The 267,097-nt window shown below is 38.7% G+C and overlaps 20 protein-coding genes and 5 long non-coding RNA genes across 54 annotated transcripts; 9 read left to right on the top strand and 16 right to left on the bottom strand.

The window, feature by feature from the left end:
• Positions 1–3,060: 3,060 nt before the first annotated feature.
• On the bottom strand, positions 3,061–3,744 carry LOC120113134 (LOB domain-containing protein 6-like). The gene has a single exon (XM_039133953.1). It carries the CDS (start codon positions 3,742–3,744, stop codon positions 3,061–3,063), a length of 684 nt encoding a protein of 227 aa, XP_038989881.1.
• Positions 3,745–10,202: 6,458 nt separating this feature from the next.
• On the bottom strand, positions 10,203–15,975 carry LOC120113147 (LOB domain-containing protein 15-like). Of its 2 annotated transcripts, none has more exons than XM_039133968.1 (3): positions 15,869–15,975; positions 11,626–12,202; positions 10,203–10,428 (listed from the first exon to the last, which is right to left on the bottom strand). In XM_039133968.1, the coding sequence occupies exons 2-3, from the start codon at positions 12,192–12,194 to the stop codon at positions 10,416–10,418; spliced, it is 582 nt and encodes a 193-aa protein (XP_038989896.1). In that variant the 5' UTR covers positions 12,195–12,202; positions 15,869–15,975; the 3' UTR covers positions 10,203–10,415. The 2 variants fall into 2 exon arrangements, with proteins under 2 accessions (XP_038989896.1, XP_038989895.1); XM_039133967.1 differs by lacking the exon at positions 15,869–15,975 and adding an exon at positions 13,028–13,823.
• A 3,240-nt stretch (positions 15,976–19,215) lies between these two features.
• Positions 19,216–22,297, bottom strand: LOC103700355. The gene is made up of 3 exons (XR_005514973.1): positions 22,179–22,297; positions 20,669–21,188; positions 19,216–19,450 (listed from the first exon to the last, which is right to left on the bottom strand). It is a non-coding gene; the product is annotated as an uncharacterized LOC103700355 (long non-coding RNA).
• A 9,504-nt stretch (positions 22,298–31,801) lies between these two features.
• LOC103716046 lies at positions 31,802–34,069 on the top strand. The gene has a single exon (XM_008803898.4). It carries the CDS (start codon positions 31,896–31,898, stop codon positions 33,942–33,944), a length of 2,049 nt encoding a protein of 682 aa, XP_008802120.2. The 5' UTR covers positions 31,802–31,895; the 3' UTR covers positions 33,945–34,069.
• Positions 34,070–46,155: 12,086 nt separating this feature from the next.
• LOC103715334 (diacylglycerol kinase 1-like) lies at positions 46,156–50,511 on the top strand. Of its 4 annotated transcripts, XR_005514854.1 has the most exons (5): positions 46,156–46,422; positions 46,789–46,900; positions 47,214–47,632; positions 49,290–49,427; positions 50,114–50,511. XR_005514854.1 is itself a non-coding variant. In XM_039133653.1 (4 exons), the coding sequence occupies exons 2-4, from the start codon at positions 47,594–47,596 to the stop codon at positions 50,318–50,320; spliced, it is 384 nt and encodes a 127-aa protein (XP_038989581.1). In that variant the 5' UTR covers positions 46,156–46,422; positions 47,214–47,593; the 3' UTR covers positions 50,321–50,511. The 4 variants fall into 4 exon arrangements, 3 of the variants coding, with proteins under 3 accessions (XP_038989581.1, XP_038989579.1, XP_038989580.1); XM_039133653.1 differs by lacking the exon at positions 46,789–46,900; XM_039133651.1 differs by having other exon boundaries at positions 46,789–47,632.
• A 685-nt stretch (positions 50,512–51,196) lies between these two features.
• Positions 51,197–52,067, bottom strand: LOC103715326. The gene has a single exon (XM_008802912.4). The coding sequence runs from the start codon at positions 51,987–51,989 to the stop codon at positions 51,582–51,584; it is 408 nt and encodes a 135-aa protein (XP_008801134.2). The 5' UTR covers positions 51,990–52,067; the 3' UTR covers positions 51,197–51,581.
• A 3,202-nt stretch (positions 52,068–55,269) lies between these two features.
• Positions 55,270–58,953, bottom strand: LOC103715321. 2 transcript variants are annotated; one of them, XR_005514852.1, is made up of 2 exons: positions 58,560–58,953; positions 55,270–55,936 (listed from the first exon to the last, which is right to left on the bottom strand). It is a non-coding gene; the product is annotated as an uncharacterized LOC103715321 (long non-coding RNA). The 2 variants fall into 2 exon arrangements; XR_605373.4 differs by lacking the exon at positions 58,560–58,953 and adding an exon at positions 56,319–57,206.
• A 13,595-nt stretch (positions 58,954–72,548) lies between these two features.
• On the bottom strand, positions 72,549–74,020 carry LOC103715346 (cytochrome b5-like). Its single transcript, XM_026807871.2, has 3 exons — positions 73,804–74,020; positions 73,573–73,639; positions 72,549–73,144 (listed from the first exon to the last, which is right to left on the bottom strand). The coding sequence occupies exons 1-3, from the start codon at positions 73,885–73,887 to the stop codon at positions 72,849–72,851; spliced, it is 447 nt and encodes a 148-aa protein (XP_026663672.1). The 5' UTR covers positions 73,888–74,020; the 3' UTR covers positions 72,549–72,848.
• A 1,450-nt stretch (positions 74,021–75,470) lies between these two features.
• Positions 75,471–84,811, bottom strand: LOC103716056 (cleavage and polyadenylation specificity factor subunit 3-I-like). The gene is made up of 5 exons (XM_039133644.1): positions 84,475–84,811; positions 84,254–84,351; positions 80,784–80,829; positions 80,533–80,682; positions 75,471–77,435 (listed from the first exon to the last, which is right to left on the bottom strand). Exons 1-5 carry the CDS (start codon positions 84,631–84,633, stop codon positions 75,798–75,800), a joined length of 2,091 nt encoding a protein of 696 aa, XP_038989572.1. The 5' UTR covers positions 84,634–84,811; the 3' UTR covers positions 75,471–75,797.
• A 499-nt stretch (positions 84,812–85,310) lies between these two features.
• LOC103715356 (cleavage and polyadenylation specificity factor subunit 3-I-like) lies at positions 85,311–98,953 on the bottom strand. Of its 2 annotated transcripts, XM_008802957.3 has the most exons (5): positions 98,406–98,953; positions 98,185–98,282; positions 90,601–90,646; positions 90,349–90,498; positions 85,311–87,251 (listed from the first exon to the last, which is right to left on the bottom strand). In XM_008802957.3, the coding sequence occupies exons 1-5, from the start codon at positions 98,562–98,564 to the stop codon at positions 85,614–85,616; spliced, it is 2,091 nt and encodes a 696-aa protein (XP_008801179.2). In that variant the 5' UTR covers positions 98,565–98,953; the 3' UTR covers positions 85,311–85,613. The 2 variants fall into 2 exon arrangements, with proteins under 2 accessions (XP_008801179.2, XP_026663682.2); XM_026807881.2 differs by lacking the exon at positions 98,406–98,953 and having other exon boundaries at positions 90,601–90,695; positions 98,185–98,269.
• A 2,746-nt stretch (positions 98,954–101,699) lies between these two features.
• Positions 101,700–138,856, top strand: LOC103715373 (hemolysin A). Of its 4 annotated transcripts, none has more exons than XM_039133647.1 (10): positions 101,700–101,732; positions 102,808–103,053; positions 103,233–103,317; positions 130,017–130,096; positions 131,943–132,045; positions 132,153–132,309; positions 134,475–134,603; positions 136,570–136,656; positions 137,124–137,168; positions 138,432–138,856. In XM_039133647.1, exons 2-10 carry the CDS (start codon positions 102,828–102,830, stop codon positions 138,567–138,569), a joined length of 1,050 nt encoding a protein of 349 aa, XP_038989575.1. In that variant the 5' UTR covers positions 101,700–101,732; positions 102,808–102,827; the 3' UTR covers positions 138,570–138,856. The 4 variants fall into 4 exon arrangements, with proteins under 4 accessions (XP_038989575.1, XP_038989578.1, XP_038989576.1 ...); XM_039133650.1 differs by having other exon boundaries at positions 102,808–102,915; positions 138,432–138,841; XM_039133648.1 differs by lacking the exon at positions 134,475–134,603 and having other exon boundaries at positions 138,432–138,841.
• On the bottom strand, positions 111,442–124,153 carry LOC103698913 (cleavage and polyadenylation specificity factor subunit 3-I-like). 2 transcript variants are annotated; one of them, XM_039133646.1, is made up of 5 exons: positions 123,751–124,153; positions 123,530–123,627; positions 116,790–116,884; positions 116,538–116,687; positions 111,442–113,401 (listed from the first exon to the last, which is right to left on the bottom strand). In XM_039133646.1, the coding sequence occupies exons 4-5, from the start codon at positions 116,661–116,663 to the stop codon at positions 111,764–111,766; spliced, it is 1,764 nt and encodes a 587-aa protein (XP_038989574.1). In that variant the 5' UTR covers positions 116,664–116,687; positions 116,790–116,884; positions 123,530–123,627; positions 123,751–124,153; the 3' UTR covers positions 111,442–111,763. The 2 variants fall into 2 exon arrangements, with proteins under 2 accessions (XP_038989574.1, XP_038989573.1); XM_039133645.1 differs by having other exon boundaries at positions 116,790–116,835.
• A 1,901-nt stretch (positions 138,857–140,757) lies between the features above and the next one.
• Positions 140,758–145,120, bottom strand: LOC103715380 (ubiquitin-like-conjugating enzyme ATG10). Of its 4 annotated transcripts, none has more exons than XM_026807901.2 (7): positions 144,888–145,120; positions 142,647–142,730; positions 142,491–142,541; positions 142,358–142,417; positions 141,855–141,954; positions 141,676–141,773; positions 140,758–141,258 (listed from the first exon to the last, which is right to left on the bottom strand). In XM_026807901.2, exons 1-7 carry the CDS (start codon positions 144,903–144,905, stop codon positions 141,064–141,066), a joined length of 606 nt encoding a protein of 201 aa, XP_026663702.1. In that variant the 5' UTR covers positions 144,906–145,120; the 3' UTR covers positions 140,758–141,063. The 4 variants fall into 4 exon arrangements, with proteins under 4 accessions (XP_026663702.1, XP_008801216.1, XP_026663698.1 ...); XM_008802994.4 differs by having other exon boundaries at positions 142,642–142,823; positions 144,888–145,119; XM_026807897.2 differs by having other exon boundaries at positions 142,491–142,730.
• A 631-nt stretch (positions 145,121–145,751) lies between these two features.
• LOC103715390 (6,7-dimethyl-8-ribityllumazine synthase, chloroplastic) lies at positions 145,752–152,421 on the top strand. The gene is made up of 8 exons (XM_008803006.3): positions 145,752–145,991; positions 146,068–146,183; positions 148,358–148,453; positions 149,447–149,542; positions 150,349–150,427; positions 151,107–151,153; positions 151,831–151,890; positions 152,004–152,421. Exons 1-8 carry the CDS (start codon positions 145,856–145,858, stop codon positions 152,040–152,042), a joined length of 669 nt encoding a protein of 222 aa, XP_008801228.1. The 5' UTR covers positions 145,752–145,855; the 3' UTR covers positions 152,043–152,421.
• Positions 152,422–153,055: 634 nt separating this feature from the next.
• Positions 153,056–156,535, top strand: LOC103715400 (adenine DNA glycosylase). Its single transcript, XM_008803016.4, has 7 exons — positions 153,056–153,661; positions 153,747–153,806; positions 154,073–154,189; positions 154,310–154,407; positions 155,264–155,814; positions 155,920–156,026; positions 156,205–156,535. Exons 1-7 carry the CDS (start codon positions 153,092–153,094, stop codon positions 156,295–156,297), a joined length of 1,596 nt encoding a protein of 531 aa, XP_008801238.2. The 5' UTR covers positions 153,056–153,091; the 3' UTR covers positions 156,298–156,535.
• A 50-nt stretch (positions 156,536–156,585) lies between these two features.
• LOC120113058 lies at positions 156,586–158,946 on the bottom strand. Its single transcript, XR_005514848.1, has 4 exons — positions 158,858–158,946; positions 158,209–158,340; positions 157,210–157,257; positions 156,586–156,976 (listed from the first exon to the last, which is right to left on the bottom strand). It is a non-coding gene; the product is annotated as an uncharacterized LOC120113058 (long non-coding RNA).
• Positions 158,878–164,057, top strand: LOC103715409 (RAP domain-containing protein, chloroplastic). Its single transcript, XM_008803023.3, has 4 exons — positions 158,878–159,033; positions 159,098–160,952; positions 161,067–161,149; positions 163,743–164,057. The coding sequence occupies exons 1-4, from the start codon at positions 159,010–159,012 to the stop codon at positions 163,845–163,847; spliced, it is 2,067 nt and encodes a 688-aa protein (XP_008801245.1). The 5' UTR covers positions 158,878–159,009; the 3' UTR covers positions 163,848–164,057.
• A 2,220-nt stretch (positions 164,058–166,277) lies between these two features.
• LOC103715418 lies at positions 166,278–174,983 on the bottom strand. 3 transcript variants are annotated; one of them, XM_008803030.4, is made up of 6 exons: positions 174,715–174,982; positions 174,329–174,360; positions 172,459–172,647; positions 170,597–170,647; positions 166,691–166,755; positions 166,278–166,591 (listed from the first exon to the last, which is right to left on the bottom strand). In XM_008803030.4, exons 1-6 carry the CDS (start codon positions 174,771–174,773, stop codon positions 166,511–166,513), a joined length of 477 nt encoding a protein of 158 aa, XP_008801252.2. In that variant the 5' UTR covers positions 174,774–174,982; the 3' UTR covers positions 166,278–166,510. The 3 variants fall into 3 exon arrangements, with proteins under 3 accessions (XP_008801252.2, XP_008801277.1, XP_008801260.2); XM_008803055.3 differs by lacking the exon at positions 166,691–166,755 and having other exon boundaries at positions 174,715–174,983; XM_008803038.4 differs by lacking the exon at positions 170,597–170,647 and having other exon boundaries at positions 174,715–174,983.
• A 7,228-nt stretch (positions 174,984–182,211) lies between these two features.
• On the top strand, positions 182,212–183,983 carry LOC103715444. 2 transcript variants are annotated; one of them, XR_005514845.1, is made up of 2 exons: positions 182,212–182,658; positions 183,070–183,983. It is a non-coding gene; the product is annotated as an uncharacterized LOC103715444 (long non-coding RNA). The 2 variants fall into 2 exon arrangements; XR_605390.3 differs by having other exon boundaries at positions 182,378–182,658; positions 183,005–183,983.
• A 6,228-nt stretch (positions 183,984–190,211) lies between these two features.
• Positions 190,212–203,726, bottom strand: LOC103715459 (ankyrin repeat protein SKIP35). 3 transcript variants are annotated; one of them, XM_008803080.4, is made up of 4 exons: positions 203,567–203,726; positions 202,194–203,286; positions 201,530–201,962; positions 190,212–191,285 (listed from the first exon to the last, which is right to left on the bottom strand). In XM_008803080.4, exons 2-4 carry the CDS (start codon positions 202,850–202,852, stop codon positions 190,464–190,466), a joined length of 1,914 nt encoding a protein of 637 aa, XP_008801302.2. In that variant the 5' UTR covers positions 202,853–203,286; positions 203,567–203,726; the 3' UTR covers positions 190,212–190,463. The 3 variants fall into 3 exon arrangements, with proteins under 3 accessions (XP_008801302.2, XP_017700321.2, XP_038989571.1); XM_017844832.3 differs by having other exon boundaries at positions 202,194–203,393; positions 203,567–203,672; XM_039133643.1 differs by lacking the exon at positions 203,567–203,726 and having other exon boundaries at positions 202,194–202,880; positions 203,080–203,548.
• LOC120113057 lies at positions 195,096–201,339 on the top strand. Its single transcript, XR_005514844.1, has 2 exons — positions 195,096–196,277; positions 196,659–201,339. It is a non-coding gene; the product is annotated as an uncharacterized LOC120113057 (long non-coding RNA).
• Positions 203,727–205,619: 1,893 nt separating the features above from the next.
• On the bottom strand, positions 205,620–211,382 carry LOC103715465 (DEAD-box ATP-dependent RNA helicase 41-like). 9 transcript variants are annotated; one of them, XM_039133642.1, is made up of 6 exons: positions 211,187–211,382; positions 210,869–210,953; positions 207,837–209,613; positions 207,539–207,723; positions 206,166–206,273; positions 205,620–206,041 (listed from the first exon to the last, which is right to left on the bottom strand). In XM_039133642.1, exons 2-3 carry the CDS (start codon positions 210,930–210,932, stop codon positions 208,079–208,081), a joined length of 1,599 nt encoding a protein of 532 aa, XP_038989570.1. In that variant the 5' UTR covers positions 210,933–210,953; positions 211,187–211,382; the 3' UTR covers positions 205,620–206,041; positions 206,166–206,273; positions 207,539–207,723; positions 207,837–208,078. The 9 variants fall into 9 exon arrangements, with proteins under 9 accessions (XP_038989570.1, XP_038989565.1, XP_038989568.1 ...); XM_039133637.1 differs by having other exon boundaries at positions 205,620–206,273; XM_039133640.1 differs by lacking the exon at positions 206,166–206,273 and having other exon boundaries at positions 205,620–206,165.
• A 4,093-nt stretch (positions 211,383–215,475) lies between these two features.
• Positions 215,476–227,932, top strand: LOC103715484 (guanosine nucleotide diphosphate dissociation inhibitor 2). Its single transcript, XM_008803119.4, has 13 exons — positions 215,476–215,701; positions 216,680–216,742; positions 217,008–217,091; positions 219,246–219,353; positions 219,493–219,665; positions 223,156–223,267; positions 225,062–225,142; positions 225,225–225,287; positions 225,417–225,518; positions 225,736–225,860; positions 226,002–226,212; positions 226,281–226,355; positions 227,613–227,932. The coding sequence occupies exons 1-13, from the start codon at positions 215,615–215,617 to the stop codon at positions 227,661–227,663; spliced, it is 1,335 nt and encodes a 444-aa protein (XP_008801341.1). The 5' UTR covers positions 215,476–215,614; the 3' UTR covers positions 227,664–227,932.
• A 1,570-nt stretch (positions 227,933–229,502) lies between these two features.
• On the bottom strand, positions 229,503–239,383 carry LOC103715494 (putative protease Do-like 14). 3 transcript variants are annotated; one of them, XM_039133634.1, is made up of 10 exons: positions 239,137–239,383; positions 238,946–239,056; positions 238,677–238,850; positions 238,440–238,567; positions 237,492–237,703; positions 237,157–237,238; positions 235,215–235,357; positions 234,074–234,194; positions 230,565–230,657; positions 229,503–229,802 (listed from the first exon to the last, which is right to left on the bottom strand). In XM_039133634.1, the coding sequence occupies exons 1-10, from the start codon at positions 239,261–239,263 to the stop codon at positions 229,782–229,784; spliced, it is 1,212 nt and encodes a 403-aa protein (XP_038989562.1). In that variant the 5' UTR covers positions 239,264–239,383; the 3' UTR covers positions 229,503–229,781. The 3 variants fall into 3 exon arrangements, with proteins under 3 accessions (XP_038989562.1, XP_008801360.1, XP_008801368.1); XM_008803138.3 differs by having other exon boundaries at positions 229,509–230,112; positions 239,137–239,382; XM_008803146.3 differs by having other exon boundaries at positions 229,509–230,112; positions 238,949–239,056; positions 239,137–239,382.
• Positions 239,384–242,661: 3,278 nt separating this feature from the next.
• On the bottom strand, positions 242,662–260,288 carry LOC103716064 (MLO-like protein 1). 2 transcript variants are annotated; one of them, XM_017844729.3, is made up of 14 exons: positions 260,132–260,288; positions 251,965–252,022; positions 251,694–251,875; positions 250,986–251,102; positions 250,812–250,866; positions 250,093–250,184; positions 247,406–247,480; positions 247,209–247,297; positions 246,932–246,981; positions 246,073–246,113; positions 244,176–244,385; positions 243,442–243,509; positions 243,265–243,325; positions 242,662–243,167 (listed from the first exon to the last, which is right to left on the bottom strand). In XM_017844729.3, the coding sequence occupies exons 1-14, from the start codon at positions 260,258–260,260 to the stop codon at positions 242,910–242,912; spliced, it is 1,485 nt and encodes a 494-aa protein (XP_017700218.2). In that variant the 5' UTR covers positions 260,261–260,288; the 3' UTR covers positions 242,662–242,909. The 2 variants fall into 2 exon arrangements, with proteins under 2 accessions (XP_017700218.2, XP_026663765.2); XM_026807964.2 differs by having other exon boundaries at positions 247,406–247,462.
• Between the last annotated feature and the right edge of the window lie 6,809 nt (positions 260,289–267,097).

Raw genomic sequence — 267,097 nt, 5'->3', positions numbered from 1 at the left:
ATTTGGACGGCGTTGGAGCTCGCGGTTGGTCCTTGGTGCCAATAAATCACCTTAGTCCTGTTAATTGTGCTAACGGTATTTTTGATAATAAAATTAGGACCAAAATTTACCAATCCATACGTACTATAGCATGTTATTACCAAATCGGCATGCGATACGGAGGCATATGGATAGTCGGTATACTGAACGAGCATCATATTAGATATACCGTCAACACTGTAATAGGCTGGTAATAGCATAGAGTTTGGTATTAAATGGATGAATTTTGGTTGGAACAATTACTAAATGAGCCAAAAATATTTTTCTTTGGCTGGAAATTATTTAATTATTTTCAAATTATTTATTAGTCTTATCATTCATTTGTGCCCGGCTTTCAACTAATTCAAAATATTTATGATATAGGAGGGACTCCTTATTACGGGTCCAATGATTGGACCTATTTGCACTTGAGTGTATGCGCCTGAGGTGGTTGTAGCCGAGTGTGAGGATACTTGACAAAGCCTACTCACTATCGCTGATCACCTTCAACATGAATGGTTATAACCATGACATGAAAGGCAAGGTAGATGTGATCCTCCCGTATCGTAACACTTGAATCTAAATTCTATCGCCAAAAATAATAGTGTTTATCAGTTTAGAAGACAAGTAACATGATCATTCCTGCACATCTTACAAGAAAAGTTCTATAAAATAGCACCAACACCATAGTAACATGTCCAGATCAAGAAGATAATTAACAACATTATACAGGAGGAAGTTGGAATAGAAGACAATGTATAATTCAATATTTGGCAAACTGGTTCAAAGAATACAGAGGTCTCTTTCTCTGTATCATTTTGTTTAAAAGTTTGTCCATCTTCCCTCAACCTACAATTTCATAAGAAATAATAAATATGAGCAAAAGGAGCAGCTAGCTTATGAAAATAGTAAGATTAGGAGGTCTATTGTCCAGGAAATAGAGAAGTATTGGCACACATTATAAACAAATTAAACATGAGAATATGTACAAGAGTAGAACATGGTAGTCCCTCAGAAAGCATTAGCAAAGCTTCGCGGAAGCCTACAGTCTGTTGCTCGGAGGGAGAAAAGAGAAGAGAGCACAGGGAGTTTAATTAGTCATTGCAGAAGCTTAGAAAGCTTGGAAGAAAAACGAGAGAAGGCTGGCATATTCTTTGTAGGGATAACAACTTCTCAAGAGATATAGAGAGAAATAGCCATCTTTTGTGCTGTTCTGCATTTAGTTGCCTGTAATTATAAGAATATTCTGTTGTTTATTTCTCTCTATAGGGTCCAACTAACAGCTGACCATAGAATCCCAAGCAGTTCTTGCATTAGAAGTTCTGAAATGATTTTTTTTTCCAGTTAAGTCTTAGTAAAATGCATGAGTCGTCAGTGGTGACTTTTAGTCTGCCTTATGCCCCACTTATTATTAGTTGATCTCCCTTAGAAGGACACAAGTTATAATAACCAACTGATTAGGTACGGATTAAATTCACCTTTATAGCTTCTGTGGTGCATTTCAAGCTATAAAAAACCATGCATGTATCTTTATAGCATGCTGTGCTTACTCCCATGAAAAATGACTGAAATATTCTGCGTTATCCAATAATGTTGTAGAGTTGTGTTTATTGAAGTTAAACAGATTTGACATCATTCTGGAATTAATCAAACTCTTGTATCTTACAGAGAGTTTTGTTGATGATCTTTATTTTTGAGAGAATTACTGATGATCTTTATTGAGATTGAATAACCTAGTTAGAGTTGGAAAATTTTATAAATCATTAGAATTCAATGTCTCAGTAGACATTAATTCCTCTTTTGATGGTTGTAAGGGAACCATCAGAATTTGAAGGAAAGACTACAGGTAGCCTAATCACTTTTGCCTAATCACTTTTATTAAGAAAATAAAAAGACCAGCATACAAATAACCAAGCAAAAAAAATAAATTAAAAGTTGATTACATGGAAGAAGGGTAAAGGGGAAGAGTCATGATATTGGAATTGATGCAAGAGCTAGAAAGGCATGATAAGAATGATGGATCACTTATTGATTTAGTACTTTTCTTTACCTGAGAGAATAGTCCTAGCATTTTTCATGCTGGATATTATCAAGATCTCTAAATGCATGCACTTATAACATTGCAAGCAATAATTTTTTTTCCTTTTACCGTGAAAATATCCATTTTAAAGGTCACTTGTCCTTAAATTTTTTGTAAAAAAAATGTCAATTTTGAAGTCCATCTGATCACCCAAGAACAAATCTACTTTGGGCATTGTTTATCCTATTTAAGTGCTCATGAGTCATTTTGTTTCACACGAGACTGAAGCACTGAAAGCAGAGATCTTGAAATTGGAGGAAAATGAAACTAAGTTAAGAGGGGAAAGATGGAAAAAAAACTTTTATGGAAGAAAATGACAGCAAAATTATCTAGTACATATTTTGATTGCTATAAGCTATTTATAAGAAGCTTTTACTTCCCATTCATCGGTTTCAAATAATAACAGTTCCAGTTGTCATAACTTATAATCAAGATGCATAAAAAGTAAGAATTAAGGAGAATGGCATTTCCTTCAGAGAATAGTTATACAAAGTAATCATTAACATAAATGCCGGCACCTTTAATGCAGGAGCATGCATGTCATGAAATTAAAGCTAAGCATCAACACGACAGACTGATTTTTCTCTACCAAGACCTTAAATTCCCCCAAAAGATAAATGCAGTCCGAATTGAGTATACAACTATTAATGTTGCAAACTCAAACAGATTCCATGCCATATTTCTTACAACCACATCGATCATATAATTACCTGAATAATTCTAAATTATTCCTTCCTAAATTCTATTAAAACTTATCGTGATGCCATTTACTGAAATGATATGTATCTTTTCTCTTTTTTTTAATTCCATGTGAGCGATCTCTTAATGGATATTCATCATGAACTTTTGCTGAACTTATGCCATTTACTGTTCTTTTTGCTTGCCACATGCAACATAAAAGCTATATATAAGATAAAGCTATGAACAAATACCTATGAACAAATACCTTTAATTTCAAACTTCTAGCTACCCAATAAGCGGTTGGTGCCGTGGTTCCCATCGCCCCAAGCACCACTAGACCCTGCAAACTGCCCACTATATGGCTTGTTCCTCATGGCTGATGCATTCATGTCTGTTCCTTGCTGCATGGCAGCCATCACAGACTGACCGTTGTGCCCCATCACCATAGGTTTTCGTTCCCGATCCTCATGAGCATCATCTTTTATCACCCCCTGCGCTAACCCCTGCCTCCCACCTCCGCCGCCACCGCCGCGAACCACCCCATACCTGAGCCCTCTGTTGCTCATAGATTGATAACGAGACAGCTCCGCCTTAGCGGCTTCGAGTTGAAGCTGCAGTCCCCGGAGATGCTGCCGAAGAAGAGTGATGATGCCAAGGCTGCCAAACGCAGGGTTGCGCAGGCGCATTTCAGCCTCATAGGCCAGCGAGTCAGCTGCAGCCGCCCTCTGGTGGGGCTGCAGCTCAGCCAGCAGCTTCCCCACATTGCTGGTGCCATATACACGGTGCACATTCATGAACTTTTGATATTGGTTCTGCGGGAAGACGGGCGCAAACACACAGCCCGGCGGGCACCTGCGCCGCGACCGCTTGCATGCTGCGCAGGGCGCGCAGGCCGCCTGCCGTGGTGGTGAATCAGTCGAGGTCACCGATGAGACTGGGGAGCCTTGAACGTTGTTGTCCGACATAGATTGGTCCTGCACTCAACATGAGCAATATATAAAAATTTTACCAAGAATGTTAGTATATTTCAATATGAAAACAGAAGCAATACAATTCTGCAGATATGCATGTATATTATGCTAAGCATCGCAAACAAATGGAAAGGAAATGAAATGGTTAATGAAATATGTCAAAGATGAGAAGGAAAAAGAAAAAGGTTTTGGAAAGATATGGCCATAGATCTAAACGTTTAAAGAAAAGCTCATCAGTCATACCTTTGAATCTTTTTAGCCAATATAATTAGGAGCGAGGAGAAGATGCAGATATCTATCTCAGAGAAATCTGCAAAAGAAGGGAAGGGATAGGCAATAGATTAGCTCGATGACATATAAACGAATATAAGGTTATAATATTTCTAATCTCGCTGTAATATTATTTGCTACTTTTTTTAACCTAACAAATAGTTATTTTAGAGTTATCAGCATATTTCTGGCTGTACGAAAGGAGGGAAGCAATAGATTATTTTTTTTCCCCCTTCTCTCTCTCTCTCTCTCTCTCTCTCTCTCTCTCTCTCTGATCTTTCAAAGGATGAGGTGCAATGGATTAGCTTATGATATATCCATGTATAAAAAGGTTAGAACATTTCTGATCTCGCCGTAATTTTTGCTTCCTTTGTGAAGCTAACAAATAACAAGAGAAATAGATCTTTGAAAGAAAAAAAAAAAGAGAAACTAATCCATGCCTAGACGGAGTTGTATGTAGGCATTTCACCTCCCAAACTTTTGCTTTCTTCTTCACCTCCTGAATCGCGTCTAACGCTCTATAACTTGTGGGCGTTTACCACCACCATCTTCCTCTCTGGTCTGATAGCGTCAATGAAAGAAGACAGATACGAGACCAAGACACGGAAGAAGATATGGAAGATGGCGGCCGAAGGATATATCGAGGGAAGAGAGACAGGGAGAGATTCACTTAAATGGACGAGTGGACGGCTGGGACCCGCTTCCTAATTTGATGTTGTAAAAAGAAGGTAAATTAACACAAAATCTAAGGAACCATTAAATGCGTATATATCCGATATGATTGGCATGATATTTCTTTCTCCGCTGGTTTCCACTTCAGTGTTTCCATATTCATAGGTCGCATGGAGAACGGAGGAACAAATTATATATGGAAATTTTGACTTGTAGAAATAGATGAAATAGTTATGCGGAAGAATGAGTTTAGGGGTTAAATATAGAAATTATAGAATATAAAGCAAAATTTTAAGGGTCTTCATGATCCTAAATATGATATGTTGTAATCTTATTTATGATATTTTAATTATGTTTCAGACTTTTATAAATCTCTTGGGAAGGATGAGGGTTATACATATACATATGGACACGTTCTCTAGTTTCTCCATAAAGATGCATTTAGGTTTATATTCTAAAATATTTCATCAAATAAGAAAAGAATTTATATATTTCCAAGACATCTTAATCATGTTGATCTTATATGCTCAAAATTAAAATATTTTTTTTAGCAATATCCAGGATTTGTAACATGGACCTCTTAAAGGAAAGGCCTTAAGGGTGACTCATGTGATGCCAACCAACGGAGCAAATAATTGTTGGCAAATTAAAGTCAAATATGATAGACATGATATTATAGTAAAGTTTAGGTCAGATTCTCAATCCATGAAGCTGTTGTGCCTCTTTGTATCATAGATTTGCAATAGTAATTTCACTATTTATGATGCAGTCATGTACCTAATAATGTCTATAATTAATTAAATTTATGCTGGAGCATGATAATCTAGAAAAAATGCATGAAAATTCTATTTGTCACGCATATGCCACAAGTTTGAAGTAACATGCTTGTGGGTCTCATTATTTACCACAAAGTTATATTACCTTGATAAAAAGCAATTTTATAGTCAACTCAAATCATTCATTATGTAAAATAGTTAGTATTAGGTGTATGCCATAATTCACCTTGCAACAATTTGGAGTCAACAAGTTCGACAAATAGTAGCAATTGTTTAACACAAATTGGAAGATCCAAACCGTTGTCGAGAGAGAGGGGACATCTCCATGGCCCCCATTTCGTCTCCTCTTCTTCCTTCATTATGTAAGAATTGTCTATCCTCTTCTGTTCTCTTCCATGTGTAAACATCTTCCATTTTTCTCACAATATGTTGTTGCTTTCTCCTCTCATGCACCGCCCACACTGGCACCATCAAGAGCCACCTCTACCACCTCTCCTCTCTCTCTCTCTAGAACCAACCACCCCTTTGCTTGCTCTTTGTCTCTCTATTCACCTATCTCACCCCACTTCTTTTTATTTTATTCTCCACTGAAGTCTCTAATATTTTCTCATATTTTCCCCTAATTTAATGGGTAATTGGGTTTGTGTAGGAGGTGAGCAACTATTTTTGGCAAGAAGATGGCTAGTTTGATGTCTTGATATTTGTTTGGCTTCTAATTGAGGTGAACCCTAGCCTCATCTTATTTAAAATTGTATAATAGTTTGGATTTATAGTAGATTAGAGAAACCCTAGAATTAGTGCTGGTCTTTGGAGACAAGATTCGGGGTTAGAGATGTATGATGATGTTTACAACAATTAATTAAGCCATATAAGGTAAATGGAGAAATTATCTCAGACGAAGTCGAGGATGTTGATAGGCGGACGTTCTTTTCATGAAGTAAGCAATTTTTACTAGATGTTGATGCTACTTCAATTCATTATAATTATATATTACTGACTTGGGTTGCACACAACATAATTAAGATAAGTACCTCTCCTACATGCTCTCTTGTATTTTATAAATGTTTATTTATATATGGATATGTTCACTTTAAAGAAAGTGATCGATCATTTTCCCAATGAATGGCTCTAATTTTAAAATTATTATGGTAAAATAAGAACTCTTAACTTGGAATTTATTTAGAATTTATGAATTAAACATTGTCACACTTGAAAATTTAACATGTTTTGTCTAAGATAGGAATCAAAGTGCTTGAATTGATTTTAAGCTTTGAATTAGTCACATATTATCAATACCTCGATATGATCTAGAAATATGACAATATCGACAAACCGTCATACGATAGAAATGAGACAATATTAGTGCTTCATCATGGGGCTGGAAACATGGCAATGTCTACTACCGAAAAAGTAGAAAATGCCGACATATACATGCTAATGCTAGGTAGAGGTGTCCGTAATTTTGGCTTCAACACCAAAATTTGCTGGCGCTTCCAAGTAACATCAGCAAGCATGAAAATACAACGACGCTAACTAGTGTTGTGGAAAGTACGACACTTATTAGCATCATTGGAGGCTAAGAACTGAAAAGAGGAAAAAGAGCAGACGACGCTTAAAAGCATCATCGGAATCCTACGCTAACTTTCATGCCCAACACTACTCTAAAACGACGCTTAGAAGCGTCATCGGAAGCCTGAGACCTAAGACGACGCTTATAAGCATCATCGGAGGGTTATAGCATCGTTCTAACATATACTTGCCGCCACCACCCTTGATCTCATGCATCTTCGGTTTTGCCACCACTCGCCTCTCTATCTATCTCTAAACTACAAAATAGGTCCAATGTTTCTCAAATAACATTAATACATTTATGAATAAGAAGTAAGAAAAAAATTCGTCAGATAGATAAAAGAAAGAGTAGAAAGGATATATATATCAAGCAATTAAAGTAGGGTTGATGGGGTGGCATGGACTTGTCACCAGCTGCTTGACATATGCAACCCTAATTTATGATAAAAGATTGGCCAACTCCAAGGAATGGTCCCCTATAGTGATTGAGTAATGGAACTGCTATTGACTAGCTTTTCATGTCCCTTGCCTTAAGCTCCCCAAGAAAAAACCCTATTCAAGGTGCAGTTTATATTAGTTGACACTTATTTTTCATTTGCAATTGCCCACAGTGCATGCTCCATGGGTTATGAAGCGGATGTAATGGCACAAGTAACAGCCCTTATGCTTGCACCTGATTTGAATTGAGTTACCGTGTTTCAAAGATTGTCAAATAATCTCCACAGCTTATTCTATGTGAATCACATGATATCCTGTTCTTGCAGCCCAAGTTGGTACATAATATTATAGTGCAATATTTTTTTGACGTTGGTTTGTCAATGCTGATATCTACTGAATACACATGTAAAGATCTAATTATTCATTATAACATGCAATGATCTAGACTTTGTAAAGAGATTATAGAGTTTTCTTATCCATGGCATGAAAGGCAACTCCTTGAAACAAAGCAGCTATCATTAGGAGCTTCAAATATCCTGATGGGACATTTTTCAGTATCTTTTTATACCATTCAAGATTTGTATGGATGTGTACATGCACACATGCATGTTTGAGTAAGTGAGAGAGAGAAAGGAGAGAGAGAGATTGAGAGAAAGAGAGAGAAGATGAAGAGGAGGAGGAGGAGGAGGAGGAGAAACAAAATATACTTGTAACTATCTTACACAAGCTAAGAAATAATATTCTAGAATCATTAATTGGCAATCCTCTGGTAGGCCCTATAAAATTATTGTCTTATGGACATAAAAATTTCATGCATTCTTGCATTTATTTTATTCCTGACAAATTGCATTCTGGGTTTGCACGTAAATTCTTGGCTTGCACTTAAATGCCAACTAATTGCAATCATATAGGACTAAATCAAACCAACAAATTCTCTCGTAATCTTAAAAGAAAACGAGAAAAATATTCGCAAAAATAGAAGGAAGCTCATGTCTAAGTTATGTTGAAAATCACAAAGTGGTGTGGCTCTTCTTGATTTCTACATGTCAGTTTTACATAGGAACCAATTAAACCAACCATGATGGTCTTGGTTTAATTACTCATAAATAAATTTTCCTTATTTTTTGCTTAAATCCCAATCTTGCCTAGGTTTCTTTGATTTGATATAAACCAAGGATCACCAGCGTGCCTACTACTTTGAACCTGTAACATGAAACGTATGAGTAGAGTTCCTAACCTTCAGATGAAATATGTGGAACTAGCCATATCACAAGTGGCACATTTGTCTATATATGTAAATTGAAGTTATTGAAAACATGTACTATTTATGTGGGAGAGAGTCTAATAATTCATTATATTATAGGGAGCAAGAATGTCATTGACAAAGTTATAATGCAATCAACTATTCCATGCAATAAACTAGTCATTGTTGTCTTCCAGTGACGATATTTTTTTTTTTTTGAAGGAAAAGGTGAAAAATACACCAGTATTTTATTGAGAACTAAATAATCACAAAAATAGACCAGAAGGTGATCCAAGAAAAGTAGAGAAAGAAGAAGACAACAAATAAAGGGTCATACAACCCTATGAAGGATGTAGGCCACCAGCAAAATGAACCAAACTCTAAATACCAAACAAAAGAAAGCACAATACTATCCATACTGAAAGATAAACACATTAACACCAGCAAGAATTTTGGATTATTTATAGTTTTCCCTTTGGTTCGATTCACTGGTCGAGGAGTGAATTTTACCAATGAAAATCTATTGTTTTCCACAACCTAAATACCTAAGACACTTACAGAGAATCTCTTAACCACACTCTTTTACGAAATGAAGTCTTGCACATATATATAGCTTCAATGTATAACTGTCAATTGGCAGTTTAAGAGTTGGAGAGATGTCTATGGAGAAACATCTCTTTTGGACACGGAAGATCATGTCTTTTGGTTAACCGGTTTGGTTGAACCCTCATGGGTGGACCGAACCTTCATGGGTGGACCGAACCGGTTTTTTCAACACATTCAAATTAAACCAAGGTCCAAAATTCTATCAAGAACTTGCAAACAATAGTAGTCTAGATCAAGCAAATGAGAATGAGGCAAAGTCCACTTTAGGGAAAACCCTAAACATTTCTTGCAACAACACCATCTTCATTCTCTTTGACCATCGTCATTCTCTTCCACTTTACAGAATTACTGAGTTAGGAACTGAAATTGTAGATAACGAGAAAAAGAAAAAACCCAAGAGATTCACCTTTGTTTCCCCATGAATATTGCTATCATATCTCTTCATGGCATAATTCTATAATATCTCTTTATATGTTTTTTCTATTGAGTTGAAGTATCACTACCAGTAGCCACAATGATACCTCGCCACTATGGTATGGACTTTTTGTCTTCTTGATGCCAACACAACAAATTAGAAGTGACATACCAACTGGTACACATCGGTAGTTAAATACTTGCCACCACTCTCTACAATAAAATTTTCTTGTTGTATATAAAATAATGACAGTCTCTAAAACCATTACAACAGCCACGATAACATAATAGCCATTATTCTGAACTACACTGGTTAGTGTAAACCAATAGGATTGCTTCTGTTTAACGATTAATTACATGAGCTAGTATTGGATAATAATGAAAAGTTGATTGGAGCTAGCATTGCCACTAAATTATTATTTCTTAATACGCAATGACTGTAACAACCAAGAAAGAAAAATAGTTCTAATGTTGTACCGAGATAACTTTTAGTCTTAAATCACACTGCATTATTAAACAAAACAGAGTTGAATAGTTCATGCACATGCCATGAAAAAGGATTTCAAACAAGCAATGTCACTGTAACAAGCACATGAGGGTGAAAGACCCTCAATTTATTCTGGAACTGGCAATACTTTTAAGCAAAACTCATGTCTTTTTCTGTCACCATGTCCATATTATTCCTCAAACCTGAAATTACACATTAACATGTTTAGCTGCATATTCCTCTCGAAGAAACATATTAAGCAACATTTAGAAGTAACAGTTTCCAACCCAGAACAATGCAATGCAATTAGCTAAAAACATATTTAAAATGTAATGTAACTTATCTTCTGAAAAACCTATGAGAACTATTCTCTCCTTCCGTTTTTGAAAAATGTCATAGGTGGAATCCTTGATTTACTCAAAAAAAAAAATATATATTTTGAAGAATATCAATCACTTCAGTCTTAGAGAACCCTCCCAAAAGCTTATTTTAAGAAACAAAGAGTCATCATAAGTACTGAAAATTCAAGGCATTCTCCTTTTAAATAATGTGGTATTCAGTAATTGGGTACTAAGATATTTGAAGCCAATAAAAATATTAATCTTCTTTTAAAAAAAATATACGAGGACAATAATTTCTGTTTAAATAGAACATCATAGCCAACAAGGGAAATCATAAGGCTTTTTCAGATTAAATTGTCTTGATAGGTACTTCTTTGCGATAACTATGTGACATAGTCTATGTCATGATGAGTATTGCATGATGTACCATTTCTGTCGGAGTGTTTGATAGGGACATGTATATAGTAATTTATAAGTCACAATCAAAATACTGTTGTATAACATGGGGAATAATTTTAGAAGGTCAGAAAAACTGATTGCATAGCATGCCCAACTGTAGAGCATACAACCACCAACCACCTTCTTTCCACCCTTAACCATTTTTTGCTATGAAGTGCATCTAGCTATCCAAGTTCGAGCTAAAATTTAATAATATATTAATCATCCTATTCTAGTGTAAAAACAAAGTTTATACAAATCGCTTCTTCAATTAGACTTGGTCTTTCAAAATCTGTCCAAGATGTGGCCGGCATCATTCAGTTGCATACCATTATGCCATAAATGTTATCACAAGTACTGTTGTTTCAGTAGAATATGTCTCCATATAACTCTCGTTCGCTAAATAGCATGCAGCTTGCTCTCTCTTAATATTTATAATTTGTATTCATATAATTAAGTTTCACTGTTCTACTGTCATCAAATGCAAACATTGCGTTCTTTGTAGCTAGCCTAGGCATGATCATTTCTTTAGTGAATCGCTAGTGCTAAGGAAATATCATCATTCATTTATATATCCAAGCAAAAGAAGAAAAAGAAGAAGAAACAAGTCCTGAAAAATACCGGTTGTTGTCCCCAGAAGAGCTTGGTGCCCCATGCTGACCACCAGGTGGCACGATTCCTTCCCCAGGGCCAGAGGCAGGTGGCCTCCTCCCGGTCTGGCCGCCAGGGGGTTGATTCACGCCGGCCAGCCCGCCATTAGTTGGCCATTGGATCAGATCATAGATGCTGAGCGGACGTTGTCGGGGCTGCTGTCGAGCAGCAATCTGATTTCTCAGAATCGAATTGCTGACTTGTAGATCGACCACTTCATTCTGGAGTCTAACCATGGCATCGAGGGCTTCACGCTCACGGTTTCGAAGGCGAAGGATTGCAGCGTATACCAGTGAATGTGCTGCCGACGTCCACTGCCCTCGGTCCAACAGCCCAAGCATTCTCGCCGCATGCTGTGCTCCGTAAGCCAGACATAAAAAATCAAGGCATGTCGGCCTGTCGCCTGGGAAGTGCAGCGCAAAGGGGCAGTCCCGGCGGCACCTCTGCCGCAGGTGAGCGCACACGGCGCATGGCGCATGGCGCACCGGGGGCGGAGGGGAGGAGGAGTCCATGGAGGATTCAGTGGTGATGTTCGACATATTTGCTCCTGGCGAGGCATATAAAATGGATATGAAATCTGAACTGAACTGCTTTTTTAAGACAGGAAATGTCCACGTATAGATGGAGAAAATCTGGTGATGATTTTAACGTGAATAACGGAAATTAAAGAAATCCAAGAAATTAATCTAATAGACATGTGTCTGAAGAGGAGAGATCTGTGCATAAAAGAAAATTGATAAAATAAAAATCTAGCATAAATATATAAGCTGTATTAAAAAAAAAAAAGAAAAAACGAAAAGGAGAATCATCACTGTAATGATTTGTTGTAGAATCAGATTCTGACTTCGACTCAAGCGGAATTTATGACATGTAGTTTTTCATATCTAAAAAAGAAATCCTGGCCGGATACAAACACACAGGCACAGGCGCGCGCGCGCAGAGAGGAATAGAGAGAGAGAGAGAGAGAGAGCCATCTTATTCCTTCTTTGCTGTAATCTATAACTGTTTTTCTTTTCTTTTTTTTGGTTCAGTGAGAAAGCCATCATTTAGATGATTGGTCGCTGAATTATTTTCAGATGCTGAGAGAGCTGAACTTTCCCTCCTCTAACATAAAGGATTTCAGGACATTTAATTAGAACTCTATAGATTTCTATCAAGAACGTGGGCAGAATTAGATTTGTTGTCTTTTTTATTAGTGTAGCTCACAAAAATTCAATAAGAAGTCAACATATCTAATCCCCTCCCCGAGTAAAAAAAAGAGAACTCAAATCCAACATATAACAACTGATACCTTATCACTCTATAAAAAAAAAGAAAAAGAAAAAAAATAACAACTGATGATACCTGCAGACGGTCATCCCATATGTATTACCTTTCTCGGCCTTCTTTGGCTCGTGACCACTGGTTTTTCCTTCTCTTCACCGGCGGGTGGGAGACAAAGCAATGGGGACAGAGGAAAGGGATGGGATTGAGGGGATATTTATAGTTGGGGATTTTACCCTAATTTTCCTTCTTTTGATGAAGTATTATTTATGATCGGAGTCTTCCAGGACATTCAAACCAGCAACATTTCTTTCTTACCAAAATTTTTTGTGTGTCAAAATTAAATGAATGCCAGCTCATAGTGGATACGGAGCAAAATAACTACAATATATCTTTAATGAGATGATAATTATTTCCTGTTTAAGGTTATCCCATACATTCAATGCAACGGCATCGAGGCATATCGCAACAATAAATGATTAAACATCAAAAAAATATGCTGACAATTAAAAAAAGGACTGATATGATGTTTTGTCGGTTCTTTTGCTGAGGGCGAGGTGGTCTGGTTTGGTGGTGATACTGGCTGTCGTCTTTGTAGGCCTTCAATTTTCTAGATAAAAATGTGGATGGATGGCAAAGATTTTTCTTAAAAAAATGATAGAAAAATATGAAAAAAAGAGGGCCAAAATATGTAATATGGGTGTTATAGGATATAGAAAATAATTTAGTAATAAAGTGTTAGGAGAGAAGAGGATCAACTGTGGCTGCTAGACAACATAGGTGCCTAAAAATTTGCATGGCTTTAATTGTTGTTTGTGCCATGATATTAACAACAAAAGTGTTGCTCTCCGAGTGTAATAACCGATGTGTGTATTTATACTATATATGTATGTAGATAGATAGAAAGATAGATAGATATAAAGACATACATATATAGATATAAACACAAACAAACAAATATACATACATATAACTAGTAATAATTTTGCTATTAGAAGATATGGGTGACAAGTTTGAATGAATTTGTGATTGCGTTGTAATGTCAACGATTTCACTCTCTATGGTGTAATCATTATTCAAGGTTTGCGCCTGCAATAAGTTCATAAGTTCAACTTACATACCTCTAGATGAATGCGGTGATCTGGTTCATTAAGTTCAAGGTAGCTTGAACACAAGGCTGATGAGTTGGGAAGGATTGATTTGTTCATTACATTAATGATTTTAACAATGACAATTCTGCTACATTAGGTGCAATGAAAAATTAGAGTCCATGTTAGCAGGAAATAGTGAGCAATAATCAAGTTAATAATATGTTCGAAAAATATGTTCCTCTGAAAAATGTGATACTTTTAGTATGGCTTGTTTATACTTAGGGTTTGTCTAGATATGACTTACAACTTTCCCTTGTGGTTATATGGGGGTGCAACTACTAGATTTGGAATCACAGATCCAATGTTTGGTATGCAAGGACTATAATTACATTAACTTGCTTTCTAATATTTGTTCACCTATAACTGGAAGCTGCAATTGCATTTCACCTGTTTGTTTGTTCATATAATTGAGAATATCCTATTACATACCAATGAAGTTGTTTGGATATTCTCCGACCTACAATGCAACTTAAAACTACCAAAAGCTATAACAATTCAATCTAGCAAATTATTATGCTCAACATATAATTAATATAGTCTACACAAATATTTTAGATTCAAAAGAATATTTTGCATTTGCCATCATTTCAATACAACATGTTCACATATTTATTTATTTATTTATAATTAGTTCCAACCATTTATAGTCAGAACCAAAATAATAGATATATCTCAAAGCCAGAATAATAATGTTACAATAATTATCTAGGATACATAGTGAGCATAATTGATAAGCAAAAAACTAGATTGCACATATGAATGAACATAGCTTATATCTACATGGTCAAATCTGTCTAGGCATGATCATGTAATTCTAAGAAATAAATATGCTGAATATTGTCCCCACAAAAAGAATCAATGAAGCATTAGGCGTACCAAGGAGATTCTAATTTTTACATATTAATTCAATAATGAATTGCTGATGCATCCAACCAATAATCAGGGCAATAATATTCTAATATACATATTAATATTCACATGTAAATAGCTGCAAAGATTGCATACTTAAGACCATATATTTAATAATGTGAATACCCATTACTATATATATAGTAATTTACATTATCGATAATATAATTAGTAATATAAATACCTATATATTAGTAATGCCAACCTAAGTCATTGGACCATCATCATAGAACAAACATAATGACCATACTTCTATTGCACCTAGTACATTACTATGATCTTGCAATGATCTGGCATGTAGGGAGTGGTGCACATCACTATCCTTTCAGGTTCAATCATGCAGACATTATAGACACCATTCAATGGCCTAATTTGGAATAGATCAAACATATAGGCACCATAGAAATTGGTACAAATTTAATCCATTGCAGATCATGCATGTTGACACTAATGGATGCTCAAATCTATAGAGACAGGAAGAAATCAAAGACAGATATATCGTAGAATGATAGAAATCAAAGTAAGTCTTAGGTAAAAATTAGGGAATAGGATCAGGGTTAGATTGGAGTCGATCATATAAGAGATGGGTCAATGGCCTTAGATGAGCTCCAAATCGTAGAGATTGCTGAAGAGGGATGGGGGCGCGGTTAGGGTTTAGATAGAAATTAAAGCGAGGATTATGATTTTAGCCATAAATTAAACGATCGCCTATTTGAGATGTCGACTGGCATGATAGAGGATGATGAGGAGAGAGAGGCTCGATCAAAGAAGGCGGCGGGGCGGGGGGGGGGGGGGGGGTGTTGAGTGAAAGGATAAGTGGAGAAAGACAAGAAGATACATATAGAGGAGAAGAGGGATGAGTGAGAGGATGAGTGTATAAGGGAGCAAACCTCAAATAGTCGAGGATGGTCGGCGAAGCTCCAAGGATGGGGACTGCAATCAGGGGAAGCTAGAGCGATGGCATGAGAGAGAAGAGGGAAAGAGGGTTTTCACAAGAGGTGATGGAAACAGAGAGTAAAACACCAACTGAAACGGTGGGTGCAAACATAAATGCATCTTCCACTTGCTGCATTTTGTTCAATGGTCGTTTTCGCTATAGTATCACTTGTAGCAAGTGAGGTTGCTTTGCTTCGAACATATGGACCCCACATCATTTACATGCGTCCAAATAGCAAAAAAAGCAACCTCTTGCAACAGGGTTCGTTTTCATGCAGTTGTGGATTCTAAATACCCCCTAAGTTTAGTTATAATAGATGTAGATGTTAATGATGAATCTAAATGAATTAAATTTTTGACTATGTCACGATTGCAATGACGAAAATTCTACTCCATAACAGGCAATGAACAATTAGCTTGCATGTCAGCATCAAAAGGATGTTTAGTCATCTAATAATATGTTCGAAACTATGTACCTTCTAGCTAGAATAAAACTTGCGTAACTTGTTAGCACTAAGTTTGATTATGGTAGCCTAAAGGCATGGGTTTGAGTATCCATAGCTTAATTTATTAATCACATGTAATTCAATGATGACAATTTGACCATTAAGTGCAATTAACAATAAGAGTCAAACAAACATGTCAAAAGTTTTTCATTTTTGCCTTCTTGGTTTTGTTGGGGGGGAGGGGGTTGCGGTAACCAAGTAAATATTATGTTCAACATGTATGCCTCTTCTACAAACTAGCATTAGTGGTTTCATAGTCATTCAGTTTGACAAACTCTAACTATTGTTTTTATATCACTAGTACAAGTAGCATGCTCATGATTCTTGGTTTTCTTTCAAATTGGCTGATCCTTAATTAGATACTAACCAAGTAACAAATCATATTTATGTACTAGTATGCAGATCCTTGCAAACATGAGCTTAGCCCTACATTAGTTGTGCAAGTGAGGACCTGTACAAGTATGTATTTAGTCCTATATATATTTGTTATCCATTAAAAAGATATTAAATACTTAAATAAATATAAATAATACCTTTTGGCTATCATTTTTTTAAGTAAGGTTCATTGTTACTACAACTAAACTAACCAAGATCATTTTTATTGGTCTTGGATATACCATAGAAACATTCTAAGTAGCATTTAGAAGTAACATATATATTTTTCAACCCGAAACAATGTAATCCAATTAGCTAGAATGTTAAATAACTAAAATATAACTTATCTTCTGGCAGCTCTATAATAAAAACTTAGCCTACTTTCATCTTTTGAAAAATGTGGCAGGTGGAATCATTGGTTTCCCCATTACTCAAACAAAAAAGTTTTAAAAATATCAATCTCTTACGGTCTAATAGAGGCACCTCGAAAGCTTATTTTATGGAAACAAATGCTCAGAGTCATCAAAAGTGTTTAAAAATCATCACATTTTGTTTGAATGATGTGGTATTCAATAATTCAGTGCTAAGGTATTTGAAGGTATTAAAAGTTTTAGTCATCCTTTCAAACTCTTAAGACTATAATCTCTATTGAAATAGAATATCATAGCCAAAGATGGAAATCTCAAGGCCTTTTTAGATTTAGTTATCTAAATAGATACTTTTTTTGATAATTTTGACATAATGAGTAGTACATGGCATATGTCATTTCTATCGGAATGTTTGACAATGTCATGTATAAAGAAATTTTTTTTTTGATAAAACATATACTAATAAAAAAACTAACAAACTAGATCCCTCCCCCTCCTCTCCCCCTCCCCAAACACACAAAAAATGAAAAACCTACAATCTAAGTACTTGTAACAAGGGGACTATTTTAGAAGGTTGGAAATTGATCCCACACATGCTGATCATCCATTAATTGAGCATATAATTGCCAACTATCATCTGCCCTTAATCAAGTCACCTTCAAGTAGTTTTGCTATGAAATCCATCTAGACATCCAAGTTCAAGCAAAATTTAAGTAACTAATCATACTATACAAGTGTCTGTAAAAGTTGATATGAAATGCCTTTTCATTAGTCGATTGCATACTATTATGACTTATATGTTTCCATAAATACTGAGCTCCAGTGAAATATATGGTTCCTCATTTATATTTGTAATTGTAGAGGAATCATTCTTTTGCTTATCATCAAATACATATATTACTTTGCAAACAATGCTATAGCAAATCACAATTTGAAGAATCCACACAGCTAATCTCCACTCCAATGAAAATTTTGACCCCATTTGATCAGATCATAGATGCTGAACTGATGTTGGGTGTATATCAGCTAAGCTATAGGTGGTGGAACAGTGCATATATTGCATGGTACATCAACAATGTAGGGGAGGAGTGCATGGATGATTTAGTTATGATGCCTGACATGTTTGCTCCAGGCAAAACATGAAAAATAATACGAACTCTGAACTATGTTTTTTTGACACATAAATCTCAACATGTAGAGGAAAGGATTGAGGAAAAGGAGATAAAATCTTTTTGGGAAAAAAACGGTGATGATTCCCAAGTAGGTGCACATCAAGCAGCATGCACCTACTTTTTGGGAACAAAAACTTTGAAGCAACATACACCTACTTATTGGTGCTATAATATAATGTGCTAGCTTAGCCTGCAAAAGTAGGTAGTATGTGATGCAAGTCAGGTGCAACCATAGGAGCACCCTACTATTGTTTCATAACCCACAAAACATAAACAACATACAATCGTAAATGAAATTAAAGTAAGTGCGAGCTAAATTTCACCTTGAATAAGGGCCTCATTAGGAAGAAATTATATCCTACACCAGGTGCACCACATCAGCGGTGCACCATGCCAATTAGGGTTCTCATTTTTGTAGGCCCTACCCATCGTGTGTCTCATCTCAGATTGTCGTTGTCCTCGCCTCGTCTCGGATTGTTCCTATGGTGCATCGCTGACATGGTATACCTAGTGTAGGATATAATTTCTCCTCATGAGGAGCTTGTATGGCAGGATACATGACCATATAATCAAGAGTACTATTTTCACTCCATCATCATACTGGATCTTTCTTCGAAGTTGGCCAATCCTTCAACATGAGATTAGGGTTCCATGTGAAGCAATTGGTGACGAGTTCATTTCATGCTATTAACCCTCCCCTAATCAACACCTTTCTTTTTTTATCCATTTGGGAAATTAAGTATGTTAACATTATCAGATATGAAAAACCTACAAACATTGGACCCATTTAGTAATTAAGATATAGAATGGCTCAATATACTAGGGGAGGAAGGGGCATGAACCGATGTCATTCGTAACACCCCAATGAGACTTTACCAACATGACAAGTTAACATCACATAATCATATTGCATTGCTTAAACACAACATAGTCCGATAACCAGATAAATGGTAGAAAAAGTATAACAACACCCACAACATGCAACTTCATTGTTTAATTACAAAGGAGTAAAAAGCCCTCAACTTTTGCTGGAACAGGTCAACAATGTAAAATAACACCTGAGGATGCATATTTCTCTTTTTATCCCCATCTCCTTTCACATCTTATTTTTAAACCTGCAATTCCGTAACAAGTAAATATGACATACTAAGCAGCATTCATCTCAAAAAAAGAAGAAGAGAGAGACATCTAGAAGTGATGTATTTCCAACTCAAAATACTGCAGAGCAATTAGAATGTTAATAATATTGAAAAAAATGACTTACCGCCTAAAAACACTATGAAAAATATTTACTCTACTTTCATCTTTTGCAAATTCTTGCAGGTGTAACTTTTGCTTGTTCCTTTTCTCAAAAAAAATAAAAATAAAAATAAAAAGGATCTTTTGAAAATGTTAATCATTTCAGTCTAAGGGAAGTCATTTGAATGCTTATAGTCAAACAATTTTTGCGATAAATATAATGATGAGTATTGCATGACATGTACCATTTTTATCAGAGTATTTTCTATGTGTCATTATATACTAATAAAGATCTCTCAGTCCAAGAAATTAAAACATGGAGACTATTTTAATAGTTTCAAAAAATCCATTTCCATAGCATGCCCATCTGGAGAGCATATAACTGCCAACCACTTTCTACATCAGCCCAGGCCAATTTTATTTTGTTAAAGTTTTGCTAGGAAGTATCCATCTAGGCATCCAAATAAGATTAATTTAAATATTTTAATCACAACCAAGGTCCAAATTTTCTGAGTTTTGACATGGAGTACCCATCCAGACATCTAAGTGAGGTTAATGTAAATAACTACTAATCCTGATCAAGAGTTCGCACAAGTTGATCGAAATTGCCTCTTCACTGACTATATCATTCGAAATCTATTCGAAATTCAATATCAAATGAATACCGCTAGGTCATGCATGTTTGCAGAAATCCTGAGCTTTACTGACACATGTTTTCATAAATCGCTTGACCAGCATGCATCTCTCCTCCTTGATGCTTAAAATTTGTAATTGCAGAAGATCCACTCTTCTACTTGTCATCAAATGCAAATATAACTTTAAAAGCAATGTTCATTCTTCAAAATAAATAAATAAAACTCCTGCAATGACGAATCTTCTATATATTTTGTGTATTCATCACATCATCAATCATCTACCATTTTTCAAGAAATATTATCAGTCATAAATCAATATGTGTATGTACGAATGTGTGCGTGAATGTATGCATGTATTTATTTATGTATTTATGTATGCATAGAGAAGTCAAAGTAGAAGAAAATACTGTATCAAAAAAGAAAAAAAGAGAAGAAAATAAAACCTCCATAAACTTATACCTTCAAGAAGACTCTGAGAGTGCAACGCGAGGAGGCTTGTTGTCCTAAGGAGAACTTGGTTCCCCGGGGTGATCGCCTCCAGGTGGCCCGCTTCCTTTCCCTTGCCGAGGTGCTTCGCTTGCTGCTGCGGCAGCCGCAGCAGGCTGCTGAAGCTGAGCGAGCTGATTTCCCAGCGACGCGTTCTCCGCCCTCAGATTCATGAGCTGCCTCCGGAGGCCCGAGACGACCCCGGCGGCACCACGAACGGGGTAGTGGATGCGAACGGCTGCATCATAGATCAAGGATTTCACGGCTGCCGTCCGCTGGCTTCGGGGCAACTCCTGGAGCATCCTCGCAACGTTACGCGCGCCGTAAACTCTGCTCACGTAAAGGAAGCATCTCGGCTGGTTGGCCGGGAAGTGATCGGCGAGCGGGAAGTCCCGGCGGCGTATTTGCTCCAAGTAACGGCAAAGTGCACACGGTGCGTGGTGCACTCGGCGCGGCGAGGAGTTCATGGACAAGTCGTTCGACATGTTTCTTTCTGCCAAAACACAGCAACACGAAATTTGAACTGTTTTATAAAAACAAAACGAAATCTTCGCATATACTTGTATAGGATCAAGGGAAATGAGATAAATCTTCTAGGAATAATCAGGGGCGGCCCAATGTATTTGGAGGGCTAAGACGAACTCAGTAAGGAAGGCCTTCTTTTAAAAAAAATAATAAAAAAAATTTAATAAGTGTAAAATATTTTAAAATTTTATTTAAAAATAAAATTACTGATTGTGTGCTAGAAAGAGGAGAATTAATTTGCTGTTGATGTATCCCATGAGAACCATGTCTTGATAGATTTTACAAAAGGTTTAACTAATTGTTTTAACCAACAGTATATGGAACTGCCATTTGTTTGTTTTTTCTTTTTTTTTTTTGTTTGATGGAATAATGCTCTGTGGTTTGTCAAGAGTGAAGAATGGATATCAATCTAGAATTTAGCTTGAGATGCACCTAGATGAATTATGGGGTTCACAAGCTACTGAGACTATTTAGAATTAAGCGTGCACAAAATCTATTGATTGGTAGATATTTTGTATATGGTTATAGATTTTAATCTCTCAACCGAGAGAAGATTTAATCCTAAAACTGAGAGCCTCAACGAAAAGAAAGAACACAGTGAAAACCAAACCCCTGAGATCAATGCATTGCCTTATCAGCGAAAAATCCTAAACATAAAGGTCTCAATATCTGAAAAAAATCATTCGGTTGAAGAGAAAAACAAACATAAATCATTATTCAGTATGTAAAACCATATCAACATCACTCAACCCAAATAAGTCCCAAATGAATAAATCCGGCAAACTCAAGCCATCTAAACCAAATCAGATTTAACAAAAGAACATCACACGATCTTCTCACAATCTCACGGGCCCTTGCGGCCTTGCCCCTTGGAGGTGGTTGGCTTAGGAAGTCAATCGAAAGTCATAAAAAAAAAAACTGGAAGGCGGAAGGCGGAAGGCGGAAGGCGGAAGCTCACCTCACCTGGAGGCGGAAGGCGGAGCCGCAGAGGGATCGAGGGGAGGCTCGAGATCACAGAGAAGAAGCCCTTTCTGCAGAAGAGATCACCGGATCGAGATCGAAAAAGGGGAAATCGAAGGGGTTACGAGGAGACTAGGGTTTGATGGAGGGGATTATGGTCCCCTATGGGTCACTAGGGGCTCCTGTAGCCGGTGGGCCTTCTTTAGGCCCGAGGCCTTAGGCGACCGCCTATTTCGCCTAAGGGTCGGGCCAGCCCTGGGAATAATACTGGTGATGAATCTAAAATGAAAAACAGAAAAGAAATCCAAGAAAGTAATCCAATAAGAAGGAAAAAGACAGCATGTTTCTGAAGAGAAGATATAATGAAATAAAAGTTTGATACAAATATATAAGCTATATAAACGAAAAAAAGGAGGAAAAGAGAATGATCGCTGCCTTCTCGAACTTAGGGCTCGTTTGGTTCGCGGGAAGTATTTTCCCTCCTAGGAATATGATTCCTGGGAATCAGATTCCTAGGAAGAGGATACCTAGGAAAATACTTTTGGCATGTTTGGTTAACCATGGAAAAGTGACAAATTTCCAAAGTGCTTATGTTTGGTTGACCATCCACTTTCCTAGAAAAGTTATGTATAATTCCTATTATGCCCTTAATAAAAATTAGGTATTTAATGCCTCTTTAATGCTTCTTTAATGCTGAAGGATCTTTTTGGGAAAAAAATAAAAAAGGTGTGATTCCTACCTCATGGGAAAGTAACTTTTCCATGTTTCTCATGGGAAAGACTTTCTCATGAAATGTGGGAATCATATTCCCATGGGAATACAACTTTCCCATCTCTCTCCTTTGAAAACTCCAACCAAACAAGAGGCATTTCATTACTTTCCCGTTGACCACACTTTCCCTCCTCTTTTTCCTGCGAACCAAACGAGCCCTTAGAGGCTAAGTAAAAGACACCGATTTCGTATACTTCGTGAAATCTGGGTGAGTTTTACCCTCCCTTCCATTCAGGCAAAAAAAAAAAAAGAAGAAAGAAAGAAAAGCTAAGGAGAAGATTCTGATCTTTGAGTCAAACGAATTTTATGATATATAAACATATAAGTTCTAAGATTGAGAAGTTGCAATATTACCCAGAGAGAGAGAGAGAGCCATAGGTGAGAAAGGCATCAAGAAGATGAGATGGGCGATCCATGAGACCTTTTAGATGCTGAAAGAAGTGATTTTTTCCTCGATCTCTAACGAAAAAGGATGAGAAAGCCATCAAAAAGATGAGATGGTCGATCCATGAATCCTTTTTAGATGCTGCAAGAAGTGAATTTTCCCTCGATCTCCAACGAAAAAGGATTTCAGGAAACCAAGTGAGACCTCAACAGACTTCTATTTAGAACTAGGTATTAGATATCTTTCTCTTTTCTTGTTACTATTTTGTTCTGAAATATCCAAGAAGAAGTCCGAAAAAATCAGAACTTTCGTTTTTTTCTGGTTCCCGCCGGGGAGAAATCCATCAGAAAAATGAAGTGATCGATCCATGAGTCTTTTTTAGAAGCTGAAAGAAGTGATTTTTTTCCCTATCTGACAAAAATGATTTCAGGAAATCTAGTACGAACTCGATAGAAATCTAATAAGAAAACAACAAATCAACAAAGCAAATGCATTGCAAGTCCAAATTAGCAATATAAAAACTTCTTTCTCAGATAACATTTTCTAAAAGTATTTTGTATACAGAAGGAGAGTCATACCATATGTGGCCTTCTTTGAATAAGAATTCAAATCTACGGCTACCAAAAAAAGAGAGGTCAAATGTAATCTTTTCTATGTTCTAATATAGAATCCTTTGAATTTCTCAGGTGACTTTTCCTACAAAAACTGATACTTGGTATATTTCTCAAGAGACAGATATCCCATGGGTATTACCTTTCTGGGCCTTCTTTGACTAGCAACCTCTGCTCTCCTCCTCGCCACCAGCAAGAGGAAGAAGGCAAATTAACAAAGCGATGGAGGAAGGATGAGATTGAGAGGGTATTTATAGGTGGACCAAATGGTTGTGGGGTATGGCTATTTTACCCTAAATTTCCTTCTTTGGGTGAAGTATTATGAACGTTTAAATACAGAGCATATCAGATCAAAATACAGGATAATGTTTGAAACAAATCACAAATAATATCATTTTTGTTTTTATAAAACTCTGATATCATAATCTCAACATGATAGGCTACGGCCACGTAACCCAGTGGCATGGGTTGCACAGAGTGCCAGAAACCACTATTGTTAGTCACCGGTGGAAACGGTGTCCAGAAACCACTATTCTAATCACCGGTGGCGCGGTGTCGAAACCGGTTCCTCACAGAATACAAGTCGACAGGTCCAACGTATAATCCCCATTGGCGGGGCCAGAACAGAACAGACAGATCATAGCCATGCTGAGAATATATATATATATATAAACAGATTTCATAAATTTTTCAGTCATAGTTTACGGATTTCAGAGCATAATTTTCAAATGAAATTTAACATGCCAGACCCATTTTACTAAATACAAAACATATTTCAGAATTTAATCTATTTATCTGAAAATCACACTTGAAGTATTAAGTTACTTACCTCTTCTTGCTTAATTCCTACTTCAGATAGGCGGATCAGGTTCACCTGTTTAAATTTAATTAATTCTTTGTTAATATCAGAATTAAGCAAAAATCCAAAAATAATATTATTGGACACGGCCCAACAGGGCCCATAGTTAGCCCATAATGGGCATGGCCCGATAGGCCCATATTGGGCACGGCCCAATAGGTTCGGGTTTCGGGTTCCGGGTTTCGGATCCGGGTTCGGGTTCCGGGCTTGGATCTGAAAAGGGCCCAAGCTGGGCCCACAAGGGTACTGCCCGACTGGGCCCAATCGGACTGGACTGGGCCCAAGTTGGGCCTGCAGTGGACTGGGCCCAAGTTGGGCCTGCAGTGGACTGGGCCCAACGGGCCCAATTTGGCCCGTGATGGGCTCCTCCTTCCCCAAACCCCCTCACGGGCAGAGGAAGCAGGAGAGACAGAAGAGAGAGGGAGAGGGCCAGCCCGGGTGGCCTCCGGCCTCCGGCCTCCGGCCTCCTCTTGGTCGACGGTCAGCCGGCCGCCAGCGGCCGGCGGTTGCGGCGGTGATTGACGAGGAAGAGACCGAGAGTGGTCTCGGTTTGGGGCCAAAACAAAGGGAGGAAAGCATGCATCGGCTAAGATCGGAGAGCACAAACGGAAGAGGGCTTACAGGCAGTCGGCGGAAGTGGCGGATCTCGGCCGGGGGAGGCTCGGTCCGGTGTCAGGCGGCGGCGGCGACGCTTGAACCCAAGGAGATGGGTCTCAGAACAGGGGGTGGCTGCGAGGGGGATCCGGGCGGCGCTTGGTCGGGAGGGTACACCGGTCGGAGAAGAGGAGGAGGGAAGGAAGAAGAGGAGGAGGAGGAGCTCGGGATGCCCTAGGGTAAGGAGTAGATGGGGCTTTATAGCCCCATCGCAACGGTTCTCCGCCGCGATGTCAAGCGAGATCCACGGCCGATTCACGGCCGTGGATGGACTAGGAGGGGCGCCGCGGGGATCTCGCGGCGCCCTTGCCTTGTTTGCCCCTCCGGAGGAGCCGGAGAGGATCGCCCACGCGATCCTCTGTTCCGGCTCCTTCCCCAAATGAATCGGGGCTGAAGTCGGCGAGGGCTGCCGACTTCAGCCCCGTGTCTCACACTGACAATGAGCGAGAAATGGGCGAGGTTATATTAAGTTCATGATCGACAGGAAGCCTCCTTGAGCTGGCAAATATGCTGGTAGGAAGTAAAAGAAGATGTTAAATCCATTCTCGGTTTTGGCAAGGGATCGTATTAGGAAGCTTCGAGGTTCAGGTGTTTCCTCAGCAGATAGTAATATGGATGATGCTTTCTTTCTGTTGTTGCTAGTGTCTGGCTTTGTGTGACTCTCTGAATGTCTTCCTTGAGTGTGGTTCTCATGGAAGGAGACTATGAACCACAAGCATGGTAATGATCCCATGTGATGATCCGTGCAGACATATGTGTAGTCTCATATTGGTTATTCATTGGTTGGATCTTCGGTGCTTATATAGGATCAAGAAATCCAAATAATACCTTCTGGTTGGGCGCCTTTTTAGGTAAGATTATGAGTTGTTACATCCCAGGATCTTTTGTGCTATTTGAGCCACCTTGCCAGGCTCACCTGAATCTCCTTTGTTCTTTTTCTCCTTTTACATGTGTATTTGAGACTAACTCCATTTCTTTTCACATACATAGTTCTACTTGTATTCCATCTATAATTAATTTTAGAAATAATTTGTTTTTATCTACAAACATAGTATGTAATTAATTATTGATTAAGTATTCAAACAAATTAATAAGCTTGGATTTTCTTTTACTGGATCACTAATTAATTTCATGCATGCCTCATGCATGTAGAAACTATGGGTTCTTACAGGATAACACCAGTTATGAATATGATTTTGCCAACTATAACATAGAATTTCCAACCATAATGTACATCATGCAGTACTTTCTCCTGCACTTCATTGCTCTATTAGAGTCAATCATCTGATTGTTCTTTTAACTAGAAAAGTCTGGAAAAAAAAGGAATGTGAAGTCTGATAATTCTTTAATGAGCCAAGCTTTGATGTGCCCTCTCACCATGGTTCCAATAGAAAAGTTCTGTTCTCTATAGTTGGATTACATAAAGCTGCGGTACATGCTAATACCATAGGCATTAGTTCTTAAAACAGGATCACCATTAGAAAAATGAGATGCAAGATCTATCTTCTCCATTCAAACTATTACTCTCTAAAATAACATTAGGAGCAAAATGGTCAAAAAGCAAGAATAGTTAAGAGTCATATTGACACTGGGTATAAACATTGGTTGGAAATGTGCTGCCTTGTATGTAAGTGCACCCACCCTCTTGATTGTATATTGAAAGAAAACTCTTGACCTAAAAGCAGAACTAAAATTGAATCTTGAAGGATCAATGAATTTTATGAAATTATTTTTTTCTCTTTTTTTTTCTACAGTCAGAAAAGCAAAGCTAAGGTGGACTGGTGTATTCAGCAATATAATTAAGACTTGGTTTCTCGGCTTTAGGCTGTTGAAGATTCTCTCGTATAATTTAATTTCTTGAAGAAAGAAAAAATGAAAACCAAATTTTATATCATCCTATTTGCAAATTAGAATGGATGCCTGTAAAATGCCCAGAGTGCATGCAGAAATTTTAGCAGCAATGGTGTTTTTGACTTTCTAGGAACAGTTGAGTAAATTACTATTCTGACCTGCAAATGTTATGCAATAAAATAATTACAAATTCAAGTTCCTGTAAATACTTGAAAGTGAAGCAAATTATGGAAAAAATCCAGAAGTTACACCAACCAAAGATGCATGCATTATATGAATAGAGTTACTAAAGCCAGCAGGAGAAAGATTAGGCACACATTAGCCTTTGCACTACCAAGAAGAACAAGTTGAGAAGATTGAGAAAGTCAACTGGAGACAGCATATCCAGAGCAATATATTCAGAAAAGAGGTCAACTAGATATTTGTAGGTGGGCCAAGTGCAGCCACAGTAATTATTCCAGGATAAAGATTCACCTATTCAACCAGAAAAGCAGCAGCTGAGTGATCTATGGGGTTTTTTCCCCTAAGGTGGAGGATAGTTCTGGTTTCCAAGTCCATCCACACCATGTACAAAATGAGCAATGAGAAGCTCTGTTAAAACAGAGGCCCCAATTGCACCCAAAAAAAAAAAAGAAACAGAGGCCCCAAATACCGCCGTGGATGAACGCGAAGAGAGAAAAAGGGGGTGGCGCTCCGTTTAAAACAGAGGCCGCGCCCCTGTTTTCTCTTGTTTTCCCGCCCCACGCTTATCTCTCCCACGGTTTCTCTCTCTCTCTCTCTCTCTCGTTCTCCCTCTCTTCCTCTCTTCTTCTTCTTTTCTTTCTCTTTCCTCCCGGTCTCTTTCTCTCTTTCTATCTCTCTCTTCTTCCCCGTGTGCATACACATTGGCATTACAGGGGAAAAGGTTACAGCTCTCACTCACCCTCACATTAATCCTCTCTTATCTTTGAGCAAAGCCTTGGAAGATCTCACCGTGCCGCTTCTCCTCTTCCGACCTGCGATAGAAAACGGAGAAAGGTTGGCGAACAATTTCCCTGCTATAATAATTATTAACGTAGAAATTAACATTTTCAGAATTTTGAAAATTTTTAAAAATTATTTTAAAATATTGATGTAGCCCGAATTTGATTTATATATGATTTGGGAATGATTAGATCCCGAAGGAGTCATTGTCAATCGAGTAGACTCTCTATGACATCTGGAAGGTAAATAACATTTATAATTTGTCGTGTTTGCTTAAAATTAATTGTATAATTTGATATCATGATTATAAATAAAGTATATATGAAATTTTATAATTATATGAAATCTAATTTATCATTGCAATTTTTTAATTAATGTTATAATTGAATTATCATTATGGAATCAAGCATATAAAAATTGAAATTGTTGCAAGTCCAATTGTAAAACTGGAAAATGGTATTGAAAAGAAATGAAGATTTATGAGTGATCATGCACAGGGTGTAATTGTGGCATGACCATAATATAGAGGTTAATTTAGCGACCCTGCTATGGAGGTAACTGTGGCGTGACCTAAGCCGTAAAAGTTAAGTGTGGCCGCCTAATCACTGTCTTCGGTACTTATTTACCAGCAACCCGGACCATAGGGATTATATATGGATTGACCTGTGCTGCAGGGATCATATGCGACCATAGCCATTAGCAGTAGAGTAAAAATTGGAAACTAGATATACAGGTATAAGCTATAAGTTTATGAATCTAAGTATGGTTGGTCATGAGACTTGGATAGTCTATTTTACTTTGATTCTAGTTATCCATTTATTTTGTGTACATCATTGAAAAGATGAAATGCACGTATAGTTGTTGTATGTGAATCTTATTGAAAGTAATCGTTACAAATGTACTATGATTTGTATACTCTAATTGAGTTAAATCATTTAATTTTATATTATCCAATTTTATGAAGCGTACTTATTACTTACTGAGTTGAGAAGCTCATAATCTTTATCTATATTTTTCAACATCCAGAGACCAAAAACTAGGCCAATACTAGCTTTTCTACAGAAAGTAAATATAGGCAAGGCCGTCTTCCTATTTAGTATACTTAGTTTTGATTAGTGGTGTATATTAAAGTGTGGCTTGGAGTTATGTATAAATACTTAGATATAGACGTAAATTTTGGAAACAAATCTCTATTTATGACTTGAGGTGGTGCGTATGATTTTATATGATATTTCGGTTTAATAATTTGGCTGTTCTGATAATCACTACTGCCTGCCGTTGAATTATATAATTGCTGGTTATATTGATTTATTAACAAATGAAATGCTTTGCTTGCTTATAACGCTAGCCTCTATGAGTATGCAGCAGTTGTCATGCCTTCCAATTATAATTTTGGGACTGAGCCATGACATTGCACATTTGGAAAACAAAGAATATAAGTAATGTGTTTTAAAACTTCAATCAACAACTTGATTAATAATTTTAACAATGTGTCAGTGTGGAAACAAGGATCTACTTCATGCATGAGTAGATGCAGAGGGATAGAGTGAAATACTATTTATTCATTGATGCATTCCTGCTGGTAAATCCATTGGAGGAGACAAACCTACCCTACTGTTTGTTTCATGTGCATGCATCGATAAAGCCAAAACCAAGCTCGATCATGAAGATGCAGCTGGAAAACATAAGTTTCAATAAGTCTAAACCTGAAGCTGAAAAAGCATGCAGGTGACTTCATGCAGTCTGAGAAGTCAAAGAATTGCTTCTGAAACTAGTTGAAATAGTGGATTTTAACTTTTCATGTAAGGAGCCCCAGAGAACATTTTCTGTTCAAGAATTCTCAATATAGATAGATTCGAAAATACATAGCAACTGTCATATGAACATCCTACTATGGAAGTACAGATGTGCACATACAGTTAATGCTAGTTTCATCTGTTCTAATAAACATCACTATTTATGTATAAGAACTGAATCTAGGTCAAGAAAGAAGAAAGAGATCAACATGTGGTCTTCCACCAATAACCATAATGTAATAATATATCGATCACTACGTAGCTTGATTGTCACATGAGATCCCTCAGCCACTGGAATATCCTCCATCCTCTCTGCAATCTCCAATTAAACCAGTTTGGGGGAAAAAAATTGAAGAGAAGAAAATGAAATTTAAAACATTAATTTCATAAACATGATCTAGAAGTACCAAAGAAAAAAATATGCACCAAATTAAATTGCAAAATATGAGCATTATTAAAAATGGAGAGAATACAGATAACACTTCTGAAACAGAATAAAGGGTCTGTATTTATTGATTATTTTTTTTCAAAAAAAGTAAAATATTGTAAAGATATCTAGACAGCACTCTTCTGAAAGATATACTCGACAACATATTATAATCTCATGTACAGAAATATGAAGCTCTTCGGCCGTGCTCTCTTTATTGCTAGCAATGATTTCTTATTTCTCGAGTTCTTAGCTTAGCGACTTAGCTTCTTTTTTACCATCTTTACAGCATCATAAGAATCTAATAAATTAAAATTTTGCACCATCAATCTGCTTTGGTGACTATAACTACAGTGCTGTTATAGCAGTAGTCCTTCTAGTTATATGGTATTGCTAATTATACAGTACTTAGCATTCACATAAACATGATTACCGACTGCCATGAGTTTTTATTTGGTTGGGTTTGTTCATGAGGACTAGAAAGTAAGGAAGAAACAGAACAAGTGGTAATTAATTGCCAAACACCAAAACAGATCTTGGGATGGTTTACCAGCTTAAGTACCTATCAAGTATCAACAAACACACCCTTATGGCAATCCAGCATTATAAACCGCAATGCGCCTAGCCTTTACTATGTTTGTATACATGCATCTGCCTCAACCCTTACTAGATTAAGTGTCCCCTATATCTAAAAATTTCCATTTATAGTATCAAAATAAAAGCCATTTCCATGAGGAGTAAATCATTCGATGTCCTACCGCTGAAAAAGTTCAGCCACGAAATTGCACTTTGCTGATGTTCTTTTAGTAGCTCTTGCTGCCATTTGAATGAAGTTCTATATATTGAAATTTTAATTAAAAATTAATTTTATTTTTTAAATTTTAGTTAGTTCAAAAACTTTAAAACATCGTCATTTTTCAGTTTTTCTTACTTAAATAGAAATCTCATTCTATGAAGCTTTAGCCGAATATAGAATATATATATATATATATATATATATATATATATATATATATATATATATATATATATATATATATATATATATATATATATATATATATATATATATATATGGTTTTTTCTCCGGCTCCTCTCCCCTACCCGGTCGGCTATATAACGACCGAGCTAAGAAAAGAGGCCAACCAATCTCCGCCGTCCATGTGATGTCCCACCGACCGATCCGGACGTCCAAGTCGATCAGATCTCCAAATGGACGGTTACTGGAAGCTACCTCGCGTCGGACGGAGATTTTAAAAAGGGGGACTGTATCGAATCTCGAAGAGCCCCCACGTTGTCTCCAATTCAAATAAAAAAAAGGCCCCTTTTTTGGCCCCTCCAACGGCTCTATCTCGATGAGAGCAAGGGTCAGGGTTTGGGAGAGGGGGAAGAGACGCCATGAACCGACCTTCGAAACTCGGGAGGAAGAGCTCGGAAGCAACCCTAGCGAAGAAATCTGAGACGAAGAAGAAGCCGAGTCCTCGAAATCCATTGAAGGAGCTCAATGGCGGTGGAGCTTATCCTCCTCCTTCTGGTTCCGCCGATGCCCCCAGAGGGGGTTGCTTCGGCTTTCTTCTATCGAGTTCCTCTTCTAAAGACTCGATTCCGAAACCGAAACCCTTTCAAAGAACACCCAGATCGGCTCCTGTGGTCCCCAAAACGCTGGCCTCCAAGAATTCCGTGAAGGATTCCAGATTCCCGGGCTCCAAGAAGAATGCATCAAAACCTAGTTTGGAAGCCTCCAAGAAGATCAAATCGAAGAAGCCCTCGAAGCCCAGAACTCCTGATCTGCTCCAGAGGTGGAATCGAAGGAAGCCGAGCTCCGAAGAGCAGGGTCGGAGCTCCGGCGATTATTCGGACGGTAAGAATCCTGGCCCTGAGCTCAGTTTAGAGGTGAATTTTGGGCGAAAGGTTGGAACTTTTAGTGGGTTGATGTCTGGGGCTTGTTTGGCCTCTACTCCGGAGAAAACTCTTCCTGGTTTTGCTCTTGAGGTGGTCTTGGAGGCGAAGGAAGGAGAGCAGAAGCTCTCAAATACTCCAACATCGGCCACCACGCCTCCAATTCAGGCCTCCATCTCCCCGGAGGTTCTTGCTGGGTCCTCTGTTGCCCCCACTCCTGCATGCTTTGCCGCCGGCCATGTGATCGCCGGAGTCCAAGACCGGAGGAAATGTAGGCCAAGAGGCATACTCACTGTCGGTGAAGGTGGACCGGAGGTCACCAGGAATCCAGGTTTTCAAGATTCTTCAACACCGCCTCCCATCGCTTGTGCTTCCATACATTGGCTCTCTTCACCTTCAGAGAATGCGAATTCTGGCCTCACTAGTAGTTTCAGTTCTAGTTCTAGAGTTCGGCTGCCGCATTGCAATGCTGAAGCTTCTGCGAATTGGCTTCTCCCTCCTTGTGGGCAGGGAGAAGAAGGCATGCTGGAAAATGCGTTATTGTCCACAAAGATGTCTGCTTTGGGTAACAAGTGTTCTCCTGATCTTGGGAATTGGAGCTTTTCTCCTGCTAATTCTAACCCTACGGAATCGCCTGAGCTTGGAGGGCTGTTGTGTCTCAACTCGCCTGTCTTAGAAACAACACCATCATCTGGTTATGGCTTTCGAAGAACTCCTTCTACCGGGAGTAGCATTAGTCCTTTCTCTATGATTTTAGAAAGGGTTGCAGCATCATCTTCTAAACGTACTCTTCCTAAGCCTTATCAAGAAAGAGGAGGATACCGCTATGGTTCTGCCTTAGGGACTTCACCCTTTTCTGGGGAATCCCTGGTTGAAGGAAATGTTGTTTCCATGCTGACATCCTATTCGAGCTCAAGAAAACAAGGTGGTTTTCCTGCATTTGAGATGGACTCTGTGGTGGATCTTCTTGGAACAGTAAACTTGTCGCCGAAGTCGAAAACTAATAAAGCAAGCGATACTTTGCCATCACCTGAGCGTAGCTTCCAGTTTGGGTGCACAGTCACACCTTCAAAGTCGGTAGATTTAGTTCATTTTCAGCAGCCTTCATGGAATAGGACCTCTGCAGCAAAAGAGGCTTGTTCTCAAGGACAGGGCTTGCCGAGTTCAGAGACAAGGATTTCATGGCGAGACGGACTGGTCAGTAGGATTTTTGAGATGGGTGATCTGGATTGCTCTAAGTGGCTTTCAGATGATGAGGACAACTTCAATTGTCATGGAGAAGATGATATGCAAGCAGTGTTTGATCTTAGATTTGAGCCAAACATCAGAAGCTCTGTACTAAAAGATGGAAATGACCAGCACATAGCCAGTGGGTTTGGGTCCATTGAATTTGCCTGTGATGAAACTGCAGTTCAAAAAAGCATCACAGAGTGGCCTTGTGGACCAATTCCATGCGCAGAATCCCTTAGCCGACAGGGAGTTGAGTTGCTCTCTTCTGGTGATTCTGATTGGACTCTTTTCTACGAAAACCATTTATTTGAATTATGATATTTTTTGTGTCTTCTATACTTTGACCTAGATTGTACCATTAGAACTTAAGTAGAATTTACCACATGCTAGTCCATCGAAAATTATTACTTCTAGCGATCTAAGGGATGGATTTCAGCATGACAGGCTTTTTTTTTTTTTTTTTTTTTTTGGTAAAAGCGGCTACTCATTTCATATAACTCTAACGTGAGTACAACCTGCTAAATCGCGAGAAAGTAAAAAGAGCAAAGAAGGAGGAACGTCATAATCAGACGTCCAGGTAAAATCACCGGAGTGCCGGGCAACATAAGAGGCGACCCAGTATGCAGCCCTGTTCGCCTCCCTGAACACATGTCCTATCTGAACATCGTGCATCAACCGCACCATCCTCCGAGCCTCCCGAATAAGGGGATGGCCATCCCCGAACCGATCCGCCCCTCGAAGCCAGTCGACAACCACAGATGAGTCTCCCTCAAGACAGATCCGCTCCACACCAAGTACTCGCCACACATAGGATAATCCCTCCCAAGCCGCCCGCAGCTCTGCTCCAACCACTGTGAGTCCAGGCGTGCGTCGTCCTCCTACTGCTATCATCCTGCCAAGGTGGTCCCTAACCACAAAACCAACCCCTCCAGCCACACCATCCACTGACCGACTGCCGTCGAAGTTTACTTTGAGATAGCCAAGGGGTGGGGGTACCCAGGAAACAAGGGCAAAACGGGGCGCTGAAGCAGCGTGGAGAGTACCCCAGATGTCCCTGACTATCCCAGAAGAAAACCGCATAGCAGCCGCAAAAACCTCCCTCGCAGATAGCGTCGCTCTATCCACCACCCTCCTCGGGGACGACCTCCTCCCCTCAAATAGTCCGGCATTCCTATCCAACCAAATGTGATAGGACAGGTATGCCACCAAAATCCCTACCTCCACAGATCGGGGGCTCGACATGGATGCTCTCACCATCTGTATCATATCCTGCGCAGAAACTATCGAGTCGGGTAGTAGGATCGGTGATCTCCTCCATATCTCTCTGGCTCTGGGACAGTGCAAGATAACATGCTCGATCGTCTCCTCACTATCTGCACACTCCTCACAGCACTGAGAGACCGCCATGCCACGCGAGGCTAACAGACTCCTCGTAGGAAGGCAGCCCCAGGCCACCTTCCAGATGAATAAAGCCACTCGCGGGTGAATCCGCAATCTCCATATCCAGCCACCCTCAATCTGACGAGCCGGCTCCCTATCAAGCAGTGCACGGAGATCTCTGACACGCACTCGCGTCCGTCCCGTCGGACCCCATACTAGCCTGTCGCCCCCCCCCCCCCCCCCCCCCCCCCCGTCGATGGAAACCGGAAGAGACAAAACCGACTCCGCCAGCTGCTCCCCGAAGACCTCCCGGACCATCTCCTCCCTCCATCGGGCCCCCTCTGATGTCAGCAGCTCGCTAACCCTGCAGCCATCTAAACTCGTCACATCAACCATAGTCGGCATGCGACAGATCGGTATCTCGGTCACCCAGCTATCCTCCAGCACATCAATAGACCGACCATCGCCTATGATCCATCTAATCTCTGGAAGTACCACCCCTGCTCGAGTACAAATCTCCCTCCAAATCGGAGAATGGTGACGACCAGCTCGCATCCCAGGAACCAAGGCACCATATTTGGCCCTCATCAGCGAGGACCACATACCCTCTGGCTCAAGCACAAGTCTAACTGCATGTCTGGCAATCAGTGCCTCCCGTGTCGCCACTAGGGACTGCACCCCCAAACCTCCATAGCTAGCCGGCTGGCACACAACATCCCAGGACAATAAATGGATACCCCCCCTGCCACTGCATCTCCCCCAAATAAAGTTCCTGAACAGTTGCTCAAGAGACCTCAGGACTGTAACTGGAATGAGAGTATTGGAAAGTAGATAGATAGGAACCGAGGTAAGAACTGAGCGAACCAGAGTGATCCTACCCATCATCGAGAGTGTATGCATCTGCCACCCCTCTAGTCTCCGTCTGATGCTGAGCTCCATAGCTGTACAATCCCTCCGCCGCAACCGCTGACCGTAGAGTGGGACCCCTAGATATGTCATCATGCCCACCTGCTCTCCCACCCCCAGGGTCTCCACTATAGACCGCCTCACTGCCACTTTGGTCTTTGGGCTGAAAATAATAGATGACTTGGTCAAATTGACCCGTTGTCCTGATGCTGCACAATAGTCCCGAATAATCCCACAGATGATCCGGGCCGTCTGCACTGACGACCTGACCAAGAGCAAACAGTCATCAGCAAACAACAAATGGGAAATCGGAAGAGCTCTCACCACCGGTCTATAAACCTCCAACTCCTGAGAAGCCACTACCCGTCGTAGTGCTCTAGACAGTGCATCTGAGCACATGATGAACAATAGGGGGGAGAGGGGGCAGCCCTGACGCAACCCCCCTGCCGACACAAAAAACCGGGATGGCGTCCCGTTCACCAGGATAGCAAAGGAAGGGACACACACACAGCCCATCACCCACCTGATCCACGACTCAGGAAATCCAAACCTCCGCAAGGACTGCTGCAAGAAATCCCATCTCACCCTATCATAGGCCCTCTCCATATCTAGCTTGATCCCCATCAAACTCCTCCTCACCGGAGCCCTACCAAGATCGAACATGAACTCCTAGGCAATAAGTACATTGTCAGAGATACTCCGCCCCTCCAGAAAGGCCCCCTGCTCTGGGCTAATAAGCCTAGGAAGAACACACTGCAATCGGACCGCAAGGATCTTCGTCGTCGCCTTGTACATGGTCGTACAAAGGCTAATCGGACGAAAGTGACTCGGCTCCGTGGCATCCTGCCGCTTCGGTATCAAGGTAATGAAAGTCCTCTGCCACTCTGATGTCATCACAGCTGTGCTGAAAAACTGCTGTATAGCCGCCGTCACATCTCAACCCACTATCATCCAATATCTCTGAAAAAATAAGGGTGGGAAGCCATCCGGCCCTGGAGCCTTGTCCCCCGCGAGGGACCTCACTGCCTCTCTGATCTCCACCTCCGAAATTGGTCTAGTCAATTCTGTTGTCTCCTCCTCTGATACCCCTACCTCAGGCGAAAGGATATCCACTATGCTCCCACCTGTAGGCTGCTCTGTCCACCTAGCCCTGAAAAAACTCTCCATAACCCTCTGAATCCTCTCCGGATCCTCCGACAGCTGCCCCCCCTCATCCCTGATAACTCTGATTCTGTTCTGATGCCTCCTGATAACTGTCGCCTGGTGGAAAAATCTAGTGTTTCTATCCCCCTCCACAATCCATTGTACCCTCGATTTCTGTCTCCAAAAAATCTCCTGCTGTCTAAGGAGACCATCATGCAATGTCAATAATGATCTGAGCTCCCCCATCTCCCCATCCGCAAGGCCACCTCCCTGGTCCTCCTGAGCCTGTAACCTAGCAATAGCCTCCTCAGACTCCTCAATCCTCCTAAAAATGTCTCCCACCTCCTCACGGTTCCACCTCCTCAACCGCCTCCTTGTCAACTCCAATCTGCGGGACACCCGATACATAGCATCTCCTCTAACTGGTGCACTCCATGCCTCCCTCACCATCTCCCATGATCTCGGATAACAAAGCCATATTTTCTCAAATCTAAAGGGAGGTCGTACTGGAATATAAGTGTCTGTACTCACCAGTAATGGACTATGATCCGACGCCATCCTGGGCAAGTGGCTCACACGGTGATCCGGGAAGCTCTGAATCCACCCAGCGGTCGCACAGGCCCTATCAAGTCGCTCCCATACTCTCGCCTGGCCCTGCTGATTGTTGCACCACGTAAACCTGGGACCGGAGAACCCCAGATCTATCAAACCATTCGATGTCAAAAAGTCTTGGAATTCCCTAACCTTCCTCTCATAAGAAAAAGGCTTCCCCCCCATCTTCTCCTGAGGATCAACAATGCAATTGAAGTCACCAGCCACCATCATAGGATACCCCTGACTAATCAACTGAGACGCCTCCTCCCACAGTCTCCGCCTCTCCCTGAAGTCAGTACTGGCATACACTGCAGCAAGCACCCATGAAACTCTGCTGCCCTCCGAAATCACTACAACCACCTCCTGTGTACATACATGGAACACATCCACCCTACAAGAGCCCTGCGCCCAAGTGACTATAATACCACCCGCCAACCCCTGGGACTCCACTGCATAAAATCCCCATGACCGGGGAACCGCTCTCCTAGCCTTCTGTAGACTCTTACCGGATAGCCGGGTCTCAAACAACACACATATCTCCGGACTATGCAACTGCACCATCCTGCGGAAAGCCGGCGCAAAAGAAGGCTTCCCCGCGCCACGACAGTTCCATAAGATAACCTTCATGGGTCACCCAGGGAAACATCACAACCCCCTACCCCGGGGCTGCAATCATGAAACACAGCTTCTTCATTAGTCCCTCCACTCTCCGAGCCTGCCATCCTCACCCCCTTTGCTGCATTCATCAAACGATCAACCATTCGGTGGTGATCCTTCCCGTCACCAGCTTGTGCCAAATGGCACACACGGTCACCAGTGGCATCCTCAATCACCACAAGCCCCCTGTCAGCCCCCCTCTTGCCTCAGTGTTGGCATCACCACCAAGCTTGATGGAGCCTGACTCACCCACCACCTTCCTCCTCAATCCCCTCTCAGAAGAAGGGTGGTTTGGGAGACTCGGGACAACCTCACCGCTATGCCCCCGTGCCGCACGGCACTCACCCTGCTTTGAGCTATTCCCCACACCGCCTACATCTTCTGCGCCAGTAGCCAAACCATCACCCCCAGCCGCTCCACCGTCGGACTCCACCATCAGACCCTTACCGGCACCGAACGACCCCGCCGTCTTCACTTCGGCCGAAACTGCCGCCGCGGGAAGCACCGGAGCCAAACGCCGCCCAAACGACTCCGCTCCCCCCGATGCCTGCGGACCATTGCTACCAGCCCTGAGCACCTTTTCCCTCCGGGGAGGCCGGCCGCGCGCCGTCGCAAGAGGCGGAGGGGAGCTCTTGGACCTCCGGTGGAAGGTAGTCCCCGGCCGCCCTGGCCTCACCACCGAGGGATCAGAATGAGCCTTCCCCCCCATGGAAGGACCTCCCACCTTCTGGCCCACCGTGTAGGGTGGACTTCTCGCCCGTTTAGACGGACTCGGGCCCGGTCCACCCGAGCATTGGCCATCTCCGGAGTTGGGCTTCCCCACACCCGGGCCCAACTCGAATTCGGCCTGCCCCTCCGACTTCTCACCCAACTCGGCACCCGACCCGGACCCGGGCGCGAGTTGACTCGGTCCTCCCGTGGCCACTCCCAAGGAGACATCCTTCTCCGGTGTCCGCCGGCGAGCCACCTTGGTTGGCTTCTGCCACCCCTCAAGATCCGCCGGAGAGGTCGCCGGAGACGAGCCAGCCCCCACCACACTCGGACCAGGAGAGGAAGGTGTGGGCACCGAGCTCTTCCCCGCCCTAGCTTCGTTCATCTCCTTCCTCCGGCTAGACGACACCGGCGCCCGTCGGAATCCGGTCCGGTTAGTGACCAGCCACGGGCCATAAGCCCGCTCCACCCCCCTGGATCCATCTTCCTCCCTGGCCTCCTGCCCAGTAGCCTCCATAACCTCCTTCTCAACAGCAGTTTTCCTCCCCTCCTCCATCTCCGTTTCCTCCACCGCCTCCCTCGCCGGAGACCTAAAGGTACACTGCACCTCTGAATGGCCGATTCTCCCACAGTTGAAGCACGGTTCCGGCAAGTTTTCATATACAAAACCTTGCCAAAACTTCGTCTCTACCCCTGCCGAGCTCCCCATCACGAAAGTTCCCGGTGTGAGCGGGACGGAGCCGTCCAGCTCAATCTTCACCCGAGCAAAGCCGAACCTGCTACCCTTCTCTGTGAAACCATCCAAAGCCAGTGGATTGCCAGCCCTCGCTGCAATCCGAAGGATGGTTTCCTTCTTCCAATAGTCCAGAGGGAGGCCCGGCATACGGACCCAAACAACTACACGCCCAATTCCTCCGGCATCTGGGATGAAATTGGGCCGCCACCGTTCCACGGCCATCATCTGGCCACCGACCATCCAAGGTCCATTCCGCACAGCTGCCTCCCTGTCCGCCTCATTTGCGAATCTAATGGCAGTGAACCCCTCCGCCAACGGGAAGCACCCAACCCTGTACTCCAGCCGTCCAGCCCGTTGCATTTCCCTCGCCACCCAGTCACCGGGAACGCTCCTCCCCAGGCTCCTCACCAAGACAGTGGTGCTCCTCCATTCCCGGCGTGCCGCCTCCAGCTCCTCCTCCGGCACCACCACCACCTCGGTAAAACGGTTCTGCATTACTTCCAGTTCGCGGGGAGATATCCGATGGCGCGTCCATTCCGGCTGCCTCGTCGCTCCCCGCGGCGCACCCCTAGCCACATCCGCCCACGACGGACCTTTCGTCGTAGTCTTGGGAGCATTGGGATTCACCCCACCGACCTTCCCCACCTCCGGCGACTCCGGCCCAGCTCCAGGACCGACCATGGTCCACACCCCAAAGCTGTTCGACCTATCTCCCCACAGATCCCCACCCCACCCGCACTCCTCGCTCGCTTCCTCGCGCCCCCACAAACCCAGCATGCATGACAGGCTTTGCTGACAACCCTTGTATCTTATTGGATAATGAGATGATAGATTTGTTTCTTATCTTCCATTGAAAACTATGAGACAATCTTATTGTTTTGTGAGGATAAGCTTATGCAAATTCATAGTATGTGGATTATTTTGATCAACACGAGTAACAGCTACAAGTATCTAGTTTTGATCCTTTATACTAGTTAACATGCAATTGGCTGGAAAACTAATATCATTATTCATGATATTTAATTTTAGAGCTTTGTAACTCTTTGGAGTTGATACAGGGATGTCTCATGCAATATCCCAACAGTTGTTGAACGAAGTCTTCTTAGAGTGCTTGAAAGAACTTGCTAAAGCTTTTCTTTCCATTTGGTGCTCGCACAAGATTAAACTAGAGTAATCATGAAAGTTTTCTTTTCTGTTTTTTTTTTTTGCCCCGGTGTTGGGGGGGGGGAGGGAGGGAGGGAGGGAAGGGGGGCAAGGGGAGAATGTGTAATGAATTATAGGGTTACAGTATGCGAATAGACAATTCAACTAGAGTAGACCTAGTCAATTAAGCTTTATGCAGTTTTTATATGAGTTACCCCCAAGCCCAACAAATGGGACCAACCTTGTCAACAGTATACTCCACTTAGCTCAAACTATTTAGCTCTTACAAGAATTAAACTAAGGTCCACCAAACCGGTACCGAGACCCATACCATTCGACGCTCAATACGGTTCGATACCATACTAAAACGGTAGGGCAGTGGCAGGTGGCCGAGGCCCAACCTGATTTGAAATCGAGTTGACTTAGTATGAACCGGCCAGTTTGCACCCAGTCGGCACCGAACCGGCCAGTTCCGACTGGTTTCATGTGATAAATGACCGATTCCGGCTGGTAGGGGCTGGAACCGAATATGAATGATAAACCAACCTGATTTCACACCGGATCAGTTCGGTACTGCTTGAACTGGATGGTTTGGTCCGATTCGGCAGCCCTTAAGTTAAACTATTTGCTGAATAGTTAATTAGTTCCAAATGAATTAGACAAAAAAATTTATGAAAAAAAGATTAGGCAAAAGTTTCTATATTGGAGAAAAATTATCATTTTTATCGGATGCAAAAATAATATCTATCTTTGCTCAATCTTAAAATATTCAAAAAGTTCTAAATAAAGTTGAGAAAATAGATTTTTCAGAATCATTTATTTCTCGGACCATAGCAAAGAAAATCTAATGTCATCGCATTTTCAACAATGTGTCCATTTACCTATCATAAATATCATTAAAAAAAACATAAATGATATAATGAGCAAAATGTACGTGCTTCACAGATCTTTATAATGCTGGCTTGTTAGCTCAACAATAAAAATCTCTAGTATATTACCCCACTCTATATTAATTTCACCAACCCTCTCATGTCACAAGGTGAAAAAATTTCTCTTATGCACGAAATAAATGCCCCATAGTAGATGTAATCAAAGAGACTCTCAATGCAACCACCAAAAAAGAGAATAAAATAATCACGCAAGCTCAACAAAGTATTACTTGACCTAATCCCAATATTAACCCATATACATACAAACATTCATACATACGTATACATATATTATATATATATCAAAAATGTTTTTATTTGATTGAATGGTTTAATTCCTCAATAAATTGTAAAAAATATATATATATACAAAAGTCGATCTCCAGTACTTTTTCTTTTTTGCGACAATACCAGAAAATCCCCTCCTTCCTCTGGAATCACGAGAGAAAGAAAAGAAATTTGGATGTCTTCTTTATTTCAAGGTATAAAATAACAAGAAGCGAGGGGCGAAAAGAAGAAAAACAAAAATGGGGAAAAAAATGAATTGTTGCTTTCTTATACAGCTTTAAACCACGCCATGTCCTCCTATAAATAAACTGAAAACTCCAACAACGACTACGGCTACACTTTTTTTTTTTTTTGATTACATCGGACAACTTATACAATTTTAGTATGAATACATCCAAATATAACAAGTTATGAAGCGTTGACGCAGCTCCTCACTAGTTTAAAAAATCTTCAAGTGGTTTGCTACAAAGGAAACCACCGAGTCCACAGCTTCATTGGCCTCCTCATAAACATGCTTTATTCTAAAGCCAATGCCATCACTAGCCATATCCCAGATGCCCCAAAGCAGAGGGTGGCGAATCTAATCACTCACAAGTTGGATGACATTAGCCCGTGACATGCTGGGCGTGACGGAAACCAGCCAAATAGAGATGGGCACTGGGCCGGGCCGCCCACGGCCCGGCACGGCACGGCACGAAGCGGGCCGTGCCTGGCACGGCCCGCCAGCTACAGTGCCGGGCCGTGCCTGGCACGGCCCCTTTGATAGGGCCGTGCTGGGCTAGAGGTTCCTGGCCAGCGGGCCTGGGCCGGCACGGCCCGGTCTAGGCCCGCGGGCCAAGCACGGCACGGCCCGCGGGCCAGCACGGCACGGCCCATAAGGGCCTGGGCCGGGCTGGCACGCGAGCCTGGCACGGTCCGGGCCTGGGCCCGGCTCGGCCCGATAAAATTTTTTTAATAAATTAATAAATATTGAACACTAAGAAATCTTGATTTATGAATATAAAGCCACCTTAATGGTGGGGGGTTTGGCATAGACCCCTACCAGTTTATTAATTTAAATCAAAATGGTACATGAAGGGAGGTTTGGACCTTGGTCTGACCTCTAGATTCTAGAATACAATAAGAAACTAAGAAAGGGCCGAGGTTTGGACCTTGGTCTGACCTCCAGAATACAATAAAAATGTACAATTATAAAAAATTAAGAAATCTTACTAATCATCAGTGATTCAGTGAATCAGTATTCAGTCTTCAGTCTTCAGTCTTCAGTCTTCAGTCTTCAGTCTTCAGTCTTCAGTAGTGTTTGTATCATCATCATCAGAGGATGTTGTATTATGTCCACCTTTATCTTGAAGTCTTGCCTCAGCATCCAGCCAATCCTTGAAGCAGAGAAGCATCTCCACCGTTTCGCCCGTCATCCTACTTCTCTTTTCGTCAAGAACACGCCGACCTGCACTAAAAGCGGATTCCGATGCTACCGTGGACATCGGCACAGCTAAAATATCGCGTGCAATTGCAGACATAACAGGATATTGATTTCTAACACTCTTCCACCAAGATAATACATCTAGATTCTCTATTTGATTTTCATCATATGCAGACTGAAGATCATTTCGTAAATAAAATTCTAGTTCACTACTTAAAGATGAAGAAGATGAAGAGGAACTTGAAGCATGTGTGTGTCTTCTCTGTGCAATGAATGAAAAAATAGATGACGAACGAGAACTACTAGAAGGAGGAATAGAGGTTTGTATTTGTGTTCTAGATCCACGAATTTTTTCATCATATATAGCATAAATATCATAAAGAAGTTGTCTTACCTCATCTTTAGCAGATTCAGCATCTTGATTCATATTTTCAGCGTATGCATCAAGTAAAATTAGCACGCCATTTAATTTAACTCTAGGATCAAATACAGCAGCTAAGTTATGCATAGGACATATCCTGTCCCAATACTCATTCCATTTAGATTCCATTAGGTGAATAATAGGCATTAAAACATCATCATATCTATGTTCTGCAAATTTTTGACTAATTATATATGCTTGTTGTAAAAATGAACATGAAGTAGGGTAATAAATACCAGAAAGAACATTGGTAGCATTATAAAAACTAAGCAAAAAATCTTCCAAAATTTTTCCTTTATTCCAATCAGTTTCAGTCAATGTAAATCCTAATCCACGATCATTAATATATGCACTTAATAAATTTTTATATGGGTATGCATCATGTATCATGCTATATGTGGAGTTCCAACGAGTAATTACATCAAGTTTAAATTTTTTAAAACGTTTACCATGATTTATGCATAATTCCTTAAATTCTTGAAGTCTTGATCTAGAAGCATGAATAAAAGAAACTGCATTTCTAATTTTTGAAATCACATCTTGAATCATGCCCATGCCAGCTTGAACAGAAAGATTTAAGATATGACATGCACATCTAATATGCAGTAAATTTCCATCTAATATGGGATGCAATGAGTCTTTTAATAATACAACAGCAGAATTATTATTAGATGCATTATCAAAAGTAATAGACATAATTTTATCATTAATATTATATGAACATGCAGTTTGATAAATTATATTTGAAATTTGTTGCCCAGAATGTGGAAAATCAAAAGCACGAAAAGCAAGAATACGTTTATTTAATTGCCAATCATTATCAATATAATGAGCAGTAATGGCAATAAAACAATTACTACCTACAGATGCTGACCAAATATCAGAAGTTAATGAAATTTTTACATTTAAAGTAGAAAGTGTTTCAATTAAATTTTGTTTCATTGCTAAAAAATTGGTCATAGCTACTCTTCTAAATGTACGCCTACTAGTTCTTTTGTAAGCAGGTTGTAGGTTTAATTGAACATATTCTTCAAAATTAAAAGATTCACATAAACTAAAAGGTAATTCATCCTTAACTATCCATTTTACAAGTGCTTTTCTTTGATTTTCATGATTATATGCAAAATTACCTACAAGTAATCCCCCTTGTATATTAAGGCTACTTTGAGTTTGAGCATGAGAATCATGCATCCTATGACTCTCTTGATGTCTTTTTAAATGCCCTGTTCCCCCACTACTACTACAACTATAAAGTTTGGCACATTTTTTACATTTAGCTTTCCAGACTCCCTCAACCATAACTCTATCAAATTCATTCCATACAGTACTAGTCCTCTTACGAGAAGAGGTTTGACCTTCACTCGGTTCACCAGTTCTAGAGGAACTAGGAACAGGGGGTTGGGGATTAGTTTCTTCTCCCTCAGAAACAGGAATGCCAAACTGACTTTCCTCAAAAGATGACATATCTATGATTAATTCAAAAAATAAAAACTAACCGCAAGGAGGAATTGAGTAGAGGGTCGGAGGGCAGAGGCAGAGCCGAGATTCCGAGCTTCCTCTTGTGCTCTCAACAGAAGCGACCTTCTCTTCTCAACAGGAACCTCCTCTTGTGTAGCACTTGAACAAACTAAAAATTAAATTGCTAGAAGAGCACTTTGAAGAGAGAAATAATAGCAGTAGAGAAGGAGAGAATGAGAGGTTTGGTGTGGTGAGAATGAGGGAGGAATGGGCTATTTATAGAAGCCCAAAAATTTTTTTTCCCAAAATACCCCTCAATTCAGCCGTTATTGGACTGTTGGGAGGGGTAAAAGGGTCATTTTCACGAAAATAGCCGTTGGAAACGGCTATTTTCACTCCCCCTCTCCAGACGGGCCGTGCCAGGCACGGCCCGTCTGGAGCCGTTACGGGCCGTGCCAGGCACGGCCCGTCTGGAGACGTTGCGGGCCGTGCCTGGCACGGCCCGTTTGCGCCCGTTACGGGCCGTGCCTAGCATGGCCCGTGCCGTGCCGTGCCCGGCCCGGCCCACCAATAGAGGGGCCGGGGGCCGGGCCGGGCTGGCCTTCCGTGCCTCACGGGCCGTGCCAGGCACGGCCCGCTTCATAAGCGGGCCGTGCCAGGCACGGCCCGCTTAGAATTTGGGCCCGGGAGGCCTGGGCCGGGCCGGCCCGGCACGGCCCGTTGCCCAACTCTACAGCCAAAGCTGTCCATAGCTCCGCCTCAGAGACTGAGATGTCCAAGATCGAGCTCCCTCGGCTGCCACCGCCGAAGTCCGGGCCTCTCACTTTAAGTACCCTTTCCATCCCCCGGTCGCCTGCGAAAGAAAGTTGAAGGATTCCACGCTTCCTTTCCTTCCAAGATTCCTACCGAAATATGGCAAGAAAAGGAGACGAATTTAAAGAGATTTAGGTTTTCCAGTGACTTCGAGTCTCTTGCTTTCTCTCGTTGTTTCGGGTTCGATTTCGGAGGTATGTTGTGATTTCATTCTCTGGTGAATTCTTGGTTTTGGGTTGGGAATGTGGGATTGGGGGATGGTTTTGGTTCCTCGGTTTGGGTTTGATTTGTACAGATCTGGTGCCGATCATGGTTGGATTTGATTCATTTAGGTGGGATATCTCCTGGTTCTTGTTCTTGATTGTTTTTTTTTCCGATTTATGCAATTGGTTGATTTGTATTGGATTCTGGATCGATTTAACCTCGTGCATGTGTGCATTGTTATTTATGACCTCTGTTTTCTTGGGATATCTTCGTGTTTTCTTATAATGAATCTGGTATAAGATCTGTCTCCTAGCTTGTATTGGGCAATAATGTAAAAGATTATGGATATTTTTCAGTTCTGTGGGAGGAATGGTGATTGATGGAGAGAAGACAAAGACTTATCTGGGAAGGTTTTTGCTGAAGAGTGGCTGATGTAATGTTTGGAATTGATTGGAGAAGGGGGGCAAGGTGAAGCTTGCTTATTGGATTAGTTTCTTGTATGAATTAATGAATATTATACTTTCTCTTTTGTTGTCGTCCTAAAATCAGAATCTTGGTTTATCACCTCCTTATGCAGTACCATGAATTTAGAAGGCTTTGATATGAAATCATACGTGGGTCAAACCATTTTCTGTTCTCAGAATGCATCTCAGAGCCAATTTTCTGTTTAATTTCTTTGTTTCTGTATTGGAAGCTTTTCTGTTTAATTTCTTGTGTCTGTATTGCAAGGTCTTATTGGTCATTATATTAATTTTAAGTGTTCGGTTTTTCTCTTTTTCAGGTTTCTACATATAGCTTTTTCACTTTAGCATGATGTTTCTTGAGGCCACCATTTGCATGAAAAAAGTTCCTATTAGTGCTTTTTAATCCGAGACTATATGTTGGTTGCACCTTGGTTTAGGTCTGCTTCGGAGTCGCTTTGCTGCTAGGTTTTTGTGAGGGTGTTGAGTTTAATAGGAAGCAACAAATATTGGAAAGGAGTAGGTCTGTGTGATAGTGATGGACTTGGGTTCTGCACTCTTCAGACTAGCTGCTGTCTGATGTTTCTGGTCTGAAGATTTTTGGGTGTAAATTTTCTTTAATCCTTATTCTTTCCGTCCCTTGTACTACTCTTTCTGGGTAGGGGTTGGATGTGGTGCAAAGGTTGCATATGACTTTCACATGATGCGTGAAGAAAGACCTGATAGGTTCTATAGCCAGGTAATTTCTTTACACCCTTTCTACTGGATATTCTTTATCTTGGGTAATTATGTTTCTTCTGTTTTAATTGGTTTTATTAAATGTTTGATATGAAATTTCTCCAAAAAATGTATTCAACTCAAAGCCTTTGTTGAAGTAATGCTTGAGCACTTTAGGTTTCATGAGATGCAACATTAGTTTTAGCTTATGTTAACCTTTATTCAGTGATAAACCATGAACTTATCGTACTTATTCATCCTTTTGTCCACTAAACAAGAATAATTTTGAGTTTGTAAAATCCTAAGGGTCTGTTAGGATAATGAACTAATCTGATTGCTTTTCAAGTGAAAAAGAAGAAATCTTATTAATGTGTTAATAATATGGATCGGGAAGAAAATCTATTGGAGGTCTTGATCTTACTCTTGCAATATCTATTCATGAGGCTCTATTTTTCTTTAGATCTAGAATAAGTTGGAATGCAGAATTTGCTTCACATGCAAGCCTATATTATGTCATGAAATAATTCCAAGAGTTACAAAACATTTTGATATGGTATGGATCCTGGATATCATGTAACATTAGGTGAGTGGCATAAGAAGGAAGAGACAGTAAATTGCAGAAGGAAATAGAAGAATCTACTTATATGGAATCAATTGTTCTTTGATAAAATAAGTCTTATGCCATCTATATAGTAGTGGATTTATATAAATGAAGGTAGGGACCCAACAAAACTGGAGTAATGTTTTATGACCTGCTCTTAGTTTGATGGCAGAGTTTTCTTAGTTCATAATAAGTTCCTGGCCAAGGAATCTTTGGACAAGAGTAGGGCATGCCATGAAAGCTAGATCAACTTTGTAAGTATAGAGACTGATTTGCTTGATCCAGCAGTTAAACTCATACAACTAGAGAGCAGCCCTACAAGGCTTATTAGAATTGGAAAGAGCCTAGACATAGAGAAGCGAGGAAAATCTGTGATATAGAAATTTGCATTGTTCATGTTTGAGACATTTATTTAATGAGCAAAGAGACATAGGAGTCAAGTGTCTAATCTCAAATCAAGTTTTTCAGTTGTGTCTGACTAATTCTGACAGAACAATCCTATGCTTTGTCTTTACAGACACATTATCATAAAAGCACCTCAAATAATAGATTGGACAAGATTTTGCACAAATTATGAAGTCACGTACATCTTTTTTTAGCTTTGAGATTTTTCTAACCAGGTTGCCGTTAATGCTTAGCCATTATCAGGTGTAGATAATGAATTCTTGGTTGTGTGCATATCTGGAACATGGCACCTTGGGGAACTCCAAGTAGAGTTCTTTTCTTTCTTGTTTCTGGTAGAATTTTGAATTGACACTGCTGATACTACAAGGGGAAGAAAAACTTCATGTTATTAGTTAACTTTATAAACATGCTGAATAAAGAATCCTTAGTTTAAAATCCTTTTTCTTAAAAAATATTCTGCATGGTTGTATTTACATGTACATGTTGAGTATGATCAGAAACTTTGAAACACTACAATTTAGAAGTATAAGTTGTAGACCAAGATGATTGCCAAGAAGAGGCTTTGCTCAGAAGAACTGTTTTGAGGTCATGATCTTGAAAAATTATAAACCAAAAAACACGCATAATTACGCTATATTCATCTCTAATGAGTGGTATGTTTGATGTTCAACAGGTAGGACTTTCACAAGCTCGAAGGCTGGTCCAAGGGAAAGTGACAAGATTGCATATCCACAACCCATTTCCTGTCCAAGTCGGTAGGGAACTGTGGATCCAGCAGCCTGATTGCCTGGAAATAACTCATCATGGGCAGGTAGTATCTCTTTCATTGCATTACATGATATGCCTCTACTTTACCCAAATTTTTATCCAGAGAAGTTAGATCCATGAATTTTAAAGGACAGAATAAAAGCATGTAACTTTGGACTGTGATTAATTCAAGATTCGCCGTACCGGTACCGGACCCTGTACCGGTGCCACACTAATATATTGTCGGTATGGTATGGTACGAAATTTTTTGTCAGTACGCCGTCCGTACTGGTACCAGTACCAAACCGGTATGGTACGGTACGCCTGATATGGTATGGCATATCATGAATTAATCACATATGCTTTTGTCCTGGTCAAGAACACCATTCTCTTGAGATAAGAAGAAAATAGGAAGCCACATACATCAGTGATGCCAGAGCATATATGCTCCGAGGCCTAAAGGTTCAGGCTTGGTAATATATGGATATCTTGAAGCTGTATGAGAAAACTGTGATGTAATATATGAATACATCCTTTTGATTGTACTTAAGTGTACTAGGTAAACTTTTTTTTATCCTTTATAATTGTTAACCATGCCGGTGATTCACTAGAATGCCTTAAAACAGGAATCGGTGTACCAGATAAATTCAGCTAAACATCAATCAAGTGTTTAATTATCGGTACGGGCACAGCTTTTTCTTTCTTAATGGAAGCAATGTATTGAAACAGAGTGATCTGGTGTTGATGCAGGTGTTCATGCTGAGGAGGGCAACATCCTCATTTACCCTTCGCAGCTCCTTGTTGCTGATGGCAATTAGAAAGAACTGGTCCTCTTTCTTTGTTGGTAAGCAAGTAATTTTACACGGTTGGAGGAAAGAGGTGGAATCTCCCCCACCTTTTTTAACCCCTTACTTGGAGTTTGCAGCCCTGGTAGATCAGGAAATTTTTTTTCTGTGAGAAGGAAAATTTTTTACTTTGTATGAATTCATAGAGTAGTTACTCGAGTGGAGTTCAGAAGCAAGGGCGGAACAAGCTGGGTTCGTAACATCCATATGTGTATAGCTGCCGGAATACAAGATGGATATATAGAATCAAAGATATTACTTTTAGGAAAATTTTAATGAATCATCCTTGTTGTGCCTCTGGAATTCTGGTTCGCTTGTTTCATCAGGGTTGTTGATGCTGTCCTGTTCGGCAACAACTTAGGAAACTGGTTTTCTCAAGTAAGTGATATCTTCAATGTGCTTGGTTCGCTGCCCAATTCCAAAAGAAAGAAATTATCATATTCTTCGCATGTAGATATTATTTCGAATCCATTAAGGACTTCTTAATGCTAAGCTGGGGAATTCTGCAAAGCCTAACAACAATTTTGCCGTTTTTGACCTAGTGTTATCCAGGTCGATTAGACAAGGCCTTTCTAAACTAGTGCAACCCATAGTTCTCATTATCTTATCCTACATAAGAATAGGGGCAAGTGGAAGGGCAAAATAAGGGATTTACAAGTAACCACTAAAGGAATTGGATCATACATCAACTTTTAAATTAAGAATGAGAAAACTCATAGTCTTGAGGCCCAAGGGATATCTTATAAAAGGATACAATATTCGAACCAAATGATAATTTAAGTGGGAAGATATAAAGGATACAAGTCCCACTATCCTCATTAACCTGCATATCGTGTATCGCCATCTAAAGCTCCAAGGGCATTTGGATGTGGGTACAGCTACGATATCCATTTGCTGTTGTGTATATAGGCTACGAAGTTGGAGAGTGATACTTTTATTAGCTACGAAGTTGGATCGTTATCCATTCTCATGCAGGACACTACACTTATTTGAAAAACGAGTTATGGTATTCCGAATAATTTCATGTTACCAGGACATATGCAGCCTATCCAGTTCCTCCTTTCTTCCTCTTGCCTTTTGCTTGACTGCAGTAGAGCATCCACAAGCACCTGCTATCTTAATTTTGCCTATGCGCTTGCACCAAAAGAATCATCTCCTTTTGGTGAAAAGAAAGCATTTCTTACTATGGAGCTATCAATATACCAGCCCTTCCTTACAAGTTGACAAACTTTTACACTAGAAACACGCAGACTAGAAACTATATATGTGAGATCACTTTTGACACTTACATCGCAAATTACGCCAAGAGACCCAACTTCTTTGATCATAACATCATCTCCTTCCTCCATCCATTCCCCATATGATTCCAAGCTCTACCCTCCGGCGATGCAAGCGAACACGCGATGGCTCCTCACGCCAAAATCTTTTCTTAAACGAGGTGGTTCGATGCGTTTCTCCGGCGACAAGGACTCACGAGGGAATTCTTGCACTGAGATGTGCCTCCAATGTCTGCTATATCCTTCAGTGAAGCCTCCAAGCTTCTCCGGCGGAGGTGTCATCGAGCGATGGACATGGGTATTGAATTCAGTCATCTCGAACGCTGCAGTGGTGCCTGATGAGGTATGCTTGTGGTTCTCCGGTGGGGGTGTCATGAACATGTGGCCATTAGCATTGAATTCGGAGTAGTCGAACAGTGCTGCACCTGAGGACAGACACTTGTAGCAACGCCTAGTCTTCTTTCTCTTGATGGCTCTATAGACCAAGGGGATCAGCCCCTCCATTTTTTTGTCAGGCAGGAGGAGAAGAACTAGAAGTTTAGGAAGGTTGGAAAGAGTAGTGGGGCTTAATATTTACAGTGGGGGGGGGGGGGGGGGGGGGGGGGGAGATTTGCTAAGCTTTTCTTTATAGCAAGCTCAAAATCTTGTGGGTTGACTTGAACTGTTCAAATACTTGGATGCCCACTTCAGCTTGATACTTTATTGGTGCAGTTGCAGTTATTAGGGATTCAGATTTTTTTGAGTTGTTTTTATTAGTTGGGTTTGTGAGGAAAGTTTCTTCAAGGAGTAGGTGGCTTCCAAGTAATTGGTGCATAATGACTTCATAAAAAAATTTACAGAAGACTCCATGGCTCGTATTACAGAAGACTTAAATATTTGGTGCATAAGTATTCCATAAAAATATTAACTAAACCATGGGTGTCTATCACTGGAATTGACACCATTTGCCTACAATACTCCAACTTTTCAAGCTGAAGGTATTCTATGATATTATTCAAGATAATTATGAAACATAATATCGATCGCATGGAAGCATTATGAAGACAAGCAATTTTCTTTAATTTTCCAAATTATTTATTTATGAAGACAACCCCCCATCCCTTTTCTTTTTATATATCCACTGATTTTTTGAGAAGTTCCCAGCCTTGGGACCTTCTAAAGTGCAACTCCTCATCTGGAGATAGATGAGATATCCACCTACCTTGATTGTAAGTTGGGCATTTCCTCTATTTAAAATCCTTTGCACCCTTAGGCGTTTGATACTATTATTTTGCATCACTATCTCCACATTTTCTTATTATTATAATGGGAGGTGGGTTGTTATAAGCTTGAGGCTTGTCTAGTGGGCATCTAGGAGAGGCGTGCTTCACTAGCCTTTCTTAGACAACCTAATCCACTCACATATGAGCAGGTGGCATCTATACATCATAGGCCTCCTCTAAAGTCCCTATCTAATATGATAAGGCTTTAGAATAGTCACCAATTAAATGATATCCATGCCTAAATTTCAACAATTCAACTAAGAGTTTTTTTTTGCATACTGCCCCCCATATTTTATGGATGTTATACCGAAGACCTCCCTTTTAATGTCAATGAATTACAATATATATATATATATACATATAGATATAGATATATATCCCATCTATCGAAATTTGGTCACTGTAATTAGCCATGGATCCTGTTTAAGTTAACCAGAGGTACAAAATGACCATTTTACCTCTGGTTAACCTAAACTAGCTCCAAATCCTCTCTTTCTTCCTCATTCTCGATCACCTCCTCTTCCTCCTCTCTCTTTCACTACCTCCTTCTTCTACTTCTCTCTCTATCTCTCTATCTATCTATATCTATATATATATATATATATATATATATATATATATATATATATATATATATATATATATATATATATATATATATATATATCTTTTTAAATGTTGAAGGGGTTGCCTTCTTCTCTCTCTCTTGGGGGCAATGGACAACATCATGAAGCAAAAAAGCTTTTTCTGACATAGAGAGTAACAGCATCATCAGATTTTGGTAACAAAAGTTTAAGCCAAGGTTGTTTTGCAATACATGTAGACTTTTTTTGGATCAATTTGTAAATAGTGATAAGAAGAGAATTTACATATAATATGAATAAAATAGGGTGCAATATGTAAAAATCTCTCCAACTAACCATCTTTAATCTTTTCAACGCTGGTATGACGACAGTCTTTGACAACTTCAGCGAAGAAGGGGTCATTCTTTTTTCAGATGTTGGCTGTATTCAATATTCAAGTGTCATAGTCTTTGATTTCAGCAAAAAGGACAGACACATTGGCAAATGGAAGACTATGACCAAAGAAAAAAAATAAGGGCTATCATTCCATTTGTTTTAGCCTTCTAGTTACTCTCCTGGAGAATGAGAACATGGCAGACCTGATCATTCTTTCACCCTAAAATGATTTTAATGGTAAATTGGCAATCCACAATTATGTGGATAGATTGTCAATTAATATGTGGCAGTCCTGAGATAATAGAGGTGCTAGTGGACTAATAAAATAGATTCAGCTTGGATCCACTCTACAGAGCATCCCATTTGCACCGAACTAAACCTAGGCTTCAGAAATTGTACGGTTCAAAAAGTAACCAACTTCCAAGATGCATCTGAATTGGATATTAGTTTGACAGGATCTAACTATCTTTTCAGACATGATAAGAACCAATGAAATAATCTAATTGTTCAAGATTGACCCATAGTAAACTTAGGCCTAAGTTCAAAATTAAATTAACTCAACTTGCCTAAGAGTGGACAAGAGGCAGAGCCAACTTCACCAACATGACACATGAAAAAGATGAATAATTGTAAACTAACCGAAACAAGAATTTATTCACTATTTATTTAAATTGTAGATTAAGTCTCATGTATCCAATTTTCAGGGGATGTAGGCACAAAAAATCTTAATCAAACTTCAGCTAGGCTCCATAGCAGTTTCGAGTCCAAAGTTCAGGATCAAGTCCAACCGATTTCCTCTTCGACCAACATGATCCAGCCTCAAATTTTAAGCCAAGCCTACCGAAAAAATGTTTTTTAGCTGCTTAATTTGAGCTTAGTTTTCTAATGAAATGGAGCATTGTAAACCCTGATTAAAGCCTATAATTAAGGTAAGCTGGATTGGGCGGGGGAGGGGTGCTTTGTAAAGTCAGTTGAATTGAATTCAGAAAGCTGGTAATGAAAACATGCTACATTTTCAGAGAAATACATACTATACTACATAAGGGGAGCAAATTGTTAGCCTAGTGGTTGCAACTTCTTCTCTTGGCAGAGGTTCCATCACAAAACCATATGTGGCTCAACTCTGCATTCCATTTTTAGAGAGTGTCCTTTACCTCTCTTCCACTCTTTCTCCTAAATACATTTCAAATACCATTTTTTTTCGCTTAACAAGGACCAATATATGCACTGTTTTTTTCCCCTGTTCTTCTTGCCTTTATTATATATCTTTCTTAATCACAATTATATTAAGAAAAGTAAATTTTGTATCATCTTGAATCATAACAAAAGCCTTACCCTTTGATATATCAAATCTTTACTTCTCGGCCTAAACTATATTACCATGTGCATCCCAAGTAATGGATCATTATCATCCATGGAACCATGTGCCATGCTATTCATGTTATTAAAATAAAAGATGATAAATCATGTGATTGCAGCATTCAATCAAATACTCCTTTCTAGATGCATTACATGCGACATAATCATGAGCATCCATAACATCATTCACATCAAAGTACTGACTGTTGAAAAATGTCTTCCAATGGATGGATAACTTCATGCTTGTTACATCAAATCATTGCCAACAAAGTGATATCCATGTATAACGAATGGCTACAGGGCATGCATCAATCTAGAAACTAATGCAAGAAAAAAAAATTTGACAGCCTTTTAGCCCAACTAATGCATCAATCTACAGCGTTTTAGCCCAACTAGACCCAAATTTAAATTTTTTGACAAGTGATTTGAGCCTGACATGAACCCGATCCAGCCTGCGAAAATACATAGACCTTGGTTTGGCTTCAGCATGATATCGCTAGGCCAGCCTCCAGCCGAGCCGGAATTGAGCCCGAACTTTCAACCCGGGGCCAAAATCAGCCCCATGCAGTTTGGTAGGTTAACCACGAAATCAAAGCAAAAGGATCACCTTCCACCCAAAATCATCTCAAGCAAGGCATGCTATATAGTACCGAACCAAATAGTACAAAGGTGCATCATACTAAACCGAACGGTACAGAGGTGCATCATATCGTACTGGTTCGGTACCAGTATGTGGTATGGGCAGCGTATCGACATTCAGTATGGAGCTTGGTACCGAGACAGCATACTGTGATCTCAAGGCTTCTCACATTCTACCCTACACTCGCAATTCAGCATCTACAATGTCACCATTGTTATCCTGCTATGAATTCTGCATTAATAAAAGCACAAATTAGATAGAAGTAGTGGAAAAGGATACAAGGAAGCTTGGGCAATAAACATGCAATTAAGAGAAAGTGGTTCTTAGAATCTTAGAATTGCACTAGCCACTAATATCTGTTTTTTAATAGATAAAAAAATATGATGGGAATTTGATGATTTTTCACTAATTAGTAGACAATGAGAGAAAGCTGTATCAGAAGATCTAATTGCTAAGCAATCACAATTGTGCATCCTAAAGTAGATCTAGAACAGAACACACAAAAATGAATTTAACATTAACATAACAAAAGGTTATAAGATTTTTCTTCATCTAAAGGTAAAATTATTCAAAAATCAAGGTAGAATAGAAAACATGCAGTGGGAGTACTCACGAATGAACCTTATAAGTCTACTCAGAGTCGAACATAAAAGATACTACCAAAAGCAAATAATAGACAAATCAAAACACAGAGAGATGTGCATGTCTTGTGAATGCGTTTGCTGATGGTCATCTAACCATGTCTTCACGCTTCAAATTAAAGAGGGGAAGAGAAGATTTGAAGATGATTAGATGACCATCAGCAAAACACATTCAAAGCTGCATACTTCTTAGCTTCCCAATGGCCACAGCATGCAAGAAGCTTTAGAGAGAAAGTGAGTGGTCTCTTATAACGAATTAAATAATGAAATAGGATAGATGGTATATTCTTGGAATAATTCTATCAAACAGTATATTCTAGGAGAATAAACCCCTAATTGAAGTTGAAGCTGGAAAGAGAGATGGTCAGACTTAAACTTCTCTTATTTCATCCAGAAGACACTCATTCATGAGTCATGACTTCGACTGGAGGCAATTATTCTTCCATGCGCTCTCAATTATTAGGCAGGCTGTTGTTGTTTTTTGAGTTAAATGGAGAAGCCACCAACTTCAGCAACTTTAAGAGAGGTGGACAAGAGATGCGCCAAGAGTTGAGTAGCAAGGGAAATGGTGTTCAATGGTGGCAGTTGATTTGGCTTGTGAAATCTTTCTGTTGTTTTATGTTTTTATTTTCAGTTAAGTAGCAGCTTTTTTTGGATTTGTATTTGGACTGCGACGTTGGACTTGGAGAAATGCCCACATCTAGGAATTCTTTTTCAGAATCATAACAGGACAAAATCTAAGACCAATTGGTTTCTGGACATAAGGGTGCTGACAACACTAGAAAAACTCAGATCCTCTTATGGTAGCACTCAGAAACAAGTTAAAACACTCCTGAGATTTTAAACCTACAGAAAGCAAGTTCAGAAACCATGGATCACATCTTGTTGTCATGCCAATATGCATGTTGCTGCAGGGAAATGGTGGAAGATCAGATAGGATTCAGATGGCCAAGAATATTGTCTCTAAGAACGATGTGGTTGGAGTGGAGAAAACCAGAATTTTAAATGCTCACAGCACGGCCTGGGACTCTTTTTTATTAGCTTCCACTTGGTGGCTTTGGTTGGAACGTAACAGACGTGTCTTCTTAGACAAAGAGATCACTGCCTCGCAGACACCTCACATGGCAGTAGAATACTGTTCTAATTGGGAAGAGTTATTCCATTACAGGTGGTCTACTTCTTCGTCTCTTCTTTTGGATGCCATGAAAGGAGCAATGCTACTGGAAACTAGTTTTGATTCTCCTTGTCCTCCGGCCACTGGGGACTATTTCTATAATTGATTTCATTTACTTTAATGAAGATAGGAGGAGCTTAGGCTCTTTCTTTTTCTCAAAAAGATAAAAAAGAATGTTTAGAAGTAACACACTAATGACATATTACATGTCATGGTAAACTTGGCTGACTAGAAATTTAAGCTTTCAATATGCATCCCCTTGCATAAGCACTATCCATGAACTTTTATCGTCAAGCCTTAAATGAAAGGTGTCACGCCCCGAACTTCGCCTGAGTTACTTACATGATATGGCCTGAGATCATGTAAAGCCTATAATAAACAAATATCAAACAACTCAACAGTAAATAACCAAATATTCTAAATAAATAAATTTATTATATTCAAACTGGTTCAATTATAAGATCTTTAAATATTTACCGACATCAGAAAATAAACTAACTCATGCTCAAACTCTATATCTAACCCTTCCGAAACTATACATTCTGCAACTCTAAAAGAAAAAGAAAAGAGGTGATATGAGCTTTACAGCCTAGTAAAAATCTTTCACACTCACACTAATATAAATTTAAAATAAAAATTAACTATAAACCTCATCAAAATATGGATTAAAATTATAAAGCCGCGTACCAATTATTCAACGTAGCTCGATAAAATATGCATCCGTAAATAAGCTTTACGGGGAAGGCACCTTCCCCTTCTGTTTTCCCTTCCCCCATTCCCCCCAAGATCCAAGGGGGTGGTGGCCATGGTGGCCCAGCCCCCACTCGACGGCAGCCACAGCAACCCCCGGCGGTGGCGACGGCAACGGCCCCGAGCAGAAAGCCGCAGGCGGCGGCGGCGGTCGGCAACCCAAGGAAGATGGAAGACAAACAGGGGATGTCCTGTTTCACGCTATTCCGGCAACTCGCCGGCCCAAATCCATGGAGACAGCGACCGACAAACTGGGAAACAAGGAATAAGAAGAGGTCCGATCCCTTACCCCAATCCGGCGACGATCTGGCGACCCCTTTCCGGCGGAAACCGAAGGAGAACTCGGAGGAAGACCTTGGCATTTGGCGGTTTCCTTCGAGAGATTTGAGATGGGATTCAACAGGAGAAGAAACCCTTTTATAGATGAAATCCCCTAGTCCCCGCCGGAGTCCAACACCCTTCGAGTCCCGGTTTCCTTGCCGGACTCGGGGAGGAAGGGGAAGGGCCCCTGTTTCACGTGCCAGACGGCTGAGCGCCCCCCTGGGCCGGCCCAGGCTAACCAGGCCTACGGCCCATTACAAAGGTTTTCTTTCCTCAATTAAAAAAAAAGAAAGAGAGAGAATAAGCATTTGATGGATGATTATAATTTTATCAATTAAATTGTTTGCACTCTGCAGTATATTTGATATTATTTTCTTTATTTTAAGTTTTTTTTTCCTCAAGGGTGGATCAAAAGGAGAAATCTATATATATATATATATATATATATATATATATATATATATATATATATATATATATATGGGAGGCTTAATTGAAAATTGGAAATCTTTATCGCAAATATCAACTCTCTGATTTAAATTCTTAATGATGTATAGGTCCCTGAATTGCAACTTAGAGCGGCCGGAGAATGATTGTACAATCGCTATATGGACCTTTTATTAAAGAAAAATTATTTATAGGTTATCTAGTTGCACTAAGCGGTTCATCGGTTATTTATATGGACACTAACTAAACTTGCGAATTTCATATTTCTACATTCGCTATATCTGAAAAGCCTATGGGATGATATGATCTCCCAATTTGATTAGTAATTTCAATTGTTTATATAAGAAGATACATAGTTTTTCTTTTTTAGTTTCAAAGGTATCCTTCTTTCTCTACCTCAAACTAAGCTAGGAGATATGTTTATCTAAAATAGCAGTAGTTCTAGCTGTGGGGAGACGATGAAATCCGATGGGGAGGCTTATGATGCACTCAAATGAACACTTTGAATTTAATGATGAAATAGGTAATGTAGACCATTGAAAAGTTAAAAAGTACATGAGAAACCTTCATGTAGCTTGGACATCCCACTGCCATAACTATTGCCAAGCCAAAAATTTGCTGAGAAACTCAAGAAATATCATGAGCAAGAACTAGATCCACATGTACAATAGGTATATGAGACATATGGTATTTACGTATGATAAATTTTTAGATATGCTTTCTTACATCCAGCATATGATTTCTTATATGAGCCATGCGGATGATGTGATCACATATGTTTTTTTTTTCAGAACATATAATTTTCAGTCTAATTTCTATACAATAAGAACTCATAATGAACCCACTTTTATTGCAACAAGCACACTGCATTTGTATCCATCTTATGCATTCTTGAAATCATCATCCTTCTTCCATGCATTAAAACCAAGAAAATCAGTATTCCCAAAAAGAAAACCAACCAAAAAAAATGCAACATAACATGTAAATATGTGGCACAGATGTTATAAATTTTAATACAAGCTCAATTTGGACTCAATTAATTTTCGATTAGAGAGATAATTATGTATCTGGCCTGGTTCAATCCATATTTGTGTCCAGATATCCCAATGTCCACAAAGTGTTTGGACTTGTTTAGCATCAACCTCGTCTCAAGCTGCAGTTAGCTGGAGGCTGGAGCTCCCTTACTAAATCTAATCCATATTTCTGCCATAAAAACTTCGACGACAACCAATCTGAATCCAGCCTACGATATGGTGTAAATTTTATAACCAAACTCAACAAGATCAGTTCAACCTGCATGTGTTTGAATCTGATCAACTTTAAATTCCTCTCTCTTTGATAGACCTCTCCCATATTATTATGTGGTTTCGAACATCAACCAAGATCTAAACTGGTCTCAAGGCCGACAAGTATCTTCAAATGGATCCAGCATCCAGCTTTGGACGATGTTACCAAGAGATATTGGACCAGCCATCTCACTTAAAATATCTAAATGTCAGTTTGCCTCTCAATAGTGTGGTGTTTTCCTAGGGTTCTTGAAGGGTTTTAGCATGTTATAATGCGCAGCGGAAGCTAGAGATTTTAAAAATTTCTTAATAAAGTCCCTATGCATGAAACCCTTTTAAGCCTAGATCACCTTAATGATTACAATCAAATGATATAAAATAAATGCAGGATTAGTAGAATACCTCAAACGCTAATCCAAAGTGTACAATCTCCACGAGGCGTCCAAGTGTCCGCCCTCCAATGGTGATCCACACGAAAACTTGATCAAGACTTTAGCTCCAAAGACTTTTGATCCTTAATGCAGAATTCTTCTAAAGAACTCTAATGGCTTGCTTTCCTTCCTTTCTATTTTCCTTTAGCCTTCTAAAATCACTTCTAATCCTTTTGTCCTAAAGAAGACCACCTTGTCTTGGCTTAGGACACACTAGAAGCAATGCTAGAAAGAAAGAAACTAATGTAAGAAAGAAAGAAGAGAGGAGTGGGGTGGAATTGGAATGATGAAACCCATGGAGTGCTAACCTATTTATAATAGGTGTAGGGATGCATCTCCAAGGGATGCATCCCATCCACACATCCTCTCATGAAAGGGCATCATCTAAAGGGCCATATCAAATAAGAGGAGGTGCAGATCAAGTGAGGAGGTGTATCAAATGATATGTTCTTTCATGTGGTGCCATATTTTGACCAAGTCAACATCACATGCTAATCACATGTCCATCACGCCTCACCTCTTGATCTTTCATGATGATGATCCAAGGGCTCCAATGCAAGGCGCCATTCACTTGACCCATTATGTCTTCATCTAATGGTGGGATTAAGATCCAATGGTCAATTATGGTAGCCATCCTCTAACCCAATCCAATTGGGTTAAACCAACTCTCCATTATGTCTTCATCCAACGGTAGATCAAGATCTAACGGTCTAGATTGAATGATTTATTAAATCTAATCCAATTAGACTCAAACCAAGCCAATTAGGTGCCAACTCTTGGCTAATCCATATTAGAATATGATCTAATCAAATTAGATCAATTAAGAATCAGATTCGAATCCAATTCGAATCAGATTCGAATCCAATTCGAATTAGGAGCTAAGGTTTGCAACACCTGCTAGGATGTTTATCTTGCAAACATGATCTAATCCAATTAGACCCTTGATAAGTTTTCTTGTGTGTGACCCATTAGGTTCCATACTTAGCCAGCAATAGGTGTGAGTGCGAGTTGACCCAACTTGATTAGAACTCTTCTAATCGATTTAAGTCCAAACTGCGCGAACCCGAACTTAACAATTAGAATCCTTTCTAATTGGTGATCGAATTAAACTCTTTAATTTGATCAAACCTATAAAACAAGATTGACGTCTAGCAATGTGTCATGTCTACCCGAAAAATATGGAATTTGGTGGAAATACCAAAAATACCCTTCAGTGGCAAGTTACCATGCAATTCAATCCTTTAGTCAAACTGCATCCCAAATATGTATATGAGTATGAATATATGTCAAACTCAATTTCATATTCATATTTTTCTCAATCTTTTAATGATAATTCAAATAATGAAATATTAGAAACTCTTTCTAATTTTCATTCTGCTTTGATCAAAGGCTTCCTGAATTATCATATGATTAGAATAAATAGGATGCTATCTTCTCTTACTAGAAGTGATTAATTCCTTGTTGACCTACTCATAATCTTCGTACACAATTCACCATATCCAGAAGACCTCGTACATAACTTATTGTCATGAATGAGTGTAAACCAAAATATGGGTTCATGTGCACAAGATACCATGGTGATCTCAGGTCATAGGATCAGTTGCACAACTCCCACTAAGAGAATCATCTTTTGACATGTAAGTAAGACTTCATAAGATTTCTCTTTGTAGGTCAATTCAGTGAACTCATTCCTCTAATGAGCACCCACATCTTTGTATTAGTGTCTCCACACAAATGATTGTGAGATCAATCATCCTCTGCATCGAGCATACATAAGACATGCCAGTCTTTCCGGTAATCATTGATCCCCGACTCAATGTACCAATGACTGGGAATATTTAAGATTAGGATTTTAGGATTTTAAGTCTCACTAGTATGATCTCATCATAGTCTTAAAACCATTGCCCTAATCTAAGGAGTTTATCATAAATATAATCAACAGCATATGATAAAACATAACGCCTTTATTCATATTTAAATGTCATGTACATGATTTGGACAAATCAAAAGAAAAAACCTTTCGCAATACATATTGCGATTGACTTGTAGGGCATCTACTCTTTCAATCTCCCACTTGCACTAAAGCTAATCGCTCTTATATTTTATCCCCATACAATCGAGGTGGCGATCGAACTGCTGTTGTGTGTAGAGCTTTAGTGAACGGGTCTGCTAAGTTGTTCTTTGTGTCTACTCGTTCAATGACTATGTCTTGTCTCTCGACGATCTCTCGAACGAGGTGGAAGCGTCTTAGAATGTGCTTGGATTTGTGATGAGATCTTGGTTCTTTGCTTGAGCAACAGCTCCAGTGTTATCACAATAAACTAAAACTGGTCCAGCAATCTCAGGAACTACTCCCAACTCAGCGATGAACTTCTTCATCCAGACAGCTTCCTTAGCGGCTTCACTTACAGCGATGTATTCTGCCTCAGTAGTTGAGTCAGCTACAGTTTGCTGCTTGGAACTCTTCCAGCTCACTGCACCACCATTTAGGGTAAAGACATACCCTGAAGTGGACTTGCTATCATCTGGATCTGATTAAAAACTAGAATCAGAAAATCCTTCTAGTTTCAACTCAGATCCTCCATAAACTAGAAAAATATCTTTAGTCCTTCTTAAGTACTTAAGAATATTTTTTACAGCTATCCAATGATTTTCTCCTGGATCAGCCTGGAATCTGCTTGTTATGCCTAAGGCATAAGCAACATCAGGCCTAGTACATAGCATAGCATACATAATTGATCCTACTGCCGAAGCATAGGGAATAGAATTCATTCTATTCCTCTCTTCAGATGTTTTAGGAGACATCTTCTTAGAGAGACGTATGCCATGACTCATAGGTAAGTAACCTCTTTTACTTCCTTCCATGCTGAATCTTTTCAGCACACGATCTATGTACTTAGACTGGGATAAGCCTAGCATCCTTTTAGATCTATCCCTATAGATCTTTATACCAAGTATATAGGATGCTTCTCCCAAGTCTTTCATGGAAAAGCTTTTTGATAGCCAAGTCTTGACCGATTGTAACATTGGAATATCATTTTCAATGATTAGTATGTCATCTACATACAATATTAAGAAGACAACGGCACTCCCACTAGTCTTCTTGTACACACATGGTTCATCCACATTTTTGATAAAACCAAACTCTTTGACTGTTGTATCAAAACGGATGTTCCAACTCCTCGATGCTTGCTTTAATCCATAAATGGATCTCTTAAGCTTGCATACTTGATTTGCTCTCCCACTTGAGACAAATCCTTCTGGCTGTGTCATGTAAACCTCTTCCTCAAGATAACCATTAAGGAAGGCAGTTTTGACATCCATCTGCCAAATTTCATAATCATAGTATGCAGCTATTGCAAGCAAAATCCGAATAGATTTAAGCATGGCAACTGGTGAAAAAGTTTCATCATAGTCAATTCCTTGCTTTTGCCTGAAACCTTTTGCCACCAATCTAACCTTGTAGGTTTCTACTTGGCCATCTGCTCCAATCTTTTTCTTATAGACCCATTTGCAACCTATAGGGTTTACACCTTCTGGTGCATCAACCAAAGTCCATACTTGGTTGGTATACATAGAGTCTATTTCGGATTTCATAGCTTCTAACCATTTGTTAGAGTCATTACTCATGATAGCTTCCGAATAGGTCAGAGGATCATCATTTTCGACGATGTGGGCTTCATCATTCTCAATGATAAACCCATACCTCTTAGGTACATTTCGCACTCTATCTGACCTTTGGAGAGGAGATGTGTGTTGTGGTTGTACTTCATCAATGGGTACATCTGGTTGAAGAATTTCTTGTGTTTCTATTTGTAGGTCTTGAACTTCATTAAGTTCAATTCTTCTTTCACTGCCCTTTTCTAAGATAAATTCTTTTTCTAAGAAAGTGGCATGCCTACTAACAAATACCTTTTGTTCAGTAGGGTGATAGAAGAGATATCCAATACTTTCTTTGGAATAACCTATAAATGTACATTTATCTGATCTAGCACTTAGCTTATGTCCAAAATTTCTTTTGACATATGCTTGGCAGCCCCATATTTTAAAATATTTAAGATTGGGCTTTCTACCTCTCCATATCTCATATGGAGTACTAGATACAGATTTTGAAGGTATCCTGTTTAGCACATATGTAGCAGTTTCTAAGGCATAACCCCAGAAGGAAATAGGAAGATCTGTAAAGCACATCATGGACCTTACCATATCTAATAAAGTACGATTCCTCCGTTCAGCTACACCATTTAGTTGTGGCGTATACGGAGGTGTCCATTCAGAGAGAATACCCTTTTCTTTAAGATGATTTAAAAATTCACTAGAAAGGTATTCACCTCCTCGATCAGATCGAAGGATTTTAATACACTTTCCGGTTTGTTTTTCAACCATACTTTGATACTCTTTAAACTTATCAAAGGCTTCGGATTTATGTTTCATAAGATACACAAATCCGAACCTTGATAAATCATCAGTGAATGTGATGGAGTAAGAGTATCCACCTCTAGCTGGAGTTGTCATAGGACCACATACATCTGTATGTATAAGTCCTAATAACTCACTTGCCCTTTCTCCATGTCCAGTGAATGGAGACTTGGTCATTTTTCCCATAAGACAAGATTCACAAGTTCCTAATGATTCATAATCATAAGGATCAAAGAACTCTTCTTTGTATAACTTGTTGATTCTTGATTCACTTATGTGACCAAGTCGGCAATGCCAAAGGAGGGTATTATTCACTTCCTCTCTCTTTCTTTTATTGCTTTTATTAATATGAAAGACATTGTCATTAAGTAATAAAACTAGAAGACCATTTTCCATAATGCCATTGCAAAGATGCTTATTAGAAAAATAAATAGAGCAACCATTGCCCTTTCCATTAATTTCAAAACCTTTCTTTAACAACAAAGGAATGGAAATTACATTTCTAATAATTTTGGGCATATAATAACAATCTTCTAATTGTAGGAGCTTTCCCGAAGGCAATTCCAAGTTGTAGGTTCCAACAGCTTCAGCCTGGATGGACTCTCCTCCAGCGCCATACAGCTCGAAGTCACCTTTCTTCAAAATTTTAATTTTCTGTAGTCCATGCAAAGATTTGCAAATGTGAAAACCACAGCCGGTATCCAATACCCATGAATTTGAATTTGAAGAACTTAATGACAAGTTGGCATGTAACATAAACATACCTTTTGATGCAACTCTTGCATCGGTCTTCATACTTGCAAGAAAACTCTTGCAATTTCTTTTCCAGTGGCCAGCTTTGCCGCAATGAAAACAGGTACTTGATCCGGAGTTTTTCTTTCCTTTTTTCTTTTTGATGCTACTCTTGGGGTTCAATCGTTTCTTAGAACCCTTATTTCCCGATTTCCTCATAGAGGTGCTATTTATAAGAAGGAGTGGACCTTTATCCTTCTTAATATGCCCTTCAGCTGTTTTGAGCATATTTAACAGCTCGGGCAGGGAGGTGTTCAGCTTGTTCATGTGAAAGTTCACAACAAACTGAGAGAATGAATCAGGCAGTGATTGCAGGATCAAATCCTGACTGAGATCATTATTCATAGCAAAACCTAATTGACTTAATCTGGTGATCAAGTCTATAACCATAAGAACATGGTTTTGCACTGGAGTTCCTTCATTCATTCTAGCACGGAACAACTGCTTAGATATCTCATACCTAGCAGTCCTGCTTTGTTCTCCATACAAGTCTTTTAAATTGAGAAGTATGGATTGAGTGTCCATGCCTTCATGTTGCCTCTGTAATTCATTGTTCATAGAGGCAAGTATGATACATTTGACAGTCACACTGTCATTTTTCCACATCTTATGTGTGGCAACCTCCTCTTCTGTAGCATCATCCCCTAGATCTCCAAGATCAGGGGTTTCAAGTATATAGGAAATTTTCTCCTGAGTGAGTACTATCTTTAAATTCCTCAACCAGTCCACATAGTTTGGTCCGGTCAACTTGTTGGCATCTAAGATGCCTCTTAGTGAAAGTGAAGAAGCCATTTAATAATTCTACATATGCAAGAACAAAACTAATATAAGCAGACCAATCATGATGACATGTTTGCAACTAGATAAGGACTTTAATCTAATTTGTCTCCTACTATTTTTATCGAATATCATAGCCCTCTCCTATGATAAACATAAAAATATAATTTTTCTTAGTAGGGTTGAGATCCTAATTCATCATAAAAAGCCTTGTGTTTACACAACAAACTCTTATGAGTTCAAAGGTAGGAAACTCTTTCCAATTGCATCTCATGCAATTCTCAACTTTATCTTGTCCTCTTAAAATACTTATTGCCTTGTGTTAGCACAACAAACAATAATATTTTAGTTAAGTCAAATCCTTCATTTCCATATAGTCATATTCGAATAATATTGCCCTTGTGGTTGCACAACAAGGCAATATATTAAAATATGCCATAAGCATCTTAATGCACCAAGACAGTATAACATCAGTCCCCATTGCAAGTCTTGTGTTAGCACAACAAACTAGCATGGATCTTGACATAATAATATCGAGGCATGAAGGAAGGCTATCAATAGTGTTATATCAATATTAAGCTTATCCATAATAGGCAATCAAACAATTGGCCAGGTAAGCAGGTGGGAGGCTCCCCTTACTCAGAGAGTAAGGTCCTAATTAAGTAACCACCTTTAGTGCTTTCCTTAGACACCAATTAGATTAATTGTTCTAGAATGGGTTAGCTCAAAGTTTTTCAACACTATGACTTAATATAATTTTATTGAGGGCTTACTAGTCTCTAGCACATTCTTTAATTGTAACATATATTTAACATGTCTAAAATAAACTATTATGCATCATGGCTATCTCATAGCATGTATAAATCATAAGCAATTTAATTAATATGCTTCAACATATTTTCATATGGAAAATTTCATATCATGATATTTTATTACATAACATATCATATATGAATCATATATTTCAGCATTTCATTAAGCATATGACATTACTATCTCATAGTAAATTATTAATCATACATCATGCATTATTATTTGATTGAACCAATTAAGGATGGCTCTGATACCACTGAAGGGTTTTAGCATATATGATGCGCAGCGGAAGCTAGGGATGTTTAAAAATTTCTTAATAAAGTCCCTATGCATGAAACCCTTTTAAGCCTAGATCACCTTAATGATTACAATCAAATGATATAAAATAAATGCAGGATTAGTAGAATACCTCAAACGCTAATCCAAAGTGTACAATCTCCACGAGGCGTCCAAGTGTCCGCCCTCCAATGGTGATCCACACGAAAACTTGATCAAGACTTTAGCTCCAAAGACTTTTGATCCTTAATGCAGAATTCTTCTAAAGAACTCTAATGGCTTGCTTTCCTTTCTTTCTATTTTCCTTTAGCCTTCTAAAATCACTTCTAATCCTTTTGTCCTAAAGAAGACCACCTTGTCTTGGCTTAGGACACACTAGAAGCAATGCTAGAAAGAAAGAAACTAATGTAAGAAAGAAAGAAGAGAGGAGTGGGGTGGAATTGGAATGATGAAACCCATGGAGTGCTAACCTATTTATAATAGGTGTAGGGATGCATCTCCAAGGGATGCATCCCATCCACACATCCTCTCATGAAAGGGCATCATCTAAAGGGCCATATCAAATAAGAGGAGGTGCAGATCAAGTGAGGAGGTGTATCAAATGATATGTCCTTTCATGTGGTGCCATATTTTGACCAAGTCAACATCACATGCTAATCACATGTCCATCACGCCTCACCTCTTGATCTTTCATGATGATGATCCAAGGGCTCCAATGCAAGGCGCCATTCACTTGACCCATTATGTCTTCATCCAATGGTGGGATTAAGATCCAATGGTCAATTATGGTAGCCATCCTCTAACCCAATCCAATTGGGTTAAACCAACTCTCCATTATGTCTTCATCCAACGGTAGATCAAGATCTAACGGTCTAGATTGAATGATTTATTAAATCTAATCCAATTAGACTCAAACCAAGCCAATTAGGTGCCAACTCTTGGCTAATCCATATTAGAATATGATCTAATCAAATTAGATCAATTAAGAATCAGATTCGAATCCAATTCGAATCAGATTCGAATCCAATTCGAATCAGATTCGAATCCAATTCGAATTAGGAGCTAAGGTTTGCAACACCTGCTAGGATGTTTATCTTGCAAACATGATCTAATCCAATTAGACCCTTGATAAGTTTTCTTGTGTGTGACCCATTAGGTTCCATACTTAGCCAGCAATAGGTGTGAGTGCGAGTTGACCCAACTTGATTAGAACTCTTCTAATCGATTTAAGTCCAAACTGCGCGAACCCGAACTTAACAATTAGAATCCTTTCTAATTGGTGATCGAATTAAACTCTTTAATTTGATCAAACCTATAAAACAAAATTGACGTCTAGCAATGTGTCATGTCTACCCGAAAAATATGGAATTTGGTGGAAATACCAAAAATACCCTTCAGTGGCAAGTTACCATGCAATTCAATCCTTTAGTCAAACTGCATCCCAAATATGTATATGAGTATGAATATATGTCAAACTCAATTTCATATTCATATTTTTCTCAATCTTTTAATGATAATTCAAATAATGAAATATTAGAAACTCTTTCTAATTTTCATTCTGCTTTGATCAAAGGCTTCCTGAATTATCATATGATTAGAATAAATAGGATGCTATCTTCTCTTACTAGAAGTGATTAATTCCTTGTTGACCTACTCATAATCTTCGTACACAATTCACCATATCCAGAAGACCTCGTACATAACTTATTGTCATGAATGAGTGTAAAACAAAATATGGGTTCATGTGCACAAGATACCATGGTGATCTCAGGTCATAGGATCAGTTGCATAACTCCCACTAAGAGAATCATCTTTTGACATGTAAGTAAGACTTCATAAGATTTCTCTTTGTAGGTCAATTCAGTGAACTCATTCCTCTAATGAGCACCCACATCTTTGTATTAGTGTCTCCACACAAATGATTGTGAGATCAATCATCCTCTGCATCGAGCATACATAAGACATGCCAGTCTTTCCGGTAATCATTGATCCCCGACTCAATGTACCAATGACTGGGAATATTTAAGATTAGGATTTTAGGATTTTAAGTCTCACTAGTATGATCTCATCATAGTCTTAAAACCATTGCCCTAATCTAAGGAGTTTATCATAAATATAATCAACAGCATATGATAAAACATAACGCCTTTATTCATATTTAAATGTCATGTACATGATTTGGACAAATCAAAAGAAAAAACCTTTCGCAATACATATTGCGATTGACTTGTAGGGCATCTACTCTTTCAGTTCTCTTCTTAATTGTTATATAATTTCGAGCTGTCTCTAAGGTTATAGATAAAGAGGTTCATGTTGAGCATGTGGTAAATCTTCATTCAAGAAATCTGTCCAAGTATTTATAAAGGCTATGCTGTAAACTCTTGTCTTCCTTAGGATATAAAAATTGTCCATAGTCCACTCCATTTGGTTACCTTAGATTTAGCCACAAGAGCCATTATTGTTTGGCTCTTGTGGCTAAATCTAAGGTAATGCGCTGCTCCATGCTCTAATATCATGTTGAAATGTAAGAATAAGGAAAGAAAATTGTATTTATGCTTGTCTTTACAGTGTATAGGTACAACTTTTATATGGTACTAGGAGGCTGATGAATTTGGTAAGGCCGACTATGTTGGGCACAATCAGTCTTTATAGAGACCGACTATATTTGGCACAATCAAATACAAATCAATCAATGGTTCTACAATGATTCTAACAATTGCAATGAAATATAAGAACAAAATTAAAGTGGCAACATAGTTTAACCAATGCATATTAATAAACTTGCATCAACTGACCAAGTAACTTTGTGCGTACAACTTTTAAGCCCCGAGCATACTTATTGTACACACACAACCTGTAATTTCAGCATTATAAAGTTATTTAAGCCTAGTTTGGAAGTGCCATAAGCAAGTCAGGCATAGGTTGTTATCATACTCAGCGGATATAATTAACAAAGATATGGTAGGATAAACCTTCTTTTGTGTTTGGATAAGTTTTTTTTTTTTTATCCCCATTACATGATTACATTGTAACACCATAAATCCACACTAGTCATTATTTTTCAATTTAAATATAAATATCCCCAAATCTTCATAGCTACTTTTTTTTTAAAAAAAAGGATAACCCTGATTTCATCATGTCTAAGGAACCTTCAATGTTTGGTTATCCCTAATTTGACCTAATTCTTGAGGATCAGTGGTTGAGCCCCCTAAAATAACTTGTTAGGCACTTATCTCTGGGATAGGTAAGGATAAGAGAAGTGTTCTATTCCACCTCTATCCGCCGGCTTTAGAACAAGGCCTTCACTACCATCTGTAGCATTTATCCATCTTACAAATCATGTTATTTTTTACAGCTAACATAAGATGATTCAAGTGTTCTTATTTAACTGTAGCAATAGAAATCCATGAACGTAGCCAAGAAACTCGCATGCAAAGAAGCAGCCAACCTCTTCTTTGTCATTCGAAAAGGGTCATTCGACAATGGAACGGAACAACAGAGAAGACACAGCAAAGGACATGCACCGAGATATCAGCTTTTGGAGTGCCTTGGAGGAAGAAAGCTCAGGCAAAGTAGATTTATTATTCTTTTACCAGAGATCTAGAAAGTGGTCCTATGTCAACATGAGTGCACAAAATAAACATCAGAGTTTTGAACAAATAGATGGCACAAGCTTGGTGTGAATCTAATTAAGCATGCTTCTTTTGAATATAATCCTATCTAACTGAGCACCTTACCTTTCTCAAGTGCAGGTTTTGCAACTACATAGACAACTGCTCCAATGGACAGAGCAATCTAACACTAGATGATGATGATTATGATGGCTTGGTCAGCCTTCGAGCACTATACTCACTTAACAGCCCGGGTCAGGCTGATTGGCAGTCAACTAGCCATCCCCCAAAGCCGAAACCACCAAAGCTTCCACTTCTGGCTCAATCGCAGCACCAGAAAATGCTCAACTTTGCTCAAGGGGAAGAAGGAGAAGAGAGCCATTGGTGTAACCAAGTGCAGGTTTGATGGCTCGAACCCATTTCAGGTCTTTGCACTCAGGTTCCACTACCACAAGTCATTCTGCTGCTGCTGAACTCCTCACCAAGGACTTGAATTCAGATAATAATAAGCGACGGTGCGAGAGAGATGAGATTGAATTGGTTCATGATGATGGTGTAATAAAAAGAGGTGATTGGCATAAACTCCCTTAGTTTGGGACTGGTGTGACCGATTTAGTTCAATCACTTCCCCATCATGCAGTTCTTCAAGTAAGTTCTTCCCTTCTTACCAATAAAACTCCTCAACAAGGATTGGAATCAACACAATCAAAGGCTATCTTTGAAAAAAGAACAGTCAAAGGCAATATAGACATGATACAGTTCGAAATATGAATTTCCTCAAATAGATTCATTCTTTTAGCAAAAACATTGGCATGGTCTACCAACAAACATAGAAGTTTGCAAAGCCACAAAGATTACTTGCAACAATCTATCTCTCTCACTCTCTAACCGGAAAGATACCATCTTTTTTGGTAGAAAAAAAGAGGGGAAATAAACAGATATCATCTTTAATTAGTATAAACATCTTTTGTTGAAGACTAGTGTGAAAGACCCAGTTCAAACATTTTCCAACCATGCATTTCTCCAATAAGTTCTTGGCTTGTTGGTAATAAAACTCTACTACAAGGATTTGAATCAAGATAACAAGAGGCAATATAAAGGATACAGCATTAAATTGGTTCATGGTGATACTGTAATAAAGAAAACTCCTTCCACAAGAGATTAATGTAATGGGTTCACTTCCAATATGAATTTCTTCAAGTTGATTCTTACAATCAGCCAAAACATGAGCAGAGATAGCAACAAGCACACAAGTTTGGTAAACCAACCAAGACTACCTGCAAAACTCTCTCCCTAGCCAAAAAGATATCATCTTCAAGGCTTTTTTTTTATTTCACATGACTCTCCATCCCTCTCAAAATCTTAGGAATATTCATCCAACCAAACTTGACCCTTTGGATGGTCCTCACGCCTTGGCTTTGGAGTAGAAGGTGAGGTAATACCAAGCACCAAAGGCCAGGCCAAGGACTAGCACAGGAAGGAGGAGGTCCAAGAAGCCGGAGGAAGTTTGGGGTTGCCGCTGTTGCAGTGTCCTGGCTCTGACTGGCCCCCCAACCACTGCTCCCTTGGTGTTTGGGGCTCCTCCGCCGGCAGCACCGCCCTTGTAGCCTTCGACGACACCGATCGAGTAGCCCTCCATCATGCTGATGGCTGTGGAGCTGTGGCCCACCTCCTCAAATGACTGAGTTGCATCTCCATTGGCTTCACATCCCAGGCAGCACACCATGTTCCAAATTCCAACACAAACAAACCAAAGTTTCAGGAATTCTGCTGTTAACTGATCTACTTCTCTACATATATGTAGTCCTGTTTTTATGATCTCAGTGGGTGGCTATCTACTCCAAGTAATTTGACATCTTTTTTGCTTAAAAAATAGAAATTGAGACCCCTTAGAATCATAGGAGAAATCATTGATATGGATGCTGCTCCTAACAACAATGGAATATCAGAAAAAGAAAAAGAAAAGAAGAGGTGTACATGCATCAGACAGATAGGATCTTGCAATAGATATGGAAAAGCCCATTTACAGTATATAAAGGACATAAAAGTACAAAAATAGAATCAAGGAATTGATGATAATAATAGTAAAGAAAAAGGAGGGGAAAAGGAAGAAGAAAATAGTTAGGCACCTGAGGCTTGCAGAAGCACATCCTCCCCTCCAGGATGGTCCTCCAAGAAGGTGGTCACATCATAAACCTGCTCAACAAAAATAAAAGCAAAAATAAATAAATAAGCTAGAAAACAATAGAAAAACCATATATTCTAAACTCTGAAGGCCTCATAGTAGAGAAAGAACAAAATAAAATAGGAAAAAAAAGGAAAAAAAAAAAGGAAAAAGGGAAAGGAGAAGAAAAGCAGACCTTGCCATGGATGATCAGCCAGCAATCCTTCTTGGTGGTGTGGAGAGAGATCTCAGAAGGAGAGTACTTCTGAGAGACTTGCATCCTTGCCTGCTGTCGAGAGAGAGAGAGAGAGAGAGAGGGAAGAAAAGAACCGAGGAGAGGAGTATAGAGGTGAAGAGGCTGGCGGGGAGAACCAAAAGAGAGCACTTGACCTTGAGGTTGGTGGGAGAAGAGAAGGGAAAATAAAATAATAATAATGATAATACCAAAGGGATCTTTCCAAGAGATGGAAGGATGGATTCAGTGCAACAACCGTTTCAGGATCTGCCTGTTTGCTGCTTTGTTTACAGGTGACAACATATGAATGGACTTCTATGATGTGTTAGAACGTAGAAATGCATCGGATCTACTTCTCTGCGTGCAAGATGGTCAGATCTCTGACATTGACTCGTGACTATATATTGAATTAGGAAACGTCAGGAATCCGTGTTTATTACCGCGCGGCAAGCTTCGGTAACTGTAAATTTAAAGGTAATACGTAGGAGTACAGAGCTTACTGCCGGGCATGCAGTGAATTTTTTTTTTTTTGGTAATGCATGATGAATGTTAAATTTTTTTATAAGGCTAAAATATGGCTCCTGAATTTTTATATCTTATTCAATTTGCTTTCTATCCGTCCCACAAATTTAAAATATATATATACATTGGCAATAATACATCTATTGATGTATTGCATGATTCATAAATATTATTTATTTCTTTACGTTGACAATAATATTTCTTATGTTTTAGTTTTAGGTGAACATCAAAGTAGATCACTTGTCCATCCAATTCGTAGAAAAGAAAGCTATAAAAGCAGGGACAACAACTTCTCAATAATGAGGGCTGGTTTGCTTCAATAATATTATAATGTTTCCTATATGTTGATGCAGACCACTGACATCCCATGATGTGGACCTTGAACGCAACCTTTGAAAATTTTCAGGCTTCTGTTTGTTAAATTAGTAGCCATTTCTTCAAGTTAGATACTTTTATCAATCAAAAAAGAAAAAATTATAGCTATGTCCTTCCTGAATTAGATTGCACTCTTGAGGAGGTTTTGTCCTCACTCGTTGACAGTTTGCTTAAAAACTGGATTAGAGTTAAAAATATTGGTCCGAGTACAAGAAAAAGATGGTAGCCAATTGGTCACAGAACAGGACACATGCAAAGTATGTTGTTCACAGAAAAAGTTTGTGATTGATCAAAACAAAATAAAACAAACCAAAGCAAACCAAACCAAACCAAACCTGATTGACGCACAGACAGAACCCCACCAACCGCTCTATTGTACCCACCTGCACTAAGTCTGCTCAGTTGCACCACAGAAGTTGTGCTCATTGCACCACCTTCATCATGAAGGTGCTCAAAATTTTCGACAACCAGCTCAAATGGAATCAAAGACAAGTCCCGCTGCTAAGCCCACTCGGGTTCTTTGCAGATTTTTTTTAAAGCACCTGGAATCAGGGGACTTGTTATACAACAAGCACAGACTGATGTCATACATTAAAATTAATTTATCGCCTAATAGAGCAAAGAAACCGCTTCCATCCACAAGTTCGGGATGCCTGATGACAACTTCACGAGATGGCATAATCATACTCAAATTTCAACTCAGTACATTTACAAAAAAACTGCAGATAAACTCATTCATAAATATCTAAGTTCGAATTATGAAATAACACCCCCCGCAAGAACTTCAATAGAGGATGCATAAGAGACATTAATCTCAATGACATTAATAAGTCTACAACATCTCCCTCATCCATCCAAATATCACATAAAACTTGACTGAGGACAAATTTCCAAAATAAAACCTGTTGTGTTAGATAATTTGATGATTACAAGTACTGAAAAGTTTTTAATAAACAACAATCCCCTTGAGGTCAAAGCCTCTTGCTAACTGCTTATGTGAGACATAGCACCAAAAAGTCAGCAGAGTTGAATAGCAAATATACTGATAGTTACACAGCTCAAGATGCTGATAGCGGGATTGGTCTCACTGCACTTTGTATCCGTCCGAATGCTGTCTTTACTCTCTCCTTCAACCCCTCATTCTCACATTCTACTTCACCATTCTTGCCATCCAGACGCGCCACATCCCCATCGACAGTCACAACCAGTGTTCCTTCCTCTCCAATCTTGACATCCCCAAACAAGGATACAAAAAGAGCATATATTACCTTCTGCGCCATCTTCTCTGTTTCCTCCTCGGTCTTGTTGGCCTCTGCAACTGCTGTCACCTTTGGACCTTCTCGGCTAATATTCAAGATCATAGCTACTACAGAGTCCGAAACCATGTCGCTTATGGGGTCTGATGGCCACTGCAATGTCACATAGTTCTCTGACTCCTGCCTTATCGTCACCCTTTCATGCACAATCAATGTTGGTACATCAGGCTCTTCTGATGGGGACTCCACACTCTCATATATCTGCTTCAACCTATGGTTTATAACTCCGAAAGCACCAGAATAAGGGACTGAGATCCTCTGGGTGATGTTCGCTGTGGATAGCTGTGAGAAGACATGGAGATCATCCGGTGCCATTATCTGATATGTAAAGCCCTTCTTGACCAGTAAGCCGCTGACTGTTTCCCCAACTTCTGGTGTCTTTTCAGCCAGCCTTCCAATTGTTTTGACCATTTTTTCAGAACTAAAATACATCTCCACTGACTGGCAGTTCTTGGGGGAAATGATCTTAGCATTCCTATCAGCAAATTGGGTTATAAGCTTCTGCTTAAGCCTTACCATCTCGTTGGCTTCTCCATGGACAAGAATTATATTGGGAGGCATGAGCTCCTTCAAGAAGGTGCTTGTCTGTGCGAAATCTGCATGAGCTGAGAAGGAGATGTAATATACCTGCATGTTGAGAGGAGCAGTGAGGCCATTCATTAGGGTGACTTCTTTTGGCTCGTTGATGATGGTTTTTGCAAGTGTCCCTTCCACAACATACCCAGGAATAACACAAGCATTCTTTTTATCTGTGCACCATTTATCAAACAGTTGTCTAGAAAGCCCACTCTGGAGGCCACTTGGACTTGCCATAACCACTGATGGACCCACATCATCAAAATTCTCTATGCTCTTCAACGGAGAAATGTGCTTAAAATCGAACGGGTTTGAGTTTGCAAACTGGTTCCGAATCCTCTCATTCATGGAATTTATATAGGTCTGGTAGACAGCCATGCATCTCTTGGCAAGAGGGGAAGCATAGTAGATGGGAATGTTATGGAGCTCTGCATGGTTAGACCAGTACTCATCCAAGATGAGGAGGAGTTCTTGGGCTCTGCCGAGGGCAAAAGCGGGAATAAGCACACGACCACCTTGGGAGATGGTTGAGTGGATGACATCTGTAAAGCGCTTCTCTCGGATGAGGCGGGCCTGGTGGAGCTGGACACCATAGGTGGACTCAATGATACAGATATCAGGGGAGAATTGTGGAATTTCGGCAGCTCGGAGATGGCGGTCCTCTTCACGAGAGTAGTCACCAGTGTATAGAACCCGGACACCAGCAATATCAACCATGAACATGGCAGCACCCAGAACATGACCAGCAGTGTAGCACCAAAAGCGAATACCATTCACTTCAAGTGTCTGGTGGAAGTCAATAACCTGGAGACAAGGTGGACAGTATCTTATCTTGTATGATTGCTTCTATTTATTAAAATCTTTAAAAAGGTCATGTCAAGATAAAGATATTCAAAGTAATACTATGTTCGTGTTGGCATTGGACATACAGACTTGTCAAGTGATCAACCACACATATTTACCATGAACACTTTACTGATCTCTAATGTTGGAAGAGGCTTCACTAAGCAGGTGACTGTCCCAGCTACTTTATACTGTTCAATGTCCAGCACTAATTTGTAGTATATTGATTTGTCATTTGAGGCTACTTTTCAAGAGAGAACAGGGGGAAAATCATTCTCCATCCAAAACTTAATTCAAGCTGCTCCAGTCCATAATGAAGAACCCATCCAAGTGCTTATCTGACTCCACTGCAAAATCTCCTAACTCCTTAAAGAAATAAGGTAAATTATAGCGAAGTCCACATTTTGCTAGCCATGCAGCCTAATGAGAATTTAACTGTACAACCTTTACTAACATTATACCCACTTCCGGCCCTAATTCCCTTGCCAACTTCATGTTATGTCACTTCATGCCCTAAAACTTTAACCCTCACCCCCCCCCCCTTTTTTTTCCCCAACGCGCAATGCACACAGACAATGATATCTAATACTCATCATAAGTTGCTATAAACAATCTCACTCACCCACTAGTTTGCATAGCCACATCCACAAGCATAGCCCTTTTGAATTCTATCAATTACTGAAGTGCCAAAGAACCCCTTAAAGACATCTGTTGTTGCCCAGTATGAGAGTAAAGCAAACAAGACAAAGACAGGATGTTTGGGCATACAAAGACTGAATTTGCCCTATTTGTTGTAATTCCATGTCTAACAAGTCATTTGGTAGTGACTTTCAACATTTCTAAAGGTAAAATATAAATATATGGTGCTTTTTAGATGAAGGACTGACATTAAACTTTCAGTGGGAGTGATCATTATTGTAGATTGTACCTCAAGTTGCAAGAATGACAAATTTGGTGTGAAAGTTTATGCCTGCTAAGAAAAGAATTTGTTTCAGTTCGATAAAATGAGGTGAAGAGATGAAGTGGCAAGAAGATCAGAGTGATCATATGCAGAGGTCAAGCTCCCCCCCCCCCCCCCCCTCCCATCTTTCCCCAATTTACCTCCTCCAGTGTTAGTCAATAGACGTTATTCGTTTCCTTGTCATTTGCAAGATACGCCTGAGGAAAGAATGCATTCCAATTAAGATAGCATCAGGAGGGTTTTTAGCATTCTAAAGGGGAATGATGTTTATTGTGCTTATCAGACCTTTTGTGATAATATAAGCTTTCATCCAGCTTTCTTCCCCTCTCTCTGCAGAAATCAACAAGGTTCTCAACTGTCAAGGCTGTCAGACAGTTCCACAAGGAGAGGACCCCGAATTGCATAGACAATTGCTAGGCACCTATTGACTCAGGGGGTCCATTATTTTTCTTAAAGCATGTGTTAGGAAAAGCAATATCTTATAATTAAACTACAAAACCATATCATTTGAGGATGAAAATATGTACCTGAAAACAAAAATTAAGGGATACAAGATTTCAGCTTAATAATCAAAACACGCTGACATTTGTTTAAAAAAAGCAAAAGGACCACCTGAGTCTCTAGCCGGTCTGCCATAGCATTTAGAGGTCCTCTCCACTTGGAGACCACCTGACTGCCTTGACAATATTGATTCCTGGCATCGTTAACTTAAGACCTAGGGAATTAAAAATAAACTAAGACATGATAATTTCCTACATAGAGATATTGTTGGAAGGACCCTCACATTATCAGATTATTTAGAAACACAACACAATTAAAAGATTTTGATATGAAAAGGTTGTGGGCCCTCCAATCAAGTTATAACTAAAGGATTAGGAAACTGTAACAGCCTGACTTTTCTTCTTGCTATTACCCATATTTGACCAAAAATATGTCATCCTTTAGAAAAGTATTTTTCTTAGGAGAATGGGTAGCTGCCATTGTTAGGGCACCCAGATATACTAGCCACAGTTACTTACTTGAGATTGTGCTGCTAAAGAACAAGAAGAAACACACCAAAATTTATGCAGGAATATCTTTTAAACTCATGGCACCTAAAAAATAATTAGTCTAGCATCTAAATGATGGGGAAGCACATAAAAGTATTGAGACATGCATAAGATCCTGCATACACTAACACGCCTGCACCATTCTGGTGCTAAAGACCAGGTAAAGTGAAAGAAGGAAAGCTCGCTTGTGGTTGACATTAACAAGGGAGATTTCGAATCTCAACAAAATAGTTGGTCTAACAATGCATTAGCTTTCAAGGCTCAACAAACTTAAGAACAGGATAGACAAAAAAAAAAAGTGCTGATATCAAAAAATCCTAGATTGGAGAAAAATATAGCTAACATTAAGAAAGATCTTAACAGAATTAAAATCTAAAAAAAATTGAAGGAAAGAAGAAATAAAAATATGACAAATGGGGCTTCCAAGAATCTTCAGGACGTTATTATCTCGACATAACTTCCAAATGGGCATAACGGGGACCAACAGATAACTTGAAACATTACCACTCATACAAAGTGGTAACCATTAAACATTAATCATGCATGAGGTAGCTGAAGCCTGATGACTACAAAACAACTAGAGTAATCTATGTTGAATAATCTTTTAAGGCATGAAGGAGAAAACTTTAAAATGCTTTATCATGATGGAACTTGATTAAAGCAGTAAAATTTGATAAAACAAGGAAAGTCACATACTGAAATTGGAGGACCATCAACCAAGAAAAGCTTCTCAACAATGCCAATAGGAATCATAGAGAAAGGTCTGGCCCAATATGGATAATTTGATGAAGGTCATCATAGAATAACTATGATCTTTGCAGAAACAGAAGTGCACAAATGAAATTCTGATGTTTCTTAGATAAGATAAGAAAGAGGTTCAAAACCAAAATAAAAAATATAAGTTCAGCTTCTAAGAGCAATCATTTCAAAAGCAACAGACTGCATATTTATAAATAAAAGAATAGATAGTGGAGAGTGAACGAAATCAGAAGGAACACACAAAGGCTGAAAGCCCCCTGATATGAAGTTGTTAAAAGCTTTATCCTACCTCAATTTTGTCCATTGAACGAAGAATATCTTGCTCATCATACAGCATATCCTCAACAGAAACTTTGCTCACTTTCACATAATCTGACAAAAGCAACCTGTAAATAGCCTTAGTTGCATGCGTCATGAAAACCCGGCCCTTGAAAGTAGTCTGCAGATTAGTTTCAAATATTTAAGGACACAAGTAAAGAAAAACTATGAACAATCGGTGGAAAAAATGCATAAACATCCTGCAGAATTATCGACACATACCTTCTCCAGAAAGTATGGCAATGAGGCAGCATGATCAAGGTGAAAGCTGCAAATTAACCACGATTCGTTAGATAAATCCACTTTTTTGAAGTGTCAAAAAAATATATGTGGACAAGGTAAAGTGGTGAGTGCAACAATGATGCTAAAGACTCGAGAAAGGTAGATGTTGTTCAATAAAATCACAAAGAAATCAAATTATGGTTAATGACACAACCTTGGCCAGTATACATATTAAAATTCCAAAATTTGCAACCCAAGTTCTGCATTGGGTCAACAGAAACGACTCTAACACAAATCTAGAAAGAGGGCCTCCCACAAATAGGGATGGGAAACTCAAAATTGTTGGTCAAAATTAATAGTCTCCAACAGGATTTCCTTAAATATTGGGTATATTTCTAATAATGAATCTCATATATCAGAACCTTTTGTGGCTTTTTATCTTTTAGAGGGATTTTCTTCCTGTTTGGGCTGCAAGCTCACACGGATTCCTGCTATTTGGCTATCTTCAAAGTAAACAGAAGGTATTGTTAAAGCAGTCTAGCATAACCAAGTTAACTGAATTTCTCTATTACAACTTCAAAATTCAAATGAATATTTGGTGTGCTTGAACGGGGGGAGCTTAGCAGTCCTACTGATGTAATAAGTGAAATTTAGGCTTTTTTGAACACTCAAACACATGCAGATGCAAGAGGAGGTGTCAAGATTAAAGGATGAAAAGGAAAGGAGAAGGCCATCAAATCTGCAACCCTAGGGATGCTACAAATTATCTTTCCAGATTGCTTTTTGCATTCTGAAAAACTCAGGGTTGGATAAACAAGGCCTCCATTTAGGCCACCCATTTCCCTCCTTTTGTTTTCCCTAAACAACAAGATCCCAACCTTGTGGGAGGTATCACATAAACAAAGTGGCTGGGCATTCATAGACGCTGTATCCTTGTTATCAATTTGGAAATTGACACCACTGTTTCATGTGCATTCTACACCAAGATATGATTAGATTTATGGCATCATGAACCACATTATGAACAAGATCAGAAACTCACACATGCAATCAAGTGGCCAATTAAACTATTTTGATACAAGAGATTTAGTCATTTGAAATCATTGCATCAGCCATTGGATGCTTAGGTCACTAAATCTTTTACATACATGCAGGCCCACCACACCTAAGCTCACTTGAAGTACCGAGTGTTTTATCAAAGCTTGGACTGCGCAGAAGTTAACTTGCATGCATGTCTCCAGGTGGGACACCTAATTTAAGTGATTGCTAAACTATCAAGAGATTCCATGTGAAGGCTGGGACAAATCTTATTAAGGTAAGAGTTTAAAAGGATATCAAGAAAGCAGTCTCATCCAGAGTTTCCTTTCTTATCTCTTCATTGGTTGGTCTATCGCTAGCTAAGGCATAAACTCGAATGTGCTCTGCAAGGGATTCAGTTGGCACTGGTTCATGGTGAGACTTATCAATTCGGCAATAAAAACTTAGGTTTTGGCACTTGCATTTAGTCTTCAAATCAACAGACTATCTAGATTCACTTTCCGCTGATCTTTATATAGAGGAAAGGCTTACTTATCGAGCTTCCTACCACTGCTTTAATCACTGGCAGGACAAAATCTGCGATTTGACTTGATCCACTAAGCCCTTCAACATGGAAGGGTGTGATTTGCTCTTGAGCTTCTCTTCTCCTCAATGGATTGGCTCATGCTATGTCAGATCCAGCTATCACCAATTGAGATACTTGAGTTCTAATTAGCACCTTAAATATATGATTTATGTTAGTTATATTAAATCCCATCACTTCTTCCCCAACCTCAAGTCTCGGATGCGAGATTTTTTCATATCTGTTTCTCCCAAGGTTTATCTCTCCCAAGTCTATATAGCAAGCTCGGCCTCTCTTAAGAGACAACAGCTCATGTCATGAGTTCTACACCTTCGTCGTAGTGACAAAGATCTCAAGGAGAGAAGCATCCATGAAGAGATGCCAATAGAAGAGAAGCTCCTTGCCAGCAAGCTCTCTTCGTGAGATAGCTTCAAACTTAGAAGGTGAAGACTGACATCCATCAAAGAAGAAAGAGAAGCTTTGAGTCTTGGTGATCCATTTCTCCTCCTTTATTTCTTCTTTATTCCACTGTAGCTATCATTTTCTGTCTTTGTTGGTTCACATGTTGAAGTCATAAAACAATAGATGGACTCACTGTCCACCTTTGAGTGAGAAAAGAGATGATTTCTTGTTTCGCAAAGACAAAGCCAGGTCCCTTTTTAAATTGTTGTCAATCACAGGATATTGCTGGTTATGCTTCTACTATTCCTGTAATAGAGAAAATCTAATTTACAGGTCTGATCGACTATCTACTTCAAGCAAATTAAAGACCCGTCAGGTTTCTTTGCCTCCAAATATCATCCTCGTCCAATGGTGGATCAAGGAAAAGAGGCCATTGCAATCCAAAACATTAAAACTGGATTCTGGACACATCCATCAAGAGCTGCAGCATGTTATCTATCAATCTGAAAAAATATATACTTGAAGCCATTGAAGGAAGACCTTCGAAATTTCAGGTAACTGAATCTGGATTCTGGATATATCTGCTAGTGCCTGCTTAGTCCCAAGATAGGCCATAATAATTGGTACGTAAAGTGAGCTTAGGTGTGATGGGCCTACATATACTTAAAAGTTATAGTGAACCAAGCACCCAATAGTTGGTGGAATGGTATTTAGATGACTAAATTTCTTGCATCATAATAATTTAAATGGTCACTTGGTTGCACGTGTACGTTTCAGATATTGCTCGTATATGGTTCATGAAGCAATAAATATAATCGTATCTTGGTGTAAATTGAAAAGACATTGGAGTACTTCGAAAATTTTTCTGCACATTGTTTGCTGACAAGTTATGCAAAAAGCATAACAAAAAACTTGTGATCACATCAAAAATTAAGAGGTGACAGTGAGTTGAGCTTTTTATATATTTTGCCAAAGGAGCAACTTTAGATTGAAGAGAGATCCTCTTCTTGCCATCCAAATTGGTGGGGTTTCAATGGAATTTTGCTTGTCTCCCACACCATCGATTATCGAGCAAAAAATTACAATAACAACTTTCATTGTTTTAAGCAACCATATGTTCATGCTTACACATCCTAGCATCAATTTTGACATCGGATGTCAATATATCTTTGTCCCAACTAAGAAAAAACATCAGAAGCAAATGACTCACTTTTAGCACTTGGCTGCAACACAAATAAGTTTGATATTGAGAAATTACTGAAATCAGCAGGGCAATCCATGATACAGTCAGTAACAAAATATAACAAGAATGAAATTTCCTTTCATTGTTTAAATGTAGAACCATTTCACATAATCAACATAAACCATGACTTCACACAATTCATATAAGCATCAAGTCCGTTCTTAATTTTTCATAAATAAAATTTTTATTTATCAACAATTATAGAGAAGGAGGAGTAACACATACTGAGTCACAAGAAGCACGTCGATAGTCGAAGGATCGATCTCATCAAAATATGGCAAGGCAGCCATCCCCGAGTACGCCGGATGGATTCCACAGTCGAACTGCCAACCACCCAAAACAAACCCACTCTCAATCTCACAGAAACCAAGCTCACAACACGAGAAATGAATCAATAGTAGACACGGTAGACAAAACGGGAGAAAGAAAGGTTAAAGCTTTTATACCAAGATGGTCTTCCCTTTGTAGGACATATACACACAGGAGCGCCCCACCTCATTGCCGGCGCCCAATGGGGTGATGGTGAGCCGATCCCCTTCCCTCGTCGCCGTCGATTCCCGCCTCTTCAGCGCCGAGCCCTGGCCGCCGGTCATGGCAGACGCCATCTCTAAACCACCAAAGGCGCGATCTTGGTAAGCTGGGCTATAAATCCATCTCTATACGTAAGAAATCCTTAGCCTTCCTAGGGCTTCGGCTGGTTCAAAGGATAGAATCTGAGCTCTAAACTGGATTGGGGGTTTTCGAAATGGAAATCTCGCAGTGGGTGGAATGATGCGAAGAGATATTAGAAGAGAGAGAGAGGGAGGACCGAGAATTCTGTTGAAATAGTTTAGGGTATGGGATGCCTAGTCTGATTAGTGATAAGCAGGGATTCCCTAAAACCCAAGCAGGGATCCCGGCCCTTATACTCGGCAATGGGAAATCATGGGACTCAGTCAGAAATCGGCGGTTCTGAAATCGGCTGCGAACCACCCTTCCGCATGCGCAATGTAGAGGTGGTTTATGCATGGGATTGGAGCGTTTTATATCTGGCTGTGATTTCATTCATCATAGTAATGTCAAAGTATAATTTAATAAATACATACTAATAATAGGAGTATAGGTAGAAAAGTTATACATTAAAATTAATTTATCTCCTAATAGAGCAAAGAAATCGCTTCCATCCACAAGTTCAGTATGCCTGATGACAACTTCGCGAGATGGCATAATCATACTCAAATTTCAACTCAATACATTTAAAAAAAAACTGCAGATAAACTCATTCATAAATACCTAAAGTTCGAATTATGAAATAACACCCCCTGCAAGAACTTCATTAGAGGATGCATAAGAGACATTAATCTCAATGACATTAATAAGTCTACAACATCTCCCTCAACCATCCAAATATCCCATAAAACTTGACTGAGGACAAATTTCCAAAATAAAACCTGTTGTGTTAGATAATTTGATGATTACAAGTACTGAAAAGTTTCTCATAAACAACAAGACCCTTGAGGTCAAAGCCTCTTGCTAACTGCTTATGTGAGACATAGCACCAAAAAGTCAGCAGAGTTGAATAGCAAATATACTGTCGTTACACATCTCAAGACGCTGATAGCGGGATTGGTCTCACTGCACTTTGTATCCGCCTGAATGCTGTCTTTACTCTCTCCTTCAACCCCTCATTCTCACATTCTACCTCACCATTCTTGCCATCCAGACGCGCCACATCCCCATCGACAGTCACAACCAGTGTTCCTTCCTCTCCAATCTTGACATCCCCAAACAAGGATACAAAAAGAGCATATATTACCTTCTGCGCCATCTTCTCTGTTTCCTCCTCTGTCTTCTTGGCCTCTGCAACTGCTGTCACCTTTGGACCTTCTCGGCTAATATTCAAGATCATAGCTACTACAGAGTCCGAAACCATGTCGCTTATGGGGTCTGATGACCACTGCAATGTCACATAGTTCTCTGACTCCTGCCTTATCGTCACCCTTTCATGCACAATCAATGTTGGTACATCAGGCTCTTCTGATGGGGCCTCCACACTCTCATATATCTGCTTCAACCTATGCTTTATAACTCCGAAAGCACCAGAATAAGGGACAGAGATCCTCTGGGTGATGTTCGCTGTGGACAGCTGTGAGAAGATATGGAGATCATCCGGTGCCATTATCTGATATGTAAAGCCCTTCTTGACCAGTAAGCCGCTGACAGTTTCCCCAACTTCTGGTGTCTTTTCAGCCAGCCTTCCAATTGTTTTGGCCATTTTTTCAGAACTAAAATACATCTCCACTGACTGGCAGTTCTTGGGGGAAATGATCTTAGCATTCCTATCAGCAAATTGGGTTATAAGCTTCTGCTTAAGCCTTGCCATCTCGTTGGCTTCTCCATGGACAAGAATTATATTGGGAGGCATGAGCTCCTTTAAGAAGGTGCTTGTCTGTGCGAAATCCGCATGAGCTGAGAAGGAGATGTAATATACCTGCATGTTGAGAGGAGAAGTGAGGCCATTCATTAGGGTGACTTCTTTTGGCTCGTTGATGATGGTTTTTGCGAGTGTCCCTTCCACAACATACCCAGGAATAACACAAGCATTCTTTTTATCTGTGCACCATTTATCAAACAGTTGTCTAGAAAGCCCACTCTGGAGGCCACCTGGACTTGCCATAACCACTGATGGACCCACATCATCAAAGTTCTCTATGCTCTTCAACGGAGAGATGTGCTTAAAATCGAATGGGTTTGAGTTTGCAAACTGGTTCCGAATCCTCTCATTCATGGAATTTATATAGGTCTGGTAGACAGCCATGCATCTCTTGGCAAGAGGGGAGGCATAGTAGATGGGAATGTTATGGAGCTCTGCATGGTTAGACCAGTACTCATCCAGGATGAGGAGGAGTTCTTGGGCTCTGCCAAGGGCAAAAGCCGGAATAAGCACACGGCCACCTTGAGAGACGGTTGAGTGGATGACATCTGTAAAGCGCTTCTCTCGGATGAGGCGGGGCTGGTGGAGCTGGACACCGTAGGTGGACTCGATGATACAGATATCAGGGGAGAATTGTGGAATTTCCGCAGCTCGGAGATGGCGGTCCTCTTCACGAGAGTAGTCACCAGTGTATAGAACCCGGACACCAGCAATATCAACCATGAACATGGCAGCACCCAGAACATGACCAGCAGTGTAGCACCAAAAGCGAATGCCATTCACTTCAAGTGTCTGGTGGAAGTCAATGACCTGGAGACAAGGTGGACAGTATCTTATCTTGTATGATTGCTTCTATTTATTAAAATCTTTAAAAAGGTCATGTCAAGATAAAGATATTCAAAGTAATACTATGTTCGTGTTGGCATTGGACATACAGACTTGTCAAGTGATCAACCACACATATTTACCATGAACACTTTACTGATCTCTAATGTTGGAAGAGGCTTCACTAAGCAGGTGACTGTCCCAGCTACTTTATACTGTTCAATGTCCAGCACTAATTTGTAGTATATTGATTTGTCATTTGAGGCTACTTTTCAAGAGAGAACAGGGGGAAAATCATTCTCCATCCAAAACTTAATTCAAGCTGCTCCAGTCCATAATGAAGAACCCATCCAAGTGCTTATCTGACTCCACCGCAAAATCTCCTAACTCCTTAAAGAAATAAGGTAAATTATAGCGAAGTCCACATTTTGCTAGCCATGCAGCCTAATGAGAATTTAACTGTACAACCTTTACTAACATTATACCCACTTCCGGCCCTAATTCCCTAGCCAACTTCTTGTTATGTCACTTCATGCCCTAAAACTTTAACCCTCACCCCCCCCCCCCCTTTTTTTTCCCCAACGCGCAATGCACACAGACAATGATATCTAATACTCATCATAAGTTGCTATAAACAATCTCACTCACCCACTAGTTTGCATAGCCACATCCACAAGCATAGCCCTTTTGAATTCTATCAATTACTGAAGTGCCAAAGAACCCCTTAAAGACATCTGTTGTTGCCCAGTATGAGAGTAAAGCAAACAAGACAAAAACCGGATGTTTGGGCATACAAAGACTGAATTTGTCCTATTTGTTGTAATTCCATGTCTAACAAGTCATTTGGTAGTGACTTTCAACATTTCTAAAGGTAAAATATAAATATATGGTGCTTTTTAGATGCAGGACTGACATTAAACTTTCAGTGGGAGTGATCATTATTGTAGATTGTACCTCAAGTTGCAAGAATGACAAATTTGGTGTGAAAGTTTATGCCTGCTAAGAAAAGAATTTGTTTCAGTTCGATAAAATGAGGTGAAGAGATGAAGTGGCAAGAAGATCAGAGTGATCATATGCAGAGGTCAAGCTCCCCCCCCCCTCCCATCTTTCCCCAATTTACCTCCTCCAGTGTTAGTCAATAGACGTTATTCGTTTCCTTGTCATTTGCAAGATACGCCTGAGGAAAGAATGCATTCCAATTAAGATAGCATCAGGAGGGTTTTTAGCATTCTAAAGGGGAATGATGTTTATTGTGCTTATCAGATCTTTTGTAATAATATAAGCTTTCATCCAGCTTTCTTCCCCTCTCTCTGCAGAAATCAACAAGGTTCTCAACTGTCAAGGCTGTCAGACAGTTCCACAAGGAGAGGACCCCGAATTGCATAGACAATTGCTAGGCACCTATTGACTCAGGGGGTCCATTATTTTTCTTAAAGCATGTGTTAGGAAAAGCAATATCTTATTATTAAACTACAAAACCATATCATTTGAGGATGAAAATATGTACCTGAAAACAAAAATTAAGGGATACATGATTTCAGATTAATAATCAAAACATGCTGACATTTGTTTTAAAAAAAACAAAAGGACCACCTGAGTCTCTAGCCGGTCTGCCATAGCATTTAGAGGTCCTCTCCACTTGGAGACCACCTGACTGCCTTGACAATATTGATTCCTGGCATCATTAACTTAAGACCTAGGGAATTAAAAATAAACTAAGACATGATAATTTCCTACATAGAGATATTGTTGGAAGGACCCTCACATTATCAGATTATTTAGAAACACAACACAATTAAAAAATTTTGATATGAAAAGGTTGTGGGCCCTCCAATCAAGTTATAACTAAAGGATTAGGAAACTGTACAGCCTGACTTTTCTTCTTGCTATTACCCATATTTGACCAAAAATATGTCATCCTTTAGAAAAGGAGTATTTTTCTTAGGAGAATGGGTAGCTGCCATTGTTAGGGCACCCAGATATACTAGCCACAGTTACTTACTTGAGATTGTGCTGCTAAAGAACAAGAAGAGACACACCAAAATTTATGCAGGAATATCTTTTAAACTCATGGCACCTAAAAAATAATTAGTCTAGCATCTAAATGATGGGGAAGCACATAAAAGTATTGAGACATGCATAAGATCCTGCATACACTAACACGCCTGCACCGTTCTGGTGCTAAAGACCAGGTAAAGTGAAAGAAGGAAAGCTCGCTTGTGGTTGACATTAACAAGGGAGATTTCGAATCTCAACAAAATAGTTGGTCTAACAATGCATTAGCTTTCAAGGCTCAACAAACTTGAGAACAGGAGAGACAAAAAAAAAAAGTTCTGATAACAGAAAATCCTAGATTGGAGAAAAATATAGCTAACATTAAGAAAGATCTTAACAGAATTAAAATCTAAAAAAATGTGAAGGAAAGAAGAAATAAAAATATGACAAATGGGGCTTCCAAGAATCTTCAGGACGTTATTATCTCTACATAACTTCAAAATGGGCATACCGAGGATCAACAGATAACTGGAAACATTACCACTCATACAAAGTGGTAACCATTAAACATTTAATCATGCATGAGGTAGCTGAAGCCTGATGACTAAAAAACAACTAGAGCAATCTATGTTGAATAATCTTTTAAGGCATGAAGGAGAAAAGTTTAAAATGTTTTATCATGATGGAACTTGATGAAAGCAGTAAAGTTTGATAAAACAAGGAAAGTCATATACTGAAATTGGAGGACCATCAACCAAGCAAAGCTTCTCAACAATGCCAATAGGAATCATAGAGAAAGGTCTGGCCCAATATGGATAATTTGATGAAGGTCATCATAGAATAACTATGATCTTTGCAGAAACAGAAGTGCACAAATGAAATTCTGATGTTTCTTAGATAAGCTAAGAAAGAGGTTCAAAACCAAAATAAAAAATATAAGTTCAGCTTCTAAGAGCAATCATTTCAGAAGCAACAGACTGCATATTTATAAATAAAAGAATAGATAGTGGAGAGTGAAAGAAATCAGAACGAACACGCAAAGGCTGAAAGCCCCCTGATATGAAGTTGTTAAGAAGCTTTATCTTACCTCAATTTTGTCCATTGTCCGAAGAATATCTTGCTCATCATACAGCATATCCTCAACAGAAACTTTGCTCACTTTCACATAATCTGACAAAAGCAACCTGTAAATAGCCTTAGTTGCATGCGTCATGAAAACCCGGCCCTTGAAAGTAGTCTGCAGATTAGTTTCAAATATTTAAGGACACAAGGAAAGAAAAATTATGAACAATCGGTGGAAAAAAATGCATAAGCATCCTGCAGAATTATCGACACATACCTTCTCCAGAAAGTATGGCAATGAGGCAGCATGATCAAGGTGAAAGCTGCAAATTAACCACGATTCATTAGATAAATCCACTTTCTTTGAAGTGTCTAAAAGACATATGTGGGCAAGGTAAAGTGGTGAGTGCAACAATGATGCTAAAGACTCGACAAAGGTAGATGTTTACTGTTCAATAAAATCACAAAGAAATCAAAGTATGGTTCCTGACACAACCTTGGCCAGTATACATATTAAAATTCCAAAATTTGCAACCCAAGTTCTGCATTGGTTCAACAGAAACAACTCTAACACAAATCTAGAAAGAGGGCCTCCCATAAATAGGGATGGGAAACTCAAAATTGTTGGTCAAAATTAATAGTCTCCAACAGGATTTCCTTAAATATTGGGTATATTTCTAATAATGAATATCATATATCAGATCCTTTTGTGGCTTTTTATCTTTTAGAGGGATTTTCTTCCTGTTTGGGCTGCAAGCTCACAAGGATTCCTGCTATTTGGCTATCTTCAAAGTAAACAGAAGGTATTGTTAAAGCAGTCTAGCATAACCAAGTTAACTGAATGTCTCTATTACAACTTCAAAATTCAAATAAACATTTGGTGTGCTTGAAAGGGGAGAGCTTAGCAGTCCTACTGATGTAATAAGTGAAATTTAGGCTTTTTTGAACACTCAAACACATGCGAATGCAAGAGGAGGTGTAAAGATTAAAGGATAAAAAGGAAAGGAGAAGCCCATCAAATCTGCAACCCTAGGGATGCTAGAATTTATCTTTCCAGATTGCTTGTTGCATTCTGAAAAACTCAGGGTTGGATAAACAAGGCCTCCATTTAGGCCACCCATTTCCCTCCTCTAGTTTTCCCTAAACAACAGGATCCCAACCATATGTGGGAGTTATCACATAAACAAAGTGGCTGGGCATCCATAGACCATAGACGCTGTAATCCTTGTTATCAATTTGGAAATTGACACCACTGTTCATGTGCATTCTACACCTAGATATGATTAGATTTATGGCTTCATGAACCACATTATGAACAAGATCAGAAACTCACACATGCAATCAAGTGGCCAGTTAAACTATTTTGATACAAGAGATTTAGTCATTTGAAATCATTGCATCAGCCATTGGATGCTTAGGTCACTAAATCTTTTACATACATGCGGGCCCACCACACCTAAGCTCACTTGAAGTACCGAGTGTTTTATCAAAGCTTGGACAAAGCAGAAGCTAACTTGCATGAATGTCTCCAGGTGGGACACTAATAGGGGGCGCTCTCGGTCCCCAAGCTCCACACCATTGCCTTCCCTTGCCTCTTGGCTTCTTGCCGAATTGCAATGTTGCCGTGGACCGATTGGAAGGTAAACGCCAAGGGTTTGCTCATAGGAATTGGAAGTGGCAACAAATTCCTATGCCCAACTTGATTGGAACACATAGTCGGATGGATGAAAATTGATTGCACGGTGGCTATTCATTTGAACTAAAATGAAGAATACAAAGTACAAGTGCAAACAAATAAATCTAGTGGGGTATACAAAGTTTCCGCACTAGCCCAATCTGCTAAGGACTCGGAAGGAATCCCTAATAGCCCAATCTAGCAGAGGTAGACATTCCTCTGGCTAGCCTAATCTAGTGAGAACTTGATGTGGATCTCCCTAGCCCAAGCCCTAAGGCCAAATCATACAAGTGGACTCTCCACAGGTTTCTTCACAATCTAGATGCATGACTCGTTTGGTTGGCGCGCGCGGCCGTTGTCTCATTTGGCTAGCGCGCTCGGCTGGCTGGGCTCGCAGACACTGGTGCATAGCGCGCTGGGCTGGTCGGGCGCGCAGACACTGATGCGTAGCACGCTCGGCCTCTGCCCTGCTTGGTTTGCGCCCATTGTGCTGATGGGGCGAATTCTGGCGCGCAGGACCACATTATACTGATGGGGCGAATTCTTGCGCGCGGGCTGGTCCTGCGCACTGTCATTGTTGTTGTTGTCACGCACAAGCGCTGGTTTTGGCCTGTTCCTATTTGCCTTCCTTTGCCTCTGGCTACCTCATCGCAGTCCTCCTCACTGCCCACGTCCAGCAGGTATGCCTGGCCAGTCTTGCAGCGATGCTCACGGCTCCATTTGTCGCCGCATTTGAAACAGAAACTGTGCTTGATGCGGTCTTGAAGCTCCTCTTGGGTAAGTTTCTTGACAGGCTGCGGCTTACTGCTGGATGTCGCGGCCCCTTTTTCTCTAAAATTTGCTTTGGGTGGTAGGAATTCGGTGACCTTATAGTCGGACCCATCCTTGGCCATTTGCCGCTCTAGCCGATAGCTTTGATCCAGGATCTCAACCATACGCATTGCCTCCTGCAACCTGGTCGGCTGCTTGAGCTTTATCTCCTTGGCCAGCCATGGTTTGAGACCGTCAATGAAGGTCCCAAGCAAGGCTTCTTCGGACCATCCGCTGACCAATATTTGCAGCTGTCGGAACTCATCGATGTAGCCTCAGACCTTGCCTTCTTGTTTAAGTTTGGCGAGTTGGCCATGATGGTTGATGACGGAAGAAGGTCCCCATTGCATCATGAATTCATCTACAAAGGCTGACCAACCCATTCTCCTGCCTTCCTTCTCATATAAGGCCCGAATCAACCTCCAGCACCGGTTTGTCCTGCCTTCTAGGTGAAAACTAGCAAGGGTTACTTGACCAGTTCTTGGCACTTCATACACATCAAAGTACTGATCTGCCTTGCCCAACCACTCATATGGGTCTCCTCGCTAAACTTTGAAAAATCTATTTTGGGTGGCTTAAGCCCTCGCTCCCTTGACCGAGGACCCCCCTCACCAAAGTTTTCATCCCGACCTCCTCTCATTCTCCTCTCCCTATGCTCTCTTCGGCCATGAGGCCTTTGAGCAGGAAATGACTCACACCTTCTCTATTTTCTTCAACCCATCTCTCCAACACTATCTCGGGTCCTTCTATTCTACTCTCCAGTCTCCCGTTTTCTCTCATGCCATAACCCCAACTGCCTCCTTCACTCTTCTCTTCTCTTGCCTGGCCCTGCCTTGAGGCATGCGACCTAGGCCTCTCCCTCAAATTTTTCTCTCCCTCTCTCTTCCATTCTCCTCACCAATCTTTCTAAGTTAGCATTCGTCTCCCTTCTCATCTCCACTCCTCTTCTCATCTCGGCCAAGGTATCGGATAGGGTTTCCAATGCCCTGCCAAGTTGCACCGAGTGGCCTTCCAAGGCCTCAATCCTTTATTGGTGGTCATTTGAGTTCCACACGGATTCCATCTTTACAAGGCTGAAATTCAAAAAAAAGAAAATTCAAGCCTGGCGTTACCTTTTGAGATATATTATCTCAATGAAAGCACCAATAATAGAGGGCGCTCTCGGTCCCCAAGAGCCACACCATTGCATTTCCTTGCCTCTTGGCTTCTTGCCAAGTTGCAATGCTGTCGTGGACCGATTGGAAGGTAAATGCCAAGGGTTTGCTCGTAGGTATTGGAAGTGGCAGCAAATTCCTACGCCCAACTTGGTTGGAACACACAATCGGATGGATGAAAATTGATTGCACAGTGGCTATTCATTTGAATTGAAATGAAGAATACAAAGTATAAGTGCAAACAAATAAATCTAGTGGGGTATACAAGGTTCTCGCACAAGCCCAATCTACTAAAAAATCGAAAGAAATTTCTAATAGCCCAATCTAGCAGAGGTAGACATTTCTCTAGCTAGCCTAATCTAGTGAGAACTTGATGTGGTTCTCCCTAGCCCAAGCCCGAAGACCGAATCATACAAGTGGACTCTCGACAGATTTCTTCACAATCTAGATGCATGCCTTGTTTGGTTGGCGCACGCGGCTGGCCGAGCGCACAAGCACTAGTGCGTAGCGCACGCGGCCGTTGCCTTGTTTGGCTGGCGCGCTCGGCTGGCCGGGCGTGCACCCTGGTGCGTAGCGCGCTCGGCTGGTCAAGAGCGCAGACACTGATGCGTAGCGCGCTCAGCCTCTGCCCTGCTTGGTTGGTGCCCGTTGTATTGATAAGGCGAATTCTGACGCGCAGGCTGGTCCTGCACGCTGACGTTATTGTTGTTGCCGCGCACAGCCGATGGTCTTGGCCTGTGCATATTTGCCTTTGCCTATTTTGGCCGCCTAAGGCTTGGTCAGCCTCTAGGCTCATCAGTTGCCCAATCTGGTCTCCGAATGTTGCTTGGACCTCGCCTGGCTGAGTGCCATGGCTACATAATTTTGGGAGGTTTCCATCAGACAACTGATTTAAATGATTGCTAAATTATCAAGACATTCCATGGGAAGGCCTGGACAAATCTTATTAAGGTAAGAGTTTAAAAGGATATCAAGAAAGCAGTCTCATCCAGAGTTTCCTTACTTATCTCTTCATTGGTTGGTCTATTGCTAGCTAAGGCATAAACTCGAATGTCCTGTGCATGGGATTCAGTTGGCTCTGGTTCATGGTGAGACTTATCAATTCGGCAAATAAAAACTTAGGTTTTGGCACTTGCATTTAGTCTTCAAATCAACAGACTATCTAGATTCACTTTCCGTTGATCCTTATGAAGAGGAAAGGCTTACTTATCAAGCTTCCTACTACTGCTTTAGGCCCTGTTTGGGGGAACTTTTGGAGGGCCAAAAAGCAGTTTTTGGCCCTCCAAAAGTACTTTTAGATAAAAAATGGTGTTTGGTAAAATTTTCGGAAAGCTGTTTCAGCTTTTGCGGAAAGCTGAAAACAGTTTTTGGAAAAAAGCTCCAATTTAGAGCTTTCTGAAAATGTTCTTTTCAGCTTTGTCGAAAAGCTGTTTTTGGGACCAAAATACCCCCATTTAAATCTCACTTTTTTCCCCAAAACCCTCATCCCACCTCTTCCTCTCTCACCCATCCTCTCCCTCTCCCTCTCTATCTTCTTCTTCCTCTCAACGTCGCCGCCTCTGTTCTTTCTTCCTCTTTTTTTTTCTTTTTTTTTGTTTTGGGAGCTCATGGCTGCCCACAGTGGCAGCCACCATGCCCGCCACCATCCATGGCCGGCGACCCTTCTATATTTCAATAAAATAAAATAATAAATAAATAAATAAATAAATAAAATAAAAAGAAAAATAATGAGTAAGTGGCAAATAATCTGATCTAAATAAATAAATAAATAAATAAAAATATTAGTCATTATTTAACCAATTTTATCACCTAGCTAGAAAATTTGTTAGAGAGATAAATGATCATTAGAAGGATGAAAAATTAATTTACACTAATAATTATAATATTTTATATATTTATTATTGTATTATACTATAAATATAATATTATATTACATTATATCATAATACATTGATATGTTATGTTAAATAATTTAATATTATATTAAATTATTATTCTATAATACATAATGTTATAGTACTATATTATAATAATATTATATTACATTACATTAATATTATATTATATTATATATTTATGTATTAATACGTATTATATTTTATTATGCTCTGTTGTATAATACTGGTAATGTCCTTTATGGTTATTTTGTCACACAAAAATACTTTCTCAGTTTGTTTACCAAATACATGTTAAAGTGCCACAGCACTTTAGAAATGTAGTTACCACACAGCAAACAGCTTTTTATAAACGCTCTGCTTCAGACAGCTCTGCTTCAGACAGCTCTACTTCCAAAAGCTCTACTACTAACAGCTCTCCCGAACAGGGCCTTTATCACTGACGGGACGGAATCTGCGATTTGACTTGATCCACTAAGCCCTTCAACATGGAAGGGTGTGATTTGCTCTTGAGCTTCTCGTCTCCTCAATGGATTGGCTCATGCTACGTCAAATCCAGCTATCACCAATTGAGATACTCGAGTTCTAATTAGAATCTTAAATATATGATTTATGTTAGTTAAATTAAATCCCACCACTTCTTCCCATCCTCAAGTCTCAGACGCGAGATTTTCTCATATTTGTTTCTCCCAAGGTTTATCTCTCCCACGTCTATATAGCAAGCTCGGCCTCCCTTAAGAGACAACAGCTCATGTCATGAGTTCTACACCTTCGTCGTAGTGACGAAGATCTCAAGGAGAGAAGCATCCATGAAGAGATGCCAATAGAAGAGAAGCTCCTTGCCAGCAAGCTCTCTTCGTGAGATAGCTTCAAACTTAGAAGGTGAAGACTGACATCCATCAAAGAAGAAAGAGAAGCTTTGAGTCTTGGTGATCCATTTCTCCTCCATTATTTCTTCTTTATTCCACTGTAGCTATCATTTTCTGTCTTTGTTGGTTCACATGTTGAAGTCATAAAACAATAGATGGACTCACTGTCCACCTTTGAGTGAGAAAAGAGATGATTTCTTGTTTCGCAGAGACAAAGCCAGGTCCCTTTTAAAATTGTTGTCAATCACAGGATATTGCTGGTTATGCTTCTACTATTCCTGTAATAGAGAAAATCGAATTTACAGGTCTGATCAACTATCTACTTCAAGCAAATTAAAGACCCGTCAAATTAAAGACCCGTCAGGTTTCTTTGCCTCCAAATATCATCCTCGTCCAATGGTGGATCAAGGAAAAGAGGCCATTGCAATTCAAAACATTAAAACTGGATTCTGGACACATCCATCAAGAGCTGCAACATGTTATCTATCAATCTGAAAAAATATATACTTGAAGCCATTGAAGGAAGACCTTCGAAATTTCAGGTAACTGAATCTGGATTCTGGGTATATCTGCTAGTGCCTGCTTAGTCCCAAGATAGGCCATAATAATTGGTACGTCAAGTGAGCTTAGGTATGATGGGCCTACATATACTTAAAAGTTATAGTGAACCAAGCACCCAATAGTTGGTGGAATGGTATTTAGATGACTAAATTTCTTGCATCATAATAATTTAAATGGTCACTTGGTTGCATGTGTAAGTTTCAGATATTGCTCGTATATGGTTCATGAAGCAATAAATATAATCGTATCTTGGTGTAAATTGAAAAGACATTGGGGTCCTTCGAAAATTTTTCTTCACATTGTTTGCTGACAAGTTATGCAAAAAGCATAACAAAAAACTTGTGATCACATCAAAAATTAAGAGGTGACAGTGAGTTGAGCTTTTAATATATTTTGCCAAAGGAGCAACTTTAGATTGAAGAGAGATCCTCTTCTTGCCATCCAAATTGTTGGGGTTTCAATGGAACTTTGCTTGTCTCCCATACCATCGATTATCGAGCAAAAAATTACAATAACAACTTGCATCGTTTTAAGCAACCATGCGTTCATGCTTCCACATCCTCGCATCAATTTTGACATCGGATGTCAATCTATCTTTGTCCCAACTAAGAAAAAACATCAAAAGCAAATGACTCACTTTTAGCACTTGGCTGCAACACAAATAAGTTTGATATTGAGAAATTACCGAAATCAGCAGGGCAATCCATGATACAGTCAGTAACAAAATATAACAAGAATGAAATTTCCTTTCATTGTTTAAATGTAGAACCATTTCACATAATCAACATAAACCATGACTTCACACAATTCATATAAGCATCAAGTCCATTCTTAATTTTTCTAAATAAATTTTTTATTTATCAACAATTATAGAGAACGAGGAGGAGTAACACATACTGAGTCACAAGAAGCACGTCGATAGTCGAAGGATCGATCTCATCAAAATATGGCAAGGCAGCCATCCCCGAGTACGCTGGATGGATTCCACAGTCGAACTGCCAACCACCCAAAACAAACCCACTCTCAATCTCACGGAAACCAAGCTCACAACACGAGAAATGAATCAATAGTAGACACGGTAGACAAAACGGGGGAAAGAAAGGTTAAAGCTTTTATACCAAGATGGTCTTCCCTTTGTAGGACATATACACACAGGAGCGCCCCACCTCATTGCCGGCGCCCAATGGGGTGATGGTGAGCCGATCCCCTTCCCTCGTCGCCGTAGATTCCCGCCTCTTCAGGGCCGAGCCCTGGCCGCCGGTCATGGTGGACGCCATCTCTAAACCACCAAATGCGCGATCTTGGTAAGCTGGGCTACAAATCCATCTCTATACGTAAGAAATCCTTCGCTTTCCGAGGGTTTCGGCTGGACAAAGGATAGAATCTGAGCTCTAAACTGGATTGAGGGTTTTCGAAATGGAAATCTCGCAGTCGGTGAAATGATACGAAGAGATATTGGAAGAGAGAGAGAGGGAGGACCGAGATTTCTGTTGAAATAGTTTAGGGTTTGGGATGCCTAGTCTGATTCGTGTTAAGCGGGGATTCCCTAAAACCCTAGCAGGGATCCCGGCGCTTATAGTCGGCAATAGAAAATTATGAGACTCAGTCTGAAATCGGCGGTTCTAAAATCGGCTGCGAACTACCCTTCCACAAGCGCGATGTAGAGGTGGTTTCTTCATGGGATTGGGGCGTTTTATATCTGGCTGTGATTTCATTCATCATAGTAATGTCAAAGTATATTTTGATAAATACATACTAATAATATTAGTATAGGTAGATTTTCTTGAATATATTTTTTATTTAATTTATATATGCATTCTATGATGTATAAAATACCTCGAGACTAATAACTATTTATTTTAGAGATCTCTTGCCTATACATCAAGCAAACATAAAATAAAGCTAATAAACTAAAGTATATTATACACTATATAATTTCAAGTATAAGTCTTTGATTTTGATATAAATACCTTAAAACTTATGTAGATCAAATTTTAGTTGATTTGGATGTTTCTAGGCTATAAATCAAATAAAGATATGGCATCATATTTTTAAAATTATTCATTTTCCATCGATTCAATGCATGACAAAAAATTCTCTTAAAATTATGTGATTTTTTTGCTTTTGGATATTTTATGCAGCATAGATCATGTTTTACGATGTCAATTTTATCTTAAAATATTCGTCATCATATATTTTCACTAAAAAGCATTAGGGGTCAAATACATTCAAGTGCATTCTAGCCTAACTCTATATTTTCTTCATTTTTTGAATTATTTTGTTAGTCTCGAGCGTGTGAAAATTTCATTGGTAGATATCAAAACATACTAATTGCTTTTGTAATGACTTAGAGTATGACATATGTATAAATGGCTATAGAAATATAGTAATACATATCTTCATAAACATGCCAATCAGAAACTTAATTTATAAAGTACAATGGTCCAATGAAATCTCAAATGCGATATTTATTAGTTCTACAAAGATGAGAGTAAAAGTGGACATTTCTTCTTATATAGGAACTAATTAATAATTTCCTGACGAAATCTATACTATATTATTGAATGAGAGATGATTATACAACAAAAATTTTGTTTGTCAAAAATGTTGTCCATAATTATTAAATTATAAATGGATATTTATGTAATTGAAGATTATTGTCCTTCTCTCTCTTTGTCTCTCTCTCTCTTTCAGCCTCCAATCCAAGCTATCCTAACTTCCCATGTTCAAATTTGAAAAGGTTCTTAATTATATTTTCCACATGTCTCTCTCCAATCTCATGCATAGTAACTTCCCAAGGTCAAAATGTAAAAGGATCTCTCAAATTTCGATTTGTCATATCTTTGTTTTAAATTTTATCTTTACATAAAAAATCATATCTCTCATATGAATAAGCTTTACATTTCAAAAATTTGAGATATATTATGTATTCTCTCTTTCAGCTACCCTCCTTTTTATCTCCAACATGGATTCAGATCTCCTTGTTCTCCCTAAATCACCGATTCCCTCGCCCACCCCAAAGTAAATGCTCTCCACCTCTTCTCACCCTACCAACCCCAAAAGCGCACCTTCACCCTCAAAGTTCTCTCATAAATTTACTTTTTCATAGTTTTTATTTAAATATACATTGATATTTTATAAAATTTTTATTTATTTATATTCTTTTCATCTTTGTTACATCTTTAAACTTTTATTTTTATCTATATTTTTTTATATATTGTGTATCTATTTAATTCTTCTAATTTTTTATTTTTTATTTTATTTAAATATCTATTCTTGCACGAGCTTTTAATTATATGTTAATTCTATTTATGTCATCCATTTCTTATGTTTTTTTTACTTTTTAATGTTGTTATATTCCAAAATATCAATTTAATTGTTTTGTCCTAATTATGTAGTTGCACATTACGCATTCTTTCTACAGTTATTTTTGCTTACTTTACTTTATTTTTTATTTTAATTTTTCTCATTTGATCAACATCTTTTTGTTTTTTTATTTTATTCTTTTTCTTTCTTTCTGCATAAATTTTCATGCTTTCTATATAATTCTTTTTCTATTTTATATTCATTTATATTTTATATAGTACATTTATTGTGGTTTTATCAAACGTGTTTGCCGATTTGCTCGTAATACAAAAATAAAATCGATTTGTGCGTCCCATCCGAATGAGTCGTTTATTCAACATAAAAATAGTTAAAAATTTATACAATAACAACCATCTGGTGATTAAAAACATCGAAACAGTTGGGATGAGCCTCTGATTTAATAAAGATTCACGCGATTTTATCATTTCTAGTCGGTGGGTGGTCTGGATGACCAATCTGGCCGGTTCGCGATCTAACCAGTTTAACCCACTGCGCGGATCGGTGACATAAGCACAAAAAAATCCTAAATATCAAATTTTGTATGAATATTCTTTCAAAATTAATATTTGCACGTCTGTCCTCGTAAAAAAATTGTTTTTCTATTCTATCTTTTTTTTTTATTTTTGTGTATGTACTTACGCCATCTAACACAATTAAAAAATTAATAGTTTCAAATTAAAATGATTAAAATATTCTTAATAAATAGATGTGTAAAAGAAAATATTTGTAAGATGATCGCGATAGAAGACAAAAAAGTGATTTCAAAATTTTATTTTATTTTTAATTAAAATAAATATAGTCTTTATTGACGGTGTTAGAAGAACTGTTATATTAGGAGTATTTATACAAAACTAGTGTTTTATGAGGGTAAAAAAATAAATATAAATTTTAAGAAGATGTTCGCGTAAATCTAAATTTTTGGAAGAGTATTCATTATAAAAAAAAAGTGCGGGTTGTCTCTTACCGGGTCGGGCGCGAATGCGAATTGGATCCGGGTCTATACCGGATGCTTAAGCCTCATGCGGGGATTTACGGAACCCAAATGCCAGAGAGAGCCTTCTGAAGGAAACCAGGATATGAGAACGGCCCGAAAATTTTCGGGCTTGGGCATTGAAAAAGCGCCTATGGGTCGGGCCTGGGCAGGAAAAGCGGCCCGACCAAAAAAATCGGGCCGGGCCTGGAAACTTTTAAAAATGGCCCGGTTCGGCCCGGCCCGACCATAAAACATTAATTAATTTTTTTTTTTTGAGAAACCCTAGACTAAAGTCCTAAACCAAACCCACCCACCCACCCCCCTCGCTGAGAGCCGCCGCACCCCTCCCCTTCCCTCGCAGAGAGCCGCCGCACCCCTCCCCCTCGCTGAGAGCCGCCGCACCCCCCCGCCCTCGCTGAGAGCCGCCGCACCCCCCCTCCTTCCCTCGCTGAGAGCCGCCGCACCCCCCCCCCCCTCGCTGAGAGCCGCCGCACCCCCCCTCCCTCGCTGAGAGCCGCCGCACCAGGAGGAGCAGCGAGCGACGATAGCGGTCGACGACAACGACGAGGCGATGATCGCCGCGCTCCGCGCCTCCCGCTCCAACATCGTCTCCATTCTCCGTGCCTCCGCCCGCAAGGACAAAGGCCTCGCCGCCGTGGACGCCCGCCTCTCCCTCGGCCTCGACTCCCTGGACGCGGTCACCGAGGCGGTGGCACCGCTCGCAGGCCATGGCCACCAAGGTCCTCCACGCCCGCATCAACCGCGCCGTCCCCCCTTATCTCGACTTCGTCGACTGCGTGGACCGCCTCCGCGAGACCATCGCCGCCGTGACGGCCGGGTGCGAGCCGGCAGTCCTCCTCCTCTTCGAGCTCGATCCCGGCTACGAGGTGCAGGATGGAAGAGAGAGAGAGAGAGAGAGAGAGAGAGGTGGGGGGGGGGAGGGAGGTGGGTGTCGGGTCGGGCCTGTCGGGTCGGGTGTCGGGTCGGGCCTCTCGGGTCGGGCCCGTCGGGTCGGGCCTCTCGGGTCGGGCCTGGGACCAGATTTATAAGGTTGGGTCGGGCCTGGACAAAAATTTAAGCCCGACAGTCGGGCCGGGCCGGGTCTGGGCATAGCCATCGGGCCTAATTTCTGCTGTAGAGCCCGGCCCGAGCCTGGCCCGAGCCCGGTTTTGATCAGCTCTAGAACGGAGGAGCAAGAGAGATGGCTCCGAGCGTCCTTCTTTATCGTTCTTCCGCTACGCACTTCCTCTTCTCCTCCATTAAATCCGGCTTCTACCGGCGATTTCAGCGTGCAATTCTCTTTCTTTCCTCCCCCTCGATTCCATTTTTTCCTTTCATTTGGTGTTGGGTGACTTTGCTTCGTTATTTTGCCCCTGCAGTCTGTTTGCTTCAACTTTCTCAACGATTCCACTGGTTTTCCTTTTCATGTATTAATTCGTGATTCATGAATTTTCTTCTAATTAGTGCGACAGTACTATTTCATTGTATAACTGATGAAATCATGCGCAACTTTGTTTTTTCTTTCTTTTTCTTTGTTATTTTAATCTCCTATTCTATTTATGCTTTTTTTTTGATAATTTTCTGATAATACTCGTTTTGAATTCAGTGACATGGGGAGTTTGGCAATCGCCATCATGTCATGTCAGATGCTATGCGGTTGCAAAAGCCGGAAAGGTTCAGCTGCCCAAGAAGTGAGCTTCCTATTAATCCCTCTCTCTCTCTCTCTCTCTCTCTCTCTCTCTCTCTCTCTCTCTGTGATGATGATGATGTTTGAACTCCTTAGTACTTATATGAATTTTCAGCGAAATAGTTTAGGTAGGAGGATCTTTAAATGGTTTAGAATTATGGTGAGATGGAACAATATCTGTTCATTCTTGCTAGTTTTGAATAAACTATAGTTGAGATGATCATTAACTCGTTTGGACTTTGGACTTTGCAGATTGCAAAATCATCATTTTACTTCTTAAAATAAATAATTAAAAACTAGTTTGCCTCCTCGTATTTTCTATCCAAAGCAAAATTTATGTTTTTATGTGGGAATTTTGTAGTCTGTAGTGAAACAGAAAATCTGTATAACCCAATAAAGGCCCACACTGTTCGTTTCTAACAGGTTGCGGGACTGAATTTTGAAAGGATTTCGACGCTTTTTTCTGGTTTGCAGTATGGATCTGGCATTGACCTTACAAATTAGGGTGTCGCTCTTGGTTCATTGATGAGGACAAGGTTTTAAAATCTTTTATTAAGTGCTTGTCATACTCGCATATGTACTATGCTGTAACATTTGAGGCTTAGTAAAAGAAGCAAATGGGACCTTCTTCAAGGTGAGAACAGTCTTCTAGGTCAGGAACTAAAGGTTAATTTTCAGTGGAGGGAATATTTTATGAGTCTCACAACCTTGCCGTTATTCCCTGGAAATGGTAAAAAAATTCCAAATTTAATCTTTATCCTTTTATTGGCCGAGTTGCACTGTCATCAAGTATGCTTACAAATCAAGAAAGGCTAAACCCATGTCTTAGTAGTTATACTACAGTATAATTGTTATAATGATGTTGAAAAGTACTTTTTTTAACTCAAAATTGTAACAAATACTGTCACCTGTTTAGGAGAAGGCGATTGGATGAGGAGTGTCTTGAAAGGTTCCAGCAATATAGCCGGACATTCATTCAATCATGGATCATACAAGGTTAGTTGCTTAGCAACTTTTACTTATTTATTTTTTTAAAATTACTGCCTAACTTCATTAGCTTTATAAGTGTGCTACTTAATGACAGGTTGTAGCTCTCTCTTTACCTAATATTCCATTCATTTACTTGCCAAAGATCTGAAATCTAAGTCATCATATGCATAACAGCAAACATCCTAGGCCTATTATGGAACTTGCATGTGCAAGCAGTTGCTTTTTTGGTGTAGTGTTATTTATCTTTTTCTCTTTTAAAAAAAAAATCTTTCGTATTTTATGGCTGAGACACTATTTTTGATTTAATTTCCCTAATCTGAAACCTCATCTCATTGTTTCTCAATCTGTCTGTACCCTTTCTTTATATTTATCTTCTTGCAAAACATTCTTAGTTTCTTCTCATGTTGGTAGCTGTAATAATGTGCTTGAATGATACAATATCCTTTGATGATCTTTAACTAAAATTATAAACCTAATAAGCCCATTCCCATACTTCCCAAGTTTCATAATTTGGTATTTGAGCAGTGTTATTGAAGGATTCATTCTAAAGAGGATTGGAGGCTAATAACTAATTATAGTTATTTTTAGGTTTAGCTATGTGGGCATGATTAACCAAGTAGTCTAGTGAAATTTGAATTGATAGAATACTAGACTCGGAGAAGTGATAGACATGATGATGATGTTTATGGCATGCTTACTTGAAGTGGGCTAGGATGATAGGACATGATCTTCACTTTATGCATTAAAGAAACTAAATGGGTCATCATGCTTATGATTGAATTAAGCAATTAATTATGAACCATGAAGGGGTCAAAGTGACTAGATATCTTTCAAAAACCAAAATAAGTTAGTTTTAACAACCACCACCATCATCAACCACTGCTAACATTATTTTCTTTTTCTTTCCCCAGAAAAGCTTAATATTTTTTTCTTCCTTCTTTTCTTCAATTTTGAGGATTATCTCTTCTTTTTTCTTGAAACCAAATGCCACCTTAGTATATTAATGGTGGTATGCTCCTACCTTTCCTTAAAAGCAGAAATTAGTGCAGGAAAACACTATGAGGGCAAAGACCTGTGATCTAATTACCCAATTAAAACTGAGTTGGAATGCAAAATTATAGTTTCATAATCCTGTGAAGGTCAAAAGAGGGGATTAATAGGTTAATTTAATCATGAGGAGACTATTAGTACGACCTAAATTCCCTACCCCAACCTCCTGTGGATTTTGCTAGATAGGCTGGGTGATTTCATTATGATGTTGCAAAACAATGTAAACTAAATGTCCCGTGAGCTCAGATCTCATTGAGGATAGAAACAAATTCAGTAATCTTTTACTCTGATAATCATAACTTTTTTTATTTCTGCCCAAATTGTTAAAAAAAAAGGTGACAAGCTTATTAACCGTCCTCATAACCTTAAACCACATTCTCCTTGTCCTCTTATAAAATGGAAAAATAAGAATTTAGTAGAACAAGGTTTGAGTTTCAGTGAGCCCTCCAGTTTTCTTTACTGCTGAGCTGTATAGTGATTAACTTTTTTGTCAAAATGGGCAACCCTTGATCAAATCTTTCAAAACCATATATCTTGATCAAAACTTATAACTATTTTGCGTGCATAACTGATTTTGATCATAGAGATTCCTAAGTATAGTTTTTGGGCATATAGATTCATAGGTATGTAAATACTTAATGCAAAACCATGTTGATAGGTATTTCATGGGTACAATCTCTCTTCTTTTTTTGTCATGTTGGCTTTTCGATGCCTCATTGCTATTTTTTTCTTACAGTCTAAAATATGACACCTTATTTTGTTACTGTGGCCCCTCTATTTTCATATTCTTTATAGGCAAAGTTTTTGTGGATGGAGGAGTAGTAAACAAAGCTGGAACACCTGTATCTGAGAAATCAATCGTAGAGATAAAGGCTGAAGTTCCAAAATACGTATGTAGGTGATGCTTTCATGGAAACTGCCAATCTACCATTTCATATTAAATTAGTTGCAATCTAAAAGTATTGCTTAGCATTTTTCTTTGATCTGATTCATTTTCCTTTCATGCAGAGCAGGATACAAACTAGAGGCTGCTATTGAACAATTTGGTGTGGATCTTGTTGGAAAAGTAGCTCTTGATTCAGGGTTGTCCACAGGTGGTTTTACAGATTGTTTGCTTCAGCATGGTGCATCATATTGATGGGATTTGTATCATAAGAGTTAATCGTCAGCATGTTGATGATTGAATTTGTAAATGAATTGATAAATTAATAAAGTGTTATTTGGCATTATTCATCATTATTGTACATCTTTAAATGAACTTTTATATCATGAAGTCCTTAGGACTCCTTTTGTGATAAAGGAAAATTTATCTGTAAGTCCTTAAACTTGTTCGCAACCAAATGATATGTTGTTACTAAGACGACAGTATTGTCGAGATTAGGTCGTTGTGTGATATATACATTGATTGTTCTCTTAACCAAGGAGTGTAGAGACACTGATATATCAAACAGGTGAAGTATAAGAGTACAATTCACTGAACGTGACCAATTTTGGAATGCTCTACTGTCAAGAGACATTCTGAATGGATATGGGTATAAGTGTCCCTTAGATCTCAGATTACCACGGTGATTAATAAGCAACTCACTGTACTTTGGTACCGGACTAGTTGAATTTCTAATTCAGAGACGGAAGGCCACTGGGTGCAGTCAAGTACTTGCGAAGTCGGTGCATGAGTCCAGATAGAATTTGACCCTCTTGGTGACAGGAGATAATGCCCTTGTGTTCAATTTAGCAAAACCTTGGCCAGGGTAATCCTTGTGAGGAGTCACAGGATTTCTAAAGTTGAATCACATCATGGATGCACTGATTACAGAGTTGACAGAACTCTGAAGTCATCCTAGGCATTAGGAGTCATAGGGATGAATTATACGGTAACCATAGTTCAGGGTTCCAGAATATTGTTTCGCATATATTCGGCCTATCCGAACGTCGGGTACCATTGCTAGATGGTTACGTCGATTAGTACAGAAAGTTGTTTCTGTGCTACCGACTTAGGTTCGAACCTATGGGGTCACACGCATAGAAGTTTTCTAGGTTGATCATAGTGGCTGATGGATGATTAAGAATCATCCAGGAATAATTTGGTCAATTCGATTGACAAATTATCCTAAGCAAAAGTTGCATTAAAATAATTAAAGAATTATTAGAGGAATGATTGGCAATTAGATTGCTAATTAACTTAATTTGATTGAGTGATTGAGCTTAGGTTGAGCAAAATTGAATTAGATTCAATTTGGGCCATGACAGGGTTTGACCTAATCGGATTGGGCCCAACCCAAATGGATTGGACTTGACCCAATAGATGGACTTGACCCAATTGGATTGGGTTGGATCCGAGGTCCTTATCTGATAAGGATTCTAAGTTCAAAAGTTTGAAATTTGAAAAGGAGATCAATCGCTAACAATTTAGGAACCCATCTTTCCTAGTTCAAAAGTTTGAAATTTGAAAAGAAGATGAATTCCTAACAATTTAGGAACCATCTTTCCTTTTCCTTCTTGGTGAAGGAATTGAGACATCACTTTTCAGTTTTCCTTGATGCATGGCGCCTCTTACCTATTTTTAGTCAATTGTTGGCATAAAGGAAAGAGGATACATGTGCTTTAAAGATGGCGCCTACAAATATTCTAATCAGATTAAAATGAATCCCTTAAAGTAGGGGATCAAATGACACTTGTCATCATCTTGTGTCTAGCGCCATATGATAGGATTTATCTTAATTAGATTAGGATCTAATCTTATCAAATTAATGGCACATGGTGACACATGGCATGCATCTAGGGTGAGGCGCCATATAACTGAATTTATCTTAATTTGATTAAGGGGTTAATTGCTTTAAATGATGGCGTCATGACACATAGCATGATCCTATGATGAGGTGCATGATTAGAGTTGACCTAATCAAGGGATAAGATTCATCCCTTGAGATTTTATTTGTATCATGAAAGGTATATCCTTTAATGCGCCAAATAATAAAAGGAGAGGAGGAGGAGGCGTGGAATAGGAATGGAATGATTTCAATCATATTAATTTTCTTCCTTAACACACGCCAACACCTCATCACCCTCTCCCTTCAACGCCTAGAAAAAGCAGGATTCTTCCTTAAGGGAAAAGATGAAGCAATCTGATTTTGTAAAAATCAGAGAACCCATCTCCTCTTCTTCCTCATACATTCTAGTCCTTTCTCGAAGAAGTTCAAAGGTTGATCACTTTCAAGAAAGATTGATTTCAGCCATCACAGGACATCCTCGCGAGCTACCACTCCCGCGGATGTTGATCAGCCCAGGACTTTGCGTTGACGATCCATAGAGACCAGACAAACTGTGCGGCTACGAGACACAGATCCATTTGTTTCTATTTTTATAAAGGTATGAATCTAGAGACTTATCTAGAGATAGATTTTTCGCTAGCATTTTAGTTTGGATTCAATACTTCGAGGGTTCATACCTCCATTGGGGCTCTTCACGGAGTAATCTCTAGAGATTATTCGATGGACATTCGGAGATTAGTTGGATCTAAGTTGCTTAAGTTTAGAACTTAAATAAGGTCTTTAATTTCAAATTTTATATTAATCATGCATTAGATTTTAGCATAATCGTTTAAAAGATCCCGACACTTTGATTATAAGTTTTTTGTAGTGGTGTTTTTGAGATTTGATTTCTCTTGCATGCTAGAATTAAAATGTTTAATTCGATCTTTCCGCTGCATTTTTCAAACATATAAGAACTACGTATGGCTTGATCCCCCTTTTGAAGGAGTACGTGGGCAACCCAAATAGGTGCAGCCACCGATTTTGAAGAAAAAAATTTAAATTTCATCATGTTGCCACTGCTAGACTGCATAGATCTCTTTCACATATGTGTATGGCATTGATGTTGGCTATGCACAACTATGCTTATTTGTCTAGATTTTTCCTCGAATAGGAGAATCTATGGGGTGCTCTGCTCAGAACGAAGTACGGGGACCCATAATCCCTATTCGCCATGCATGCTAGACGAGGAGTATCTTTCATTTGGAGGGAGGCCTGTGTGCGCACACCGAGTGTGCTACCAAAGATCAGGTGGGAGAGTGGGGATGGTCGGACAGTCAGGATCATGAAGGATAGATGGATATCAGAGGCTTCACTACAGAGCTGGCCCACCATGGTTGACCATGGGTGGATGGAGGGTCGCAAAGTATGCGAGCTATTTGTCAGAGGGGAGCGGAGGTGGGCCTCGTTAGGCGCGTGTTCGGGGAGCTGTTGGTTGAGCAGATTCTAGCCTTTGGGATCACGAAGAGGGCAACAACAGATAGGAGGGTGTGGAGGATGACCGAATCGCCAGTGGTGAGGGTTCGTGATTTCTCGGGGCTGGTCCCGGGACCTGCGACTCGACAGATGGCGAGCAAATGGATATGGAGGATGCCCATTCACCCATGGGTTGCCTTGTTTCATTGGAAGGTGGTCTGGGGATGCTTGCCCACTAGAGCTGTGCTGGGGAGGCGGGGTGTGAGGCTCCCGACAGTTTGTGTGTCATGCCCGGAGGTTGAGGAGTTCATTTACCATGCCCTCATCGATTGCCCACGGGCCAGTCAGGCGTGGCATTTTGCTTCGACCTAGGCAGACTAGTGGTCGTCCACTGAGGATCTTTTGTGTTTTCTGGAGGCCTCGGTACGGGGCGCCGAGTCAGAGGAGAGGGGGACTCGAGTTGCCTATCTAGCCTCCCAGTGTTGGCTAGATAGGAATGCACGAGTTTTTGAGGGTGGCAGCCATCACCGAGGGTGACAGCGGCTAGAGCGCTTTTGCATGCGGCGGAGATCACCGGCACGGTAGAGGTATCGCCTACGGGGTTGGCTAGGGACATCTGGAGCCACCATTCTGCTTCTATGATGTCTAGGACTGTCTTTGTCTCCTGGAAGCCCCCACTCTCTGGTTTTCTGAAGGTGAACTTCGATGGTCGTGTGGTTGATGATGGGAGATACAGTGGTGTGGGTTTCACCATCCGAGACTACGACGCTAGACTGCTTGCGGCGGGGGGTCGGTGGACTTTTGACGCGTCAATGGCATGTGCCGAGCTTAGGGCAGCATAGGAGGGCATCTGCTATGCAAGGCGGGCGCTGGGTGCGGACCGTATCATACTTGAGAGGGATTCGGTCACGGCAGTTGGATCCGGGGTCGGGGATGTATATCTGAGGACCGACCGCTGATCCATAAGATTCGCCAACTGCTGGGGGAGAGCCACTCTTACCAGGCTTCACACGTCTACAGAGAGGCAAATGGAGCCGCAGACTGGGTTGTCTCCTTTGCAGCCCATCACTCTAGTGAATTTGTTTGGATGGGAAATAGGTCTGTGCCAGGGCCTCAATGTAGTCTTTTGTTTTTTGACTTTATTGGCTGCATCCACACCCGTTACGTGTGAGCCGCCGTTGCACAAAAAAAAATTATTTTTTTGATGTTCGACATTTTATCTTTGATTTAAATAATACAGTTTCAATGCCTACAATGGCTGCCTTACGTGCATTGCTACCTTTACAATGTCACTATAATTGCTGTAACAGCTATGATTTACATGATCGCTGTTTCAAGATTTTTTAGCTTAATTTTGTATATTGGTAGTTTAAGCAATGTCTTCTTAAGTTGTTTATTATTAAATTTTATGTTCTAACCAGTGTTATGTAGATACAAAATACCTATGATACAACCAGGTAGCTGTTAAAGCTTTGTGGTCCACTGTATATACGAAGTGAAGTGCTTACGTTCTAACTAGTGTTATGGTCCGCTATATCATTATATATGCTTTTCTGAAATTATGTTTTAGTTTGCTCCTTCATGGCCACAAATATATGCAAGTTTCAACCCACCACCGGTCGTTAGCTTCGAGAGAGTGTGCTTCCATTCCATTGTGTCCTAAATATAGAAAAGTTTTGTTCCCTATCTTTCTCATTACTTAAATATAGAAAAGTTATACATTAAAATTAATTTATCTCCTAATGGAGCAAAGAAATCGCTTCCATCCACAAGTTAGGTATGCCTGATGACAACTTCGCCAGATGGCATAATCATACTCAAATTTCAACTCAGTACATTTAAAAAAAAACCTGCAGATAAACTCATTCATAAATATCTAAGTTCAAATTATGAAATAACACCCCCTGCAAGAACTTCATTAGAGGATACATAAGAGACATTAATCTCAATGACATTAATAAGTCTACAACATCTCCCTCTTCCATCCAAATATCACATAAAACTTGACTGAGGACAAATTTCCAAAATAAAACCTGTTGTGTTAGATAATTTGATGATTACAAGCACTGAAAAGTTTTTAATATACAACAATCCCCTGAGGCCAAAGCCTCTTGCTAACTGCTTATGTGAGGCATAGCACCAAAAAGTCAGCAGAGTTGAATAACAAATATACTGTAGTTACACATCTCAAGATGCTGATGGCGGGATTGGTCTCACTGCACTTTGTATCTGTCCGAATGCTGTCTTTACTCTCTCCTTCAACCCCTCATTCTCACATTCTACTTCACCATTCTTGCCATCCAGACGCGCCACATCCCCATCGACAGTCACAACCAGTGTTCCTTCCTCTCCAATCTTGACATCCCCAAACAAGGATACAAAAAGAGCATATATTACCTTCTGCGCCATCTTCTCTGTTTCCTCCTCTGTCTTCTTGGCCTCTGCAACTGCTGTCCCCTTTGGACCTTCTCGGCTAATATTCAAGATCATAGCTACTACAGAGTCCAAAACCATGTCGCTTATGGGGTCCGATGACCACTGCAATGTCACATAGTTCTCTGACTCCTGCCTTATCGTCACCCTTTCATGCACAATCAATGTTGGTACATCAGGCTCTTCTGATGGGGACTCCACACTCTCATATATCTGCTTCAACCTATGCTTTATAACTCCGAAAGCACCAGAATAAGGGACGGAGATCCTCTGGGTAATATTCGCTGCGGACAGCTGTGAGAAGACATGGAGATCATCCGATGCCATTATCTGATATGTAAAGCCCTTCTTGACCAGTAAGCCGCTGACTGTTTCCCCAACTTCTGGTGTCTTGTCAGCCAGCCTTCCAATTGTTTTGGCCATTTTTTTGGAACTAAAATACATCTCCACTGACTGGCAGTTCTTGGGGGAAATGATCTTAGCATTCCTATCAGCAAATTGGGTTATAAGCTTCTGCTTAAGCCTTGCCATCTCATTGGCTCCTCCATGGACAAGAATTATATTGGGAGGCATGAGCTCCTTCAAGAAGGTGCTTGTCTGTGCGAAATCCGCATGAGCTGAGAAGGAGATGTAATATACCTGCATGTTGAGAGGAGCAGTGAGGCCATTCATTAGGGTGACTTCTTTTGGCTCATTGATGATGGTTTTTAAGAGTGTCCCTTCCACAACATACCCAGGAATAACACAAGCATTCTTTTTATCTGTGCACCATTTATCAAACAGTTGTCTAGAAAGCCCACTCTGGAGGCCACCTGGACTTGCCATAACCACTGATGGACCCACATCAGCAAAATTCTCTATGCTCTTCAACGGAGAAATGTGCTTAAAATCGAATGGGTTTGAGTTTGCAAACTGGTTCCGAATCCTCTCATTCATGGCATTTATATAGGTCTGGTAGACAGCCATGCATCTCTTGGCAAGAGGGGAGGCATAGTAGATGGGAATGTTATGGAGCTCTGCATGGTTAGACCAGTACTCATCCAGGATGAGGAGGAGTTCTTGGGCTCTGCCAAGGGCAAAAGCAGGAATAAGCACACGGCCACCTTGGGAGACGGTTGAGTGGATGACATCTGTAAAGCGCTTCTCTCGGATAAGACGGGGCTGGTGGAGCTGGACACCACAGGTGGACTCAATGATACAGATATCAGGGGAGAATTGTGGAATTTCAGCAGCTCGGAGATGGCGGTCCTCTTCACGAGAGTAGTCACCGGTGTATAGAACCCGGACACCAGCAATATCAACCATGAACATGGCAGCACCCAGAACATGACCAGCAGTATAGCACCAAAAGCGAATACCATTCACTTCAAGTGTCTGGTGGAAGTCTATGACCTGGAGACAGGGTGGACAGTATCTAATCTTGTACGATTGCTTCTATTTTATTAAAATTTTTAAAAAGGTCATGTCAAGATAAAGATATTCAAAGTAATACTATGTTCGTGTTGGCATTGGATATACAGACTTGTCAAGTGATCAACCACACAAATTTACCATGAACACTTTACTGATCTCTAATGTTGGAAGAGGCTTCACTAAGCAGGTGATTGTCCCAGCTACTTTATACTGTTCAATGTCCAGCACTAATTTGTAGTATATTTATTTGTCATTTGAGGCCACCTTTCAAGAGAGAACAGGGGGAAAATCATTTCTCCATCCAAAAATTAATTCAAGCTGCTCCAGTCCATAATGAAGAACCCATCCAAATGCGTATCTGACTCCACTACATAATCTCCTAACTCCTTAAAGAAATAAGGTAAATTATAGCGAAGTCCACATTTTGCTAGCCATGCAGCCTAATAAGAATTTAACTGTACAACCTTTACTAACATTATACCCACTTCCTGCCCTAATTCCCTTGCCAACTTCTTGTTATGTCACTTCATGCCCTAAAACTTTAACCCTCACCCCCCCCACACCCCCCCCTCCCCCCCCCCCCCCCCCCCCCCCCCCCCCCGCGCCATTTTTTTTCCCAACACGCAATGCACACAGACAATGATATCTAATATTAATCATAAGTTGCTATAAACAATCTCACCCACCCACTAGTTTGCATAGCCACATCCACAAGCATAGATCTTTTGAATTCTATCAATTATTGAAGTGCCAAAGACCCACTTAAAGACATCTGCTGTTGCCCAGTATGAGAGTAAAGCAAACAAGACAAAGACAGGGTGTTTGGGCATGCAAAGTCTGTGAATTCACCCTATTTGTTGTAATTCCATGTCTAACAAGCCATTTGGTAGTGACTTTCAACATTTCTAAAGGTAAATTATAAATATATGGTGCTTTTTAGATGGAGGACTGACATTAAACTTTCAGTGGGAGTGATCATTATTGTAGATTGTACCTCAAGTTGCAAGAATGACAAATTTGGTGTGAAAGTTTATGCCTGCTAAAAAAAAGAATTTGTTTCAGTTCGATAAAATGAGGTGAAGAGATGATGTCGCAAGAAGATCAGAGTGATCATATGCAGAGGTCAAGCTCCCCCCCTCCCATCTTTCCCCAGTTTACCTCCTCCAGTGTTAGTCAATAGACGTTATTCATTTCGTTGTCATTTGCAAGATACGCCTGAGGGAAGAACGCATTCCAATTAAGATAGCATCAGGAGGGTTTTTAGCATTCTAAAGGGGAATGATGTTTATTGTGCTTATCAGATCTTTTGTAATAATATAAGCTTTCATCCAGCTTTCTTCCCCTCTCTCTGCAGAAATCAACAAGGTTCTCAACTGTCAAGGCTGTCAGACAGTTCCACAAGGAGAGGAACCCGAATTGCATAGACAATTCTTAGGCACCTATTGACTCACGGGGTCCATTATTTTTCTTAAAGCATGTGTTAGGAAAAGCAATATCTTATTATTAAACTAAAAAACCATATCATTTGAGGATGAAAATATGTACCTGAAAACAAAAATTAAGGGATACAAGGTTTCAGCTTAATAATCAAAACACGCTGACATTTGTTTAAAAAAAGCAAAAGGACCACCTGAGTCTCTAGCCGGTCTGCCATAGCATTTAGAGGTCCTCTCCACTTGGAGACCACCTGACTGCCTTGACAATATTGATTCCTGGCATCATTAACTTAAGACCTAGGGAATTAAAAATAAACTAAGACATGATAATTTCCTACATAGAGGTATTGTTGGAAGGACCCTCACATTATCAGATTATTTAGAAACAGATCAACACAATTAAAAGATTTTGATATGAAAAGGTTGTGGGCCCTCCAATCAAGTTATAACTAAATGATTAGGAAACTGTAACATCCTGACTTTTCTTCTTGCTATTACCCATATTTGACCAAAAATATGTCATCCTTTAGAAAAGGAGTATTTTTCTTAGGAGAATGGGTAGCTGCCATTGTTAGGGCATCCAGATATACTAGCCACAGTTACTTCCTTGAGATTGTGCTGCTAAAGAACAAGAAGAAACACACCAAAATTTACGCAGGAATATCTTTTAAACTCATGGCACCAAAAAAATAATTAGTCCAGCATCTAAATGATGGGGAAGCACATAAAAGTATTGAGATATGCATAAGATCCTGCATACACTAACACGCCTGCACCATTCTTGTGCTAAAGACCAGGTAAAGTGAAAGAAGGAAAGCTCGTTTGTGGTTGACATTAGCAAGGGAGATTTCGAATCTCAACAAAATAGTTGGTCTAACAATCATTAGCTTTCAAGGCTCAACAAACTTAAGAACAAGAGAGACAAAAAAAAAGTTTTGATATCAAAAAATCCTAGATTGGAGAAAAATATAGCTAACATTATGAAAGATCTTAACAGAATTAAAATCTAAAAAAATGTGAAGGAAAGAAGAAATAAAAATATGACAAATGGGGCTTCCAAGAATCTTCAGGACGTTATCTCTACATAACTTCCAAATGGGCATAACGAGGACCAACAGATAACTGGAAACATTACCACTCACACAAAGTGGTAACCATTAAACATTAATCATGCATGAGGTAGCTGAAGCCTATGACTAAAAAACAACTAGAGTAATCTATGTTGAATAATCTTTTAAGGCATGAAGGAGAAAAGTCTAAAATGTTTTATCATGATGGAGCTTGATGAAAGCAGTAAAGTTTGATAAAACAAGGAAAGTCATATACTGAAATTGGAGGACCATCAACCAAGCAAAGCTTCTCAACAATGCCAATAGGAATCATAGAGAAAAGTCTGGCCCAATATGGATAATTTGATGAAGGTCATCATAGAATAACTATGATCTTTGCAGAAACAGAAGTGCACAAATGAAATTCTGATGTTTCTTAGATAAGCTAAGAAAGAGATTCAAAACCAAAATAAAAAATATAAGTTCAGCTTCTAAGAGCAATCATTTCAGAAGCAACAGACTGCATATTTATAAATAAAAGAATAGATAGTGGAGAGTGAAAGAAATCAGAAGGAACACACAAAGGCTGAAAGCTCCCTGATATGAAGTTGTTAAGAAGCTTTATCTTACCTCAATTTTGTCCATTGAACGAAGAATATCTTGCTCATCATACAGCATATCCTCAACAGAAACTTTGATCACTTTCACATAATCTGACAAAAGCAACCTGTAAATAGCCTTAGTTGCATGCGTCATGAAAACCCGGCCCTTGAAAGTAGTCTGCAGATTAGTTTCAAATATTTAAGGACACAAGTAAAGAAAAACTATGAACAATCAGTGGAAAAAAATGCATAAGCATCCTGCAGAATTATCGACACATACCTTCTCCAGAAAGTATGGCAATGAGGCAGCATGATCAAGGTGAAAGCTGCAAATTAACCACGATTCATTAGATAAATCCACTTTCTTTGAAGTGTCTGCAAAACAAATGTGGGCAAGGTAAAGTGGTGAGTGCAACAATGATGCTAAAGACTCAAGAAAGGTAGATGTTTATTGTTCAATAAAATCACAAAGAAATCAAATTATGGTTCATGACACAACCTTGGCCAGTATACATATTAAAATTCCAAAATTTGCAACCCAAGTTCTGCATTGGTTCAACAGAAACAACTCTAACACAAATCTAGAAAGAGGGCCTCCCATAAATAGGGATGGGAAACTCGAAATTGTTGGTCAAAATTAATAGTCTCCAACAGGATTTCCTTAAATATTGGGTATATTTCTAATAATGAATCTCATATATCAGATCCTTTTGTGGCTTTTTATCTTTTAGAGGGATTTTCTTCCTGTTTGGGCTGCAAGCTCACAAAGATTCCTGCTATTTGGCTATCTTTAAAATAAACAGAAGGTATTGTTAAAGCAGTCTAGCATAACCAAGTTAACTGAATTTCTCTATTACAACTTCAAAATTCAAATAAACATTTGGTACGGGGGAGCTTAGCAGTCCTACTGATGTAATAAGTGAAATTTAGGCTTTTTTGAACACTCAAACACATGCAGATGCAAGAGTTGTCAAGATTAAAGGATAAAAAGGAAAGGAGAAGGCCATCAAATCTGCAACCCTAGAGATGCTAGAAATTATCTTTCCAGATTGCTTGTTGCATTCTGAAAAACTCAGGGTTGGATAAACAAGGCCTCCATTTAGGCCACCCATTTCCCTCCTTTTGTTTTCCCTAAACAACAAGATCCTAACCATGTGGGAGGTATCACATAACAAAGTGGCTGGGCATTCATAGATGCTGTAATCCTTGTTATCAATTTGGAAATTGAAACCACTGTTTCATGTGCATTCTACACCTAGATACGATTAGATTTATGGCTTCATGAACCACATTATGAACAAGATCAGAAACTCACACATGCAATCAAGTGGCCATTTAAACTATTTTGATACAAGAGATTTAGTCATTTAAATTCATTGCATCAGCCATTGGATGCTTAGGTCACTAAATCTTTTACATACACGCAGGCCCACCACACCTAAGCTCACTTGAAGTACCGAGTGTTTTATCAAAGCTTGGACTGCGCAGAAGTTAACTTGCATGCATGTCTCCAGGTGGGACACTAATGGGGGGGCGCTCTCAGTCCCCAAGCCCTATACCATTGCCTTCCCTTGCCTCTTGGCTTCTTGCCGAGTTGCAATGCTGCCGTGGACCGATTGGAAGGTAAACGCCAAGGGTTTGCTCGTAGGAATTGAAAGTGGCAGCAAATTTCTACGCCCAATTGGGTTGGAACACACAGTCGGATGGATGAAACTTGATTGCATAGTAGCTATTCATTTGAACCGAAATGAAGAATATAAAGTACAAGTGCAAACAAATAAATCTAGTGGGGTATACAAAGTTCCCGCACTAGCCCAATCTACTAAGGACTCGGAAGGAATCCCTAATAGCCCAATCTAGCAGAGGTAAACATTCTTCTGGCTAGCCTAATTTATCGAGAACTTGATGTGATTCTCCCTAGCCTAAGCCCTAAGGCCGAATCATACAAGTGGACTCTCTACAGGTTTCTTCACAATCTAGATGCATGCCTCGTTTGGTTGGCACGCGCGGCTGGCCGGGCGCACAAGCATTAGTGCATAGCGTGCGCGAACGTTGCCTCGTTTGGCTAGCGCGCTCGGCTGGCCGGGCGCGCAGACACTAGTGCGTAGCGCGCTCGGCTGGTCGGACGCGCAAACACTGATGCGTAGCGCGCTCGACCTCTGCCCTGCTTCGTTTGAGCCCGTTGTACTGATGGGGCGAATTCTGGCATGCGGGCTGGTCCTACGCGTTGTCGTTGTTGTTGTCGTGCACAGGCGCTGGTCTTTGGCCTGTGCCGATTTGCCTTTGCCTGTTTTGGCTGCCTAAGGCTTGGTCAGCCTCTAGGCTCATCAGTTGCCCAATCTGGTCTCCAAATGTTGCTTGGACCTCGCCTGGCTGAGTGCCATGGCTGTGTGGTTTTGGAAGATTTCCATCAATCCCCCTTCCTTCAAGAATATCCTTGTCCTCAAGGATGAAAGTTGGATATGACCGGGCTACCTCGTCGCAGTCCTCCTCACTGCCCACGTCCAGCAGGTATGCCTGGCCAGTCTTGCAGCGATGCTCACGGCTCCATTTGTCGCCGCATTTGAAACAGAGACTGTGCTTGATGCGGTCTTGAAGCTCCTCTTGGGTAAGTTTCTTGACAGGCTGCGGCTTACTGCTGGATGTCGCGGCCCCTTTTTCTCTAAAATTTGCTTTGGGTGGTAGGAATTCGGTGACCTTATAGTCGGACCCATCCTTGGCCATTTGCCGCTCTAGCCGATAGCTTTGATCCAGGATCTCAACCATACGCATTGCCTCCTGCAACCTGGTCGGCTGCTTGAGCTTTATCTCCTTGGCCAGCCATGGTTTGAGACCGTCAATGAAGGTCCCAAGCAAGGCTTCTTCGGACCATCCGCTGACCAATATTTGCAGCTGTCGGAACTCATCGATGTAGCCTCGGACCTTGCCTGCTTGTTTAAGTTTGGCGAGTTGGCCATGATGGTTGATGACGGAAGGTCCCCATTGCATCATGAATTCATCTACAAAGGCTGACCAACCCATTCTCCTGCCTTCCTTCTCATATAAGGCCCGAATCAACCTCCAGCACCGGTTTGTCCTGCCTTCTAGGTGAAAACTAGCAAGGGTTACTTGACCAGTTCTTGGCACTTCATACACATCAAAGTACTGATCTACCTTGCCCAACCACTCATATGGGTCTCCTCGCTAAACTTTGAAAAATCTATTTTGGGTGGCTTAAGCCCTCGCTCCCTTGACCGAGGACCCCCCTCATCAAAGTCTTCATCCCGACCTCCTCTCATTCTCCTCTCCCAATGCTCTCTTCGGCCATGAGGCCTTTGAGCGGGGAAGGACTCCTCTTCGGCCATAATTTCGTCCCCATAGTAGTCTTCTTGCCTCACACTTTCTCTATTTTCTTCAACCCATCTCTCCAACACTATCCCGGATCCTTCTATTCTACTCCCCAGTCTCTTGTTTTCTCTCATGCCATAACCCCAACTGCCTCCTTCACTCTCCTCTTCTCTTGCCTGGCCCTGCCTTGAGGCATGCAACCTAGGCCTCTCCCTCTAATATTTCTCTCTCCCCCTCTCTTCCATTCTCCTCTCCAATCTTTCTAAGTTAGCATTCGTCTCCCTTCTCATCTCCACTCCTCTTCTCATCTCGGCCAAGATATTGGATAGGATTTTTAATGCCCTGCCATGTTGCACCGAATGGCTTTCTAAGGCCTCAATCCTTTGCTGGTGGTCATTTGAGTTCTCCACGGACTCCATCTTTACAAGGCTGAAATTTAAAGAAAAGAAAGTTCAAGTATGGCATTACCTCTTGAGATATATTATCTCAATGAAAGCATCAATAATGGGAGGCACTCTCGGTCCCCAAGCCCCACACCATTGCCTTCCCTTGCCTCTTGGCTTCTTACCGAGTTGCAATGCTGCCGTTGACCGATTAGAAGGTAAACGCCAAGAGTTTGCTCGTATGAATTGGAAGTGGCAGCAAATTCCTACGCCCAACTTGGTTGGAACACACAGTCAGATGGATGAAAATTGATTGCACAGTGGCTATTCATTTGAACTGAAATGAAGAATACAAAGTACAAATGCAAACAAATAAATCTAGTGGGGTATACAAGGTTTTCGCACTAGCCCAATCTACTAAGGACTCGGAAGAAATTCCTAATAGCCCAATCTAGCAGAGGTGGACATTCCTCTGGCTAGCCTAATCTAGTGAGAACTTGATGTGGTTCTCCCTAGCCCAAGCCCTAAGGCCGAATCATACAAGTAGACTCTCCACAGATTTCTTCACAATCTAGATGCATGCCTCATTTGGTTAGCGTGCGCGGCTGGCCGAGTGCGCAAGCGCCAGTGCGTAGCGCGCGCAGCCGTTGCCTCGTTTGGCTGGCGCGCTTGGCTGGCCGAGCGCGCAGACACCGGTGCGTAGCGTGCTCAGCTGGTCGGGCACGCAGAAACTGATGCGTAGCGCGCTCGGCCTCTGCGCTGCTTAGTTGGCGCCCGTTGTGCTGATGGGGCGAATTCTGGTGCGCGAGCTGGTCCTGCGCGCTGCCGTTGTTGTCGCGCACAGGCGCTGGTCTTGGCCTGTGCCTATTTGCTTTTGCCTGTTTTGGCCGCCAAAGGCTTGGTCAGCCTCTAGACTCATCAGTTGCCCAATCTAATCCCCGAATGTTGCTTGGACCTCGCCTCGCTAGGTGCCATGGCTGTGTGGTTTTGAGGGATTTCCATCAGACACCTGATTTGAATGATTGCTAAACTATCAAGAGATTCCATGTGAAGGCCGGGACAAATCTTATTAAGGTAAGAGTTTAAAAGGATATCAAGAAAGCAATCTCATCCAAAGTTTTCTTTCTTATCTCTTCATTGGTTGGTCTATCGCTAGCTAAGGCATAAACTCAAATGTCCCATGCATGGGATTCAATTGGCTCTGGTTCATGGTGAGACTTATCAATTCGGCAATAAAAACTTAGTTTTTGACACTTGCATTTAGTCTTCAAATCAACAGACTATCTAGATTCACTTTCCACTGATCCTTATGTAGAGGAAAGGCTTACTTATTGAGCTTCCTACTACTGCTTTAATCACTAACGGGACGGAATTTGCGATTTGACTTGATCCACTAAGACCTTCAACATGGAAGGATGTGATTTGCTCTTGAGCTTCTCGTCTCCTCAATGGATTGGCTCATGCTACATCAAATCCAGCTATCAACAATTGAGATACTCGAGTTCTAATTAGAACCTTAAATATATAATTTATGTTAGTTAAATTAAATCCCACCACTTCTTCCCCATCCTCAAGTCTCAGATGCGAGATTTTTTCATATCTATTTCTCCCAAGGCTTATCTCTCCCACGTCTATATAGCAAGCTTGGCCTCCCTTAAGAGACAACAGCTCATGTCATGAGTTCTACACCTTCGTCGTAGTGACGAAGATCTCAAGGAGAGAAGCATCCATGAAGAGATGCCAATAGAAGAGAAGCTCCTTGCCAGCAAGCTCTCTTCGTGAGATAGCTTCAAACTTAGAAGGTGAAGACTTACATCCATCAAAGAAGAAAGAGAAGATTCAAGTCTTGGTGATCCATTTCTCCTCCTTTATTTCTTCTTTATTCCACTGTAGCTATCATTTTCTGTCTTTGTTGGTTCAGATGTTGAAGTCATAAAACAATAGATGGACTCACTGTCCACCTTTGAGTGAGAAAAGAGATGATTTCTTGCTTCGCAAAGACAAAGCCAGGTCCCTTTTTAAATTGTTCTCAATCACAGGATGCTGCTGGTTATGCTCCTACTATTCCTGTAATAGATAAAATCTAATTTACAGGTCTGATCGACTATCTACTGCAAGCAAATTAAAGACCCATCAGGTTTCTTTGCCTTCAAATACCATCCTCATCCAATGGTGGATCAAGGAAAAGAGGCCTTTGCAATCTAAAACATTAAAACTGGATGCTGGACACATCCATGGAGAGCTGCAGCATGTTATCTATCAATCTGATAAAATATATACTTGAAGCCATCGAAGGAAGATCTGTTATGATTTGATGATTCTAAATTTCATTCAGATCCAATAGTGGAGCAACGACCTTCGAAATTCAGATAACTAAATCTGGATTCTGGGCATATCCGCTAGTGCCTGCTTAGTCCCAAGATAGGCCATAATAATTGGTATGTCAAGTGAGCTTAGGTGTGATGGGCCTACATATACTTAAAAGTTATAGTGAACCAAGCACCCAATAGTTGGTGGAATGGTATTTAGATGACTAAATTTATTGCATCATAATAATTTAAATGGTCACTTGGTTGCATGGGTAAGTTTCAGATATTGCTCATATATGGTTCATGAAGCAATAAATATAATCGTATCTTGGTGTAAATTGCACGCACACCCAACAACCGCGCATGAAAAGACATTGGAGTACTTCGAAAATTTTTCTGCACATTGTTTGCTGACAAGTTATGCGAAAAGCATAACAAAAAACTTGTGATCACATCAAAAATTAAGAGGTGATAGTGAGTTGAGCTTTTTATTTATTTTGCCAAAGGAGCAACTTTAGAATGAAGAGAGATCCTCTTCTTGCCACCCAAATTGTTGGGGTTTCAATGGAATTTTGCTTGTCTCCCATACCATCGATTATCGAGCAAAAAATTACAATAACAACTTTCATTGTTTTAATCAACCATACGTTCATGCTTACACATCCTAGCATCAATTTTGACATCGGATGTCAATATATCTTTGTCCCAACTAAGAAAAAACATTAGAAGCAAATGACTCACTTTTAGCACTTGGCTGCAACAAAAATAAGTTTGATATTGAGAAATTACCGAAATCAGCAGGGCAATCCATGATACAGTCAGCAACAAAATATAACAAGAATGAAATTTCCTTTCATTGTTTAAATGTAGAACCATTTCACATAATCAACATAAACCATAACTTCACACAATTCATATAAGCATCAAGTCCATTCTTAATTTTTCATAAATAAATTTTTATTTATCAACAATTATAGAGAACGAGGAGGAGTAACACATACTGAGTCACAAGAAGCACGTCGATAGTCGAAGGATCGATCTCATCAAAATATGGCAAGGCAGCCATCCCCGAGTACGCTAGATGGATTCCACAGTCGAACTGCCAACCACCCAAAACAAACCCACTCTCAATCTCACAGAAACCAAGCTCACAACACGAGAAATGAATCAATAGTAGACACGGTAGACAAAACGGGAGAAAGAAAGGTTAAAGCTTTTATACCAAGACGGTCTTCCCTTTGTAGGACATATACACACAGGAGCGCCCCACCTCATTGCCGGCGCCCAATGGGGTGATGGTGAGCCGATCCCCTTCCCTCGTCGCCGTCGATTCCCGCCTCTTGAGCGCCCAGACCTGGCCGCCGGTCATGGCGGACGCCATCTCTAAACCACCAAAGGCGCGATCTTGGTAAGCTGGGCTATAAATCCATCTCTATACGTAAGAAATCCTTCGCCTTCCTAGGGTTTCGGCTGGTTCAAAGGATAGAATCTGAGCTCTAAACTGGATTGGGGGGTTTCGAAATGGAAATCTCGCAGTGGGTGGAATGATACGAAGAGATATTGGAAGAGAGAGAGAGAGAGGAGGACCGAGATTTCTGTTGAAATAGTTTAGGGTTTGGGATGCCTAGTCTGATTCGGTTTAAGCAGGGATCCCGGCTCCTATAGTCGGCAATAGAAAATCATGGGACTCAGTCAGAAATCGGCTGCGAACTACCCTTCCACATGTATATTTTGATAAATACGTACCAATAACAGTAGTATAGGTAGATTTTCTTGAATATATTTTTTATTTAATTTATATATGCATTATTCAGTTAGGTTGTGGTACATTCAAGATTATTTGGTTGTAAATGCTTTCTAATGAAAATTAATGATATACTTCTCAAAATAAAAATCCACATCATTGATCATCTATGATGTATAAAATACCTTGAGACTAATAACTATTTATTTTAGAGATCTCTCGCCTCTACATCAAGCAAGCATAAAATAAAGCTAATAAACTAAAGTATATTACAGGCTATGTAATTTTCAAGTATAAGCCTTTGATTTTGATATAAATACTTTAAAACTTATGTAGATCAAATTTTAGTTGATTTGGATGCTTTTAGACTATAAATCAAATAAAGATATGGCATCATACTTTTAATATTATTCATTTTCCATCAGTTCAATGCATGGCTAAAAATTTTCTTAAAATTGTGTATTTTTTTGCTTCTGAATATTTTATACACCATAAATCATGCTTCGCGGTGTCAATTTTATCTTAAAATATTCAACATTATATATTTTCATTAAAAAGCATTAGGGGTCAAATGCATTCAAGTGCATTCTAGCCTAACTCTATATTTTCTTCATTTTTTGAATTATTTTGTAAGTCTCAAGTGTGTTAAATTTGCATTGGTAGATATCAAACCATACTAATTGTTTTTGTAATGTCTTAGAGTATGACATATGTATAAATGGCTATAGAAACATAGTAATACAGATGCATAGACATGCCAATTAGAAACTTAATTTATAAAGTACAATGGTCCAATGAAATCTCAAATGAATCATTTTTATGATATTTATTACTTGTTCAAAGATAAGAGTAAAAGTTGACTTTTCTTCTGATATAGGAACTAATTAATAATTTATTGACAAAATCTATACTATGTTATTGAATGAGAGAGGATTATACCACAAAAATTTTGTGTCAAAAATGTTGTCCATAATTTTTAAATTATAAATGGATATTTATGTAATTGAAGATTACTCTCTCTCTCTCTCTCTCTCTCTCTCTCTCTCTCTCTCTCTCTCTCTCTCTCTCTGTGTGTGTGTGTGTGTGTGTGTGTGTGAGCCTCCAATCCAAGCTATCCTAACTTCCCATGTTCAAATTTGAAAAGGTTCTTTATTATATTTTCCACATGTCTCTCTCCAATCTCATGTATAGTAACTTTCCAAGGTCAAAATGTAAAAGGATCTCTCAAATTTCTATTTGTCACATCTTTGTTTTAAATTTTATCTTTACATAAAAAAATCATATCTCTCATATGAATAAGCTTTACATTCCAAAAATTTGAGATATATTATCTCATGTATTCTCTCTTTCAACTACCTTCCTTTTTATCTCCAATACGGATTCCCTCGCCCACCCCAAAGTAAATGCTCTCTATCTCTTCTTGTCCTCACTTATAAATTTACTTTTTCATACTTTTTATTTAAATATACATTGATATTTCATAAAAATTTTTATTTACTATATATTCTTTTGATCTTTGTTACATCTTTAAACTTTTCTTTTTGTCTATATTTTATATTTTGTGTATCTATTTAATTTTTCCCATTTTGCATTTTATATTTTATTTAAATATCTATTTTTGCACGATCTTTTAATTATATGTTAATTCTATTTCTGTTATCCACTTCTTATATATTTTTTACTTTTTAATGTTGTTATATTCCAAAGTACCAATTTAATTGATTTGTCCTGATTATGTAGTTGTAAGTTATGCATTCTTTCTAGAGTTATTTTTGCTTATTTTACTTTATTTTTTTATTTTAATTTTTCTTGTTTGATCCACATCTTTTTGTTTTTTTATTTTATTCTTTTTCTTTCTTTCTGCATAAATTTTCATGCTTTCTATATAATTATTTTTCTATTTTATATTCATTTATATTTTATATATCACATTTATAGTTGTTTTATCAGACGTATTTGCCAGTTTGCTCGTAATTCAAAAAATAAAGAATTTTTTGCATGGATACCCTTCTGAATATCGAATTTTGCGTGAATATTTTTTTAAAATTAACATTTACATGTATATCCTCATAAAACTTTGTTATTGTACAAATATCCCTAATATAACGGCTATTCTTTAAATAAATATATTTATATTAATTAAAAATAAATTAAAAATTTAAAATGACTTTATTATTCTTACCCTCGCCTCCGGTGCCAGCTTCGGCTTCCCCAACGGTGCCTTACTCTTCCCTCCCCTCCGCCCCAACCTCGCCCGCCTCCGGTGCCAGCTTCGGCTTCCCCAACGGTGCCTTACTCTTCCCTTCCCTCCGCCCCAACCCCGCCCCGCCCCGCCCCGCCCCACACCACCCCGCGGAACCCGGCTTCAGAAGACAGCTGTTCTTGTGCCAGAAGAAGAAGAAGAAGAAGAAGACTGGAGCTCCACACAGCTGTGCTCTGCTTCAGAATCTCTTGGGCCCAGAAGAGAGAGAGAGAGAGAGAGAGAGGACTGCTGGTTTGAGTTGGAAAGAAGGTGGCTTGTCTAAGGACCAGAAATGATGCTAAGTAGGTGGCTTTAACAGCACTGATCGAGTTGGTGGTAGTGGAAACAGAAAAAGAGAAACAAAATCAGGATAAAGGCTGCACAAAGCCACCTAAAATCCAGCAAAAGCTCAGAGAAATGAGTTTGCTTTGTGATAACAAGCAAGAGAGTCTCTTCTTTTTTTTGTGTGTGTGGGTGGTGGTACTATTGGTCGTTTTTAAGTGAATTTATGGCGGGTTTTCAAGGCAGACAGGAAGGAGATATGGGTTTCTTAGGAGCTTGTTAGCTTGCTCCCATGGCCTTATTATTCTCTAAAGGGATGAGAAATGCCAGCCAATGAGGAGGAAAAGCCCTAAGGGAAGTCGGGTTCTAGTGTGGAAGGATAGCAACAAGCATAGGTTCACAGAATCCAAAGGAACCTCGGCCCGTCAGGATTCTCTCTCGATCTATTACACTGTTGATACTTCTGGCGTCTCGGTAGCTGGCTTTTTTTTTTTTTTTTTTCCTTCTGTTTTTTCGTTTTTGTTTCCTTTTAACTTTTGAAGGGAGAAAGTGAGGGAACACTCAACTAAATATGGGTCATGTGCCAGTTTTCTGCAATGGAAATGGATTTTGGAAGAAGGTTTGGCTTGTAGACGGACTCAGTTAGTATGTCATGGGTCACCTATTCTGACTGGAGGTCAATTGCAAGTCTTTCAAGTCACGGGTCGCCCAGCACCTCATAATTATGATATGGTTTATTAGATTTGCCCAAATTCTTATCCAAAAGCATGGTAAAATTTTTATTTACTTGTATATCTCTATAAATTTTTTTATTTACACGCCTACCCATTAAGAATATTTTAGTCATTTTAATTTAAAAACAATAAATTTTTTCATGGCATTAGATGGCATGAGTACATATGAAAAAATAAGAATAAAAAAGATAGAATAGCAAAATAAATATTTTACGAGGGTATACATGCAAATATTAATTTTAGAAGGGTATTCCGCAAAATTCTATATTTAGAAGGGTATCTATGCAAAAAATCCAAAAATAAAATTGATTTATGCGTCCTATTTGAATGAGTCGTATATTCAATATCAAAATAGGTACAATAAAAACCATATGGTGATTAAAAACATCGAAATAGTTAGGATGAGCCTCCAATTTAATAAAGATTCACGCGATTTTATCATTTATAGTCGGTGGGCGGTCTGGACGACCAATCTGGCCGATCTGCGATCTAACCAGTTTAACCCACCGCGCAGATCCGATAACACAAACAAAAAAAAAATTTCTAAATATCAAATTTTGTATGAATATTCTTTCAAAATTAATATTTACATTTATATCCTCATAAAAAACTTATTTTGCTATTCTACTTTTTTTTTTATTTTTATTTTTGTGTATGTACTTACACTATCTAACACTGTTAAAAAATTAATAGTTCAAATTAAAGTAATTAAAATATTCTTAATAAATAGATGTGTAAAAAGAAACATTTATATGACGATCGCGATAGGAAACAAAAAAGTAATTTCAAAATTTTATTTTATTTTTAATTAAAATAACTATAGTTTTTATTAACGGTGTTAGAAAAATCATTATATTAGAAGTATTTGTGCAAAACAGTGTTTTATGAGGGTATAAAAAATAAATATAAATTTTAAGAAGGTATTCACGTAATTTTGAATTTTTAAGGAGAGTATTCATTTAAAAAAAAAAAATGTGCGGGTTGTCTCTTACTGGGTCGGGCGCGGATGCGAATTGGATCCGGGTCCATACAGGATGGTTAAGCCTTACATGGCGATTTACGGAACCCAAATGCCAGAGAGAGCCGACCGAAGGAAACCAGGATAGGAGAACGGAGGAGCAAGAGAGATGGCTCCGAGCGTCCCTCTCTCTCGTTCTTCCGCCACGCACTTCCTCTTCTCCTCCATTAAATCCGGCTTCTACCGGCGATTTCAGCGTACAATTCTCTTTCTTTCCTTACCCTCGTTTCCATTTTTTTCTTTCATTTGGTTTTGGGAGACTTTTCTTCGTTATTTTGCCCCTGCAGTCTGTTTGCTTCAACTTTCTCAACGATTCCACTGGTTTTCCTTTTCATTTATTAATTCGTGATTCATGAATTTTCTTCTAATTAGTGGGACAGTACTATTTCATTGGATAACTGATGAAATCATGCGCAGCTTTGTTTTTCTTTCCTTTTCTTTGTTATTTTAATCTCCTATTCTATTTATGCTTTTTTTTTTGATAATTTTCTGATAATACTTGTTTTGAATTCAGTGACATGGGGAGATGGGCAATCGCCATTATGTCATGTCAGAAGCTATGCGGTTGCAAAAGCGGAAAAGGTTCAGCTGCCGAAGAAGTAAGCTTCCTATTAATTCCTCTCTCTCTCTCTGTGATGATGTTTGAACTCCTTATTAATTATATGAATTTTCGGCGAAATAGTTTAGGTAGGAGGATCTTTAAATGGTTTAGAATTATGGTGAAGATGGGACAATATCTGTTCATTCTTGCTAGTTTTGAATAAACTATAGTTGAGATCATCATTAACTCGTTTGGACTTTGGACTTTGCAGATTGTAAAATCATCCTTTTACTTCTTAAAATAAATAATTAAAAACTAGTTTGCCTCCTCGTATTTTCTATCCAAAGCACAATTTATGTTTTTAGGTGGGAATTTTGTAGTGAAACAGAAAATCTGTATAACCCAATAAAGGCCCGCACTGTTCGTTTCTAACAGGTTGCAGGACTGAATTTTGAAAGAATTTCGACACTTTTTTCTGGTTTGCAGTATGGATCTGGCGTTGACCTTACAAATTAGGGTGTCGCTCTTGGTTCATTGATGAGGACAAGGTTTTAAAATCTTTCATTAAGTGCTTGTCATACTCGCATATGTACTATGCTGTAACATTTGAGGCTTAGTAAAAGAAGCAAATGGGACCTTCTTCAAGGTGAGCACAGTCTTCTAGGTTAGGAACTAAAAGTTAATTTTCGGTGGAGGGGATATTTTATGAGTCCCACGACCTTGCCGTTATTCCCTGGAAATGGTAAAAAAATTCCAAATTTCATCTTTATCCTTTTATCGGCCGAGTTGCACAGTAATCAAGTATGCTACAAATCAAGAAAGGCTTAACCCATGTCTTTGTAGTTATACTACAGTACAATTGTTATAATGATGTTGAAAAGTACTTTTTTTAACTCAAAATTGCAACAAATACTGTCACCTGTTTAGGAGAAGGCGATTGGATGAGGTATGTCTTGAAAGGTTCCAGCAATATAGCCGGACATTCATTCAATCATGGATCATACAAGGTTAGTTGCTCAGCAACTTCTACTTATTTTTTTTTTTTTAAATTACTGCCTAACTTCAATAGCTTTATAGGTGTGCTACTTAATGACAAGTAGTAGCTCTCTCTTTACCTAATATTCCATTCATTTACTTGCCAAAGATCTGAAATCTAAGTCATCATATGCATAACAGCAAACATCCTAGGCCTATTATGGAACTTGCATGTGCAAGCAGTTGCTTTTTATGTGTAGTGTTATTTATCTTTTTCTCTTTTTAAAAAAAAAATCTTTCGTATTTTATGGCTGAGACACAGTTTTTGATTTAATTTCCCTAATCTGAAACCTCATCTCATTGTTTCTCAATCTGTCTGTAGTCTGTACCCTTTCTTTATATTTATCTTCATGCGAAACATTCTTAGTTTCTTCTCATGTTGGTAGCTGTAATAATGTGCTTGAATGATACAATATCCTTTGATGATCTTTAACTAACACTATAAACCTAATAAGCCCATTCCCATACTTCCCAAGTTTCATAATTTGGTATTTGAGCAGTGTTATTGAAGGATTCATTCTAAAGAGGATTGGAGGCTAATAACTAATTATAGTTTTTTTTAGGTTTAGCTATGTGGGCATGATTAACCAAGTAGTCTAGTGAAATTTGAATTGATAGAATACTAGACTCGGAGAAGTGATAGACATGATGATGATGTTTATGGCATGCTTACTTGAAGTGGGCTAGGATGATAGGACATGATCCTCACTTTATGCATTGAAGAAACTAAATGGATCATCATGCTCATGATTGAATTAAACAATTAATTATGAACCATGAAGGGATCAAAGTGACTAGATATCATTCCAAAACCAAAATAAGTTAGTTTTAACAACCACCACCATCATCAACCACTGCTAACATTATTTTCTTTTTCTTTCTCCAGAAAAGCTTAATATTTTTTTCTTCCTTCTTTTCTTCAATTTTGAGGATTATCTCTTCTTTTTTCTTGAAACCAAATGCCACCTTAGTCTATTAATGGTGGTATGCTCCCACCTTTCCTTAAAAGCAGAAATTAACGCAGGAAAACACTATGAGGGCAAAGACTTGTGATCTAATTACCCAATTAAAACTGAGTTGGAATGCAAAATTATAGTTTCATAATCCTGTGAAGGTCAAAAGAGAGGATTAATAGGTTAATTTAATCATGAGGAGACTATTAGTACGACCTAAATTCCCTACCCCAACCTCCTGTGGATTTTGCTAGATAGGCTGGGTGATTTCATTATGATGTTGCAAAACAATGTAAACTAAATGTCCCGTGAGCTCAGATCTCATTGGGGATAGAAACAAATTCAGTAATCTTTTACTCCGATAATCATAACTTTTTTTATTTCTGCCCAAATTGTCAAAAAAAAGTAGACAAGCTTATTAACCATCCTCATAACCTTAAACCACATTCTTCTTGTCCTCCTATAAAATGGAAAAATAAGAATTTAGTAGAACAAGGTTTGAGTTTCAGTGAGCCCTCCAGTTTTCTTTACTGCTGAGCAGTATAGTGATTAACTTTTTTGTCAAAATGGGCAACCCTTGATGAAATCTTTCAAAACCATATATCTTGATCAAAACTTGTAACTATTTTGCGTGCATAACTGATTTTGATCATAGAGATTCCTAAGTATAGTTTTTGGGCATATTGATTCATAGGTATGTAAATACTTAATGCAAAACCATGTTGATAGGTATTTCATGGGTACAATCTCTCTCTTTTTTTTGTCATGTTGGCTTTTCGATGCCTCATTGCTATTTTTTCTTACAGTCTAAAATATGACACCTTATTTTGTTACCGTGGCCTCCCTATTTTCATATTCTTTATAGGCAAAGTTTTTGTGGATGGAAGAGTAGTAAACAAAGCTGGAACACCTGTATCTGAGAAATCAATTGTAGAGATAAAGGCTGAAGTTCCAAAATACGTATGTAGGTGATGCTTTCATGGAAACCGCCAATCTACCATTTCATATTTTAGTTGCAATCTAAAAGTATTGCTTAGCGTTTTTCTATGATCTGATTCATTTTCCTTTCATGCAGAGCAGGATACAAACTAGAGGCTGCTATTGAACAATTTGGTGTGGATGTTGTTGGAAAAGTAGCTCTTGATTCAGGGTTGTCCACGGGTGGTTTTACAGATTGTTTGCTTCAGCATGGTGCATCATATGTGTATGGCGTTGATGTTGGCTATGGACAAGTATGCTTATTTGTTCTCAAATAATTATTTTTTTGATGTTCAACATTTTATCTTGGATTTAAATAACACAGTTTCAATGCCTACAATGGCTGTCTTACATGCATTGCTACCTTTACAATGTCACTATAATTGCTGTAACAGCTATGTTCTACATGATTGCTGTTTCAAGATTTTTTAGGTTAATTTTGTATATTGGTATTTTAAGCGATGTCTTCTTAAGTTGTTTATATTAAATTTTATGTTCTAACTAGTGTTATGTAGATACAAAATACCTATGATGCAACCAGGTAGCTGTTAAAGCTTTGTGGTCCACTGTATATACAAAGTGCTTATGTTCTAACTTGTGTTATGGTCCGCTATATCATTATATATGCTTTTCTGAAATTATATTTTAGTTTGCTCCTTCATGGCCACAAATATATGCAAGTTTCAACCCACCACCGGTCGTTGAGCTTTGAGAGTGTGTGCTTCCATTCCATTGTGTCCTAAATATAGAAAAGTTTTATTCCCTATCTTTCTCATTACTTAAACATCCATTACTCCTTTTTTATGTTGATGCCTTGCTACTCAGTTAGATCATTCTCAGATTGTAGCTTCAGCTGTACTTGTTTCTTCTTGTTTTTAATCAACATCCCCCCTGTAATGCTATGTTTGGCAGGCAGTATAACCCATGGAATAAGGCAAAAAGGTCCTCATTTCATGATTATACTGCCAAACAGCAAATAAAGCGGCCAAGAAATAGAGTTAATACAGTGTGGGGGTATGAGCGGGCCAAGACGGTATAACTCTATTCCACCAAAATGGCGGAATATAGATATACCATGGACTAGAGGAAACTTATTCCCTTTAATTGCCTTTTAGCCTATCCACTCTTTAATCCAACCAAAAGGTGGGAGGATATTGTTTCTGTGATATAATCCAAAAATCTAAGGAAATCTAATGTGCTTTATTTCCCTGCACTTATCCCTTATCAAATGCCAAAAAATGCCTATTCCATGGTATAAGTCCTATCCCTTCGTAGTGCAAAGTATAAGCTTTCAAAATTTATTCAGCCTAGCAAATGCTACCTAAAGTTTTAAGTGCAATTTACTGATACCTACTTTTCTGCTTTGATAGGCATTGCTAATGTTTAATATCATCAATTTTCGGGCTATAGTAATACAGTCTGAACTTTAAGGACTAAGTAAAATTACCTCATTTTCATGGCCAAGAGGCCCAAGACTGGCCACTTGTGAATGATTAGCTAATTTACAGAAATGCAAATTTGGAATTTCATTCTACTGGACAGAAAAAGCCATTCGATTTATGTGTAAAAATGTTTAGAGTTATGGGAAATGCTTCTAGTAAAGCTTATCTGCCCTATGGGTGATGCAATAGCATGAGTTTTGAGCTGCAGCCTGCTCATGAAGGTTCCAACAATCATTTGGTGTGGAACCTGTCAATGTAGCAGCTTTTTAGAATGACTGCCATGCTATTACTGCCTTTAATTGACCTATGGCACTATTAAGTGGCCATCGTCAAACTTTAATCATGGGTTGTCTTCTTGCAGTTTGATGATAAAGTTTGATGACCATCATCTAACCATTATAAAGTTTGCTTTATCGCATTTTGATTATACCTTTAAATCTTAGTTGTATATTCAGCTTTCTAATCTTTTTTGAAAAACTGATGGTATCTCTTCTTCTTCTTGTGTGTGTTGCAGTCAATCAATTAGCTGTATTTTGTTAAGTCATTTGTCAATGCAAGGAAAGATATCAGATGACTTCTCTGTATGAAAGAAACCAATGGATAAGTGATGGACATTAAGGAATTCCAAATATCACCTAGAACTTTGGCATATAATTTCTACAAGGAATTTAATTTTTTGTAATGTTATAGCTTCTCCTCCCTTTAATAATATGATGATTTTATTTTTTTGAAAAATGGATTAAAAGATCGATTGCATTACTCAGTTGAACCTGACCAATTATCTGATTGTATTCTGAGAAAGTAGAAATCCTGTTATTTTTGTGGCATTTGATTTTGTTTGAGGGATGCTCCATTATCATGTTCTAACAGCATCTGATATATGGTTGCTTAACAATGATTTGATTTGTACCAGTACCTGCTGGTTAGTTCTTGTGGTGTACACTTTCATTGTATCTAATGTCCTAATGATTTTGTAGGTGGCTGATAAAATTCGTCGAGATGAACGTGTCTGTGTAATTGAAAGAACAAATTTAAGATATCTTCCAGGGCTACCACAACAAGTTGATGTGGTGACTTTGGACCTATCTTTCATTTCTATACTTCTGGTATGCTTTTGGATAATGACAAGCCAAATGCCATGTAATTTTGCATTATGTTACTGCTGAATGCTTCCTCTTGTTCCTCTTTTAAAGAATGCTTTCTACATACCTGTCCCCCTTTCTACATATCTATATCTCCAAAGGTGCAAGTCTCATTATGGATTGGGATTTGACAATATTTTGTTATCTGGGACTTAAGAGAAGGGTAAATGAAAACATAGAGATTATTAAATTTCAACTATGCTAGGTAAAATTTGTAAGGGTAATAAATGGTACATGGATGTAGAAATTCGGACTTTTTTTTTGGAGCTTAGGAGGGGCTAATCCCCACCATTTCTACCCTATATCTACCCACCTGTCTCCTTGGGGGTTGACTCCAATCGGAGTCAAACCTGTTCCCTTGCCCAAGTGGTAAGGGGTGATACCTTCCGAGCAAGTGCTTGTGGTGGAGGCTTGGAATAGTTAAGGTACCTTTTTCTCAAACTTGTTTTTCTAAAAGCTATAGATGGGATAATGATGGGATCTTCGTGGTCATGTGATATGTCTAAATATCATTTTTAAACATGTGCTACCATTGTACCAGGATGAATTAGTGATTATATTTCTTGTGTTGCAAGCTTACCATGTAGCACATTTGATGATGATGGGTGCACCTAAGTCATCTCATATGTTATTGATGATTGCCCAAGTCTTGGAACATGTATGTAATTCCCTTCAGGCAGAGTTATTATGGAATGATACTACCTGTCTATCTTTCTTGTGGAATCCACTTGGAGAGACTCCAATATGTTTAGTATTGAGAACTGTTATCTGTAATGCACATATGATTATTCAGGTTCCTGGAGGTCAAGGACTATCAGCAGATCTCAGCTGTGATAATCTTAATGTCTCACATGGAAACGTGGGTGCCTTGCACTTTCCAATTCCTTTGGAGAATGGGCTGCTTTCGACTGTGCTCTTGAATATTCATTTGTTCTCAATTGTCTGGTGGAAGAGAATATATTGCCACTTGCTATCTTCAAGGACTGTTTCAGCTGATGCATGCCGATATTTATGACAATTTTTGCCTATGACATGCCGGGCAGATAGTTAAAAAAAAAACTTGACAGGAAATTTGGGGCCAAATACATGATCTTTGATGTGGCATTTGATTTGTTAATTTGAACAAATATCAGTGCAGAAAACAAAGAGAGATGACCTAGGTGCTGATATAAGCAGCATCAACAATTGAGTAGATCATGATTGATGATGGATGCCATGTCTGCATCGGAGCAGATACGGAATAGGTTGGAGTCATGACTAATCGCTGCAAAAGGAAGGAAAAGCACTAATATCATATTGCTCTAAGTTCTCCATTTGGCTGCCTTTCAGTTTATAATTCTTTGAATATGCATAGGAAAATATCTGGCTTCAGAGGGCTTGCTTAAAACTGTTCAGAGATTTTCATACACTATTTAGATGCAAAGAATAATGCATTTCATGGAGAAGTCTGTACTCTTTTGTTGTGTTTACTTAATTCTATATCCTATGCTCTTACGAATATTGAAATTACTCTTATATTAGCTTACATATTATACGTTTAAGCTTTAGAGACATGATAACTAAAGGGGCCTAGAGCTTGAGTATTTTGGTAATAGCTATAGGGGCATAGAGCTTGAAATTGATTTTCTCTTATTTTTTTCAATATGTAGGTGGCATTACCTGTTTTTGATTTTGTGCAATATAACCCCTTCTCCCTTTTCCCCTTTCTTTTGCGATTTTCCATGACCTAAAATCAAATGGTACATCATGCTAATCGTTGTCTTTTCTGCTTGAATTCTTCATGGTTAGAATGAGACTTAGAAGAACATATCTGACCATGAACATCTGTTTATAAGTTTAGACAATCTCTCTGATTATTAATTTGAAATTCTGAATGTTATCTTAATGTATCCTAATTTAGCTTGCATAATTGTTATGTGCATGAATGTAGGTGATGCCTGCTGTAGTCGATGTTATGAAGATGGAGTCTACATTGCTAACACTGGTTAAGCCTCAGTTTGAGGCTCGTAGATCACAGGTTTGCAATTCTAAGATCCTTAAATCATATGACAGTTCTCTAAATGGTTTAGAATTGGTAGAACAAACGCTGGTGAAATTCCTAAAATTGAATTCTGAGAACCTGCAAAAAATGACCTAATGTGTATATGCTAATGTGTGATATTGCATCTGTTAGAAACCTAAAGTTATTCTATTCTTTTACTTGGAATTAAGTTCTGCTTGATTGAACTTTCAGCCAAAACAATTCCTCTTCTGCACTATGATACCAGAGCTACTTAAATCTGTACGATCATAATGACACTCTTAATTTAGGCCTGTCTGGATGTTTATGAAATAGTTTATTGTGGTGGACAGGAGTTTCAATAAGAGACTTGGTTTTTCAACTTTAAATACCCATGCAGTCTCATCTCTTCATATTTTTGTTGATTAATGCAAATTAGAATGTTTCCTTGTTTCTGAAAGTCCTCTTTTTTTGGTCTTTTTCAGGTGGGAGGAGGTGGAATTGTGAGAGATCCTCTGGTACATCAAGAAGTATGTAGCCTTTTCCTATCACAGTTGAAGTTGAAAAATCTAGGATGATAAGCTACAGCTCTGACCTCCTCCTGGCAGCTGCCTTTACTGTTTTGCTACATTCACTGTTCTTTTAATCTTTATCATCCTTCAGCATGCCAATGCATTCAAATGTAAAACTAATTAAGATTATCATCTCTCAACCAGGTGGTTTTTGAATTCTGAGTCTTGGTGCAGACTTAAGGCCCTGATCATGCCAGCACAAAAATTGCTGAAGATCACTTCCTTCACTTGCAACATTGGGCAATTGCAGACCTTAGGTTTTTGAAATGTTTATGATGGAAAATCTCGTACTTCTTGAAAAATTTCTAAGCCTACACCTCTATTAATCTATACTTGATATCTGAGAGTTAAGCTCGTAAAACAACACTCAATGGCTTTTAGAATCATGTCAAAACATAATAAGGCTTCTGTGTAGATATTTCTTGATAGAAATCTGTGCCTGGTGACTTGGCTTTCATATTGCTGATAAATATATGCATAGCTTGCCGAGGCTCTGATATTAAATACAGTAATGTGAAACATACAAAGTTCTTGCTAAAATGATCCAGTATAAATGAATTATATGATGGATTTTCAAGATTAAGATTTTTCAAGTGCTACATGCTGGTGACATTGAGGGTGAGCCTTGGCATAACCTAGAGGTCATTGGTTGGAAACATGGAAGTAGATTCTCTGCACAGAGGGTAAGGCTGCGGATGCCTGACCCTCTCAAACTCCATAATGGCGGGAGCTTGGCACAGATTGTCATGGGTCACAGTACCAAATCCTTGACCAAGATGCTATTTATTGCAGATATATGACCCAACCTCGATTTCTTTAATGTTTCATTGGCTTCTTTTTGCTCTGCATTAGGCTGTTCATACAATATCTCGTGCTAATTTTATGAAGCCTTGAATGGAAGTGATGAGGTGGATGGATTTGAAGGGTCAGCCAGTGTAGATCCCATTATCAGAATGTTTTAGGGATTTGGGTGCATCAGCTACTGGTGATCCTTCAAATTTCTCTTTACCCGATCCTATCTGCTTAACAACTCCCAACAGTGTTGAGGAGACAACAAGCAGACCTGCGGTTGGGCTTCCAAACAGCTAAACTATTGCTTTTTTTGTTTTTTTTTGTTTTATATACAAGCTATTGTCATGGTTTTGATAGCTGTGTTTGACAGCTTGAAAGTATGTCATTCATCTCAGCAAGCTGACACTTTGATCTGGTTCCTGACTACAGGTTCTCGAGAGGATAATTAAGGGTGTTGAAGATTTTGGATTCTGTGCCAAAGGTTGGATGGAGTCTCCTATAAAGGGCGCTGAAGGAAACACTGAATTCCTGGTTTGCTTTCAGAGAATATCCAAGGAGACAGCATGACCTAAACATGTTAATAATTTTCTCTGTTGCATCTGAAAGATGACAAGTCACCTACCTGTGGGATGGCTAAAATTCTCAAAGAAAAGCTGGGGAGGGTCTTTCTTCTTAACAATCTCAAAGTTACAGCGAGTTTAACATATTCAACCAGAATACAATGCAATGTTACCAACTGTTGTAAACTTGTAATGATATGGCTTATTTGTTTGCCACAATGTTAAGATATGTAACAACGTTTGTTATTTAACAACATTACTTAGATCATTCCAATTCAATATTGCTTATTGATATGAGATTGTAATGTGGTTTGATGGTTATGGTTAGGACATGATTGGCCCAAAATGTTTATGACAAGGCTGATTTTTATGTTTATGATAGCCTGAAATGGGGTGAATGGATTTCTAAACAATGCACTGCTCAGTCATGCTATATCCAAGTTTGTGGTCTTGGCAGAAGTTTCAGTGAGGTTACAGTTTTCCTGCTAAGTAATAATCCTCTCATTATTGCCGGGGAAACTTCCTCGAGTTCTTCTAACCTTCTTTCTCACCAGTAACTTGCAGCTCTAAAGCATATTGAAGCAGCAAAACATATTGTCGTTCCCATTTCACTGTGCCTTTAAACGAATCAACTATAATTAGTTTATTTTCCCTGTATTGGACATTAGTTGCAATTGCACTTTTCTGTCCATTATATTAGTTGATTACTTTGAGAGTGTTGGTTAAGGATGGTTCCTCCAATCCTACGATCCCCTAGAAGCATAAGTTTCTATGGCATCCCAATATGCAAACAAATGCCCTCTGATAATTAATTACTTTCTGGGATTTTCTGATAGAGACAATGTATACTTTCTCTCTTCTAATTTTGTGGAACACCTGACGCTTGATCCAGGACTCTATAAGGTGACACATGCCATTTAGCCGGTATCCGAAGTTCTCATTAAGGTAATACCTAGTTATTAATCCCTCTATGCCAATGTCATATCTTTTGTTCAGAGAAGTGTGGCAGCACCTTATGCAACAGCATTCAGAGCTTTTTTGATGGAAGGATTTCAACAAAGCCTATCTCACAGATTACTGTTGGTCAATTTGTACTCTCGAGTTCTGCCATCCCCTATGTGTATCGTCTTCCCCTTGAAAATTCAATGATATTAACACCTTGAGGCATGTTTGTTGCTAGGAAGAAGACAGGAACGGATATTAGATTCCCATGTTTGGTAATTCATTTAGATGCGAACGCTAATTCCTATTGACATTAGATTCCTAATAAAAAAGGTAAAACCATATCCAAGGACTTGGCTATCATTTTCCCCAACCTTGGATATGTGCTTATATATTATATTATTATATTATTATTAAAATATATTAATATCAATATAATATACTGCAATATAATATTATCTTGATACTATATTAATATTTAATTTGTTATAATATTATAATATTTTGATAATACTATATTCTTATATTATCTTAATATAATACTGTAAATATAATGTTACTATATTAGCATAATATTGTTAACAGAATATATTAGTATAAATATTATATTTATTATTATAACATATATCTATATATAGTATATTTCTAATATTCATTTATTATGATATTGATGTCAATAATATTATGCATTATTATATTATACTAGTATACATATATTAATTGTATAATAATATAATAGAAAATAAATATAATTTAATATATTATACTGTATGATATATCATTACTTATAATACGATTTTATTTTCTGACATTAATTGTATAATATTCTAGAAGATTAAAATATTGTCATAAGATTAATTTTGATATTCTTGTACTATGAAAAATATTAACTAATAACCATATTATATTATTATAGTTTTATAGTTCACATAATTGTAAATTATATAATATTATATATAATGCATACTACATTATCTAATTTATAAATCGTATTATTTAGATAATTATTATAATGATATCATAATATTAGTATAACTTACTGTTAATATTAACATTACTATTACTATTTAATAATATCATTATATTAATATTAATATTGACATATCAATGATTACATATTATATTATATGATATTTTTATTCCCTAGAGATTTATTTAGACTTATCCAAAGCTTAAGCTATAGTTTGTAAATGTAAATGTTGAAATACAACCTAAAAACTTAAGCTAGTAGATGGATGAACTCATGAGTATACAAGTACAATGAAGAATTTTCTTTTTCTTATCCAATATGCAATTGTTGCTACACTCTCAACACCCTCTCTCATATGAAAGGACCACTCTCTTATCAGTAAAAACTTTACAAGATTCTCATAAAAGCAAAAGATAGTTTTACATTGGTTGGTGAATTTATACAATAGGACTTCACCACAAAAAATAAATAATTCCATTAGTCTGAACTTTTCAGAGAGGATGATTTGAGCATCGCCATAATTATGATGGCCACAACTTCTATGTAAAAAATTCTTAACCTCTACATGCAAAAGATGCGCAAAAACATCCTAGATAGACTTATCATGCAGTTCCAAGGGAATCCTCAATCCAACTGTCTGGCCAACCACAGATAACCATGCCGATAAGTAGTGCAGCATATCAGGGCTTTTTGATGGCAAATCGCCTCCTAGCAGCAACTTCATCCAATCACTGGTTCCACAGGGGTGTAAAGTGTACCATGGACGACGTAAGTAGGGATGTTCCTGCACAAAAAGTTCACAATTTTTTTTTAAAGCAAAAAGAAGAGATTCAGGTGAGTGCTGAAAATCTAGGTTCAATTCTGGATCTCATGAAATTTCAAATTAACACTTCAATTAACAAAAATGGCTAACAGAAATGTGTAAAGGAAGCAAGAACTCTTAAGAGTATCAAATCTTCAGACGGTGAAGTGCCAAATGGAAGAGGAATCTGCAGATATTCCTATGCTATCTGAATTTATTGGTCCGTAATTCTTGGATGTTCTAGGAACTGCTATCATTTAAGACTACATTGATAAATTTTCATTGTTAGCCTGATCTGCATCTTTTTGCTCAACTTTAGCTTATTTGATATTTTCCAGGAAGCATTTTACAAACTAAGAAATTCTCAATCCAAGGAACCATGAAAAGAAGTGCATGTACCTCCTGGGTCATGAATGTCCACTTTGATTCGTTCTGGATTTTCAGAGAGTATGGAGGAAGGTCTCTTTCGATGTCGCATAAGAGCAAAGGATGGCCATCTACAGAAGTAAGCCAGCCAAACATCTCAGTTCGGAAATACATGCAAAAACTTTGCACAATAAAGTCTATAAAACACGTACCACATCGATATCCACGGAAATAGAGTACAGGAACCCGGTAAGAAAAGCTATACACTATGTGAAAATCATAAATGTGCATGTCATCATTGTAGCTCTGGACCTAGCAGACAGAATACAAACTTGATGCAAACATTAATAAGCACAAGAATAATAAGCAAAAGACAGAGTATGCTAACTGGTATACAAGTAAATGAGATGCAGTGAATGCCAAAGAAACAGGTCCCTACAAGAAATATAGCAAGAATTAAAATTACAGAATTTTATGATACAAGAAATGGTGATAGAGGTGAAAGATAAGATCAATTCTCTGCTAACATATAATCAGTAGCAATCCACCATTTATTCAAGGTACAATGCTAACTTACCAAAAAAGATCTGTACCGAAATACGCAGCAATTACAAACCAAACAGCACATGTACATCTCCAAATATACATTTAAGGTAAAACCAGGTAAAGGACATAACAAAGAGGAACATGGAGAGAATGATGCATCAAAGTATACCAAGGTAGCATTGTCAAATGGCTCTTCTTCTGCAGAGTAGTTTTCATCATCAGTAAGTGCCTGAAGAGAAAAAAATTCTAATAAGATTAGATTGCAAGCTAAAATTTTCTTTGTTGTAAGCAACAATTTACACCTCGCTTGCGCTTAGCTGATTCATGTTCTCAAGTGCTAAGTATCCCTCTGCCTGAGTATATTTACAAACAAGACCACAGTTTAGGTTAAGCAATGAAATATTCAATAACAATATAAAAAAATAGGCATTTCCAAGCGAGAAAATCACTGACATTACATGAAACACCCATTCTCTGACAAGGAATCCATGCCCACTGGGGAAGATTTGGGTTGATCGCCTTCCATTTCTTGGCAAGATCATCTGCAGAAGCAATGAAGTCATTTGGCGAGAGCATTCCATCCCACAAGCAATGGCCTCCCATGATGGCTAATGTGGACAGCACTAATAGCTCCTCTGCAGTAGAGATTAATTAGGGAAATTCATCACACAATCTACCTACCAACTCAATACTAAATCAAACTAGCTTCTATAAAACAGCATATATGAAAGACCACATTTTTGGTTGAACTTCCCAAGATACAGCATTCTAACATTAAAATTAAGGTACATGAAATGCCTCATTAATTATAATTGAGCCGTTATATAAGAGAAAGAGAGTGAAGAAGGTGACATCAAGATACCAAGAGCTGAAAGATTATCATAAGATGATAAAATTCTGCATTAGAAAACAAGTAGATGAAATTTCTCATAGCTCAAGTTTTCTTTTCTTTTTCTTCTTTAATCGTTTTAAATTAAAAAAGAATTCCTTAAATAATATTGGGATAAACTTCTTGGTGATGATAAAAGATTAGAGGTTCCTCTTCTCGCTGATTATTAGAATCAAAAGAAGATGTGGTTAGAAGAGAGAGATCATCGAAGTTGGGCAGGATTTACCGGGATATAAGCTGAGAGTTTGGAGTCGAGAAAGCCACCGGAGATGAGGAAAGGGGGCCAAAACCCGCACACTAGGGCCTAGGAAGCAAGAGGGATGGAGAGACTACGGTGCGGGAAATGGGGGAATAGCTACAAGAAGGGTTTGGATTTTGGGCCGGATCCTAAATGAATCCGGATCCAGGAACTTATAATAAAAAATAATTTTTGTTCATGGGAAGGAATAAAAGAAATTATTTCTCAAAAACTGGAACCGGCCGATCCGGTTGAAGAAGTTAAGAGACCTCTAAAGCCGTGACGTGTCAACTGCACTGCTTCCAATTTACCGATCCAAATTCAATCTATGTTTAAGATGATTCATATTTTTCTGTCCAAACTTGATTGGTTGATCCATCTAAATTTAGTTTGATTTGGATGAAGTTATTTTCGTTTCACAAAGAGGATCAATCCAATCCACTTGCGGCCCTACCCATCATCTTCATATATAAACTTCAAGCAGATTTTCACCATTATATTTCAAAAACTATAGTAGAAGCAAATACTTTTATGTGTAACCTGTGTTAGTCAATAATAGTTGTACTGTAAAATAATTTTTTAGTAACAATATATTTATACATAATTATTAAAATAAAAAATAAGTATTCTAGATAAACATATATTGTATAAAAATATTTATTTATTTCTACTTTGAACTTAATTGAGTGGTAGCAAGTCTAGTTTTTGCTTGGCTCATTTAGTGATATGGTAAAGCTAAATCCCAGTTTAGCACATGCTCATAGAACAAATCCTTTTTTTTTTTTGGATAGCCTTACTCATCAGAACAAATCATGGCAAAGAATCTAAGATATTTGCACATAACTGGCAAAAAATAGAGTTAGAAATGAGCAAAGTAGAGGAGGTTTATGGACAGCACCCTTAGAGGACAGGCGTCGAGAGAGGTGTACATATGGTTAAGTGGTTAAATTGTTGAGCGAGTGGCATCTTTGAATTTATAGATGTCATCTTTTTGGAAAGGTTGGGCACTGGATAGGAACAAGAAGGTCGCGCCAAATCCACATATTCTTTGTGAGTTTGGCTATATGCAAACAAGGAGATGAAAGGGTCAACATGACAACATCTCTCTAACTTTCCTTCCAATGTCCGGGAAACAGTTCAGCTTCTGATCCAATCATTCGCTTTGTCTACAAATTAGGTAACAAGAACAGAGTTTGCAACAACAAAAATAAAACATTGGAAAGATACATATTATTACGGTGTGTTAATGCTGTGAAAGAAATTTTCTTTGTTGAAGACACATTATTCAAAGTAACAAAACCAGGAAACATATCCCAATACCAGATCATACCTCAAATACCCGTTCAATCCCAACCAACCCCTGTCCCAAAAAAAAACCCTAACAACCTTGTCCTCTTCCAAAGAAATCAAGAGCGACCAAAGTAATCTAAATCCAAGAATCGACTTTCTTTCAAGTGAAAAAAAGTTATCCAACAATCAAATCCCAATAACACCACAAAACCAAAAGAAATCCAAGTTAGACAAAGTGACAACAAGAAAATCCAGGAAAAATAAAGAATCGGAGAATCTTACTTGCATCAGATGCAGCATATAGATCGCAAGGACCGCAGATGACGATGAAGAAGCAATGGTACCCCCGCCCTACGCCTCCCAGAACCGCCGCAAGAAGCGAGGTCGCTGCGCTTGAAGACCTCCTTAGGGTTCCCAAAAGCGAGCAAAAGACAGAAGAGAAGAAAGGAGAGGAGAAAAGGGAGAAGACGAATGGGGAAGAGAGAGAAAGGGGACCGAGCCGGAAGGCGCTTTCGAACTATCGTGTTTTTATAAGTAGTTTCGGCGACGGGGTATCATACTCCGACCGATGGAATTTAACTATCGTGGGATTTCCTTCATTTATTGCCACGTGGCATTTCGTACGGCACGCTAGGCGAGATAGAAAACGAATGGCTTATAATAAATATAAAAAACTAATTATTTTATAAAATAATCTTCAAATAATAATATTTTGATATACATGCGCAAATACAGTAGAAGAATATATTATGTAAAATAATAAGATTACGATTGGACAAAGTAGAAAAAAATAGAATCATTCGTGGTCGCACTTTCACTTTTAAGTTTAATTATAAATTAAAAATATAATAAAAATTAAAAAAAATTAACGTATTTTAATGATGCGCACATAAGATGAAATACTAATAAAAGTAGAGGTTTTTGGTGTTACAGGAGGGACATGAGCTGCAACTTTTGCATGTATCCACAATGATCATCAATTTATATAGTTCTCAAAATATTATTTGCACGGATCTCAAAGTGGCACCATGCATATCTCAAAGCATTTTAAATTTTACTTTTTTTAATTCATCTCTACAGATTCAAAGCGAACGGTGGATCCAACGGTAGATTCCCTGCCTCTGAGAGAGCAGCATGCGACACATTTGGCGTTCCATTAAGCGCGCCGCTTCTCCTTGCTTTCTGCGTCAAAATCTAGTACCTATTTTCGTACCGCTTCTGACTTCATAAGCGCTCCGAGAGAGAAAGAGATGGCCTCCGCCGCCGCCACTGAGCTCGCCCATCTCCTGCCATCGCTCTCGCGATCATCGAGAATTTCTCGATTGGCTACGCCTCATACCGAGAATTCTCCTCGGACCCTCGTCTCCTTCTCCTCGTCGATTCGAGGTACGCCTCGCCCTCTGGGGCTCTCCATTACTACGATCTCAGCTTGATCTATCTATCTTGATTTCGGATCATGCAGCGCCGTCGGCCGATTTGGTCTGCGCGAGAAATGGGCGGGCGCCGGTCGTGGTGGCCGCGGGCACCAGGTATCTGATGGGATCGCTGATGAAAACCGAAGGCATGCGATTCGCAGTCGTGAGATCTTCTATCGATCCCATTCTCTGTTTCTTTTTCTTGTTTGAAATTGCGGCATTGGTAAATGGGTTCTTCAAGTTGATCTGTTTATGGGCTTAAGGGCCTCCGGAGTGGGGATTAGGTTGTGGAGATAACTCGTTTGATGATTTGCCACTGAGTATGATTCCCGATGTGAATATGCAGGGCTCGCATGGGCCGGAACTGTTTAATTTTTTTGCTCCTTTAACGGTGCTTGTGTTTGCCTCGAGCATCACGCTGCCAAGGAGGTCAGCTGTGGTGTCTCTTTTGACTATCGTATTGGAGGGTCAACTTCCTTTTTCTGAAATGGCTGCATGAGTCTCCTGCAGCAGCATTGAACAGCAAACTTCCCAATGTAAAAGTACATTTAGGTCCTACTGTAGTTTGGTGTAATTTCCTGACTGAGAACATTTACAAGATTTCTAGGTAAACCAAGAAAAATCCAAAATTTACATTCTCTTAAATGCCAATTTCCTAATGGTATGGTTTCACAAGCCCCTGTCTGGCAGCATCATATAGTAAGCATCCCAGTCTTCCAATATACTGTTGAGAAAGACCTCATAACTGCCAATTGCACCTAAGGAAAAAAATTTCATCTTTATCTAGCAGAAGCAGGAGATGACTGCCTCGTGCTCATAAGAGAGTAAATTGACCCAGGCCTATCTGGTAAAAGAATAAGATTTTGGTGCAATTCATATTGAAGTTTTCATTCTTAAATAAAAGTTTTTTTTTTATGAAAAGTACATCCATGTATAATGAGCATGCCTTAGATTTTTTTTTTTTAAAAAAATAAAGTAACCAACATTAGCTAATAGCAGTTGTGAGCATATGTCATCTAGTTTCAAATAAAACATGTTCAATTTATATGGAATTGGTGTTAAATAAAAAATGTGGACTTTCCTTTGAACCAGAAGAAAATGAACAAATATGATCTGTGAATTTGTCCCATAGATTGAAAAATGGGAATAGGTCTGACAAAACTTAATTTTTCTGATATTTGCTGCTTATATCAAAATGATAACCTGCTCTATAGTTAGCAAAATGACTGTGTTGCAGGACTGCGCTTAAACATGTCTTATTTCCTCAATTACAATTTTTTGTTTTCCATAAAATCTCTTCTTTTTTATGAATTATTTCCCTTATACTCACCTCATCTTTCGTAGTTCTCTCCTTGCTTCACTAAATCATTAAAGAACCTCTAGCCAAAAAATGGAATCTTGTGGTTCCAAAGCTGGATGAGATTGGCTTTACTTCCAATAGTTTATGGACATGGATACAAGAACTGGATTCGGACACATGCCCAAGTGTTTGACTCAGGAAGGGAGGAAAAAAAGAGATATGGGGATACGTAGAAAAATTGTTTCAACTAATTATATATTATTTTTAAATATGCATTCATCCCTATTATAAATGCATCAATTTTGTTAAGATTTGTTCCAAAAGCTTAAGCTTGTAGATGGATCAGCCCGTAAGTATATGAGCACCACTAGAGTTTTTAGCCTATCCGATGTGGGACTATGCTTCAACTCTCCCTCTCATGTGTAGAGCTTGAGGGACGAAACTGTAGAGGGATGGAACTCAGAGCGAGGAGCGACACATGGATTAGTAAGTGGGAGTATGGAGATATTGGTAAGCAAGAAGGAACACATGCTCTGATATCAGGTTAAGATCCACCCTAAAAGCTTAAGCTAATAGGTGGATAGGCCCATTGGCATATAAGCACCACTAGAATCCTTAACCTATCCAATGTGGGACTATTTCTCAACAAATTTCACATCTATTCTGTTTTATGTTGTTGGTTTGATTATAATTCTTTGTGATCTATCTAGGGCTTTGAGTGCATGTCAAGAAATAGAAATGAATGTTAGAAGCTAGTTCCATTTTGAGATCTGTTTTTGTAATCCATGAAGAAGAGAATGGTTGTTTTTTTATTTTTTTACTTGTTTTGGGTGCTATGATGTAATTCAATCTTGTGGTTTACTTGTTAAATTAGAGTTAAATCTTGAAAGGTTTAAGATCTGATGTTGCATATTTCAATTCTTTTTATTTTTTAAAAGATGATTGTCACATTATTTCTCTGAAGCGATTATCTATTTCAAGAACTATTCTCAACTTACTTTCTAAAGTTAAAAAATTTCTCTGTTTTTGCCATGCAGGTCGTGTCGCGATTTAATGAGGTTGTGACAAACTTGCTCCTTGAGGGAGCTTTAGGGACTTTCAGGCAATATTCTATCAAAGAAGAAAACATTATAGTATGAACTATATCTGAAACATCTTAGTTTTCTTTTCTGGATATGCTTTTTCCCCAATTGAGCAATGGTAGCTAGATGTTTTCCTAATGGTGCAAATAACGATAAGGATGAAAAGAAATTGATATGTTGAGATTGTGTGTCCACTCTATCGTGCCTTTCTATTGGTTCTTAAATCTCATAGTTGTGCTCTGTTGCCTTGTTTATAGTTTGGGATTTTGTGTTTATGTTATTATCCTTGTTAATATCTTTGTAACACTGAATTATTGTTCCAAATATGATCTTTTATGAAAATGATCTTTACCTGCAATTCATACATATTTGGCTGGCTAGTCTGAATTCTTTTTTGTTGTCTTCATTGTTTTTGCCTTAAATCTTCTCCTAACTTGATTGCTTCAGACATCTTTGTTATATTCAGTACATTAATTCTGACTGCTCGAGCCTCAGTTGAACTTGTTTTATTACTCTTTCTCCACTCATCAATATTTTACCTATGACTTTATTATCATCGGACATGATTTTTGTTATGATCACCTGATGCTTTAACTTGCAGTATTATAATAGTCTAATTGATTTCTTTATACTTTTCTCGTGAATTGCTCGATTATTTCAGTGACACAAAAGTATGGGCTATTGTCACAAGTGGAAACATTTAAACCAAACAACTAGTATATATCATGTTCATGAAAAATAGATAGATGAGTATAGCAATTTGGGCTAATTTCCACTGCTGATGTTTTTTTGGTTGGCAAATTATTTTGAGTTCCCTGCTCTGAGAAACATTATCAAACCTAGCCTTATGTGCTGCACCATATTTGTCAGTCCAACTTTTGTTGGCTGCGGTGCACATGCTAGTCATTTTAACTCTTCTTGCATGATTTCTAAGCCAACAAAAATTTCAGTACTGTCATTTTTTCCTCAGAAAAAGGTGGTCGTTATTACTTATATCCTTCTTACTGGTCAATATAAAGTAACCGTTTTAATTTTTCCCTCTAGGTTGTCAAGGTTCCTGGTAGCTTTGAAATTCCAGTGGTCGCACAACAGCTCGGGAGGTCAGGAGACTTTCATGCAGTTTTGTGCATTGGTGCTGTGGTAACTTTTATCTCTTTTTTTTTCCCACCTAAATTACATCATATATTTATCTTTGGCTTATCTTTCTTTTGAAGGTTAAACTGCACTATTGTATCTGGATTAGAAATCTAACAGAGTTTGAGAATTATGGTTTTGCAACAGATAGAGGATTTGGCTTCTAAGCAAGTTGCCAGCTAATTAATTATATTGACAAATTGTTAGACATACAGTTTATATAGATTGGTTTTTAACCTGCTTGAAATTTAATTCTAGAAGCTTTGATGATGAAAAATTTCGAGTCCACAGATAAATTCTGCCAGCTTCCTCTGTTAGTTTCTGTCTCTCATGGTTCTCTCATTGAATGCCATGGGCCTTGACAGTAGGCAGGAGTTCTTGCATTAAGGAAGTCTGAGTCAGTGTTGGACTTCATGATGTACTCTTTAGTCTGAACACGGAAAGTCATGTACTTGTTTGACTATTTCCATGCCAATTCCATTCGAATGGGACAATTTTTATTTGTTGTGGGTATGGACTTGTGGTAACATGTTTCCAGTTGTTTGGTATTAATAAGGTGGTACCTAGAACTGCAATTGTTTGTTTTCTTGTCTATGGTTGCTGTATACATAAGGTGGTAGCTCTGTGTGTGTGTGTGTGCATATGTGCATGGGGCAGGCAGGTGGCCAGGCATGTGCACGTGCATGGGAGTGATCAAATAACTCATTAAGGAATGCTATTACTTAGAGTTTGTCCTATTTCCTGCAATTCTTTCAATACTTCTCCATCTTTTCCTTCTGCCCTGATCCATTATTTAATTTCGTTGTCTGTAGATTAGAGGAGATACTACCCACTATGATGCTGTTGCAAATTCTGCGGCATCTGGAGTTCTTTCAGCTGGATTAAACTCAGGTTCATGTTTTTTTTATTATATTAATTTTTTTCTTATTAATGCTATCATATATGATTTTATTTTTCATCCCCCGAGGTATTGTACATTATGGTTTTGAATATCAGTCTTCCATTTCAATGCAGTTTGTTTTCTCATTTGGCTTTTTGATGATTGGATACCCAATATGTATTATTTTGCACAGTTTACCGTAGAAATGACCTTTATACTGCTGCTGCATGTGCATTTTCTTGGCAATGTTTTCCCTCTTCTTATAGTTTAAAATGTCATGTTGTTATTGAATCATAGGATCTTATTGCGTTTATTCTACCACTAGGGCTTGTGTCCCTTTTTCTTGTCTTTTTTTCCTGAAAGAGATTTATTTTTGGGTATAATCTCAAGGATGTAGGCAACCAAGGTACACCTTCAGTTTTTTTAAAAGTTCCCTTCCTCATAAATATTCACAGCATGCTACTGTATGATTAGGGTGAAGAAAGTCTACTTTTGCATCTTCATCCAGTGTCCAAGGTTGTATCATTTATTGTTAGAACATCACTTTCTGCACTTGTACTGTTATAGACTTGTTTTTTCCATTCTGGTAGCACCAGTTACATCTTGATATATCTTGTTATTCTTTTTAATATTTGAGACTGAATACTTGGAAGATGGAAACTAAAAGTTTTCTATTAATATTTGTTGCAGGAGTTCCATGCATATTTGGTGTTCTGACCTGTGATGACATGGACCAGGTAATTGATCATATAAATTTAGTTTATTTAAAGTGTTTCTAAAGCTTAAAGTTTACCTATTTTGAAAGAACTGTGATGTTTAATACTTATGTTATATAGATAGCTTAATTTGAACTAGGTCGGCATTGGAGTAAATTATGCCACAATAACACTTGATGCATGGATCCTCACCCTGCAATTTAGTCTTTTGTTGTGCCCATGGGGACTCTTCTAGCTTAAGTCTAAACATTTAGAGAGGTTCTTCATTTTGCATAGCAGGGTTGGAAACAGGGCTTCAATCGTGTTCTGAATTCAGGAATAGTTAGGCAGAAAACAGGATGCTATTATTTAACTCTATTACTATCGATGTTAACTGAACAAAGTGTCAGTAAAATCTGGCATGACAGCCTTAAAAGGGTTGCACCATAACATGTCTGCTCTTGTAAATTTGTTCGCATGAGAATATATAATGTTTATATGATATTACAATGTATAGAAGTGTATAATATAGAATCTATTTGACCAAATCCTTTGAAGTAAATTTAATCTTCAAGTCATGCTGGACATTTGAAATGTGGTGCATTTACATGGAAAGATGGTGTCATCATGAATTTAATGTGTAAAGTTAAATCATTTTCCCTTCTTACATCATATCATTACTTTTATAAGGTGTGATGATCCCATGTTGACATGTATAGGCTATAAATCGAGCTGGTGGTAAATCTGGAAACAAGGGTGCCGAAGCAGCTTTGACCGCGGTAAGTTTTCTCTGGACTACTATCACTTTTGACTATTTTAGCAGAATCCATTGTTCTCCAAGTCAATGTTTCTCTGTCAAAATGAATGATGAGCTCTTTCATGTTCAATGTAGATCGAGATGGCCTCGCTATTTAGGGACCATTTGAAGTGAAAGAAGTAATCATGAGAAACCCTTCCAAACTGCGCAGCAGTCGGCACTCTCTCTTTCCATCTATGTACTAGAGTTGAACTTTAATTGCAGGCTAATGCACTGCCTGATGTTTCTTCCCTCCAATCATAATCTATGCGAGAGTTTTGTAGTTGCTTGCTTGAAATTCTGGAAAGGCAGCGGTGACTTGACAGTGACGGCACCTTGTGACGCACTGATCCTATGAAGAAATATTATAGTTCGAGTGGCAGTTGAATAAAATCATTGTCTTATCAATAATGCATTTAATTTTGAAATCTGACCTTCAACTGAGAAGGCCTTCTCTGTCTGTCTTCTATGTATGTGCCTTTGACTATCCACTGATGAAGGTCCTTATTGCAGAGATTGCACCCTGTTTCACAACTATATCTGACTGTACTGCACTGATTAGGTGCTTCCTATTGGTTTTATACCCCTTTCTGAGGTATAGGCAACCTTTTATTCTCTCTATATTTTAACTGAAAGATTGTATTGATGATGTACATGATAAGGGCAGCTCTCTCCTATATATGCATTTGGCTTTCTGTTGTCTAACTTGCCCAACATGGACAGGGAAATTCGAACCGTTTCAATCTCACATAGGCCATCTTCATATTAAATTCGCTCGCACACTTTTCTTTCCTCTGCAAATGTGCACTAGGGGCCATGCAAGAGAGAATGGAAGAAAAATTAATACATTCTACGTGACTAGCTCAGCATAATAGGCCCTCTGTGCTATTTGGTTGCCTGCAGTTGGCTGCAACTGTATTGCAGACAAACCCTAAATAAGTTTTTGGATGTGTGCAATTGCAATTGTAGGCTACAGTTCAACTGCAAAAAAAAAAAAAAAGAAAAAAAAGAAAAGAAGTCCAAGACTTGTAAATGGAATTGCACTAAAAAATGATCACAGCTTTATATATATATAAAAAAGAAGGATCACAGTTCCAACCACAAGGAATCTTGTAACTGAGAGAGTTTTTTAAGGTTCCCTTGCAATTCCTTTCGTCCCTCTTCCTTGTAATTCAAAGAAAACCATGGAAGGAGCGATCACGTTGTTTACCGAGATCGACGGCTTACGTTCGTCCTCGGTTTTCAATTTGGGACGCTCACTCCACCGAGCCCTCTCGGCGGCAAAAAAAATAATAAAAAAAAATCTCCAGCTCAAATTTAAATCCTCATCTCTCCCCGTCTCCACATCGTCATCAATGGAAGGAGAAGGGAGACGCAAAGGCCAGGAGAGGAAAGCCAAGAGACAGGCCAAGAAGCAGCAAGAAGAAGAAGAGGAGAAAGGAAAAGCCCAAGAAGCCGCCGTCGTCGCCGCCGCCGCCGCCGTCGTCAAAGATGTGGAAGACTTCACCGAGGAGGAAGCTCAGAGAATCAGGGGCTCGCTCCTCCAGTGGTACGACGAGAACCACCGGGTCTTGCCCTGGCGAACGGCGAGCAGCAGCGATCACCAGAAGAATAACGAGGAGGCGAGAGCATATGCGGTGTGGGTGTCGGAGGTGATGCTGCAGCAGACCCGAGTCCACACCGTCGTCGCCTACTACAACCGCTGGATGGCCAAGTGGCCCACCCTCCACCACCTCGCCGCCGCCTCCCAAGAGGTACTTGATTAAAAAAAATACAAAAAAATCGACTGAGCTCACTACCATTTCATCATTAAACTACATTTGATTGCCTGCTTCGCAGGAAGTGAATGAGATGTGGGCTGGCTTGGGGTATTACAGGAGGGCGCGCTTTCTATTGGAGGTGCATCTTTTTTTTTACTCTATAACTTTGATGCATTTTCCATGATAAACAACGAAACAAGCAAGAAAGAAAACCATCTGACGGGAAAAATGGGACCTTTCAATGCTTCGTAGAGCCTGGTTTCCTAATTGCCCTGCCATCTCTAAATTATTGCCCTTTCTTTTAATTTTTGTTGCGTTACGTTGATGCTTTGAATAAGAAAATACAAACTTAATATCTAGATTTCTGAAATAGTTAATTCATTGGTGTGGCGGGTGGTGAATTAGGGGGCCAAGTCCATTGTTCGAGGAGGAGAATTTCCTCGAACAGCTGCTGCGCTTCGTGGGGTTAAAGGGATAGGAGAGTACACAGCAGGGGCTATTGCTTCTATAGCTTTCAATGAGGTATTCTTAAAAAATTTTGTACTTCCTTTTTCTTTTTTTCAGTGCTATCCGATTTTTAGACGCTGGCACAAGAACATTGGACGTGAACTGTTCAGTTTGAGATGGTTTCCATGATTTCAGGTGGTCCCTGTTGTTGATGGAAATGTAGTAAGGGTGCTCAGCAGGCTTAAAGCCATCTCTGCAAACCCAAAAGAAGCTGCTACTGTCAAGAGTTTCTGGTGAGCATCAATGCTATTGCTATTGTTCATGGAATGGGAGAAGACATCTTAACAATTACTGCTCTCTTTTTTCCATATACACCAGACCCTTGCAATGCCCCTGTGATGTGCTGGATAACTTTTCTGATTTTGCTCATAACATATAGGATTCGTTTGGTTCATAGGAAGATTTTTTTTTACTGAAATATTTTTTCTGCGAAGATGATTTTTGAGAATATGATGCCCAAAAAAATGATTTTGGCATGTTTGGTTGATCATGGAAGAGTGGCACATTCCAGAATGACTTATATTTAGTCAAGTATCTACTTTCCTGAAAAAATTATATGAAATACATATTATACTCTTAATAAAGGAAAAGATATTATCCATGGATTTTGATGACTAAGGTTACTTTTGGACAAAAAAGAGACTCTAATTTCCAACTAGTGGGAAAGTAGCTTTTTCATATCCCCCATGGATTTTTCTTTCCTATAAAACATGAAAATCTTATTTCCATAGGAATGCTACTTTTCCATCTCTCTTCTTTAAAAACTCTAACTAAACAAGAGACATCTCTTTGCTTTTCCGTCGACCACACTTTTCCTCCTTTTTTTCCTGCAAACCAGATGAGTCCATAGTTCTCTTAAAGATAGCAAGAATTTCAATGAGTTAAGTTTCACAGTTTTCATGGCCAATTTGATAATTGAATAAAGTTCAATATACTCAACATTTAATGCTTGCTATGAAAACTGTTGCTGTTGGTCACAATTGAACTTTATTATGCTGTTTTTAGCAATATATTTTTGTTTTCTTCTGTGATTAAACTCAGATTTCGAACTTCAGTATAAGATATCTAAGTTCATTTTTGACGTTGTAGGAAGCTAGCTGGGCAGCTAGTTGATCCTTCAAGACCGGGAGATTTCAACCAAGCCATAATGGAACTCGGGGCAACCTTGTGCAGCACCACCAACCCTGCATGTTCTACATGCCCAATTTCTGACAAGTGTCGTGCATTTTCACTCTCCAGAAACAGTGAAACAGTCAGGGTCACAGATTATCCGACAAAGGTTGCGAGGGCCAAGCAGCGCCATGATTTTGCTGCTGTTTGTGTTGTTCAAATAGCAGAAGGTTCTGATCAGGAGGTTCTGAAGGATAGCAACAAGAAACATGCATTTCTTCTGGTCAAAAGGCCAGAAGAAGGATTGCTTGCTGGGCTCTGGGAGTTCCCATCAGTTGTATTAGATGAAGAAAGGATGGATATGGGTACGAGGAGAAAAGCAATGGATAAGTATCTGAAGAAGTTATTTAATGTTGATGTGGGAAGAAATTGCAATGTGATTCTAAGAGAACATATTGGGGAGTATGTTCATGTTTTCTCTCATATTCGACTCCAAATGCACATTGAGTTGTTGATCTTGACCATGAAAGGTTTGAACCTACTGGCTCTCTATAAAAAAAATATTGTTGCTTTGGTCAGATGTTGGTAGGATCATGCTTGTCATTTACTTATGCAGTCTTATATTGTTTATGAAGGTGGTTTGAAGCTATTGGGAGATGATGAGGATCACAGCACGATATCATGGAAATGTGTGGATGGAAGTTCTATTGATAGCATGGGACTAACATCTGGAGTACGAAAGGTAATTTCTTTGAGCATGCTGCTTGTAGCTTTGCAATTAAATTTTAGCCTTATAGATGAGTAGTATATGAGACTAAGTTGTCAGGGAAGGCTTAATTTTGAGCATCCAGCTCAGTCTGTTGGATTTATTCCTGTAATTCGGTGATTATGGAGATTTTTTTTTTTTTTTTTATATGCAGGTCTACAATATGATTCAGAATTTTAAACTGAAACAAATGTCAGCACATCCAATCAGGGCACCAAGGAAGAAGGCGAAAAGATCAAGTTCATGAGAGCAATCTAATTGGATATAGCTTGAATTGATTAGAATCCGTTTGATTTCTTGACCAGATATATTTATTGCCAAATATGGCTCGCATGCTATCCTCTGATTGTTGTCCCTAGTTGTTGTCAGTCATATAACTAAAAATCTTGATTATTGTGTCTATACATATATATGTGTGTGAAATTAACAAGGAGAAGGTGGTCTATTCCCAGATGGTGAAAGGCCAGAATTTTTCCTCAAAAAAAGTTTGATTGTAGAATTGCTTTTTGAAAGGCCATATTCTGCAATTAGATGTCTGCAATGCAAGTATAGAATAGGAAGCTTTTTAGGATGGGTTTTTCCATCTACTCTGAAAAGAAAGAGCAACAGAAGACGGACAGGAAAAAAAATATTATGCTGCAAAAGAGAGCCAGAAGTAACAGCTTAAGTACCTTAAACATAAATTTGACAGCAAATTGATATGGTCTGACAGCGTACTTTTATACTATCATACTATCAAACTCCAAAGGAAAAAGAGAGCAAAAAGGATAAAAAAAACACTCAAGACTCCAGAGATACATGGCTAATGCATAGCAGTCATGGATAAACTGCAACACAACTTGTGCTGTTATTATCCTGGTTGCTTCAGGTTAATCTTCATAGTGTGTGAGATCAATCTGGAATGGCTTTTTCCCCTTGCTGACTCTCTGTACACATGAACAAAAGAGATCTGACATCAGTGATAGACTATAATATGAGTTTCACAATTTTGTAGATCAGTTTTAGGGAAGGATGCAAATACATGCTGCAATTGCTATGAGCTCTTCTAGTAGCTCTTCCAAGCGGCGCAAAGGCTATAATATTAATATTATGTACCTTAAATCATCAAAGCTGCTTGGTGAAGATTAAGTCTGCTAAATGTCATTAAAAAGAGACTTACCCATTGTGTTGGGCCATCAACAGGTGCTTTTAGGGGATTGTCATGCACCTGCCATGTGAGAAAAAGGGTCAGCAGAAACTTAAAGGGGTATAAAGATTTTCCTGGGAAGTTACTTGGAACAAATGCAGGTTCATCCCTATGCTCATTATGAAAGAGCAATTCACCTATAACTTCTTTATTAGGATCTTACTCACAAGCTTGTACAACTTATGATATGCAAATAAAGATTACTGAAGAATTCTCTCTTTCAGCAAGCAAAATAATCCAAGTATAAACTACCGTCATGATGTTCTCAGGGAGAAGACTGAAGACAAATCAAGGTTTAAGTGCAAGCCAGCATACTCCACTAATGTGAAAATAGTCGAGAAAGCCTGGTGCTAACATTATATGTTATCTCTTCTAATAAGAATGTAGATGAAGATCAAGGTTCATTTACTCAAACATGGCTAAATTATCTATTGTAAATGGAGATTGATGTTTGATCAGTCAAACCTGAGCAGGGAATTTATCTTAAAATTCAAATCAAATGATTGAAGCTCTCTCTCTCTCTCTCTCACACACACACATGCGCACGATATAATCTCTTCTAGCTACAACATGAACTGAGATCAAGGTCTGATTACTCAAGCTTAAGTAGGGAAATTTTCTTTTCAAATCAAATGAATGGAGACTGTAATGAATATCATATAATCTCCCTTCTGGTTATAACATAAAATTCACAGATGGTAGACTGCAACTGCCATAGGCATCATTAAGGCCATAATAAGCATGTAATGTTATCGATTAGTTCTAAACCACTCACGTAGAGGTAAAGCATGTTGATGTTTTTCAAAAGAATAGTCAAGAATAGAGTTCTTTGAGAGAAGATAAGGAGTGATCTCTTGATCTCCTTAAAATCTCAAGCATCAAGTCCATTCAACTAAGTAACTTAAACAACAGTAACTGTAACAGAATTAGTGGATACTGGATAGCAAAATATAACTATTTATTAAATTTTACCTCCACTAATATTCCGTGAACACCAACTGCAACTGATGTCCTTGAAATACATGGTATTAGTTCACGCAGACCTCCACTTGCAACACCTTCACCAACGTATCAAAAGGCAGCTATACCATTGCAAGTGCTAGCCTGCTAGGTGACCATATAGTGCTTAGATGGAAAACAAGTTCCTTAAAGTTTTATATCTTTTTTATAAAAAAAAAATTATTCGAAGAGGAGAATATGAGAAACAAGGAAACTATAACAACATGAAAAAAATAATCTTCATCTAGTTACATAAAATAATAAAATTTTTTAAGTGAAGTGGAGATCATGACCATCTATACATTTTACGTAATTTGAAAGGTTCAATAATTTATGTTGTTAGAAAACCAATCTTTTCGCATTTACTCGCCCTTATATACAAAATAATGACTATCAAATTTACTAGAAAATTTTCAAAAGATAAACTTTAACTATTACACTGGAATAATAATGGATAATAATGAAAAAAAATAACATGTGCTGCACTTAAATCACTACATGCTAAACCTAAGATTATGTATATTTACTAACTGATATATGAATTTGAAGTTAGATGAACCTTGTTCTCACGTGCAGGGCACGTGTCTAGCCGTAGCGCTAATCCCTGGGCGGTGACACGCACCTTATCGTTCTTCGCTTCGGGGGCAAGGTGCCGGCCCTTCCCATGTTCTCATCCCATTCTTCTTCTATTCTGGCCATCATCTTCCTTCCACTTCCTGAAATCTGCTGCCGAACTATCGTCTCTCGTACTGGGCAGCGATCCTTTCTCGAGAAATGATGGATTCGAATCCCGGATTGGTGAGTTCTTCCGATTAATTCAGCTCACGGGTTATAAAAATTCCAACTTTACTACCGTTTGTAGGTAAAAATGGAGCTATATTTCAGCCAAATTCTGCCAAAAAGAAGCTTCCCAACCCTTAATTTCCTCTCAAAGACCATCGAAATCTCTCCTAAGATAAGAACTGCAGCCGGGTCTTGGAATCCCAAGCTCAAGGTTTATTTGCCACGTAGAAAGATCTGTTCTTGTGGATTAGGAAGTGTTTCGGTGGATAAAAAGGGTGTAGAGGACCAAAAGGAGCTGCCTTCACAATGGGAACTGGAGTTTTTGGGAGAGAGTAGCCCACCCGGTTCCCAATCCTCCGAGATGAAACCCCAGGAAAAGTCGAGTTTGCTCGAGGAGACCGAGAGCATGGATTGGTGTGTCAAGGCGAGGAGAGTTGCGTTGAGATCGATCGAGGCGAGGGGCTTGAGCAATACCATGGAGAAGCTGGTAACCTCGAAGAAAAAGAAGAAGAAGAAGAAGAGTAGTAAGCTCAAGGGAAGCAAGAAAGAGAAGATGAGCACAAAAGATAAGATCTTGGAAGATCTAGATGATGATTTTGGTGATTATTCTGAAGTAATGGACTTGGAGGAATTGGACTTGGAGAGCAGCACCGATGATCTTAAAAGGAGAATAAGCGTGTTTGCAGATGGGATGTTCGGAGAAAAGAAAGTGAGGGCAAAAGAGGCATTTATTGAGAGGTTGTCACAGTTCTCAGGGCCCTCGGATAGGAAGAAAGAGATCACCTTGAACAAAGCAATTGTTGATGCACATACTGCAGAAGAAGTCCTGGAGGTGGCTGCGGAGATGATATTGGCTGTAGCAAAAGGGTTGAACCCTTCACCTCTGTCTCCTCTGAATGTTGCCACTGCCCTTCACCGGATAGCCAAGAACATGGAAAAGGTCTCTATGATGAAGACTAGGAGGCTGGCATTTGCCCGTCAAAGAGAGATGTCTTTGCTTGTGGGTATTGCTATGACAGCATTGCCTGAGTGCTCTGCTCAGGGGGTGTCAAATATTGCATGGGCATTATCCAAGATCGGTGGCGAGCTTCTCTATTTGTCAGAGATGGATAGAATTGCTGAGGTGGCAATTACCAAGGTTGGGGAGTTCAATGCACAGAATGTTGCTAATATTGCTGGTGCATTTGCTTCAATGCAACACTCTGCAGCAGATCTTTTCTCACAATTAGCTCGAAGAGCATCTGATATAGTTCATACTTTCCATGAGCAAGAACTTGCACAGTTCTTGTGGGCGTTTGCTTCTCTAAATGAGTGTGCTGATCCTTTTCTTGACTCCCTCGACGATGCTTTTAAGGATGCTGCCAACCTCAAATGCTGCATGGAAGAAACAAGCTCGATGCCAACAGAGAGTTCTTATCCAGAAGCTGAAATCAGCGGAAATGGTCAGAACATCAATAATATTGATTCTGAAATGTCTTTATGTGCCCCCATACTTAAATTTAACCGAGATCAGCTTGGAAATATATCTTGGTCTTATGCTGTTCTTGGACGAATGGATCGTCTTTTCTTCTCCCATGTATGGACTACTCTGAGCCAGTTTGAAGAGCAAAGAGTTTCAGAGCAGTACAGAGAAGATGTCATGTTTGCTTCACAGGTTTTTTTAGCTAATCAGTGCTTGAAGCTAGAGTACCCTCATCTTGGTCTGTCACTGAATAGGGATCTTGAAGAAAAAATATCACGAGCAGGAAAGACCAAGCGGTTCAATCGGAAGACAACTTCTTCATTCCAGAAGGAGGTGGCACGGCTTCTAGTTAGCACTGGCCTTGAGTGGATCAGAGAATATGTGGTGGATGGATACACTTTGGATGCAGTATTGATTGACAGAAAGCTTGCTTTTGAGATTGATGGACCAACGCATTTCTCAAGGAATCTAGGCAAGGCTCATTAACTGATACAAATTATTATATTTTCCCTTATATCTAAACTCACATCAAAACTCATCATCTTTTACAGGTAACTAAAAAATATTCATACTGGTTCTTTTACAGGTACTCCACTAGGCCACACAATAGTGAAACGCCGCTACATTGCTGCAGCTGGTTGGAAACTGGTTTCTTTGTCTCATCAAGAAGTGAGTTATCACATAATCAAATATTATTATGAAATGAAAATATTTATGTTAAATGTAGTTTCAAATTTTTTTGTTAGATGTACAGAATGACAAAGTGCATTTTTACACTACCATATGATACTCATGTTGGTTGGTGCAATAGAAAGACTACACTCTCCTATTGACACAAATCATCTAACAGCATGTGAAGAGTAATGAAACATCACCAAAGTGAGACGTTTTTTTGTTAGAACTGATATTCTTGACATGTACACTACTGCGTACGACACAATCTAGGAAGAAAAAGAGAAACCAATATAAATTTTGGTATTAACAATATACCTGGAAATAACTTATTATTCTGCATTTTTCCTTAGAAAAAAAAATCTGTATGAAAGTGCAGGGTTCAGATGCTGCCAATCAGATGTGTCATTTGCTATGTTGCCTAAGACCATCTCTGCCTTCTCTGTTATGTCCAATCAACATGGACTTGATCTAGAATATGTATAGCCATGTTCCTGTAAGTATATAAGCAATTTTCGGTTGTTGAAGACCCTTATCATGAAAACCTTAAACGTTTGATGGGATCTTCTGTATGAACCAAGTTCTACTTTTGCTTCATGAGTGTCAAGAGTTTTGCCATCAATTTTCAGTGCAGTTACGCCATTACTCATCAGATCAAGACCTTCATGTCTGGGGTTGATTTAAACTCTCTAGCCTTCACTTATCATAGCCTGGTCTTCATCTTACTTCGGACAAGCATGAAATCTAGGTTGGGTTCTTACATCAAATGGATGTAGATAACTAGTGAAACAATCTTAATTTTAGTCCTAGGACATGTAAGAAAAAGAATCAAGGTGAAGAAAGGAAAAAATATGTAAGAGATATTTAATACTGATCCTACTATATGAGAAAAAGAATCCCTGTTCTCAGCTGGTTGTAGTCTTGGAAACCAGAAACCCAAAAAGCCAGTAGCTGATAAAACCTGCCAAGCAGGGAAAGACATAAGCAAGCAAGAAGATTAGGCTGAGCTGTAAAGAAAGCATGATGATGTCAGGTCAAACAAACCTTAGTTTTATAATCAAATATTTAATGCAGAAAGAATATTTAATGTCCCAGTATCTTTGTTGAAGTACCAGAAAAACCACAAAATTTATGTCATGATATGACAAATCATTTTCATATAGAAACCATCTGCAATGCGTTTTTTTTTTTTTTGTGACTGTGAGACAAAATAAAGCAGCTTGTTCTTAAAGAAGAGAGATGTTAAATAAGAAATGGCAGAACAGGGGCTTTGCTTATGGGTATAATATTTCTTCTCAAGTATTTAGTGACAGAACAATGAAAATTTAAAACTTGGAACTTTGATTTTTGCTGGATTCTTTGTTTTATGGCTTTGCAGTGAAATGATGCTATATCTTTGTAGGCTGACGCTTTATTTGGCTCCAGTGTTCTGAGAATTGGCTTCTAAGCATCTTGATCTAATGCTAATGTGTCCTTAATTGGAGGCATTTAACTCAGTTGATGCTTGAGATATGTAGGTTTTTGTCTGCCAGCTGACAAATGATACAGTTGGAATTCTGCATATAAATTGTTGGTGTGGTATCCTGAAGATAGATGATGATCAACCAATTGCATGGTGGCAATCTTATGGCGTGGATGTGCTTGTATAGTGTGTTGTTACATGTTATTCAAATGCTTCTATTTCTGCTACAATCTGCACATACTAGCTGAATCTTATGCATCTAAGATGTTTTTTCTCTGAATACTGCATTTAGCGTAAATTATGAATGCCTCATATTTTTCGGGATATGAGGCCATGCACTCATGATTTGAGTGATTTTCTTCCCTTTTATTTTTCAGATGATTCCTTCTTTCCCTATAAGATAGTTCCACCTGTCCCTCTCTCAAGGCTGAAGTTACATCTCTTCCCAAGCTTTTTTACTACTCATGCCTTTCAAAAATGAAATTTACATTAAGCTTCAATATTTTAGATATCCTCTACCTTTTAGTCATTAAGATCATGCCTGTCTTAATGGAACAAAATGACGTGCCATGTTTTGGCATTTGTTCCATACATATCCGATCCTGAACTTTTCAGAATAAATAAAATGGCTTTATCTTTGAAATGATAATTGGGATATTTCATTAGCTAATTCTTATCTATTTCTCTTTTTCCTCTTTTTTAGAGGAATGCTTATTTATTTCTCTGTGTTCCTATCGTTACAAGATTGACTTTACCTATGGATGAGAATTGACGAGCTACTGAATCTTGGAGGGAATTTCTTTTACCTATTTCTCTAAGTAAGCTATTTTACAACTTCCAAGATTGTTTCACTGTAGAAAATGGAACATGATAATGATATTCTAGATTCATAGCTATTCTGGAATCTTGCTCGAGTGTAGAGACTCATCTTTATTTGAAATATAGTTGCATACACATTGTGCATAATCATGGTTGCTTCACTGACATGCTATTTAACAAAAAGAAGAAGAAGAAAATTGGTGGTATGAAGACTAAGTTTTGTCCTTCTACTCTTCTCTGCTGTTTACTATTATAGCTTAATAGCAGTTTAAATCTTCTGTTATGACTCTATGAATATTGTCTTTGCAGTGGGAGGAGCTTCAAGGTGAATTTGAGCAATTAGAGCACCTGAGGAAAATTCTTGGTATCGACACAGCTAACAGTTTAGAAGGGACAACCACAATGAGTGGGTGAAACCGTCCTGGAGGATGCTAGTGATGACATCTTGATACGCGAGGCGATGGTAGCCAAAGGCATGAACTCGGAGATATTTCTTGTTTTAAAATGTGAAATGGTATATATATATATATATATATATATATATATATATATATATGTAATCACTACGATATGTAAGCAATTTCCTCTCACCCAGAGTGTTAAATTTTCTTTTACCAAAAAAAAGTGTTGATATTGATTGGATGTCTTTTTTATAAAATATAAAACTTAATTTTAATATTCAATACAAAAGTCTGTAAATCCAGATGCCCAATATGTTGAAGTATTGGGAAACCCTATCAGAAAACTAAGAAACCTAAATATGACTTCTCTAAATCCTTTTACAGTCAGAAAAGGGTCCTCTGTGCTCTCTCCTTGCCCCTGCAGGTGTTCAACCAAAGCAGCTACTTCTTAAAATAGGACTGACTAGCACTCTACCTGACATTTTCCCAATAGTAAATCAAACATCAGCTATATTTTGGATCTCTTGCAACAGCAGATGTAAAACCTCCTCAGTGTGCCAAATATATCTTCCATCATCATTTCACATGACATTTCCAAAGCCATAGCTCCAGGTCTACAATCTTATATACTTGTTCTTGAGGCTCTGTGCTGCCTAATATAGCTTAAATTAAAGTAATTGTTAGATTTATGATCCAACAGCGACGGTAATACCATATGCTGCTGATAAGAGGAAGAAAGAATCAAAATAGAAAACATCAATATTATGTACGGCAACATAACATGATATTGACTAGAATTTGGCACCCAAAGACATACAGCTATCGACAAAACTTTGATCTATTTCTTGAGTGCTCGAAGAATAGACAAAAAGCAGGTTTTGGATGGAGAAGAGAATACAAACCTCATTAGCTGGCCAGTTCCTTTAAGAAGATTATCCAAATTAAGCAATTTATGTCTTGTAGCTAACCACCATGCATGTTAACCTTCAAAGGAGAAGGGGATTTCCATATCTTCTGAAAATAATTCATAATATCACCAGGGACCTTTAAGAAGCTGTAGAAAGACTCTACTGAAGTTCCTGGAGAGACCCATGAGTTGGGATGTATTTTGTAAAGTGATGTATCTAGATCTTACTCAGATACTACAATGTAACAGTGGCCTTGTAAGCTTTTTCAAAAAAGGGGCACTAGAAAGAACTGGTATTTAATTATTTTGATATAGTATCTTACTTTTCGAGCAAATATAAATTAATATTTATTGTAGTGGTTACTCTAACGATTGTTTTAACAAAATAATAGCACTATTGAAATCTTGAACCGAAGATGAAATAATACATTTCTAAAGAAAGAGCAAGCCGTATATGATGCACAACTGCTATACTATCTCAAGATCAACTTTGGCTTTAACTCATCAACTAGAGGCGTATTTTCTTGGCCAACAGAAATTTTATTTCTAACTTTGTGAACAATTTATCACTGAAGCGATGTATAAATCATTGTAGAGGAAGTAACAAATTTATGTTATGAAGTTTACTCCAATGTGATGAATAATGGGTACAAAATATAATTGAGATGTTTTTTCTAGCCAACAAAATTTTTCTTTCTAACTTTTGCGAATAATTCATTGAAACTATAAATGAATCATTATAGATGGAGTAGTAATTTATGGTAGTGAAGTCTTCTCATAGGTGACAAACAATGGTTAGAAAGTATATTGTGATTTAAGGGAAAATATACTCATGACAGATTACTTAATTGCAAACAATGGTTAGAAAGTATATTGTGATTTAAGGGAAAATATACTCATGACAGATTACTTAATTGCAAAGGTGAGCCTTGATGCAATAATAGAAATACTTCAATATGGCCGGGATGTCACGAATTTTAAATATTAAAACATCTTCTGCGCACACATAAATAGGATAGGATTGCATATATCTGATCCTTTCCAAACCCACCTTATCTAATAAGCCACCCCTTTTTATATTAGATTACTTAATTGTAATCCTGAATGGTCCATCATCCTGATGAGTAAAAACCCATAATTTGTTAACTCTTCGGACATACCTTGGCCGCTGACCAGAACTCTGGTTTCCACCCTCAAGGCCTTGTCAGTTGTCACCCTGATTTCTATTCTGTTCTCTGAACAAATAGTAATTACATTCTTTACTGAAGCAAGATTAATCACATAGGTCGAATTGTTACTGAAAAGACTAATTACCTCCAGATTTAGGCTACCTGCAAAAAACAAGAATACAACTCATCTGTCCCAAACGTTTCTATAAAGCCAGAGTGCTGAGAGTACACTACATAAGATCAGTTTGTCCGGGGCGAGACAAACGTATCACTTAGATTTTTTTTTTTTTTTTTTTTGGTACAAAAAAGTCAGTTGGTTGAAGAGACATAATTTGCCAAGAAGCACATCCATCATGGAGGCTAGACATGGAAAAGCAAGCATGTGTTACCTTAAAAACTAAGATTTACCAACAATCAGTGCAGCAGTAGCTCTGTTCCACTGCTTCCAACACTAATTATAACAAGGTATGCATTTCTACACCACTGGGATTAGTAAGATAGAACAAGTAGTTCAGTACAGATGACACAAACATTTAGTCTACGAATACATAAACCATTAAAGTAGCTTCCAAAAATTCCCAATTCCATCCATGCAGGTAATCAGCTACGCTCACTGGCAGTCGGCACAGCATTGATCTGAGCATTATGTATTGCACGTCGTAGCTCAGACAGAAAGTCCATCTGCATATAACATAAAGAAGGGCAATGATTTAGGAATAAGAACCAAATTTTAGAGAGTAAGAAAAAAGCAGAAAGCAGAAAGATTCATTATGTTTCCACCTGATGTGGAAGCTTCAAATGACCCCACGACGACCCACTAGCTCCAGAATACATTGTTGGTCTTTCTGGTAGAGGCCAAAAATAAACGAGGTATAGAATTGAAATGCACATAATTATAATTTATTCACAATTAGAATAATCATTGCAATGATTGACACATCATATGGGTGTGACTGAGCGTGTGCAGACATTAACAAGCATGTGAGAGCAAGAGGGGGAGGGTGGGCAAGTAACATGCAGGGAATATCGGGCATACTTCACATATATTATGTTCAGTTTGCAGTAGATATACCTTTCAATGTTGATAACATGAAGTTTCGCATTAACTTCTATGGTTAAAAATATTTCTTATCTAAGGGCTTGTTTGGTATTATCATTGTTTCGTGTTTTTGTCTCTCCCAATTAGTGAAATACAACATGGAAATTGATGTTCAAGATAGCATTCACATAAAACTTCTGATATTCCTTGCTTTTAGTTTCACATTTTCTGAAAGCAACAAATCTTTGCTACCATGAGCTCTGAAGAATTTAGAAACAATTTTTTTTTAAAAAAAAAAATGGTTTCATCATATATATTATTCAGTGTAGTTCAATTTTCATCTCAGGATTTTTTGTAAAGAAAAGAAAACAAGAAAGACCGAACAGGCCTTGAATTATTAAAAACCGAAGGGCTTTAATAGATCCCGGAAATCTTGACCATACCGCCACCAAAGAGGGTGGCCCAGTCCACAGGCTCTTGCTACTGCAGAGTCAGAGGAGGATAAGATGTAAACAATCTTGCCCCGCATGCAGAGACGCTGTTTTCATATTTTGAACCCTTGAAACCTGTGTCACAATAGAGTAACTTTACCATTGCGCCAAGGCTCACCCTCACTATACTACCACCACACTTGGTAAGAACCTATCTAAATTTCATTGAGCTACTGACATTTGACCCAGCTTAATGCGTCCAAGAGAGACCAAGAAATTGAATTTTCAAAATTCAGGAAATAATGAGTTAGAACTCTTCGAGAAAAATCATTGCATTTTCCTCATAAGTTCCCTTCCAAAAAGAATTGTTCAAAATGAAGAGGGGAACTGAGATACTGTAGCGGTAATGCAACCAGCTAGGCGTTGGGGGTCATTGGAAATGCCTTCGAAATCAACAGAACACCAGGGCAGGAGAGCCCCATCTATTGCCTCAAGTGAAAAATATGTTCTACCCAGATTTACTGACATCCTCTAATGGTCCCATAAGAATCTATAGCTGGAAGAACACAATCACAATGTATACAACAAAAAAAAAAATTCAACAGGTCATTTTTCCAATTAAAAAAAAAGAAGAAAATCTCAGATCTCTTACTTTCTTAGAATGAAAGAACCTGTCATTTGTTAGTGCTAGCATTCTTCTATTATTCAGGTTATGGTCCTTTTTTCTGTGGTTACAGCGCACAATGTTTAGGCAACCAAGAATACCATCTAGACATTTCTATAAGCTGTCGACACAGTGAGAAGCTTTTCAAACTCAGTCTTATGGCCTCTTTGTCCCTACAAATGCTGGGTTAATATTCCAAATTCATAATAGAAGAACCTAGGCAGAAATGCAGGGTCTCTGGAGTGACATCTGATAGATTCAACACAGTTCAGTTGAAATGGGATATTTGATTACCTGCCAGATAATTGGTGTCCCACTAGTGGATACAGTAGATTCTAGAAACAACCATACCAGTCTCATTTAAAAACTGACTGCATCATTAGAAGAGAAGACATGTCTTGGTTCCAGATTCCTACTAAAAAGCGACAGACAGCAGTATTTGAGGAACTTAAGTTCTCTACCTTGCATCCTTGCCAGCCTTATATAAGTCAGAAGATTAGAGACTCAATCTTTGGAGGGGTTTGGAGCTTTGCTGTGAAGTTTACATCTTCCCAACCGAAGGTGAAATTTATTGTGGATGCAAGAAGTCAAGACAAAACATTTCCTAGGTACATCCCTCCCAAGTCTTTTCTTGGTTGGTTATCCAGGGAGAAAGCATTGGATGTGCCAACATCACGAAGAATGCGTAAGAGTTTCACTATAAATATGAGATTGATGGAAGAGGAGATATCTACTCCTCGTCAGTTAAGCTGGTTGTCTATAGTAACACTGGAGAAGATTGGGAAGAGAACTGACTTTCCTTGAATATGACAAAATCCTGTCAACTGCTTTTAAGCCGGTAGAACAACAGAAAGAACTGTGCCAAATCACTCTTGATTACAAGCGGTTGGCTTGTTGATGCAATGAGACTTGCAAAGAGCACCTAGGGCAAAGATAAGAAGATGAGATATCAAATACTGGAGAGGGAAAAAGAAAAGAATGAGCCGCTTCGACCAACTAAAAAATTCAATAGTATTAAGATTGATGGAAGACTTCAAAATCTGCTTAATATCCTTGGCAGCTTACATAAATCTTTAACAAACTAAAACCCAGAAAGATTCATAAACTAAAATCTCATTTACCTAAAGATTTTGATTCCCACAATGTGTTCAAAATCGGCAAAGGTCCTTGATAAAAAATATTTAAATCGTAAAGATTATCCTTACAAGAGTATGTGACATATGGGTGCCAAGATATGCATACTGCAAGCTTGATGGCTAAGTCTGGATTGCAAATGATTTAGTCCCACCGGATGAACCTGCTGTCTTCAAAAGAACCTTTCCCTAATTTCAGTCATTTTGGTATAACCCAGGAATTCCTTTCGCAAAAGATGCTTGTTTTCACACTGTCCTGGGAATATTATATTTTTCTTGTCATCACCAAAATTCAATGATATTGGGTGAACACAGCCCAGCAGGCATACATGCCAGGCTCCAGCTTAGTGCACCTACTGACACCTTTCAAAGCACTTTGAGTAATTCACCTCACCCAGCCCCTTCATGCAATATTTGTTACCTATACATATCGATACCTTTTCCAAGAACCAAAACCATTGGAAGCCAATAAAAAGGTATCATCAGCTTCAAGCAATCATGATCCACAGTTTCTTGCTAATGATTTTATCAAAGCATGTGATGCAAGGAATGTTTCTTGTAGATATGTTACCAACAACACTACTACAAGAGTTCAGCATCAGTTTTTATGTGCTAATATGCATCCATCATTATGTGATCGTGAATGTGCACATACATGTGTACATGAGCATGCACACCTACATGTTTTGATTGCACGAGGCTGCATGCCCATGCCATTCTTACTAATACATGCAAAGAGTAAGCAGCTGTCCCACTTCCATGTAGAGGTTAATTTATACGTTAGATAAATGGACAAAGTTCCTGGGTCTAGGGTAATAGGCTAATAGCATTCCAGATTCTTGATCAAGGGGATTGTATAGTGTCAAATATAATGGTCAATACAAATGCAACAGAGGTGTGGCAAACCAACTGAAGGGATCCATAGAAGTAGAAACTAGGATTTGTTCGCACCAGGTTTGTGCATAGCATTATTTGGAAAATCTAAAAGCTTTCATAACCTCAATACCCAATTTCTTTTTAGAGATGATGGATAAATACTTATAGAAAATGAATAAGTGTCAATTGTTTCTTTCTCCAAGTCTCAGGGGATATCCTACCACATAGAAATCAACATTCATAACCTTCCCTCATAACAGCTTTAGAGTATAAGCAATATAGAATATAAATACAGGAAATTCAGTGCTATAAATAAAATACTAGGATTCATTATACTTGATAAGACATCAAAAGAACCTATAATGGAAACATAATCTAAAAAAGACCACAAGAATTTCAAATCAAATTTGAAAGTTCATCGATTCAATCTTTCAAATGGAAATTTTGATTTGGCTAAGCAAAGCAATTCCCGAAATCAGCAACCACGCCAGTTCAACAAACAAACTTACAGAATTTACAAGACCATAGAGATATATAACCCACCAGATAAATCAACTGATGGATCATTGCACAAGTGCATGGCATTTGCCCAACCTACATATAAAATGTAAGTAGTGTGAGAGTCATGCAGCTAATTAACAGCATAAAACAATACAATACGACTAAAATTTGGTTGAAGCAATGTTGTTGTGGTGTATGGTTGTGCATAATTTCCAAAGAAAAATGTTAAACTAACAACAATCCTCATAAACAAACCAGGAAATCTGGATTATTCTAAACAAATAAAGTGAAAACTTGAGACAAAGTCACAAAAATAAGACTAACGGAGCAGATTTACTTAAGATGAATGATTACACTGGTTGCTGAGCATGTACCCCACATGAGTGCAGGAGCATGCATCCCACATGAGTGCAAATGAAGAAAATGATTTGCATATGAAAGCAATTTGGACAAAACATACAACATCGACATGCGCATAATTGGTAATCAAAAACAAAAATGATATCTCTGACAGTTATCTCAGCAGCCGCCTCTGATGATTAACATTCACCAATTAAAAAGCCTGGTAGTGAACACCCTAGCCTCTTGCAAACTCATGCTGTACTTTCAGGCTAATACCATATCGGTTTTGATTCTGAGCATGATGCAGATAATATGGTATTATTGAAAAATAAAGCAAGTCTATGATAACGAAAACATATATCCAATGAGAGGAACTAAAATTTTTCGTAGTACATAACTGTCAGAAAATCAGGCAGCAACAATGTACACAAGCATCTGTTGAAGGTGTTCCCTGACAATCAACTTCAACCCACTTCAGTATGCTAGGCAGGTGTGCTCAGGAACATAGCACTAAATGGTATGTTATTCACTAACGATTATGTGCTGATAGCTTAGTGGATCAGGATCATAAAGCTGGCTCCAAGTAGCTGGGATAAGCCTGGATGGTTATGGTTAAGAATTATGTAATGATAAATACACATAAAAAAACGAATTTGCTTGCCAGGTTTTCAAAATTAAAAGAATTCAGCTTTGTCTACCTATCCTACATGTACATATGTGTGTATATCTATCGTTGTATACCATATACTGGCGTGGTTATAATACATACAGGGTACAAAAAGAGCACTTTACACCTGCTATAAAAATTCAATAATCAAATGCAAACTGAAAATCTAAACCACTGGATGTCATCTACAACATTACAAAGTCTATATACAAAAACATAAAAAATATCTTGTCTCTACATCAACTCTCCCAAATATATAGTTCACACAATACAGTGTGCTGATTTTAGGCAACCTAATATATAGAAGAGAAGTTCGAAAAAAATATGCTCTATAAATTGGTATTTAAGTCTTGTAGATCATGTCCAACAATTTAGAATTCCATGTTTCAACAAACAGCATTGAATTTTGCAATGGGTGCAAAGTACTGTTGTTATGCCCTGTGTGTACTACATGCATGTGTACATCCATGCAGGCTTGCGTGCATGCAAGCACATGCGCATGCAAACACTCCATAGAACCATCATAAACAAGTGAACCTATCATTGAGTCCTATACTGATGTTTAGGACAACAGTATTACTGAAGGAAACATCCTTACAATGCCACTCATTCTCATTATTTCCACTTCATGGAGTATCTTATATTGCAAGAGACCGGTGAACACGGTGAGACAATATTGAAATACATAAGATGCAAATGACAATCAAGCAGGTGCGAGAGACCGTGCCTTTTGCAGTTTATAGTTTTATTTTCCCATCTATCAATCAGAGAACACAACAAGTAATATGCATCACGTCCTTGCCAGCAATTTCACATGATTATGATAAAGGACTGACACATGGAATTTACATGACAACTCCAAGACGCAGACAGTAATTTGCAACTGCATACTTACGATCATTTAAAAGTTGTGCAGCCTCACTGGTACAACACCCATCTATGGGTATCAATCCTGGATGGTTTTCATTTTGAACATTGCTGCCACCAGCCTCCCCATGATCCGTTGAAGGAAAATTTCTCAAATTAGAAGCTTGACTCTTCTCCCCATCAATCCCATAGGAGTAACTTGTTTTTTCAAATCGATCTATACAGACAAACACAAAAGAATTACAAGTTCAAGCACTCGTGCAGAAATTACGAATAAAGGAAATGCAAAATGTTGCAAAACTTTAGATGCACAAATAATTAGATGTATGCAGTGGAAGCTTTCTATCTGGTGCAGAAGAGTATGTATCATTTCTTGCTAATAAATTGTTTATGATTGGTAAACACTGCAACTACTGCATTAAAAAATCCAGGTCTTGGGTACTTATGGACTTACAGTAGTTGGTTTAAGACATCCCTCAACTATCAGTCTTTGCTAATTTATTGATTATCAAGCACTGGATTCAAAATGATATAATATCAGATCATTCTATTGGTTTTTTTATTATAAAGAATGCAAAGTATCTGCAGCTATATGGTAATTTTAATTAGCATCACAAAGCACATACTATTGATAGTGAAGGCAAAATCAAAATGTTTACTGCAATTATGTTCATGTACTGTTCAGTTTGTCTTTAGGTCTATCAACTAATCCCATTTAGAATGTGTTCCCACAGCATCTCCAACTGAGATAATTAAGTATTTTGAGAAGATACTACTTCACCACAGAGAATAAAACACAAATGCAGGTGTTGATTGTTTTTTTTTTTAGGTAACTTGTCATTGTTATTTTCTTTATATCATTGGAACACCAAGCAACTGCAGGATGAAGGTTATATATATAACCCATCATTTAAACACAAAGGAAGACAGCTTCTTTTTAGCCAAAAGAACTATAATCTCATTGTCTGCACCTTATCTACTAACAAAAAGAAAAGAGGAACTACTTCCTTTTAAGTGTAGCTTTTGTATCTTTGACACTTGAAATCTTAAACATTTTAGCTCCATAAATTTCTTAGTTTGACATAACTTTGATCTTTTCCAAATGACAATGATATAATACTTGCAAAGTCAAATAAGGATGCAACTCCATAATTTCAAATGAATCTATATATACAAGGTAAAAGCGACAAGTTTTTATTCATGTCAAAGACATCAGGAGAAGCCTGCGGCCATCATTTCACAAGAAAAAAGTCCTCCCATTCTAGATAACCGTAATCAAAGATATACACGCAGTAGCAAATACTTTTCTTTTTTTTGAAATTGTAAATCACATACAAGTTTTAACATCTAAAAGTAAAGAGAGAAAGCTAATAGGATATCATACTACCAGCCATCGATTTCCCTTCCCACCCCACTTACCAATATGCTAGCCCGAGAAGTGTAGATAAAGTCCTACCAAAAATTGGCTACTAATATTGTTGGAACTAGATATTTCAGATTTTTAATGTGAAAGCTCGAAATAGGTTTTTTTTTAAAAAAAAAAAATTGACCGAGACTAGCTAAAATCATCTAAAATGAGTAAACAACAACCGAAACCAGGCTTACTCGCGAATCCATTTCAGCCAAGACCTTTTGGACCTCAGGCTAACCTTGATGCTAAAATTAAACTTGCAGATTATTCTTGAACATTTGAAAATTAATAAATCTTTCTATTTAAACCCAATTTGGTTGTGAGAATATACACAAGTAAATTCAGCCCACTCCTTAAGCTCAAGGTCGCAGTTTGAGAAATAGTTACTACAAGCACTGCACACGTATTACCAATAACAGAAAAACGAAACTATGTCAACGACAAACAACCATCATCTATCACAAAGAGAAGAGTATAAAGAAAATACCTCCAGATTTGCGCCGGTTGAGGGATCGGTTCCTGAGACATCAAGCCGTTAAACAATTGAGAAACTAAAAAACAAGTAGATAACACCAAAAAGAATACGATCAAACGAACGAAAAAGAAAAAAAAAGAGCAAAAACTGACACCAAAAAGAACAAAAAGAAAAAAAAAAAAGAAGCAAAAACAAGCATATAACACCAAAAAAGAATCATATGTAAAGAACGAAAGGGGGGAAAAAAAGAAGAAAGTAGAACCCACAATGCAGAAAACCCAATAGAAATCGGAACCAAGAAAAGAAAGCATTGGAATCGGATAGATCTCTCGAATCAAGAAACGGGACGATAGCGATTCCAAGAAAACGGCGAAAGGAGAGGGGGGAAGATGGTGTACCTTTGAGCGGGAGGCGCGTATCTCTTGCCGCCCTCGGGATTGTTGTTGTTCTCGATCATCTCAGCCCTCCGGCAACGAGGGGAGAAAGAAGAATAGGAGAAGAGGAGAAGAGAGAAGAGAAGACTTCTTCTTCTTCTTCTAATGGGGAGGGGCGGGGGGGACGGAGCTCTCGCTCCCCTTCGGCTTCTCCCACGGCGAGATGCGGTGGGAGACCGGAAGGGGGAAAAGACCAGAGGACGGGATCGGAGCCTCCGCCGTTATGTCACCCTCTCGTTAATCCCCTTCTTTTAGTAGTCAATAATTGGGACTTGGACTAGTCTATAACTATAAGCGGCAATGCTTCGTGCGGTGCGGTGTTTGTTACCATAAAAGGGGGTGACCAGAAGAGGAGAAGGGAGCTCACATTGAACTTGGTTCATGTGGTGAAGAAGTTCTTCTTCAAGGAAATTACAGCAGTTGTTCACCTGAAATTATAGAATAAAATGAATTGAAATCAGGCTTTTGTGATGTGAATAATTGGATGTGTTGTGATCATGGATTCAATAAGAATTCAAAAGCATGGGGTTGCTTACAAGAAAATTCCAGTTGATTTGGGCACTTCATTTGGGCCAATGAAGCTGCCTATCAGCAAGGAGGGGCACTCCATTTGGGCCAATGATTTCTTAGGGATCTTGCTTGCTTGCATTTTGCTTTCATATTTCTTTTCTGATGACAAGCATTACCCTAACTCATGCAATGCAGTTCTCCTACTAATCATCTTATGAAATTGGGCAAATTTTATCATGCCATATATAACTTTTTTATTATGGGCTTTGTGTAGCAGGGCTATGTCATGCTTCGGATCTGGGGTGTAATGCATGCAATGCAGTTCACCTACTAATCATCGATGCATTAAAGAAAAAAAAATCCAATTCCAATTATCTAGTCCAGATGGCCCTCACCTTGCATGGATGTCACATAGAACATCTCTAAACTCTCTATTGAACTTTTTTTTTGTCAGTATTACTCTCTTTTGGATTGGGCCATGAAGTATGCGATGTGCTAAAGATTTGGAGTCTAAGAGGGATTTCTTCATAAACTATTCTCCATCGTTAGGGGAGGAGGGGAGAATATTTTGGATCATGGAAACAAATGTTTCAGGTTAAGTCGCTATGACGGCCATCGCAAGATCAGCTTTGGCAAAGCTTTATAAAAGATCCAACAAAATACTTCTCATCTTAATTTGTAATCTTTTTCTTCACCAAACCCTGTGGCAATGTTTGTGCCAAGTTGCAATATTTATTGCGTCTCAATTTCTCCTTGGAATTAATGAAATGATCCACTTGAGGCTAGTGTTTGCTTCTAACAGAGGAGTTCAGAGAGAAATGATTCCTCATGTGGTATAATGGAAACACTTGCAAGAGAGGAATATTGACATATGTTGTTTTCTTGATTATTGGCTCTGTTTGGGGGAGCTTTTGAAGGGCCAAAAAGCACTTTCCGGCCCTCCAAAAGTACTTTTAGATAAAAAATGGTGTTTGGTAAAATTTTTGGAAAGCTGTTTCAGCTTCTGCGGAAAGCTGAAAACAGCTTTTAGGAAGAAGCTCCAATTTGGAGCTTTCCGAAAATACTGTTTTCAGCTTTGTCGGAAAGTTGTTTTTTGGACCAAAATACCTCCATTTAAATCTCACTTTTTTCCTCCAAAACCCTCATCCCACCTCTTCCTCTCTCACCCATCCCCTCCCTCTCCCTCTCTATCTTCTCTTCCTCTCAACGTCGCCGCCTTTATTCCTTCTTCCTCTTCTTTTTTTTTCTTTTTTTGTTTTTGTTTTGGGAGCTCGTGGCTGCCACGGTGGCAGCCACCATGTCGGCCACCACCCATGGCCGACGACCCCTCTATATTTCAATGAAATAAAATAATAAATAAATAAATAAAATAAATAAAAAAGAAAATAATGAGTGAGTAGCAAATAATCTGATCTAAATAAATAACTAAATAAAAATATTAGTAATTATTTAACCAATTTAATCACCTAGCTAGAAAATTTGTTAGAGGGATAAATGGTCATTAGAATAATGAAAAATTAATTTAAACTAATAATTATAATATTTTATATATTTATTATTGTATTATACTATAAATATAATATTATATTACATTATATCATAATACATTGATATGTTATGTTAAATAATTTAATATTATATTAAATTATTATTCTATAATACATAATGTTATAGTACTATATTATAATAATATTATATTACATTACATTAATATTATACTATATCATATATTTATGTATTAATACATATTATATTTTATTATGCTCTATTGTATAATACTGGTAATGTCCTTTATGGTCATTTTGTCATACAAAAGTACTTTCTCGGTTTGTTTACCAAACACATGTTAAAGTACCACAGCACTTTAGAAATGTAGTTACCTAACAACAAACAGTTTTTTATAAACGCTCTACTTCAGACAGCTCTACTTCCAACAGCTCTACTTCCAAAACCTCTACTACTAATAGCTCTCCCAAATAGGGCTATATCTCATGTCAATCTTCATTAAGGTCTGACATATGCATGAGAACTCATTGCAAGCATAAGCTGAGTTTGGTTTTTTGCTGAAGGATCTTAAATGTACAATTAGAAGTTAGAGGAATTGCTATTGCGAGGTGCACCACTTAGGCTGTTAGAATGTTAATGGGTTCAAACTTTGTATGAATAATATTAGGTAGACCCTTACCATATATCTTTTAAGACACTTCAATTAATATCTAAATCAAGATTTTTGTAACAACTAAAATAGAGAAAAAATGGCAAAAAATAGTTTTGGAAGTCAAAACAATCGAACAGCGCCTAGTTTTTGTTGTTGTTGTTGTCGTCGCCGTCATCGTCATGACTTTTGATGACAAGATTCGAAGAAAATCAAGAAGCTAGTGTGCTGTTATTAAGTCTCGAATTACATTTGAGATGACAGAAATAAGTTGATCCGCTGGGCATTTCTAGCAAGTTAGCTTGTCATACTCACATTCTGATTAAATATTGAATAATTTGTTGATAGGAAACAATGTGGGCTGGTTAAACTATTGGCAAATTTCTTGTGGTTATTCTTTTCTTAGATTTGGATGATAGATGACCAAATCTTTGTATAAGATTTTTGATCCTATCAATCAGTATGAAATAAAGGTTACATATTTTCTTCTTTGTTGGAATAATATAGTAGTACTATTTTTGTGCTGTGTTAGCTTTGTTTTTTTGCTCAATGATTCATTTCCAAATGTTCATCCAGAACAGAGATTGACACCATATTTACACAATACGGTAATCAAAAAAAAAAAAAAAAGAAAAGAAAAGAAAAAGGCTACAAAGCAGACCGTTAAGCAACTGCTTAATGGTCATAGGTTGAATTGGCTATGGGAGTTTAGATCGTCCTAGTGGTAAAAGTAGATCAAATAATATCCGTTTGAATTTGTTTTCATATTCAAATCTATCCGGATATGAATATAAATTTAAATATCCAACTAATATCCATATCTATATCAATATTCGTCAAAAAAAATAAAAATATGAATAAATAACTATCCTATCCATATTTCAATATTTGATTCTATTTGTAATCTTATTTAATTTAATATAGCGCTCATGAATTTTTAAGAAAAATAAATGATCACATTAACATACTATTAACTTGATTTATGATCCCCTTAGTAATATCTTTGATTCTATGGTCATAGAGCTTAATTATCTAATTTATATCCATATTTATATCTATACTTTTAGTATTCAATTTATATTTATATCCATTTAAAATAAATATAGATATGCATCTTGCTAACATCCATATCCATATCTGTATTTGCCAAATAAAACAAATATACTAATACTCGATCTAGTTTTAGTCCTATTTTGTCAATTCTCATGAGGGAAGTTGTTTAAAATATTATAGTGAAAAAAAACCATGTGTCCGAATACGATTGCCTGCGTGCATCGCTCTGTGTAAAGTATAATTTCTCTATGAGACACCAGCTAGAAAAATATTTTGAACGCAATAAAACCATATAATCCAACTTCGGCTCCAATGTCTTCATCAAATCCAAGGCTCCAACTTTGATCTCTACGTGACCCAAGCGACGCTCACAACCCTCGACCTGGCCGTAAGCAACCAATTGGAGTACACTCGCCTTTCTTTTTTTAAGCTCTTGTCTTGCTCTTTTTGGATGCACTTAAACCAAGCATGTGTTCAGGGAGGCAAATGAGGCTATGGACTGGGCGGCTTTCTTTGTCGCCAACCATTCACGAGATCATCTATGGGTGGGAGAGGCGGAGATGCCTAATGCTCTCCACGTTGTCCTGTTTTTTGACATTCTTGGCTATATTCGTACACATTATTTATGATTCTTCCGTTTCAGCAAAAAAAAAAATAATAATAATAATAGTATTTGGTGTGTTCTCGTCCCTTTTGTGGGAACTAAACAAAACTGCCTCGGTAGAGAATGGAGATGAAGACTGCTTAAAACTCAAAGTATGTGTACAATAAATACCATAGGATGCATCCCCCTCTTAATCCATTTACCATTCATCAAGTCCTAGAGGAGACTTTTTTTAGATTTTAGACTGTCGTACCACCAACGCCAATTTCCATGTCTTGGCCAAGTTCCATCTCCATATGTTTAGTTCCATCCTCTCCTCTGCGCTCTGATGCTTGGTTTGATGGATCAAACATCAGTTGAAAGAAATGGAGATTATCTTAGGTAAGGATAGTCTTTGTTAAACTTTGATCTATAAAATTTCCTAAAAAATTGTTTGTTCATAATAGTAATGTCTTATCGTTACATGAAAAGCTCTTGACCTTGTGAAGAAAAATGATTTGTAAAAATTGGCATGATAGACGTATGATTTTCAAATGTTAAATTATCAAGACAGCACTAAATGTGTGAGAAATTTTTGATGCGCATGCACCAACACCCAAATATAAAAATTAACAAACAAAAGATGATAAACAAAAAATAAATCGATAAATTGGGTTCCTCTAAATTAATAAAAAAATTATTTTATGTATCTTATAATATTGAAATTAGCTCTACCATGTTGGTGTATCCCTCTATCACTTGATCTAGCATCAAAAAATATTTAGATAAGTTACATCCAAAATTTGTGCAAACAATGAAAAAACAATTCGGATAAGATTCGCAGTGTTCTCTTTAATTGCTTTTAGTTTGTAAATAATAATCCTAAAAAAAAGAATAAAAAATGTCACAGTTTGAACCAAATGCTGGCATGCACTAAATGTAGAATGAAACCTATATATAATAAGAATAATAGAACACTATCATTACCATGCATGGTTTGAAACAGGGGTAGCTTAGAAATGGCAATTAGGAACTCTCTACTTTTAAAATTGGAAGGATAGGTTTCTTCCATAGATTATGGCTACCTGAGCCTACCAAAAGATAGAGAGAGAATTAAATATATATATATATATATATATACATGTATATATATATATATATATATATATATATATATATATATATATAGTTTCTAGCTCTCTAATGCAAACAATGGAATCATTTGGGCAGCCGGGAGGATGAAAGGAGTGTACCGGAACAGGATCAGCTTCATTTCTAGTTTATTTTATGGGGTTGAGGACTTGGGGGGTAGTGTTCTATGTGCTCTTACTTTACAAACTTCAGTTTAAAGATGGAACTCCTTGGTACTATAACAAGCAAAAGGGAAGTACGGAAGCTGAGTTTTCTAAGTAATCCAAGGTGCAAGTTGGCCGGCAATTTCCAGCCAAGCTTCCCTCGCATCTCTTTATTTTATTATATCCTTTCATCCCTTCCTTTGAACCCAATCTTAGAAAAAAATTATGGAAAAGTTTGTAGGAGTAAAAAATCTAAAAAATACCTTTTGGTTTTTATTTTTTTTTAATAGGCCCTTAGGTTGTTGCAAATGGTATTAAAATAGTTATGATTCATGAGCAGTATGAATTAGGAGACACTATAGTGTAGGCCAGTTGGAACTGATCAATGAATTTGGATCTTTAGCCTAATAATGATATTAGGATTTAAATAGAGGAGGCATGTGAGGATTCATGTACATATATATTTAGTCTCACATCGGTTATGCACTGAATCGATCTTAAATATTTGTATATGACCAAAAAATCTAAATAATATATTCCGACTAGCAACTTTGGATGAGATTCTGAACGAATATGATTTGAGTAATAAAAAAATCTATCGAATTCTAATTTTGTAGCTGCCGATCACTAACGAACGTCCATAATTTTTCAAGCAACCGATCTAAACTTATGGAATTTAAAAATATCTATAAATTATAATTTAATAAATAAAGATTTTGTGGATGAATATTCATTCTTTCATTTTTAGGGCCCTTGCTCCGTGTTATACTACGCTCAATTACTATTAGTCCTCGGATCATACAGTAATAACATGCATGATGAGATCATCCCTTCCAACAAAAAAGAAAAAAAAGAAAAAAAAAAGCCCCTACGTGCAGTAGCACACTGGTCCCAAAAACTATGGGCTGGGCTGCACATAGGATCATACAAAACAAAAGGTTTTGGAATCCGGGGTGCGTTTAATTGCATTAAAAGGGACCGCCTGCAATTTCAGTGATGTCAGTTGGTACACGTTTGGTGTTTCATGTACTGCAAGTGTAAAATTTAGATCTAATTCCAATTTCAAAAGGCATTCCTGCAAGGCTGCAACCGAGACAAATCAGCAAGGACAATTGTGGACGCTCTTAGTGAAGTTGCACCCTGGTGTAACTCTAGATCTTGCCATGCTAGCTCCACCTAACAGAGCTTTATCTGTACCTCTACATTCAGAAATTTGTGAACATATATTACTTATCAGAATATAAAATTTAAAAACAAAGGTTCCATGAGGAATACCAACCATGTTTCATTGAGCTGGTTGTCATCAAAGATCCAGGATTGGGCCATCATCTCATAACATGAGCCTTTTGCCATTAACTAGTGAAGGACCATATATGATTTTTTTTTTTTTTTTGTGGTTCGGCGGTTTAAATTGTTCTCATATGAGCACAACCAGCTACATCACTATCAAGAAAACTACATAGAGCAAAACGAACTGAGGACTGTTGAGTCCATAGAAACTCTTCGGAATGCTGGGCAACAAAAAAGACGACCCTATCAGCCGCTTGGTTCGTCTCCCGAAGAACGTGTTTGATTTAGATCCCATGCATGTCAGACAGAAACGGATGCTTCACCTTCTTCTATCTCTCTGTCTGAAGACGATCAATCAAGACAGCAGAGTCCTCCTCTAATATAATCCTATCAGCCTCTAACACATATCTTGCATAGGACCATATATGAAATGTGGTGGGATCCAGGGAGAGAGTGACGAGGGGATGAGGGGGAAATGGAAAGGTGGCCAGGGGAGGGGAACCTTAAACGTCAAACAGCCTTGCGTTTCCCTGAGAAAAAGAAAAGATAAACAAAGTGTGGCCCACCACCCTTCCCCACTTGCATGGGTGAGGAGGGGGGTGGAATGGAAGGATGGGAGAATGCAGTGTATCCAACCCAATGTCTGAAAACCGCCTCTGTGGAGTCCATAGATATTCACTCGCAGCACCAAACATCAGACATAAAAATGTGAGGCACCCCATTTCAACATCACAGGTATTGCCTTTGTGCCTTTCAGGCATCCCTCTGTTCGCCCTTTCCCATCAAACAAGATAGCTACCACCCTCTCTCTTCTCCCTCAAGCACTTTGTTTTGGTATGTTCTTGTTTTGCAAGTATGTCTTGAGGACTTGGGAGAAAAAGAGCATGAAAGAATACATGTAGTGATCTCTCTTGTCATTGTTCTGTATTGTTGTTGATCTTGGTTTTAGAGGGTAGATTCATTCTAGGAGGGTTGGAATGGCAAAGAGTTCAGTTCCAGAAGTGGCAAGTATAATGGGGCAGGTATTCTTTTGCTTTTTCTTTCATGCTGCTCTTTTTTGATATTTTCTTGTGGATTTGGTGGTGATAGGTCTATGTTTGTTTCAATAATAAATAAGGTCCTAAATGGAAAATTCTTTATAATTATAAAAAAAAAATCTTAGGTACAGCACATTTTGATCCTCTGATGGATGTTTTAGGTGAGGGTTCTCTATCCCTCTGATCATCAAATGAACATCTAGAATAAGGAATCTTTTTTTTTTTTTTTTTTGTGTGATGCTGTGTGGATATGATTTCCTCTTCTTTGTTGTTACTTTTAGTTCCTCTTCTTGTCCATATTTTGCACCTGAATTTTTCATTGTTTTGCCAGGAAATTGCATGTTAAATCTGTTGGATTGATGTGGATCCTCATCCCAAAATTTTCATTTTTAACAGGTAAGTTTGAGTTAGATCTTATATGACTCGATGATATAACTATGGATCGGCCGCGATTTCGACGAAATTAGCATCAGTGGAATGCCAAAATACTCCCAGAACTTGTGAATCTGGTCACTGTTTTGGGGAGCTATATATAACAACATTCACTGTTCCTTTAAAACTATTTGATTCCGAAAGCTTCTGCATCAAGATCTCTGACTCCCATTGTAGGAACATCAACCCTTCAGACCAGACTATAGCTATCTACCTCGCAGTTTCCCACCCTCTTACGGTTTAACAACTCACATTGTTGGTCTCAGAGTCCATCTTTAGCTTTGTGAAGTCGATAACAGGAACTTGAAATTGCTAAGTAGTTTTGGTGTATCATATCATTCAGGAGAAGAAAGAGAAGGCTATATATCATTCTAGCTATCAAGTAACAACCATTGGGTTGCTCCACAAGAACGAGGGGATTTTAATGTATTTTGAGACACCGAGCACAGAGTCAAGATTGCCAAAATTTCAGAACTTGAGGGCTTATTGGGTTGGCGTGATGGAAGGTGGTGAAAGGAGAGATACATCAACAAGTGGATCAAGCAACAACAATAAAAGGCCTCAGCAGCATGGGCTCGACCGCAGAGCCTTCTCTTCCAACTATTTCAGCATGGAATCATTTCTGGTGCTCGTCTGCCTCACTGCATCATTGCTGATTCTTCCACTGGTTCTGCCTCCATTGCCTCCGCCACCTTTCTTGTTACTGCTGCTTCCTGTATGCATGCTACTTGTGTTAATAGTCTTGGCTTTCATGCCCTCTGATATCCGGAATATCGCCTCCTCATACTTGTAAAGAAGCTTCATTTTATATCGAGACGAGCGGAATGTGTTTTTCCTACTTTACTTTTGAATGATAAGATCGACACTTGCAAATTAAATTTTTTCTGGCATTCGGTGAAATTTTCCTGCTAAAATGGAGGTGATTACATGCCCATGGAACGGAATAACTTGAATTTCGATTGACCTTCGAATCACAGTGATGATGAAACTGCTGAATCCATGCTAAAACTTGCATATTTTGCTAATTGTTGAATGCTTGCATGCCAGAGTCGAGTATTGCCGGTTTCTCAAAGAAAGCAACAACTAAGAATCTTGAGCATATGGAGAGGTATTTTATTTTATGGTTGAGGGTGTCTATTTTTGTTTGGATCGCATAAGCGTCTTGAAAACTTTGTTCGATATGGACTGCACTTGATAAAAACAGCCATGTGTGGCCTAATTTGTAGAATCAAATGGCTGGGATAGTTGCAATACGGAAGCCCATGGACTCTTGAGTTTGGTGTTTTGAAACTGGCGAGTGTTTAGAACTAAAGAAGTGCTCCACATTTTGGTGTATTCATCCTTTGTTGCGAGACTGGCGGGGTCTTTTAGGCCAAGTATGTATTTTATGAAGCTAATAGGGCTGCGGATTGGATGATTGCTTATGTAGCCAGCCACTTCAATAGCATTTTATGAGCCGGTGATGAGGAGTTGTTCTTACTCTAAGGCATTCTATTTTTTTAATTTTATTGGGTACATTTCTACTGTATAATTTATCCGCCTTAGCAAAAATTATAAGAAAAAAAAAAAAAAGGTAGGTCGATTGCTCTGGATTTGCGAAAGATCGGACGCAGACAGGAGAAAGATCCTGTCGCTTGGTCAGCAGCGAGGATTGGATCTCGATATTTGAGATAGATGGGGCAAGAGAGGTACTGTCGCTTGGTCAGCAGCGAAGATTTTTCCTGTTGCAGGTTGTCGCGTTTTGCATGATTTGGATGACGAGAACTCATCTAACCTGTAGAAGAATTATCTAATTTCACGTCCCACTTTGTGCGTCTTCCAAGCAATAAGCAACACCTCGTTGGTGTTGCATGAGCAAGGGATGCTCTTTATAAAAACAAAAAATTAATTATAAAGATATAATACATATGTAATGCAAATAAAAAAGAAATAAGAGTTTTCAGTCGGTATTAAACAATTTTCTGTTTTCATTTGTTTAACTATCATCTGGAGACTGGAGTAATATATGATATAAAGTATAGCACCCAGAAGTAAGGATTGAGGTCCTACGGGCGTCCTAGCCATTCCGCTCCGTTCCAGTGAGATTACGGTATATGGAAACTCATTTCTGTCTCCTATCCCAATCATTTCACCTTTATGCTGGCTAGGTCATGTGCCCATACAGGCTACAGCTGCCTCGCTCGAGATGTGCTCTAGGGTTTTTTTTTTTTTTTTTTTTTTATAATATATGAGACGATGCTTCAACCGTCGTTGGGAGGAAGGGCTTACCTTTATCTTGCTACTGAAGCGTCGACGCTAGTGTCATGCCGGGAGGGAGATAGGTAGGTTCGGTTCGTAGTCTCCTTCTATTGTATTTTTTTTCACGGGCTCGAAGCCTCAGACCTCTCGGAAATCCCATCTTCTACGTTCTACGGGCTTGGAATGCTTGGAAACAATTTTCCCACTATGAGTGTGAAGCTCGGCCTCATTAGGCCGGCCTATTGGCCCAACCTAAATTGTGGCATGAAGAGTTGTTTTAGTCAAAAACAGGGCAGAGCCTTGGTTGATCATGGTGGAGGAGGAGAAAGAGTACTCCTCCACTATAAACTCAATCAACCCTAGCCTCCATACCTATTTAGAGCCCCCCATGGACCTCCACCGACGATCATCAATCTCCTTTTTCTCTCCTTTCTCCCTTCGAAATCATGGCTTTTTGTCACCGTACCTGCCAGAAATCGGGGCTGCAGCGCTCATCGGAGCCGGCAAGAACCTCGAATTCTTCTTCTTTGGCCTCTCCTTTCCCTATTGATCTGTTGCTGGTCAGATTCCACCAAGGAATCGATCAGAAATCACTATGAAACCCCTCCTATGTTTCGCCTTTGATCTCCACTTCTCTCCCTTTTTCGGCCAATGCTTGTCATTGACGTTCAACGCCGAAGCCATTTGCCGCTTCCCTATATTAGGCCCTGGCCGAAGTCGGACCCCTAGCCGTCAGTGAGCAGGCTGGCATCCAATTACACCGAGCTAAGAAATTCTTTTTCTCAGCCTTTAGTTTGATTTTTGGATGGCCGATCGCCGCCGCCGACTGCCCTTCGCCTCATGTCTGATGTCTTCAACTCTGGCTGCTACCTTGGTGAACCACCATGATTACAGCCACCAACCGCCTCTTTCTCTCTCTGTTTTGCCAAGAAAGAAGAAGAAAGAAAGAAGAGAAGAGAAGAAGAGGAGATAGAAAGAGCCATCACTCTTGTTTCTCTCTTATTTTCTCTCTCTTCCTTCTCTCTTATCTTCCTATTTCTCTCTCTAAGAAGACCTTTGGATCCATGAACCGAGTTTCATTAACTTGATCTATGAACTCGAGTTGATTCCTAAAAAAAGGCTCCAGACTGCCCTGGTGCCTGAGCCGCCTACTATATCGATTATCCCAGCCTTGTTGAATATTCCTGAAACCCCTATTGATGAATCTTGTTAATTGGTCTTGGCCTGATTGAGTTAAATTTATTGAGCAAATTGTCTGGACAGAACCTACCCGACACTACCACATGCCTGGTCAAGTTTTCTCGTATTATTTTATTAAAGTCATCAATTAGAAATTAATTTTAACATTAATATTTTAAACAAGTCTAGCGGAGTCGCCTAGCAAAATTTGACAGTTTAAGACAAAATAGGTAAGTAGATCTTACACTTCTTATTATTTATCAAATGATCATATTTTCCATGCATAAAATTTGCATATGAAAAAATCATACTTTTTTTAAAAGCATATGTGTTATGAAAATTGTGTTTTATTATGAAAAATAGTTTCATGAATATTTTGATGAAAATAGTTTTGTTATGAAATATAAATCTGATCATGCCATTTAGTATTTTTCATCTATTTTATATATATATTCTAAGAAAAAGATATAAATTTTTTAAAAGCTCTCAGATTACTATGATTGTCTCTAGAAATGGAGCCAATTGACACCCTAGAGCTAGCATCCAATGAAAACGACCCTCTACCAACAGGTTAAAGTTAGTAATAAATACGAACTATAATATCTTGTTGATTACAAAGATGGCTCTGTCATGAGTTCTAGTGACAATGACATAAATATCTGTAAGTAATATTTTGATCCATGATAAGATTAAATGATGTGAAGAATATTTTACGAATTTATTTACAACATAAACTTGGAACTATATTTATGAAAGATGGATGATTTGTTCATGCATGATTAGCTATATTTTTAATATACTATACTATAAATTGCTTATTTTAGAATATATTTTATTTTTCTTAAAAGATGCATTGATATGGAAAAACTTATGCCTGATCCTGTAAAATAGTGAAAGGTGTACCTACTGAGCTATGACACTCATATATTTCTATTTTTATTTTTCTCTCTCTCCGAATGAATAAGATCGATAGAAACGAAAGATGGTCCAGACTTGAAGTTACTGCTAATAAGGTTGGCGGTTTTATAGAAAAATTTTAGTATTTTAAATTGAGGTGGGATGCAGGGTGTCCTATTCGGTGCGTAAACGGATAGCACCCGTCTTGCAGGATTTAAATTCTTGCCTACAAGTCTGCACCTTTTCTCCTATAGGCTATTTATAGATACATCGATCATGCCATGTTTCTACTTTGAAGCAACGCTAATCCCCATGTTTGCGATGAAAAACCATCAAAGGTTGTCTCTGGTTTTCACTCTAATGGCAAAGGAGGATTCATAGTGTGAAAATAAGGTAAATAATGGGCATGGCAAGCATTTCCTTCCCTTCTAAAGCTTACGTTTGCCTTATCTACTACTTGCAAATTCTAAGTTACTTTCAAAAAAAAGAAGTCTCTTCTCCAAGAGATTCTCGATGGTTGTCTGAGAAATTTTACAGAACTATTTATCATTTGGTGGCTATGGCTATTTCCTCTAGCCTAGGGTTATTTTGCATCTCATTGCAGACCAACTCAGCTGTCCAAGAGTAATTCCAAACTCTTAATTCCTCCATTGCTGCTGCTGCTACTTTTTAATGACTTGTACTGGAATTGTGAGGGCTGGTTTGCTCGTCATTGGGCTCGGCAGTTCTGACTCAAAACGTTAAAATTCTGAGGCTCAGAATGACACAGGATGAAGAATTACAAGGTATTTTCTAGTTATGTTGATGGAGAAACAAAATCAAATGCTTGCAGTTGGCAAAGCCAGTGCCAGGGCCCCAGCTGGGTTTTTGATGGAGATACCTTATCCTTTATCGATCATTATTACTTGAAGCCCGTGCCGGTGATGGTTTCTTGAGACAAGGATATGTTTGTCTACTATCTATGAATCTGGTCATCTATATAAATGTTCCTACTGTTTGATTTCTCTCTCCTACTAATGAAAGGGTTTATATCAATGCTCCAACCTTTTAAACATGCTTAAAAGGTGGCGGAGACCCTACGTAGCTACCAGCCAAAAGTCTATAGCAACAAGATCTGCTGAAGGATTACGAATACTGCTGATGAGTCGTAGACCAAATCAGTCGTGACATTTGAGTTTGTTGCCCGCCGCCGCCGCCGCCGCCACCACCACCACCACCATCACCACCACATTCTGATGAAGAAGAGACTACCGTGGTTGGGATCAATGCCATTGACCAAGTGATCACCATGGCCTCCACTTCCTTCAACCTTGCACTGTTTGTTCTTCTCGTCGTCGACCACTACCTCTTCGAGATGATGAAGTCTCCATCCTTCATCCGGTCTTAGTGTCGGCAAGTTATCATTGCAGGGTAATTGACGTTTTGTCAGCACTGGATCCACTCGAAGCCACCGAGAGAGACCGAGAGATCTTCGCGGCAGTGAAAAATTGCTATCTATGGGAAGGAAAGAAGTCGACTCGCTAGGTTCGAGAATTTCTTTTTTATTTATTTATCTGAATGACAGCGTCTTGTATAGTTGTAAAAAAAAAAATTTACATATACACCTTCTTATACATTCGAAATTGCATGATTATCTTGATAAAATTATTATTTATGTGTATATCTTTATAAAATATTTATTTTGTAGTTATTTTTTTATTTTTTTTCATATATACCTATATGATTGAAAGTTATTAAAAAAATGAACAGATTAAAATTAAAATAACTAAAATATTCTTAAATTTTTTATAAGAATTATATATATTTAGAGGATATACACTCAAAAGCAACTTTATAAAATTATAATGAAGGATGGCAGTTTAAACCATGGGCTACCAGCATTTTAAAACTAACGGCAGGTGACAGATACAAAAGCAATATTTTTATTTTTTTCAGAAAAAAAACTATTTTTTTTGAAAAAAAACTATTTTTTTTTGGTGAAAAACGGTAATTTATATATCTCTAACGTAAGTACAGCCTGTCAGATCAACAAAAAATAAAGAGCACAGGAGATAGAAAATATCGCTTATGGAAGTCCAGGGGACCTCCCCAAAATGTCAAGCGATGAAGGAAGCAACCTAGTCTGCTGCTCGATTCGCCTCCCGAAAAATATGTGCTACCTGAAGATCACTCATCTCTCGAACCATTCTGCGAGACGCTCTGATGAGAGGGTGACCATCTCCAAACCTATCCAGACCACGTATCTAGTCAATCATCACAGAAGAATTCTCCCTCGAAGAACACCCGCTCGGCACCGAGAATCCTCCTCGCATAAAACTATTCCATATTACCTAATTACCTACTTTTGTACAGTTCAAACCATTTTAAGCCTACAGTGGTGTGCTAGATACGAGACATATATCAAAAGGGTAATGGGTCGTATGACTAGAACAGCATGCAATTGCCCTGATTGTTATGAATAACAAGTGTATCAAAGTCGGTGACACTTCATTTTCAAATGAAATAGCCGGCAGAAGGCCTGCTCAGGAACAAGAATCAAGCTTCCAGGCCATCTCTCAAGGCATGCCGCATGAGCTTTTTATGGTGGCAATCGACTTCTGCAAAAGAAGAACCGCATCACCATCAGCCTTGCATGCGGAATCCCGGCGACGTTCGCCGGTCCAGGCGAGCTCGCCTTGGAACCCTAATCCAAGTTGCAACTGAGATTTAACAGCATGTGATTTTAGACACCATATTCGGCAGTAGCTTGAGAGTAAATTCAGACAAGGAGCTGCACATTCTCAGAATCTCAGTACATCAAGAAAGAGGGATGATGCCACCATATATATCAGGTAATGAGGAAATACAACAGTGCTCGAAACTATAATCTCACAACCATTTTCCCAACCACATGGCTAAACCATTCAAAGACACCCTCCTCCAGTAGCCATCCCTGCTACTCTTTAATACAAATGCACAGGGAATACTGTATAGAGTATTCATAGATCAAAGGATTAACACAAAATATATGCATCCTTCGAATCCATGTTATGTTATGCTGGGACTCACCGTAGGGGCATGGATAGAGTGCTTGGAGATTGGATCAAGAAGCGAGGCAGGTGATGCTCCAAAACTGCCAGGAGCTCTTTACCCTGGCTCCCTCTATCCACCGGCCGGTTGCCGAGCCTACTTGCAGCCTCAACAAGCTGCCCTCTCAGCCTCTGCGGCAGTAGCTGCCCGCCTGCTTGCACACACTCCCTGTACAGTGGCAAGTAGGCGATGGCCGTCGCTAGGGGTGACGGCAGGTCCCTCAGGCAAATGGGTGAACAACCCCTCCTCAGAATCCTCATAAAATTCACGTAGTGCTCCTGCCCAGAGCTCATCCCTTCAGAGAATGCAGCCTCTGACCAGTGTTCCCTGAGAAAAGCCTTCAGCTCTGGGGCCACTGCCTCATCATCGGACCTGGAAATGCTGTCAGCAACAGAATATGTAGCAGCAGGGTCACTTAAGAAGTCGGAACGAAGAAGAAAAGCGACACCATCGAGGGACCCGCTGCTCCTCTCGCCAGCAGCCTTGAGGATCTCGATGCTGAGGGCTGCAAGGACATGTTGGGGGACATGGGGGAGGAGATACCCAGCAATGCCCACCTGGCTGCTGGAGGTGGCTGCAGTGAGCGCGAGACACAGCTCCATGTCCCTGCATCCCCGGTTGACAAACCACTGGACAACTTGCATACACCCCCGCTCAGCAGCTCGCATCAGCGGGCCCAGGAAGGCTGCAGCATTCCCCTCTTCAACCAAGCATTCCATGGTTCCAATCTTACAGTAGTGGGATGCAAAGCCAAGAGCAAGATCAACATCCACATCCAAGCTGTTCCTTTGAGCAATCTGCATAAGAATTCACAAATGATGAAGTTCAAAAGCAGAGAATAAGCATCATATTTTGGCCACATGTCCAGACATGATACGCCATCAACATAAGTTGGTAATTTCAATGTTGTAGGCAAAGCAGGCGGTATTTTATTTATGAACACTGTTCAATACCATGACCTAAGTTCAAGCATTTAGTTGCTTCCCTCCCAGCAACAGAGCTGTATCATCATCTTTCCTTTTAATTGCATGAACAATAAGTCCCACAACTCTCCCTCTCTTTCCGACAGGAATCTCAAAATCTTGGACGTAATTGGTTTCAGAATGTAGAGATCCATGCAGAAACAAGTGAGATTATCAATTGTTTCTCCTCGTTGTCCACATGTGATTAAAACCTCTCTTCAGCAGTTCTCCATGCAAATATGTTTCATAGAGTCACCACCAATATTAAAAAAACATAAACCAATGTGTTTCAATTAGAGCCAAAATTCTTCTTTCAGCTTTCCAAGGATATTCGGATAGACTTAGTCATGAGTTCAGTTAGTTTGCCAGATTCACGTCTCAAATATGTCAACAGATTAAATTCTAGAACCCCAATTTGATTTGTGAATGATCAGACTTCCAAATCCAGCAGCCTCCACTGTACCTTCAAAGACCACACCTTTTTCCCCTCTCTTCACTACAAGAAGTCTGAAAGTGTAATCATGATCAGCAGCAGAAGTATCAAAAGAACAGACATTCAAGAAAAGGAAACCATTTTACTCAAAAGTGTTCTCATAACCATATCACACTCGGCAACGCTAACTTGGCTCCAATCCAATGCTGCCTCCTTCAGCTAGTCACCTATCAAAAATCACCAAGCAATATTTCTGCCAAAAAAATGTTGCATTTTTTTTTTGAATTTCCGGACCAAAGTATATCTTCCATACATGTAGTAAACCCAAAACACCCTCCATTCACAGCCCCCCTCCCTCTCTCCTCTTCCACTAACAATGAACTCATATTACCCTAAGATTAGACTCTTCAAGTATCTTAATTGGTGACAATCGACATAATTAGGGTCCTGATATTAGCATGTAATTTGAGGCTTAAAATGATGATGAAATAGCATATCAGCAAACTTGAAATCAGCTCGAAAGAGGACTACATCTATGAAGATGGAGAAATATGGGATTTTGTCCTATGGTTTTATATTGTAGGGTGCTAATTGTAGATGAACTTTACCCTATTATCATAGTATATGTTGTTTGTATGTAATATAGTCTTGATTGATGAAAATAGAACAGTGTTAAATGCTAAATTGGATCAGCAGAACAAAATCATGAAGGACAAGGGCTTAAAATCAGCCGATTAAAAATAGTGTACGTGGAATTCTACTTCAGTTAAAATAGCCAGCCAAGATTAACAGACCAGGTAGACCACACAGGTTTGAATTCATAAATTGGGATATGTTTTCTCAAATCATGATAGAAACCAAGCTGGTTGGATGAAATGGAGGGGTACTTATGAGGTATTATGAGGTACTTATGAGGTATTATGTGACTAACTTATAACTTGACAACTTATAAAGAAAATAAAGAGCGACAAATAAAACCTAAAAAATTGTATGGCTAATAGTATTGGGGAATAAAGAGGGTCCAAGAAAAAAGTTTAAATGCAGCAAAAACTAAATGTTGAGATGGAATGTGGAAAAACTAGGAAGAATAAAGGGAGGAGCTGTAAGGTTTGCACAAATCAAGGACAAAGTGATGACAAATTGATAGAAATGGTGTGGAGCCACAGAATGAAGATCTCCAAGACTCCAGCAATGCATAGTACTTTGATCTTTGCTGAAGGATATAGGAAGAGAAGAAGGGATAGTGTAACAAAAATGGAAATTGTAAGAAAGAAAATATGGAAACCTGCAATAACATCATTTTTTATTGCAAACAGGTATTGTTATCATATGAGGATTCATAAAGCTTGACTCCAAATAGTTTTCACAAGCCTTGATTGTTATGGTTACGGTTTAGAAATTAGTATGCTTAGACAAAAGATAGAACAAAGGCTTCAGATTTCATGCTAAGATAAATAAATTTATTTTGACAAGTCTGGATGAGGATAAACCTACAGAGGATGAAATGAAGTGCAAAAGTAAATAATAGTGAGAGATGCTAAGGATAATCCAAGGGAGCTTCTGTCATTGGAAACCCCAAGATTATTGCCTAGTATAAAGGTCAAGACCTGAACACCTCCTATGACAGTCGCACCATAAAAATGAAGAAAGAGGATTGCTTTTAAGAGAAACTTCCAAAAGCTAATGCCTAAATATCACCCCTAGAGAACTGTGTCCACAAAGACTATTGAAGCAGCTTTAAACACTAGGACACTCCTAGCGAGATGAAGACACAAAATACAAATAGTACAAATAATTTCTACGCAAATTGTGGATCCTCAGCTTATGCAAACTTACGGCATGTTGCATCACATTTAACCACACATGATCATTTATGAAAATAACATGATGTTTTAAAATGTCACATGATAATTTAACTAATCACTCTACAACTTGAACATGGCAATAATAAGGCATATTACAACTTAAGAAGTCCCAGGAACCAATCAGAATATCAAACCAAAAAATGAGTACAAGGATTACATCAAAATAAACAAAAAAAAGAGATACAAAAGCTACTCATTACACCACTAAACCCTTGTAAGGTACTCTTGCATTAGTTGACTTTGTTTACTTTCATTACAAGATGAAACCATGCACTATTTGTTTCGCATGAGCCTATGAGTTACAGTTTAATCAGCGATATGTGCCAGGAATGGTTCAAGTATGATGTCAGACATCTTCATATTATGTCTTTATTTTAAAGACACTGAAAATTATTGAAAAAGAATAAACTTTGGCCTCAAAAGCAACTTTTTGTGTATATAGTGCATCTTTCCCACGTTGGAGTGCATTTTATGTCAGCAGCATGGCAAGTAAGGCATGCACAACATAATGTACAAGTTTTGGTACCAAGTAATACCAGCTTGTAACCAGCATAAAAAAAAAATCCCACATGCTTCTTCAAAATATAACCCCAAAAAAAATACCACATAATGGTCATCATAGCACAACATACATCACCATCGCAGCACAACATGCATCACCTATTCTACCAATGCAATAGTATTGTTTACTTGTTCTTTGCATAACCTCAGCAGGCAACTGTCGCCATGTATCAAATGACATCCATCTGACCTGTTTTACTTCTTAATCTATCACCTACAATTTGGTTCTTATATACTGATTTACAGATAAGAACAATAAAACAATCTCAATGTATAATTCATCAAAAAACACTCAAGATCAAGATTAAAAATAACTGAAACATTCTAGTATTTGATCCAACTAAACAAAAGATTGCCAGTTACTGGTATATGAAAGAATTCTAAAATAATACTTTGCAAAGACTTTTGAGCCCTGAGGAAGTTACTGAGCATTCTTTTAAAATTTCCAAAATATGAATCGAAATAATATGAGAATTAGACTGAGGTAACCGCCATTTATATCTAGTGCAGAACTATTAAGCTTATCTGCCATGTAAGTGGGTTATGGTCGTACCTTGCAGATTACTTTGAATGACAAATATATGCTTTTCCATCCATAAATGGTCCACCTTAAAAGTCAAGTCCAATAACTGTATCCTAAATTAAATGCTTTATCTTTGCTACTTCACCAAAATTTTCCGTTGGAGGAACTGTATGTCACTGCCATAACTCTCTCTCTCTCTATCTCCCCCCTCCCCCACCCTATATATAAATTATATATATTCTATTCATTTACCACATCCCCCATATAAATTATATGTATTATATTCTTTTGAAAAAGCATGATATATATATATATATATATATATACATACATATATATGCAAAAGGTTATAAATTTTTAGCTTGATCCAAGCTGTATACTACTAGAAAAGATCCAACACAAAATCAAATGCTTATATTTTGATACCAAGTTACACCAAAATGCATTCAGCATTCAATATGAAAAGCCTATGTCATGTGCATGTGGAAACAAAAACCTATGTCACTTGGACCCTTTGGTTTAACATTCCATGCTCACACCCGACACTTGCACATGTTTATTAAAGTAAAACTTGGATATAGGGCATGACAAAATTGTTTAATGTAGCAAAGGATCCAGTAGTTAGACAAGCATCAACACCCAACACATATTCACAAGTCCATAAACATAGATGGAAAACTGACTTGCGTGGCATATAAGGTTAAAAATATTTAATACAGAACATGTGTCCATTAGAGGTATGACTGAAATACAAGCGTCTCATATCAAAGACATGCTGATTACCATCCACTAAATGCATGAGAAATTGATATATATGAAAATAGTAACTTCTACAGGCCATATGATCAAGAATAAATCATAATAAAAATCACTAAAAACTGAAAGGATGGATAATTATATTAAGAAGGTTTAAGAACTTTGTTGAAAGGGTAGTATTATAGCAAGGTTGAAAAAACACAGAACACAGAATGAAAAAAAAATGTAGAAAAGGAAACAATTACAGGTAACTGATTACTAGCAAGCAACAGATAAATTTTCAACATATGTATAACATCCTATGGCTTTGACTAATAAACTTAGTTGATGCCAAGGTATATTAGCCATAACCAGATGTATGGCTACAAATTCGTGCAGTTTTATTCAGGCAAACAAAGTCACATACATTTCATGCAAAACAAAATAAATAAGCATGGCTTAAGTTTACTAGTTTATATGCATATCAAAGCATAAAAAGTCATTTTGAATAACAAAAATCTGAAACATTCAAAAAACAAAAAACAAATCACTTACAGCAAAATTTCAAATTTCGGTTGCACTCAAATATCATAGCTTGTATAATATTATCAATCAGTTTCTGATAAATAACACCTTGACTCACTAAAATAAGTATCCTAATATCCCAGAATGACACATTCCATAATCACATGTTAACCCTCTGGATCAAGGTCCGCCGTGCCGGTCCGGATCGGCGTACCAGTGGCCGGCCGGACCGGTACGGTACCAGTCCGGACCGGTACCGTACCGGTCCGGACCACTTTCTTTCCCATCAAAAAAAAAAAAACCACAGCGAGGCGCTGTGGTTCCCCCCCCCCCCAAAAAAAAACACCGTACCGGTGCGAACCGGCCGGTTCGCACCGGTACAAGGCCGGTACCGCTTGGTACCGGCCGGTACCGACCGGTACGGTCTCCGTACCGGCCGGTTCACAGAAGAAAACCGGAAATACCGGTTTTCATCTGTGTCCGGTACCGGTCAGGGACCGGACCGGTACGTACCGGCCCGTACCGGCCGGTACGGGCCGGTACGGCATTCCTTGCTCTGGATCAAGGATCCCTATAATACTATAGTGAGTTGCAGATATTTATTGAGAAAAATGTCCGGCAAAACATTACATATGCATTTAGTAATCAAAATCATTAAGTAACAGCAACATAAATTAAAAGTAAAACATGTGCAACACCCTGTGTGAATATTATTGATCACCGAAAAGCAAAAATACTAAATTAGCATAGGAAGAAGAAAACATTCTTGCATTGGAATGTCTCGAAATGAATGGTTTCCAACTAGCTCCCATATGTGCAACTTTATATTCATCTATCAGTGTCTAACTGGAGTGCGATAAAACACAAGATTAGTTACTATTAAAGTGAATGCATGTAAAGGCCAAATTAATGATTTTTATATGCCAAGGAAAACACTGTGCACATTTGGAAGGAGTTTAACAAAATTCAGAATCATGATTGCACATTAATGCATGCGTCGGTTTCTGAATAAGTAGTGGTTAAGATTGACAGAATGGGATAATTGAGGATACAAATTTTCCTTCAACCATTCCATGAAACTTCAGTGATCATTCTGTAAACCCAATTTTAATAAAGAGACATGCCTGATGTCTTCAATATCACATTTATCCCTCTTGATAAACCAGGGGTGTGATCCTAAAACTGTCACAATATTTTTTTTACATTATCTGCATTTCCTAGTCCATAACTAAGCCCTGAAAACTATTAAGAACAGAATAAAAAGTCTATCCAGCTTGAAAGCTTTGCTAAGTCTTATTCTTGGCTGCATAATTTTTGTTCTCTCTTCTTCATACTCTATTTCCCTCTCCCTCATCATCTCAGGACCATCTATCAATTAACTAATCCAGCATACATCGTTACCTGCATACTCCTGCCACCTAAAAGTAATTGCTCAGATTTTCCTACTTGCATTATTTTTTGCCACATAGTTGACAGCACAAATCACAATTTTCTTATGATACTCAAATCAGAATGCACTTGTCCCAGCACATGCTTGCTCTTAAGCCATTAATACCATCATAACCATCAACACGTACAAGCGTCTATCAGTCTATACATGCTGATTTTCCTCAGTCATCCATCATGATATAACACATGCAACAAAGAAGCCTCTTGCCTGAGATCCTTTGACAAGTACAGCTATTGAGGGATCATGAATGAATTAACAAAAGGCAAGTAGCTCAACTTTCATGTAGCTGATTACTAACATGGTATGGAAATAGATAGGCATTATAGAATGACACCTATTTATGAGTGTGATACTAGCACATCGATCTATTCCAAACATGACACCTATTTATTAGCACTTCAACATTGTATATTATTGGCTGTCAATTCATAAGACACATGCCATGCAACAAGGAGCTGGCTTTCAAGCCTTGAGCATCCAACTATGATCCAAGGTCTGCTGTACCGACCTATACCATACCAGTAAGGTACTTGAATGGTATCGAGATTCAGCTTGGTATATGGGTTGAACCAATCCATACCGGTCTAAACCGAGCGAAACCACCAGGTGCATACCATACCGTACCGCCCTATGCCCATTTCCAAGCGATACTATGGTAAAGCTCCCGAAGAAGTTGAGGATAGAGGGCAGGCAAAATGCGAAAAGGGTGTGGGGAGCTGTCTTGAAATAGGGTGTGTACCATACTGTACCGACTCATACCGTCCTGAACTATTAACATGCCAGTACGATACCTAGTATTTATATTGTGGACCTTAATGGTAGTATAATTCAAGCTTTCTACTTAGGTTACACCTTCCCACTTTTAGTCCTTATAGACTCAATGCAAGTTTAAATATAGTCCTGCTACTGCATAAACTATTAATTCTCTTAGGCCCTTCTTGATTGAGGTTAATAGGAAATATGGGACAGTAATCTAATTATTCTGTTAAACTATTAATTCTTCTTAGGCCCTTCTTGATTGAGGTTTATAGGAAATACGGGACAGCAACCTAAACTGTTAAACAACCTTTTGCAATGCACTTGTTTCAGGGGCAAAATGGGAACTACAAAAAGTTGAAATGGACATTTTTCCCACCTAATGCAAATAACCTGGAATAAAGCTACTCTACCAGAAAATGGAACGCTTTTATCCTGGATTTGAGCAGGTTAAGGGTAGTTTATTCTGGGTTAACCACTTTATCCAAGTCATCTTGTTCCCAATGAAATAGGACCTTAAGAAGATAGGTACAAAACGTAGTCATCTGCCTAACATCATGAGATCCAGGTTTTTATCGACTAACCAGAATCCCCAAGGTGATGAGAGGTTCCCCGAAGCTTTTTAACTAGGACATAGCAAGGCTGATGGCTTATGCCCGCAACCAACTCTATAAATAGCTCTTACTCTAGTCTACAAAAACCCACTTCATCTGACAACTTTTGTTCTAATCTGACCAAGTAAAATTTTCCTTATGGAAAATCTCAATTTAGCCCCATTCAGTAGCTCTTACTTCAAGCACATTTCCCTTGAAAATCCATTTTTTTAGGTCCTATTTCCATAATTAGTCTCGTTCATGTTTCAAGCTCCATGGAGCTTGCTTTAAATGCAATGCTAACACCAAATCTGATTCAGAATAATAATAAGCTTAAAGCCTTGGTCATAACTAGGATTATCCCAAAGCAACAACTAAGCAGCTAACATCCTCCATAGCCAATTCTACAAGAGTGCCTACCCTTTTCCGAGAATGTCATGAAATGATAAGCAATAACTTTCACTCTAATCCCACCATGTAAAATTTAAGGAAGAATGATGTAAATCATTGGCCTTCACAAAATTATCTAATATGGCATGATACTTCTTGTATATCATAAAACCGTATAAATTATTATACATAGGCCCTTCATGAATTCAGTATTAAATAGATAAATTACGAACTGCAGCCAGTTGTATGGGCCCCCGTAACGAGAATGTAAGATGACGAGTGTACATAATAGTCTTGACTCTCAAAAGGCATTCTAAGTGATTGATCACCCACCAACGTTATTATCTTGTTTCCCTTGTAGAATATCTTGCTATATCACAATTGGTGCAGGCTCACTACAAAAGCATTGTTAGAAGTCCATTACATTGATCTTCATTCTTTAGTCATAAGGCAAACCTTTCATAATAAATAAAGATGATGCTAGTGAGCACTTGAAATAGCTCTTTTGTTGCCTTCTCCATATGTTCTTTTAAAATATCTGCTTGTCATTGCTTGTTTCTTATTTTCCATCAAGATTGAGAAATTTAAATTCTAGCCAAAACTCCCAGACTCTCAACATTCAGCCAAGTCTCTTTTAGAAGTTTGCATTGGTCACTTCAGGAAATTATTTAAATGGCCTAGCTTTGCATGTGGTGCCGAAGTGTGGATTAAATTCTAAGATTTGAACTACAAAATGGGACAGCTGGTCTTTAAACTCTAGTAAGAACTTAGTAAGAACACGAGCTTAATGTTTTCTTTTTTCAGGTGAGAAATTTATTGGCATCTTCAACGGTTTGGAGGCAACAGTTATGTCTCACTCCATCTCTAACTAGGAGTAACATTGCTATCTAAAGTATTAAATGACTGGAAATATTTCCAATCTTTTTCACTAAAAAAATGGAAGAGTTGCTTAACCAAAAAAAATGATTAGAAAAGTCATTAAGTATTCATATGACAGATAAAAAGGAAGAAATTTATAGTATTAAAGTGGTCAGCATATGAGGAAATTATCACATTTTTGGGAATACGGATGCCCTACCATCTCAGCCATGACAAGATGAACCAGCCATAGCATATTCCTTTTCTTCAATATAGTTTGTATTCCTACTATCTTTTATCTTCCTTTTCCTCTCCTACCATTTCTACAACTTGTGTGGCTGAAATCTAGAAGAATCCTTGCGGACCTTTTTTGGTACTTGGACGCTCATATCCAGCTCCAAAAATCCATGTCGGATTCATATATCCGAATTGGAAAAGCATCAGATACTTAGATGCTTATCAAGGATACCTTTTTTTAACCATATCTTTTAATAACTGGGAGAGAGTTGGACTCTTCGAATGATGAGTCTAACCCTATAATAGTGCTAAAATTAACTTTTGTTCTTTTTAGAGATTGGTCAAGAATATTAGTATTTAAATAAGTTTGTAAAATGTCATTTTTCTAAAGTCTTGAGCTAATTAAAAAGTTTGGATAAGAAACGTGCATATTGAAACACCATAAAAATAGTATTTTTAAGTTTTCTTTCATACAATATTTGAATATCCTTTGATTATATTTTTCTACATATCCCCAGATCTCCTTTTTCTCCTCTTGCCGAGTCAAACTTGGGCGCATGTCCAAATGCAATTCTCGTGTCCACATCAACATGCCATTGGTGAACATACATGCAAAGCTTCCATAGAACACAGAAATGCTTCCTAGAGTATTTAGCATTTAGCAATGGCACGCAAACTACCCAAGAGAAAAAAGTCACCAACCTTCAAATTAGATACCTATGCCAAACATCATAATCCAAGAAAAATAACTTAGTCCTCATGAAGATAATCATGGAAATAAGATTTAAAATGTTGAATATGACAGCATTTTACAGCCGCAAGTATCAGTAGTGGTCGTTACATATTCCTAGAGGAAGTGGAAGTATCAAGAAAGGTGATCTATACCATATGTGCATCTATAATATTGATAAAATATTTTCCATAAGTACTATTTAGCATGGCATTGTGTGGCCATGAAATTAACACTTCCATGCAAAAATGCTTCTAACAGCATCCAAGACAACATGGTAGACTAATTTATCCATTTTCATCATCAGCATCCTCTGACAACATGATATGGAATTTGAGCAGCGCCTGCTATATATATTGAACCTGAATGTTATGAAATCCAAATTAATAAATGTTCACTTTTAAACTAAGATAGATTAATCACCTGAAGCAAAATGCGTACAAGTTCTGTACTCCCAAACCGTGAAGCTTCTAGAAAGCATTGGTTGACATTGTCTGCACCTCCTTCCACCAGCATCCCCAGCAACCCTTGTATTGCTGTTGCTGAGACTCCAGAAGCCCAGCCAGGGTCAAAAGAGCTAGAAAAGAGAGTAAGAGGGAAGCACGCAGCGTCAAAGGCTTCAGTGAAATCCTTTCCTGTGAGATGATTGCCAGCAATATCCAAAAAGTTTTTGAATGCTGACAACTGGAGTTGGACCTCAAGGATTTTGCTGTGGTTTCCTCTACCCTTGTTTTCCTGGCAACGAGAGTGAAATCCGATGCACTTTAAAGCCCATTCTGTAAACTTCTGTACTTTGGCACTGGCTTCCGCCTTCAAAACCTCATCTTCATGACATTCTTGAAGGCGTTCATGTAACCTAACAATGAAGCATCAAAACAACAAAGATCAATTATCCATAAAACATAGAACACCTCTGATTATGAGACTTACCATCATGAAAGGATGGAAATAACAATCTTAATTGATAATTTGACCAATATGAATGCATGAATTCTTTCCAGAAACTGCAGAAGTAGTCCAAGAATATCATGTAATGAATCAAGATTTCAGATGTTCATGGATGGGAACCAGGATAAAACGAGTTTACCTTTGGGCCATGACATTGACGGTATCAGCCAAGCTCATTGTCTTGCTCTGACAGGCAGAAACACACGAAGCAAGAAACGATGTCCTCAGGGCCGCCCTCGTGAAATCATTCGCGCCATTGGTGACAATCTTCTTGATCAGCTCAGTGATCCCATTCAGCTCTTGGTGGGTTGTCAAGAACCATATGGAATCCAGCGCTATGCAGAGTGCATCATTGAGAGTATGTGGATCAGCCAGCAGAATCAGGCTCTCAGCAAGCTCCCAGTCATGAGAGCTTACTGCCGCCTGGAACAAGCGCCCGAGCTCAATCCGGTCCTGTCTACTGAGCTTCCTCTCCTGCTTGTTCTTATCCTTGTCCTTCCTTCGAGCCTCAGATTCCTCCACCGAATCTGAGGCCCTCGATCTGAGATTCTTGGCACTGCAGCCATAACTCCTCATATCTCGGGGATCTTTGGCCCGGAGAGGAGCTTCCCTTGAGAAAACGTTGCTTCCCTCCCCTTTGTCTGGCACCAGGGACTCGCTGCCATCATCCAAACTCCCAAGACCTCCTTTCTCATCCATTTCCATCTCAGAGCACAGACGATCCTCCAAATGCCTCTCCTTGGCTAAATGCATGCTGCCGTTCTTCCCAGTCATCACAATCTCGCTCTTTCCCTCCATTTCTCCGACACCTAGCTACCAACCACCCCTTTCCAAACAAAAAAAATTCCAACCTTTTCAATTACAATACAATCACCGAACTCTACCAAAGAAACCAACACCTCTCAAAACAACAGGCAGAACCCAATCAAGATCTTCCAAACATGCAATCAAACGAAAAGCACCGACGATTCTTTCGACGACAAACCTAAATCCCAATTGATAAGCTCAAGAATCCAAAAACCCACCTCCTAAACGCCGAAAAATGTCAAATTTCGAACAAAATTTCGGCCGCCGCGACCATCAGCAGAACAAAAACACCAGAGAATCGCAATCCCCGGCCTCGAACATCGAAAAGAGAAAACCAGCGGAGATTACCAAAAGGATCAGCGGCTCCTAAGACGAAAACCCTAGATACCCTTCAATCCCAGGAAGCGAGATCCACATGGGCCGCCCTGAAAAAATAAAGAGAGAAATCCCCAAGCCAGAACAAAATCCCATTTCAGCCCAACCGCCATACAAAAAAAAAGGAAAAAATCCGATTTTTATGATTACAGACGCCCTGATCGTACCAACAAGAGGCGCAAACAATAAAAAATTCAGTTTTTCATTGGGGAATATGGAGAAGGTAGAAGGAATCAATAACAGAAGAGAGAGAGAGAGAGTGTGTGTGTGTGTGTGTGTGTAAAAGAATAATAAAAGTAGTGAGAAGAAGGCGGAGGAAGGGAATCGAACCTGGAGGAACCCCTCTGGGACTCGAGCTTTTGAGAGGGATGAAATGGGGGTTTTATTTCTCTCACCTTTTTCCCGTCATGATAACTTTCATGTCTTGATGGGAGAATATAGAGGGAGGGAAATGGGAGTTTTGGAAGGTTTTTCTTTTGTCCTTTTTTTCTTTTTCTCAATGCCTCCACATGAGAGAGATAGGGAAAGAGAGAGAGAGAGAGAGAGAGAGAGAGAGAGAGGAGAATATGATGTTGTTAATGAGTGAATCTGTTTTTTTTTTAATTATTTTTCTTTTGTTGTTTTTTAACTCTCATGAAAGTGAGAGTCACCACCACACCACAAGATCCCACCACCCAAGTCCCAACACTCATCTTTTTCGTAGATGGGGCCCACCCCTTCTTCAGGTTCCCTCTCGCCCACCTCAATTATTACAATAACCCTCTCTCTCTCCTCTCTTCTAACATGGACCTCCTTTTCATCCACCACCATCCATTTCCCATCCATCCACATAATCCAACCCCACTCTTGCTTGATTTGTTTGGTTGTGCACAAACTCAGGGAATCATTTGGGTTAATGGCTATAATTATGCAACAAGGCTCGTGCATACAAATAGTAGCAAGGCTGCTATTTACTTGCTATTTTTTCTTAACCATCATTTTGTAAGATTTAATAATTGTATTTGTAACTTTAGTGTTTATATTTTAGATATGACACATGATTGGAAACTTTAACCACTTTCTTTAGCTAGTGTGTTTTCTTGTTTTTCCTTTTTTTTTTCTTTTAATTGGAAGGTCTAAGGCCCGAGAAACAACAATATGGAACAGAAATTGGTACAATATAGAGTAAGTGTCCAATAAGGTCCATATTTGTATGCAAGTAGAGCAGCATATTGGGTTGCCTCTTCATTGCCAATCAATCTAATGAGGTGCTGTGAATGGTCAGTGCAGCTTTCAGCCCTCCCTTTCGAATATTTTGTATGCTGACTTTTTTAAATGTATTCATATTAGACATATATGATTCATCCGTCCTAGCAAAAAATCTCAAAATGTTGTAGTTGCAATACAGCTTGATTTATAACTTGAAGCAAAGGATGAGGTGAGCTGACGGTGGAGACTTTTGATATCCATTTAATGACAATGGTAGAGACCTCTTCTAAGATGATCTTACTGTAATGTGGACATCAAACCTTCCCCTGGACCTTTCACTCTATTTTCTAGACCAACTGATCTCACCTCAAAAGAGATGATAGATACGAGTTTAGTGAACCGATGGCGGATGGGTGCTCTCTGAAGGTAGAGAAAACTACAATAGCATAACAGCCATATGATGAATAAGGAGAAAAAACGACAACTTGGATTATCACTCATCTTGCTTGAAAAGCCATCTCTTTGAGTACCTCACCTTTTCCATCGAATAATAGAGGAATCGAATAATTAAGATGACCTACTAGAGCTGCAAGTATCCCAGTACCCTAGAGTAGTTGTCGACTTCCAATTCAACCGAATATGGAATCAACTCATTGTATCATCATATCTTCTTTAGGAGCTAGCTCGTCACAACTAATATAAACCAGTTAATCAACTGTTTATAATGCAAAGCCAGCATACAGGTACTGCACTCCCATATGCCTTTTTAATAAAATGCATCATTGTTATCATCTTTGGGCTCGTTTGGTTCGCAAAAAAAAATAGAGAGGAAAGTGTGGTCAACGGAAAAGTAATGAGATGCCTCTTGTTTGATTGGAGTTTTCAAAGGAGAGAGATGAGAAAGTTGTATTTCCATGGAAATATGATTCCCACATTTCGTGGGAATCACTCCATTTTTATTTTTTCCCAAAAAGACCCTTCAGCATTAAAAAGACATTAAAGACCTAATTTTTATTAAGGGCATAGTAGAAATTATACATAACTTTTCCAGGAAAGTGGATGGCCAACCAAACATAAGTACTTTGAAAATTTGTCACTTTTCCATGATCAACCAAACATGCTAAAAGTATTTTCCTAAGCATTCTCTTCCTAGGAATTTGTTTTCCAGAAATCATATTCCTATAAGGAAAAATGCTTCCCGCGAACCAAACGAGCCTTTTAAGTTGATGAAGCAACATACACCACAAACTCGACAGCACAAAATGTTCATGGAGCAAAGAGCATACATTTGTATCTTGGGTTAAATAAAACATGCATAGTGTTATATACGTTCGAAGACGTGTTCAGCTAACCCATCTTGGTATACTGCTGTCAGGAGTGTAGTGTGAGACACCTAGAGTTTACAGATCCATCTTAGAAGGTAGATCTTCTCAGGTTCTCAGGAGCACCTCCTTGTCAGCACAACTTCTTATCTTCGCCATGTAGATTAGGCTTTTAGATTGTGCAAAGACTTCTCTAAGTCGGGATTGGAAGTAATAATTGCGCAAGGGGCAACATGTATGACTTCGGTTTGCAGGCCTTTGTCATGGTCAAAACAATCCCAGATTTTGGAGAAGCCTGCAGAAGTAGACACCAGCCAGTTGAAGGAATTCCAGCATAAAGTTTCAGTTTCACTATATCAATGCAAATGACCCTGAATTTTTCATCCTCCAAATTCAAAGTTAATTCTTTCATGACTTACCTGTCGAACCAAGAAAAATCTCCATTACTCTTAAAAGAGCTGAATTGTTCTACTGTTTGTAATTATTTTAACTCTCAAAGTAGAAAACAACGTGCTATGGGAAAGTATCTGCAAGTAATATATGAAAAGGAATAAAAAGATCACTGTCAGCTTCAGAACCAGAATTTGGCAGGAATAGTGAAAAATCACAATAAGTGCAGTCTACAAGAAATATGATTACAGCATAAAATGCACGAAACCATGACGTATAGCCCAAACCCTATCTCCTCTAGACCACACAGATGACAGTAGAGAAGTGAAACGCGTCACAAAGCTTCGTTGAAACAATGAAGCTACAATGTGGTGGTGATGTCTGGACCTGAAACTCTATCCTTTCTTTTTGGCACCGATAGAACAGAAAATAAGTTCCTAATAAAACTAGCCTATGGGAAAATCAGGTTACCTAAAAGGCTGTGGAGCAAAAACAGCATATGTTGGAGACAAAGTACATTCTTTCATTGGAACAATTATGGGGAAAAAAAACACTGTGCTAGTAGAAATCCCAATTTTATCTAGATACTTCTGCACTCTATGAGTAAGACGATTCAAGGGAAAACAGTACCAAGGGTGGTCGAATTCAGTTACTGCATATGCACCTGTAAGCTAGAAGGTGACCAATCTTCTGGCAAGACTTGCTCCAAAATGTGAGAGGAACCATGATTACTAATACAACCTTTGATCAAACATAGCCTCTAAGCCACATTTATTGACCTATTAAGGAAGATAAATGCTGAAACCACTGAACTTTTACATCCTAATCATGCATGATTAGGTTTTTTGTTTTTCAATAATGAAAACAGAAGCAGAAGCCTGCAGCCACAGACTCCAATATATCAATCTGTCTTATTTTCTCAAATGACCAGAAATAAAATGAATTATCCGAATGTGATATACTACTTGGATTTATAGAGAACTTAAAGCGATAAGAATATAATAACAAAATATACATAATTACATAAATATGCATGTATGTATGTATCCACAGACATGCCATTTTATCTCCCTTATTTTCCTCATGACTACTGGAAACAGAAATATTCAAAGTCAAAACAAAGTTATCCCATCACACACAACTTATTATGAGCAAGTGTTTAGGAGTCTGAAAAGATGTTTCATCATTTTCTGATTATGTCATACATAAGTTTTGGAACTCCACAAAAATAAACAACAGGCCACCTCATCCTTCACTCCCTTTACACCTTCTGGAATGCACAAAACATGTAAAAATTGTAAATCTTATAAAAGAAGCTTGCTCCATTTGATTAGTATTATATTCTGTGTTAGCCATGGTTTCACTAAATTCATAAAAGAAAGTCACAAACTATTTTGCATACCCATCTTGTATCCCATATCCAAAAATTGTGCAAGTAAAACTTGTAGTAGCACTGCGCTATCCAAATTTCCTGAGTTGCAATTCATAATTCTTAAAAGAAAATCAATTAAGCAGCAGAAATCCGAGGAAGCACAAAATGCCAGCAACGAACAGCCAAGAGGACACCTCGAAATGTTCCTAGAGCTTCTGTGGTTGATGTCCAAGGTAGATAAAATAACAAAGTGAAAAATCAAAGTCATTTGCTAATTTATTCATAGAAGAAAAACACTAAGAACAGATTTTTTTAAGGCAAAAAATACCAAGAACAATTGAAAGCTCGAAGATGCATACTTGGTGTTGCTTTTGGAGAGAGGATCTTGATCCCTCCTTCAACCTTGTATGCAGATCCACCAGCACTCGAGATGCCTAGGCTCTTTGACTGACATGAACCACCTCTAGAACTAAAAGAATTTATCTGAAGGTCCAGCAGCTGTTAAAACAACCTCTGGTGAGCAAGGACCCAATTTATGCATGCGTCTCTCACCTGCCATGCAAGAATCTTTTAATAACCATATTTCCTCTTCTGTCGGCTGCTCAGCGGAAAAGGGCCTACTGAATAACGTGAATTTGCAAGCTCCCGTGGAACAGCAGCTCCTGAAGATTTCAGGTACTGAACAAGCTCCCTAAAGAGCTTCCTGTCCTCCTCATTCACAAAAACAATTGCAACACCCTCCTCTCCCATTCTAGATGCCCTTCCAACTTGATGAACATATTCCGCCATTGAACTCGGCATGTCAAAAACTATCACCTGCCGTACTTTCAACAGATCCACCCCACGCCCCAAAACCCCAGTCGAGACAAGAACAGATATCTCTCCTGTCAAAAACAGCCTCAAACTGTCTCTCCTATCCTTCATTGACTTCTCACCATGAATTGAGAGAGCTTTCAATCCAGTCACAACAGTAATTGCTTCAGCCAAAAGATCAGCTCCTAGTCTTGAACCCACAAACAGCACAATGGGTGGTTTAAAATGCTGTTTGCTCATCAATATCTCGAAAAGCTTCTGTTTCTTCTGCTTAGATTCCACCCAAATGACTACCTGTTTAACTGATTTGCTGGGTCTGCTCGGCTTCCCACATATGACATGTATCAAGTCTCTAGCCATTGAGCTTGCCATCTTCTCGACCTCTTCAGAAATAGTTGCTGAGAACATTAACACCTGAGGCTGCGAGAGGGCTTGGAAGATTTGCATCACCTGATCCCGGAACCCTTTCTGCAGCATGCTATCCACCTCATCCAAAACCAGAACAGAAACCTCGTTTAGATTGATGTCATGCTTCGTTAGGAGATCAATCAGCCTTCCAGGGGTGCCAACAATCAACTCTACACCCTTCTGAATTCGGTATACTTGCCCAGCCATGGCATCTCCACCGATCACAAGAGCAGTTTTAAAAGGCAAACCCTTTCCAAGAACCTTGGCCTGCTCCTCCACCTGCACACAAATCTCTCTAGTCGGAGCAAGAACCATTGCCAATGGCCCCTTCTGTTCTGCAAGGTGCTGAAGTCGAATATTCGAGCAATGTGAAACTATGGGAACTAGAAAAGAAGCAGTCTTTCCAGAACCAGTGTCCGCAGAAACAAGCATATTTCTCTTAATCAGTGCAGCAGGGATGGTCTGCATTTGAACTGGTGTAGGTATCAAGTAGCCAGCAGACTCAAGATTTTGTTCAAGCTTCTGAGGAAGATTGCAGGAAGAGAAGGACAAGATTGGAGCAGGGACAGAGTTCCCCTTAATACAAATGCCGATTTTGCTTCTCAAAGATTCAATCTGATCAGTGGATTCTGAATTGGGTCTATTATCATCTCTAACATAAAAGCATTCGTCACTGACAGGTAGTTTTACAGGATGGCTGTGGTCCAAAGCTGGCTTCTGGGTACTGGCAAGCCTAGCAAGAAGAGTACTTTTACATTCTTTGCTGCAGATATCATCATCTGTCTCATCACATATATATTCACCATAACGTCCGCAGATAGCACAACGGGGCTCTCCTGGAAGGGCTTCTCTCTGCTCCTGGCATCGCTCCTTCACAGGGCATTCTGTGACAGAATTTAACAGGAAATACAACATTTCACATCTTACGTTTCTATTCAGCATTTAAATGTGATAGAAAATGACTTTGTCTGCAAGGTGTATGGCAAAACGCAGACCAAGAAAAATGTAGTGTTCATGCAGGTTTGTGTCATCCAAAATTCTGTCAACTATCGGCTGTATTGTTAACTGGAACTATTATGTTAAACTATAAAATGCCAAGCATGAAGACGTGACAGAAACAGTAAAACAGATTCCACAAGATGGATTCAGATCGATGATTCTGATGGGGAGGATATTGGTCATCCTAACGTCGGATTGAGCCAACCTCCTTGACCTCGGCCATGACTGAGATGAATGACTTCGGTAAGGATCGACGTGCTATTTTGCTCGGTGCAATAAGGATCGACAGTTAAACTGGTACAACAGTAAATGCATGATTGGCACGATGATCGCCACATGCTAATCATGTGGAGCCGTTACTATGCTGTTAAAGCGCAATCAACCACAATCGTACAGTTATGGCACGTCACGCTAAATCAAATAATGGATACCGCTTTCATCCCATATAAAGAGATAACAGGGGACCCTCATGTACGCAATCTACTACTCCTCTCTACTCATTTTCTCTCTTCCACTGTTGCTCTAGATTTCTAACTTAAGCAACGGAAGGCCCTCCGGCCGGAAACCTTCCAGCAAGTGGACTTCTTTGCAGGTTGATCCCGCCTTCCACCTCGGTTTCAACCGACCTCGGAGTACTGCAGGCGGAGTCCGACCCCAATCCAGAATCTAGCGGCAACAGATTCCAATCAAACTGATGAGGGCGAATGAAAAGTAAATGAGAGATAGCTAAGAAGGTCGAGATCTCATGCAATGCATGCGACCAAGCTCCTGAAAGATTGCCCAAACGGAAAAAAAAAAAAACAAAAAAAACTGTAGTTACAGATACATGATGGAACTTGAAAAGACACAAAGATAAACGCTTGCCATCAATTGAGCTAAGTCTCGATGCATCACTATTAGATTTAGATTCTGCAACCTCCCCCTTCCAGCAGCACAAGCAATTGTTACCGTCGGAGGTGCACGGGAAGATAGATAAAATTTAGTACAGAAGCCACAAGAGACATGAGTGAATTAATTACGAACCGGACCTAGAAGAGCATAGGAACTGAAAGCATCCAGAAAACATCTACAAATGATGACGCTCAAAAGATGAAGAAATAAGTAAAAAGAGAAGTGGTTGGTGTCAATGTCACGAGCTACCTTCAGCTGCATCGTCAATATCACCGACTGCATGCGGAGAAGAAGAAGTCATGTTGTCATCCATCGTTGAAGCCTGTAAGAGAAACTGCACCAGCGATAAGCAGGTGACGAGTACCAACTTTACGAAAATAAATTATATATGTTTGCATATACATAATTGATTAGTGTGTGTGTGCAGAGCAATCGATAGACGAGCAGGCTGGTTGTTGGTTGTAGGGTTTTCCCAAAGAAAAGAAAAGGGGAAAGAAAAAGAAAGGGGGCACATGGAAATGGGGAGGAGATGGGGGAATAGAGAGAGGGCGGAGAGGGGAGACTGACCTGGTCCGGCAGCGGCGGCGGCGGCGGCGGCGATAGAGGCGTGAAGTTGCACGCGATTGCGGAGGCGGGGAGGTGATCCAGAGGCCACCGCCTCTCGCCCACCCAAGAAAAGGAAATACCAAAGCCACCACCGGCCGAGTCTTTGGGATGAAGGATAACCCGCGTCGACCCATTTAATTTTGGGTCAGATGGGGTGGAAACGGAACGGAACGGAACTAATGTGGGTCGAAGTCACACTGGAATTATTAAAGCCAGCTAGTAGAGCTTTTGGACCATAAAGTTCTGATTCCCCAAAAATATTTTTAGATAAAATAAAAATATTTAATAAAAAATCAAAAAGCTGTTTTAGATGTACTATAAAGCTAACAGTTTTTTGGAAGAAGCTCTATTTTAGAGCTTCTTTAAAAAATACTTTTAGCATACATCGGAAAGCTGTTTTGATTTATAAATTTTTTTAGATCAAAATATTCCTAATAAAATATTATAATTACAAAAATTATTCCTAAAACTATTATACTAATAAAATATTAATCTATAATAATAATTATTATTATAATATTTTATATATTTATTATTATATTATGCTATAAATATAGTATTATATTACATTAATATTGATATGTTATGTTATATTATTATGCTATAGTATACAATATTATATTGCTATATTTATAATAATATTATATTATATTATAGTAATGTTGTACTATGTATTAATATATATTATATTTTGTTACATAATACTATGCAATATTTATTATAGTCATTTTATCATACTAAATTTTTTTTTTAGTTTATTTATCAAGCACATATTAAATTTTACAACACTTTAAAAATATAGTTACAAAACAGGAAATATTTTTTTATAAAAAAACTCCACTTAAAAAAATTTTACTTCCAACAGCCCTATCAAACAGACCCAAGTTATTCTGCATACGCTGAGTTCCATTTCTAATCCGGCGAAGCATGTGTCCGACTATTGACTGTTTGGTTGGCAGGTAGAGGAAAAAAAACTCAATTGAAGAATAAAAAAATCAATTGACTGTTTGGATTTGTACCAATTTACATGTTTCTTTTGTTACTCAAGTAATTATACCCTTGAACCATTTAAGACCCTATGCTAATAAGTGGTCTGGCTTTGGGTGCCATAAGAGCCTGGTCAATTATTTATTGCTTACTGGGATCACGAGACAAGTAGCTGTTCTCTAATCATACATAACTTATCGTGGCACGGACCCAACCGAAAGCTGGGTCCGGCCTCAGGCCCAGTGCGGGTCCCGGCATGTAAGGTTAGGTTGGATCCACTCATTAATTTCTCACAGCAAGCTTGGTTGTAAATAAGTTTATCATCAAAATGATACACTCCAATCATTAAGCTTGAGATTGATTTTTCAACTAGTGTGCGACATTTCGCTATCTAGCAATCAATAAAAATGGACTAGGTAGTTAGTGCATAGGGCATGCCATTTTAGTCAAATAATCACACTAATAACATTATTCATCAACATTTTTATATGATAAAAGACGGGCAATGAGCATTTTCTCCGCAGGGGTGAGGGGGGAGGTGGCTTTTCAACTCCACGGGCTTAACTCTCGACAGGCGGTGGAAACTACTAGTGATGCTTGTTAGAGAAAGATTAATGATCAATATATAATTCGATCGAGGAAATTTTTTTTTTTTGATATTTATGTGAATTGGCGATGAAAGTGTTATTTTTCTCCTATCCACAAGTCTTGAACCATGATGGATTCAATACTTATGTGAATAAATGAAAGTGTCCTTTTCTTAGACAGTGATGGATGCAACAAATAAGAAAGTTACAATAGAGGCGATGGAAAGCAACAAATATTTAAAATTAGAGCTGGACTGAAGGAATTCTTGTTATAATATATATAGAGAGAGATGTCATTGTCACAACCTATTTGATGATTCAAGTAAGAGAATCCAACCAACTCAAGTATCATGGCTATTTGAATATAGTTCCAATTGTGTGCATGTCATTGTGGACACTTGGGACCAACCTTTTTTTCCTAAAATTTATAGGCGTTCTCAAGACACCATGTTAGTGGATCAGATGAGGTCTAAACTTGAACGAGCCTTGACTCACTTTAAACGAATCTCAACAATTGGACTGATAGAATTGTATATGGATTCAAACTGAACAAAATATGAATAGACCAACTATATACAAATGACTTGATATTCAAGTTAAATGGAAACAACCATGCTTGGACCGTCAGTCAAATGGACTGGGCACAGATCTAACTTTTGACACCGTAAGCTTCTTATGTATGCGTGCAAATGAAATGCTTGTTGTATGATGATCCTAGCCATTGGAAGACGGTGATTTAGGATTCAGAAGTTTCATGCATGAATCTTTTGTATGTAGACTATTGAAGTCACTTACTATCACATAATTCGCTAATGCCTTTAAGAAGCAAAATAATATTATCATTCATCGCATAAATCTCATCATCTTGTCCCCACAATAGTATGCAAACCAGCTCCGAACTTTTTCTTTTAAGGAAAAATCTCAAACTTGAGTTGCTCTTCTAGCTCCTTAAGAATAGACAGCATAGTTATAAGTTCAACATTCCAGAAAAATTTAGTAAGAGTCTAAGGTTTGGAATTCAACCAAAAGTTCAAAATGAATATAATTTGGATATGAAAATATTATAGAAACATTATATTTTTTATTAAGCAAAAAAATATATATATAAGATGTTTGAATCCAATTAAATTCACTAGTAATATCGTATAGCATCATTGATTTAAAATTTATAAACATACCTGTTGACAAGATCAAGCGCTATCATTACACCAAAATCGACCGGTGTTAGTGAAGGCGCAACTCTATTTCCTTAAACCCCACCAAAGGCAGCGCCACGAGTCGACTCCGACCAGGTCTCGCTCACCCCGGACTCCGACCTGGCCTCGCCATAGGTTCAGGGACCCTCGAGTATAACCCACCTACTAACCAAGCCATCGTCGTTGGCAGGCGGCAGGACATGCTGACAATGACCCTCCCTGTGTTGCTCAGGGACCGCGCAAGGTATGGCCCGCACAGCGGCAGAATATGTCCAACATTCCCCCCCCCCAACGCGATGCCTGGGTTTCGAACTCGAGACCTCTGGCTCTGATACCAGTTGACAGAATCAAGCGCTACCATTACACCAAAACCGACCGGTGTTAGTGAAGGCGCTACTCTATTTCCTTAAACCCCACCAAAGGCAGCGCCACGAGTCGACTCCGACCAGGCCTCGCCCACCCCGGACTCCGACCTGGCCTCGCCATAGGTTCAGGGACCCTCGGGTATAACCCACCTACCAACCAAGCCATCGCTGTTGGTAGGCGGCAGGACATGCTGACAGTGACCCTCCCTATGCTGCTCAGGGACCCCGCAAGGTATGGCCCGCACAGCGGCAGAATATGTCCAACAATACCATAATTTTCATATCCCTCAAAAATCATCTTGAATTGATCCTAAATAATTCGCAAATACATTATTAATATATGAAGAGATTGCGAACAACTAAATAGTACCATCAGTTGGTTTAGCAAGAGCAATTCAAATAAGCAATTGACATAAAAAATTAAGTTCAAAATTTTTAATATAGTAATTCCAAAAATTTTATTATGATCTGTTGGACTTCCTATCACATTAGCATTTTTTAAAGTGAATTTTGCATAAAAGTCCATTTGATTATTAATTTTGCAAGAAAAGGTTGGACTTATTCCTTTCTAGAACAATGCATATTTAGATATCTCAAGACTTCAAACAAATTTGTATTAGAAATTGACAAAAAAATATATGCCTCATACACATCGAGCATTTCAAATTTATGCGTCATAGAGGAGGCGTAAGATTCGATATGCGAGCTGAGCATTAGGCTTCAGTTTGCTTGGAGACCTAGATTTTGGACAAATGAAAGGAGATTGGGGGTATAGGATAGGTGAGATTAGAACTCTTTAGTGTTTTTAAAAAGAAAAATAAAAAAGAAATTGTATCACTTCGCTTAATCTTGGTCTAGGATGAAATCATCCAAAAACCCATGGATGTATATTAATTTGCAAAGAAAAGCTTAAAAATGATTTTTCCTGAAAATTCATGGTTAATAATTTTTTATTCAGATTTCATTTCTCCAAATCTTGAGTCTTGGCTTTCCCACCTAGATATCTGGCATTTACCAACGTTTACTAGAGATGACGGCAAAAGCCAAGTCCTCTTCAATCCGTTTCTTTCTCGTGTCAACTGCTCGCCTCCGTCTTCGACAAATCTTCTCTCTCTTTTCTCTTTTGACTACCTGTTTTTTTTTCCCTTTTTTTAAAACTCCTTTCTCTTTTTACTTTAAAACCGATAAAATAGAATCCGGTGCCGGTTTCCGAGCTACCCCTCGCCGCCTCGTCTCTCTGTCGGCGTCGTCGCCATGGATGAAGAATACGACGTGATAGTGCTCGGAACCGGCCTTAAGGAGTGCATTCTCAGCGGTCTTCTCTCCGTCGATGGCCTGAAGGTCTTCTCCCATCCGCATTTCCTCTTCTCTCTCTCTCTCTTTCTCTCTGTCTCTCTCGGCTTCGTTTCTCGTCTTGCTTTCTTGATTTCAAGTGATGGTTTGATGTTCATTTTGTGTGAGGATTTGGGGATTCTTTCTGGTACCTATAAGATCGAGATCGGCTTCGATCTTGATCTCTATCGGCGGATCTTGAGTGCTATCTCTATTGATATTTTTGTAGTTTTTTCCTGTAGTTGTTGTTACAATTGGTCTTGTAGATTGATGTCGATCGGATCAATATGATGCGAAGAGTCAAAATCAAGAAAGGGTAACACATGGCTTTGACTGTGAATTTGGAGAGAAGCAAATATGGTAGTTCGAGTTTTGAATCAAGTTTGTTTCCCTTGATTTCATATTCGATCATAACTGGCACATGTGAATATTTGTGATATGGATCTTGATTTGTTTGATTCGATTAATTCGGTCGGATGCATCAAGTGGAATCTATGCTTATTTGATGCACAGAATTTGCAGTCTCTTGTAATGGATGATGTAGATGATAGTCTGACAAGTCAGTGAATGTTATTGATTTCATCATCAAAATTTTCTCTATTTGAACCCTGTGCGTACTATATCTGTGGGTGTCAACATAATACATAAATTGTTTTGAAAATTGCATTGAATACTTGTTTTTCCACATATCTGCCTAAGCTAATTTTAACTTTCTTGCTGTTCCTAGTAAAATTGTTTATTAATGTGATCGCATGAATAATGATTGCTCCAACTTTTGCATTCTTGATTGTTTGCATGGCATTGTAAATTTATACAATGTCCTCGTATGACATCTTCACATCATTGTATATTGCTTAAAAAGAATCTGCATATTTTTTTTTTCACTGATTGGTACTATTAGCGGCGCTGACTAGTTATGCAAGCAATGATATATTCCCTTTTTTATTATCGTTCTTTTTCTTGACTTATATTTATATCACGAACTAGGTCCTGCACATGGACAGGAATGATTACTATGGAGGGGAGTCAACCTCACTCAATCTCATTCAGGCAAGAAAACAAATCTTTTATCTGTTTGAATAATCAAGAAATTAATACATTTAACATGCTGCATGCACCTGCCAAGTTCTATGACTGCTATATCTCTTCTCATGATAATTGCCCCCCACATGCCATTCAAAATGGTGTTGTCAATTACACATATAGACATCTGGGGTCAAGGATTTTGATGAGTGTATGTTGAGATTGCTTTTTTATATGGATCCAGTATGTTATTATTATTATTATTATTTTTATTTTGTTCTTCATTGTGCAGCTTTGGAAGAGGTTCCAGGGAAATGATAGCCCCCCAGCACATCTGGGCTCCAGCAGAGATTACAATGTTGATATGATCCCAAAGGTTTTCCCCCTCCTATTTTTTGATCTCATAATTCATGATACCGTTCACAATGGTTGACATTTGTCTTATCATAAAATAAAACAATATTCAAGTGTAAAGTGTATGCAGTGATGCACTTCTAAAGAAAGCAACACATATCTCGTGATATGCATGCATCTTTGCTTTATTACTTTGCATAGTGGATCTTGTTTGTTATTCCACTTTGCTTTGATAATCTAATAACTAGCAGTAGTTTAGATGATTGTTTGCCTTTATATCCTGAAATTAGCTATGCATGTGGTTCGTGGCCTGAATTGTCCATCGGGAATTAGTGTCTTACCTTTTTCTTTTTCCTTCCATCTCCATGATATGCTCCATTTTATCAAAGTTTCTTCCATAAAATTGTTGGGCTAGGCTTCTTTCCTGCTTTTCATTTCTGAGTAGAAATGTCATAATGTTTACCCCCTCGATATAACTAATTTTTCATGATTTGATCTAGAAACATCAAACTTTGATATGGAAATTTAGTTTGGATAGTTTCATATGGGGTGAAATTTCCTTCTTAGCAACCATGAGTACCTGCAAGAAAATAAAGTTTGTGGCTGGGTTCTTATTTGCTTCTGTTTGTTATAGCACAAAGGTAACCCAAAGAAACCCTCCCCTCCCTTATCTTTTTCTCAGAAAAAGATTCAATTGTATGTTATCATTGACAATGCAGTAGAGCTCTCTTTTTTTTGTGTCTGCTCTCTTTTTTCTGATTTCCATAGTATTCCTTGCTGATCTGGAAAAAACATATCTTTCTTACTTGGCTAGAACCGGGTTTGTTAAGCAAAAGGAGTGAAAGAAGTGCCTAGACTAAAAGGAGTAATAACTATGTGGTATAGACCAAAGTAACTAATGTAAAGTAACTAATGGAGTAATAGCACCGACCAAAAGGCATGCCTAGACCATGCAGATATCATCAGTTTCTGATATAAATGTAGCCATGAAAGAAGTGAACTATGTGGTAATGAAATGCCTTTGAGAATTGGCATTCGTCGAAAGCATTAAAGGCACAAATAGTCTTGCTTATGTTAAGTTGATAGGAGTGCAAGTTCGATAGGAATTCATGTTTGCATGTACAAACACATGCATGTCCACACATTACCATAACCCGAATCATTGAGCGTTACTATAGAGCTATTTGGTTCAGCTTTATGAATCCTTCATCAGTTACCTTTCTAAGGCCATATCTTTTGTGGCCATTTGCCCCAAACCTGTAAAGTCCCCCCCACCCCCCCCCCCCCCCCCCCCCCCAAAAAAAAAAAAATATCTATTTTGTGTTGGATATTTCTCTCCTCTTTGTTAAATCAGCACAAATCTGAATCCTGCATCAACTGATGCTTTTGTAGGCATTTATTATAGAAGCTTATGTATTTTTAATTGGTCGCTCACTTTAACCTTAATTTTGGTGAAAATCTTGCATTTAACAAATAGGCACATGTACATATAAAATCCATTTAGACATGCTGATGTGCACAAACATATAGCATGCTTGCACACATATTAGTGTCTATATGCATACATATATGTGTGTCAATATATAACCATGCATTGATTTGATTTCATCCTGTTCTACAGTTTCATGTGCTCACTCTCCTTCTGATCATATTAAATCTAGTTAAATGGGACTCAATCCCCATTTTGACCTCTCCATTTTTGCCTTCTTAAATTTCTCTCTGCACTCTAATAACCATATTTTTTTCTCCTTAGTTGTTCTCTGTCTCTGCTTCTGTTACAGACTGGTATATGTGTATAACTTATTTAAGAACATGCATGCGGTGCATCCATATACATGCATACACATATAGGTGCATGTATACATGCATGTGCAAGCGCAGTCTGAGTTCTAAGATTGTTGTTATTCTAGATGGTTGTCTGGGAAGACAGGTAACCTTCTGGGTAGTAGATGGGACTTAGAATATCAAGGTTTTCAGTCACCCATCTAGGCAGGTGGCTACATCATGATTATGTATTTGTTGTTTTTATGCATCTGTAAATATGTTCTTATAGATGCATCTGCTTGTATATGTTTATTAGGGCCACTAATGCAGTAGATTGCTCTAAACTAATTTCCATTTATTTTAGCTATCCTTTTAAAAACTTGAACTCATTGTATTATGTTTGTCCTGCTAGTTTATGATGGCCAATGGTACCTTGGTTCGTGTGCTCATCCATACAGATGTTACAAAATATCTGTACTTCAAAGCTGTAGATGGAAGTTATGTTTTTAACAAAGGGAAGGTAACTGTTTCATTTTTTCTTCTTGAGGGTTTTAAGTTCTGCCCTTTTTCTAAAGATTGTGGCTGTTTTTTTTTTTTTTTATGTTGACCTTCAGTGATTTTTAAATTTAACTCAGGCAACCTTTTTCTCATTGAAATAGATTCATAAGGTTCCTGCAACTGATATGGAGGCACTCAGGTCTCCTTTGATGGGTTTGTTTGAGAAGCGCCGAGCTCGGAAGTTCTTTATTTATGTCCAAGACTATGATGAAAATGATCCAAAAACACATGGAGGTTTGGACCTTACAAGAGTGACAACAAGAGAACTTATCTCGTAATTGCCTATCTTTGACAATTTACCTAATTACTTCCCCACAAGAAGCTCTCTTATAATTAGTGTTTGTAAATAGTGAATCTTCAAGCCATACTAGTTCTCTTTTATATATATCAATTTATTTTTTATTCTAATTTTTTTCTATTTTTTTCTGAATGTATAAGCCAACGATTTATATTATCAGGATAGCATGATAACAATCGAAAGGATCATTTTTAGAAATTTATTGGCTTTTTATATTTTTCTAATTAGCCAATCACTGCCGAAGAAAGCTAGCAATGAAGATGAAAACATTCCAATTCCTCATACAAATTGAGACTATTGATGTCTGGAGAAGAATCCTAATCCAGTGAAGCTTTTGATGTAATTGTCTTATACTAAGTTAATTGAAAAGCAATTAAGTTATCATAGGAACATGATAAGTGCATCTTTGAGTGCTTGAATCTTGAATTTTGTCTATTTGTTTTCCGGGTGTGGTACTAACCTTCTAGAAATGGAAGGATATGGAACACGCTACATTGCCAGCTTGCTCAGGCTACTCTATTAGTTATCTCCCAACATTGTAATCATTTTGATCCTTTTATGTTCTCAACATTCTTCAATATGACCATCATTATAATTTTTTAGAGGCCAGATTAGTTGAACATTAACTTCTTAAGGTGTATATGCATAGAATTTACTGGATTTCTGATTTTCATCTACTTTGCATGCCTCTGGGGGACAGGGGGTTGTAACTGGTGGATGCTTTGTTTTATGATAGTCTATAGGTGGTTCTAAAAAGTTATCTTATAGCAATGGGTAAAGGCCAATACTTTGTTTTATGTTATGAAGTACATGTATGTAAGAGTTTGTACATATATTTAAGTATCCACGTGCACGCCCATGTATGTGTGTATGTCTATTTGTGTGTGCAGGCAGAAGATTGGCTTTGAGATCCAAGCACATGCTAAAGAGGGTTGAGATGAAGCCAGCAATTTTGAATCTGTTTTATCTTGATCTCCATTTGTCTCTACTATCCTTGCTTCACTCACTAGAAAAATTTACTCATAATCTTTCTTTTCTCATGGCCTTTGTTGTTTCTCATTACAATGGTGTTAATGCTTCCTCTTCTCCCATTCTTTCTTCCTTTTGTACCCTGTCACATGGTGGCAAGGTGAATCTAGTGGCTTCAACAATAGAAGGGTGAAGTGATGCATGCTCTCTCTCTCGCAATTGAAAGAACACCAACCACCAAAGTTCGCCGTCTCGGTATTGGATCCCATACCGATACCATCCTATTGCAGTGTCTGTACACGGCATGGTACGAGATAGCGAGGCCTACGGAGTATCGGCACAGTACGAAACTACATAGCGGTTCGGTACCGGTATGGTACGGTACAGACCAGTATGGCAAATTTTGTTAACCACTCATCTTCACCATAGAATCCCACTCTTTTGAACCCATCCCAAATCTTTTACTTGCCTCCCAAATCATGGCGAAAAAAACAGCTCATATTATGCTGCTTACTCGTCAGATGTGACCTATCACTTCTCATTATAGGTACCCATTCCATCCAACCTAGTTGATTCCAGGCCTAAACATCTTTCCTTCCCCTCCTCAACTCTTAGGGAGAAGCAACCCTCCAACCACATCCACTTGATCATAATGGTCTTGACATCAGGTTGCATAAGATCAAAAGCCATCATTTTTCTCTTCATGTTAGCTCCCGATCTTTTGCATAATTGGTTTAACTCCATAATCATCATGGCACCTTACTACGTAACTCCATTGTGGAAGTCTTGTATAACTAGCAGTAAAGTTAGAATTCATTAGGGTAGCATTCTCAAGGATGAAAGCAACTAGCTTTTTTCTATTATTTAAAAACCAAGAAGTTACTTGATGTGAGGTAATCTTCCATTGCGGTGCTTGCAACAATCAAATTGTTAGATTTGCATCTAAGGTGTTAGCTATACCGAAGCATGCAAAGAAGACTTATTATTTGCATAACAAGTACTAAGCATGTATCGATATATTTCTTTGTAGTGTAAGGTCCAAAGGATATTCTATGCAAAAGGGAGTCATCAATATGATTATACATGAGTAAATATGATTTATCACAACATTGAAATTCAGAAATGTATTCCTTGTTTGCTAATACTTTCTTTTGTGTTGGATAAGGAGTTGCTTACGGAATTGGTCTTTTTTGGTATAAATATTTATTATTTGCTAGTCTATGCACTTATTCTTGCTTATCATTGATCTATTTACTATTTTTTATACTCTTATTCTCTATGTTCCACATGCTATTTGTAAAATTAAAATTGTTGTAGATGGAGGGGTCATAAGTGAGAGTATATGTATTGTGGTTTGAACACGAAGCATGTTGTGGAAGTTATTACTTTGAATACAATGCCTCAAGAGTGTCATGATGTAGGATCTCATCCAAAAAGGCTGGCTAGAACATGTTATTTGGATTTCTTGGTCTTGTATAAGTATCCAAGATTTACCTAAAGCTTAACCAATGCGGATACAAACATACTTGCACGAATGCGCACATACCCCCACTTTCCTAGTTTAAGCTCTGATATTCTCATCAGGCTAAGAGTCCAAATCCAATCAAATTTAATCACAAATACAATGATAAACTGTGGAGCCCGTCTGTATTAGCCCTAGTCACATATGGATTATGGGTTGATTTGCTCTGATACTATTTGCAATGACCGAGGACCTCCACCAAAAAGGTTAGCCATAAGGTGTTACTTAGTTTTTCTTGGCCCTCTTTAAGTACCCAAGACCTACCTAGCACACAACCAATGTGGAACTAAACACACTTGCATGGGTCCTCACATGTAAGACTGTTAGAGTAGACAGTTAATTGCAGTGATTTTTTATTTATTATTTTTTTTTTTTTGCATTTTTGGGTCCTTTGGACAAGTATATCCAGGCACGTAAAAGCTAATACTATGGATTATAACCAAGGTTCAAAGTGCCATGCTGTGCCCATGTTTGGCATGCACTCGTACAACAGTGCGGTGCACAGCCGACAATGCAAGGCATTGTCCCAAAACTGACCGGTGATGTACTCCATTGCCATAATTCTGATGGTTATAGTACTGGCTCAACGGTAGTCAAGGGAATTAGCTGGTTTGGTGGAATGAACCAAAAGAATTTGCTTATTTGGGGCTTCTCTTTGGTGTATGGGAAGGGATGCTAATGCCCTAGCAAATGGGTATTGTTTTGGATTATTTGTCTTGCATTTACTATACTTCCTTTTCTCCTTATCTACTTGAAGAGTCACCATTTAGCCAGATGATCTCTGTTTACTATTCAGGAAGCAGTGAAGCACAATATAGTTGACCATTATTTTCTTGAGTACTAACTTTTGTTTCTTCACTAGCTATTCTTTTGTTCGGTATCCTATTACTATCATAAAATAGTGAAAATATAAGTGCTAGTTTTGGACTTTCTTATATCTAGATTTGACTTAAGTTTGTGAAATTTAATGGTCAGAAAATATGGTTTGGATGACAACACAGTAGACTTCATTGGTCATGCATTGGCGCTGCATAGAGATGATCGCTATCTAGATGAACCTGCGCTTGATACTGTGAAAAGGATGAAGGTAATTTTTTGTTGCTGAGAGTATGATTTACAATTTTCTTAGTTTAAACTTGATTGTTATTTTTTTTCAATTCAGAATTGCCTGACCCGATATAACGAAATAACGAATACAAAATTAAGATGGTATTTAGTGTAAATAATTAACTGAGTATTTTAGCTTGTTTCAGAGTTTTTCAGTAATGTTTAGTTTAGATTTAAATCAGAAAATTTGATACACACTTGATAAGAAATTTTGGATAGTCTTGTAACTTCAGAAAACAAACACGATTCCTTATTAACTTTAAAAAGTCTTGCTGTGATCATTTGTTTCAGACTATAGAAATATCTCCCAATTGAAGGTTGAATTCCTTTCTGCATCAAAGAAAATGCTTTCAAGATCTGATTGTTTCAAACTAATTCAGTTTTCTACAATCATCTAGAGCCTCACTTTCTACTAAATGACTGTTGTGTATAGTCTAACTGAAAAGGACCTTATTTAGGCTTAATGTGGGAGACAAGAATGCCTAGTTAATAGCATATTTTATAGGTCTAGTCCATTGCGTTGCTACTGGTGGATGAGTTTTGGTACATTCAGACTCTGGGATAACTTTAAAAAACAAGCCTTTCACGAATATATGAAGTTAGCATAATTTATTAAGCATGATTCTTCGAACTTCAAACTTTGAGGATATTTTATCACTTGCTCTGAATCTGTTGTGAGTCTTTGATATTTTTATAGCAGATTGTTTAGTCTGTAGAGATTTCTTTAACTTATTGGGAGGAGATGGAAGAGTTGGAAGTGGATCTTTGGAGGGCATCGGTTGATTGACCAGCAAACTATTTTATCTTGTTGAGTGGAATTTTAAGAAGCTCTTTAAGATCACTTGAATCCTTATCCAAAATATAAAGTTTCATGATTGTTGTTTCAGTTGCTGGCAACTTCCCTGCATTCTCACTTGCAAATAAAATATTTTCACTATCCAATATGCATTTTTTTTGTTATTAGGAAGAGACTACCGAGCAACTCAAGTACAACACCCTAATATGATATAGAAGTTTGTTTGGTATGCGCAATGATTAATCAATGATCTTATAATCATTAGTGGTTTATGTAACATTAGTTACTTGGAATTCTTTTCGATAATTTAAATATAGTAAAGAAATATATGCTTTCAATACCATATATATTATTTTTAAACACTTACATGAGGTCATCTGGAAGCATCTTGTATGTGATAATTTAGATCCATTTTCTTGTAATGGCTTGACCGAAGATGGAGCTCCTGTGGCTCTTTTATCATCACCTTATGTAAAATAGGGTGGATTATTAGATTTTCTTAGTACTATCAAATACGATGTCTTTTTTTTTCTTTCAATTTTCCTGTGCACTTGGTTTCCTGTTTCAGATGTTCTATTCTGTTTAAACCATTCCCTTGATCCATTCTTTTAGGTATGAATTGCCACATTTCTTCTTCTTCATTTCTGGACTGCAGCTGAGACAATACCCATATATGGTTTAGGCTTGCCAGCTTTTATGCCTGAAAGTAACACCAGAGGTAGCCTCAGATGCTTGGAGAATGAGGACTCTTCAAGCTAATCCTGAATAATTGGGAAAAGCCTTGATAGCTGTGACATTGAGTAGTTTTCGTGTCTGCATGCATATGCATCTTCTGTATGCAAGATTTTGTTTCTCATGCAGTTAATTGGAACTTTTTTTTTCCTTTAGGGAACCAATCCCTGCTGCTTCCCAAATCTGTCTGCTCGCATGAACTTTTTTGCTAATACATCTGGTTTTTGTTGTCAACTCCTGTGACAGCTTTATGCAGAATCCTTAGCACGTTTTCAAGGTGGTTCGCCATATATTTATCCTCTATATGGATTAGGAGAGCTCCCTCAGGTCAGTTTTGTGCTCAAAAACTCTACAGCTTGGCAGTAATATCATGCTCATCCAGTTAATTTGAGTGTTACTGAAACTGCAGGCATTTGCACGCCTTAGTGCTGTTTATGGTGGGACGTACATGTTGAACAAACCAGAGTGCAAGGTATTTTTTGATACTTATCCACATAACTGCAGGTTCTATGATTTATACAAGGAGTACTTCATGCATGGATGGTCCTGTGAATTGTTAGAATCATTTTGAGAATTGATGCCTCTAATTTATTCATGCCAGGTTGAATTTGATGAGGAAGGAAAAGTCTGTGGTGTGTCATCTGAAGGGGAAACTGCAAGATGTAAGAAAGTTGTCTGTGATCCTTCCTATTTACCAAACAAGGTAGAGGTTCTTATCTTTTGTGTACTCAATAACTGAGTATTTTGATTCTGTTTTTCATCTAGCACCAGTGATCATATACATGAGGTGCACCTCAAAATCTCGTAAGTCCTTTGGAAAGATTTGCACTACATTGCCTTTTAATTCTTGAGTAGTTTCTGATTCTGAGTTTCATAGTCGAGTAACCACTCACAGATAGAGTTTTAATGATTGGTGATAGGTTAAGAAGGTTGGAAAAGTCGCGAGAGCCATTGCTATAATGAGCCATCCTATCCCAAATACCGATGATTCTCACTCAGTGCAGGTTATACTTCCACAAAAACAACTGGGTCGCAAGTCAGACATGTGAGTTAATTCCTCCAACAATTTTGTTTGTTGGGGTGTGGGGTTGGCTAGTGGTGTGTGTGTCATTTGAAACTCTATCAGTCTTTCTTTCCAAATTAACTGTATTTTTACTTTTTTAATGCCCCTTGGTTGACCAAACAGGTACCTTTTCTGTTGTTCTTATTCTCACAATGTTGCCCCAAAGGGGAAGTTCATTGCGTTTGTCTCAACAGAAGCTGAGACTAACCAGCCTCAAGTAGAACTAAAGCCGGGCATTGATCTTCTTGGCCCAGTTGATGAGATATTTTTTGATACATACGACAGATGTGAACCTGTCAATGAACCCTTGCTGGACAATTGCTTCATATCAACTGTAAGTCTATTATTCTTTCTCCTGCTTAACTTCGTGGATACCTGTTTACACATTTTCGAATATTGCAGAGTTATGATGCTACGACACATTTCGAATCAACTGTCATGGATGTGCTTGCTATCTATACGAAGATCACTGGAAAGGTAATGTTCACTCTTCATCTTCTCTTATTCCTTCAGAGTAAAGGTTGCTGCCTGCTTAGGACCAAGTAAATTACTTCTGCTGTTTCTACTTGTCACACTTCTGGCTCACTCGTAGAGATTTGTCAGAATACAATGTTTGCAATACGAAGTTCATATTTATACATAGATGTAATATTGAACCCGGTAGACCAAATATTCCACTTCTGTCTGAGAGGCCTGCTGTTATTGCTCCTTTTGTCATGTCTCTTGTCCATTTTCAACCATCAATTACTGCTTTAGTAGTGCTGCCATGTGGCACCAACTTTGTATAGATAAATGCTGCTTATGTTCTGCTATCTAATCTAATATAACAATTACAGAAGCTTACATCCCTTATCCCACCATCTAACTTTGAATTTATACCTTTCTTTTTTAAAGGTGCAGCTAAATACACGCCTCATATAAAACAACCACCACCACCGAGGCTTTTCCATATCTGTTGCTTGACTTTTATTAATCCTGTTCTGCTATCAATTGCTACAGACATTTACATACTGCATGCAAGCCTATTTGAATCCATTTACACGTCACAGAACTCCTACCGAGGTCATCAATGGTATATCTCTTGTTTCTTGGCCAACCTTAAATGTCATGATCCCTGTCTTCAGCCTTCACTCATCTTTATCTCTTTCCAGATAAAGTATTTTAGCTCTTATTTTTCTGGGCCTTTGTGTACCTATTCTAATCCTCTACCTTAGCCCCTGTTTCTCCCATTGAAGATTTTAAAGTCTTTATTGCATTTCTAATCCTCTTGTATATACTCTTTGGAGTCTTGACCACTGCCATCTTAAAGTTTCACATGATCATAGGCATGGTATGCCGTACCGATCGATACCGGTCGGTACCGAACGTACCGTATCCGTACCGATGGGTACCGGTATCGATACGCCAATGTCGGTACGCTTGACGTACCGCATACCGTACCGTACCGACACTCGGTACGTCTATACTAGTGCGGCACCGGTACGGGGTTCGGTACCGGTACGACGAACCTATTCATAGCATCTTGATGAGATCTTCATTGCCTTTGCTCCTTGTTGCACTTTACCACACCTTCAGATGGGAGATCCAACACTATTATTCAGACCAGAACATTTTTGTAGTGAGATTTGATTTTTCCCTTCCAACTTTGCATGCGCTACTTATCTTTTTTTTTAATTATTATTGTTATTATTGTATTGCAACCAATAAGAAACAAATGCATATTTACTTTGGCAGACCATTGATCTTAGCGTGGATCTCAGTGCTGCCAGTGCTGCCGAAGAATGAGAAGCACGAAATGACAGTTGCAAGGATTTTCAGTCAGGTTTACTGTAATTTCATAAGATTGGAGTTAAATTTGTCTAAATGAGGTTTCTCAGATGCTTCTATAGTCATGTTCTTGGATATTTGTTTCCTGAAGTGCAATTTTTCTTGATAACGAAGAGGCCTTTCTTGTTTTGGAATTTTGTCATCTGGAAGAATGGATATGATTGCCATTTGATTAGATATTATCTATTATTTATGTAACTGGAGCAATCCATCTCGCTTTATGCTAATGCCCTTGTTTTTTTTTTTTTTTTTTTCCGCTGAAGAATGCCCTTGTTTTCCTCTTAAAAAAAATGTGCTGGTGATTGCTTTGTAGTAGAAGAGGTCTAACTAACATTACTTATTTTGCTGAAACCAGTCAGTATTCACCACCGAATCGTCGAATTCTTCTTGGGACTTGGGAGGGTCAGCCTGCAACGTCGAGGTCTTCGTAGCAAGGCAGACGATGACTGCTGCCCCTTGAATCCATGCGGCAACTTGGATTTCACTGATCAAGGATTCGAATCCCAACCACGGACCCTGGAACAGGGTAGCATCCCATATATCAGGATAGGACTGTCCTATCATCATTTCAGTGTCTCGACTGGCACATTTTGAGATATCTCCAATCCAAGTGCCGAGATGGAGTGGCATGGCGGCATGTTTCGTTCCACAGATAAATTGGAACAATCTCGTCATGCGAGATTTAAAACTTTGACACTAATTATTGCAAGTTACATTAATACATTGGTGTTCCATGGGCAGCAAAGGAGAAAAGAAAAGTAAAAAAAAAAAAAAAATTGTGGCTGTGAAACGGTCTCTGCTGGGGGGGGGGGGGACATCGGTTGAGTAGCGAAAAGGATTGTACCTTATTAGGAGGGGCCACCCCTTCCCTCGCAAGGCGTTTTTTAAAAGACAGCCGTGAGGAAAAAATTGCCGTGCATAAGCTACGCACGATGTTAAGCACATGCGTACTTTTCCAAAACGGACAATACCTTGCGCTGGGATGTAATCCCATTTTCTGCTCTAACAGATGGCACTACAGGAAGGGCTCCCTCAAAACTTCTCCGCACGAATCCTTCCCACTGGAGGGGCTAGCATTGTAGGGCGGAGGAGAGCTCGGAACTTTAGTTCAACATCGATTGAGTAGTGAAAAGGATTATGCCTTGTAAAGAAGGACCACCCTTGCAAGGCGACTTTTAAAGGACAAAGTTGTGAGGGAGAAATTACCGAACACGATGTCAAACACGTGCGTACTTCTCGAAAGCGGATAATACCTTGCGCTGAGATGCAGTTCCATTCCCTGCTCTAACAATCTCCTTAAATAATTTACTTTATTGTTCGAGAATTTACAAATAAGATCTCATAGCATTATTTTGAAAGGGGGCTCTTATAGCATTGTTAAAAATAAAGGAACAGAAAATGCCGTGGGGTGACCTGGGATTCAACTATTTGGTGTACGATACTAAGCTCTTGACTTTTCATAATCCTATGGAAGATACCTAAAGGTGGTAGCCGTAGGTAGTCATATGAGATAATGTTTGACCATATGTAGCCCTAGATATTCATGGTTAAAGCATAAAGCGAAACTAAATAAAGGGACTCCAGAAGGTTTTACTATTAGAATATTTAATCAAACAACGTGTGCAAGTCAAGACTCTGGCCACGGGAGGGGAACCATTTTGGTTTTCCTTTCCATGGAACAAATGAGAACGAAAAAAGATAAAACTATGAAATGGCTTCAGGCTTTGGAGTCAAGTCCTGACTGCAAACATTCGCAATAATATATATATAATTGAGCTAGAAATTATTGATCACAGATTAAACTTGCAAAACCAGAGGGCAACTTCTCATCATTATCCTTTGACTAGGAAAAAGACAAGGGGATGGAAAGCAATGCTTGATTCACGGAATTGCTTCCACCTTGATGCCAGTTAATCAAAACCGCAAACCAATCTTTAACCTTTCCAATGAAAGTTTATACATCATTACATGTGTAACTTCCATGCTCAATATTGCCCAAATCAATTTGGCTCAGCATAAACAACCTGGTGTACATATGCGTCTGCAAGGCACGATCTAACTTTGCCAACATAGAAATCATATACCATGGCATCTGCTCTGCAAAGTTTAATAATTATTTGTAAAAATTAATCTAGTTTAGCACTACAAAATCTTTGCCTCTTTTAAAGTTTGTAATCATATTGTCAAAATTTCTTGGTTTAGCACTTCAACGTGTGGGTGTCAACCAAAAAAGTTCCTTGCTTGAAGCCTCCATAGAACATCTGGAGGAAGTCCAGGCACAAATCCGACATCACCTCTCAGGGTCTGCCTCCTCTGGAATTACAGTCAAAGTCACCAATCTGTTTTTTTCTCGTTTAACAAGCACTTTCAAAGGTTGCCCAACCTTATCCCCCATTATATCAATAATCTGTAACGAAATTGGTAAAGATTTTTAGAGCCTCCTACGAAAATTATGAAAAGGTCATGGTTTTTAGAATATGTTCTGATGCAAGGAAATCTAGGGAAAGGGAAAAAAATATAAAGTTTTCACGGAAAAAGAAAATTTTTTTGAAATTCAAATTTGTGTTAAAAAACAAATAACTAGATTTTCCAAGAAAAATTCGTTTCCACAGCACTTCTCTTTCCAACCAAATGCACCATCAGTAACCTACTCAGAGCGCATTCATAGGGTGAGCCCATAAGCATCATAGAATTTGGGTCAGAGAAGGCTGGATTTTTCTCTTTCTTTCTTTCTTTTTTCTTTTTCCCAAGGTGGGGATTTTACTGTATACAATATTTTGGTTTCACTCAGGCTGCAAGCATTCAGGTGCATGATCATGTTAGAGGGAATTAGTCTGCAGAAAATTTGAAGTACAATACCTCTTTGATGCCTCCAACAGGTTTTCCCTCAAATTCAATGACTACATCGCCTGGGCGAAATCCAGCACGTTCAGCTGGGGATCCTGGAGTCACCTGGTTGATCATATGGGTATATCAGTTACCAGGTGTCTCACATGCATACAACACAAAGTGCATCATATAAGCAAAGAGGCATCAGTGGAATGAAGTAAGAATGGATACTTTACACAACCTATGCAAGTTAATTTTCTTGGACAAATAACAAGCATATTACATGCACAGAGGAAACTTATGCGCACAAAACATTTATTTGAGCCATGCATGTATTATTAGAAATTTCAATAAACAAAATAATTACAAAAGTATATATTTATCTTGTATTTGGTAGAATCAAATGAGTTTTTTTTTTTCAAGATGCAAAAATAAAGTCTTTTAGGAAAGTATCCCTCCAGGGTTCTTACTAAACAGCTTTACAGAATGTAAGATAAATGAGTTTATCAAAAAGAGTTTTTACATTTTTACGGAGTGTAAAAACTTGCAGGCAACCAAACAATCCCTTGCAATGGCTAAAGGTTGCTTTTTATCTAATTCTGTCCCACTAGTTGCATGCTACTTCTTACAATGCCTCCCAGAGGTAATATAGACGGTGGATAAACTGAGATTCTTTGATACGGTATACAGATGAGAGCTACGGGTAAACAAACGTGGTCCCAGTGACACTCAGGTGAATATGACAATAGGAACCGTGTCACAAACCACAAAATGAAGCATATGAAGCTTGTCTGATACCCTGAAAGGATATAGGACCAATTGGAGATAACCTCCAATGCATGGAAGAACTTGAAGGGTCTGACATGCTGAAGTTTGGATCGAGAATTCACCTCCCTGTCCTGCTACAGTTAACAAGAAAGAAAAGGTATTCTACTGGAGATTATAAAATTTAAAATGACCTAAAAATTTATGTTCTAAGTTTTTAGATCAGAATAGGTCCAAAGGACAAATTTCTAAAGGAAACTTGTTAATAGGTGATAGTCTGTAGTCCTATAATAGAAATTCATATCACAAATATTACATTTATGTAGAAAACAATGTGAGATTTAGGGAAGCAAAAACAGGAAAAATATTAGTAGAGATCAGATATAATAGAAGGGAGATCAAGAAGAGCAAGGAAGGAGTGGAAGAGGAGTTGAAGAGAGAGATAAGAAGCGCTGAACTTGGCCGAAAGGAAATCCATTCATTCTTTCAAAACAAGTCATGCATAATGATTTTCATCCAGCCCTAATGGACCCATATGTAGACACTCCATGGCTCCTTTTATACAAGTAAACTACAACTATTGAAAAAAAGTAATTGCACGAACACTTAAGATATTTCCAAAAATGAAAAATTTTGGAACATCACATAATTCAGTATATAAAGTCAGCTAAAACAACAAAAAATCAAATCTCAACAACTTTGTGATCTATCTAACTCATACCCAAGGTAGGCTTTTTGCACATAATCCTACTTAAAATAAGACTATAAAACCTATTTTAAGAATTACCTTGAAAAATCTGGGTCAACTAATTTTTAATTCACCATCAAAAGTGATTAAGAAAGACGATGGATAGGGAAAGATGTGAAAGAGTGAAGGATTTTGATAAAGATTTCACCAAAAAGCTCTTTGAAACGTCATCAATTGATTATAGTAAATCTCTTTAATGGGCATGTTGGCTATATAAAAAACTAGGCACAGGCAAATAAACCTTGATACACTTTTAAAAAGAATAGGTCAATTATTAATTCACAAAACCAACGGCTAAAGGGGGATCCATTGGACTAGGTCAACAAAATGCTAAATTTGGATTTAGGATCGAGCCTACAGCTCCTAAGCCATAGGCTAGTGCTGATAAAGGGTACTGGTACCCTCATTACATGACTAACAAGGAAAATTAATTGGCAATGACAGCAGCACTGATAATATGATATATTACATGAGGGATGAGTTTGGGAAAATCAGTACACAAATAAAAACTGCTAAAGTGGTAAAGATCAATACTAAGAGACAGTTTTTTCTTTTTTTGACTTCCATGGACAATCCGCGAGCTCCATATGCTAGTCTATTTTCAAAAAGTAATGCAATACCTTCTCATGGTTTTACTTCCGACCCCCCTGCTGAAGTAGTGATGACCTGGCATCGCTCTTCAGCATATAAAGGATTCTAAATCACCCGAGCTCAACTTTGCTGACATGGCATTACCAATGCCAGGCTAGCTGCCACAATAGCAAGCAAGGGAAGCAAATAAAATTGCTAGCAGGTATAGCATCATTCATTTTTTTAAGATTTTCTAATTTTGACTTAGAAGTGTCCTGAAATCTGAGATGGATGGTCAAAAGATGAAACATCACATGAAACAGTAAGTCAACAATATATGGCCTTCAGGGGAAAAAAAATCTGCAATCAAAAGGTTAGATTCACAATAGATTACTAATTGCCTATTAAACAAAAAATAACCAAATATTATCAGATTTTAAGGATGATTTGGGCCAACATACTACTAATGTGTCATTTAAATATTTAGGTCAACCCTCATTAATATATTCTGATCAATATTTTGTCTCACTTCGAAACCATGTTGAGGATATGAGACTGCAAACATAAATAATACTATCCCAAGGACATGATGAATTTAAATTATTATATATTTGTTATAGAGACTTTATTAGAAATGAGTGTGGCAAGAATGAGAATGCTAAGATAGATGCGTAATAAAACTATAAAGGATAGATTGAGAAACGAATATATTTGAAGAGCTATAAGGGTTGCAAAAATTAAGAATAAAGTGATGGAAGATCGATTGAGATGGTTTAGACATGTACAATAAATACCTGAGGCGGCTTCGATAGGTAGAGGTATATTTTAGATCGTCTAGAAGGTTATAAGAAGAGCAGAGAATATCTTAGATAACATAGATGGAGATTGTGAGGAAGGATATGAAGAAGCTTGGAATAACATCAAAAGTGGCCCTAAACAAGAATACTTGGCAAATGAGAATCCATGAAGCCAAACCCAAATAGTTAGTAAAAGGCTGGATTCTTATTGGTTACTAGAGAGGCTCTATTTAGATGTTGGCAAGGTGGCAGGAAGGAAACTAAGTAAAGATTTAAATTTAGGCAATTTACGCTTAATCATCTTCTGACATAACATGCCATATCCAGTAGGAAACGACACACCACCTGGCACTAGTTCTTAGGCAAACCGCTCTGTGCCAGATGTGTACCAGACTGCATTGCTTGGTGTGTTCCTTCCTTTCTTTCCTTGTTTGAACCAGGAGGTGACATCCCGTGGTTGGTATGGCACATAGCTTGATACACGTCAGGCAGTGATCAGTAGGGAAACTGGAAGTGGTATCTAAATTCTTGAATAACAACCATTTTCATATCATATTCTATATTCCGCGGCATCCAAATTGAGCTCAAATGGGAGTAGACATATATTGACATGGAATATTATTCTCCAAAGAAACATCATCAACAGAAGATAAGCATACCATGGGCACAAGCACGCCTTTGCTTACATCTGGAAAAAATGCATCTCTTTCTTTAATCTGTGCAATGATCATTTCATTAAGGTCAAGCATCTTTAGTCCAAGCCAAGGCCGGACCACTCTTCTGCACAGAGTTAAATAATATTGTTAAGTTTTTGAAAGTTAAGATGCAACTATTGAAATTTCAAGAAGATCTTGTGCAGTATTGCTAAGATTGTTTTATTATGAAGGGTAAGGTCAAAAACAAACTGGAGAAAAATATATAGCACAACTTTATGCAACCACAACAATGTGAACTAGGCGAGAAGGTAAGAAGGTCAAAATATAAAAAATAGATGGTTATGACTACAATCAAGTAGCCATATCCCATTTAACCACAGTCACCGAAGACCAAAAAGTAACAGATAATTGCAAACAGATATATGATTAAACATGAAGTCCAGAAGTAGTTCAATAAAGAGTATAACTACCTATCACATGAAAGGTTACATTTTTCCAATCACATGATTGAGTGCTGATGGACTGCATGTCAACAGTAGTTTGCTGATCACTTATTAGCACATCACTACCTATAGCTTGACATGTTCTACTATATGATTTTAAAGTTACGAACTCTTGAAATTCTTCCTTGCTGCTTAATTGATGAGAATCAATCTTCATGATTGAGTCCCAAAAGAGGTTTTGATCAGATTTCCATCTACATTTTGAAAGAAATGTTGGGTGGTAGACGTGATCAAATTCTGTGATTGAATTTATGGAAACACGTTTAAGCTCTTTAATCCCAAAAATAAATAAATCTTGAGATCCACTGTTTCTTACAAACAAAATAAATGTAAACAGGAAATTCTATTTATTTATCCTTGGAAAGCTAAATGTTAAAATCAGGCCATTATCTATAGATTCCTAGACAATGACATTGATTCTAGTTCATTCTTAGGGAGATAGGGCTTTAAATCTTCCAAATCTCAATGGTCACAACAATTTAATTAAGGAAGGCCATATATCACAATACAGATAATAATTACTAGGCAGGAAAATTTCAAAAAGAAAAGGAAAGAGCACAAACCATACTGAAAAGAGCAACTGCCAATTAAGTTTTAAGAAGAGCAATCAGAAGCAAATTAATCATAAATGTCCAACATACCCATTCTTCATAAATTGCTCAATTATTTTAACAACTGAGTCAATTGGTACTGCAAAGCTCAAACCATCGGCAGCTGCAACTTTCATAATATTAATTCCCACAATCTCACCATCAAGGTTCACAAGGGGCCCACCAGAATTACCCTATAGCATGAATAGTCAGTCATTCACCTATTTATTAAAACTTCCATAGGTAAAAAAAAAAAATAGAATAATAGTACAAGAACAAAATGATGGATCATGGAGACCCCCAAGAGATTGAGAGAGAGGTGATTTTGAAATGTAACAAAGCCCTAGCTTCACAGAAATAAACTTGCAGTTTTCAAAGAAAATTGTGAGTATTTAATGGACAATATTTTACCATTACTACTGCTTTTCAGGGGTGTGTGAAAAAAACACCGCACTTTGCCCTCCTTGGGTAGTTCATTGTACTTGCTCCAGAGCAAATGCATTAGGAAGTATCATTTTTATTCACAAAACTCAAAAGACTTCTTTTAGCAGTGACATTCACTTCAGCTAGAGCTGTTACAATTATGATCCTTTTAGTCAGAGGTCACTTGTCAAATTACATATGCCATCTTCCTCATTCAGAAAAAATTGAAGGTTTCTTTGCACTGAAAAGTACTACTTTGGCTTCAACAAAAATCCTATAGCAATTGCTATGGACTTTATATCATTAAAAATAATGTTTTAAAAGGTATGTTTATGGAATTTCTCTAAAAATTTGTTTATGGAATTTCTCTAAAAATTTATAAAATACAACAGCCACGCCTTACAAAATTCTTTGTAATACAAAACTATCAAACATAGGAAGAAGGTAATGCAAAAACCTTCTTGTAGATGGCATTTGGTGCCCCAAATGGGGTCACCAAGGTGATCTTAGACCACTGGTGATCCTTATCCTAAGGTAATTCGATCCCCGATGATCCAAGATCACCGTATTTGGTATGCTAAGTTCCAAATCTCCGGGTATCCACGAATAACCTGTTTGGTATTTCATAGAAATCCAATATCACTAACCATATAATACCAAATCTTATCATGATATATTTCATAAAATATATTTATTAATCTTATAAATTTTTAATCTTATAAAAATATATTGATCATTATTATAGAGTTAATATTTTTATTTATACTTATAATTTATTATTATTTTAATACTAATATTTATTTTGATTACGAAAAGAAGGAAAATAAGAGAAATATATTAGATACATTTATAATATAAACATAAAGTACAATAGTATATTTCTATTATAATTTAAAATTATAATTGGATAATAATATGAACGAATAATATATTATAATAAAATATATATCATAAATACAATATATGTAATATAAATATAAATATAATATAATATATAATATTGCTATAATATATTAGGTATATTGATATACTAATTTTTTTTACTAAATAGAGGGGCATTTTTGTCTTCAAATTTTAGCTCAAGAGTACTGTCATAGGATGATCTTGGATACCCAACCTCAAGGACAAATTTTCCATTACTGGGATGGGCAGTGATTTGAGGGGTGGGAGTGATTTGGGATCACTACCATATTGGTTCACCATGGTATGATCAAATGCGGTGATCTCATCACCTCTACTCACATCACCCTTAATCTTAGGATGATCAACCAGTAACTGAACACCCCCCTCATGGTTTCACGCATATCTCTTTCCTTCACAACAATACCTATCATCAAGGCAAAAAATACCATCATGCCCCACACTACGGAAATATATACTAACGTAAGCTAGGTCAATGCAACAAAATCACTTGATAGTTTATCTGGTAATGTAAAAGGTACAATAAGCCAAATATTAGAGCTAAAACCAAAGGCCTTCAACAAAGGAAAATCATAAAAAGATATGAAATACTAATACAAATTTAGATGTATGAAATTCGTTAGAGAACGTAGAAGAAATATATGCTTGCCTGGTTGATAGCACAATCTGTTTGCAAATACTCCCTTCGAATTCCTCCAAGACCCAAATCTATGCTTTTACGATCAACACAACTACATAAAACAAGAAGAAAAACAAGCAAGAAGTCATATCCCTTGACCAACAATCAGCATTAAGTTATATAACTTGCCTACTCAGGAAAGATTATTAGAACATAAGGCAAATGATGGATAATTGGTCCAAGACAGATAAAATATAAGTCAAAGGGCTTGCAATTCTATTTCACAATGTCCATAAGATTATTACTTCATACTCCACATGACAAGAATTTACAACTCTTAAGAGAAAATTATCCAAGAGAATTACCTTACAATGCCAGATGTGATTGTATTTTGTAGAGAAAGTGGGCATCCCAGAGCAAGAACCCAGTCACCTGGACGAAGCTTAGATGATAACCCAAGTTTTGCTGTAGGTAAAGGAGTTTTGGATTTGATCTTCAGCAAAGCAATATCAGAATGTAAATCGACGTTAACCACAGTGCCCTCAAATTCTCGACCATCTTGTAGAGTGACACTAATCTGTTGTGATTATCAAAAGCAAAAGCATAACTTAGGTACGACATATAGATGACAAAATCCACAATTCCGAACAATGCTCTTACTTTTCTAATATAAAGGAGGATTTGAGTAGCTTAATACATGAATGTGCTAACCAATACTTTGTTCCATTAGGTAGATAACTAACACTAGTGCTATTGAAGAATGGAACCATGATGCAAAAAGATGACCAAATTTATCTAGAATAGGGTTTTGGAAAGTACAGTTCTCGGAAAAAGATTGCTAAACTGTGCTTTTAAATGACTTTGAAATTTGAAGCTGTTGCTTTTAGATTACCTTGAAAACAAACCATATATTAAGAATGCCATACATGAAGCCTAATATTTCAATCAATTCTATTTAAAAATCCACATGATATGTTTATATATGTAAACATAAATGGGTAACAATCAGTGTAAATTCTTAGGGAAATTATAGATGCTAAAGGTATCCAATTTAATCTTAATTGTAACCCAACATTTCACTGACACAATCTTATTTGTTTTAGTTAAATTCTTCTATATTTATGTAACAACAAAGCATCACTACTCAATTGCTTCTTCATTCATGCTTTTATTATAACAAATGCACAAGTTTGTTCTACATCATCATACTTTCTATCACGAAAATTATTTTCTATTATCAAAATTATTATTAGTTAAGCTATACAAGCCAAAAAGCTTTTAACAAAACAAACAATTGTTGCTCCAGCACTAACCCTCCCTCTAAAATCCTTTCTTGTGCTTTGATGGTCTACCACAACATGTGCGCACGTCAAGATCGTTCCATCGGGATCTATAATTGTTCCAGACCCAATACTCTTCCCAAGCATCAGCCCATGAATACCTAAGCAACAATTTCACGAAATTAACATTCAAAGTGTTCTTAGAAAATCTAACCAAAAAAAAAAAAAATCAAGATTGACCCAAAACGACGAAAATGCTAACATCCTCACCTTGTGTAACGGATATATTAACAACAGCTGGACCGGCAGCAGCCGCCGCCTTGACGATCGTATTCCGGCCCAAACAACCCCGGCAGCACCTCGAATCATCCTCGTTTTCTCCAGAATTTTCCATAACCGGATTTGTTGAAGGAATAGAACTAGCGAAATGCGGCAAAGAAGCCCCTAAAGAAACAAAAAAAAAAAAAATCGATTCAGCGAACTCTCTTTCTCGAACTAAGAAACAAAAAAAGAACAAAAAGAATTCGAGAGATTATGACCACCGTCAGGGTTCGAGAAGAGAGATCGGAGGCTAAATTCTTTCGAGAAGAATTCCGATGTCGACAATGAGAGGAAGTGGCGGAACGGGAAGGAGACGGAGATAGTTGTTTCTGCAAGGGAAAGAAAAGGAGAAATTAAAGTTGGGATTTTCAAAGGGTTTAAGGAGAGATGAAGGGAAAGAAGAGGTTACGCGGGTAATCATTGGAAGAGGAAGCGATGGTGGCGCCGCCAGCTGCGGCGGCGAGGACAAGGAGGCCGGCTGCGGCGCTCCGGCGAGGCTTCCTGAAGGCGGACCGGGTGAGGAGGAAGCGAAGCATGTGTGGAGGATGGAAGCGAGGAGGAAACGGTCGCCGGCGGGCCTCGGGAGGCTTCGATTCGCGTCGAGCGCAGTCCGGCCCTTTCACCTTGGAGTCCAAGACGCAGGGTGCGACTTCACCGTGCGGTGCAAACTAGAGTCTTAAAAAATTATCTAATAGAATTATGCTGGAGAGGGGAAAAATATTTTAATATAATTATAGTCCAATATACAATCCAATATAATTATAACCAGTGTAGTAGTATCGCTAATAATAGGAACATAGCTTGCAGCTGAGAAAATGATATCCAAGTCCTCTCTTAGATATGATTTGATCCCTTTTTTACGAGAACTCAAAATCTTCGGAAATTAACATTTCTATAGAAGTTATCAAAGTGGGCTGGATCAAAAACCAATTCCCATTTTTATTTCTCAATTAACGTGGTCTAAGCTTTTACATGGTTTTTGCCAAAAAAAAAAAAAAAGCCACATATAGATGACTTGCTAGCTAAAAAATATTGACAAATAATTTAAATTTAGAATAACTCAAAAGTGGACAATCCTATTTGTTAATAAACACTTAGACACAAAAATTGTAAAGTTATTATGCATCCAAATGCATAAAGGTGCATTGATACAAATCATGTTAAATTTACGATAGTTTGTAATTTAGATCTTTATAAGGAAGAGAAGCTATTGTGGCCTTATCTGAATACTGCTTGAATTTGGAAGATGCGTATCCATTTTAGAGTTTTCCTTCTGCTGTGGAAAGTGGCTTCGAATCACCTTTTATGGCAATCTATGTTAGACCATAGAGAAATGCATATTTGCCCCAGTTGTCACTATTGCTCGGAGTTCGAAGAATCGGTTAGTCTTGTTATCCTTCATTACTACGCTACTGCATTCCTTGGATATTCTACTTGGATAACTTAAAAGAGGAATCCTGGAGTAAAGATAAAAGTCAATAGGGTGATCTTTACTCGAATAGTTGCATGGTTGAAGGTGTACATGATTCTTTGACCACCATCATGAGAGCTCAATCTCATGCCAATGAACGCACCAAGCAAACGTCGCTAGGTGGTCTTTGATACATGAGAACAATTAGGCTTCCTCTACAGCACTTGCTACATCCTCTAAGGCGGACCAGTACACCAAGAGCTCCTAACTATTGGTTTCATTTGTTGGAAGTTTCCTTCCTTTAATAGTTTCTAATGTTGAGAGGGGTTTTAGTCACACATTGCTTGTGTAGAGTTTTTTAGATAGCTTTATAAGCATTCATATCCTGCACATGTTAAAGTAACTTTTTGGTGGAAAGTTGTGGTGGGAAAGCCAATATTATATTATGAAAGATTGGCACTTGGCACTTGGCAGGTGCACGTGTAAAATAAAATTCATATCGGTAGTTTTTATCCATTTTGCACAAAATAACTGCACTAGCAGTTATGTTTTGAACATGCACTATTCCAAAGGTTATGTTGGTTCAGAGTTTATTTCAGGGTTATAAATTGCCAATATCCTTCACAGATTAAAATAACTTCTTCTACAAAATCTTTCATTCCGTTGTTCTGGGGAATCCTAGTTTTACTGGCTAGGATTCTATTTCGGTTTTGTTGTATCCTGGAGCGAATTTGCTGGATCACCAACAGCAACATAGTAGGGGCAAAATTCACTTAAGGACAGTGTTAATTCATGCTTCAAGACCGGTTTCAAATATTAGAAATCCTCCTTATTCAACATCAGTAAGATCAACTTTGATGAGTGCCTTGGATGAGGGTACATATGCCGATGCCGAGCTTGTCATCCAGGATCAACTGTCATCTTTATGATTGTTCAAGCCATTGGCAAAGCTAAGCTAAGGGAAGCCTGGGAAGGCTTGCTATATGCTAATTCAATTCTCAAAGCTCCTAATATTGTTTTGGAGGATTCCAAAATAGTCATTACTTGGATTTCTGAATTATTGACCGCTCATAATGACATCCACCCTACTTTGGAGGATTTTAAAAATTTGATCTCCATATTGAGGCTTCTTGAGGTAACCCATATTTATAAGGAGGCTAACAGTGCTGCATATTAGGTAACTTCTCATGTGGCAAATTATATCAAGTCGATGATCTAAGTCCCTTATGCCAGTGCCCCCTTGTTGCATGATTTGTTGTACTCAGACGCTAGTGGTTGTATCTATACAACGGCTATGTAATCGTGCCATTTCGCTAAAAAAAAAAAATGCTACCTCTGCCTCTTATTGGTTGTCCTAAAAACTGAGGATTGAATTAGCCCATCAACCCTGAAAAAGGTTTGATTTTCTAGTTTGATATGTTACGCCCCTACCTGCGTGGGACACATGAGGCACCCAGTGCCCACGTGGAGGCCACATGAGGGAGAAACACGGAACTCCCCTGCCAGATATTGTCCGATTCTGAGGCTCGCACGCGCCGCTCAGACCCCTCCCCGATTTTGTTTTCCATCCAAAATGCATCTGCAGGATATGGAAACACCTACCTCATATGCCTAGGCTCTGAAACGAGTCTAGCCGATGTGAGATCTTTCATTCATCCACCCTCGGACTAGAGCCGTCCTCGGCTCTGATACCAAATGTCACACCTCCACCTGCGTAGGGCACGTGAGTTACCTAGTGTCCACGTGAGAGCCACATGAGGAGGGAACACAGAGCTCCCCTGCCAAATATTGTCCAGTTTCAGGGCCTAAACGCGCGCCGCTCAGGCCCCTCCCCGATTTTATTTTTCACCCAAAACGCGTTTGCAGGATTTGGAGACATTCATCTCATATGCTCAGGCTCTAAATTGAGTCTAGCCGATGTTAGATCTTTCATGATAAGTCTCGATCTTGAAGATCAGAAGGGGTCTCCACAGCTTTCAATGGAGAGGGGATCCTCAACTTCTGGCCACCTTGTACAAGTATCCAATTATTGATGAACTACATAAACCAAGACCATTGCTATACAAGTTGCTATGGTAGGTGGAAGAACTGAATCCTGCATTATTGTTTTCCATGGAGAACCTTACTTCTTGATGGAAATTCATTGATTAGATCACAATGTCAATGATGGTGAGGATGATAGTTATCTGGGTGCAATCTGGATTTTTGACTGGGTCAAGCAATTTGCTACAGAAACAATGATATGGAATGATTGAAGATGTAAAGTTTTGGGCCTGAGGTACTGCAATCTTGACATATTTGCCAAGCAATGCAACTAGAAAAGCTGTAATGAAGGGACTGCCAAAAACCCAAGACTAAGAAAGATGATGGAAGAGACTTCAATGAGTTTTAGTTCATAACAAGTGACAATGATTCATGCTACCTGAACACTGGAAGTCCAAGACAGGTCACCCTTCAAAATGTTAAGAGTAAGAAAAGAAAAAGGACAATTGTCATCATCAGATGCAGTGCAAAACATTAATCTGAAATGGCATAAAAATAATGATGAGAAATTGCCATTCATTTTGTCAGTTATCCCTTCAATGTCAGCAGATTGGCCTAATGCTTCACATGCAAGGACATTGATAATGTATCATCAACCCTTCCAGAAGCTCATAATATACACCTGCAGTATGATACATGTTAAGGTTGTTTGGATGCTTCGATAGTATGAGCATGATATTTGACTCAAAAATCGTAAGACGATACGGTGGTAGGTTTCAGATGGTGGGTCATGGCATAGATGCTTTTGATGTGTTTCTCCTAAAAAGCCTAGCATTCGCCTCCTCTTCTACTGTAAACTTTCCCTGGTCAGATATCTCTGGTGTCTGAACTGCCACAAGAGTCCCATCTTTTGGTCCAACATGGCTTGGTCCAGTCTGATAGTTGTCTGCTCTTTGCCCTACCCTCATCTTTGCCTGCTGAGCCCAGCCTACAAGGCCTTCTTGAATATGCTCATCAAATATCACTTTTTTGAATGAAGTCCCCATCTTAGTTACAATCCAGTAAAAAGCAGCTATAGTCAGTACACTGTGCTTCAATTTGTTTTCATGAAAAGGTAGATCTTTGTGTCAATTGGCAACTGACCTGGGTGATGATGGCATAGAGTGGCAAGGTGCTGTAGCTGCAGAGAAGCTGAACAGTCACCCTAACATTACCCGAAAACGAAAAGAAGTAGTTACAGAGTGTAGATATGTTCGTTGGAACTTCAGTAAAATGACTAGATCAAGAAAATTGGCTGCTAGGCATAAAGAAAATTGCTACCCAATTACAAGTCTGGCGATGTTGAAGCCTACACTTCCATTGATGCAGGAGTCAAAACCAAAAGTGATCTGTTTAAGAACGTCATATCAATGCTTCAAGTTATTTGTTAACAATAGGAAAACACAGCATGTAACCACAACTTTCTAAGTTCATTCAGTCAATTTTAAAGGAATAGAACACCTACTAAATAGAAGATGCCTCCATATCTTATTAACATCAGCAGACAACAAACTCTATTCTAGTCACAGAGATGGGATTCAGGAAAGGATCACAAAGAAAAGCATGAAACTTGGAAAACTGAGGATAAAATCATAAGAGATATTTTGGATTGAAGAAAAAAGCAAATAATAATCAAGGAGGGAGCATTGAAGGTATATCTTAAAAATCTTGATCAGCACCTGCAAAGGGAAATATTGATTGATGCTCGCAAAACATAAATAAGTCATAAATTATAAAAACCTTGAATGATTTACATAATTTCAAAATGTTAAGAAGAAAGGAATTCATTATCAAGTTGAGATAAAAATTTGGAAACTCAACATCTGTTTAAAACAATCGAAAATAGTTAAAGAACTTTCAATATTTGGATTTTGTAAGGTAGTCACTTGGTGTGAGAGCATTCATTCACACAAGTTCCATATTTCATGAACCTATAGTTCATTCTGTTCATCAGACTTAGAAGTCCCTATAAACAGGTGAACGGTATCCAGAGGCTTTTTTTATAGGCTGCCTACCCATATCCAGAAGAACAATGCAATCTCAAGGGAATTCAGGAAGAGCAGAAAATGAATCAAGATGAGTATGAGCCGAGGCCGCTGAAACCAGAACAGATTATCAGAAGGCTTGATAACTAAATCTCCTTCTATGGCCGAATGCTTTTCAGCAACTGCCTTGGCCAACTGAGTCATGACATGCGCCAGCTTGGTGCCCACAGCCAGTAGAAGCTGCAACAAGTTGATGAGACTGGAGAGATTAACTTATAGGCTTTAGCAAGTCCATCTCTTAACAGTACATGCTTGTATATTTTTTTTGGATGCAGGTGCGCACGTACATGCAGAGAACAATGCTTGAACACATGTTCACTAAATGAATTTAGGATAAATTGCAGTGGAAGAACATGGCAAAACTCATCCCTTTTTGTCTCAACATGCTGTGTCGAACATCCATATCATTTATGAATTACAATAATGCATGTGGTAATATTGTAACAAACATAAAGAATCCAATATGTGAAATCCATTTTGAAAAAAATGATAATCATAATCACCAAGCCATATCTTAATTATTTGGGATTGTTTTAATCAGTCAACTGTTACTAACCTCTTCTTTCTTACAGCTTCCATGTGTTAGCTTAGGTCTTGCCTCTTGTTTCTTACTAACCTCTACTTATGGTGTGGTTGAATCATTATTAGCCTCCACAATCAGTGCAGCTCACTCTAACATGCCCATTCCTCACTTTTTATTAGACATAAAATCTCAGTCAATTCATTATCAACTTGTGCAAATTATATGCATATAATTTAGTTCTTGCCTTATCCTCTGAGTTTTTTCCATGATAACCTCTGCATGTCATCTTTACAGTCCTTTGTGCTTAGACCTTTATTGTCATCCAACATTCTGGATCGTATAAAATGCAAGCCATGGTGTCTCATGAACTTTTCCTAGGTCACAATGGAATTATCCATCAACTCCTGATATTTCAGATATGCATTCATCTATGTTTCATTGCTTTATTTCATATTTCTAATGATGCTTCCAGATGGTGGAATTTCATTTCTATCAACTCGCCTGACTTTCAAATTGTTTCCACTAGATTGGAATTTTAGACATTGTGTTTATTAATCTTTTAATTTTTGGACCTCTATCCTCAAAATTATTCTTAATAATTTTATTCAATCAATCCTATTCTCCATCTCATAGATTCACAGATATCATCTGCAATAAACAAAAATCTAGATACATTCTCTTAAATAAGAGTAATAAGCTCGATTATCAGAATTACTCTTGGCATCCATGATATCTGCTTCATTCATGCCAAGAATATGTAACTTGAAGACAATCATTTCATGAACAGAGAAAACATCCAAGTTGTTGAAGTTGAACTATGGTTTCATACTAGTAAGAACAAGTAGAGAAGGATCAAAGTTTTAGGCGATGTGTTCTCACAATATGTTTATTAGGAAAATAACAAAAGGAACTCTATTTAACACATGCATGCTTGCATGCATGCACATGCATAGTAAGAAATCTCTCTAGTTTAATTGAATGTCTCCAAATATATCGGGACAATTTTGCAAAAAAAATGTATTTTTCTTTATAGTGAGTGAATATTTTTACATCATGACCAAATATTTCAATAGAGGATTAAGATAATATGATTATATCATTACCATATTATCATGATATCAAGGTGAAAGAATTGAATGTACATAATCTTCAGCCAGAACAATGACACTGTTAATTCAAATAAGAAAAACAATACCAGGATAGTTCACCACCTAAATTGTTAATCATCAGTTCCAAGAAGTTAACAGAAAACACTTGACAAAATCAAACTATAGGAGAAACTTGAGAATGAGAAATTTTATTGTGAGGCATGCTTGGTGGAGAACTAATGTTGCACAAACTTACAACTAATGGACCGAAAGCTACATAAAAATATGTGCGCCACCCTGCACAAAGAAAATATACAACATATTATACAAACGTAATGAATTGCAAAAGAATTAGAAATGAAATAACTATAAAGTCATGAGGAAATATTTGGAGAGACTGAAAGGGCCAAATGGCCAATCAACTCCAACAGTTTGGAAAAATCCAGAATAGCAGGTCTCATTGGGACTTCCAATAGTGCTTCGAGACGATTTAATGTCATTAGATTTTCTGAAGCACGTTACTTTGTTTGCACTAAAGAAAAAGGAGCTTTCAAATTTACTTCTCAATGTTACAAACGCAAATGTTCGAAACATGTGCATTAAACTATCTAAAAAAGTCCAGATAGTAGGTCACGCGAAGTAAATTTATGTTAGGCCAATAAGAAGCTAAACTTTTAAGGCAAATAATATGGTAAATTATAAGACTCTTTAAAGATACTATAATGCAGTTTGAGGGGACAACGAATATGAATGGTATGATATGAAGAGAACAAAAAAATTTAGTTACGCATCATAATTGTAAAAAAAAATTAATTGAGCTACTTATTTGGTAAAAGAACAAAAAAAAAGCATCATAATTTTAGTATGATATGAAGAGAAGCTGTGCCGGTTGATTTTTGATTATATGCTTTGAAAATATCAATTGAAACATTAATTTAATTGGTCTATGGGGTTGAGGCATTTGCTATGTAATAATCCTTATTCCATTTTTTTTTTATAGATACTGGAGAGGAATTTTATTGCCTTATGTAGAAAATGAAGAATATTAGGTGGAAAAGGGTGCAGTTCAGCTCTGATTCAAATTTGTGAAACGAGAAGCTTGAGATTGGGCTCACCATGAATATTCAGCATCAAGAAGATGACCACAAAAATCCAGAAATACCAACTGCAAAAGTCAGAAAAGTTGAAGATCAAATTAATTATCATGATCGATTACAGCCACGGGTGACAATTTCTACTGTGATATCAACATCCTACAACCTCTTTTCTTTTTTTTTTCTCTTCCTCTTTACTTTGTGTGTGTGAGGGTGTTGTGCAAAAGAAAGGAATAAGGAGTTAAAAGAAAAGCAGATAAAAGATACCACCAGAGGCAATTTTAATAGAAAAGATTACCTGATACCAACAACCTTTTTAAAATCAGCTTCCAGAGCCCTTACCATGTACCTGTAAAAATTGAATTTCACGTTCCCCCTGCAATGTGTCTGTAACTGAAAGGTTTAGTAGGTGAAAAAATAGAAGCAATTATATAGGATGTAAACAAAAAAACATCATAAGAAATTATATACTAAGCTTCAACCAGCATTCCTTACCATGATGAAACCCAGTCTCATTGTTGTGTAATCTGATCTGGTCACAGATCCATAAAACTGTTTTACAAAAGAATGCTGAGAAGCCAAAATAGACATCATTTAAGAAAGAAAAAAGTGCCTTCTGTGAGGTGGAAAGGGATAATAACAATATCTGAAAAATGATAAAATCATAGAATTTAATGAAGGAAACATAGAGTGCAACCTCTTCATGAAGATGAGTATAATACCTCGGAACATTTTAAACATATACAAGATTCTGGATGTATAGTATCATCTATCATGCAATAATTCGAAGTCAATGGCATAGGCAAAGCTCATAGCCCCTCATCATCATCCAAGCTTCTTCTCATTGAAATGTGTTAACCATATAACACAAAATACAGCTCTAAGACAAGAAGACCCTATGAAAGAACTGAGTAGGTTTTCACAACTGACTGTAGAACTGGCATGGACCTTTCCAGACTGGGAGCCATATTCCTTGTCAAAGCAACATTACATAAGAAAGGGGGTCTGCCCTCAAAACCAAGCGGACCAATTGGTAGGTATTATTTGGTGCAGGTTAAGCTCATGAGATGAGAACAATTCCCAAAATTCCTTTCAAGACTTTGAAAGAGTATAGACAATGAGTACTGATGATTATTTGACACAAAGCACAATGTGTATTTTTGAGGCACAAGTTATAAGCCAAAGAGTCCAATTGAGACATTGACACACGACGGGTCTTAGTAAAGAGACACATCCTCCCAGAACTATAGACAATTACAGAAGGGATAATCCTTGATGCTTCTTATATATTTGAAGACTTGAAGCCTGTCTTGGAGTGGCTTCATAAAATTCTCTTCCATTTTTTACCCCAGATGTTCCATCAAACAACATGCTGCAACTGTTATTTGAAGTTCTAGAGCCTGAGTTAGTGACATCAAATGACATGCTAAGAAATAAAATAAGGGATCACTAGACAAAGGCAAAAATGGATTAACCAACTGCAAAGTTTCTGCCACATCTTGTGTCCAAAAATGCATGAAGGTCTATATATACGATCAATGGATTCATGTTCCACGCAACAAAGGTTGCACAATCTTTTTATATTGATCCCTGACTTGACAAGGATCATAAAAGAATATCTAACACAAAGGCCTGATTGTAAAGGACCATTTTTGTGCAGAAGGATGTCTGTCGATGGACAAATCTCAAAATCACAGCATTTAGCCTCCACCCCAAAAACTATAATCTTCTCAATGGGTCTACACAGAACTAAACACTGCTGAAAGAACTTCTCACTTTTTTAATCAACAACTTAAAGCAACCATTTATCCATCACTAATAATCTACTTCAAGAAGATTACTCATTGTATACAATTCTCTTGTAGGTAGAATGTTCTTAAACTTGCCAATTATAACTGATGGACTTCCAAAAATGTTCTTTGAGATGCATGTCAACATACAAACACGAGCACCCACATGACAAAAAAAAGTCAATAGTGAAAGATTGCTAGAATGAATCTAATTCTAAAAGAAGGGAAGGATATTAATAAGCGCAAACAACGTAATTCTAAAAGAAGGGAAAATGGTCAAGGAAATGAGGTTCCCATTTACAATGTAATCTCCCTGTACACACGATACCTCGGTAAGAAATCAAATCCATATTTTTGAAAATCACAATCCTAAAAAGAAGTAATTCTCTCAACTCGCTAAATATATCAGTGAGTTTCCATTGTTTTTTGCCTCTCTTAGTCCACTACATTATATCCTTTGAGCTAACTAACTTCACCATTTTATCTGGAAAGCATTCACTAAAACAGAGAGCCTTTCTTTTGAGCCAAATTCTGCACTCAGCTCTTGCTCTATCTCCAATATACGTTACCCGATTAGCATCCCTAAGAACCCCTCTAATTAGGTTAAAGCCAACAAAAGTGGAGTTAGCGCAATTTTGTCTAATTGTGAAGGATTGTTTGTTTTTGGTCAATTTTAGCTAATTGTAGCTCCAAAAATAATGCAACATTTCATGGAAGAACAAATCTTCTGAAATCCCCAAATAGTTTTTAATTCAAGTCACCCTTTGTTTCTTTTTGGTTTCTGATAAGTATGTAGAGTTCAACACCAAGGCGTCACAAAGTTTGCTTCTGTCCTTGGTAGCAAGTTGCACAATGAGGGTGGAGCTCACAGTTTATATGCTTCAAAATGCAGCCCATTTTTTGACAGGTTCACAATTTTTAATCTCCAAAAAATTCTGAACTTTCGGAAACCTGTAATGCGTTTTTCCACATTATGTTGATGATGCATGATAGTTCTTTACCAATATGTACTTGAGACTGCAAAGAAAAGAATCAAATAGTTCCTTCATCCTCTTCATCTAATAAGTCCAAATAGTTTGAAACTTCATAAGAATTACTAAGGCAGAAATCTGAAAAGAAAAATTCAAAGATTTGATGACCTCATACTTGAAGTATAAATTGATCCGTAGTCAGTTGTCACACATACCACGCTTGAAGTCAACTTACACATCAAATTGTGTTCGAATGGATATTTTTATACCAGGACTAAAATTATATTCTATCTTATTTTCATATGGCACTGCTTCAATCCTGAAGGTGATTCATTGAACTTTTTGTAAGAGAACTATTTTGTCAACGATTCACCATTAGGACAGAATATAAATCTCATACTTACAGAAAATATATACCTACCAACCAATGTAGCAGCATGAACTGTTTCCCAATACCATGAAAGTGGTCGTTGATGAATCGAAATTGATTTATGAGAGTGACTTTGTCTGAGACTGAACAAATTATATTGCACTGATTAGAAAATCAAAAATAAAAGAATTGACAGTTCCCAAAAAGAGAGAAATTCAACATCAATTAATTTTTCCCTTAGACACTGACTCCATCCAATTGTGTTAGTATCAAGATATGCTAAACCAGTACCGGTAGACGTACTGGTTGCTTACCGAACCAGTTCGGTACCGATTTGACAATACAGGGCGCCGTGCGCTGTGTGGACAATGCCACATAGTGTCATTTAATGCCACTCTATGGGTGGCATTATGTGGCATGGAAAATGCCAAATGCCACTATGTGGATTAAAAATGCCACAGAGTGGCATTTAAATATCCTGTACCGGTGCGAACCGGTTTGTGGCATTTTTAATGCCACTATGTGGCATTTAAATATCTTGTACCGGTTCAGTTCGCACCAATACAAAATGGTACCAGGCTTGTACTGATGCGAACCGGTCCAGTTTGCACCGGTATGCCCTCTATACCGCTCGATTCGGGCCCTTGGGGCCGGAACCGTTATCCACCACCGTATCAGACCTGTCAGAGACCGGATACGGGCCGATTCAGCATATCATGATCAGTATGACAATAGACATGCAAAAATTATACTAGTGATCCGAGCAATACCGTTTATTGCTTCATCTTGGTGAATTGAATCCTCCCAGGCTTTCCACTTACGTATCTAAGCCATGTAAGAATATCCTCAATAAAAGAATTGCTTCGGAGGTGATGACCATTTAGCATATGACAAATTAAGAGCACCAAATGAATTAAATGGTAAGAAGAGGCACTTCTATTTACCTTTAATCCTCCTAAAACCATAGTTGAAACACTCATAATTACATGAGTGACCGCCAAAACAAAGATGAAGATATGCAGCTCGTGCAATGCTTTAGTGGACAATAATGGGACCATATCCTTTGAAAAAAAAAGAAAACGAAAAAAGTAATTAGCTGCCATCAAAATTTCAGAAATGCAATGCCCAAAAACATGCTGTGTTTTCTTAAATTTTTACAAGAAAATATTTTTTTTACTCATTTGAACCGATAAACAATGATGTGTCAGGTTCCAAGCCTAGATAAAAAAAAATTAGGGTTGATGTTAGCAAGGTTAGCCATACTGATGCGTACAGCCCCATACCGGATATTATCATACCATACCAAACTGAGTCGTAGTATGGAATACTTGGTATGCCTAATAGAATTTCATATCGGGCAAGCTGATACTGTATTGATATAGTACCGATATGGGTTCTGGTACCGATACAATTGCAGTACCAAGTTGGCCTGTGCCCAGTGTCACCAGTTGTACGAGCGTATCAGCCAAGGACGGCATACCGGAATCGGTATTTAAGTATTTGCTTATAAAGATGTTACCATGGTAAAGATATCTAATTAAAAGTACATCAAAGGCTTAATATTAGCCTTACTACATGTACTTACGGACACATTCGTAATTTAATTATACGACAAATTTGGCTATGTCAACGGCAATGAGGTCGACGTTCACCTTGGACGTGCAGTCATCCTTGCTGCATCCACCGGCGGCGAGGATCCGCCGCCGGCCGGCGGAGGAGGAGTGATTGTCGCAGGGGAGCATGTGGTGGTTCCAAGTCTTGGGGATGCGGATGCGCTGAGTGTCGTCCTCGAACACCGCCAGCAGGAGGGAGATCAAGCCCACCAGCATCAGCTCTAATAATATCAAAATTTCCATTTGTAAGAATTTGGTACAAGTTAGGATGGGAATAAATCTTTAGAGAGGGAAGGGAAGAGAGAGGCACCTTCTTTTATTTTCTGGAGGGCGTCGAAGAGAGACTTCTGCTTCTTTCTTTTTAGATACTGCATCATAGAAGTATTTAAAACAGACTTTCATCATGTTTTGTTTCCATTTTCTATTAGTTTCTCCTCCTCTACGCCTTGCTTGGATACAAATAACACAAAAAGGTAGGGAGAGAGATGGAGGGGAAAAACAAATCAAAAAAAAAAAAAAGGGAATAGCTCGGGTCTGTTTCTTTTTTAATGTTATCTAGAAACAATCAGATTTATGTATTGATTGGGTCTAAAATGGGTTTAATATTAGATGACTGGACCCAGACTGGTCTAGCCTGATCCAACTCAATCCAAAATCATGACGAAATTTTCTAAGCCCATGTCGTCCATCATGTCGCCATATTTAGTTTGTAGTTTGGGTGTTAAACTTATTAATTCGTAGTTTGAAGGTTTAATCTGGGTTATTGGTTGGTGTTTATGCCGACAACATTAATATTAGAATTCGCTCTCTTTTTGTAATTCTTTCTGCTTATTATTTACATCAACATTAAATTTTCTATTGAAAAAAAATTGATGCTTTCTTTCTTATGTTACATAACACCCTGTTTCTAGAGCCGAATTGCATTAGAATGGATTAGGGTCATGCTTGCCTAGACCAGCTGTTTGCAAGCTTAGAAAAGGATTTTTTGAAGCTGGTAATTAGTAGGCAAAACGGAAGATAGCACAGAAATAATTTAGATTGCAACAATTTGCAACTGCTGAAACTTGCAAATGCAATAATATAATTAATATTTTTATATTAAAAAAATAAATTATATATTTTTTTGGATTAGTGTTAAATATACTTACATCCAATAGTTTAAAAAATCTACGTTCATTCTCTTAAGATTTATTTTTACCCAACATTTTCATCTATAATTTAACAGAACGTTAATCAAACCGTTAGTATTAAATGGAACTTGGATGCCATATCAAAAAAAAATCAAAAATAACTAAAATAACCTTAAATGTATATAACTAAGAATGAATATATATATATATATATATATATAATTTTTTATTCAAATAATAATTTTAATTTTTATATGAGTAAACAATTTTATTTTATGTATATGCAATAAATATAAATATAAACAAAATATAATTTAATAATAACTAAAGTCACACTATCACGTTAGACTTGTAGGCATCTTGTGCGACCCTAGTCAATCCAATGTAGACTCAATTAGGATTTAGGCGTTAGTTTGGAACTTATTTGGCTCGCAAGAAGAAGGAATATATATATATATATATATATATATATATATATATATATATATATATATATATATATATATATATATAAAATAAAAAATAAAAAAATATTTTATATTTGGATTGAGTTTTCAGAAAAGAAAAATAAAAAAATAGTCTTTTTATAGAAAGAAGATTCTCATATTTCGGGCCTGTTTGAAAAATTCAGAAAAAATAAGCTAGATTTCTTATTGGATTTATAGAGTAGGTAGTTTATTTGAATGAGGCCCATATAAAAACATATCCCTCTCAGCTCAAATGCTATGAAAGAAAAAAAAAAATCTTTATGAATCTTTTTTTCTTCTTACAGCTGAGCGGGCTCACAAATAGGATGTAGGTTAAGATTAAGATGAGTCTTTAAAAGAATATGGGTTAAAAGAACCAGTAGGCCCAATTCTTATAGAAAATCTAGCTCAATCCTATTAGATTTTCTAAATAAATCTTTTATAGGAACAAAACTTCATGTGGGATATAGAAAAGTAATTTTTTCATTGATTGAGAATGATTTTTTTTTCTTCAAACATTACTCTTAAGCTTTTAAATAGATTAGCATAACATCTTTTCAGATATTTTACACAATTTTCTTTAAAAAATATATGCTTAACCAAAATTGAGCTACTCTATAATATATATGTCTTTCACAATCAATCAAATATTTAAAAATTATTTTTTTAGATATTATTTTTTTAAAAAAAATATTTTACTGAGAAAAAATTTTTTTTCCATGGGAGGGACTAAAGCGGATGGTGCCAAAGCTTTTTGCCGTGTCCTTGCCGAGATTGCTCCTCGTCGGCGTATGCCTTGGACGAGATAGTGAAAGAACCTTGGAACGTAGGACTAGTGTCCTTGGATGAACACCAAACCACACGTATGGTTTTCATGGCTGTCCCATCCACGTTTATGATACCACCACAGTAGGGTGCAATGCTGAATAGAATGGGAAATTAGATTGGATTATGTGTTCACAAGTCAGAGAAAGAAAACGTAATGAACGGGTCACACTGCTCCATCACCAAACTTTAGTTCGAATGGTTCAATATTTTGATTCAATTCTGTAGAGACGTTGATGTTGATAATTGTGGCCATGCAATCCAATTAACGAAGTATCATTAGTACTTCATTGTAATAATTATAAGTGTTGGTGGAAAAATGGACCACCCCACAAATGTAATTATAGCACCCAAATCCATCAGCAAGCTCGAGCTCATCCCAAGTGATGGAGCTCTTCCGCTCTCGAGCTCATCCTAAGTGATCGGGCTCTTCCGCTCTCGAGCTCATCCAAGTGATCGAGCTCTTCCGCTCTCGAGCTCATCCAAGTGATCGAGCTCATAGGCCGAGCCGAGCACAGAAGGCCGAGCACAGAAGGCCGAGACCAGAGAGCCGAGACCAGAGAGCCGAGACCAGAAGGCCGAGACCAGAGAGCCGAGACCAGAAGGCCGAGACCAGAAGGCCGAGCACAGCAGGCCGAGCCCATGCCTTAGCCAAATATCCAATTTCCACCTAACCCTCTAAGGGACCTGACAACTCCACTATAACCTGCCACTATCTCCAAGCCATCAAGGCATAAGATCTTCGCAGGTATTCGGCACGACCTGCCATTAATGCACGAGACTCTCTCAAGTCTCCGATGCACTCAGTCATTTAATGAACACGGCCCAAGACGATCTCCGGATCACTGAACCATCAAAACGTATGGCTCTCCCTGACCGCCGGTTCATTCGGTAATAAATGCACTTACCATCCACGGACCCCAGGCCCACCACAGCCGGCGGTTCAACCACTCCAACAGGTCCGATCGACCGCGACAACTCCCTGATTCCGGTCTGATCCGGTCTCGTTCTCCATTACGCCATTAATGGGCCAAATCGTGCCCAATTATTACAAAACAGGACAAACCTCCTGTCACCTCCCAGGTAACAAAAATCCTCCTATAAAAGGAAACCTGGGGGGAAAAGGGAAGGGGGACCAAAAACGGGAGGAAAAACTCGAAGCTCTCTCTGTCTTCTCCACATACTCTCTTCCCTGCTCTCTCCACATACTGGTCCCCTCTGACTTAGGCATCGGAGGGCCGGCGCCGGGGAGCCCGGCCACCGGCTTTTTTGCAGGACAGGACAGGACTGGACGCCCCACCCCTCTTCGGACGCTCCCACGCCCCCCGCGGTGGAGGACGCAGCCGGCCGGCGCACCGCCGTCCGCCCCCTGTAGCAGCGGAGCTCCTCCTTCCCCGGCTTCGCGGCGGCCCCCGGGTCCAATTTCCAGCAACAGTTGGCGCTAGAGGAAGGGCCCGAGTTCGCTGCCATGAAGCTAAGAAGCAAAGGGGCTTCCAATGCCTCTCGACGTTCTCCACCCAGTCCTGAGCATTCCGTCCGGAACTCACCACCTCCGGCTGAGTCAGTTCATCAAGTTCGGCCGGAGCAGTTTGATGCCTTGGTGCAACAAGTGCAAGCCTTGGCTACCGCTGTCCAAAGCTTGCAACCCAGGGGCATCCCAACGGCACCGCCTCCTCCGGCTCCAGTTCAACCGGAGCCCCCTACAAGCGGGTTTCCCCTTCGAGTATCATGCTCCAAGTCCCAAACGCTCAGTCCAAAATTCACCATCAAGATCTCCGGTAGATCAAGTTCCACAAGTCCAACTCGAGCACTTCGATGCGCTTGTGCAGCAAGTCCAAGCGCTAGCTATTTGCAGCCCAAAGCCTACAAGTGGAGGCCCCTCCCGTGCCGCCTCCACGGAATCATGTTAAGCAGAGGAAGAAACTTTCTCCTGACTCGCGAGCCATCTCGAATCAGGCATGGCTCCCGCTGCAACGACGTATGTGGGGGCAACCAGTGAGAAGCAGTAGTCCAAGTCTCACGTCAACGAGTTGGGGGGAAAGAGAAATAAAAGCTGAGGTCTGGAGAAGGAGAGTTATGGAGCTTTAAAATGGGATTGTAAGCCTCTGTGACAAAGGGTACAGCCCCATTAAATCCCATTATCCTTCCAAGTCTTCTGTCTTCCGGCAGCAAGTAAGAAACCAGCATGTACTCCCTCCTTACGGGCGTAAGTCCTTGGGACGGCGCCCGCGACATTGCTCCCCTTTCAGAGCGTCGCCATTCCTGAAGCCCCCGTCGAGCTCATGACCGAGCTCAGAAACCCGAGCGCAAAACACCTAAAAAATCAAGCCAAAGAAGGCCGGTGCCGAACCAAGTCCTGAGGGACTTCGAAGCTCGAGAGCTATCAAAATATCTCCAAAAGGTACAGGACGCCACTTTGGCCTCAAATAAATTCAATATTTTATCTATTTTCAGGTTAGCCAACGAGCTCGGCTCGTTCTCCTACCCTGACCACGGTCAGGATGCCCTGAGATGTCAGGATGCCCCAATATATTGGGATGCCCTGCCACAACGGGATGCCCCGATTCATCGGGATGGCCTGAGACGTCAGGATGCCCCAATATATTGGGATGCCCTGCCGCAACGGGATGCCCCGATCTGTCGGGACGGCCCGAGACGTCGGGAGATGAGTTAGCGGTCCTCTCTGACCGGACGAGCTCGGCTCGTGCTCCATCGGATATGAGTTAGCGGTCCTCTCTGACCGGACGAGCTCGGCTCGTGCTCCATCGGCTATGAGTTAGCGGTCCTCTCTGACCGGACGAGCTCGGCTCGTGCTCCATCGGCTTCCACCGTCGAGCTCGGCTCGTGCTCCCCAACTATGAGTTAGCGGTCCTCTCTGACCGGACGAGCTCGGCTCGTGCTCCATCGGCTATGAGTTAGCGGTCCTCTCTGACCGGACGAGCTCGGCTCGTGCTCCATCGTCTTCAGCCAACGAGCTCAGCCCGCTCTTCTATTTTTGGATTTCTCTGCCGACGTCCCCAAAGAACGGAGTCCGAGCAGAGAAGCGTCTTCAGTCGCCTCGGCGCCAGGACGCACACGGTACAAGGTACCTATCTATTTAATGTCTTTACATTACCTATTATTGGATTTCTCTGCCGACGTCCCCAAAGAACGGAGTCCGAGCAGAGAAGCGTCTTCAGTCGCCTCGGCGCCAGGACGCACACGGTACAAGGTACCTATCTATTTAATGTCTTTACATTATTTTATACTTGGACTTTTCTCTGCCGACGTCCCCAAAGAACGGAGTCCGAGCAGAGAAGCGTCTTCAGTCGCCTCGGCGCAAGAACGCACACGGTACAAGGTACCCATTCATTTAATGTCTTTACATTATTTTATTCTTGGACTCTTCTCTGCCGACGTCCCCAAAGAATGGACTCCGAGCAGAAAAAGCGTCTTCAGTCGCCTTGGTGTAAGAACGCTCACAGCACCAGGACGATCGATGACTGAACTACTTCCTTCGCCCGAGCCAAAAAGTAGCTCGGACTCGGAAGTCGGGGGGTAGTGTTGGTGGAAAAATGGACCACCCCACAATGTAATTATAGCACCCAAATCCATCAGCAAGCTCGAGCTCATCCCAAGTGATGGAGCTCTTCCGCTCTCGAGCTCATCCTAAGTGATCGGGCTCTTCCGCTCTCGAGCTCATCCTAAGTGATCGAGCTCTTCCGCTCTCGAGCTCATCCAAGTGATGGAGCTCTTCCGCTCTCGAGCTCATCCAAGTGATCGAGCTCATAGGCCGAGCCGAGCACAGAAGGCCGAGCACAGAAGGCCGAGGCCAGAAGGCCGAGGCCAGAGAGCCGAGACCAGAAGGCCGAGACCAGAAGGCCGAGACCAGAGAGCCGAGACCAGAAGGCCGAGCACAGCAGGCCGAGCCCATGCCTTAGCCAAATATCCAATTTCCACCTAACCCTCTAAGGGACCTGACAACTCCACTATAACCTGCCACTATCTCCAAGCCATCAAGGCATAAGATCTTCGCAGGTATTCGGCACGACCTGCCATTAATGCACGAGACTCTCTCAAGTCTCCGATGCACTCAGTCATTTAATGAACACGGCCCAAGACGATCTCCGGATCACTGAACCATCAAAACGTATGGCTCTCCCTGACCGCCGGTTCATTCGGTAATAAATGCACTTACCATCCACGGACCCCAGGCCCACCACAGCCGGCGGTTCAACCACTCCAACAGGTCCGATCGACCGCGACAACTCCCTGATTCCGGTCTGATCCGGTCCCGTTCTCCATTACGCCATTAATGAGCCAAATCGTGCCCAATTATTACAAAACAGGACAAACCTCCTGTCACCTCCCAGGTAACAAAAATCCTCCTATAAAAGGAAACCTGGGGGGAAAAGGGAAGGGGGACCAAAAACGGGAGGAAAAACCCGAAGCTCTCTCTGTCTTCTCCACATACTCTCTTCCCTGCTCTCTCCACATACTGGTCCCCTCTGACTTAGGCATCGGAGGGCCGACGCCGGAGAGCCCGGCCACCGGCTTTTTTGCAGGACAGGACAGGACTGGACGCCCCACCCCTCTTCGGACGCTCCCACGCCCCCCGCGGTGGAGGACGCAGCCGGCCGGCGCACCGCCGTCCGCCCCCTGTAGCAGCGGAGCTCCTCCTTCCCCGGCTTCGCGGCGGCCCCCGGGTCCAATTTCCAGCAACAATAAGGGTCAGAAACTAATTTATCCATTACAAAATTAATCTACTTGTAAGAGAAAGGATGTAACAGAGTTATCGCAACTTTCGTTTGGATATTGGATATATAAGATGAACTCTGAAATCAATTGAGAAATAATCTCGAGATAGTCCATCCATATCCACATCCTGGCTAAGCATACTAGAGTGATTCCCAGTCTTGTGATGTCATGGCTAAGCATCGATGTTTCGGGTCACAAGTATTTGACTTGGTCTGTTGGAAGATCTAAACTTTGATCTAGATTAGAAGGTCAGAAAGATTGATACAAGGTAGAGGGTGGAGTTAGAGCCCTTCCGCCTTAAAATAAATCATCTATTGCTCTTATGACTAACACCCTCATTTAATTGTGCAATTATCTTTCTTTTTAATTTAATAACAAGAGAAAGACACATGCTGACTATCATGCGGATGTATATAAGGTGTATTCATAGGATTGATCATATCTTAGATATATATATCTTAAAAACTTATAAAGAGAAAATAAGTATTTTAGCCAACAAGACTTGGGTGAACTGATCGACATCCCTCTCCTGCTAGGCGTGTCCATGACATTTCCATCATGTGTCATTAAAAAAAAAGAGTTTGATAAAAATCTTTCACCACTTGAAATATATTTGATTTGTTCTCCATCTCTATAGCGAAATGCTTTCTGAATAAATATTCTGAAGAGCACCCAAGAGTTCTTTCTTTTGGCTTGAACTTCTACTAACCTCAAATTTTGGCTAAACTTGGTCCTATGCTCAACTTCCTCCCAAGAAAGATGAGGCTATTTAGTTGTTTTGTGTTGCCATGAGAGGTGGTTGTCTCCCTGTCCTAGTTTTGCAGGCCTTGGCCAGTGTTTCCTCATTTCACAGGTCAATGAAATGGGAGGTTGTAACCCACAGCTCTCAGAGAAGAAAAAGAGGAAAAAGAGAGACATTCAGATTGGCAGGCAAGTGTCCATTTTATCAATCTGTTTCACCCATCATCCCTGATCCATTTAGCTGATCAGCAATCTACCAGACTTATAAATTTTGGGTGGCTAAGCCTCCCTTCATCACAAAACAAAAAACAAAAAAAAATCTACTGGACATTGCACCACTACAACTGACACCTAAAATTTTGTTCTCTCATTGAGCATATCCATGCATTCAGAGACTTGAAGCTACACAAAAGCTATGAGCTTCTTTTTCCATCCAAGGCCAAAGAAACTTTCTTTTGTTGTTCTCCACTCTGGTCCTTAAATTTCTCTCAAACCAAGAAAAAGATTTAAATCCTATGCCCTTCAAAAAAACTTTGGTGCATGGAATTTGAAGTTAAAAATATACTACCATTCATACCTTTCCAAGAAGATGAAGGAATCTCTCCACCAGGAGGGAGATGATGACTATAATGGAACATACCACTGCCACGATCCATGTGGGTGTCTTCTCCAGCGTTAGCTCCTTCTCCCCATCCCCTCCACCCATCTCTCTCAATAAAAGGGAAGGTGTTGAGAACCTGAACCTTGTAACTGTGCTTCGAGTTTATGGATATATATGTATATAAACACATACACATAAATAAATACGTTAAACTGTCAAATTGATGAGGCGAACGTTTCTTTGAGAATATTCAAAGGTACGTGTGGAAAATATGCAGCCCATCTTATCGATCGAAGAATTCATTAATTATTAATAGAATCTGACTGAAGTCAAGAATTGACTTGACTTGACTTGTCTTGAACCCAGATTATTAATATATATTCAGTTCGTACTGGATCAGTCCGATTGCTGACCGATCAGACGAAACTGTTCCGTTAGATTTCGCGAACCGGCAAATGCCACAGCCACATAGTGGCATTAATGTGATGCCACAAGTGACATAATGCCACTACGTGGCACTTACGGAAATGCCACGTAGTGGTATTTAATGCTACAGAGCGGCGTTTAGCGGTATGGCTGTGCATCTATCAATTTAGTATGGCATATCTCGATCATAATTATATTTTTTTATTTTTAGAAAATATGATATTTATTTACTGCACTTAGGTGTATTTCCAACTATATTAACTAGGGGAATTTGCTTCGCGGTCCAAATTTTGACCCCTGTATAATGAATAGTCCCTGTTGACTGTGCATTTAATAAGCGGTCCAAAGACATATCAAATCTCAAAAGGAGACCAAAATACCCCTGACCTGTTTCCTCTTCCGTCGTTCCTCGTATGCATGTCTTCATTTGAACGAGCCCTATTCAAAGTCCCTCAATTCCAGCCCTCGTTCGTCCCCAATCTTCGTATCCTAATCCTCTCTTCCGACGGAAAGAATTCCATAAAAATCTCGCCCGATTCCGCTTGATTTGAACGCCTCGGTTTCGAACCCTAGAACTGCAAATCACTTCCCAACGGTACTCGATCTTCCTCTTTTCCCCTGTTTAGCCGTTCCCCTTTTGGAAAAGTAGAACCCTTCCGATCCGATTCTGAGGAGCAAGGAGATTATTTTCTGTCCCCTTCGAACCGACTTCGCCCTGTTCGTTTGTAGCGGAAGCTTAGGCGGAAGCAAGGAGATATTTTCTGCATTCCTTCAACAGGTTTGTCACCGCATACTTTCTCGAATAATGTATTGAACACGGACGTGATATGCAGTATTGTACGGCATTCCAGGTAGTTGTTGGAATGGTCCAGTGGTTTTGCGGGATTAATGGACAGAGAGGTTGTGGTAGCACATTTGAGAAATTTGTTGTGGAAAATTTCTTCCATTCCGTGCTAATTGTTTACTTTGTTTTAGTTTTTAGGATGATTTATTTTTTGTTGATATTATCAAAAACATAATTTGTAACTATATTTGTGATGCAGAAATCTAAGATGGCCCCAAAGCAGAGTATCGGCCAAAAATCCTCTGTTGGCCCGAGTACTATGGTTAATGGAAGATGTTATTTCAACCACTTTGTAAATTTTATGGTCACCCTAATCCCATTCATGTCTGATGAACAGAAGGAAAGAATACGTGGCACTCCATTTGGGCACATGCTAGGTCTACCGTATATAAAACAGAGTAGGCCTGTCTTGGACACATTGCTCTCCCTTTGGGATAATGTTGAGGAGGGTTTTTGGTTTGGTAGGGTTATAGTGCCTTTTGTAGGGACTGATTTCGCACTAATCCTTGGTTTGAGTGCGACGGGTGATGAGGTGCAACTGCATAGGAAGGGGAGGGTTACGTGTGACCTCATCAACCGGTTTTTTGATGGTGACCACCAGAAAGCCAGTAGAGATGCAATTAAAAGTAGATTACAATTCCTTGTCGGTAAGAGCAGTCGACAAGATGTGGAGGATTTTACAAAATTATGGGTTCTTTATCTTTTTGGGACCATCCTCTTCCCAACCGTACGCTACTATGTCCCTAAGACATTATGTTCATATGTCGATGATTTAGACCGCTTAGGTTCGTATAGTTGGGGTCTTGCCGTTTTCTCTTTTCTTCGGCAGCAAATACCTAGTCTAGCCGATAGTGTGAAGACTAGGAACGTCACAGGCAAAGGGGTTGGTAGATACATGGATGGCTGCACGGTCGCCTTGGTGGTAAGCATCATAAGATGTTTTTTTTAAATTTCATTGTTACGATATATATATTTAGATGTAATTTGATGTTTACAATAATGAATGGCAGGTATGGGCTGTTGAGCATGCTAACAGCATTGCTGGAAGGCACCGGCCACCGTTCATGTATCCACGTCTCGTACGCTGGAACAACACCCCATTTCCCCGCAGGGTGGACGTGATTGCGGATGTTATGAAAAATTTAAAACGATTTGAGGTTTGAATGTTGAATTCTTACATTGGAAATATTTTAACTTGTACGTTAATTTAACTGTTCGAATGCTTTAGGTTATTGAGAAGTTAGAACCAAGAGAGGAGGAGTTGCACCTTCTCTCAGCTGGAAGGCCACAATTACGTGTGCCTGATGAGAGGCGTACGGAGACAGAACATCAACAATCCGTGCACGACGGAACTCAGGTATTAGCAGCTTACTGTGACATAGCATTTACAAACACAAATATATGCACTTTTGAATTGGCATGCACTTTTCACTTGTCGGCACATAGTTCAAGTCTGCACACATTGATGTATGCCTACAGTTTGTTCAATTCATACAAGCTAATTCATTATTGTGTTGTTTTAGATTCCGTCATCCAGCCAAAGTGATCGACATCCACTGCGGGAAATTCACACATGTATCACAGTGCTTGAGACGTGTTTGGTACAACATGGTTTTAGTTTAGCAGACCCTCATCCTATTGGGGATGTTGAGAATACCCGCATAGAACAGCTCGATAAGAGGGTGTCGACAATAGAGAAGGTCCTACGAGATAAGGGCCTTCTGGTTGATGACAAACCTGGTGGGCATGCTACTGTTCCTCCTGAGGTAAGCATGCTTCCTCTGTATAAGGTCTGACAAGTTAACTACCAGTTCTAGTATGAATCGACTTGCTTGATTTAAACAACCTCTTCCTTGGTTACGTGAAGGAGCATACTACAGTTGATCCACCTATTCACGACGATGCTCTTCATAAAGATCATATGCAGCATAGTGCTGATTCGGTGGAGGTATGTAATTTTTTGGTACGTAGTGTTCGCAGTTTTGAGAATGGTAGTATAAATTGTCTTGAAATGCATTTTCAAATCAGGTTATTTCGTCCACTGATGCTGAAGCTAAGAAGAAACAGAGAGCTCCCAGGTCATATGTGTCCTCCTTATGCAAGCGCGTGAAGCTGGGAGCACGCGAGCGCAAGCCATCGGAGAAAGCGAAGGCCATATCAGACCAGCCAAAGACCTATAAAAGGGCTAAAAAAAGGGTCAAAGTTGCCGAAAAAGGTGAGGTTTGTACGGGAATTACTATTGTGTCCGAGGATTCGCCCGCTCGGTCAACCAACATATTCGACCCACCGACAAGTTCATTAATGGAGCTCCAAAAATCGGCTCCAACATGGGAGGAAACCTCTCCCCCGGGAGCGGTATAGAATTGTTGTCTCGTCCATATGTGTTTATTTATCCATATTGAATTTGCTAAGTCTATACAGTTAAGTTTCCTAACCAAAATATCTGTCGTCACCATTTATTTAAAGTTAACGATGTTCAGAGAGTGGCACTGAAACGTAGCTTTCATGGGAAGGGGACAAGTATACTCCCTATTAGGTATGAAGAAGCTATTAAATTCTTTCTCGAAGAACATGAGTTTGGGTAAGTTAATTATATTAATTGACCGTTTTTGACAATTATCGCATTTCAAGTTTCTTAAACATAACTGTTTTATGTAGGGATATAATATGGGAGGACGAAGATCGTACCAAACCTGCATGCAGCCCTGATGCCTTAGTGCAGCTCCTGCATGACAAGGCTCTACGGAGTGACGTATGCTAACTGTGATGAACTACTACTGCAAATTGTAATTTGGTACTGAGTGCGTACTTCTTTTATTGCGTACAGGTAATCAATGTGTACTTTCGCATTTTAGAGCTTCTGCCTCGTGCCACTAATGAGATTATTGACAATCCATGTTTATATTTGCGCTGCGAGATCCAGGTTTTGAATTACTGCTCATGATGTCTCGTTCTTACATTTTTCCAATTGAAATTCAGCGTGCCATCTAAGCTGCGTCTCCTAAATTGTATGCAGGCTGCCGTGCTCCAGCATCTACCATTGGATTACCTCTCAATTACCACTGATGTTACCAAAAGAATCATAGAGGCATTGCTGCCCAGTATTCAAACATGGCTTCGGGAATTCAGATGTGCCGATCTTCAAAAGTGTAGATATCTCTTCATTCCGATGAATACGGGATGGCATTGGTATCTACTTTCTCTGGACTTGAAGGACCAGCATTTCGAATGCTACAACTCCTTGTGGAGTTTCGACGTTGGGGAGGACGCTGTTAGATATGTTGGTATCACTTGTGAAACCTAATATTACTGAGAACCTTCTTTAGCAGGCGTATGTTCTTAAAATTTTGCATTCTTCACATTATTACAGGCTTCTTTTGTGAGATCGTGGCTAAACGACGTTGTCGGATTTCGTATCCCAGAATTAGCATATTCTGAAATTCGACAATGTGCACAACAACGAAATGATAGTGTTGACTGCGGGGCATACATGCTTATGTTTGCAGAGGGACTTACCCGAGGCAGCACGAGACCATTAAAGGAAGAATTGAAGGATCCATCTTTATACAGGAGCTGGGCTGCAGGGAGTATTCTATTGCATTCCGGGAGCGTTGCCAACGTTAGGTTTAGGTCAATGTACCCTGGGAAGACTTGTATAGAGAAATCGTAGACTACGTGTTGTATCACATGAATGCAAATTAGTTGTAAAACTTGATTGTAAATGTGTTATAAAGGATGTTTGTCCAACTGTAATTTTCTTGTTCTCTGTAATAAAACATTTTCAGACATAATATCATTATTCCGTGCAAAGTCCTTATGTATTGGCAATTTTTCCAACTCCCTGTCATGCTCATCGCTTAAACGAAAAGTCTACGGTGACTTATTAAACTGAGCCACCTAAAAATTGATTTATACAGTACGAGTTTATCGTAACAATATCATCCTGCACAATAGTAACAATGATATGCAGCAACTTTGGTGGTTTCATAAAGCGTGTCGGAGTTTGAGAAACTGTCGCCTAACATTCATGTGGTTGAATCCTAAATTCAGAGGTCGACACTGGCACACCACGAGTCGAGTCTGGCACAGCATCCTAAATTCAGAGGTCGACATTTGTTCGCGACGAGTCAAGCTAACTCACCAGCCACTCTTAAGGGATGCAAACCTGAATGTCCGGAGGTCGACTCTGGCACACCAGCCACTCTCTGTGTTGGCTCTGTGCCACTTAAGGAGTCGACTCGCCATTCACTGGAGTCGACTCCCTTAGACTGGAGTCGACCCCAGCACACCAGGCACTCTTAAGGGTCGACTCCCTTATGTCCAGAGGTCGACTCCAGTCTGCCTGAGGTCGACACTTAGGCTCTGGCTAACTTTGGGTGCTCTCTGTCTTGCCTCTATGCCACTTAAGGGGTCGACTCGCCATTCACTGGAGTCGACTCCCTTAGACTGGAGTCGACCCCAGCACACCAGGCACTCTTAAGGGTCGACTCCCTTATGTCCAGAGGTCGACTCCAGTCTGCCTGAGGTCGACACTTAGGCTCTGGCTGTTTTTGGGTGCTCTCTGTCTTGCCTCTGTGCCACCTAAGGGGTCGACTCGCCATTCACTGGAGTCGACTCCCTTATGTCCAGAGGTCGACTCCAGTATGCCTGAGGTCGACACTTATGCGTCGCTGGCTGTTTTTGGGTGCTCTCTGTCTTGGCTCTGTGCCACATAAGGGGTCGACTCTCCATTCACTGGGGTCGACTCCCTTAATCTAGTTAACATTTATTTCTTTCCCCTTTTTTAGCAATCTTCTGGATGTTACGAATACACAATTACCATAGAATCAAAATATCATTATACAAGCCATGTTGGTCAAAAATAGAACATTTCATTGCAATTGTTGACATTACATAAATATATTACAATGAGTCTCCTCGAGACCTATTAAACTCTTGCAGACAAAATAACCTTAGTTTCTACGAAAAGAAGAAATCATGGGGCAGTGAAACTCGAAGAAGCTCTTGGCAGTCTCCCCATTACAAGACCCAGAATTTCTGAAACTTTCTGCAGAATGGCTGCAACTTCAGAGTTGGACTGGAGATAGGACTTGTTGAGGTCAGCTAAAGTCTGATTGATCTTATGAAGTGATTGTAGAAGTTTGTCGCATACATCCTGTGCATTTTCATTCAGATTCTCCATGTCCTTTCTGACAGATTGTTGAAGCTTTTTGGTCTCCTCTTCTATGTCCACAAATCTCTGGTACTGTCCTTGAAGAAGACATCGAAGACTGACCATTTCCGCCCTCATTTCAGCGACCAATTCACACACGGTTGCATTGAAGGTACCAAGTCTGTACAAGCAACATCTCTAGAATTTCTTAGCTCTTGCACGATATCATCCCTTAGTGCTCTGAACTGCTCAGCACTAAGTCTAACTTCAGTGGGCTGCTGAGTTTGGGCAATTGGTTCTTCAGTGGGAGGATGAAATGATTCTTCATTTTCGACAGGTCGCTGCTCTTCTCTATGGCACGCACTGCTCTTCCCTTCATCTTTTCTTATCCACTGACCATCTTTCTTACGAAAACCCATTCGATGTAGCGACCGGTCATTGTAAGTATCCCAATGACCAAGAGTTGTAGATGGTTCCCCTTCAGTATTTACACCGAACTCCTCGAAGACTAAGGTTAAGA

The sequence above is a fragment of the Phoenix dactylifera genome, chromosome 14, assembly GCF_009389715.1.
Source record: "Phoenix dactylifera cultivar Barhee BC4 chromosome 14, palm_55x_up_171113_PBpolish2nd_filt_p, whole genome shotgun sequence".
NCBI classification, from domain to species: Eukaryota; Viridiplantae; Streptophyta; class Magnoliopsida; order Arecales; family Arecaceae; genus Phoenix; species Phoenix dactylifera.
Note: the sequence above shows the minus strand (reverse complement) of the source record. Positions and strands in the feature narration are given on the sequence as shown.

Excerpts from the sequence above, each read along its gene's own strand:
- LOC103715373 (XM_039133647.1), top strand. The coding sequence starts at position 102,828 with ATGGCTCCGAGCGTCCTTCTTTATCGTTCTTCCGCTACGCACTTCCTC. Across the intron at positions 136,657-137,123 it reads TTGAGGCTCGTAGATCACAG|GTGGGAGGAGGTGGAATTGT; the intron begins GTTTGCAATTCT and ends GGTCTTTTTCAG. Across the intron at positions 137,169-138,431 it reads ATCCTCTGGTACATCAAGAA|GTTCTCGAGAGGATAATTAA; the intron begins GTATGTAGCCTT and ends TCCTGACTACAG.
- LOC103715418 (XM_008803030.4), bottom strand. The coding sequence starts at position 174,773 with ATGATCGAGAACAACAACAATCCCGAGGGCGGCAAGAGATACGCGCCT. Across the intron at positions 172,648-174,328 it reads CAACCGGCGCAAATCTGGAG|ATCGATTTGAAAAAACAAGT; the intron begins GTATTTTCTTTA and ends TTGTCTGTATAG. Across the intron at positions 166,592-166,690 it reads ATTTGAAGCTTCCACATCAG|ATGGACTTTCTGTCTGAGCT; the intron begins GTGGAAACATAA and ends TGTTATATGCAG.
- LOC103716056 (XM_039133644.1), bottom strand. The coding sequence starts at position 84,633 with ATGGCGTCTGCCATGACCGGCGGCCAGGGCTCGGCGCTGAAGAGGCGG. Across the intron at positions 84,352-84,474 it reads ACAAAGGGAAGACCATCTTG|TTCGACTGTGGAATCCATCC; the intron begins GTATAAAAGCTT and ends GGTGGTTGGCAG. Across the intron at positions 80,830-84,253 it reads GACGTGCTTCTTGTGACTCA|CTTTCACCTTGATCATGCTG; the intron begins GTATGTGTTACT and ends GTTAATTTGCAG.
- LOC103716046 (XM_008803898.4), top strand. The coding sequence starts at position 31,896 with ATGAACCGACCTTCGAAACTCGGGAGGAAGAGCTCGGAAGCAACCCTA.
- LOC120113147 (XM_039133968.1), bottom strand. The coding sequence starts at position 12,194 with ATGTCGAACATCACCACTGAATCCTCCATGGACTCCTCCTCCCCTCCG.
- LOC103715494 (XM_008803138.3), bottom strand. The coding sequence starts at position 239,263 with ATGCTTCGCTTCCTCCTCACCCGGTCCGCCTTCAGGAAGCCTCGCCGG. Across the intron at positions 235,358-237,156 it reads CAGATTGTGCTATCAACCAG|GGTAATTCTGGTGGGCCCCT; the intron begins GCAAGCATATAT and ends TTCATGCTATAG. Across the intron at positions 234,195-235,214 it reads GAGCAATTTATGAAGAATGG|AAGAGTGGTCCGGCCTTGGC; the intron begins GTATGTTGGACA and ends AACTCTGTGCAG.
- LOC103715346 (XM_026807871.2), bottom strand. The coding sequence starts at position 73,887 with ATGCAAGTCTCTCAGAAGTACTCTCCTTCTGAGATCTCTCTCCACACC. Across the intron at positions 73,640-73,803 it reads GGCTGATCATCCATGGCAAG|GTTTATGATGTGACCACCTT; the intron begins GTCTGCTTTTCT and ends TTTGTTGAGCAG. Across the intron at positions 73,145-73,572 it reads TGTGCTTCTGCAAGCCTCAG|CCAATGGAGATGCAACTCAG; the intron begins GTGCCTAACTAT and ends TGGGATGTGAAG.
- LOC103716064 (XM_017844729.3), bottom strand. The coding sequence starts at position 260,260 with ATGGGTGGAGGGGATGGGGAGAAGGAGCTAACGCTGGAGAAGACACCC. Across the intron at positions 250,867-250,985 it reads TGGTTTTAGGAGGATTAAAG|ATACGTAAGTGGAAAGCCTG; the intron begins GTAAATAGAAGT and ends TACATGGCTTAG. Across the intron at positions 243,326-243,441 it reads ATCGCCAGACTTGTAATTGG|GGTGACTGTTCAGCTTCTCT; the intron begins GTAGCAATTTTC and ends GGGTAATGTTAG.
- LOC103715465 (XM_039133637.1), bottom strand. The coding sequence starts at position 210,932 with ATGGATGACAACATGACTTCTTCTTCTCCGCATGCAGTCGGTGATATT. Across the intron at positions 209,614-210,868 it reads TATTGACGATGCAGCTGAAG|AATGCCCTGTGAAGGAGCGA; the intron begins GTAGCTCGTGAC and ends ATTCTGTCACAG.
- LOC120113134 (XM_039133953.1), bottom strand. The coding sequence starts at position 3,744 with ATGTCGGACAACAACGTTCAAGGCTCCCCAGTCTCATCGGTGACCTCG.
- LOC103715390 (XM_008803006.3), top strand. The coding sequence starts at position 145,856 with ATGGCCTCCGCCGCCGCCACTGAGCTCGCCCATCTCCTGCCATCGCTC. Across the intron at positions 148,454-149,446 it reads TCAAAGAAGAAAACATTATA|GTTGTCAAGGTTCCTGGTAG; the intron begins GTATGAACTATA and ends TTTTCCCTCTAG. Across the intron at positions 151,891-152,003 it reads CCGAAGCAGCTTTGACCGCG|ATCGAGATGGCCTCGCTATT; the intron begins GTAAGTTTTCTC and ends TGTTCAATGTAG.
- LOC103715459 (XM_008803080.4), bottom strand. The coding sequence starts at position 202,852 with ATGGAGGGAAAGAGCGAGATTGTGATGACTGGGAAGAACGGCAGCATG. Across the intron at positions 201,963-202,193 it reads GTCAATGTCATGGCCCAAAG|GTTACATGAACGCCTTCAAG; the intron begins GTAAACTCGTTT and ends CTTCATTGTTAG. Across the intron at positions 191,286-201,529 it reads TTGTACGCATTTTGCTTCAG|ATTGCTCAAAGGAACAGCTT; the intron begins GTGATTAATCTA and ends ATTCTTATGCAG.
- LOC103715380 (XM_026807897.2), bottom strand. Across the intron at positions 142,418-142,490 it reads ATCAGCTAAGCGCAAGCGAG|GCACTTACTGATGATGAAAA; the intron begins GTGTAAATTGTT and ends TTTTCTCTTCAG. Across the intron at positions 141,259-141,675 it reads GGACATTCATGACCCAGGAG|GAACATCCCTACTTACGTCG; the intron begins GTACATGCACTT and ends CTTTTTGTGCAG.
- LOC103715484 (XM_008803119.4), top strand. The coding sequence starts at position 215,615 with ATGGATGAAGAATACGACGTGATAGTGCTCGGAACCGGCCTTAAGGAG. Across the intron at positions 216,743-217,007 it reads CCTCACTCAATCTCATTCAG|CTTTGGAAGAGGTTCCAGGG; the intron begins GCAAGAAAACAA and ends TTCATTGTGCAG. Across the intron at positions 225,143-225,224 it reads GATTAGGAGAGCTCCCTCAG|GCATTTGCACGCCTTAGTGC; the intron begins GTCAGTTTTGTG and ends CTGAAACTGCAG.
- LOC103715356 (XM_008802957.3), bottom strand. The coding sequence starts at position 98,564 with ATGGCGTCCACCATGACCGGCGGCCAGGGCTCGGCCCTGAAGAGGCGG. Across the intron at positions 98,283-98,405 it reads ACAAAGGGAAGACCATCTTG|TTCGACTGTGGAATCCATCC; the intron begins GTATAAAAGCTT and ends GGTGGTTGGCAG. Across the intron at positions 87,252-90,348 it reads GGACAATGGACAAAATTGAG|GTCATTGACTTCCACCAGAC; the intron begins GTAAGATAAAGC and ends CCTTGTCTCCAG.
- LOC103715326 (XM_008802912.4), bottom strand. The coding sequence starts at position 51,989 with ATGGAGGGGCTGATCCCCTTGGTCTATAGAGCCATCAAGAGAAAGAAG.
- LOC103715334 (XM_039133653.1), top strand. The coding sequence starts at position 47,594 with ATGATGCGTGAAGAAAGACCTGATAGGTTCTATAGCCAG. Across the intron at positions 47,633-49,289 it reads CTGATAGGTTCTATAGCCAG|GTAGGACTTTCACAAGCTCG; the intron begins GTAATTTCTTTA and ends GATGTTCAACAG. Across the intron at positions 49,428-50,113 it reads AAATAACTCATCATGGGCAG|GTGTTCATGCTGAGGAGGGC; the intron begins GTAGTATCTCTT and ends GTGTTGATGCAG.
- LOC103698913 (XM_039133645.1), bottom strand. The coding sequence starts at position 123,909 with ATGGCGTCCGCCATGACCGGCGGCCAGGTCTGGGCGCTCAAGAGGCGG. Across the intron at positions 116,836-123,529 it reads GACGTGCTTCTTGTGACTCA|CTTTCACCTTGATCATGCTG; the intron begins GTATGTGTTACT and ends GTTAATTTGCAG. Across the intron at positions 116,688-116,789 it reads TGCCATACTTTCTGGAGAAG|ACTACTTTCAAGGGCCGGGT; the intron begins GTATGTGTCGAT and ends ACTAATCTGCAG.
- LOC103715400 (XM_008803016.4), top strand. The coding sequence starts at position 153,092 with ATGGAAGGAGCGATCACGTTGTTTACCGAGATCGACGGCTTACGTTCG. Across the intron at positions 153,807-154,072 it reads GGGCGCGCTTTCTATTGGAG|GGGGCCAAGTCCATTGTTCG; the intron begins GTGCATCTTTTT and ends GTGGTGAATTAG. Across the intron at positions 155,815-155,919 it reads GTTGATCTTGACCATGAAAG|GTGGTTTGAAGCTATTGGGA; the intron begins GTTTGAACCTAC and ends TTGTTTATGAAG.
- LOC103715409 (XM_008803023.3), top strand. The coding sequence starts at position 159,010 with ATGATGGATTCGAATCCCGGATTG. Across the intron at positions 159,034-159,097 it reads TGGATTCGAATCCCGGATTG|GTAAAAATGGAGCTATATTT; the intron begins GTGAGTTCTTCC and ends TACCGTTTGTAG. Across the intron at positions 161,150-163,742 it reads TTTCTTTGTCTCATCAAGAA|TGGGAGGAGCTTCAAGGTGA; the intron begins GTGAGTTATCAC and ends TTGTCTTTGCAG.